The sequence below is a fragment of the Globicephala melas genome, chromosome 19, assembly GCF_963455315.2.
Source record: "Globicephala melas chromosome 19, mGloMel1.2, whole genome shotgun sequence".
NCBI lineage: Eukaryota > Metazoa > Chordata > Mammalia > Artiodactyla > Delphinidae > Globicephala > Globicephala melas.
The window spans coordinates 34,729,028-35,017,385 of record NC_083332.1 but is presented as its reverse complement, the minus strand read 5'-3'; the positions used below and the strand labels follow the sequence as shown (position 1 = coordinate 35,017,385).

The 288,358-nt window shown below is 44.9% G+C and overlaps 5 protein-coding genes across 14 annotated transcripts; 1 reads left to right on the top strand and 4 right to left on the bottom strand.

Annotated features, from left to right (window-relative positions):
- Positions 1-6,301: 6,301 nt before the first annotated feature.
- HERPUD1 (homocysteine inducible ER protein with ubiquitin like domain 1) lies at positions 6,302-17,683 on the bottom strand. The gene is made up of 8 exons (XM_030848072.2): positions 17,436-17,683; positions 14,322-14,399; positions 14,160-14,234; positions 12,677-12,807; positions 10,439-10,561; positions 9,533-9,883; positions 8,089-8,194; positions 6,302-7,065 (listed from the first exon to the last, which is right to left on the bottom strand). Exons 1-8 carry the CDS (start codon positions 17,568-17,570, stop codon positions 6,901-6,903), a joined length of 1,164 nt encoding a protein of 387 aa, XP_030703932.1. The 5' UTR covers positions 17,571-17,683; the 3' UTR covers positions 6,302-6,900.
- Positions 17,684-34,025: 16,342 nt separating this feature from the next.
- Positions 34,026-75,743, bottom strand: SLC12A3 (solute carrier family 12 member 3). Of its 2 annotated transcripts, XM_060289752.1 has the most exons (26): positions 70,702-75,743; positions 70,119-70,262; positions 68,547-68,622; positions 67,731-67,826; positions 67,275-67,414; positions 66,772-66,882; positions 65,667-65,778; positions 64,717-64,847; positions 60,075-60,159; positions 58,984-59,138; positions 58,594-58,701; positions 58,004-58,127; positions 56,247-56,348; positions 55,171-55,326; positions 54,399-54,498; positions 53,080-53,191; positions 52,600-52,740; positions 51,466-51,572; positions 49,927-50,009; positions 48,700-48,777; positions 47,909-48,010; positions 46,898-47,009; positions 44,487-44,573; positions 41,696-41,831; positions 40,138-40,205; positions 34,026-34,969 (listed from the first exon to the last, which is right to left on the bottom strand). In XM_060289752.1, exons 1-26 carry the CDS (start codon positions 70,981-70,983, stop codon positions 34,828-34,830), a joined length of 3,090 nt encoding a protein of 1,029 aa, XP_060145735.1. In that variant the 5' UTR covers positions 70,984-75,743; the 3' UTR covers positions 34,026-34,827. The 2 variants fall into 2 exon arrangements, with proteins under 2 accessions (XP_060145735.1, XP_060145734.1); XM_060289751.1 differs by lacking the exons at positions 68,547-68,622; positions 70,702-75,743 and having other exon boundaries at positions 70,119-70,133.
- An 11,566-nt stretch (positions 75,744-87,309) lies between these two features.
- Positions 87,310-214,383, bottom strand: NUP93 (nucleoporin 93). 9 transcript variants are annotated; one of them, XM_060289745.2, is made up of 25 exons: positions 214,140-214,368; positions 212,845-213,078; positions 209,151-209,644; positions 192,122-192,228; positions 175,463-175,655; positions 163,451-163,568; positions 126,326-126,388; positions 120,523-120,651; positions 109,510-109,584; positions 106,763-106,852; positions 104,891-105,030; positions 101,284-101,416; positions 99,707-99,864; positions 98,455-98,620; positions 98,091-98,184; positions 97,089-97,280; positions 96,241-96,367; positions 96,056-96,128; positions 95,718-95,762; positions 94,048-94,164; positions 93,174-93,292; positions 92,291-92,408; positions 91,767-91,850; positions 90,184-90,312; positions 87,310-87,586 (listed from the first exon to the last, which is right to left on the bottom strand). In XM_060289745.2, the coding sequence occupies exons 4-25, from the start codon at positions 192,177-192,179 to the stop codon at positions 87,476-87,478; spliced, it is 2,532 nt and encodes an 843-aa protein (XP_060145728.1). In that variant the 5' UTR covers positions 192,180-192,228; positions 209,151-209,644; positions 212,845-213,078; positions 214,140-214,368; the 3' UTR covers positions 87,310-87,475. The 9 variants fall into 9 exon arrangements, with proteins under 9 accessions (XP_060145728.1, XP_030703885.2, XP_060145730.1 ...); XM_060289744.1 differs by lacking the exon at positions 87,310-87,586 and having other exon boundaries at positions 87,670-90,312; positions 209,151-209,383; positions 209,560-209,644; positions 214,140-214,383; XM_060289743.1 differs by lacking the exon at positions 87,310-87,586 and having other exon boundaries at positions 87,670-90,312; positions 214,140-214,383.
- A 14,589-nt stretch (positions 214,384-228,972) lies between these two features.
- Positions 228,973-271,118, bottom strand: LOC115850320 (liver carboxylesterase-like). The gene is given in 15 exon segments (XM_060289753.2): positions 228,973-229,709; positions 229,987-230,059; positions 230,985-231,057; positions 231,060-231,112; positions 236,409-236,556; positions 236,829-236,909; positions 238,515-238,655; positions 243,837-243,875; positions 246,898-247,002; positions 248,853-248,957; positions 256,107-256,260; positions 258,230-258,363; positions 260,793-260,937; positions 264,333-264,540; positions 271,077-271,118. Coding segments are annotated over 14 exon segments (1,437 nt in total). The 5' UTR covers positions 264,335-264,540; positions 271,077-271,118; the 3' UTR covers positions 228,973-229,525.
- An 11,377-nt stretch (positions 271,119-282,495) lies between these two features.
- On the top strand, positions 282,496-283,011 carry LOC115847827 (large ribosomal subunit protein eL21-like). The gene has a single exon (XM_060289397.1). It carries the CDS (start codon positions 282,514-282,516, stop codon positions 282,994-282,996), a length of 483 nt encoding a protein of 160 aa, XP_060145380.1. The 5' UTR covers positions 282,496-282,513; the 3' UTR covers positions 282,997-283,011.
- Positions 283,012-288,358: the final 5,347 nt, after the last annotated feature.

Sequence of the window (288,358 nt, the reverse complement as noted above, 5' to 3'; positions counted from 1 at the left end):
CTTCCACTGCAGGCGGCAGGGGAAATATGATCCCGCAGGCTGCGTGGCCAAAGAAGAAAGATCCCGTTATGTAAAGTTAACTATTATTAATTCATCTTATGTTACATGATAAGGATATAAGGGAAGAAGACAAAAAGATTCACTTTATACTTACTATGTATCTATACAAGTTTGTGTATGAAGATAAACAGCACAAGATGATGAATTACATGAAAATTACAAGATGATTCATGATAATTACAGGCCTCATTTCTGCAACTGGTCACATAGATGTAGCTGGTCTTTACAACTATTTTCTTCCACTACCCATTCCACACCCTCAGGAAGCACCTCAGCTGGTCATGGTTGCTGGGGTGTCCCAAACCTTCATTCCTGAAGAGTCAGGGCCATTAGTAGTTCTGCCTTAATTGCATTTTCCATCGACTTTAAGGCAGGGTAGCCTTAGGGATCTCCTGTATTCTGCACATCTTCTTCCTTAATTGTATAGTAGCAGCCCGATTTCCTCTTGGTAGTCGGGGTCAGTCACCCCAGCCAATAGGATGACTCCCTTCTCTGCCTGATGACTTGGAGGCTTAAGGAGCCCAAAGTGGCTGGTAGCTGTCTGAACTTCCAGTTCAATGACATCAATGTTGTGTCTCCGGAAAGCACTTCTCCCTGTTGTGGGGTGAATTGCGTCCCCCCAGGTTCACGTCCATCCAGAACCCTGGGATGACCTTATTTGGAAATAGAGTCTTTGCAGATGTAAATCCAATGGCTCAGTAGTTACTCAAAAGGAAAGGGATTATCTGCAGAGGATGGCAGGACTTTGCCCCCAAATCCTAAGGGCCTCCACTGTGATTCATCTGTAGGGACCTGTCGCAAGCTCCAGACAGCATCCCTGCCTGCCCCCGCCTCTTCAAGCACCAGGAGAGCTGCTGGATCCTGTGGCCCAAGTGGCAGAGCAGCACACACAGCAGCCTGGACCTGGTGCAAGTCTTTCTCTTGTTCTGGGCCCCACTCAAAATAGGCAGCTTTTCAGGTCACTTGGTAAATGGGTCAGAGTGACACACCCAGAGAGGTCCAATATCCAGAAAGGCCAACTAGGTGTTGTGCCTGGTTTTTTGGCTGCAGGAGGGGCCAGATGCAATAACTTATCCTTCACTGAAAAAACAGGTATCTTGACACGCACCCAACCAGTGCATCGCTAGAAATTTCACTGAGATGGAAGGCCCCTGACTTTTGGTGAAATTTATTTCCGACCATCGACGATGCAAATGTCTTACCAGTATATCTATAGTTACTACTTCTTGTTCTCTAGATGGAATCTGCATATATCATCGATGTTAAACCTGTGGGATATTTTGTGGAAGGGAAAGGTGATCAAGATACCTGCAGACCAAATTATAATGACATCAAGCTGGAGAGCTGATCTACCCGAGGCAGGACAGTGAAGGTGTACTGCTGGTCTGGCCAGCTGAAAGCAAACTGCTTTTCGTGGTCTTTACTAACAGGTACTGAGAAAAGAGCACTTGCCAGATCAGTAGCTGCAAACCAGGAACCAGGGGATGTGTTAATTTGCTCAAGTAATGAAACCACATCTGGAAGAGCCACCACCTCCGATCATCAGTTTATGATCATCCACTGTCATCTTCCACGATCCGTCTGTCTTCTGCCCAGACAGAACGGGGTTGAATGGAGATGTGGGAGTCGCCACCCCTGCATCTCTCAAGTCCTTGATGGTGGCGCTGATCTCTGCAGTCCCTCCAGGGATGCGGTATTGCTTTTCATTTCCCATTTTCCTAGGTAGAGGCAGCCCTAATAGCTTGCACTTGGCCTTTCCCACCGTAATAGCCCTCACTCCACACGTGAGGGAACCAATGTGGGGATTCTGCCCGTTGCTAAGTACAGGCACACCCCGGAGATACCGCGGGTTTGGTTGCAGTCCACTGCAATAAAGCGAATATCGCAATAAAGTGAGTCATATGAACTTTTTTTGGTTTCCTAGTGCCTGTAAAAGTTATGTTTACACTATACCATAGTCTATTAAGTGTGGAATAACATTATGTCTAATAGAACAATGTACGTACCTTAATTTAAAAATACTGTATTGCTAAAGAATGCTAATCATCATCTGAGCCTTCAGCGAGTCATCATCTTTTTGCTGGTGGAGGATTTGAAATATTGAGAGATTCACCAAAATCTGACACAGAGACACGAAGTGAGCAAATGCTGCTGGAAGAATGGTCCTGATAGACTTGCTCAGCGCAGGGTTGCCACAAACCTTCAATCTGCAAAAAAAACAGTTATCTGCGAAGTACAATAAAGTGAAGCACAGTAAAACAAGATGTGCCTGTGTGTCTATTTCAACTATACATCCTGGAACTGGGGACATAACCACAAGATGGGTTCAGGGACCCACTGGACCTACTGTGAGATGGACCTGACCTCCATAAGTTTCTACTCTTTTTTTTTTTTTTAATTGATTATTTTTAAAAAAATTTATTTTTGGCTGCCTTGGGTCTTTGTTACTGAGTGCAGGCTTTCTCTAGTTGCGGCGAGCGGGGGCTACTCTTCGTTGAGGTGCGCGTGCTTCTCATTGCGGTGGCTTCTCTTGTTGCGGAGATCGGGCTCTAGGTGGGAGGGCTTCAGTAGTTGTGGCTCGCAGGCCCTAGAGCGCAGGCTCAGTAGTTGTGGCGCACGGGGTTAGTTGCTCCGTGGCATGTGGGATCCTCCTGGACCAGGGCTCGAACCCGTGTCCCCTACATTGGCAGGCAGATTCTCAACGACTGCTCCACCAGGGAAGCCCCATAAGTTTCTACTCTTGACTGGCGGACCACAGTCACGTTTTGGGTCTCCTTGAATTACTTTTAGTTTAGAGGCTGTGTCCAGCCATCCCCCCAAAGTCTGATTATTTCCTTTTCCCCAATGCACAGTCACCTTGATAAGAAGCTTCAGGTTCCTTTAGGGGAAGGCTGGGCAAAACAGTGTAAATTTTTTCAGTGTTGCAGGGTCCTTCCTCAAGGAGACTTGCCCCCCTTCATTCGAGGGTTTCTGGGTCTGGAAACTGTCTCAGGTCCGGGAACTGATGGAGAAGCTGATTCCGTTTGGGTGATTCAACTGAGATTTCTGTTCACTTCTGCTTACACAGATCAAGAATTCAGTTAGCCTGCCCCCATTTCTTTCTTTCCAAGGGATACCACGATCAACTGGCCAATGCCCTAGGTCTCTGCAAGTCCAACGATTCTATTTCTTTTTAGACTCCGCTGGTACCATAATGACATCCACAGCCACCTTATCTCTGGTGATTTAAGTTCTACCACTTGGCCCCTGCCACCCAGGAATCCGATTATCCCTATTGCATTTAAGGATCCTAGTTCAGTAACTGTTGTTCCCACTGTAATTTCTGACCTACAAAGAAGAATGACCACAGAGCTCTGCAATGACGCTGGGCTCCCCTCACAAATTTATTTCTCAGTCGTGGTGAAAGGTGTGTCTCTGGACCCTCGCAGGGTGGGTGAGCAGGTCTGACATGATAAACCCACTCCGATGGACTTCCCTGGTGGTCCAGTGGGTAAGACGCCGCGCTACCAATGCAGGGGGCCCGGGTTCGATCCCTGGTGGGGGAACTAGATCCCACAGCCATGCCACAAGTAAGAATCCTCATGCTGCAACTAAAAGATCGTGTGTGTTGCAATGAAGATCCCCCGTGCCATAACTAAGAACCGGCGCAGCCAAAATAAATATTAAAAAAAAAAAAAATCCACTCTAACATTCCAATCTTCCTAAGATTCAGAATACCTTCCGCTACAGTTCCCTAAAGCAATCCTGGCACTTCAACTTCATTGAGTGTAGGCCACCTGTTAGACTATGTTTCAGCCAACTAAACTATCAGTGTCCTTCCTCACTCTTCATGCTAAAACAGTAAACGCAGAATCTCTGCTTAGTGCATCCACGTTAATAAATTCAGCCTGACCCAACTCAATGTTGCTTCCACCACTAACCCACACCCATTAATATCCATTCCCACGCACCCCCCCGAGATCTGTCTGTATAAATTGGAAAAATCATGCAGGTCTTTCAGTGTGTAGCAAAAAGCTGTTCACTCCTTGAGGCCTGCTGGGACTTGAGTCTGGTTATAGGTCTAGAAGCAAAGAGAGGTGGGGTGGGCATAGGTCCTGAGAAGAATCAGCAGCATCTCTCAAGGTAACTACACCGGGGAGGCCACTACAGTTTCTTCTGACAAAGGGCTAACTTCCTTAGAAATGGGTAAAATAGCTACTTCTGACAAAGATGACCTGTAATCTCTCCCTCTCAGTCAGACTATAGATCCGCATGGCTTCTGATACCCTCCCTGGCCACATAAAGAATATTTATCTCCATTGTTCATTACGGATGTATGCCATCACTTCTCACCATGCATCTGTTTGCTGCTTAGAATGCCAAACAAGGTGTTGATTAATAGTAACAACTGCATTTCCCCAACCGTGGCACACCATTCAGTCATGGGCAGGTTCACAGAACAGAGGGGCCCGCAGACCACATACCCTCCTTCAAAAGTACATCAGCATATTAAAGGCCCCGGGAATCCTGCAGTGAAGAAACCCACCAACTGGAATCAACCTGGTTTCCAAATTTACTTTACCATGGGCTCATTTTCTGGAGTGTTTCTTCTACAGAACTAGGATTCAAGAAAACACACCTTGGAAAATGCAAACTTAAAAAGCTACTATGGCTTGAGCTAACATTTGGAAATTTTTTGGTTTGTGCTTTTAGCTTTTTAATTGCTACTTAACAACAGAAACCCCAACCAATAATTTCCTAAGTATTAACAGTGATACGTAGTACATCCTTATGCTATATTTAGTAACTGTTGTGGAAGCACTGTTATTTCTGCCATGTCACCCACCCAACAGCGCTCTTAAGCCTTGGCTCTTGTCTGAAGGTTCTTCTCTTGTATTAGTGGGGCTTGGGACAACCTGAACCCTTGTCAGCTGTCCTCAGGAGCACCAACCATCCTGGAACTATTTTGGGCTGGTGGAATCTGGAGTTGAATCGATGCAACCTGACACCACAGGGAGAGAGGCCCCACTCCTTCAGAAACAGGAGCTGGGCACTGCCAGCTGCCTGGGGCTCCAGGCCCCTCTTCCAAAGGATGACGCCCCTTGCTCTGCAAAACGATAGGATTTTCCACCCAACAGTTTTAAAAGGCCTTCGTATCAACTCTTAATGACCACTTTCATCAATCCAGCTTCATGGCAGGAGGGAAGTCTCATCTCTGCACTCTTGCTTCTGCTGTGACCCTTCTCTCTCCAGCTCCTCAGGCTTTTTCTGTCACCTACTTCCTCACTTGTAAAACTACAAAACCTCTAGTCTCAAGTCACTTCTTCCTTCAAGCAAACATTGCCTTCATAACTCATCAATAATCACTGCCTCCTGACTGACCATTCCTCTGTTCTGGAGGTCTGGTATTATCTGAAACTCTATGCCATTTCACGTCTTACGTAATTATCTTAGTTGGCTTTTTAAAGCACGACCATACATAAAACAGCTTTGTATCCACCCAGCACCTGGCTATGAATTGTTCAGTGAATGTTTATTTGATGTCAATGTGTCCAGTCACAATTCATTCAAATGATCATGACCATGACACAAGAAGCTCATTATACTTTGCCCAAAACAACACTCCCAGGCCTTCAGCATTCTACTTACAGCATCACTCATGTTAAAAATTACACAGGGCTTCCCTGGTGGTGCAGTGGTTGAGAGTCTGCCTGCCGATGCAGTGGACACAGGTTTGTGCCCCGGTCCGGGAAGATCCCACATGCCGCGGAGCGGCTGGGCCCGTGAGCCATGGCTGCTGAGCCTGCGCGTCCGGAGCCTGTGCTCCGCAACGGGAGAGGCCACAACAATGAGAGGCCCGCACACCGCAAAAAAAAAAAAAAAAGTACACAGCACTTTGCTTTTCAGATTAGTCTCAAAAATAATACTTAAAAGAAGGACTAAAGTCCAAAAGTAAGCTCAGCATGACACGTGAGCAGGTGAAAGGTACTTAATGCCATTAACTTTAAATTGTGGGAATTTAACTCTGATGGGTTACAACATAAGCTAGTACTGTTTAAATCAGGAAATGGGGGGCAAACACAGGCATAATCTTAGTAAATTAAAACTTGCGTGGCCTTACCCTATCTTCTTCATCAGTACAAACAGTCCTTTAATAAAAAGAAGCACAATATTCAGGTTACTCAAAAATCAGCAACTCAGCTGTTGACCATCCAGGGATGATGGAAACGGAGTAAACTGGTAAGATGACAGGAGTCTCTGCCAGGGTCATTCATAGTAAAACTTTATTGAACAGAAAACCCAGCAAAGGTTTTCACCTCTGCAAAGCTCCTCTTGGTTTAAAGTAAAGCACGCATTTTAAAAAGCAATTATACATAAGTCTTTCCTAGAAAAGTCCTGCTAAAACATGTCTAGCAATTTCATTGATTATATAAAGTAGTACACTTAGTGTAATTTAAACATTCCAACAGGAATCAAATCGTACCAGCAGAACCGTTTCTGCATCTATGACATCTATGTACAAACACACATGCAGACACACACATCTGGAAAAGTTCCTCAGGCATAAACATGCGACACTAATGCCTTCTACTTACAATATCTATTAAACTACAACAATATATATTAAAGCTCTTCAGAATAAAGATATGAGAAGCCTTAGGCATTTTTTGTTCATCAATTTGTATCATGGCTTCACGTCTTACTTTCTGCCTTTGCAGAATCGCAAAAGCATATCATCCTCTTTGTTGATTCTTTTACTAATTCTGTGCTGTCGCCACATCCAGGTAAGGAAATCTAGCCAGAACCAGATGATCCAGTCCACGCCTGCCAAAGCCTCTAGCAGCCAGAGAGCAAACACCATCAGTTTGCTATGGCTGGGGGACCTTCTGGAAGAAGAGAGGCAAAGAAAGTCTTGAAGACGAGCCAGGCTGTGCTCATAAATGAAGGACTGGTCTGCTCCTCATCCACTACGTCTCTGTCTGGAGGGAGGCGGTTGGGGTCTGCAATTTCAGGATCAGGGTCTTCCTACAGGTAATAAAACACAAGGAGAAAAGAGGACAGTGACAAACACCCAATAATGTCAGTAAAGGGCAGAGTGGCTCCCTGGACCCTTGCCCCATAAGCCAAGCCAGGCAGGCAGGACCCCAGGGACGACACCCCGGCTGGACGGAGCTCCTTCTCCAGCCTCCGTAGCACAACTGTGCTGGAACATTCTCATAGTTTTCGATATTCCTGGCAGCAAGTATCAGATCAAATGAAGTACTGTAACTAGATCTTCAACTATTATTAAACTAGTAATTAAGTTAGCCACTTCATTAAATGTGGGTATTTTTCTAATTCTGGCAGTGTCCCGAGTTAAAGAAAACTAAAACTAAAAAAAACGAAAACACAGGATTCTAAAAACAGATTCGAGGGTGACACTTTATATTAAAAAGAATATCCTTTAGGATTATGCATTAAACTGCCTTATAAAAATTCTATTTCTTTTTTTAAATATTTATTTATTTGGCAGTGATGGGTGTTAGTTGCAGCACGCGGGATCTTTGTTGCTGCATGCAGGATATTTTAGTTGCAGCATGTGGGATCTAGTTCCCTGACCGGGGATCGAACCCAGGCCCCCTGTACCGGCAGCACAGAGTCTTAGCCACTGGACCACCAGGGAAGTCCCTAAAAATTCTATTTCTGTATGTTATTTTCCAGGAAATCTATTCTGTGAGACAGGCTTATGTTCCTAATCCTTAATTAGAATAACTCTCCATTAGCAGTTTCCATGGTATAACATATTATTGAGAATGAACACTAAAAAGAGTGAGTTTAAAAAAAAATTACATATATATGCCAAAATGCAAACTGCCACATGACCAAAATACCTGCTGGATTTTATGACACAATGTTTTAAAAACAGCTAATGCTATAAGAATAAATTTGAAAAAAATCTTGAAATACTGAGCCTAATAAAATGGTACACCACAAGGTGTCTAAAGATTAAGGACTCGAGAGCCCGGTGTTTCACACCGAGATCGCCGGGCTCCAGCAGAAGCTCCATACCTGGAAGTTGTTGTTGGGGTCCTGATTTGCAGCTTCCTGAGGAGGACCATCATTCGGGAAGTTCTGAACTGGCCTCTGTCGAAATGGAAACCACCCGACATGATGCCTTCAAAGGAAGCATATAAAGTCCATCTTAGTGAACATCAGAGTGACATGTACTCAAGAATTTAAGGGTCCTCTCAGTGAGATGAGGTCCCCCTTGCTCCCCTCCTCTCATCAGAGCAGAACCTGATTAGAAGCTCGCAGCCAGGCCCATCTACAGAGACATTCCACCACACCAGCTCCTAGACTTTCTCACTGGCCTGTCAGGTTCTCGACAGGCACTATGGAAACTAGGCTTTATTCATTATCATGTGCCCAGCAACATAAACAGCACCTGACACATAGTATGTGCTCAATAAATACTTCTTCATCTGACCTAAACCTTAGACACGAAAACCTGAACAGAGGGGAAAGGGGAAATACATACACAGCCGTGACTATATGTAATAACATACTAATAAGACCTAGATTTGGTCACCTACATATATGATTCTAGAGACTATAGAATTTAAAGAATTAACTAAAAGTTGCATCTGAAAAATCCAATTAAACCCAAGTCTTGAAGCAAATATGACAAAATATAACAATGATTAATACTGGATATGAGTACTTAATGCATTATTCTAAATATTTCTTTTTTAAGATTTTTAAAAACTAAAATAAAAATCCATTTTTCCTATAGAGGAAAAATTTCTTCTGTCAGTTTTCACCACATACAAGGACATATAACTCTAGGCCAGGGTTTCTGAACTTTGGTACTGCTGACATACCGGGCTGGATATTTACTGTGGGGCTGTCCTGGGCACCAGAGGATGTTTAACAGCTACCAACCAGATGCCAGCAGGACCACCCCCCTCGCTGTGACAGTCAAAAATGTCTCCAAACACCACCAAACGTCTTGGGGACGGGGGTAGAGGCAGATGCAAAACTACCCTGGTTGAGAACCACTGCTCTAAGCCATGGATAAAGCCAAATGCCAGGTCTGTGACGGATCTCTGGCCCTTCAGGACTATGCCACAGCCATTGCCTGACCTTTATCCTAGAAGGCAGCTGGAGCCTGATAAAAGACAAATATGTTCTTATTCAACACAAATACAATTTTCCTTTCCATGCCTCAGTATGGCTTTTATTGTGGTTCATGAGCCTGGCAGGTAACTTAACTAGAGGAAAAGAAGAGAATGTTGTTGCTGTATTAACACAGAATTAGTTGTGTTTTTGGCAATGCGTAACCAAGCCATCAATTCTTTGCATCGAAAATCCTGGAATGACATACTATTTAAATCCACCTCCTTAAATATTGACTGAGACTGCTCAAAAGAGCAAAGTCTGCACGTGGTTTGAGTCACCACATAGTGTAATCTGTAGTAAAGGGAAAAAAGGGAAAGCGAAATCATCTGCTTACAGGTACATAACGACGGTGGCCCCCATGACCATGAGGAATCTGCTCAGGGAAGAGTAGAAGTAGAGGATACTAAGAAAAACGGAAAACGTAGCTGCTGAATAGGTCCAATCCAACCAATCTCGATTTATCTCATCATCTTCTTCCACAATAGGGCCACCCTGTGCATTCATCCGCAAATTCTGATTGGCCCCAGGATTAACCACCACTTGAGGAGCAGCGTTCTGATTGGCGGGCTGGTTTTCAGCTGGAAACTGGTTGTGGATAGGGGCTGGAGCAGGCGCAGAGACCACAGGTATCTCTTGTGCACTTGGCGAGGGGACAAAAGCCCCTGACGCAGCAGTGGCTGCTAAGCTAAAATAAAAATGACAGAGGCAAATACTGTTGAGAGCAAGGCACCATGAAGACTTGTTCTCATAAGCTCGTTTACGCAGGGATCTTTTACTATTAAGTAGCCATACACAAACTTGATTTTTCTTTAACTTAGTGAAGAACTTTTCTAATAGTCATATCTATAAATGTCTTTTCTACTCCTAAGAGAAGGTGCTTGGTAAATTTCATCTGGAATTAAACACCAAGGCCACCATGAAAATATGGTGCAGTAGCAAATTAAGATTTTCATAAAATGCTAAAGATATCACAAATTGAAAAGAAAAAAAGAGGAAATAACATATTCTAAATAAAGTCATCAAACTACGGATCAGTCAGCAAACTATGCATCAATACACAAATCAGTAGTTATCATTTATACTCTATTCCACCCACAGAAAGGACTCTGCAGATAAGTGATGAAAACACACTCATCCCACCCTTCCTAACTTTATGGGTAAGTTAGGCATTTTTGAGGGATGGGAGTTCCCTCAATTTCTGGGAGCCCTGGCCACACCCAGCACGTGAGGAAAGACTCACTACTGCATGTAGTACTGCCGTGCGTATATCTGCTGGAACCAGGAGAGCTGCAGCCACCCATAGGTTGTGTAGCCTGAGAAACCAGGCCCCAGGCCTTGGAACGCCGGCTGGGCAGCTTCAGGCCTATGAAAGATTTCAAAAAATGCTCTTTTTGAGTTGGTTTAGTATGAATAAATGAAAATTAAGTTTAAATTACAATCAGGAATTCAAAACAAAGAGACAGAAGACTGAGCTTTATGATAGTTACCTGTAGATTTCTGGGTGATGCACCTGTGTAACACAATCACAGGAAGTGCTGACAAAGCCCCCCTCCCATGGCCTGGATCCCGTGGGAAAACTAGAGCCCTCTGTCCAGCACTGGGGTCTCATGATGTCATCACCATGAGGTACAAACAAGCTGGACCCTTTCAGTCTAAGTGGATCCCCACCCTTATTTTAGACTTGCTGAGTCTCACTGAAGGTCTAAACCCCACTATTCATTCTTTAGGGAGCAGCTCTAAAAAGTCACACCTCTCCCAAAGTCTTTTCTGCAGGAAATACTCCTTTCCTCCCAATACCCATTTCTCCCTCACCCCTAGATCTGAACTATACGGGGAGCAGAGTTATGTGTGGCACCACCCATGCGTGCTCACTGACCACTTGTGCCTTGTAAGGCCTCTGGGCTGTTATCTCACGGGATCCCCAACAACCTTGTGGGGAGGGAGCTCTCCACCGCGCCATTTTACAGAAGGGAGCCCGAGTGCAGCTCAGGGAAGACAAAGGATCTGCACGTGGTCACTGAACCTGTAAGTAGTAGGGCTGGATTTGAGACCTGTTTGACACCAAACTCATGCCTCTATCATCTAGCGCAGCCTGGGGCAGGGTGTGTGTGGGAGTCATCTCTGGTTTTGTGAACTCTACACAGTGAACTTCTTTGGCATCACTTCACAAAATTCAAACTAACAGAACTGCAGAAAGATCAGGAGTTGTTATGTGGTCATCTCTGCTGGTCAACTCCTATCCTTAAACAAACTTATATGCACCAGCTGTCCAATAAATATTTGTTGGACGAAATCAAGTTTTATTATGGTAAAATTCATAGTCAGATATGAGCCTAAATTCTCAAATCGTATAGCCAGAAAAAGCGAAACAGTTTTAAGCGTTTCTATCCAATAATGAATTCAATTATCCACTTTATATGGTAGGTATGGAACTTAAACCAAATTCCATACCCAGAGTATTTCTAAAATTGTATTCTAATACAAATAGGTCTTGGTACGATACTGTTTTTGATCATTTAAAAAAGATACAGTACATGGAAATGAGAAAATAACAAAGTGCTTTTGTTAGCTCTGATGATGATGACACTGTAGATATGCAAAATAACTAAAAGGTTTTTAGAGTTATATCCTGAAGTATGTAGAAGTGAACTGACATAATGTCTGGGAATTACTTTTAAATACTTCGCGAAAAAATCGGAAGCAGGAATAGATAAAGCAAGTACGGCAAAACTCTGATCATTATATGGAGATTCATTATACAGTTCCCTCTACTTTTGTGTATATTTGAAAACCTCCATTAAGAAAAAAACCAACTCTTCATTCCTCAAACACCTGACTTTATCAACAATCAGATATTAAAAACTACTAGGAAATGGTGGGCAGAGGACTCGGGGAGTAACAGAGTTTCAACTTGTAGTTAATAAACTGTTTTTTCCCATAGGATCTTTCGTAGTAAGGTGTTCCAAGAGCTGTGAAATCCGAACATCGCGGCATTTAGTCGCTTCTGGCTTTTGCGCTAAAGGAAAGCTCTAATTGCTCCTTTTCTCCTAGCACCACCGACACGGTACTTGGCAGAGCATTTCTCAAACAATCCTTTAACCTTTTGTCACCCACTGTTACGACAGACAAAGCACAAAGCCACTCGGCAAAGCAGCTGCACAGTGCTTACAACAGCTGCTTTTCTGCACCAGCACTAATTCCCTACCATGAGGTCAGCGCAATGTGAAGCACACCCACGTAGGAGGAGAAATGCCCAGATTTTCAGGACATGCATCTCCACTTTTTAGATGTTCCTAAAAGGCTATGTATTAAGAAAAGTTAAATACAGAAGAGATCTTTAAAGTGAAGCCCTTATAAGGCAAAATTTTGTCCATTTAAAAATTCTATGACTATATAGTATAAACAGAGCTTATTCTTAAGTTGATGCAAATAATGCACATTCATGTTGTACAACCTGCTTCTTTATTACAACACTCACCTCGAGATATTCTCCCATCCAGAGGGAGAAGGGTTCCGAACAACCTCCCTTTGCCTTAAACCGTCACTTGAGGAATCCCCAGGAGACTGTCCCTGATTAAGACCAGCGGGCTGCTCTATGGATTCAGCAACCTAGATAAGTGTAACATGAACATGAGAACAAAAGGCCTGATGCAACTGTGTGAAATCAAGCTTCAAGGATTCTTTCTCTGTGAATGGCTTATGTCCCCAACCCTGACCTCTGAACTTGACAAAATCAAACAGATGCAATGTTACATGAATATTCTAAAATTTGTTCAACACAGTATCAATACAGATACTAAAAAAAAAATCCATATTTTTCCTAGAATAGCTATGCTGTAGTTTCACTAAAATCTCTCAATGAAGTTATCATTGGTGAGAAAGCTTCCTGTTAATGCTCTATACGTCTTTTTTTTCCTATACATCTTATGGTGTTAAATTTACTAAGAAATTAAATTTGACCAATAAGATTTATAAACACAACCCAGCCAGCAACCTAAAGAATTTCTTACACTATATTCAGATGTTTCAGGATGTACAGTTGTAATGCAAATTTAGAATGTATCACATTAGAATATTAATACTGTATATATATATTTAAAATAAATTTATTTATTTTTGTTTGGCTGCATTGGGTCTTTGTTGCTGCGCGCGGGCTTTCTCTAGCTGAGGAAAGCAGGGGCTACTCTTCGTTGCAGTGTGCCGGCTTCTTATTGTCGTGGCTACTCTTGTTGCAGAGCACGGGCTCTAGATGGGAGGGCTTCAGTAGTTGTGGCACATGGGCTCAGCAGCTGTGGCTCTCGGGTTCTAAAGCGCAGGCTCAGTAGTTGTGGCGCGGGGGGGCTTAGTTGCTCCGCGGCATGTGGGATCTTCCCGGACCAGGGATTGAACCCGTGTCCCCTGCATTGGCAGGTGGATTCTTAACCACTGTGCCACCAGGGAAGTCCCTTAATACCGTATATTTGAACTAACACTGTGAAATGAAAAATGAGGGATTTTGACCATCTAACATAAGCAAGTCTTAAGAGATCACTTGATTAAGACTGCGGCCTTTTCCTATCCAAACAAATAATCACAATGAAAATTTCCAAAGGAAATATAGTCATTTTTTACTCTTTATAAAAATGAATGTTGCCTTAGAAGAAATTTATTATGTGCTAAATTCATGACTGCCTTGCTAGTTCGGTGATCTGGATACACAGCCACTACAGATCAAATCAAATTCCAGAAAAGAGTGTACTGCAGAACTCCACTTGTCCACTACAACACTCATGGAATAGTCTACTACTATTATAGTGAACTCTCACTTGTACTGATAACAGTTTCTTATTCCTGATTCTCACTGGGGAAGAGACAAAATATTATATGATAAAAAGACTTAAGAGTTTTATCCAACTTCCTTTATTTTGACCTTGAGAGTCTGAATGACACGAACTGCTATCATCATGAAAAAGCAGACATACCTTTGCGCTGGCTTCTGGCATTTTGGAAGGACTCTTCACACTGCACACCAGATGCAAAACATGCCGGGTTTCCTGCTGAAAGTAATAAGGAGGTACTTTAGGACCTGAATTCAACCTTGTTAGTGCTCAAAAACATTCAAAAGTTAATATATTTAGTGATACCTTTGGAAGCAAGTCCCTGAGACACTGGTGATCCAACAACAGCTTCCCAGAATATATTAACCTCTGGTCTTCTGGATGCTTGTGGAAAGAAAGAGCAGCACAGATCAGCATTTCGCCCCCTCAAGTTCCCAACATTGAAGAAACTGTTGTATACAAATAACTTAAACGTGTGTTTTTCCCAGCATCATAGGAAAACATTTTTCCAAAGGCTCCATATACAAAACTTTTACTTAGGAAGTACTTAACTTTAAACTGATCTCTAACATGCAAACAAATTTAGGACGGCAAACTACCTCCAGTCCACAAAACCTATGGCAGGCTACCTGACTTCTTAACTCCCAGGGAAATTGCTTTCTGCCACAAAAAGCACAAATCTGGGGCTCCTACAGCAACGAACTTCAAAACTCAAAGTTTGGTCTCAGAGAAAACTCAAAGTCAGCCTTCCCTAAAACCACCTAGCATTGTCCCAAGATAACATGAAGCAATTCTAAACTTAAGCCCTCAAAGAGACTTTTCCCAACATACAAATGCAGCTAAAGAGATGGTGTGTGGTAACATCCCACACCACAACCCTATATTTACCATGCTTATTTTAAGGGGGAAAGTCTAAAATTCACTTGTCCAAGGTCACCTGCTGCTAAAGAGTCAAGATTCCGAACCCTCTACTCCATTCCAGTGATTTTAAAACCACAGTCGTGCCACACACTTTTATACAAATCTCACTTTTAAAATCCATTTTTAATTCCCTTAAAAACTGGACTTAAGGGACTTCCCTGGTGGCACAGTGGTTCAGAAGCCGCCTGCCAATGCAGGGGACACAGGTTCAAGCCCTGGTCCAGGAAGATCCCACAAGCCGCGGAGCAACTAAGCCCGTGCGCCCCCACTACTGAGCCTGCACTCTAGAGCCTGAGAACCACAACTACTGAGCCCATGTGCCACAACTACTGAAGCCCGCGCGCCTAGAGCCCGTGCTAGGCAACAAGAGAAGCCACCGCGATGAGAAGCCCGCGCACCGCAACGAAGAGTAGCCCCCGCTCGCTGCAACTAGAGAAAGCCTGCGCACAGCAACAAAGACCCAACACAGCCAAACATAAATAAATAAAATTTAAAACTGGACTTAAATAATGGCTTCAAGTGATACATACCAAAGTCAGTACACCGGAGCTCACCAGCAACTTCTCAATCTACTCTTGCCAAAATAACCAATTATGCAAGATTTGGAACAAAGCTGCTCCTGCCAAGTAGCCCATGATTATAAAGCAAAAGCTGTTTAAAACTAACAAAAAATAACCGTACCTATTTATCTGCATAAATCAGGAGGGTTTTTTTTTTGGACACTGGGCAACTATAACAAACTGCAGAAATATACTGGATGCTGTGTTCATCATTGTTCTCACTGACTGAACTTCATATGTAAATGCTATAAACCTGGACTTGTAAATGTTATTGTATAGGTGGGGTCCTGCATTATATTAAAGAGTTTCACACTAGAAAAGGTTTGAAAACCACGGGTGCCCGTGATTTGAGGCCTGTTAAAGGCCTGAACCGACACTCTGCGTCTTTATCCAGAGGCTGATTTAAAAATATATATATTAAGCAAACAACTATTATAAAGTAAGGCTTCTCATATTAGAAAGCAAATGACGAATGTGCTCCAACCAAAATTTTTAAACACAAATATACAGACCTGAGAGACCTTTTATTTACAACTTTGGATCCTTGGACTTAATAGGAATGATGTTCCTCACCCAAGGAAGCCCTAAAGGAAAGCCCTCCTCCAAAACACCGCCTTTTACCAAATGACGCAACTAGAGGCTGCACGTGCTTCGCCAATTTGCGTACCTAATAGCCATTCTTGCAGCAGCACTGCCACCTGTTTCTTGGGAGCAGCTATGGTGAAACTGCAAATAGTGCCAAGGCGAATGCTAGAGGAATGGGAGCTTATTAAATAAATAAGCACATTTCAAAAGAATGACTCAGAAGGGAAACTCACTACCACATTCTTGACAATATGAAACAAAAACAACCTGACCCATGAGCTACAACCTGACACGTTGCAACACTTCAGATAAGAAAGAACAATTTCACAATCTTGTCCTGTCCTGATGCCCTCTCCTGTCTGATGCAGAATTACAGTTGTGGGCAGTAAAAAACACTGTTGACACTTACATAATATCAGAGTAGAAAGTAAACATAGGAAGGTCCAGCTCATAGCCTCCATCACGTGGTGGGGAGGGAGGGTGGCCCTAAGGGTGATGTTGACAGATATGTCAACCAAAACAAAGCAAGGAAGTCTCTGCAATTGAGGGACCAGAGTCTTAAAACCCAGACTCCAGGAGATTCCTTCCACCTATTTTCCTTCTAAATCATTTTCTACCGGAAAGTGCCCCGGGCTCCTCCCTGGGACTAAGCAAAGGCTGTGGAGTCCAGCTCACAGGGAGGGGAAGCGCCACGTCCTGTTCCTGGGTGTGGGGCCTTGAGTACACGCTGCCTGGGCGCTCACCAGGTTTCTCTAGCCACTGGCAAGGCCTTGGCCCCTGCCCTCACCTCTCTGCAATGAGAGGCTACATTCAGAAAACTCATTTCGCAGCACTTATGTTTCCTTATTCCTACCCATCGGATGCAATCCTAACGAGGAACACCCAGTCACTCCGACGTTTTGGGAAAATTGAGGCTTGGAGGGTGAAATGACTCACTCAAGGTCAAACTGCTGTTTCAGCGGCTTGGCTAAGGCTGGAAGCCAGATCTAGGGGACCGGGAAGGGGTCTGAAGAGGTATGGCGGGAGTGTGACAGCCGTTAGAGTTTGGGGACCTAGGACGCGAGGTGACAGGGGAAGGCGGCCCGTCAGGAAGGCGGGACGATGGCGGCCTAGAACGAGGAAGTGACAGCCTCTGGGCCACGTCAGAGAGCGCCTACGGCGGCAGGGCAGAAAGGGGGAGACCACAGGCCTGGGAGAGGGGACCTGGGGAGCACCAGGGGAAGGCCGGCGAAGCGAGAAGTTACAGGGAAAGGGGAGGAGGACGTGGCATCCCAAGGGGCACGCGAGGAGGGCTGCGAGGATGACAGCCGGGGTTAGGGGAGTGTTGGCAGCTGGAGCCGGGGGCTCCTCTCACCGGGCGCTCGGGGTAGACGCGGCTCAGATGGGCCTTGAGGCGGCTCACGCTCCAGCTGCGGTCGACGCTCAGTTCCAAGTCGCGGTGGCGCTGGTTGGGGCTCTTCACCAGGAGCGTGACGGGCTCGGGCTCCATGTCGACGGTGCTGTGGGCTCGGCGGCGCTCCCAGATGCCAGGCAGGAAGTGCCGCCGCCGCCACAACCTCCACAAAAACGGTTCGCTTCTCTGGAGCGCGCGCGCCCGTCTCGGGGACCTTTTATAGGAACCCCGCGCCCGGACTCTGCGGACAGAACCCTCTGTGGCTGCCACCCATTGGCTGGGGCGGAGAGCACTGCCCTAACGTGGCCCAATCGGCGCCCGGCTCCGTGGGCGGAAGGGCGGGCGGAGCACGTGGGAGCAGGCTGATGCAACCCGCCGCCGTGGCGTCACCCACAGGCGCGGCTGCGGCCCGGGACCCTGGGTTCGGCGGCTGTGCTGGGGTGCGCGCGGCCCACGCGGGGCCCCTCGGCCCTGAGACACTGGCTTGCTCCCCGGCTCGAGTTGCTCACGGCACTTTAGGGAGGGCAGACCTTGCCGACTCTCCGGTTTGGCAGCCTCTGCAAATTGTTTCCTCACAAAGAAGCAGCTCCGCCCTTTTGACACCAGCCCCATTTCCCCTTTCCCTTCCCCGGGTGGCCCGGGACGTCAGGCTCCCCCAGGGGAGGCTTCCCCACCCCCACCCCGGCCTCAGCTCAAAGAACTGCTGGGGGAGCCCCGTTTGCGAGCCCACATGGAAGGGCGACCCGACAAGCCTTAGAAGGGCCAGGAAGAAGGGAGATTCTTCCTGGGGTTCAGGATGCAGGAATCTGAGCCAATGTTGCCCCTTCACCTGTGACCTCAGAATTGATCGTTGTACCCCTAACTGTGGGACGTCATCCTAATGAGTGGCAAGCAGGCCACAGTCCAGCTTAGGCTGGGAGACGCTCGAAAAAGGTCTCACTTTATAGGATACTAACACATACTTCCTTGAAATTGGGGCTGAGACACAGAAGGCACGTTTCTCAGTTTTCCTAAAATGTGACCACAGAGGCCTGGCTGATGTAGACACTCCCTCCCTCTGTAGGAAAAAAAAAGTCTTGAAAAACAAAACTGACATTGTGCTGGCCCGTCCTTGTTCTAATCCTGTTGGGACATCTGTTTTGCCAGGTGTGTCAGGACATTGGCAATTGTACATACAATGTAAACACTATGTAAATAGTTTCCAGAGTGGGGCAAATTTAAGGAGGGTAACAGGAGGAACCTGGTGTGGTTGGTGGGTGTAGTACCACAGACTGGGTGGCTTAAAGGACAGAAATGTATTGTCTCACAGCTCTAGAGGCTGGAAGTCTGAGATTGATGCCAAAATATTGGCTCCCTGTACACCGATGCCAAAATGAGATACAAAGACAGAGTCTTGGAGGAGAAAGAAAGGGTGGCTTTATTCTTTGTCAGGCAAAGAGGGACCACGGCAGGCCAGCACCTCAAGAACTGTCCCCCCCCCTCCCTGGGGAATAGGGAGAGGTCTCATATTCGGGGCTTGTGGTCAGGGGTATTCAATAAGGATCAAGGCGGTAATAGTCTTACATTCTTCTTTCTTCTGCGGAGTTTCTAAAGGGTGGGGTTGCTGACAAGATTAGGGTGTGTGCAGGGTCTCCTAATCTTGAGGAGCTTTTCTGGTCCCTGTAATCTTGCCTCAGGTGGCTTCGTGGCTGCTCCCCCCTTGATTAGCAACTGTTCGAATCTGCCCTTTGGAACTCAGGGAAGGTCATGGTAGCTGGAGTCTTGCCTACAAGAAATGCGGGACAAAAAGGCCTCTGTGTCCAGGAGCCCCACAGGGCCCCGCCTGGTTTCAAGATCAAGGTGTCAGGCAGGGTTGGTTCCTTCTGAGGGCTATAGGGAGAATCTGTTCCATGCTGGCAATCTTCGGCATTCCTTGGTGTGTAGCTGCATCACCCCCATCTCTGCCTTCGTGTTCATAGTGTGCTCCCCCTCTGTGCGTGCCCTCACGTCATCTTCTCTATGCATGCCTGTCTTTGTGTCCCAATTCCCGCCCCCCACTTTTTTTTATAAGGACACCAGTCATATTGGATTAGGGTTTTACCCTAATGACCTCAACTTGATCATCTGCAAAGACCCCATTTCCAAATAGTGTCACGTACACGTACTGGGGGCTTAGGAATTCATCTTTTTGGAGGACACAGTTCAATCCATAACAATCAGCCGTAATATAACACAGAACATGGGTGGTTTCCTTTTCAGCAGTGTTTGTACTAAGAAGGGAGGTGAAGCGCTTTGGAGATAATTGTCCCCATGCTCAGCTTTCTGTGATTGGTTTTTGTTGGCTGAGAAGGGCTCAGTCCCTTTTCATCCAGGCTGGCTTCGTGGGTGTGGCACCTCTGGGGCTCTACTCTTTGTTTAATGCTCTTCTGAAAATTCTTAATAAATTTTGAACAAGAAGTCCTGCATTTTCATTTTTCACCAGGTCTCACAAATTATGTAGCTGGTCCTGTTTTTCATACATCAGTATGGAAGAAATGACTGATTATAATCTGATAGTCTTCCAACTAGCTAGAAGCTAACCAGTGGAGCCAGGCCAGATAAAACAAGCAGAAGCCTTAGAGCAGGCAGCCAGGCAGGAGATAACAGCTTCATTGGGTAATTAAGGAGGCCACATAACATGGTTTCCTGTAGCCTGCTGTGACAAGCGTCAGGTCCCCTTAAAACAGCACATCCATTTTCGCTCAGTAGTAAGAAAGTAAAGAGGTGTGCTTTTCCCTAGGGAAAAGGCAATCCAATTTCTGTGATTCCCTCTTGAGTCATCTCTCAATGAGACAGCTCCTTGGAAAGGACTTTTGTGATTCTGCCTATAGTACAGAATTGTTCCTCATATACATGGGGTCCAGGACTCCCCCCCGCCACCCCCTCCCCCACAGAAAAATCCTTGGATGCGCGAGTCCCTTCTATAAAATGGCGTAGTATTTGCATATAACCAATGCAACATCCTCCCATATACTTTTTGTTTTTTAACTTTTTGGCCGCGCTGCATGGCATGTACAATCCTAGTTCCCTGACCAGGGATTGAACCCACGCCCCCTGCAGTGGAAGCGTGGAGTCTTTCTTAACCACTGGACGGCCAGGGAAGTCCCATCCTCCCATCTACTTTAAATCATCTCTAGATTACTTATATTACTAAATACAATGTAAATGTTATGTAAATAATTGTAAATACAATGTAAACACTATGTAAAGTTTCCAGAGTGGGGCAAATTTAAGTTTTGTTTTTTGGAACTTTCTGGAATTTTTTTCTTCAGAATATTTTCGGGACAAAAAGGCCTCTGAATACGTGGATGTGGAACCCGTGGATGTAGAGGGCCAACCATATTTATAAAAACATTGAATTCAGGTCAACATGCCAGGAATAGAGAGATAAACGGAGTGACCCTGTTCTCAGTGATCTTACAAATACAGCGAGCATGATAAGACAGTCAAACACAGAAATAAAAGACAGCCCAAAAGTCTCATACATTTCTGAAGGACTTACGATTACACTGAGGAATTACACAGAGGCAGGAGGAGAGGGGGAGACAGAGAAAACTGGATGGAAGAGGTGGAATTTGAGCTGAACTTTGAAGGATGAGTAGCATTTGAATGAAAATAATAATGGCAGCAATTATTGATAAGCCCAACAGGGGACCTGTATACACAATTTGTATGGGCAAGTATAGTTCAGTGGTTCAACTGATGGGCCCAGAGCCAGACTGCCTGTTTCTAAGCCAACTTGTGTCACTTATGAGCGTGACCTTAGGCAAGTTACTCAAACTCTCTGTACCTAATTGTCCTCATCTGTAAAATAAGAAGAATAATCGTGTCTATTTCAGGGGGTTGTTGTGATATTTCAATGATATAGCATCGTTAAAGGTCTTGGGGAAGAGCCAGACACTTAGCAAGTGCTCAATTAATATTAGCCATTAATATTTAGGAAACTGCAAGGAGTCCAGTCCACAGGTTCCCAAGCCTGGCTGTGAAACAGAATCACCTGAGGAACTCTTTTTTGTTTTTTTTTAAAGTGAAGTCTTACAACACCAAGTATTGACAAAGATATGGAGCAATCAGGACTCTCATACTTGGCTGGTAGGAGTATAAAATTGTACAACCACTGTGGAAATCAGTCTGGCAGTTTTCATAAAGCTAAACATACACCTAACTTACAACCCAGCTATTACACTCACAGGGATTTACCCAAAAGAAATTAAAGACTTGTACAAGAATGTTGATGGCAGCTTTATTCGTAGCATCAAACACTGGGAACAGTCGAGGTGTCCATCACCAGGAGACCAGATAAACACTACTGTATATCCATACAATAGAATACTACTCAGTAATAAAAAAGAAATGAACTACCATACATGTAGCAACATGGATGAATCTCAAAACCGTGCTGAGTGAAAGAACCAGACAAAAGGAGTACATATTAAATGCTTCCATTCGTATGAAACTCTAGAATAAGCAAAATGAATCTATGGTGATGGAGAACAGATGCATGGTTGCCTGGGGATGGGGTGGCAGAGACGGACTTGGAAGGGGCTGTGCTGAAGTCGGCTGGTGCTGGTTTTCAAGAACCGAATGTGAGCTTATCTTCCTGACTCTGCTTTCAGTGTCATCACACTGACAACCTGAAATTGGCCATGGTAGGAATATTCACACCCCAGAGATCAGGAAACGCAATAAAGCAGAGCCTTTTTCCCCCGGGGAAGCAGTTGTTCACCTCTACTAATACACCACTGGGCATGAAGGAAATTTCTAGGGTAGTGAAAAGTTCTGTCTTGGTAGGATGTGGGGTAGGCAGGCACAGACATTTTTCAAAATGGATCTAGCTGTATACTTAAGATATGTGCATTTCACTGCATGGACATTATGCCCGCAACTAAACATGTAAAAACAATAGGATGGGTGTCTGGTCCCATGTCAGGCCTACCAAATGGGACCTGAGGCATCTAAGTCGGTACTGATTCAAGGGCCAGCTTTGGAAACCACTGGTCAAGTGTGGCAGTAAGGACAGAGTTTATTTTAAAATACTAATAATGATGACGTCTGGACTTCTCTGGCAGTCCAGTGGTTAGGACTCTGAGCTCCCAGTGCAGGGGATGTGGGTTTGATCCCTGGTCGGGGAACTAAGATCCCACATGCCATGCCGAGCGGCCAAAAATAAAAAAATAAATAAAATAAAGTAAAATTAAAAAAAATAGCAATGATGATGTCAGCAAGAGGTAAGACTGGAAAGAATTCTTGGGACCAGTTCAGGGAAGACTTTGCATGCTCACCCTTGAGAGTTGGCTTTATTTTGTGGGCAATAAGGTTTTTGAGTAGTAGGACGTGATCAGAATCAGCATGGATCGTCATCATTACGAAGGCTGGGTTCGAGGGGGAGAGACTTGGGGCCACGAGACCTGAGTGGTGCGTTCAAGAGAAAATGTAGATCAGTGCTAGGATCGAGCGAAAAAGGAAATGTGAAAAAAAAATTGGAAAAAGAAAAAGACATCGCAGACATAAAGCAGGAGGGAAAGAGGCCTGGGAACAAAGATGGGTTCAGGAACAGAGCTAATGGCTAACGGGGGAGTGCTTACTACGTGCCAGACACACAGCTTCAAGAAACTTGCATTTAATCCTCACAGCAACCTTTGAAGTAGAATGCTTTTATTATTGCCGTCTCACAGCTGGGGAAACTGAGGCACGGGGAGTTTAAGTAACTCGGCTACAGAGCTAGTAACTATGAAATTTTTATTTTTTAATGAACTGGTACTGAGGTATAATTTACGTATAGTAAAATACATGGACTTAAATGTACAGTTCAAAGAGTTTTGGTAGGTGTCTTCACCTGTGTGAATTCCTATCATTCCAGATACATTCCTATCATTCTAGAGAGTTCCCCAGTGCCCCCTCCCAGCCAACCTGCTCACCCCCCCACCAATCCTGGTCCCAGACATTACTGGTCTGCTTTCTGTCACTCCAGTTTCGTCGGGCCTGTTCTAGAAGTTCATATAAGTGAAATCATACAACATATATTCCTTTGTGCCTCTCAAGAATAGAAAGTAAAGCGGCTCAGGGAAAGAAAGATAGTGAGTTCAAGGAAAATCCATACTCTTTGTTTTTTTTTTCTTTTTTGGCCGTGCCATGCGACATGTAGGATCTATAGTTCCCCCACCAGGGATAGAACCCATGCCCCCTGCAGTGGAAGTGCAGAGTCTTAATCCCTGGACAGCCAGGGAAGTCTCGGAAAATCCATATTCTTAAATGAGATTTCTGGAAATGTGGAAATGGAAGACTATGGAACTTAAAACTTGATGGTTAGAAGCACCTCTGTGGTGCTATGTCTCTGCTGTGACCTAATTCATCTTTAAATTCTGAGGGGGGAGAGGGAAGGAGCCGAGACCTGTTTTATTTTGTACTCAGGCTGTGAGGGTCTAGAATCCTTTGCAGAACCTGAGCAGGCAAAAGGTCACTGACAGTGCACGTGCTTTATTTCAAACAATCTGGTGTCTTAGGCCCTGCTGAACTTCTGTACTTTGTTCTTGGAATTCTTGTTTTTACTTGGTTTCTAGAGATTCTCCCAAATAATTCAAGCTCCAACCAGAAACCTTGCCTTTTATAGTCATTTCTGAAATCCTAATTTGGCCACACACACGAGCCATCTCCTTTAGGCCAGGAAATGGACATCCTGTCCTGTACTCATGAAATCCATCCCATGGTGACCCATGCCCACGCTAAGCCGGAAGCAGCTTTCTTTCCTCACCAGAAGTAGCGCCCACAGTAAATCCTCCCAAACAATGTGGTCAGTGATCGGGACGTGTTTTTGTTCGATAAAGGAAGGAGGTATCTCAGACTGGGATGCCCAAACTTCGAGTGTGACACCCACTTCCCTGTTACCTTCTGATATCTGTTTCTTAAAAGTGCATGTTACATACATTTTTATAATCAAAGGGAATGAAAACTGATTTGGCTTTGAGGACCCCAAGTATCTCTTGAATGGGAGACACTGAGGGGTCTGGCCAGTCAAGACCGACCACTGGGGGCAACAGTGGGCCTGGTAGTTAAATTCAGGGTGCACTTCTATTTTTTTAAATAATTTTTAAAAATAGATTTATTTATTTTTATTTACTTATTTTTGGCTGCGTTGGGTCTTCGTTGCTGCTTGTGGGCTTTCTCTTGTTGAGACGAGCGGGGGCTACTCTTCATTGCAGTGCACGTGCTTCTCATTGCGGTGGCTTCTCTTGTTGCGGAGCATGGGCTCTAGGCACGTGGGCTTCAGTAGTTGTGGCTCACGGGCTTAGTTGCTCTGCAGCATGTGGGATCTTCCCGGACCAAGGATCAAACCCATGTCCCCTGTATTGGCAGGCGAATTCTTAACCACTGCGCCACCAGGGAAGTCCATGCATGGTGCACTTCTATACTCAGCCCTAAACAGAGTTATCATATGACCCAGCAAGTCCACTCCTAGGGTTATATCTAAAGGAATTGAAATCAGGAATTTAAACAAAAACTTGTTTATGAATATTCACAGTGGCAACATTCATAGTAGCCAAAACGTAGAAATAACTGCAATGTCCAAGAACTGATGAATGGATAAACAAAATGCGGTCTATCCATGCAATGGAATATTATTCAGCCATGGAATAATACTGGAAAGGAATGGAAAGGAATGAAGCCATGGAAAGGAATGAAGTACTGATACTTGCTATAACACGGATGAACATTGAAAACATTGTACTAAGTGAAAGAAGGCAGACCCAAAAGGCCACATATTGTATGGTTTTTATTCATATGAAATATCTAGAATAAGGAAATCCATAGAGACATAAAGCAGATTAGTGGTTGCCAGCAGTTAATGGAGGGTGATTGCTTAATGGGTCCATGATTTCCTTTCGGGATGATGGAAATTTTTTGGAGCTAGATAGTGGTGATGGTCGCACAACATTGTGAATGTGCTAATTGTCACTGAATTACACACTTTAAAATAGTTAATATGGTGAATTTTATATATATATATATACACACACACATACACACATATATTTGGAGTAGACATTAATTCCTTTTATGTTTTAATTGAAGTATAGTTGATTTACAATGTATATATACCTTGATTTACAATGTATATATACCTTGATTTACAAGGTATATAGCAAAATGATTCAGTTATACCTACTATATAAATGTACATATATATGTGTATATATATATTCTTTTTTATCATTTAGTATGATAATCTCTAGGTCCATCCCATCCCATCTATGTTACTGCAAGTGGCATTACTTCATTCTATTTTATGGCTAAGTAATATTCCATTGTATATGTTTCTTTCTTTTTTTAGCCACACCGCACAGCTTGTAGGATCTTAGTTCTCCAACCAGGGATTAAACCCGGGTCCTCAGCAGTGACAGCAGAGTCCTAACCACTGGACCACCAGGGAATTCCCCCATTGTATATGTTTGCCACATCTTCTTTATCCATTCATCTGTCGACGGACATTTAGGTTGCTTCCATGTCTTGGCTATTGTAAATAGTGCTATTGATACTATGAGGTGAATTTTATATTATACAGTTGAAAAAAATCAGAAGTCCTACTTGGTTCCCTCTTTCCTGTTGAATGCTATCTCACAGCCTTTCCTCCAATGGAGGGAGGAGCCCAAATAAAATAACCGCCACTGGACAACAAAAATCCTTCCGATTACCGCAAAAAGGACGGGGTAGATGAATGGGTGGTGTCTGCTTGATTCAATAATCTCTCTCACAGAGCACATGCTTGGCTCTTTTCTAGGCTGCAGGCGCAGCCAGCTCCAGGTTTATGACTCTCCTGGCTGCTTGGGTTTGGTTCCAGGGCAAACACCACTCAGGTGAGCCCTGCCCTCCAGGCCTGCATCCTGGGCAGGATCATGGCTGAACTCTGAGGCCCAGGAAACCTCAAAAGCCCTCACTTCCCCATCACAGGTGCCAGTCCAGCCCTCTTCTAAATATCCTGATCGTAGTCCAGCATTTTACTTTAAAAAGAAAAGAAAAAAACCCATATTTATTCATCTTAAGTTTTATAGTACCTTTTCATAAATACAGAATCTTTCCTGTACTCTAAGTAAAATTTTGACTGTGTGTTAGTTTCTTTCTTTTTTCTCTAGCAAAACCCCCAGCTTCCCCAAGCTGGTTTCAGACTAGACCTAGCACTTAGGCAAAGATGCATAAGACTACAGAGATAGCTATAGCAATATAGCAATATTCTTGTCAAAATGGTGGGACTGGGCTTCCCTGGTGGCGCAGTGGTTGAGAGTCCGCCTGCCGATGTGGGGGACGCGGGTTTGTGCCCCGGTCCGAGAAGATCCCGCATGCTGCGGAGCGGCTGGGCCTGTGGGCCACGGCTGCTGAGCCTGCGCGTCCGGAGCCTGTGCTCCGCAACGGGAGAGACCACAACAGTGAGAGGCCCATGTACTGCAAAAAAAAAAAAAAAAAAAAAAAAATGGTGGGACTTGATACTTTCCTCCATGAATTTCCTTGCTCAGCCCTCCCATTCAACTCTGGATTTTTCCTTTCCCAGCCCATAACAAACATCTCCACTCATTCCCCTCTTATCTCTGCCCTGGTTCCATCAGCTTTCCCTGCCCCAGGCCTACATCAATCACTCAGGTCAGCAAGATTTCACTTGCGGGTCTGGTTCTTTGTAAACAAGCTCTGGCCCCCTCCCCCTGCACCTTGCCCTAATTCCCCAAACCTCCTTATGTTAACCAACCCTACCTTTCTCCAAGACAGGACCCTCGAACATCTCCCGTTGCAGGCAGCCCTGTCTCCCCCTCCTCCTCCCCATTGTTGCTTCTAGGCTGGTGTGCATCTTAGCAGCCACTTCTCACCAGAAGGCTTACCTGACTGCAAGTATAATCTCTTGACCTCTGGGGCTCTCTTCCAAGATCACAAGCTTCCCTCCCATCCCTTCCCCATCTTAATAATTCCAGCTTCCAGATCATACTCCCTTTCATTCAGTTCTACTTACATTTATCTCTGCTCTGCTCCCACTGCTCACTGGCATAATCCATTCTTTTGCCATTCATTCATTCGACAAACATTTATTGAGTGCCTACTCTGTGCTAAGCCCTGTGATGGGTGCTGGGTTGCAAAGATGAGTTGATGTGGTCACAATCAGGGCTGATATGCACTCACTCAGCCATTTCAGCAGTTAAGATATTGAAATACCACCATGCCAGCTGGTAAGCATGCCGTGAATACCCTCCAGCTGCCCCGGCCCTGAGACCACCAGGTCTTCCTACCATCCAGTAACTAAAAGTTTCATCCCAACTGCCACCTTCATAGAGCTCACAGTCAAATGATAGACACCCTAGATTTTGCTCAAAAATGTTTACCTCCTGGGACTTCCCTGGTGGCGCAGTGGTTAAGAATCCGCCTGCCAATGCAGGGGACACGGGTTGGAGCCCTGGTCTGGGAAAATCCCACATGCCGCGGAGCAACTAAGCCCATGCACCACAACTACTGAGCCTGCGCTGTAGACCTTGCGGGGCACAACTACTGAACCCACGCGGCAACTACTGAAGCCCGTGCGCCTACAGCCCACGCTCCACAACAAGAGAAGCCACCACAATGAGAAGCCCGTGCACCGCAACGAAGAATAGCCCCCACTCGCCACAACTAGAGAAAGCCTGTGCACAGCAACGAAGACCCGATGCAGCCCAAAATTTAAAAAAATAAAATAAAATAAAGTTTACCTCCTGCAGAATCTCAAACTTTGAAATGCACACATACTGACCACAAACTACCCTGTATTCTTCTCTGTCTCCCTCTCTCCCATTCCCACTGAGCATACTTTTTGTCCTCCTGCTACCAGCCCCTCAAGTCTTCTCAACTCTTGCAGCTCACTTCCGGTGTCTCCATCCATCTTGGAGCTCGTGGTCAGCCATTTTCAGGTACTTTGGTCATTCTCCTTGAATTCCTCGTGCCTTGGCCTTCCATCCTTCTTGCTTGGCCAGCCCCATCACTGGGGAACGTGTCCCCTGCATTCTACACATTTGCTTTCTGACTTGGTGCTCGGGAGACCTGCCAGAGAAAGGCACCAGGGCAGGTGTCCTGAGAATTTTGCACCCTTGGACTAGCAGAGATCAGCTATGCCTTCCCTGCTGCTTGGCAAAGTTTCCGCCACATTTTATTGATTCACCATTACTACCTCTTCATCAATTATTCTCTTCATTGCATCTTAAATCTTTCCCCTCAGACCTATACATACACCCAGGTCTCTCTTCATCACTCCCACCTGTAACAGAGACATGGATTGCTCGATGAATACTCTCATGTTCCCCCCAGTTTTCCAGACGCTTGCAGGGAGGTGGTGCCATGTGACTTACTTGGCTAACGGACTTTGAGTGGAAGTAACAGGTCGCTTCTGAGCTGAAGCATTGGAAAGCCAGGGCATGACCCTCCTACTCTCTTTTCCGTTCCTCAGTGAGTTAGAAGCTACTGGCTGACGTGCTAGCCTCCCAAGATGGGAATAGTTTGGATCACTGAGTCCTGAGGTGGAGAAGAGGGCTTACCCAGCACAGGAATATTTGTAGGAGAGAAATCAATCTTTGTCATGTAAGCCACTAACATTTAGTGGGTAATTTATTACTGCAGCAGAGCATACCATGATCCTGACTGATACACCCCCTAAGATAACAACGCTTTCCCTGGAGTCTCCTTTCCTTTGGAGTCTCCTCCAAGTTTCCACCTTATTTTTTCTCCCCTTATTTTCCTTATTTTTCTCTCCATTGCTGGGTTACTGAAGCACAGGTCAACGTGCATGGCTGCTGCTTTCCTTTCCCCTCCAGTAATTATTCCTCAATCTCTGGTACCTGAACCACCACCTTACCAAATTATTCTCTGTAAGGCTCCCAGGGATTCCCAGAACTGCAGTTCAGCAGCGGCTTCACTTCTGCAGTCGGCTGCCATGAGGGTCGACGATTCTATGCTTTTTCGATCTCTTCTCTGGTACCTTCTAAGGCCCTTGGTTACCTGGATTCTCCTCCTGCCTCACCAATGATCTTTTCTAGGCTGCTTTGCTGGCTGCCTATTCTTCCTCCTACCCCTAAATGTAGCCCTTGCCAAGGTCCAGCCTCCAGCCCTCTCCATTCTCTTTACTTTCTTTCTTGGTGATCTCACCCAAGGTATGACTTCGATTTCCTGTCTTTTAGTGTTGACTCCCAAATCTACGGATGGTCTCTGTTCTTACAGTGTCAGGCTAACAGTGGACACCCTGAGCTCTTCCTGAGCTCCGGGACCACAATTCTGACCACTGGGATGTCTTCATACTTAAAGTGTCCAAAACCAAACCCACCTACTTGCTCATTTTCTACAGCAGAAAGCCTGTTACCTCGCCCTCCATATTACATGGTTTGTTCATTCTTACAGCTGCCCAGGCTCAACTCCTGGGGCCCTGTTCCTCCCACACATACATCCAGGCAATTCCCAGTTCTGGAAGATACTATTCTTCCTCCTCTTTTCCCGGCTCTTCGCCACTCTTAGAGTGTTGAGACTTGCTGACTTGCCTTTGCAATTCTGCACAGCCTCCTCTCTGGGTGCCCTGCCTTTTCTCCTCCAGCCTCCTTCATCTCCTGTCTGGCCAAGCTTCCTCAGGCTCCCATTGCCCCTTCCCCTTCAGTGGCTCTCCAGCACCCCTGAGTCAGTCCTGAGCTCCTCAGCCTCTCAGTGGGGGCCTTGCACACTACAATCTTCTCAGTCTTATTCTCCCCGGGTATGCATCCCTCATACACCAGGAAGACTGGTTTATTTCTTGTTCTCCAAACACACCTAGTAAGTTGGTCCTTGCTCAAGGCATCCTGCCACTTGGGTTACCTTCTCCCAATCCCAGCTCCCATCTCTGTCTGTAGAATCCTATCAACTGTTCAAACCTATTTTAAATACCATTTTCTCTAGAGAGAGTTTCTTAATTCCCTTGACCTTAGTGTTTGCTCCCTCTTTTGCATCCTTAGAGTGTTTTATTTTGTAACTCTCCTATGAGAAAATGAAAACACTTGTCCTTTCTTGCCACCATCTTTTGTCCGTATGATGTTCTGCTGTTCGGCCTCCCAGCCAGGTGGTTCTTCTTAACGCTCTACCACATGGTATTTTTAGAAATTGAGTTTGTTGTGGCTCCCTTTCAGGAAGCGGCGCTCATGTCATGCTTGTGTTTTTAGTCATAAGGTTGACCCTCACTTCAAGTGGCCAATTAACAATGAAGCCGGTGGCTGGGCTTTCCTGGGCCCCGTTTCTGTAAACACTTTTGAAGTGGGCGGTATGTATTTTCTGATATCCTGAGCTATACACATCTACAAGTGAAACCTGGCTGTTTTGCATGTGCTTGGGGGCCTCCCAGCCAGGTGGTTCTTCTGGAACGTTCCAGCTATTCTCTTCCCTGTGAAACCCACCTCTCCCTCCTAGCCACACGAGAGGCTAGGCAGGTGTGTAAAAGGGAATTCAGTCCAAATGGGGCTCTCCATGCTCTAATGAGACCTGGGAGGTGGAACTCAGAGAGCCTATCTGGTGGAAAACAGGCGCTGCTGTACTTACGTCAAAGCCATGACAAGTCTGGGCAGGGACAGAAAGAGGATGTGAAATCTGGAGGCTGAAATGCCAAGGGGAAAATCAGGAGCTATCTGAGCTGTGGATCCTGGGGGAGATAAATGAGGAATTCCTTCTGCAGTGGCCGTTGTGGCTGCTGGTGGGGGCTGGGTCCCAGCTCTGATGACCCAGCTCTCTGTGGCTTTCCATGCACAGTGCAAGGGTAGACTACTCACTGATGTGGAGTATCTACTCGTCCAAACGCAGAGAAAGACACACACACACTGTAGACCAAAATCTCGTACCCTCTCAGGGCCCAATATGCCCAACAATGACTTGGAGGGCCTTCAGAGCCTCTGAGCACACAGTAGGGCAGCAGGAAGTGGTGGGCCAAGCTGGGGGGACTGAAGAATGTGTCCTCCCCCTGACCCCTCCCCTCACTTCCACAACTTTGATCAATCACGCGTGGGCCAAACCACAGTCAGCAGCAGGCCAGCTGGCTGGTGACACATGCTTTGGTCCAATTCTCTCATTTCACAGACCGAAGCTCAGAGAGGTTAAGGGGGCATAGCTGAGGTCACAGCCAGTTTTGGGGGGAGATAGAAACTCAAGTCCAGGTTCCTTGGTGGCCACGCTGTGGCTCTTTCCACTCAATCTCTCTGCCCCTCGGTTTGAGGCAAGATTGAAAATTCTGGGAGACTTTTTAAAAGACTAAAGGGACTTCCCTGGTGGTCCAGTGATTAAGGCTCTGTGCTCCCACTACAGCGGTCACGGGTTCGATCCCTGGTTGGGAAACTAAGATCTTGCATGCCGCGCGGCACGGCCACCAAAGAAAAAAAGACTGAAGAAAACAGGTTCCCTGTGTGTCTGCAAAGACATGTAAGAGAAGCAAAGGGAAAACAAGTGGCTCCTGTAAATGTCCATGTGGAAATCTGGCAATATGACCTGTAGAACCAGTGGAAGCTCAGCACAAAGTTCAATCCAGGGTTGAAAAAACAACACAGTTTTTTCATAACACTCAGCCTAGTTGAAACACAGTGCGTTCCAAAACAAATGAATTCTGTTGACTGAATAAATGTATTTTTATTCATTTCATTGTTTTTCACCTTACTGTTAACTCAAGGCTTTAAAAAAATTTTTTTAAATTAATTAATTAAATTTATTTTTGGCTGCGTTGGCTCTTTGTTGCTGTGTGCGGGCTTTCTCTAGTTGCGGTAAGCGGGGCTGCTCTTCATTGTGGTGCATGGGCTTCTCATTGCCGTAGCTTCTCTTGTTGCGGAGCACGGGCTCTAGGCACGCGGGCTTCAGTAGTTGTGACACATGGACTCAGTAGTTGTGGCTCACAGGCTCTAGAGCGCAGTCTCAGTAGTTGTGGCACAGGGGCTTAGTTGCTCTGCGGCATGTGGGATCTTCCCGGACCAGGGCTCGAACCCATGTCCCCTGCATTGGCAGGCGGATTCTTAACCACTGCGCCACCAGGGAAGTCCAAGGCTTTTTAAAAATTATTTATTTATTTATTTTTGGCTGCATTGGGTCTTCGTTGCTGTGTGTGCGCTTTTCTCTAATTGTGGAGAGTGGGGGGTTACTCTTCACTGTGGTGCATGGGCTTCTCATTGCGGTGGCTTCTCTTGTTGCGGAGCACGGGCTCTAGGCGCATGGGCTTCAGTAGTTGTGGCACGCAGGCTCAGTAGTTGTAGCTCACAAGCTTAGTTGCTCCGCGGCGTGTGGGATCTTCCCAGACCAGGCATCGAACCCGTGTCCCCTGCATGGGCAGGCGGATTCTTAACCACTGAACCACCAGGGAAGTCCCCAAAGCCTTTGTTTTAAACAAAGCTATTATCATTGTTCAAAATTTGGTTTTCAACATGGTGAATTTTTTTTTTTTAATTCCCAAAGGCAAAGCATTCTCTGTTCTTGGATCAGTGACTCCCTGAGGTCAGAATAGGGAGCACCTGTTTGCCAGGAAATGGTTTTCCATGCGGCTCTAGAAAGGCAAGCATTCCCTGATGGAGCCTTTGCCTTATCTGGAGTTAGAGTTGGTCCAGGTCCACTGAACGGCTCAGAGGCAGCCCCCTCTCCGTCCTTCAGGAGCTCAGCCAGGCGCTCTGGCTCCCTCAGCAAAGGCCTGATGTAGTAACAGGACAGTGGGGCTTATCACAGCCTGGGAACCCAGGGCCTTGGTCTCTGTAGTGGGACGAACGCTAAAGTCCTTTAAGTCCCAACCCCAAGAAAGAGACTTTCGCCTTCATGACTAAGTGGGTGCTTCAGTGCACTTGGAGGGGGTCAACCAGACCCAAAGATGCCTGGTTCCTTGGCCACCCCAGTGCAATTGGAAGAAGACTCAGCCAGTGGAATCCCCCAACAGCTCACCTTTATGCTGCTTGGGTACGTCTGAGCTGAAATGCCCTTTCAGAGAGCCTCACGCACCAGCATTGGACATATCTTAATGTACATTCTGCTCCTGCATCCCAGGTGGTGGTGCAAACACTCTGGGGGGTTCCATCCACAGTAACCTGAACACACTTACCTGAGCAAGGTTCGTCTCCCCCAGGTTCTCTCTCTTCTCTGAGCCCCATCTTACGTTCCCCGCACTGCAGCCCCTCTGCTACTTACTCTGTTTCCATCTCTTACTGGTGGTTCCTCCTCCCTGTCCTTCCTCCCAGCCTTGGGCTGGGTTTGGACCTTTCTGATTCTTTGCCCAACGTTGCCATCTTTACACCCACCTCTCTGCTTCCGCATTCCTGACCCACCAAACCTGCACCCCCAACCAAACCTGAAATTGAACACTCCTGCATGAGACTCCCTAAACCATGCCCCTCCTTTGAAGCTCTTTCCTGACACACCCACCACCCATACCCCTCCTCCTGGTGTTTTTGTTGGTTCCCTTTCCTTCCCTGTGGGATGAGCTGGGGAAAATGGCAGTGATGCCCACCATGGCCTTTCTCCAACTAGATGAACTCCCTGTTGTATAGAAAAACACAGGGCACAGAGGAAAGTCTAAGCTGTATTTTTCAAATCATGAGTCAGCACCCATTAGTGGATCCCAAACTCATTTTAGTGGATTGCAACCAACATTAAAAGGAGAACAAGAAGTAGAAAGAATAGAAAATACCAAAGTGCATCACTCATAGTAAGGACAAGGATTGTTCTGTGACACTTCAGTTTCACTCTGTTTGTTCCAAACCTCAATGTAAAATAGATTTCTTACTGTGGGTTGCAGTCTGAAAATGTTTGAAAGTCCCGGTCTACCAAAGAACCAACCGAAACATGAAGACATGCTATTGAAAGCAAAGGAAGTGAGAGGAGGTTAAATAAATTTGCATTGCTATGGAGGCTCAACAAGCCCCTGTATTCCCCCTGTAAGGGCTGTAGGTGGGGTGCCCACTCTCCTGATATTGGAGGGGGGAGGCGTGTTTAGGGGGTGCTCCCAGGAAAGGTCTGTAGAAACGGCCCAAATTCACACTCAGCACTCTGACTAAAATTTGTATACAAATCAAAGATTGAAATCTTAATTTGTTGTAATCAAGAGCAAAAGAAAACTTAAAAGGAATATGAATCCACCAGAGAGTTTTCCAGACAGCTCCACCTGCTACTTCTCCAGCCCAGAAAAACAAAGCCCAGAGGACTTGTCTGATGGGAGTGGGGTCCAGATGAAATTTGGAAATCTACCAGCTTCTTCCATGAGATCATCAGATGCTACCTCTTCAAGTGCGCTGGGGCATGTGTCCTGTCCCCGTGGACAGGCGGGCACCCCCTGCATCCCGGCTTTGGGCAGGCGCAGACAAGCCCAGGGTTACTGGCAGTAAAAGGTGAGCACGTTTTCCTGGTTTCCTCGGATCAGGACGACCGGAGGTCTGAGGTCCTGGGACAGCGTCTCCAGCCAGGCCATGTACAGCGAGCTCGGGCACTTCCCCTTCCTCCCTATGGGCAAGGTGCTGTGGGGCAGGAAGAAGCAGCAGATGGGGAATTACCAAGGGGCCTTCCCCACACGGCCCAGTTCCTGGTTTGCTTTCTGAACAGCGTCTCTGTGTATTGGCCCCTTCAGAGCTCTTTCTTCCCAACCACCCTAAGAAGGACCTGCTGCTCTCCTTGAAAGCATGACCTGAAATGTACCTTCAGCCGCAAAGCATTTCTTTTCTTTTTTTTTTTGGCCGCGCCCCACAGTTTGTAGGATCTTAGTTCCACGACCAGATATCGAACCTGAGCCCCGGCAGTGAAAGCGCTGAGTCCTAACCACTGGACCGCCAGGGAACTCCCACAACGTATTTCTAAACAAAGCCATGGCCTGCAAGGTCCCCATGATCTGGTCCCCACCAGCCTCCACAACCTCACCTCCCACCACCCGCAGCCTCGCTTACACCGCTACAGTCACAGAAGCTTCCTTTCCACTCCTGAAAAAAATGGCAAGCTTGCTCCTGCCCCAGGGCCTTGGCATGTGATGTTCTTTCCACCCAGAAGGCAGTGGCCCCAGCTCTTCACCGGGTTGGCTCCTTCGATTCCCTCAGGTCTTGGCTCAAGGGCACCTCCTTCTCTGATCACCCTCTTCGATAACATCTTCCCATCTCTCTTCATCATGTCACCCTGTTTCATTATCTTCATAGCACTTCACACTCTCAAATCCTATTTTTATTTATTTGTGTGTTGTCTGTCTCCCCCCACTAGACGTATGTTCGCTCACGAGCAGGCTGGGTCTGTCTTATCCGCCTGTGCCTAGAACACAGTCTGACACAGTGAGGCTGTATGCCACTCATCCGACCACTCAGGTCATGCCAGCCTCGCCTCTCCAGCTACACACCTGCCTGTGGCCACAACAAAGTGATATGTTCACGTGTTTCAGCTGAGCGGCCTGGTCCTGCTCCCTGCCCTGTAGGTAAGGCCCTGGGAGCAGGACTCCGTTGTCGCCTGGGGAGGGCCCCTTGTCCGAACTGCAATGCTGTGCAAATAACAACATGCCCTGGGAATGCTCTTCAGCCACATTTTCACGGCTATGTTGGGAAGTGACTTTTCTACCACACTGAGATTCCAAAGACACGTGGTGATGCCTGCAGCCGTCCTGCTCTTGGCTCTTGGAGGTGGCAGCATCGCAGCTGCCAGCTGGCGCTACGTGAAGCTGGGGCACCAGCACCTTACGTGGGACTGCATTTTGTTTTCCCAGAGTACATCCACAGGTACTATTTCATCTGAACCTCAGAACCACCCTGGGGAACAGCTGAGGGAACTGGGCAGCCAGGAGGGTGCTGTGCGACACTGGGCTTCAGAGCCTGGCTCTGGGGTCAGAGAAGCTGTAGGAGTCATGGCTTTGCCACTCCCTCAGCCACGTGGCTTTGACAAATGGCTCACTGGCCCTGAGCCTCTGTTTTCTCTTCCCCGAAGTGAGAACACACATGCCTCCTTCATGGACGCTTGTAAGCTCTAACGAAAACCCAACTTAGGAAGGGTGCTGCACAACAATGCTCGCACAGAGTAAGCACTTCACGGTGTCAGCAGTCCTGTCACCACGTATTACTATTTACCAGCTCGAGATGACCAGCCAGTGAGTGGCAGAGCTGGGACTTGACCTGAGGTCCTGGGATCTTTCCATCCCAGCGGCCCCTGCTCACTGCAACTCCCACCTCCACTGAGAAGGTAAATTGAGGTCCTTAAACAGCTGTCCCTTATTTAAAATTCCATCCTCAAAGCTTCACTTGCCACAAACACTATTCTCCCTTAAAAAGCAAGGTCCCCAGGATTGGGGAACCCGGTGGGAACAAGGACATTCCATTAAGCCAGTGTCACTTTAGTTCGTAGACTGTGTTTATGTTTGTCTGGTGCCTTTCCAGGGAAAAGGGAAGTGGAAATATGGAAAGCAAACTTTCCTGATTTAACAGTTACGCTAAAGGCTGGAAATGCCCTCCCGGAACTTCTACATCATTTTCCGGGACTGAATTCAAAAACTTCAAAGGCCACGAGGGGACTGGTGGCTGCGTTATCCAGGGCAGGGGACTCCCATAGCTCCTGCTGTGGCCTTTCCCTCCCGGAGCGGACCCTGTGCACCTGTCCATGCTACTGATTCCCTCGGCAATCTCCCCCAGTGCCAGCCAATGACACGCTCTATTTATGTTCACAGGATGTGTGTGCTGTAAGCGACTAATCTTTAGAAATAAAGCTACTCCAGAACAAAGGAGCTTCTTGTTCAGAACTGCATCTCTTAGCCACAAAGAAAGGCAGCCTTGGATCAAACCTAGATGCGGAAATATAACCGTGCTTCAGAATCAGCATCTCAGGCTTCAAAACCCAGTTGCCACTTGACAGCTGTGAGATCCCGGCAGGTGCTGAATTTCTCTGAGGCTCAGTTTCCTCATCTCCTAAGTGTGTGCGCTGCGGAGGGGATGGGGGTAAAATAGAACCACTTCATAGAGTTTTGAAAATTAATAAGGCCCAGTGGGTTGGGATTTGGGGATTAGCAGATACAAACTATTATATGTAGAATGGATAAACAACAAGGTCCTACTGTACATAGCACAGGGACCTATATTCAATATCCTGTGATAGGAACTTCCCTGGCGGTCCAGTGGTTAAGGCTTTGCCTTCCAGTGCAGGGGGTGTGGGTTCGATCTTTGGCTGGGGAGCTAAGATCCCACACGTCTCGTGGCCAAAAAGCAAAACATAAAACAGAAGCAATACTGTAACAAATTCAATAAAGACTTTAAAAATGGTCCACATCAAAAAAAAAAAAAAAACTTAAAAAAAAAGCCTATGATAAACCATAATGGAAAAGAATATGAAAAAGAATGTATATATATATGTATAATGTAATCACTTTGCTGTAGAGCAGAAATTAACACAACATTGTAAATCAACTATACTTCAAAATAAATGTTTAAAAATAAAATAATAAAATTAATAAGGCCGAATGCCTTGAGTGTCATAGAGGCCCAACCGATAAAGTGCAATATCGATCACTATTATTTTGACTACTACTATTTGGCTTTGAGGAGGGAGCCTTTATAGAAGACAGAGGGGTCTAGACCCAAAAGTTATGCCAGAAGTAGGCTGTTACTGTGGTCAAAGTTTGCTGGGCTGGTTACGAGGCTGCTTTATCAGCAGCGCAGGTTAAGTTGAGCTCAAATGTGGGCCGTTAATCAGATAAACCGCTGATTAGCAGACGGCAAACGAGCCAGTTCTGCCTCAAAGCTGCTCTAGAAAAGAGTCCAAGTGCGCTGACGTGCTGGAAAATGTGATTTTTGTCATTTCATGGAGGCTTGGGAGGGTTTTTTCATCCTTAGAATTTCTGGGAAATGCAGGCTCCTGGGTCCCACCCCAGGCCCTGATCTGGAAGGAATTGAGGAATTTGCCGTTTTCCACGGTCTCCCGGTGCTTCTGATGAAGGTGACCCTCAGAGTGAATTTTACGGGCACGTCTCCGGGCTGGAGACTGAGCAGCGCAGCTGCTGCGCCCTCCCAGTGGATCTGGCTTGACAACCAGGGCCCCTTTGGGCAACAGCTGCGGCTGCCGCCATTGCGGGGGGACGCTGTGTGCAGGCCTCTTCTCTAAGGTGACTGGACTCCTGATTATTTGTATCAGCCAATCCCACAAAGACTGGTGGGTGGGGGATTGGTTTTCCCTATGAGATCCAGGGCGTGGAGGAGTGGGAAGGGAGAGGTGACAGCAGGTAGTCACCTCCTTGGATGAAATTCCTCATCTTACTGCTTGAGAGATGGACTCATTTTAGCGGCGAATAAACTTAGAATCATAGCATGTTAGCGTGAAAAAGAATCTTGGAAATAATTTAGTTTAACTCTTCTCTATAATCAGGGAAACTGAGTCTCAGAGAAGGAGGGTTACCTGCCCAAGGCCACACAGCGTGCTGGCCGATGGCAGAGACAAAACGCAAATCTGTTTTGGAGGTGGCACTCAGGAAGAGGTGGTTTGGCACACCCACACCCCCTGGCTGGCACACAACAGGTACCACACCCAGGGAAAGTCGGGGAGCCATCCCAGGATGAAGCCATTGCCACCGTCTTGCCGTCTGACCCAGTCAACGGCCAGGCTAACCTGGCCCTAGAAACATTTTCTGCAAGATGTTAGCCAGAGGCTTGGAGATAAACCCACTTTCCTTATACCACAGTCCCCACATCAAAGGCAACACGAAGCACTTTCTTTGTACAAAAAATGATCTTCCTAAAAGCTCCAGGAAGCATGGCTTCATAGAGCCATCTTCGTGGGCAGCCACCTGTGCATTCACAAAATCCCCCACTGAGAAGGGTCCCAGGCTGGGCTTCATGCTCTGCTGTCACTATCTTGACATTCTTAATCACTTTTGAACTAGGGGCCCCACCTTTTCATTGCACGCGGGGCCCTAGAAATCGCATGCTCCATCTTGATTTCTGGGTACGAACAAACAGGTTCCACAGGCTTCCCTGCTGTCCTGCGGAATCCGGAATCCGCAAGTGGCTCACCCCAGGAAATGTCAGGTACTCCGCTTGGCAAATGCCGACATCGCCTCTTGAGCTGGGCCTTTCCCAGCCATGGTCTGTCACCCTGAGACTCCCTGTGCCACTGTTACCTTCCCCTCATCTTCCACTCAGCCTCAGCCAATACCTGCCCTAGCGAGGCAGCTCCTAACCAGACACAAGCAGCAGCAACGGAAGCTCGAGGAGCTGACAGGCACGGAGACTGGAACAGCCAGGGCTGGGGCCGGGTTCTGCTTCCACTGCCTAGACCTGGCACCAACATCAATTGGGGGTGGCCGGTGGCCAAGGAGGGCTGGGTGGTTCCCAAACAACTAGGAATCGATTTTCTTCTGGAATGAGCTGGGTCCCCTTTGTCAAGCCAAGTTTGGCAGGAAAAAACAGTGGATAAGGGAAAAGCGGTGGTGAGGGGAGTCAGTGAGACCCGGGACACTGGGGCCCCAAGACCTCTGCCAGCTGGCACTCAGGCGAGGGGCATGGGGCAGATGCAGGCCCGGCCACGTGCTGAGAACCCACCCGGGCTGCGTTTACAGGAGCTTGGGGCCCTGCATCCTCACAGGGGAAGGCTTGGGTCCTCAGCCAGTGGCCACCCCTGCAGAGCTGACACCTTTGGGCTCGGCGACAGACTTCTCCATCTGCAGGGCGCTACTTACATGATGACCAGAGCAGCATCCCGGGAGTAATCCAGCAGAATCTCGTTCAGCCTCACCTGCCGAAGGGACTGGGCGAGGGAAAGCCATGTGGTCACTTCCCATGTCTGGTTAGTGGTCCCGGCCAAGCCCAGTGGCCTCTTTGAACACCTCAAACCAGGTGTGTGAATTGTTGCCTCTAAATTATTATAGACTCTCCCACCTCCAAGAAGGTAAGTGAATGCCAAGCTCACCTCCTGGAGAAGCCCCCTGGGTGTTTCCTTCCTGACTTTATTACCATGACCAGCAGGATCATGGCAGGGAAGAACCCCTCACATGGCTGGGAAAGCTGGGTTCAAATCTCAGCCCTGAGGGTTCCTGGCAGAGAGCCTGAGCAGGTAACTCACCTCCCTGAGCGTCACTGTCCACAGCTGTGCAATGGGTACAACAGTGCCCTCTCCCGGGGAATTTGGGGAGGCCTGAGGGAGATAATCTATGCAAAAGCTCCAGGCTGAGGGGAAGCACTTGATCAGGCGGACTTGGAGTAGGGGTGGAGCTGCTCTACCTCTCCCGGAACAGAGTAGCCAAGAGCCTTCTGTGGACACGATGCTTTACTCAGTGTTTTCCAAGGAGCTGGGCAGCTGTGGGAGGGTCTGGGGTCTCAGGGCTGCTGGGTCAGGGAATTCCCCAAAGCTGGGGTGGGCGCTGGGTTGTGTGGGGCTCCCTCCCACACCAAGGCCTGTCTCCAAATTGTTCAGAAACGACTGACACTCAGGGTCTCATAGTGGACGGCCACCCCACGTGAGAGAATGGAAAACCGAGGGGAAGTGAGTTCACATAAACGTCCCAAGGTCGGCATTTGGGTGGAATCATTCTTCGCTGTGGACCCGTCCGGTGGGGTGGAGGATGTGTAGCAGCATCCAGGCCTCTACTCGCTAAATGACAGTAGCAATCCCGTCCCCCTCACCACCGGAGGTGACAGCCAAAAATGTCTCCAGAAGTCACCAGGTGTCACACTGCCCCTCAGAACCACTGACGCAGAGCACACGGGGAGCAGAACCGTGGTCCCCAGGCCCCCAACTGCTCACTCCACCTGAAAATGGCCTTGGCAGCCGCCACTCTCCTTTAGGCCCTATCAGCGTCCTGCAGATGCTGCCTGGGAAGCGGGGCGGGGTCTACAGCTAAGGGGAGAAGATCAGCCAGCTTTGTTGGCCCACAGGACAAATTGTGCCTTGACCTTCACCACCTGCCTTATGCATCCCTTCCTGCACACATGGAGGAACAGGGGAGGGGAGGGAGAAGGACTCCGGGCAGTCCATTGCCACGGCCAGGGGGCGGTGACTCAAAATGGGCAGGGGGACCAGGCTCCCACGCCAAGGAGGCTCCGAGATCAACCACTGGGTCACCCGTCAGCCCGAGCATGTATGGCTTGAGGACACCTCAGAGGCTTGGGGCAGGGAGAGTAGAATCGAGGGTTGGGGAGGGGGTTAAGGAAGCCCAGGACAGATGGGGCACAGGTGCTGATGCTGGGGAGCCCCTGGACCCCCACCCCACACCAGCAAGGCCCATCTCTCTCCTGCACCTTGATTCTATTCTTGTTAATCTCCTCATCCGAGATCTTCCAGGGGCAGTCTCGCCTCATCTCGGTGACCGTGGCCTCGTCTTTGAAACCATCATTCAGGCGGAAGGGCGCAATCATGTCCTCAAACCGCTTGGTGCTGGGGACAGACAGAGCAAGTGAGACTGGGTGAGATGCCCGTTTCCAGGGGAATCAGGTCCTCAGAGGGAGATGGATGTGGGTGCCACGGGGACATACATTTCAGGCTAAAACCCATTCTGACATTGCCTCTTACATCAAAGCAGCCTCTGTGTTGAATTCAGCACTGACGGGTGGGTCTGACTTTCAACAGAACTTCCACAAGTCGTCCACGAAGACCAACCTGTGATCCACCTCCATCCACCTGTCCATCCCTCAGGTATTTACTGAGCACTATTCTGTGCCAGGCTCTGTGCTACACAACAGTGAACAAACCAGACAACATACCCCACCCTCACAGAGCTCACGGTCTGCTGGGCAACAAATAAGCAAATAAATACAGATTGGAAGTATTATGAAGGCACAAACTGAGTACTGGGATGGGGACTAATTGGGCAGGAAGACCTCCCTGGACCCAAGGATGCCCGTCCTTCTGAAACCAGCTATGCACAGGGCAGGGGGTGCTGGAGCAAACAGAACTGAAGGTGCAAAGGCCCTGAGGCAGAAGCATGCTTGGGCTGTTTGAGGAGCAGCGAAGGAGCCCATGAGTCCGGAGTAAGGCAAGTGCAGGGGAGAATGGGATGCCAACCAGTGTAAGTCAGGTAAAGTCAGGTAAAGGAGGAGCCCAAACATGCTTGGGCTGTTTGAGGAGCAGCAAAGGAGCCCATGAGTCCGGAGCAAGGCAAGTGCGGGGGAGAATGGGATGCCAACCAGTGTAAGTCAGGTAAAGGAGAAAGAGCCAGCAAAGGATACTGAAAGGAGGAGCACAGAGGTAGGTGGGAACCAGGAGAGGGTGGTGTCTTAGAAGCCAAAAGAAGGACTGTTTCAAGAAGGATCACTGTGTCAAATGCCACTGAGAGGCAGAGAAAGATGAGGACAGCAGTGGGCTCTGCGGATCTGGTGGTGCGGAGGTCACGGCCGAGGCTGGAGAGAATGATTTCAGCGGAGCAGTGGGAGGGCAGCCAGACTGGAGTGAGCTGGAGAATGAGGGATGGGGAGGACGCGGCCACAAAGAGTGTAGCATCACTTTGGAGAAGGTTGGCTGTGCAAGGGAGGAGAGAAATGGTCCAGGAGGTGGAGGCAGATGTAGGGGCAAAGGGAGGCTTAAATATAATATGTGCTGGATGGGGTCTGCACGCTGGCTTGCGCTATCCTCTGCACTGAGGAAGGTCTTCCCCCATCTCTGTTCACGGCCTTTCTCAAGGCTCTGCTCATCCACCAGCAGAGACGACCCTATATCCTGCTGTGCATTCTGGTCCCTGTCTGCAGCATTCTGATGGCTCTTGATATCCTCCCTACACCTAAGCCGGGGTAAACCCTGCAGGACAGGGCTGCAATTCACTCATCTCTGCCCCTGCAGCTCAAGCACAGCCCTGAGAGAATGGGAGAGTCAGTATATCCGTCACTATTAAATAGTTCCTTTCTTCTCTTCTTGATTTCCTTCCCTCTCCAGGTAAACAAGGGCTAAAGAGGTCAGGACAGACCTTACTTTATTGAGAAGATAGAGTCCTAGAAAACCTCACGTAGACAGATTGAGATAAAGCAATCCTATTGTAAATGTCTTCTTTTAAGAATATAAAATTGAACCATTAGGAGAGTAAATCATCCCTTCTGGCCCCACAATTGAGCCCTGATACAAATTCACACAGGAGTTTGCTTAAAGTCCGCCAACTTGCCATTGCATGGGCAGGCAGGGGGAGTGGTCCCTCAGACCATTCGACATCTTCCCCCCTCCAAGTGCCAGTAGGTTAACATAACATCAGAGGCCGCAGCTGCCATGTTTCTGCCTCAGGGCCTTTGCACCTTCCGTTCTGTTTGCTCCAGCATCCCTCAGCCCCGTGGAGGGGACGTGCCTCTGACATGGCCCCTGCAGAAGGAGCTACCCTTTAGCTGTGTATTTCGGAGCATATGATTCTGCCATTCCTGGCCACAGCCAACTGGACCAAAGGTAGCCAAGAAATAGGCCTTCCAGTGGACTTTACCTTAGCTTGGCAGGAAGGGATGAGCTGGGCCAGTCACAGTCCCTTTTTTAGGCACTTAAATTAAGCAATGCCCAGAGAAGGAAGGAGGCAGCTTGTAGCGGACTGGGACTGCAGGGAAAGTTCGAGACGCAGAAAGAACTCGGAAGCTACAAGCAGGCAGAAGCCACAAATCTGAAGAAAACCAGTGGAGGTAAAATCAGCCTTTTGTGAATAGCAAGCAGTCTGGGTTCCTGAAGTGTGAAGCTGGAGACTCCCTCAGCCCCCAGGTCTGTGGGGTAGGTGGGGGTGTCCCTGGCAGATGAAACACCGGCTTCTGCTCGAGGGGCAGGTTAGCCATGATTTGTACCAGTAAGAGCTTCAAAAACACTTGGTGTGTGATAAAGCATAAATGTGAACACTCTTTGGCCTCCCGCCCAGGTGTGTTTCTGGCAAAGACCACAGCTCTGATATGCAAAGGACCAGCCGGCAGGGGGAAGAAACACAAACAGAAATTAACGGCTGCACACTCGACCCTTCCTCTTTCTTTCCATGAGCCCAGTCTAGGTGGGGGCAGGAAGGACCATGTCCTTGCCCTTGGCTCACCCGAGAGAAAGGGCCGACCCTTCTGCCTGGAACCCCCAGCACAGAAAACTCACTGCTCAGCCTGCGGCTTCTGGTTGATGTCGGGAAGGATGTGAACTTCGTGGAATCCTAGCCGGAACTTGCTCAGCAGAGAAATGATCCTGGGAGATGGAGATTTTTTTTTTTTAATATATTCATTCATTCAATGAATTTTTATTGAGCTCCTGTGGAGGATATAGCAGCAAGCAAAACAAACCCTGCCCTCGGGGAGTTTACACTCTAACCTGGGAGGAGGGCAGACAATAAATAAATATTGATAAAGCAGGTCAGGTGATGATGAGTGACATGGGAAGGGAGTTGTCCTAAGTATCTGGTGGCCACCTCTGGACTAGGGCGCCTCACATTTTAATGTCAGAGCACCTGCTGGGGATTGTGTTACAGTGCAGATTCTGATCCAGCTGGTCTGGGCTGGGACCTGGGATTCTGCATTTCTCACCAGCTCCCAGGTTATGTGAGGCCTGCTGGTTCACCGGCCACACTTTGAGAAGGAAGGGTCTAAGGGATGGGAGGCGAACTGCAGGAAACTCCTCAGGTGGCTGAGGAAACAGATAACACACATGAACTAAGTACAGAACCAGGAGCAGCAAGCCAGATGGCCCCGACTTTGCATCCACAGGGAGGAGACGCCAACTGTGGTTTGCGGCAGTCAGGGAAGGCTTCACAGAGGAGTTGGTGATCTGGTTGGATGGTGAATGGTGGGTAAGACCTATAGGCCAAAGAGGGTGTCTGCACTGGAATCACTCAAGGAGCCTTCCAGACAGTACACGTGCCTCGGCCCTAGCCCCCCCATTGCATCAGAATCCCGGGGCAGGACACAGAGTTGGTGATGCCCCAGGACGAGGTGGTGGGGAGTGAGCACCCCAGGAGGGGAGTCCAAATGACCAAAGACATGGGGGTGCAGGGGATGGTGTGGAGCACGCTAGGGGACAAAAAGGAGATAAGCCCGAAGGAGCAGGCTGGGGCCCATCTGTCAAGCCACTGCTGGTCCCTGAACTTGGGAGTGAACTTAGGAACGCAGAGCTGTGGGCAAACATCTTGGTGTGCGGTGCTGGTTGGCAGGCCTGGGCAGGGCCTGGGTGGAGGCAGTCATGAGGAAGGCAGAGGACGTGGCCTGGTCAAGAGTCAGCTGGGGGGCAGAGATTTCACACCCTTTGCTTGAATGACATCCTGTGACCCCACAGTGCTGCAGCCTTGAACTAAACTAAACCTGCTGAACCCAGCTTTCAGTTGGAGCTGGAACAGGAAGCCGAGAGGGCAAAGCAGCCTTCGAGGTGCGTTTACCTTTTGGAGAGCACAGGGAAGCTGATGCTGCGTCTCCCAGGCAGTGCTCTCCTCTGCATTGCTGAGAAGGGCCCTCCGGTAGAGAAGTTCTCAGTGGGGGATGAGGACAACGAGATGGGATTGCTGGCCACCCTTAACTCACGCAGTGGGTGATTCAGAAGGGGTCGTGGGGATGTGGTCCTGGCATAGGACTAAAGTGGCACAAGCCACGGGGTCCTGACCCTGGGGCGTCATGGCGGGCACTAAAGGCTGGGCAGGGTTTTCTCTCTGGTTAATTAACTGCATGATTGGAGGCAAGCCACCCACCCCGTCCTTCCCAGCCCGGCTGCACCCTCCAGCAGTCCTCCATCCTACGACCTTAGACCTCACTTGACCTTGCTCTAAAGAAGCAGGTGCCCAAATCTAGGCACATATATGCCACTTGCCCAATTCCTGCCACCTCCACACCTATGTACCTGCCTACTATTTACTTCCTTCTCAGCTTAAGTCAACTCACATTCTTACTTAGACACATCCTGAAAGGAAATTGTCATCACAATTTAAACGGAAAACCAGCATCTCTTGCCAGAAAGATATGACCAATAAAGCCAGTAAACCAATGTCACTAAATTCTGGTGGATCTCATTTCCTGCCAAGCACTCCAGCCAGGCCTGCTTCCTCTTGTTTAGACAGAGAATCAGCCACAGAATTGGAGAATTAAGTCACTTCTCACCAAGAGATTCTTCAGGATTTTCCACCCCTTATCCTGGCCACTGAAGTCACCTCTGGTCTCACCACGGGCAGCAACCCAAGCTTGGGGGGACTTTGCCCTGAAAGATTCTAAGCTCCGCCTCATTTCTGAGGAGGAGGGGCCTTCTCCATCCTTCATTTCACACACATCTCCTTGAGGTTTGTGGGTTTAAAATTTAACAGCTCTCCCTGTCATGGCCGGGACTAGGGCATGTGCATCTTACTAAAGGGGGACAGGACACCAAAACCACCTCTGAAATGGAGAGAAACCTGCTCCTGCCCAGAGCTTCCTCACCACGGCTGTGACCTGAGAGGGGCAAGCCCCCGGGGGCAGTGGAGTGGGGGAGGCAGGCTGGGGCAGTGTTGGGGTGACACCTACCGCTCCCGCGCGACCCACACAGTGCCCCCCACTTACGCCTTTCTCTCCTGGTCCAGCCTGTTGATCTGGCCCCCCACGAACACGCGGGTCCTGCATTTATTCCATCTCTTCTTGCGGCCGAGGAGATAGGGGATGAGGAGGGTGAGGCCTGGCAAAGAGGGTCTCATGAGTCAAGAGGAAAATGCTCTCAGGATCCAGCCCTCTCTGAGTTCCTGCCCCGCTCTGCCACTAGCAAACCGCTTCCCCTCTCTGGACCTCAGTGTACCCACCTCTGTAATGAGTGTGTCAGACTAAACCAGGGGTGAAACGCGGGGCTCTGTGGGCTGGGGTTTATGTGGCCTGCACGATGCTTTTAAACAAGTGAGCTGGCATTTAACAATTGGGATATTTCACACGTAAATCTAGATCGCTGTCACTTATCACTGTGTAATCCACAAATGACCTCACTACTCTGTGCCTCAGTTTCCTTATTTGTAAACGGGGTTAATAATCGTTCCTACCTGGGGATTGCATTAGGTTAACCCATGCAAGCACTTAGTGTCAAGCATACAGTAAGTGCTCATTCAATACTATCTATCACATCCTATATACAATAGGATATATCTTACTGGAACAGAACATTTTCTCTGTATCTAGGACTCAATCAGGGTGGGAACAATAAAGCTGAGAATGATATGCTTTAAGAAAAATGGGAGAGAGTGTTTTTCTTTGGGAAGTGAAGAATATCCCTACAGCTTTCCTGTGCACCAGGCCATCTCTCCCATTTATGTCATGTGCCTGTGACCCCAAGGGCCTGTCCAGTCTGAAGGTTCCACCTCATGTTGACCTCAGCTGCTCCCCTAAGTCTCTCATTTTATAGTTGAAAAGCATGGGGCCAAGAGAGGGGCCCAGCCAGGCTCCTGTGAGCCCAGGGGCCCCTATTTCCCTTTGCTGGGCTCCAAGGTCCCACCAGAAGCCTTGTCGAGAGTGACCAGGAGGGGCATGCTGAGAGAGTAAGTTATAGAGGGGAGACGGCTGGGGGGGATCCGGCATCCTGGGGGCACTGACCTCCATCATCGAATAGCCAGTAGATGTCAATGGTCTTCTTTCCCTGCTCCGACTGGAAGATGGTGCTGGCCTGCTCTTCCTGCACCAGGCCCTCGGGGTCCACTGCAGGAGCAGAGGGGCAGGTCACATGGGAGCAGAGCCCATCCAAATACCCGAGTGTGTCTGAAAACAGAGCGAGCTGCCCTGGGAGGTGGGCTTGCCGTCACTGGGGCTGTGCACGTGGTGGCCGGAAGCCCCTGCTGCAGGCATGCACTGGGGGACTGGCCCAGAGCACTGCCAATGGGCCCTCCTGATGCCGAGACTCAAGGAGCAGGGACCCGGGATGGGCAGGGCTGGGATGCGCCCCTCCCCTGCTCCCAGCTTCTCTCTCCTGGGATTCTGGTTGGCACTGGGGGGTTGGGGTCATTCTCTTAACAACTCCACTGTGCCCCTCACAGATGCGCACAGGATGCCCCCAGCTCCTGCACTGCAGGTTCCCCTGCCTGCCAGAGAATCGCTGCCCCTCCCGGTTGGAGCCTGGCCAGGGGGGCCTCGGAGGGGTTGGGACTTGGGCTCCAGAGCTCACTGGGTGGGGGTCCCATGATGCCTGGACACTGAATTCTCCAGCAGGGCTGGCAGTCTTTATCCTGCTCCCCGCCCCACGCCCCGACTCCCTGTTGCTTAATCCCAGGGGTCTCAGGCACCACTGTCACGAGCAAAAACCTCCTGCCCTTGCCCAAGTTCCCCGGTGGCCCGTCACTAGCTGCTCCCAGGGTGAGAGCGCCCTGAGCCTCTGAGTGGGTGGGACTGACCCGTGCCGGAGACAGACGGCCTGGCTCCACTGGCTCTGGCTTCCTTGCCATCCTCTGCTGGGTCAAACACGGGGTTAACTGCAAAAAAGGGGGAGCTCTGTTCCCAGGCTCTCCTGCTTGGGGCTCTTCCGGGCTCCCCCTTACCCTGGGAAGAAGGTCCTGACTCTCAGCTTCCACAGATCTGGCCTCTGCCTCCTTTCATGCTTCGGCCCCACCCGGCCTCCTTCTGCTGCTCAGACAGGCTACGCTCCTTCCCACCAGGCCTCAGTGGTGGGTGGCGTGGTGAGTGGTCCCTGGGCCGGGAGCCCTCTTTCCCCAGCCCTCCCCTTCTAGCCACAAGCCCTCTCCTCAGAGAGGTCCTCCTGCCCGCATGCCCTGTGTTGGCCTCCTCAGGACACCTCCTCAAGACACCTCCTCAGGACGCTGTCGCTGCCTGAAGTGAGTCCAGTGTCCGTGTGTTTCCCGCCTGAATGTCAGCTCCTCAAGGGCAGACTTTGTTTTGCTCCCTGCTGCAGGCCCAGCGCCTAGAGCAGCGTCGGTCAGGAGTGTGGCCACTGCTCTGTAAATTCTGGTTGCATAAATATTCAGTGAACTACTGCTGGGTGCCAGGCATGCCCTCGGTGACCTGGATGAACAAGACTCAGGCCAGCCTGCGGCGTCCACACCTCCCGGTTCCCTCAGCACTGCCTCCCCGTTTGTCTTCATATGCGTTCTTTCTTTCACACCTCTAAAAATTACTCATTCAGATCTGCCTGTTTACATGTGACTTTACATGTAACACACATCCCTACTCAGTGCCCCAATCCTGGTTTTGGAGACCAAAACACCCAGTTTTCATGGCCTTTCTGGGTCTGTTTTCATACTCTGTTGTCTTTACGTGACCCTCTCTCACCCCTCTTTTCCTTTTTCCTGGCTATTAAATCCTCTTTATCCCACTGGTTACAAAAGTTCTTATCATGATTCGGGGACCTCTGAGGTCCAGTTCTGGTTCTGGCCCCAGCTGGAAGTAAGACCCTGAGCTCGTCACATCCCCTTTCTGGACCTCGGTTTCTCCATTTAGAAACCTGATGATCTACATCAAAAGCGGACTTTCTAGGAGTCTGTGACCTTTTATTTACTAATTTCCCCCTGTCTTCCCTGTACCACTTTAAAAAAATGTGTTCTAGAACTTCCTGATATCCTGCTCTGATTTTGATGGGGTGTCAAGAAGGTGGGGTGTGTACTCACTGTGCGCCTGCATCACCTTCGAGATGTTGAGCCCCTCACGCATCCTCATGACACACACGCTGTAGTTGAAATCAAAAGCGTCGCTGGAAAGAGAGGAGGTGGGGTCAGCCTCCCGTTGGCCCCAGCCTCCAGCAGGCCAGGTGTCTAGAGCTGACCCTGCCTCCCCTCATACCCTTCTTCCTCTCTGGGCCTCAGTCTCCCCATCTGTATAATGTGCAGGCAGGACTGGAAAGGCCCCCAGGACCTCTCTAGCTCTACCGTCTGTGGCACTATGGATCCTACAGACCCTGTACTTGGGGAAAACTGAGTCAGGCCAGTCTTAGGGCCAGGCCCTGTCCTCCTGATACATGCAGCTACTCCTCACAACTCTGCCAGCAGAGGTGGGGATGGGAATTACTCTCTCCATTTGACAGATGCAAAACCTGAGTTTTAGGAAGTAACTTGCCCATGACACACACTAAGGAAGTGGCCAACTGGGATTAGAATTAAATAGCTGAGGCTGGAAACCCTGAGGACAGGTATGCACACAAGAATGGCCTCGCTCATGAAGACATCAACAGGTTGTCTATATAAATGTCTACAAGGCTCCTACCCCACAAGTATATTTACTGCCTGGTTGACACAGTGCCCAAGAGCCCACCACTAGGGCTAATCTAATAGGCTAAGCACTGCCCTCTCTGGACTCCTTTAACTACACATCACTGGGACAGGGGCCTTTCAGGCCCCAGCAATTTGGAGTTTCGGCGTGTTGAAGCTGGGTGTTCCTGAAAAGCAGGTATACACCGCCTCCTATTGTAATTTTGTTAGAGGCAGTGAGATGCACTGCTCAGAGTCATATAGCTGGTTCACAGCAGACCTGGAAGCAGGGCCCAGGTCCCCAACACTCAGCCTCGCGTTCTTTAAATGCTCCTGCACACTGCCTCTCTGTACCACGTCAATGCAGAAAACAACTCAGGTAGGCATTTTCTGGACCTTGCACAGCAAGAGCTGAAGGAGAAAGAGTTTGGAGTTAACCCTAAAATCCCTAGGGAGTTTATCCCCCTGGTCCCATCTCCCAAGCTTGTTGCCTCCTCGGAGGCCTGGTTTCAGAGGTACCACCTCACAGCTTGAGAGCTGGCCATCTGCAGGTCTTCGGAAGCCTCCAGGTGGACACAAGATTTTCACCTAAAAACCCACATTTTCATCTTCTCTGAAAAACTAGATCTAGCAACACCGGGCCCACATTTCTGCCTGGGCACGATTAGCTGGAGCCAAATAGCAGCTGTTCTCTCCAGTTTGCCACAATCCCCACTGTTCCCTAATGCCCATTCTGGGCCCACTTCACTGTGTTACCTTCCTGTTTCTGCTGATCTTGGTGTCTGTGACTCACAGGTCAGAGTGGGGAACCCTCAGACTGTCTTTTTCTTCCTCAGCTTCAAACCAGTGGACTCAGCTTCTTATAGCACCCACTGTTTCCCCCTCTACTTCCCAAGGCCCAGGAAACTCCAAAGGCCCAAATTGAGACACCACAGGCTCTGCCTCCCTCATGCCCTCACTCACTGCAGGATGCCGATGTAGTCTTCCACTGTGGCCGGGTGAGCCGACTGCCAGTTCTTCTTGAACCCGACCACCAGAATGTTGGGTTTCATCCTCCCGAGACCTGCAGCCTGCCGTGGGTGGGGGGGGGGAGGGGATGAGGTGAGGAACCAGGCCACAGGCCCCACGGGGCTCTGTTCTGTGACTAGGGTGGGGCTCCATCTCAGCCCCAGCTGTCCTCTCTGCCATGTCATGGGGGCTTAGGAAACACATCTGCCAGTTCAGGGTCCTGTCTGCCTGGACACACCCACGAGAAAGGTGAAGCTACAGCCAGAGTTATTCCCCTGCGGCCTCTCCAAGCCGGGGCCAGCGGCTGGACTGTCCCATAAGTTCTGGATTATCCCAGCTCCAGCTTCTCTAGTAAATTATTTCTTATAACAAGGGACTTGAATTTGGATGTCAAGCTTGGAGTATTCCTGGGTCATCTAATTCTTACATCTTTTATATTTCTCTTTTTTTTATGTTAAAATTTTTTTTTTACTTTTTGAGGTGAAACTTACGTAACAGAAAATCAACCATTTAAAAGTGTATAATTCAGTGGTGCTTAGTATACTTAAAATATTGTGCAATCATAACTTCGACCTACTCTCCAAATATTTTTATAATCCCAAAAGGAGACCTCGTATGCTCTTTTTTCTAATTTTGAGAAATACTGAAAAGGATTCCCCTATGTTGACTCAGAATTAACAACTGTTATTTTATTCATGCATCCCATTACAAATGAAAAAACTGAACAGTAAAATGAATTGCCCAGTGGAATGTTCTAGAACTTGATCTGACTGGTGGTTTCACAGCACTGAGCAGTGTCTGCATATGTAAACATTTATCAAACTATACACTATTTCAGTTTGCTGTGTAAAATTATATCTCAAAAAAACCAAAATCACAAAATGTGTCATCAGCTCCCACAGGCCTCCAAAGCAGTTTCCCCAGGCCCTGGGCACTTTGAGAAAGTGCCCTGAATCAGCACATCTGGAAAGGCAAGAAAGGCGGTACTCCTGTTGCAGCAAAAGGGGCTTTAACTAGCCCCTCACGGCATCCCGCCTTCCAGGTCGTCACACCAACTAAGTTCTGTGAGGAAGCCCCGGGCCCGCGCACCTGCATGAGAATCTGGACACCACTGCGGAGGTCCTCAGCGATGACGTCGGAGTAGAAGGCCTTGATCTTCCTCTTGTTCAGCCACTTGGTGTGCCCGTTGGCGATGAGCCGGAGCTCAGGCATCCTCTGTTTGCGGGGTCCCTGTGGGTGACAGGGGCAGGTGACATCAGGGGTGGCCTTCACCCTCTGGCCTGGGACTCAGCCCCTCTCCTGCCCCGGAGGCTGTCCCCTGAGCTCATTGCTGGTTCTCCTTTATGGAATTAGGGGAGAAAAAGCAGAGGAGGAGGGAGAGGGAGGGGTGGAAGGAAGATGGAAGGAGCAGGTGAGAGGCAGGACAGTGTGGGCAAGCCAGGGAGAGGGATGGGGAGGGAGAGAACCTGCTCTGGGCACCACAGCCCCTCCTGCTGCCCCCGGGGGTGGACCTGGTGCCCAGGGGCTCCTCCAGGAGTACAGCCCCGCCCCCCTGCAGGGGGCACTCACAATGAGCACGTGGCCGCAGATCATCAAGCTGAGATTCCGGGTGAAGGTGCCCACGAAGTCCACCAGGGCCGGGCGGAAGTTGGGGGGCCCCGTGAGCACCAGGCACTGGGGGCTGAGGAGGGGCAGGGAAAAGGGTGTGAGCCGTCAGGACAGAGCTGGGGGTCTGGATGCCAAATACAGGTGCCCCTGGAGTTCCACCACCTCCCAGGACTCCCTTCCTAGGACAGGTGAACCACCCTGTGGTCTTCCCGTCTATGATTCCTCTCCAGCTCTCTTGGTGGCCACCACACCGGGTGCCCCTTTTCCTTCCTGCTCAGGCCACCAAATGCTGCATGTGGGCAAACCACCATCTTGCTGCTCCATCTTGTGCTCCTGCCCCGCCCAGCCCAGCAGGATGTGAAAAGAATAAAGACTGGGAGTGGGGAGGCCCATCACTTATGAGATCACTGCGCCACTGGGTGGGTGAGTCAGCCTCTGGGTCAAGAGGCAGCCAAGGGCCATGGTCAAGGGTCACTACCAGACTCAGCTGGAGCCAGACAAAATGGGCCACTCACCAGCTGTGTGACCTGGCACCAGTTATTTAACCTCTCTGGGCCTCAGTGTTCTCACCTGTGAATGTGGTTAGTAACTTCATGTACCTCAGAGGGTTGTGGTGAGGCTACGTAAGGCACTTTGAGCGGTAATGCAACATAGATACATCCGATTATTAACATGGTGATCTGATGGAAAGGGGGTCCTGGGTGCACACTTTTCCTCACTAAAGAGGGGAATCAGCTTCGAAGAATACTCGGGAGAGGCTCATCCCAGTCAGTCTCATGATCACAACACCAGAGCACCCTCACAAACACAGGTGGCCCTGTGTATCCACATCCACAGATTCAACCGAGGGTGGTGGCTGAATCTGTGGATGTGGAACCATGGGTACTGAGGGCCAGCTATGCTAGGCTTTTTATGTAAGGGACTTCAGCATCTGAGGATACTGGTATCTGGGGGGTGGGGGTGGGGAGGTGGGGCTGGAACTAATTCCCCGCAGATACCGAGGGACGACTGTATTGTCCTTTGTGTTTGTATTGCCCAGAGCATATTCCGCTGTGGAAACTTAGGTACAGAGAAGTCACTAGACTTGCTTGGTCCCCATTGGGCAGTGTCAGCCCCAGTCTCCTGACTGCTGGGCAGTGCTCCTCCACCCTGTTTCCTCTCTGTGAGGGGGCCGTGCCCACCATGAGTCTGCCGGTCAGGTGACAGGCCTTGGCCTGGAGCGTCCCGGAGCACGGTCACGGCCAGCCCTGCCTCCCAGGCATCCGCAAGGCTGCACTCACCGATAGTTCTTGATGTGGTCCTCCACCTCGTTGAGACCCACCGAGTAGCTCAGGGCCAGGTTGTAGGAGCCAGCCTGTACCGAGGAGCCCCAGTTCACCTCTGAGGGGCGTGTGCAAGGTTAGACGTCATGGGAGAAACCAGACATACATATGTTGACCTTCTTCAGGAACCGAGCACCGTGGGAGCAGGTAGACAGCCTGTAGATCTGTTCCTAACGTTTGCACATGCAATATGGCTACACGTTTAAAAGTTATGCATCAAGCTAATGACTCTACAAAACATTCTCCTCCCTTGACGAAAAGATCTTCACAATGACCTGGAAGGCCGGGTTCTACTTTACAGCGCTGGGCTGTCCCGGCATTCTGCATCCCACCCCCAGACTGCTGTCACCCTGGGATCCTTGCCTGCATGCGTGTAGACATCCCTGCCCACACGTCCAGGCTTGGGCTGGCTGCCCTTCAGTCAGGCAGCCCTCGGTCTGGTGTGCACACCAGTGGGCCGGCCACTCTCAGGAGGATGGACCTGGGCAGGCAATGTCAGGCCCTGCGTGTCCGGGGGGGCGGTCTAGTAGTAGAGGTGTGGGCTCTGAGTGGGCACACTCCCGGGGGCTCCTCAACCCGTGGGAAGGGATGAGGCTGGAGCACCAGAGGGGGGCCCTTGAGAGCACAGTGCCTGAGGCAGGCCCTCCGGCTGAGCTGACAGGCAGGACGGCTTGGCAGCCTCAGGGCGAGAAGGGACGCGTGACCCCCTGGGCAGCCTGTGACCGCACACCTGGCTTCTTGTAGATCACATAGAGCAGGAGGAAGAGGACCACACCGATGGCGATGAGGGCCGCCCACCAGGTGAGAAGGAACATGATGACCACGGAGATGATCGCCCCAAACAGCGCCGCCCACTTGCTGTAGTATCGGAATGAGGGTCTCCACCCTGGGCGGGGGGCACAGGGCAGGACGTACGCTCAGTACTCCGGAGCCTCCTCCTGGGCCAGCATAGCTGGGCAGGGCCTGGGTGGCAATGCCCGCAGTGCCCAGGGCTGGGGTCCCAGTCTGTGCCCGCCCCCCAACCCTGCTTCCTGGAGCTGGGCTTGGAGGCTCTGGTAGGGCCACACAACTGCCTTGGCTGGCATCCTGCCATGTGAACAGGCTACACCAAGGGGGAGGTGTCCAGCTCTGGCCAAATACGGCCACAGGACATCCAACGTCACAGCAGTGCTGGTTTCCAGGGCTCACACAGAGCCGAGGGGGTGAGATGGAGGGGAAGGACATGATTCTGCCTAGCCCCACACCTGCAGGCCATGCCAGGGCCGCCACTAGTGACAGCCGCTCCACGGCACAGCTCCAGGGCACCATGGTCCATGGTCTAGGGAAAAGGTGGCCCCAGCACCAGCCCATCGGCGATTTGGGGCTAACTAGAAAAAGTCTTCCTTGAGACTCTTTACTGCCATCTGCCAGAAAATTTTCATAATAAACATAAAAATCTATAACATCTATGAGTGGCGTCCCCTGGAGTTGGGCAACGTGCAACCTGCAGCCACCCCGTCTGTGACTGACGATTTTGTTCCCTCTCTGGGGAATCAGACTCCTGACTCCCTCAAAACTGGTGTAGGAAGGCACTAACTAGTAAAGTCTCTGCATACTGTAAACAGTGCATGAATCCATGTATAGTGTACACTGTAAGTGCTTGATAAAGGATAGCTGTTATTACTGTTATTATATGAATGGTCACTTTAATTGATTTCAATTTGAGAGGTGACCTTGGTTTGCCCACCTGCATCCATGCCTTCCACTCCCCGCTCCATACTCCAGCCCCAGGTGCCTCCCCCCATGAAGGGGGAGGGTCTTGCTTACCGGGTGAGTTGGTGATGGAGGCGTGGAAGCAGCTGAAGTTGATGAGGGCATAGGAGCACAGGAAGAAGTTGGAGATGATGGGGGCGATGGTGTTGAGCTCAGCTTCAGGGACCCAAGGGAGAGAGGAAACAGTCTACTGGGCAACTCCACCAAGGAGTCCTTGGTACCCTCCCTCTCAGGATAAGGGGACCCCAAATGGGCCACCGAGGCTCAGTGAGTCTCAACTTTCTCATCTGTGAAATGGGTCCGTCATTTTGTGAATCTCAAAGTCCAGTGTTTTGTAAACTGTAAACTGCCGGCTCTAAAGAGGATGGAGAGCAGTGTGAGGGTAGATCCCATCAGGCTACGCGATGGCCAAGGACAGTGGCTATCACACTTCTTTGTGTGACCACAAATTACAGTAAGAAATACATTTTACAGTGTGATCCAAGACACATGTTCTCTGTTTTCTGAAACCTTGAGACTGTATCGCAGTTCCACCCACAATGGAAACCCACTCAAGAACCGGCTCCTTCCCTTCCCTGTCTCACGAGCCCCTGCCCTGCTGCAACCCCTGGCATCCCTAGACACACTTTTGCATGTGAATCCTTGTCTCAGGGCCTGCTTCTGTGGATCCCAAAACAAGAAAAACAACTCTTATGTGCCAGGCCTTCTGTACATGAGTCCTTTGAATTAGCACAAGAGCCTTGCCCCAGAGCATTTGAGATCGTGATCCTCCATCTGAGGTACAGTCAGAACCACCCAGATAAAATGACATCGAACCCGAGGCAGGGGTGGACGGCAGGGTGAGCAGAAAACATCCAGGAACATCTGGGAATGCCAGGCCTGACTAGGTGTTTCCATTCCCTGCTTGTGGCCCTGCTGCCTCTTCATCTGGTGCAGGATCCAGGAGTATCTAGTGTCCAGAAAGGTTCCCTTGAGTGGAAGTGGCTAGACCATTGGGTTATGTCTCATGGCTTGGTGACGCCAGCCTAAGTATTAGAGCAGGGATTCAGCTGTGGCAGGAAGGTGCCCCCCCAGCCTGGGAAGGTTCACCAACAGCTGATCCTGACCCCATTCCTGCATAGGGAGCAGGAACCAGGGGTCATCATGCCAAGGCACGGCGATTGCCCTTGCTTGGTAGGGCCACCTCTCTCCTAGCAAGTTCTGCCTCGTTGGCTAAGTAAATCAGGAAGTACTGGGGAGTGTGCACACATGAGTGTGTGCGTATGTGAATGCATGTGTGTGTATGTGTGTGTGTGTGTGTGTGTGTGTGTGTGTGTGATATATACACATGGTCTCTTCCTGCCCATCTGTGACACACCCTCTATGCATCATTACTCCCATTTTTCAGATGAGGAAACAGAGGCTCTAGGAGGTGAAGTGATTTTTTCCAAGGTCACACAATTGGCATATGGCAAAGCCAGGATAGAAAGTCAATCTAACTAACTGATTAACTGGAATCTTTCTCCTAAGGCAACCCCTACCTTGGAGCCCAAGGGATCCAGCAGCTCAAGGTCTGAGAAATGAGGTTGGTCTAGGTTCTATACCTACAGAGATAGTGATCCAGCTGTTTGTACCAGCTCCCGAGGAGGAGTCAGTCAGCTTGTCCTGTGCTCCCAATGTGCTCCTGGGGGCTAGTTCAGACCTGGGGAGGGAGGTCCCGGCTGCCAGGACACAGGAATGCAGAGCCAGGGAAAGCATGTCGGGCCCTGTCCCCATGGCCCTCACGGCTGGCCGGGAGAGGTGGCAGCCCTGCGTACCATGTGGCCACTCACCGATGATGATGAAGGCCACAGCAATGGCATAGGCCAGCAGGTAGCCACGCACTGGCTCATTGTTCTTGCCATAGCCTTTGCCGAAGAAGCCGATCAGCGGGTACAGCTGGTCTCTGCACAGGCACTGTGGGCACAGGACGACGGGCTCACCCCCTGGCCGGGACCTGCCCCATCCCCTCCCCTGTGGCCACCTGGACCCCAGGCCCTGCTTGCTCTCTCCGTGACCTCAGCAGGGCACTTCCTGAACTGGGTCCCGGCTTCTGTCTTTTGAAAGGGGACAGATCTCCTGCCCTCCCCACCTCACCACGAAGACTGAAAGGGCAAAAGGGGCTGATCACATCAGAGGGAAACTGGGAGGGGGTTGCAAACGGGGTGCCAGGCTGCACAGAGGGAGTGAGGGGTGGGAAAGGCAGCTGCTCTTCAAAGCTCGGCACAGGAAGGGGCTGCTTCCTGCAAGCGTTTGCTTTACTAGCTCCTTTTCCTTCAGTCTAGACACCGGGTCATATGACTCCTCCAGGCCTTTGTGGCAGTCACCTGGGGCCCCCTGCACCTGGCCTCCTAGACACTCCCGCCCCTTTCCACAGCCTCACCTGGAAAACTTTGGCGGCAGAGACGAGACAGGCCAGGGCTGAGGAGAGGGTGGCCCCAAAGATGCCGGCCGTGATCAGGGGTGCGAAGCCCGACACCATGCTCATGGTCTGCAAGGACATGGGGTTCGGGCCCCCATGGTGAGGGGTGGGGTCCAGAGCCCCCACCCTGGGCACCCCAGTCCCCGCTGCAGGCAGGGGTTGAGTCTGGGAGCTGCCACCTGAGTCTGCAACCCTCACTGGGGACCCAGTGCCCGCCACGGCAAAAACTGGGCCCAGGCCCCTACTTGAAGCTCTTTTCCCAAGCCTGGGGCCAGCCCCCCAAACCTTGTCTACCCCAGCCCAGTCCAGCCTCCACCCGGCCCTCCCTGCCTCTGGCAGGGCCGCGCGTACCTGGTAGTGGTTGATGAGGCCGTAGCGGCAGCTGTGCTGCTGGGAGCACTCAGTAAAGTTCCAGCCGTAGCCACAGGCCAGCCCCTCGCAGGCGCCTGAGCCGGGGGTCACCGTGTCATTCAGGATCCCGGAGGCATCTCGAACCACACAGGAGCCTGAGGAGGAAGGAGGGCGTGGGGAGGCCTCCTTTCCCTCCTCTCCCCTCCCCTCCCCTCCCCACCCCGAAAACGCCAGACGCTTCTGCAGAGGGCGACATGCTGCTGATGGGCCAGCTCTTCCTTTACTTTATGATAATAATGATGATGATGATGACGACGACAATGAGTTTAGCTACCATGCAGGAGCACCTCCGATGTGCCAGGTCCTGTGTTAAGGACTTTAAACGCTCTGGGGAAACAGGTATTACTACTACTTTTATTGTCATTGCCATTCTACAGAGGCACAGGGAGCTTAAGTGACCTGAGGTCACAGTGTCCTCCTTAAAATGGAGAACCGGATCTCAGGCCCTAAGTGGCTAGGACCTGGGCCACGTCCCTTGGCCACCTGCGAGCAGCTCTCCCCACGATGTGGCTATTGGGAGCAAGAGCATGTGTGAGGATCTCAGTGAGAGGCGAGTGTCAGCAGCCCAGGCCTGGTCCACAGCCCACCTCTACCACTCAGGCTCTGTGACCTTGGGCAGGTCGCTTAACCTCGCTAAGCCCTTGTTTTCTCCTCCGTCAAGTGGCAGAAATGATAGTGCCCAGATTAAATGCAATAAGGCATGTAAAGGGCTGGGCACGTGGTGATAAGTCAGTTGCTAGAGTCATCTTCCTCCTCCTCCTCCTCATTGTTTTGATCATTATTCCTGGAGTTGGAACATGACTTTTCCTATAGGATTTTCATACCATGGAATCTGTAACCTGAGGTTTGAAGGGACCAGAGGAGCCTGGGGTGATCCCCCATCTCCACCACAAACTACCCCCCAAGGGGCCCCCCAAATAAAGTTCGAGGCTCCACTTCCTGGGGGTGCCATGTCCTCCTGGCCCAGCCATCCTTGTTAGAGAGCCAGGAGGCACCCTGTGACCCCTCCAGGGTCTGGGTCGGCAGCTTACCAATGGTGGCCGAGATGGCTAGGTAGGAAATGGTGGTCCAGAAAATGGCCATGAGCGTTCCCTTGGGGATGGCTATAGCAGGGTCCTGGAGGAGGGAGGGAGAGAGGGCATCAGGCAGCCCCTGGGCCTCCTCCCAGGCCCTGTCCTTGTCAGGCTGAGGGTGGGGCAGCAAACACTGACCTTGACCCACCAGAACCCCCTTCCCCAGGGCACTGAGAGGAAGGCACCTCGAGATTGAGGACCCACAGAGGGGGACAGGACAGAACCAAGGGGACGGCTGAGACCACATTCAGGGCCCTGGGAGCCCAAGGCAGAGAGAGGAACTCCAAGCAGCCCCAGGCCTGGTCCCCGAGGACACCTGGCTGACGCTTGCTCTGAGGGCTGTGAAGGGTGGGGTGAGGTGGAGGGCTCCCGAGTCAGCCTGCCTGGGGTCAAATCCAGGTGATCGCTGGGCAGCGTGCATGTCCTCCCGTGCTTCAGCCCCTCCAGCCTCACAGGGATGCTGGTGAAACCAATTAATCCTTGTCAAGCTCCTAGACCAGGGCCCAGCTCACCAGCTGGGCTCACTGCGTGCAGTCACTATTATGCACCAGTTGATTTGTCTGGTTCCACAGCAATCAATATATAGACAAGCCCCAAACTCTCTCCTTCCCCTTCGAGAAAGAACTCTGCTGGTGCTTTCCTGGCAGTAGTAGCCGACCTTCACATCCACGTCATGTGTTTCATTCTTCCAGGCACTTTCTCAAACATAGCTTCCTGAGAAGTGGCTGGTGGCGAAACTGAGGCCAGGGAGCTGTGAGCAAGGCCCAGCTCACTGAGCCCCAGCGGCTTGGTCCTGACCACACCAAGGTCCACAGCCTCAGGCCCCCCGGGGGTGCTGATCCTGGGTGGAGTAACGCAGGCTGGGATTTTTATGGCAAGTTTCCCATCCAGGCACAGACCCTAGCTTGGAGGCGAAGGTCACGTCAGTCATAGGAAGTAAATTCGTAAACCTGCCAGGCTTTTCTGGGCCGTTCTGCTCACCGCTCAGCTGGCAGGAAGAATCACAGGTGACAGAGCTTGGAGGGACCATAACACTGTTCAAATTCACTGGCAAGTCGAAGCAAAGCTGGCCATGGTCCAGCTCTCTGCCTCAGACACTCGGAGCCCTGTGCTGGAACCCATGGTCAATCTGTGATGACCAGGCCCTGAACCTGCCCTTAAGGAGCCCTGGCCCAAGTGGAGGAGGTACAGGTGGGATCCTGCCAACACAGGGCAGATGGTGCCCGCCACAGAGAGGATCACAGTGCACTGGGAAACAAGGTGGGGGAGACACTGCCAGGAACGCTGGAAGGCCTCAGGGTGGAGGGGACGATTTACGTGGCTCTGAAGGCACTGGGGTGGCAGGAAGGGTGCGGCGGGTCAGAGAGAAGTGGGAGCAGAGCTGGAGAGAGGCTGGAGGCTCTGGAGCACCCCAGGCTGCTGAGGTCTCTGCTCTGGGGGCCCTGCGACTATGGGCCAGCCAGCCCTGCCCTGAGTCCCTGGTCCCAAGGCCAACAGACCAGGTCAACCTCCCAGATCTCCTATGGTGGGTGGAATAGTGTCTCCCAAAATTCACATTTATCCAGAACCTCAGAATATGACCTCATTTGGGAATAGCATCTTTGCAAATGTAATTAGCTAAGATGAGGTCACACTGGATTAGGTGGGCCCTAAATCCAATGACTGGTGTCCTTGGAGAGGAGAGGACACACAGAGACACACAGAGGAAATAAGGCCACATGAAGACAGAGGTAGAGATTGGAGGGATGAAGCTACAAGCCAAGGAATGCTCAGGATTGTTGGAAGCTACCAGAAGCTGGAAGAGGCAAGGAAGTATTCTTCCCTAGAGCCTTCAGAGGGAGCATGGCTCTACTGACACCTTTTTTTGGACTTCTGGCTTCTAGAACTGTGTGAGAATAAATTTCCATTGTCGTCAGCCACCAAGTTTGTGGTAACGTGTTATAGCAGCCACAGGAAATGAATACACCAGGCTTCCATCCTACCCTCATGTCTCGGCATGAAATCTCAGAGCCCAACTCACAAATCAGGCATATCTGGGTCCACATCTTGCTTATCTCTTCCTGGCTGTGTGCCTGGGAACAAACCGTTTAACCTCTCTGAGCCTCAGTGTCTCTCCCCCGCTATCTGTGAAATAAGAAAGTAGCCTGGCATGTAGCCAGCACCTGTAAACATAAGCGGTTAGGGGTGGGGACTGTAACGCGACACAACCTGGGACAACACCAGCCTGGCACAGATCCCACGGCAGTCACTAGGAAGTCCCTTGTCTCTGAGCACCCATCCCCCGCATCAGCAAATTGAGTTAATAATGATTTTCTTGGCCTTAGCACAGGGTGGTTGTGAAGATTAAACCAACATGAGATCATGGTCACGAGACTGCTCTGTAAGCACTAAAGGGTTGGGGGATGTAAAGGATTAATAGTAACAATGACAACTTTGTCATCACCCCTTTAGGTCTCGGCTCACATGTCACCTTCTCAGGAGTCTCTGGTCACCTTGTGTAAATTCACACCATGCTTCTGCACCCCTGACCCAGGGATTGCCTCCCCACTTCTCTGCTTGATTTTTCTCTCCATCGCTCAACCACCATCAGGCAAAATACAGATTTTACTTATTTATTTGTTGATTGTCTCTCTCACTAGCATGTCAGCTCCATGAGGGCAGGAATTTGTGTCTCTTTTGTTTACTGCTGCATCCACAAGCCTCAAAGCAGGTGCTCAAAAAATATTGGTTGAATGATGGAGTTGTTGTGATAAAGTTGAGGTCTCTTTGTTTTAGAAACTTGAATTCCAGATCCTCTGACACCTGTGTGTGGGACCCTGGGCAAGCCCCTAACCCTCTCTGAGCTTGGTTTGCTCGTCTGTAACATGGGAGTGATGATGGTAGAAGCTTACAGCTGTCCCACAGATACTATTTTTAAAGAAGGAGGCACCGTGCCGGCCACATGGTAAAAATGACATTGACCTTGACAACCAGCCTTTAGCACTTCCTCTGGGCTGGGCACTGTTGTAAGCACTTTATGTAAATTAGCACGTTGAATCCTTGCTCCCTGCCCTGGGAAGCCAGGGCTGCGTGAGTCCCAGTTTACAGCTGGGGAAGCTGAGGTCCAGAGAGGTTTTAAGGGACTTGCATAAAGTCCCCATGAACGGGAGCTGCTCTTCGCTGAGGACTTACTGTCCCACTGGATGAGCAAGGGGCCAGATCTAGGAGAAAAGTGTCCCTTTAGGGCTTGAGGGCATTTAAGACAGAAGAAAATGCCTGCCCCTACCCCCAGCTCTGGGACAGCTGCCTGACCCTGATGCCTGCACACTGGGCCAGTTGGTAACCTAAGAAGCTTGATAAAGCATCTAGATAAATCCCCAGGCTATGATGATCTATAACGGGGCTGGGAGGGGAACCAGGCCACCTGAGCACAAGCCCGAGCTCTGCAGAGAACTCGGGACAGACAGACCAGGCCCCTGCTGGCTGCTCCCCAGAGAAGGGAGAGGAGCCGGGCAAACACAGCCTCCCTCCGATTTCCAGGTCCTGCTAGAGCCACGCTGCAACTCGAGATTGCCTCCAGTGCACAATTCTTAACTCATTTAAGAAAATGCATCAGGGAGCACCTTTCAAGCGGGACTGAGATGGAGGGTGAAGGTCCCCAGCACAAAGCCAGGCTTCTCACTGTTCATCCCCACTTGTGTACCAGCTCCTTTGATAACCTCCCTCTGGCAAAGATGCCGCTGGCTTTCTCGTCTCTCAGAGCCCAGCTTCAGCCCCACCTTCAGCCAGAAGTTTTGCTGGAGCCCCTGCCACCTCAGTCTGCACTTCTCCCCCACTTGTGCGCATTGTACTTCTGCTCTAACACTTCCCATTTGCCACATCCCACCACTGTTCACTCAACACACAGGCACCAAGCACCTAGCACGCGTCAGACCCTGAGCTGGGAATAGGGACATAGAGGTAGGCCCCAGTTCTCCAGATGCGGCGGGGCAGAGACATAAGTGGCCTGACATCACTAAATTAGAGGAACCAAGACTCTGACAGAAGGGCTGGGAGAGGTGTAAGGATGGAGGCTTTAATTTGCAGGAGGAACAGAACTTTACAAGGTAAAGAAATGAGGATGGCGAGTCCCAGGTAGAGAGCACAGCAGAGGCAAAGGTGTGGAGGGAGGGACAGGGCAACAGGGGCAAAGCAGTAGATCCTCAGGGCTGGGGCAGGGGTCATGGGAACAGCAACAGTTCCCATGGGGCTGGGGCCTCACATGCCGTGCCAAGGAGCCTGCCCGCATCAAGACGATGGAGAGCCCTGGGAGGATGTGCCCGATCCCGTCTGAGTTTTGGAAGGTCAAGCTGGGTCAGTCTTCCCCTTAGGCTGGGAGTCCCAGGATCGAGGGAGGAGACTAGCCCATGTGGGGGTGGCCCTCAAGGCCTAGAGTGCAGTGGTGCCAATCAACAGCCTCAGGATGGAGTGGGATGAATGGGATGGATTTGGGTTGGCTTGGATTGCGTCGCACAGAAGTTTAGAAGCTGTGGCCCTGGGGTCTCAGGGCTCCGCTCAGTGCCCAGTGGGACATCCTGGTAGGATAGGGCCAGGAGGCAGGAGGGCTGGGCGTCTTGCTCACCTTGAGGTCCCCGGAGATGTTGGCTCCCGCCAGGATGCCCGTGGCTGAAGGGAAGAAGATGGAAAACATTCCGAAGAAGCTGCCGTCCACGCCCCGCCAGTCAGGCACCAAGTTCTGGGCAAAAATGTCCGCTGGAAAAACAAGGCCTGAGTCAGGGCCTCCTGGAAGGCCTGGGCACCCTCTCTGGGCCCAGCCGGGCAGGCAGGAGGTTCCCATGGCAGCTCCTGGCTGTGGGGGTCAGGGGTGCCAGCCTCCCCATGTAACCGAGCAGGACCCTATGGGGCCTTCCCAGAATTGACCCCCACCCATGTCCTCTGCCTGCCTTTTGTCTGTAGATAAGCTTTAGTCAAAGAATACATTTAATCAGAGAAGTGAGAACATGCAGGAAGAAAACAGTCAAGCAAGACAAAATAATAGTAGCTTAACCATTAAACAAAGTCAAGGACTTTTAGTTCCTCCTCAAGGGCTATAGATAATATTCTGGGCCAGATCCTTTGAGCTGTTTTGCAGCTACTGAAACCCCCATCAGGTGGGAGAAGTTAACTGCGTGCTGCCCACAAGCACGTAGATCCCAGACCAGCTGGAACCAGAAGGCTGATGATGTTGACTCCCGATTACCTCACCACCAGCCAATCAGAAGAATGTCCACCAGCTGATCACACACCCCACACCCCCCCCTCCCTCACTCTATCTTTATAAACCTTTCCCTGAAAGCCATGGGGAGTCTGGGTCTTTTAAGCACTTGCTGCCCTGGACTCCTTGCTTGACCCTGAAATAAACGCTGCACTTTCCTTCACCACAACCCAGTGTCAGTAGATGGGCTTTACTGCACACGGGTAAGCGGACTCAAGTTTGGTTCGGTAACACCGGTGCCCACATAATGGGCCAGATTGGTGGGCAGACTGTCCCTGTCCCCAGAGCCACGGGCAGTGGCCCCAACCCGCACGTACCCCGGTAGCTGAAGAAGCCTTTGGAGGCCTTGTCCTCAGAGGGGGGGATCAGTGTCCCAACCAGGTAGTTGGCAAAAGAGACCATGATGACGAGGAAGAAGAGCACCTGGGCCTGGGAGGAAGGGAGCCTGGAGGTCAGACGGTCTGGCTCTGCCTGTTCAGGGAGCCCCAGCAGGGAAGAGCTTGCCCCAGGTCCCTTACTCTCTCATTCATTCATTCATTCACTCATTCAACACCCATTACTCCACAGGCTCTGTTCTAGGAGCTGGCGACATAGCAAGGCTCCTGTCTTGCTGATAAATAAGGAGGATGAATCTAGAGTAAGAACAGGGGGTGTCCCGGGGACTGGGTTGAGGCTACTTTAGCAGGGTGGCCTGAGAAGGTGTCTTCAAGGGTCCTGAAGGAGGAGGATAATGGAGCAGCAGAATGATGGGGGCATAAGCTTGGTGCATTCAAGGAACAGTGGGGAGGTGGTGGAGCTGGAGGTCAGAGCCAGGGGGCGAGAGGCGGGGCGGCCGGTGCCTGGGCTGTGCTGGTCAAGGCTGCCGGCTGTGGCCCAACATCTCTTCCCTTATTTCATGCTGAACCTCTGACTCGGGGCTTGGGATAGGTTCAGATGAAGACCACATTTCCCCAGCCCCCCTTACAGTGAGGTGTGGCCATGGACCATGTTCCGGCCAACGGGAAGTGAGCAGAAGGAATATGTACAACTTCCAGGCTGGGACAGAAAAGGAAAGGGGAAGGGGATTCTCTCCTTTCCACCCTCTTTCCCCTTCCTGCTGACTGGGCTGTGGACATGGAGGTGGGGGCCGTCATGGGCCAGGTGGATGAGGGCCACACCCCAGGGGTAGAGAGGCCACAGGATGGAAGGCGCCTGAATACCTGGTCCCCAGGGGCCACACACACACACACCTGGACTGTTCCATGAGAGAGAAATGAACGATTCTGGCTTAAGGCCCCCTTCCTTAGGGTCTGTGTCACAGCAGCAGAACTTAAAGCTCATCTGACACACACAAGAGGCAGAACCAAGACTGGGACCAGGTCCCGCGATTCCCGCTTCCGCACTCGACCGTGCCCACATCCCTCCCCAACATCCTGTCCTCACCTTGGACTCCCACTCCATGCCAGCCAGGGAGATGGCCAGCAGCACAGTGACGGTGACCACGCCAACGATGCGGATGTCGTTGGTGGGGTCCACGATGGGTGAGCCGTACTCCTGGGGGAGGTGACAGGCTAGGCTGCGTGCTGCCTCTGAACAGCCCACCCCACCCCCCAGGCTCCTCCACCGTGATTTACCTCATTTATGGTTGCCCTCTCATAGGAAAACACAAACTCAAACCCCTCCCCTGCCCACAAGTCCTCCAAAGCAGCTACTGCATGGGTCTGGATAATTTGGCCCTAAAGGCAACACGCAACCCTGAAGGAGACTTCTGGGGACGGTCTTTATTTGAAGAGATCATCAGAGTCACCCACAATGATCGGACTGTGGCTTTGGTCCCTAAAGGCCAAATTGGGTAGAGGGGCAGGAAGGCCAGGCCCAGAAGGTGTGGAGGAGAATGTGGCAGGCGGCCGGGGCTCTGTCTGCCCGGGGTCCAGCCCCTACCTCACCTGGAGCAAGTCCTGCACGGTCTCTGCGAAGCCCACAGTGTGCATGGCCACACCCACAGCGTTGGCGAAGGCAAAGATGAGGCCGATGGAGCCCCCTAGCTCTGGGCCAAGACTCCGGGAGATGAGGAAGTAGGTGCCGCCTATTGGGGACAGAGCCAGGAGCCATGAAACCAGAGGAGTCACCTGGCTGGGGTGGACTTGGGGCAGGCAGAGCTGAGGTTGGGAGGGGGTGAGCATGGGGCCCAGGGGGTTCATGGAGCAGGAGACAACCAAGGCCATCCCATCCCATAGGTGTGGAGAGCCTGCCCGAAGCCTACAACTGGAATCAACAGGGGCAGCCTGGGGTGTCCCTGTCTGGGTGGGGGTGGAGGGTAGGGAGTGGTTCAGAGACCCGTTTCCGGGGTGAATACTCGGGGACCTACACGAGGAGGACCTTGGGGCTGGGGAGGGGCCCACCTGACTTGACCTTGCCGTTGGTGGAGATGGCCGAGATGGAGAGGCCCGTGATGGAGGTCACCGTGACCGAGAGCAGGATGATGATCCAGGTCAGGACTGTGGGGGTGGGGGGGAGGTGATCGCCCCAAAACTCAGTCAGGGCATTTCTCAGAAGGAGCCATTTGAGGAACCTGAATCAGCCAACTGATTCACCACATGACTTAAGTCACTTTCCTTCTCTGAGCCTCACTTTTCTCATCTGAAAAATGGGTCTCTGCCTACCTCCTGGTATATTCTAAATAGCCAGGGAGCTGATAAGCCAACATGTAAAGAATCATTACGTATGGAAGGGTAGGTATCCTCTCTTAATAATAAAAAATAAAGTAATAGTTACTACTTGATGGGCACCTCTGGGTGCCAAACCCTGTGCTGTTTTATGTGCATCAGAGGAACCCCACAATAGATCTGTGAGGTGGGGACAGTTATTGTCCCCATTTAACTGATGAGGAAACCAAAGCTCAGAGAGGTTAAAAACTTGTCCAAGGTCACACAGCATGGTACAGAGCTAGCAGCTGGTCTGTCCACAGTGTGAGTTCCTAACCCAGATGCTCTGCAGAAGAAACTTGGCTCCAAGAGGTTAAGTGACTTACTGAGGGCAAACCGAGCCAGGGAGAGCCCCCAGGCCTGCTGACTCCACGTCCAGTGCTCCTTGGCCACACTGCCCTGACCTCTGTAACCCGTGGGCTCTGTAACCCAAGTTCAAGATTGCTCCCGTGGAGCCTGGGAGGACCAGGACCCGGGCGCACCTTCCCCCTGCCCCCCAGAGGCAGCACTCACCAATGCCTGCCTGGGCGGTAATCCAGGGGAGCCGCAGATAGAGGATCACACCCCAGATATTGAGCATGCAACGGATCTGGGAGGAGAGGGGGGTCAGAGGCCACCTGGGGGGGGCTGAGTACCCCAAGGTCAAGCACATAAGTCCCTGTCCCCAGTGTTGGCATGGCATCGGGCACCTAGGGGACACCTGGGTTCTTTCCTTGCTTCACCCACTTTAGTGGGTGCCCACTTCAGTGCCTCTCTGGTTCTGTGGGGCAGGGAGGGGAGGGGTACCCAGAGACGCCCCTGTCCCTCCCACCACTCTCCTACCCTCCTTCCATCGAGGCCTGAGGATGGGCAGCAAGCATTATCACCCCTCACCCTGCTCCAAGCCCAGGGTCCTGTGTCTGCCAGCCCCATTCATGGCCCAGGGGCCAGCTGTTGGCCCAGAGCCTGGCGTTCAGGGGGAACTCAGCAAACGCCAGCTGAGCCAATGCCCTACATACAAGCAGAAATCAGGGCTCAGGTGGCTTTGACTTCAGCTTCCGAATTTAAAGCAAAGCCAGACGCCACAGCTGAGGCTGGAATCCCATGTGGGAGGGGCTGGTGTGGTCTTTGACCCCAGCCACGTCTTGGGGTGGGGGACATATGGCATTTACAAGCCCAGGGGGATTTCTTTTTTCTTTCTCTTTTCTTTTTCTTTTTTTTTTTTTAAGCCTTTAAAAATTTTTTGAATGTAATTTATTTTAAAAAATTGAGGTATAGTTGATTTACAATATTATATTAGCTTCAGGTATATAACATAGTGATTCAAAATTTTAGGCCTGGGAAATTTCGAAGGCCCTCCATATGCTCTGAGGTACTGAATGGGCCCACACCAGGCTCTGGCCACCACAGTGAGGGAGGGAGACCCAGACTCCGGATTACGGGCCTCTGGAGCTAGAGGGGGGTTGACTGTTCAGATGGAGAAAGAGGCACAGCCAAGCAGGCAGTTGGCAGAACCCAGGCTTCCTGCCTCCCAGAGCGGGAAGCTTTCTCCTAGATCTCATGCGATCCCCTCTGTAAAGTGCCATAATGTCTTCCAAAGCCAAGTACATTAGATTGTTTGCTATCTTGGGGTCTAAAACAGCAAACCTTCTCCTTCCCATCGTGGAGAATGAGAAAACAATGTTGTGGATTTGTGTTTAGTACTGCCCTCTGGTGGCTCTTTGGGGAAACACAGTTTCTCTCAATAACTCCAAGGTGGGCATTCATCCAAGCGCTTTACATCTATTAATTCATTGAATGCTCATCATTTCATAGACGATGAAAGTGAGGCATAGACAGGTTAAGTAACTTGTCTAAGGTCACATGATGACTGAGCAGACAAATAGAGATCTTCCCCACGGTTAGGTCTGAGTCTGGGAGGTAAACGGAGGTCAGGAAGTACAAAAGCAGAGAAAATTTGAGGTCACTAGGCAGATGGGGAAACTGAGGCCCGGGCTGAGTCTTGGGTCTGCCTTGACTACTAAGGCCCGAGAGTCCAAGCTGAGCCTGAATGGAGCTCTGTCACCCTACCCCCATCCCTGAACATCCCATCCACGCCCCACTCACCATCACTCCCTTGACCCAGCCAAAGCGCACAGGCTCCTCAGGGTTCTTCTCGCCGTTGGTACCTGCCTCATCCTCCACCAGCCCATCGGTCATCTCATGGCTGGGCCGGCTGTCAAAGGCCAGGGCATGCAGGTGGCTGCCTTCCTGCTGGGAGCGCAGAGACCGTGGGTCAGGCAGCCAGGGGTCATGACAATCCAGCTCCCCCGCCTCCCCACCCTCCACCGTCCAACCTCCCAAGTAGCAAACCAGCAAGCCCCGTCTCTGCTGCAGACCTTTCTTACCCTCCTCTCCCCATCTCCTTTAGGTGAGTGTAAACTCTGTAAACTTCCACTGACCGGGAGCTCGTTACCTCTCTGGGCAACCCTAGATTGCTTGACTGGGTCGCCAATGACTGGGCAATGAATATTACATGTGCCCAGAGCTTTACAGCTCCCATACCCGCATTCCATGTGGGCCTCTCAACCCATGAGGAAGACACCTGTTTGTCCCCATGACACAGATGACAGAGCCAAGGCTCAGAGAGGTTAGGTAACTGGTCAAGGTCACACAGCAGGAAGGGCCACTCCTCTGGGACGGTGTTTACCTTGAGGAAGGAGTGCAGGTCGGCCAGCGTGGGCCGGGCCTTTCGGGGCTCGCCGGGCAGGGTGCTGTTGGCATAGTGCTCGTAGGCAGGCACCACATCGATAGTGTTGTAGCCAAAGGTGCGCATGTAGAAGGTGCTGCCGTGGGTCAGGTGGCTGGGGTGGCTGCTCTCATAGGCGGCCGGTGGGGGGGGCTCATCGCCCCCCAGCAACGTGCTGATGGTGAAGCGCCCACTGCACAGAGCAGGGTCCCTGGGCATCTCCGACACTGGCAGCTCTGCCATTGTGGCTCTGGGTGTCGGGGGAGGGGGCCAGGGTCGGCGGGTACACGCAGGGTGGCTTTATAGGCTGGGGCCACAGCAGGGAGGAGGCGGAGAGGTTGGCCCAAACCGCCCACAGCTGGCGAGCAAGGTCCCTGGACGGGGTGGGAGGCAGAGCACGTGCCTGATGCTGTCCTACCCACCATCTGATCTTGGAGATAGCAACATGGCCTTGGACTGGGAGCCGGGGCTGGGTCAGCAGAGAAGGGGGGCATGCCCAGCCCCTGGGTCCTAGAGAGGCTCTTCTGAGTTTGGGGGCAGTGGACATCAGCAGCCGGACCCTACGAAGGAGTGTTCACCAAGAGGATCCTTAGGGACCCTACGAGGGTCCCCAGAGACAGCCTGATGGCCTGAGGACCCACTCCACGCAGGTTCAAAAACCTCTTGTTTCAGTATATGGTATTTAGTTTTATATTTTGTTTAGTTAGTATGTTCGAATAGATGAATGGTATGACATTTAAAAAGATACACACACACACATATAAAAGGTTAGTCTCTCTTACTATGAGAGAGGTAGTGTGGTGGCCACCTGATGTGCCACCAGAAAAGAAGGACAACCCCCAGCTGCTGCGAGGGGTCTCAGTGTCAGCTCCTATGGCAATGGCCTTGCCTACGGCTGAGGTCCCCCATGGAGCTCTCATCCAATGATAGGTGCGGGATGCAAAGGCCTGATGCCCTGCCCCCGGATCTGAGGAGCCACCCCACCTCCAGAAGTCCCCAGGGTCAGCTGAGGCTTTGTCTACACAGCAGCCCACTCCTCCCTCTGTCCTGTCCTGCTTCCTTCTCCTCTCGCCAGAGGTACTGACCCCAAGAGCTCTACTGGTGAGTGCCCTGCAGGCTCACCTTTGTCTCAGAGTCTGCTTCCTGGGGGTGGGTGGCCTAAAGCTCACAGGAAAACCACTCATCTCTTTGTTATCCCTGCTGCGTTTTGCATCTTTCAGCCGTTCAACTAACAAACCTTATTGACCATCGACCATGTCATGGGTGGAGACAGGAGGCAGGAACGCAGACGGCGGGCACAGGCCTACGTTCACAGGGCTGCTGAGTTAGTGGGGGAAACGGACCTGGAAAGAGACCAGCCCCGCTGTGTGAAGAGGGCGGCGATGGGAGAGATGCACATGGAGGACGGTCAGGGTGGGGACAACCAGGGACAGGACAGACCCCTGACCGGAGTCTTGGAGGACAAGCTGCTCTTCTGAAGGCAGGGGATGGATGGAGGCCTCAAGGCCACCACCAGCCACAGGCCTCTAAGCTTGGCTTATGCCCAGGCTCTGGCCCTCCTCATGAGGGACACACTTTCTCTACCTCCCTGCCCTGCCTCTCAGACCTGCGCTGGGCTCTCAAAGCTCACCTACGTCCCCAGAGACCAGCTCTGAGATGCTCAGAGCCCCCCGGGGCTCCATGACGTCCATAAGCAAGTCAGCACCAGTGGACTGAGAACTTGCGGGGGGCCTGGCTGGCTTCTGCTGCCCCCTCACTCCTGGTTCAGAGGGGCCCAGGACAGGAGGAAATACTCAGACTGTGTTAGGGTAGCAAGCTGCGTTAGGGAATCACCCCTCTAAGATGATCGTGCTTCAATTGGGGTCCAGGAGCCCCACAAATTTGTAGACAAGTTTTCATACCTAAGTGCATTTTCCTGGAAAGGGGGGCATAAAGTTCATCCAACTTGCTAGAAGACCAGTCCACGGGGGCAGGGATCTGGGCCCATCTTGTTCACTGACATTCCCAAGCAGTTAGAACAGCACAGAGCAGGTCCTCATTAAACGCTTGTTGAATGAGTAACGAAGGGAAGCCAGAACCAAAGAGAGGCTGCCATAGAAACCCTTGGCTGACAGAACTACCCCGGGGGCGGGGATGGGGACAAAGGGTAGATCCTCGGGGTCCTCCCAGCTCAACCAGGCACAGAGGTGAGCTGAGGACGGCTGGTCCTCGATGACAAACCCCAAAGATTATGATCACTGTGCACTGTTTTGCAAAGTTGATATATTTACTATGTGTTCAATTCTTTAAAAGACTCTTCTCGGGGCTCCCCAGACCCCCAGACTTGCCTACTCTCTCTCCAGGACGTCTGGTCCCTCCTTAGAGAGGCTTCTGCAAGAGGGTGTCCCCAAGCCCAAGCCAGCTGCCAGCACGGGGGAAGGCTCCAAGGTGAGGACTCCAGGGCCAGGACCACAGCTGTGGTCAGTTTTCCATCTTCCCTGCAGCGCCCTGCCCCATCTGCCAATTACTCCTTCCCTCCCACGGGGCCTCAGGGTAGAGCTTACAGACCTTATCGCCCTCTCCATCTTTAACTGCCACTTGACTGGTGAAAATCACAGCTGCCCAACACCCCCTTATGCCGTCCCTACATACCCTGTACCCGGAGCAGCTGTGGAAAATTCGTGATTAAGATCTCAAGCGAGGAAGTGGTCAGAGGGACCAAGGCTGGTTTCCAGCAGCACTGGGGCCCCGGCAGAATGAGGGCCCACAGCTTTGCTGGATGACCTTGAGCAAGCCACTTCCTCCCCCTCTACAATCCCAGGCCTGGGTCAGCTCCAAGGTCCCTTCCAGCCCTGGAGGGGAGCATTTGCTTTTTCGAGAAGCCTTTCCTGTGCCCCCCATACCTGTATGTCTCTGGGTGGGGGGATTTAAGCAGGACCCCTCAAAAGGCTTATCAATAGGACAGTTGAAGGGACTGTTGGAACTCCTTGTCCCAAAGCACAGACGCCAAAGAAAGGGGCTTCCTGCCCTTGGATGGAAGTCCATCCCTTTGAGAAATGCTCACAGAGGCATTCTTCTTGATGGGAGCACCATGTGGGTCACACACGACTCCTGCCTTCCAGGGCTTCAGCTGCCGGGTTGCCCAGAGCCTGTCAGGTCTGAGACCAGGAGTGGAAGTTGGAGGAACCCTGAGTGAAACCCTGGGATTTGGCCTCAGGGGCTGTCAGGCTCCCGTCTCAGTTGTCAGTTTCTCCAGGGCTCTGAGCAAGTCGTTCCCTCAGCCCCCTCAGCCCCCACTTAGCAGCCAAATGGAAATGACACCTACATCAGGCTGGCTCTCACTCACTCAAGGGCCCCTGGCTGGGTGACTTAGGGCCCCTGGACTCTCCCGGATCTCGGAGGAGGAAGAATGGGGTATTAAAGGAACAGAAAGACTCAGGAAACTCCCTGGAAGGGAAAACCCCAGGCACAGGGGGCTGAAATGGTGAGGACAGAAGGGCCTGCTGTCTTCACAGCCACTGAGGCACCTAAGCCTTTATGCACCAGGACTGGAACTCACAGCCTAGCCTGGCAGACTAACCAGCAAGGAGATCGCAGCAACTGGCTAGCAGAGGAGGGAGGCTGCCCTGGAGGAGGGGGAGCCTTGAGGGGAGACGTAGGCAAGGATGGAGGGGGCTCTGGGTCATGGGGGCTTGGGAAGGCGCGGTCAGTGGGAGGGACCAGGTGGTGGGACTGGAGCTCACAGTGCCATGGTGGGCGGGGGAGGGAAGAAATGGTGGGAGATGAGGCTGAAAGTGGTCCGATTGTTTCTTCAGTCACTCACATTTATTGAGTGCCTACTGCATACCATACCCTGTGCTAGGTAAGGAAGGCACCACGGGGAACAAGACAAAGGCCCTGCCCTCCTGGAGCTCACATTCTAGTGGAAGAGACAGACAAGCAGTAAACAAGCAATCATCATGGTACATTCAGTGATAAGTGCTATGAAGAAAACAAAGCTTTTTTTTTTTTTTTTTTTTAAAGGAGGGGCATTTAGGCCTCTCTGAGAATGAGAATTTTGAGCTGAGATCCAACAATAAGGAGGAGACACCCATAAGTGAGCAGGTGTGAGCACAGGGGTTCCAGAAAGAGGAGAGAGCATGTGCAAAGGCTCTGGGGTAGGAGTGTGGCTGGGGATTCAAGATGGCAAGGAGGCCAGGATGGCAGGAGCCGAGGGACTGAGGAGATGGGTTTGAGACATGGAAGGGGGGACACCAGGCCTTATAAGCCAGGGTTAGAAGTTGCACGTTCTATTATGTGATGGTCAGATTTATATTTTTCAAAGTTCACTTTGGTCATTGTGTGGAGATTGGATGGAGGGAGGCAAGGGCAAAGCAAGACTAGTGGGGCCACTGTGGGTGCATGAAGGTGGTGGCCGGGCCGGGGAGTAGATGTGGATGGCAGGGTCGTGAGAAGTGTTGGGAGTTGAGATATATTCTGAAGGCAGAGCCGATAGAACCAGCACACGGATTCATGTAGGACAGGAGTTGGAGAGAAGAGGGGAACAGGGAGGACTCTATGGGGGAAATGTGGTGTCATTTCTGAGTAGGGACACCTGGCAAGGAGGGCCTTGAATGCCAGGGTAGGAGACTGGCCTTTGTCCTGGGGAATCAGATCTCATCTGTTTCTGGAAAGCTGGTGGGGAGCATAGTGGGGTGGTGAGCAGTGCCAGGAAAAAAGAACAGGGCCAGGGAGGGCCGGGAGGGGCTCTGGTGACAGTCAGGCAGAACAGACAACTGCACAGCTCTGAGCCCTCGGGCTCATCCCTGACTGCACACAACACTCAACCATCTCACTGGGACCTCTGACAAATGCTGACTCCCCCACTGGAGATGCTATGGGCCTGGGGCCGAAAAGGGGGTGAGGGGCCGGCATCAGTATTCTTAGAAATCTCCCCAGGTGGAACTGGGCTGAGACCCAGTGGGCTAAAGAGAACAATCTTTCACACGCAGACTGCCCACCCCCACACCAACCCCCGCCCCATCCCCACGTCCACATCCGCCCCGGTCCCACGAGGCTCGCCTGGAGAGGATGGGTATGATGCAACCCTGGTGTCGTGAAATAGCCGGGTAAGAGGATGCGCTGCTCGTCGGCCTGATTCACAACACCAGCTGCAGCAACGATACCAGAACTCGGCGAGCTTCCTCCTCTGGATGTGGCTCCGAGGGTTTGAGGCAGTGATGACAAGCCTGGGCAAACATCCTCCCCGACCGATGGCTGCCCTGGGCCAGCACCATGCAGAGGCCCAGGGCTGCAAATGATGGAGGCTGGGTCCCTGCCCACAGGGGGGGCGCACAGACTTGATGGTAGTGAGGAAGTGGGGAGCAGACACAAAACCCTGTATACAGTGTAGGGGGAAGGGCAACAATGGAGGTGTCTGGCACTGGAAAGGTCTGGGAAGCCAGAGGCTGACTGCAACCTCTGCAAGCAACCAGGACCAAGAAAACTGAGATTTCTCTTGAGCCTTGCAAACCACATAAGTGTGTCTATTGCAATCCTGGTCCTTCTATCCGGACAGTGTTACAGCAGTTGAACACTGAAGTACCTTGAAGCTACTGGCAGCTAAAGCAAAAGGGAAACATGTTTGATGATTAAGATATTTTCATTGTTAAAGGAACAACTCCTGGTTCCTTTTTCTTCACGGTTAGACTTGCTTTTTTAAAAAAGTCTTTTTAGCCAACATTCATTCCACAGTAATTGTAGGTAGTAATAATGTATTAGACACAGCCTGGCTGTTTTGGAGGATACACAGAAGGACAGGGCACAATGTCCTCAAGTAGCATATAGTTCCTCAGAGGAGGTAACGACCACAACAGCCACAACCCAAGGCCCAAAGGCAGAAATCCCTGATAAAATGCCACATGGGTTCAGAGAAGGGATGACTTCCTCTGGCTGGGGTAATGATGGAGTGGGATGTATGAAGTAGCACAGTTAGAATAAAGGCAAAAAGAGATAAACAAACATTTAAGGCAGGAGAGTGCCATGTGTTAGCTTGGAGCTTCCTGGCAGCCAAGGCAAAAAGTAGAATTATAATCAGTAGTCACTATCTGATAAAAAGAGATTTCACTTTTTTTCCCCCTCTTCCTCTTCTCATAAAGAAAATAAATCTCCATCAACCCTTGACCCCTCCACCCAAACTTGGAAAAGATCCCAAAACAAGGGTGGCTTGAGTTCATTCCTGCTGCATCAACACAAACTGAAGCAGTGATTCTAACAGAAATTCGGTCCTGTAGTCACAGGCATGACCATGTGCTCTTCACCCTGATGACTCAGCCTATGTGCTCTCCAAGAGACCAAGGAGCCAAACCCATTGTTTCTCCTAGCCCCAGCTTTTCACTTTTAAATACACCTTCAGTTTTTCTAACTTTCCTGTAAACCTTTTTGTCTTTCTTGAAAAAAATAGAGGAAAAACATGGTCATTCTGCTCGATTTTGAACTCCACAGTGCATTCCTAATCAGAATACTCCTTAATGGCAGCTTTTGGAGCTCAGGAGACTCTGACCTGATACTGGAGCTGGGGCCAGGGGACCTAGAATCAACGAACTGCTTTAAAAGCTCAGCTTCCCCCACCCCATCGCCCAAATTGGGTCCAGCCCTAGACACATGGAGGGAGATGGAGGGAGTGGGAAGGATAAGAGTCAAAGGAGGCCTGGACCTGGCTCTGCACCACCTACCTCATGACCTCAGGCCTGTGTGCCTTAGTTTCATCATCTGCCAAATGGATAATTCTTCTCAATGAGTGTTTTGATGATCGAGAGAGGGAACTTGTGGAAGAAGCATTTCAGAGGACATTAATATTGCTCTGCAAATATGTGTGTGTGTGTGTGTGTGTGTGTGTATTCCGCCCCCCACCCTTCCCCCAGCTCTTTAGCTACCAGAAAAGAAAGGTGGGGGTGGGGGAAGAAACCAACTCATTCTTGACTATTTAAGGCAATACTTTTTAGTAAGGGCAGGCACTAAAATTTATTAACAAACAAAAAAAAAAGTTAGGGCATTAGGAGGAGTTGCAGGGAAGGGTTGCTTGGGATCAGAAGGTGGAAACCCAAAGAGAGTTGGATTTGGTCATTTGCATTCATCACAACTCGGGCTTCGACAGGGCAAATGTCCAGAGGATCCCAGAAGCCCAGAGAGAGGGTCTCCCCCATCATCTTGTTGCCCCTTTACCAGACACTTGAAATAAGCTACTGACCTCCTTAATATATATCCCAAACGATCTTCTGCCGGTGGTCACCAAGGGTTCAGCTGCAAGATGACACTTGCCATCCGGAATGCATTTGTGCTAAAGTGGGGAAGGGGCTGGATCCAAAGGGAGTCTGCCCTTCAGACGCGGTCCCTCTGGCTGGGTGCGAGTTCCCAGGGTATGGAGCCCTACAGCAGCAAGTCCGAGGGGCTTCATGTGGAGCGGGAATCGAGTCCTCACTCCCAGCGAGCTTCATTAGCAGCAGCACTGAGTGCTGGAGAGGCTCAGGACAAGCCCGGCAAGGCCTGTACCTGCCAAAGGTGGATGCGGGAAGGCTGGGGGCAGGTGGACACTAGGAAAGAACACCCCTGATGAGGGCCCAGGGATTCGGCCAGAGTTGTCAGATGGTCATTCACGTGTGATTTCCTGGGAAATGGACACTGCGGTCCCTGCCACCCCCCCCTGCCCCCACAGTAATGCATTTCAACTGGTGTCATTTTTACTGATTAACCATCAACATCAAAAACCATCCTAGACAACTAGCTTTGACCTTGGTGGGTACACAATGGGCAAGTTGACCCAATGGGCCCTAAGTAGTTAGAATTTTCATCTTCCTATTTAGTGCATCTCTGACAGTCTATGATTTATTGAAAGTCCCTGTTGAGGAAGGTGGGGGGAGTCCACGTTTAGAGGGGCCTACTTCACTCCCTGCTTCTTCAGAACAATGGTCTTGACCCTGTTCTTGACCCAGGACATGAAAATCACCTGGGGATCTTTAAAAAACCAGTCAGCGCCTAGGCCCCTCCCCAGACCAATTAAGTCAGAAACTCAGGGGGCAGGGGCTTGGAAGCCAGTATTTTTAAGAGCTCCCCAGGTGATCCTAATCGGTATCCAGGGTTGAGAATGGCAGAGCTGGGGCTATAAGCTTGAGAAAGATGTGTTGATTAAGGCTGTGCACAGCACAAAATCTGGCTTTTCTTGATAAAGGTAATGCTGATTTAGGGTTCTTAAAAATAATCTTTCATGTTGTAAAAGGATTTTAAAGAGCTTTTTTATCCTGGGTAGACTCATGAATATATAAGCAGGTTATCAGCCCTTTGCTTGAATTCACTGCCTAAGGCCAACAGACAGCTTTACAGTTATTGATTTGTAAGACAAGTGTGTGTCCCCAAATGAGACCACCCCTCGTCACTCTGCCTGATGGACCACACACCCCAGGTGCAAACCCCACATACTCACCTCTTGGACAAGATGGATGCCCCACAATCAGGTTTCTGCTCAGCCAGGAAGGGCTGCACATGAGGCCTGTGACCTCTGGCAGTTCTCCACCTGGCTCCAGGGCCCCTCAACTCACCTGAGTCCTGCTGTTTCCCCAGCTTCAAGGTCATAGGAGAGATTAACAGCTGCATGAGACTGCTGGGGCCGAGTGGGGAGCTGGAGTGGAGCTCACTGTATCATTCTGGGATGGCTGGGTGGCCACACCCAAACCACGCTGGCCCCCCCACCCCACCCACCCCTCTGCGGTCTGGATCCTCGTCAAGTGCAGATGGTTCCTGCATCCCCCAGTCACAGGAAATCTGATCTTCTTTATCTAGCCCTTTCTTGTGGCATTTCCTAAGGCTTCCTATTTTATTATAGTGTCTGTGCACACTGCTTATCTCTTCTCCCCGCCTACCACACCACACCATGAGCTTACAAAAGCAGGAAATGCAACTAGGTCTCACCTAGGAAGAAGCCCTTTGCTGTTGGTCTCACCTCAGTAAAAGGTAAGCTTCTTGAACGCAGGGATGTCAATTCATTTCACCACTGTGTCCTAGAACAATGCCTGGCACAGGATAGATGCTCAAACATTTGTTGAACTGCATTCTTCAATCAGCGGTCACTGAATCAACAGGAATCACAACTTGAACTTGACATGCCAACGTTGGTCCCCTTGTAGCAAATTTTTGGCTTACTAATTTTAACCTAAATTTGTCTCTTGCAAAAAACAAAAAGATTGCCATCCCTGGGGTGGGGGTAATTGAGTCCACCCTGCACCCATGTGAAAAACCTGTTGTGAAGTGCAGAAGCCAAATGGTAGAGGACATACCTATAGCCCTAGAGACCCATCTAAACAACGCTGGGAGTAGGGTGGCCAAAATTAACCTTTATTGAGGGCCCACAGTATGTCAGGCAATAGGTAGGTGATTTCTATAAATTAACCTCATATTCCCATTAGCCTGATGGAATATGATTGGTATCCCTGCTTTACATCTGAGCAATCTAGTTCTAAGCAGTCAAACGACTTGCCCTCAGTCACATGATTACCAGATGGTGAAATAGGGATTTTAGCCCAACTTTCAGGCCAGCTCCAAGGCTTGTGGTGTCTCTTGAAAATGCCAGGCCCTGAGGCCTGGTGGGCTTGTTCCATTCAGGGCTCTGTGCTTGGAGAGCCTTCAGTCTTGGGCTGGTCCCACAATATTCATTTCCTTTTCCTCCCCCCGACCCCCACTGTTGCTGAGCTCTTTCCTTTCAGAATTTAGTTTTCAAAGAAGTCTCGAATGGGGCTTCCCTGGTGGTGCAGTGGTTGAGAGTCCGCCTGCCGATGCAGGGGACACGGGTTCGTGCCGCGGTCCGGGAAGATCCCACATGCCGCGGACTGGCTGGGCCCGTGAGCCACGGCCGCTGAGCCTGCGCGTCCGGAGCCTGTGCTCCGCAACAGGAGAGGCCACAACAGTGAGAGGCCCACATACCGCAAAAAAAAAAAAAAGAAGTCTCGAAATCTTTCTTAGGCCTTTTGTGCTTTCTAAAGCTAATAATCGCTGCCAGCCACCAGAGGGCCACATCCCAAACATTCATATTTAGGGAATCAAAATGCCCTTTTGGGTTTGGTTTAATTTTCCTAAAAATACAAGCCAGCTGATGTGTGTGGCTGACCAGTATGAAAGCTCACCCAGGGACCCACTCTGAGTGCAAGAGGGTCAGCCGGGTGGTGAGGGTGATGCCTCTGGGCCGGCACTGTTTGGGGGGAGGCATTTGCAGCAACTGGGCAGAGGGGCTCTCCAGCCGACCTCCCTGAGGAAAATGTCTTACCCCAGCAACAGCACCGCCGGCATGCAGCTCTCCTGGGCTCTGGGGCCTCACTGCCCACCATCAGTCCTCATACTTCTCTGTGGCTGTGTGCTTCCCGGGGCTTCTATGGAAATCTGGCTGTTCCAAGGGAATGGCTAAAGCACCCCTCATTTGGGGTGACCAGTGGCCCTAACCTTGTCCTCTTTCCTCGTGGGTGGCATTTTAAAGGTTTTAACTAGGACTCCGCTGAAAAGCTTCTAGCTCTGAGATCCGGGTAAACTTGGCTACGCCTTACTGCACAGCAGCCAGCTCTCCACCTGCCCCCAGCCCCTTGACAGATTCCCCTCTCCAGCCACCGGCTCTTGCCAGCCCCTGCTCCAGGAGGTGCTGCAGAGCGTGGAAGAGACCACTAAGCCCTACATGGGGTGGGCCCTACATGGGCACTTGTCTGAGGCCCAGATTTCCAGGTGATTCATCAGGAAGTGGCCTCACATAGGTCGCAGGGGCCAAAACAAGCTGAGGGCCCCCAGGCAAAGGGAATGGGCTGAAGCTCTTCCATGTGGCTCCTTCAAGGAAAGAGTATCCTGCCACCAGGCAGCTAGAGCCTGTCTCTTCGTTAGGGCCAGGTCTCCCAGGTGGAGAGAAATGAAGACCCCCTACCTCCTCAGCCATTTGCACATCCCCAGGCAGAAGCCCAAACCCCAGACCCTGAAAACCCTTCCTGGTCAGAAACACAGGCAGATACTGCCCAAGAGAGCAGGGGACAACTGTCCTGTGACCAGGCCCAAGTCTCTCCCACCATTGAAACAATCTTGCATCCCCTTCCCAAGGCCAATAACTGGCTATTGACCCCCATTTAAAATGCTTTCCACTGAGAGCCCAGTGTCAATGGTCACAGAGCTCCAACAGCTCCTAGCCCCAGAATGTATGCCACATGCTGGGTCACCATCAAAATACTCTGGATCTATTGTCCCACCACACCTCCAGCCAGTCCGACCTCCCTCAGATCCCTAGCCAGGGGACTGAACTCTGAGGCTGGTGAGGGGAGAGCAAGACTTCGGAGCTGGGATGGGAGTCCTGTACTTACAGAAACCTGTGGGGACTTCGAGGACCCAGGGGCTCGGCAGGCCTTAGCCTTCCTTGCAGGGAGTGGAGAAGGGGCCAGGCCCAGTCACCCCCAGAGGCTGGGAAGAGGCACTTCTGCTGCCTTCCAAGGAGCCCCAGGCTGTGCCTCAGTTAAGGACATTCCCAGGAAAGGAGGCCTGAGAGAGGTTTCTGCTCCACTGAAGGACTGAACAAAGGGGGCACATGACACTTAAGGAGAACATTCCGGAAATTTACTGGCTACGGACAGGGGTGGTGGTGAAGGAACCATCCTAAACAGAGTAAATGCAGAAGTTACTGTACAGGAAGGAACGTGAGAAAACATATACCGACTCTCTCCCACCCTGCCCCTTCTCCCCACAAATAGCACACAGAGCGACAACGTCAGCAAAGCAAAGATGAAAGGAAAATAATCAGTCAACCAAACAAAGCAAAGAATTCTCCCCCCCCCACATCTCTAATCAAAGTTACTGATCAAGTGAGAAAAGGCTGTACTTTGCTTCCTTGCTCTCTTTATAAGATACACATTTGAAATTCCTGACGGAAAAATACCCAGTAGAAGCTAGCAGCTGAGGTCAACGGGGGTCCACACTCATGCAACTCAGTCAGCCTGCCTGGCTCTTCAGAACTGAATTCCCCTTCCTGCCCTCTCTCCAGTGACTTCATATCTCACTGTCATTTCCGCTGCCCACAGAGGCACAAACAGTGCAACAAATCAGGGTAATCCAATGTAGCTGGAGAGCTACTGGCAGCCTGTACCAAGCCTGGAAGCCTCTACGCAGCAGATGCCAGCAGAGGCCAGCCTGAATAAGGCAGTCAGAAAAAACTGGGACAAACTTATACTAAGAACTTATTCACTGTTTATCTGAAATTCAAATTTAACCAGGTGTCCTGTACTTTTATTTGCTAAATCTGGGGCAGATGAAGGGGCCTTAGCTGCAGGCCGTGCCAGCCCTGGATGCCACCTGAGAGCCTGCCTAGGTCAGCTCTGCTGCGGCCAGCCAAGAGGCTACAGTATGTCTGTTTCTCTGTTAGAAGTCGCCTCTGGGATCACGGGCTCCCCTCTTTCCTGTTCAAACAGAAGCTACTGTCTGAGGCAAACTCTTTTGCCCTCCCCATCCTAAGAAACAGATTCTCAAGGACCCCAAGGGCAAAGGCAACAGGGCATATAGAGTATGCCAATATGCAATGCTGGGCTTCTGCCAGCCCCTCAACCTTTTATTTATTTTTTTAAAGGTCTGGCCTTTATCATTGTTAACAGTAAATCAAATGTCCACCCCTTCTTCTCAATGTTTCCCTACAGACTGTGCAGCTCTGCAAGTTTCCTTCTTTGAAGGATCAGCCCTGTTTTATCTAACCCCAGGAGACACTCCCCTCTACCTTCTTTCAGACTGAATGCCTGTTAAAGGCCCCTAAGTCTGAATCCAGGCATGTGGAGCTGGTACAGAGGACGTGGGGAGGGGGCTGGCACAGGAGGCTGAAGCAAAGAATCTGCTCATTCAAACCTTTGCTGAGCGAGCCATCGTGGGCTAAATACCTAGGAGAGGGCACACGGAAGCTATTTCAAAAATTGAGATTAGGACAAAGAATTTTCCTCCCTTCCTGGGTTAGCCACTTATAACCAACAGTATTTCCACTTAGATGATCCTGGCAAAAAAAGGAAAGAAAGAGCCCACTTAGACATCTGAACAACTCTGGGATGGGGACTTGATGACCTGGCTATCCCCAGCTACCTAGCACAGCCCAGCACATGCAGGACTGTAACTGCTGAACTGAACTTAGGCTGACACATCAACACACAGGCCTGTTTAGGCAGGCCCTCCCTGAGCTATAGCCAGTCACAACAGTTACATGTATAACAAGGCAAGGAGAAGCACAGATCACTTGAAAATAATTTTGGAAACATTTTAGTTAGTGGTTTTAAGCTTTTTCCACCAACCCTTTTTAGTTAGAAACAAGTGGCAAGACATTTATTTCCCTCCTGTCCCTCTCCTGTGAGGGATACTAGTATACTATGAAGCTGTCAAAAGATGGGCCGGAGATAGGTGACTTCTGAATTCAACCTACAAAGGATGAAGAACAGGGGACCATCCAGGACCTCAAAACAGCCTCATTTTCCTGCAGGGAGCTACACAATTTCCGCTTAATGAGTTGCTGACTTCCTCCTGATATTCCTGAAATGCAGGCACAAAAGCCTTTTTTTTACTGATATAAAATGAGCATCTTGAACAATACCATAAAGTGCACATCTCCATTAGGAATTTTATAACGTTTTCTCCCAATTTGCTGGACACAGGGCTCAGTCAATCTCTATGACTGACTGAGGCTAAGTGAGAGTCCAGGCAGGCTGGTGACTGCCAGCACTCTGGTGGGCCTGGGACAATGCCCCAGCTTGGGGTTTTATTCAGCGTTTGGCATGCCCGAGTCACTTTCTGAGTGACATAATGGAAATGTGGCAGTGATGTGAACTACCTAATGAGCTAGACAAAGGTTCAGATGCCTAATGGAGAAACAATGATTGTGGGGATCAGTGTAAAGCAGTAGGACGTTGGCACATCTGCACGTTATAGTTAAATTAAGTATTAAAGCTTTGGCCAAAACAGTTCACTCAAACAGAGCGGGCAGGGGTGAGAATCCAAAGAGTAAATGCTCCTCAATTTTTTTCCCCTCTATATCAGCAAGTGCGGGATTCTGTGGGAAAGTCTATAGTACTGTTCTTCAAGTAACCTAAACGCTAGAATTTAAATGATTCATCAAAAGAATAACAATAGTGGCTGCTCTACTGCCATTACAAGTCCCTAATTAGACTGTAAGTTATTGGAGGGCAGGAGCAGGGCCTACATTCTGGCTTCAGTGTGCGTGGGCATCTCCTGCTCTTTGATGAACGCGTCCAGCTCAGGAGTGATAAAACCAAAGGATTCGCGCTCTGAGAGCTCACTAGTTCCACTTGTTTTCCCTTAGAAGTTAGGCGGCCACGGTTGTTTAAAAAAAAAAAAAAAAAAATCAAAGGAACAGAGTCCATGCAATCAAATCCCTAGGCCTCTGAAAGGGACTCAGATCAAGTCAGTACATCCCTCTGAGTGTCTCAGTGAGTTTATTATGAGCCACTCGGAGGCAGGCACTGACCCTGTCAGCCTCCAAGTACCCTTGATTTTGTTAGAAAGATTGGAATCTCATCCTGGGAAGATGAAAGACTACCAGGACCACTTTCTCTCAGTTTCTCTGGGTAAATGGTGAAATCATGGACCAGTATCAAGGGAAAGGATTTAGCTCCCTGACCGAGTGAGCTAAGGATGACTTTTAACCTAATAATCTATCACAGGACCATGATTTCTGGCCACAAGCTGTAACCATGAGTACACGGGAACCTGTTAGATGCTGTGGCCTTCTAAACTCTGCCTCATGTCTCCTGCATCTCTGCACCCAGCAGGCCTTGCTTTACCACAGAATCCGTCGACAGGACAAGCCCTGGGTTTGCTCCATGAGCCTGGTCCAGCCCTTCTGGTATGAACCAAGTTACCTTATTTCTCCTATAAATGTCTCTCGCTACGCAAGTTCTCAAATGCCAACCAGGGACTGCATTCCTCTCAACTCCACCCAGCTCCCCCTTCAGGGCAGCTTTCCTCTCCCTTCTGTCCAAGGGTAGAGGACCTCATCCCCCTCTGCAGGGCTCACGTGCAGCTCTCCTATTTGGAGCTGGCAGAACTGCATGACGCAAGGAAAGGCAAATTCACAATTAATTCTCACAATGAGAATGATGAACAAGAGGTGAGCCAGGGAGCAAATACATATTTAAACACCTTGCGCCTTCTCTCCTTTATGACACTGTTATATTTCTATCTACAAGACCTAGTATCAAAAAAGAAAAGAACCCTAAATCAAACTTTATGAAAAGTCCTCAGAATACTCTTTTTAAGGCACTGTTAAAGCAAATTGTTTGCTTTGTTTAAAATATAATCAACACATATAAATTGGGCACAACTTGCTAAATCAAGTCCCCTGCCGTGCTTGCGTTCTGAGACTTTCTTAGTAAAGCCCAATCGAAGGTGAATAGATGGGACTAGAGGAGGGAGACAGCCCCTTAGGCTACATCCTTGATAGATATAAGGGGACCCAACTGATGAACAGCAGATGGCCCCATTATCTATCTATTAGCTCTTTACTACAAGGAAAGGCAACAATTAGTATTTTTATAACCAGAGGATTGTGAGGGTAACCATGCCCTGTGACAAGAGAGAGTTTCCTCCCTAGAAGCAAAAAAGTACCTTTGGAGACTCTGGGGATCTTAACATCCTCCTGGGAGAGCCCGCCTCAGGAGCAGTCCATAAAACCGGTAGAGCCAACCATACCCAATTTCTCGTACCCCCAGCTGGTCCATTCAGGAACAAACACTCGTCCTCACGTCCTCTCTAGTTTAGTCCAAGGCTTCGGGAGAAACAGGGCCAATGATGGGGGACAACCTCTGCTCAGGGACCACACATCCACGGTGCTGATGCCCAATGTAATGAGACCCATGAGCCGGCCCGGCCCACTGGCTTCATGAGTGGGAAAGGGAAGGAGAGGGGAAGCTGTCCAAGCAGAAGAACCAAGCACCAGAGAAGGGAAAAGAGGGGCTTAGGAGTCCTCTTGAAGAGGAGAGCACACAAGGCCAAGCAGTCGCCTCGCAGTGCTGCAGCTACAGAGGGCTCCCAGGTTTGCCCTCCCTTGAGCTCCAGCTGAGACCCCGGCAAGGTTCATTTACTAGGCTATCGTTTCCTAGGCCTATGTTTTCATCTCCAGTGGGATTTCAACAGAACAGCAAACCAAATAATTTGGAGGATGGTCTTGGACCCCCGGACGCCAAGGCCCACCTTGGTGAGGTAAGAGGGAAGAGGACATGGAGTGCTTGGTATTTCACACACAAATCTTAACTTACCAAGGCTGAGACTGGCTTTCACATTCAAATAAAAATGTGAAAAGCAAACTGTGACCCTGCTACAGGGAATGTTATATCTAAATAAAAGCAACTCCCAAAGGCTTCATTTCCTTGCTCATTTTGGGTGAATTTTTAATCATTTAAGGTCAACTTTAACCAAATCACAGATGCCTATATAAGCCTATAATTTTCTGGCCCAAGCACTAGTGAAGACATTTCCTCCCACACAAATAAAAATTTGAACAAAATTTCAAAGGAAAAACAAAACAAAACAATGAAAATAAAAGAATGTGAAAAGAAATACAAATCAAAGAAATTTATTGGTGTTGACAAATATACATAATACAAAAAAACAAAACAAAACTAACACAACAGAAACAAAACCAGAAACTCCCCCCACCCTGGCAGGCCCACAGGCCTGAGGTACTGACAGCGAGCAGCCCCAGGAGCCCCTTGGAGCATCGCACTTAATTCATGAGGACCTCCATCTGCACCAGCCTCGCGTTGGTGTCCCCAGATGTCCGGTAGGGTATCATCCCAGCAAAGGTAATCAGGGCTCGGGCTTGGCTGCGGAGTTGCTGAGAGAAAGGGGAAGAAGAGAAGAAATCCAGTTAACTTCTGGGTCAGGGCACTGTCCTGAGAACCACCACCCCGGCCTTCCATTTTCTACCCCTTGGGGTCAGGGCAGATTCCCGGTGGGTGGATGACAGTCTCACCCTCCACCATCATGTTCCTCCAGCATGGTGCAGAGTTAGCAAAGCTCGGCTGCTGGGGCCTCAGTTCCAAAGCCCTTCTGCTTAACAAAAGATGGATGGGTGTGCCGGGCAAGCTGCCTCACCTGACACGTCTGACCAGCTGCTGACACGGCCCTGTGCTTCAGACTGCCTGCTCTACTTCTCTGAGCCTCTCTCTCTCTCCTGGCTGGTTTCTGTCCAACTGTTACCATGGGGTCCTGAGTTTCTTTCTAGGACCCTCGTGAAGCACCTGCGCTACCAGAGGCAACAGTCGTGCATAAGTGAGGCCCATTCCAGCTCTTTCCTCTCCTGCATCTTCCCCTTTCCTTCCTTTCACTCCTTACATTCCTTCCTTCCTGACAGAAGTGCTTGGTCCTCTTTTCTCAGGCAACAATATTTATGAGATTCCTGGATTGCTCCAGGAAGGAAAAAGATTTAAACTCAGGTGTTTCCAACAACAAAAATAGGAACCTTCACTCCAATTTCCAACTGATAAATTACTGAATAAAGAAACGTAAGAGAACAGCTTCAGGTTGCCCCACATTGAGGTGTGTTGGATGCTTATACCAGCAGGAAAGGAAACCATATCTGGAATAGAAAAGGAGGGTCTACACACATCTTTTGGATCAGTAATGAGATTTTTAAGAAAAATTCAAGGGTCACTTACTAGGCTTCTTAAGGACCATTCAAGAAGAAAACTGAAAGGTAAGTGCCTTTTACCTGATATGTGAAGTAAATTGGCAAGTAAAGGTCCTAATGAATGTCCAAACCAAAAGAAATTTACTTTATGATGAGAGTATCCATCAGATTTTCTTTAAAAGTGCAAAAATGTGCATGGGTTCTCCTGCCTAACTTGCAGCTACTTTACGTAAGCTCTAGGGGTATGCAGGCCAAGCGACCCATCCACTCCCTGGCAACACTGCAGCTTAAACCATGAGGCCAATTCTTGGGCAGGCAGCTTTTACACGTAAGTCTTTCCTCGACTCCACCCATCCCTTCCTGTCATTACAAAGGAGAGCGGTGGGTAAAAGGAAGACAGGAGAATGGCTTTATCCATCATATGTAAAAACTAAGTGCCTAAAAAAGAGAGACTAAAACACACAGCGTGTGAGTCCAGCTAGTCTTAAATCAGTTCCCTTCAGATGTGGAAAATGGACCTGCCAGGCCACCAGCTCTGCTCTCTGTGAGCAAGCCCTGCTCTGACCTGTAAGCAGTAGAGAGTATCAGAAACGCCCACCACTTCAGTAGTTGTATTCACAACAGCACTGCTGCCAAGGCCCCAGCACAGCGAGCCCACTGCTGGCACATCTCCTATGTAGGCTCTTGCCTGTCCAAGGGCAGATGGCAGACCTGCAGCTGCCTCTCATGCACACACGGATGGGCCTACCACGTCAGAGGACCACTTCTGAGCACTGCTATGTATGCTGCTAAAGGTGAAAATTCCCACCGTCACTCACGAGGCAGAGGTTCTGACAGTGACAATGCCTGTAGGGGTCATAGCAGAGAGAGCCCTCAGATATCCATGGAGGCGGGAGATAGATTTTCAAGGCTCTAGTTTCTTGATTGCCAAAATCAGGTATGGCTGTTGTACACCATACTGAGAGACTCACCAAACATTAAGTGGAAATGTTAAGGGAAAGGTAATTCTAAAACACTGCCTGTTTTAATGGTTTAATTGGAAGTCCAATGCGCTATCCATTGCGCGACGGAATTAATGGTTTAATTGGGTCAAACACCTTTCTTTCCCCTTTTGTCAAATCAACTGTACACCATACACTGTTGGAATCCCAGGGTTCTATCTACCTGGACTCTGCGTGACCCAAGCAATGCTGGAGGCCCCACAGGCAATGGAAAGGGCACTGGCCTTGGTATCAGACAGACCCGGCTTCCAGACGTGGCTCCTTCACTTACCACCTGAGGGGCCCACAAAAGCAAGACACCTCCTGACCCAGGCCTCAGATCCCTCAACTGTAAAATGGGGATAACGACTGTCCTAGGTACCTCTCTGGAGTCACTGTGAGATGACAGCAGAAACAAGGTTTGCATCAAATTGTTGACCAAAAGTAAGTATGGTTTTCATGAAAGTGCTGAACTGAGACTCATAAAATGACCTTCTATTTAAAAATATTTAAAAAAATATATATTTTAAAAAAAAGGGCTGGAATTCTTGTGGAATCCGTATAAATTAGCATTTTGATTTTTTAAAAGGTGATATTCGCTGACTTAGCACATCTTTGTTTTTTAGCTTGAGAAGAGTAGCAACCCCATTAATGTTCGATTTCTTCCGGGAGCCCCTGACACAAGCTTTACCCAGCTGCCAGGTAGTAAAGAAACGAGCAATTTAGGGTCATGAGCAGTGGTCTCATGAGGTGCAATGGACAGCAAACCAGAAAGGTGGTTCTCAGCGATGGCTCTGGCCAACCATCTGGCTGGGATCTTACAGAATCACGGTCCTCGATGACTCGCTGGGGCCTGGATGCCGATGATGGACTTGTCCCCTTGAGCCTCTTAAACTGTGTGAACAAGATGTTCATGGTGGCGAGAAGCACTTCTGAGAGGTTGTGCCTGACCTGCACAAAGGGACACACATGAAGTAAGGAGAAAGAACCAAGCCCTGGGGCCAACCACAGGTTGGGGAAGGGGGGAGCAGTGCTCCAGGAATGCCTGGTCACATCACATCTCCACAGCTGCCAGGTGGAGCGCCACACAGCCACCAAAAAGGAGCTGATGGCATTGAAATGTCAAGCGTGAAAGCAAAGCTCAGGCAATGCTACTCAGAAGGTCAGGTAGGTCACTCTTCTGATCCCTTGTTTATGCCAGTCCTCCTAGGCAGGGGCAGTGAGCAAAACGCATGCCCACTACGTCTGGCCAGCAAGAGTGATTAGCAAAAGCCTGCATTTGAATGTCAGCAGGCAGGGACGCATACACTGGTTCTCCAGTCCCTACCACTCCCCACTGTCTCAGACCCACCAGACTGTCTCCATGGGACCAGCACAGCCCGAGCAGAGTCCTTGGGAGTGTCTATGAGGACAGGCCCTGGTACAACACTTCAGTCCATGAAACACTGAATGATGTAACCAGGGGAGGGCAAGAATCAACAGAAGGAGTGGCTAGGGGTAGAACTGCAGCAGGTGTGAAGGGATGGTCGGCAAGAGGTAAGACCTCCTGAACTGTGTGTACCACAGCAGGCAGCTGCCTCACCACATGTGCAGAAGCCGGCCTTTCTTCTTCCTCTAGAACAGAAACATGCTTTCATAAAAGGAATGTGCTTACTAATGGTTTTAAATTGAAACACTGTTAGGAACATCCTGGAACCAGGCAGCTGGCCCTCAGTGCCTGTGGTTCTAGAGAAGAGTCTTACCCTTAGCTGCACATGGGAATAACCAGGGGAGTTCTGGGCTGCAGCTCAGATCAGGGAAACCAGAATTTCTGGGCCTGGGCACACAGATTTTTTTAAAGGTCTCCTAGCAATTCCAGTGTGCAGCCCAGTTGAGCACCCTTGGGCTAAGCAGTGGCAACATGCTAGAAACCCTGCAGAGAGACAGTAGCTCTGGGGCTCGTGGGCTGATAACTGAGTCCGTGGTCACTGCATCTGCTTCTTGAGACAAAATGGTTCAGAGAAGGGAAAGAAGGATGTGAATCATGATGCATATTTCATGTACCCAATGGAACTACTTAGACAAGATCAGAGTTAAGCACTGACACACCCTCTAGAACAAGTGCATAATAAAGAATCAAACCAGATCCCACAGATCAACAAGAAACCTGTTTCTCCCAAGAATATGTCTGGTCTCTAAAGCGAGTGTATTTTCTGAGTCAGGAACTCAGACTATAATCTGATGGGGATATGTGTACTCACAGAAAAACCAGCCCAGGATACCTGAAATTGGACTTGTCTTAGAAAACTCAGTCTGGATGGTGACTGTAGTAGGACTGTTAAAGTTATTGGCTATGTTAAAACAAAAGCTTTCAGTTAGAAGTGGGGGAAAAAAGAATTTTATAATTCAGGAAGAAAAGGACTCACCTCATCACTGAAATTTCTGAAGGCAGCCACTCTCTCTTCCACACTTTCCTGATTCAGGGGCACCAGCTTCAACCGATCAATTATCTATTTAAAACAAAACCCATCGGTCCCATATGATACAACCATCACAGTCATTTCATCTCCTCAAACACATAGTCAGCATCTAACACATTCATAGTGGGCTTCTTAATAGGAAATGCTAATCCCCTCATTCAAAGGCTTTGATTCTAACTTGCTGACTGACTCAATTCCTATCCTCGTTTTCTGAGGCAGTTTTACAATTCAGAGATTTCAAATTACTCTGAGAAACCTCTCTGTTTTTAGACTAAAGAAGAAAGGAAGAGAAAAAGGAAAAAAAGAGCAACACAGAAATCCCTTTTATATTCACAGGATCATACTTGTCCTTCTTCACTTAACAGGCATACTGGTGACACTTCCTTTGTTTTAAATGAATCTCACGAAGTGTTTTGATTTTTCAAGGGCATACATTAACCTGCACTTCAAACACCCCTCCTGAAACTTACATCAAAGGCTCTGTCAATATGCCCACTGTGATACTCGTCAAAAAAGGTGATCAAGTCCAACAGAAGATAGAACGTGGAGTCCACAAATTTATTTGCACTGATTCCCTGAGCCCTATACCTGAAGGACAAAAAAGAAGTAAGGGGGGTATATTAGGAATTTCTGTGCAATCTATAACTTGAGGATAGCGTCTAAAAAATGTCAAACAAAACCTCTTAAACTCTCTAGATGAAGTGAACTAAGGAGTGGAAAATAGTGTTTCTTTTGAAATGGCCAAGCATTTGATGGCGGGTTTGACAGAAATCCACCTATAAATGTTCTGTGTGAAGCACAGTTCTCTTGCCTCAGCCCCCATCTCAGCAAGCATCTCCAACCCAGTTTTCACTGGGTCACTTTATTGGGCGTATCTGCAGAGGGCACAGAAAGTGACAACTATTGCCCCAGTCTGGGAGTTACACTGGTTAAAGTATGATAACTCCTCGAACTCATGGGGAGGAAGGTAGCTTCTGAAACACTGGCCACTACATCTCTAAGAATTCCCCATCCATCCATCCATCACTAGCTTTGTTCCAAAATGTCTTTGAGATGGCTGCTAATGACATATAGATGAGTATAATGCCTAGAATTAAACCTCATGTACAGGATTAAAATGTTGAGATACCCTTTCATACCCTTCCTTTTCGCAAGAATGTTTACCAAGTGACAGTGCCAAGTGACAGTTGGTTATGACGTGGGGGAACAGGAACTGTCAAACTGTCAGTGCTGGTGGGAGGGTGAGTGAGTAGAGCCATGCTGGGGAACTCTTTGATGCTACGGTAAAGCTGCAGATGCGTCTGGGTGGGCGCTGGGAGCCCCGGGACCCCCCGGAGCCAGCCCCGGCCTTACCGCTCCGCGACGGAGAGCGCCATGTTCTTCAGCCTCTCCTTGTTGGACTGCGGGGCACTGATCTGGGGGACGACAGGGCTGAGCAGTTTGTTCATCAGCTCCAGCACCTTGTCAGCATTCTGTTCGGTTTTTTAAATTAAGAAAGGAATCAATTAAAAATAATCAATAAGAGGAAAAAAACTAAATAACCGAAACCAAAGAGGTAACTTTTGTTCTGTATCTTGATCTGGGTGGTGATGACACAGATACATACCTGTGGGAAACTCATCAAGCTGTTCACTGAATATGTGTACATTTTTCTACTTTTTAATTAGACCTCAATCAGAACACTTTTAAATGAAAGGAAAAATGAATTATAACCCTCTTTTTGCCCACGTTGGTCAGCTGATAAAAGGAGAGAATGTACTCTTCTTCAGGCCCTAACAGTCATCGGTATTCCCCACATGTTCTCACAACGAGCTACTTCCTCCAGTTCTCTCAGAACCCCTCAGCTGTGGTTTTGTTCCCTGACACACACCGGTCAGTGTTTGTGCGGCTGCCCGGAGGGTGAGCACCAGGCATCTTCACCAGCAGCTTCACCACCCAAGCATGATGGGCGCTTCCTCTGCTGCCAAGGGAGGCTTTGCTCAGTGCCCGTGGGACAGCCTTTCAATATGTCACTCTTGTTTGGCCAGAAAGACCTTATGGGCAGAAATAATTCTGTAAAATGGGAATTTCACCCTGACTGGACTATTAACTGCCTAAGCACTAGGAGAAAATGCCTCAGCAGGGAGAGGGGTACAACAATGGCACCATCGAAATGTTTGTGCATTTAACGCCAAAAGGCCGATGACAGATCTATTAAGTGCAGAAGAAAGAAAAGAGCACATTTTACCTTGGCAAGGTCATAAAGCTTTGCTGCTTCTTCAAACAGTCCTTTATTTTCTGCCACGGAAGCAACTTTGTTGATAATAGGCTTTGTGTCACTAGTAAACTTATCTATGACTCCAGGCTGACAAGACAAATCATGGAGGGGAGGAAGAGAGAAATGGGGGGACAGAGCTGTTATTTTAAACACAGAGAAGCAACTGAGATCCGAAAACTACTTTAACTGAAAATACTTGCCCTGGGCAATGCACATATTTCACCAGCTAGACTCTGGCTTTCTTGAAGATATACGGTCGTACTAAACATATGAAAAGGACCAAGGAAACTACTCATGAAGAGGCAGACTCAAAGGCAGCACAGGAGTCACCAGTAAGACTGTGCTTTCTAATTTTCCAAAATGACCTAGAGAATCGGTGAAATCATCAATGATTTTAATTTTGCTGATGAGTAGGCACTAGGGGGAAAAAAACCAGGAGGCTCAGAGAAAGTATCTGAAAGATTCTGAATTTGTTTTCTAAGACAGATGGCAAAAGAAATCCAGTCCTGAAAAAATACATGGCAAGTGGTGTCAGGATACTAAAAACAAACAAAAAAAATCTGCATCATCACTCAACAGCAACCAAATGGTCAAGAAAGTATGGGAGAGGCCTGAGGTACCGTGAAGAGAGAGGGCAGACTATGTGACGTCTGACTGGCCATCTGATTCTCCATCAGCCCTGGACCAAGTCGGGTGACCTGCTCCGCCACCCTGGCAGCACAGGAGATCAGTGAAGAGCATGGGCTCTGGGGTCAAGAAGGACTGGGCTCAAATTCCAGCTCACTTCCTTACTAGCTGTGTGATCTTGAGGAAAATAACCTCTCTTGTCTCCACTTCCTCCCTTGAAAAACAGATGACGGTTCCCACTGTGTTGGGTTCTTGTGATGACTAAGTGAGAAAATACATGTCAAGCATTCAGCACAGGGGCCTGGCAGTTGTCACTGCTCCATAAGCATGGCCACTGTCACCAGCACTGCCACTGTTCTTCTTCTGGATGGTGTGAGCAGTGGGAGGTCATCTTGAGACTGCTGTCTCTAAATCACCCATTTTTACAGATGAGGAAAGTGAGTCCCTAAGAGAGGCATGTGGAGAGTGCCCGAGTGGGTCAGGAGGGGTCTCTGACACTAGGGCCTCTGCCCCTTCTACATTGCCCAATAGCCATGATGGGTCTTAGGGAACTGCTAAGGCTCATGGAAGCAGCTGCATCTCTGGGGTCAGTGTAGAGTTCTGAGCCCTCAAAAACTATCTTTGGAGAGAGGTCAAGTACATTTGTAATTTTCCCCTCTGGGGAGAGTAAGTGCAGTAACCAATTTCTTTCTTGCATATTTTCTGAGCCAAGAATGGCAGAAATGTAGCCTTCTCAGCTGAAAATATGGCAGGTGTGAACAGATGAGTATTCTGAACATAATAAAAAAACTATCTAACCACAAATTTACATATTTTAAGGAGAAATGTAAATGTATGTAAAATCAAGGTCATCATTTGGGGCCTGTAATTTTCATTCTTTGTTTTTAAAACTAAGCAACTTCATTCAGATTTGCATCTTCAGTACCTTGAATCCTAAAATCTAACTGTATTCTTTGGACAATTATAAATCCCCAACTGCAAACTAACACACCTCTGGGGTGCACTTAACCCACCTTTCTACTTCCATCGTTCTCTAGTTTCCCAAGAATCATATCGAACTGCAGAGACAAAAAAAAGTTTACTCAGTTGATTGGACGAGGATATATACATAATCCACAATTCTTTGAAGACAAGAGAGGAATAGGGGAGGTGGGAGAAGTCTTGCACAAACTAGAGAACAGTGAGACTGAATCAACGTTTTCATTGTCAGAAACCAAAGAAAACTCTAACACCCCCCTGCCCCCAGCCACATCCACCAAACTCATATTGAGGTGACCATCCAGTATCACATCAGCATGAGAACTTGTACACTGGAAATCATGGGGGCGTGGAGAAAAGTTAACAGACATACCTCTCGACTTTCTATCACCAGCTCGCTCACACAACGCAGAAACATGTTTTCTCCTTGACTGTCTTTCTCGTCTCTAAAAGGGGACAAAATCAACCCGGTTTCTGGTGTGGCCCCAAGGTCTCTGTCATTCTCACAGTGGCAGAAATCAAAACCAGATGAAGTAAATGGTCAAAAGCCAGTCTAACCTGAGGAAGTAGAAGTATTGGAGGGCCTCTCTCGGGTCCGTGGATTCAAACTTCCGGGTGTAGAGAATGAGTAGCCGCACGAAGTTCAGCCTCCGCATGCAGGGAGGGTCGCCAGGCTCATGGCTGACTGCACCGACGGGGACAGAACTGGTCACAACCACACTGCCCTTCTGACCCATGCAACGGAGAGCTATGGGAACTGAGTCCAAAGACCCAGTGGTGGCACCTACTCCTGCAGCCCAGCCAATGTTTGCCACTGTGAGCTTAGGCCAATCGCCTTCACCACCCTGTCCTCAATTTCGTCCCAAGTACAGATTGGAGAAAGTGGCATTTTTAGTAAATCACTAGGTATGCTGGTCTCTGAGTGAAAAGATGGTGACAACTGACCATTACGGCATGTGCTCTGGAGTGAGTCTGCTGTGCTACTAAGGAAGCTGCAGCCATTCATGCACAGGTATCTTCTCTCCCTCCCCGGACTCCCACCCGATGCAGGTAGGCACACAAGATGGCTGGCTGTGCCTTCCAATGTCTCCAGTTAGAGCCCTAATGGGAACCAGTCTCACGACTCTAGGGACTGTTTCTCCTGCACCACCCTCCAGGCGACCTGACTCACTGGCCACAAAACTAGCACTTAGCACAGCATTTTATCTATTAAACACCTCAGGGAATACTAATGGAGGCGGGAAAGGCAAGAACCCTCATACTAATCATCTCATAAGCCCAACCGCCTACAACACTCTAAAATGATTGGTACCACTTGCCCAAATCCCTGCTGGCTGCAGCTATGTGTCCACTGCCATCTGATGGGGGGATGTGTTATGGATGTGCCACTGCCAACAAATACTCACGGAGCTGAGCGCTCTGTCCCGAGGATTTTAAAAGCAGCTTTAGCTCAAAGAGCACTAGCGCCACGTGGACAGCATGGCAGCGTAGCCGCTCCATGCGGAAGAGAAAGGCAATGGCAGCTTCGAACTGCGCGGTCAGGAACAGCACTTGGAAGTAGAGGAAGGGCTGATGGTTCACTGTGAAGTGGGACTCGCCTGTCCAGGAAGAGGAGGTCAAGCTGACTCAGAAGGAGCCGGCCTCTGCCGGCAGCCCCGAGCCCAGAAGAAGCCCTATGTGCTCAAAGGACTTGCTGGGCGGGACAAAAGCACCAGCCTGAGCCTGAACGGATGCGGGGGCTCTGGACACAGTGGACGCCACTCCAGCCGTGGCCTGTTTCCACAGCCTCCGGACCTCACAAAACAACTGGCGAGCGGGGGCTGTGTTGTAAAACCCAAACTGCTTGCATTAGTTGGGAGAGAAACAGAGCACAGGACCTTGAAACGGAATACAAAAGGGGCTGTTTCTCTCCTTTATCCTGATAAAAGTCACTCAATAAGGACAGGAATGATTTCAAAGCTTCGGTATACTCAGATTCACAGATATCTGCGTTCAACACTGCGGACCACTAGTTGGAATCTCCTTTTCTTCCCCCAATTTTTAAACAGTGAGAGAAAGAAAAAATTAAAAGCTATTTCTCCCTTGTTTGTGCTCAGATATAGTCACTGCGAGGTCTCTGAGGAAGCAGTAACCAAGTCCTCTTATGTCTCTCCCTGAGCCAGTGTCTGCCAGAGCAGTTCAAAGAACTAGTGGAGTTTACTGTCAACGACCATGTAAGTCACATACTCTGTTTACGGCAACGTGCGTGGCCTCTACCCAAATTTGAACTCATTGTTTTGTTGTGTTTTGAAGATCCAGAGGGTTCTGAAGGAGAGACAGAGTTCAGAGATGGATTTTCCCAGAAAAAAGCTAAGCAGTGACCTTAGGTGGACAAGAGAGGAAAGGTAGTTATGTTCTGGGTATCTTACCGTAGTCTTCCAACAACTGTTTCTGGAACTGAGAGAGAGTGAGCCTGTCTTGTGGGGAGCTGGTGCCGTCATCATCGAAACACACCTGGTTCAACTAAACGCCCAAGAGAAATACAGGCATTGGTACAAGCTACTTCCTGTGCCGTGTGCGGACTTGTAGCTGATTAGCTGCCATGCTCAAGGCTACGCTAATGGCTGTGTTACTGGTTGCGAATATTACACAATAAAAAATGGGCCAGGAGACAGGAAATCCACTAGTCCAGTCACCCTATTGGCATTATACATTAAGCAGTAACATCTGTGTGCAGTGTGTGAGCAGGGGGAAGGGGAGAATGCCCTACTGGGCAAGGGAAGCAGCGCCTGCCTTCAGCCACAGGTAGTCCTCAGTTTTGTCGGCCACCTCGCTCTGGTTGTCAGTGATGTCACATCTGCCAATGATACAGTACACAGCCCGTTTGTAGGGGTCCGTGTTGTTCCTGAGGGCCCTGCGGTAATGCAGTCGGAGCTTGTTCTCCGTAGCTGGGGACAATCTAGAGACACAAGGGAACACACAGACACATATGCTAAAGACCCTCACGGGCATCTGAAAGTACCCAGGTCCCAACCACACAGCAAAGTCACAAAGCCTTCCTTCATGGAGGGTAACACTGTCCCACCCATACCCACGGGCACCATCACTTTAACCAGACTTGCAGCTACCAACACCTGCGTCTCCACCCACTGGCTTCCTCAAGTAGTGGCTGTCAAGAGGCACGTGAGAAGGTCTGGGGAATTAATCCTCCACCCACCTCCCTGGCAGCCCTCAAGCAGTGATGGGCAAGATAGAGTCAGTCCCTTAAGTGCCTCAGCCCCGCTCTGGCTTCTCCACTCCCTTATCCCTGTGAGATCACCTCCCAAATAAACTCCATGCACTCAAACCCTTGCATCTGGGGGAAGAGTCTGCATCTGGGGGAACCCTAAAACACTGTCCCTACTTTACACTCTCTAACATGAGCAAGACAGGGCTTATGGTTTAAGACAATCTCTGGACACGGCATTATTGACACTGCCAAAAAGGTAACCCTGGTTTTCCACATGTATAACTGGGGTAACCACCATTATTTCTTCTACATACATGTCTGTATATTGAAACTGGGTTTGAATATGAACTTAAGTCCTATTACATTAACAAAAACCAGAGAAAAATGAATGCTTAGCAGTTCCTGAATGCAAGAGAACTAAAAAAAAAAAAAACTTACTGAATTAATTCAATGATTATATCTCAAGTTTGCTAACTTCTAACTCTGGCCTTTGAGTATGAAGCGTATATTGTCATTTGGGTCAACCGGAAAAGCACTAAATGTGAACAAGTGAAGTGTAATACAACAAAGTTTCATTTACTAAAGCATCCTTGATGTGCCTGGGACTTTGTAAGTGTACACATGGTGTTGGAATGGGGCTCTTTTAATGTTCTCAACTGTTATTCTACAGAGTTCTACTTGCTTTCTAAACTTCATTTTTCTCCCAAGCAGAAACTTATTTGGAGCCACGCACAAGGAAAAGAGAGCAACGCCAGTGGGGGCCACCCTGCTGATTCCACGTGGCTTCTTCTGGATGCACCATCTCATTCACTGTACCTTCTGTCCTTGCTGTTCATGTACTCCTGGAACCAAGTTTTAAACTCTCCCAGCTGGTGCTGGGCTCGGTTGACCACCTGTGAAGCGGCAAGCAGGTCTCCACAGCGCAGGCAGTAATAAATTAACGCCCACACAGGATGGCCTTCCACCTCTCCATCCTAAAAGAGGAAAGGTTTAACTGACGACTTTTGATGTGCTGGCCCTCAGCTAAGCCCTCTTCTTGTATTAAGTCACTTAATCTCACAACTCCACTAGGCAGGGACCGTGAATGGCCTCCTCCTCTCTGTTTTACAAACTAGGAACCTGAGGCATGGGGATGTTAAATAATTTTTCCAAGGTAAGCTGGTAAGCGGCAGTCTGGCTCGAGAGCCTTTCCTCTACAGCACTGTGTACACAGGCTTCAAAGACAGCCAGTGGGTTCTCCGTGGAACCCCAGTACCCACAGCAATCAGGTGACATGTTCTTCTGTGATAATTTACAGATGTGCACTCAGGCTAAGGACGTTCACTGACCAATAAGAGACTATCATATTTGAGTTTATAAAATGTTAACCATTAATGATCAGCTAAATGGATTCTGGCACTTCCATTCACCTGTTAGTTGTTCACTCACTTAGTATCTTTGTTTTGGACACCGTGCTTCGTTATGCACTGGGGAATCTAGGAAAGCAGCTCTGTTCCCACTCTCCCAGCACTAGAGCTTCTCTCTCCTAAAAGTGGCTTTGTCATCACCTGCGCAGCAGCCCTGTGGTTACTCCTCTCTCTCCTTCCCCAACTCCTCCAGAAAAGTGGACCTCAGACTTCCTTTCTTGGCCCCTCCACCCTTCCCTCGGCAGGACTCTTTCTTAAGTCCAGATCTGATCGTGTCACTTCCTCACTTAAACCCCTTTGAGCAATTTACATCCTAAGTGCTTAGCCTGGTGCTCAAGGCCGTCACCAGCTGGCCCCAAGCTGGTCCAGGCCTACCACACACCCGATACACCAGATACTCTTTCCTGCCTCCACGCGTTTGTTCACGCTCCTCCCTCCTCCTGGAATACCCTTTTCCCAGACCCCTGGCTGGCAAGCCCCTACTCTTTAAGCACAAATGTGGGCCTCACCTCCTGTATGAAGCCAGGAGCCTGCAGCCCACCACCCTTGGTACACAGCTCCGGTTCAGCACTTTGCACAGGGTCTGTATCTGACTGTAACTAGACTGTGAGCTGAGAAGAAAGGCACGTTCTAGGACCCATATCTAACTCTGTTCTTCCAGCTGTTTGAGCCAACAATCTCAGAAGTCAGCCCTGACTCTGCCACATCCAAGTTCTTCCACAGTCCTACTGGGTCTACTTTCAAAACATGTCCAGAACCCAATGACATCATCCCCCTGCACCCTCCTCCACCCTAAGCTGAGCGACCACCATTATCACCTGGACTCCTGCACCACCAGTCTCCCAAGGTCTCCTAGCTTCTCTCCCTGCCCCCTCTGGTCTCTTCTCCATATAGTAGGTCCCACACATAACCTCATTTAAACTGAAAACGCCTATCCGAGAGAGACTGCTCTGGGAAGGTAACTCACATAGAGAAAGATGCCAATACCTGAAGTCCAGGCAAGGGAGCCGGAAGTTTAATGTTCAGGAAACTTCGAACCAACTGGTAAGTCCCAGGCACCCCGCCCAGCTGGGCCTGATGCAAGTTGCCAAAGACAGTCACAAGGGTATAATTCTTATAACTGGAAAAAATTTAAAGGCAAAAAAAGGGAGGTTGAAAACACATATTACATGTATCTATGTCCATACCCACAAACATTAGACTGTGAACTCCACAGGGAAGGGCCTGGATTTCAACCTAACATAGAAGAGGAAACAGTGCATGCTTAATGAAGCAAACTACATTATTTATTCATTGGGCAGTGGACCACTGTGAAGATTTCTCATCACTGCGGATACTCAAAAGAATCCCTTGAGCAATATAATAGTGGACTTCAAATGCATTAAGGGCTAATGTGCAGAATAATAACTGCTCCAGCTCACAGCCTAATGCTCTAGTGGGATCTTTTCAAATTTTTCATTTCAAAAAATTTTAAACCTAAAAAAATGAATAGTCCAAAGAATGCTCATATATCCTTTACTTAGATTCGCCAATTGTTAATATTTGTATGATTTTTTTTCTCTCTATATATACGTAGATATACACACATATACAAACACACATACTTTTTTTCTGAACCATTTGAAAATGTTATAGAAATATAGAAATCAGTGGCTACCTCATCTGTAAATACTTCACTGACCTTTTAAAAAGAATCCAGGCTACTAGCTACCTGGTAAAATGTCCCACAAGCTGAATAGTTTCTCATGACTTGATTCAGGTTCAACTTTTTTGCCAAGAACCCTACCTACACAGCACCACAATGAGGCAGGTAATACCATTTTGCCCTTCTTGGTAACATTTAATTTGATCACTTGGTTAAAGGTGTTGTCCACCAGATTTCACCACTGTAAAAGCACCTCCTTCCCCCTTTGTAATTAATAAGTACTCTATGGGGTAATACTTGGAGGTCATGTGAATAATCTGTTCACCAATAATCTTTCACCCAATAGTTTCCACTGGTGGTCCTTGCTGAACCCATTGTCACACTGGTGGTTGCAAATGATTTTCTATCATTTCCTGTTTATTTATTTGCTAGCAGGTTTCTTAAAATCCTTTACAGTGTTTTAAAATTGCTTTTATATTAAGATTAAATGGTTCAAGTTATAGATACCCAAACATGGGGTTAATACATTGAAGAACTTTCTAAATATGTTTCTTGTCCAAAACAAAACAGACTGCCTCAAAAAGTCAGGTGCTTCATATGTTCAACCACATAATAATATTAATATTATACCACATTAAGTATAATAACCAACTGAGAGAGACAGAGTGAGAGTGAGAGAGAGAAAAAGAGAGACACACACAGAGAAAAACACCTAACTGTCAATTACAGAAAACAGACTCAATGGAAATTGATGTAGTCATAAAAAATGATACTGACAAAAAATTTTAAAAGCAAACTATATAAAACCATATATTGTACACATTTGGATCATAAGCTGTGTAAAAGATACATATCAAACAAAATATTCATATGTCCAAAAAGGCGGCAGGGGTGGTGTGGGGGTAAGGAAATACAACAAGGTGCCAGGGGCCTCTGGGCGGGGGAGAGGGGACTGCTCCCTTTTTCAGGTCCTCTTTTTGGCATCTTCCAAAATTTCTGTAACAGTCATGTAGTATTTTCATAATGAAAAATGAACACAATTCAATTTAGCAAAATGAGTTCGCCATCACTGGAAGTAGTTAAAAGCAGAGGTTGGAAAAGAGATTACAGAACAGTCCTGGAGCAACCAGGACAAACAGATGCTCTCTTCAAACTCGAATGAAGACAACTCACATGCTGGAAAGGGCCTCAGAGCCTAAATTCCTTGAGAGCTAAGAAATGTGTACCTCGCTTCAAATTTGGAATATGGCAGGAAACAAAACAATGCTATGTTTTCTCAACATTTTCAGCCTTATACCCCAAAAATAATTTGGGACCAGGTCTACTTTGCCACCTGGTGTATTATATCACTTGAAATACTGTACGTACGTTACACTGTCGGTGGATTAGCATTAGAAAAAAAATTTTTTTAGTGAGTACAATTATCTGAAATATTCCCTTTATCAAAAGGGACAACAAATCTTAAAAAGGATGCCATCCGAGAGTGATGCTACTAGAGTGAAAAAGAAAATAAGCATACAATAGTTGTTCACAGGAAACTCCCAAATAGCTCCAAGTGCTGCTAAAGGAATTAATGGAACAACATAATTCCAAAAAAACTAAATGAAAAGAATAATAAAAGAAATGGGATAGCTTACATATATAAAACCAAAAACTGCAGCCTGGTACCACTGGTGAAGTCAAGCAACAACGTTAAGGATGAGGTTTACTGAAGAAAAAGCAGTCACGAGCAGTCATATATGTACACACGTTAAAAACTAAAATCCTCATGTTTTTTATATACTGTAATAACTTCTGACTCATATTTTGCTGACTTGTAGCAAATAAATACCACTATATACATTAGGTTCTTTATGGCTGAAGACTTAGAAATTTACATTACAAAAATTTAGTGAAAGCCTGATATAATACTTTATGAACTCTTTGTGCCCTGTGCTAGAAGCAATAAAAAACCATTTGGAGTTCCAGATTTTTCTTAACAACAGAATGGAGGCTAGCGGGTTTAATATGTCTGATGGTGTTCATCTCGTGTAGCCATTATATAATTAATTTAGTATTTGGTATAAAAACCTGTTCTCTCTGTGCTGTACCAGGTCTGAATTACCTTGACTTCCTAATGAACTATTATTTTGTTGACAGAGGGTGACCACACTACAAGGCCATTGGCAGCTGCATGGGCTCAGCAGCAAAGAACTGCAATTGAGCAAGTATATTCAGCTTGGCTTTCTCTTCTCGAGCTAACAGAGAGAGGCCCAGCACCCTGCCTCTGAAATAAAGAGGGTCTGTTGCACGCTCACGACAACCCCTGCTGGCCAATTCAGAAGAAGAAGTGTCCACAGGGAGTGGATGAATGGCACGGGCCCTACCAACGAGGGGGACAATAGTTAGGGCACAAGGGCACAGCCACAAACCCCTTGGTGACCAACTCCAATTAGTGAGGAGATGGCAAAAAAACCCCAGGCACAAATCAGAGGCAGCCGGGAAGGATCTGGACTCACAAGGATTAACCAAGTAGAGCCAGAAGGAAAACAAAGGATCAAGGGGCCTTCCTAAGGTTTGAAGGTGGTAATGCTGGGTGGGAAAATTAAAATGCCTAGAGAAAACAAAGAGCCTAAGCAGTAATGGCTGAACCACAGGAGGGACAAGGATCCTGACCCAAGGCATCGTGCTCTAATAATCATGACTCTGTACTGAGGGACAGAGAGTGGACAAAGAGAAAAAGAAAAGCCTAACAGTGCTCAATGCTCCCACTCAAAATGATTTTATATCGGTGCATAAATAGTTCTGGTAGAGAAGTGTTTCTGAAAACAGCCTAACACCTCTCAGACTTGCTCAACCTTGTTTAAATTATACCAGCTACACAGCACTTAGCTTGAGGACTACTTGAAACCCAAGAATGGCTGCCTTCGGGGGATTTTAAAGCCAGCCTCTGTGCTGCCGTTGCCTTACCTCTGCTCGAGGTATCCCAAGGCCTGCCTGACGAACTCCATGCGCACTTCCACGCTGTTGCGGCTCTTCAGGGCATCAGTCGCGGGTGTCAACAACACGTCTGTCATTTGTTTTACCATGGTCCACATGTCAGAGATGTTCTGCACATAAATGAGACTGCATGTGACAATGCTGTGGGGCCGGGGAAATTGCCTCGTTCTTCACGGCAATCTGACTCAAAGGCAGGCGGGACATGGAGAGGGAAGAGGTTAACGTCCTGTCTGAGGTCCTCAGGCTCAAGCCCAGCACAGAAGACGCACCTCTTCCCAGCCAGCTGCCAGCTCCCGTCTTCCCTGCGAGCAGCCCCCGTCTCGAGCTGGTTTTCAGATCAATTACTATTCCAGGTCTGACATAACCACCTACATAACTAAGACCACATAAAACTAACAAGAACACTGAATCTCAGTGGGTTATCCCTTAAGAGAGAGTGAATACATTTATAATCATCCAAAGCTCTAGGAGTTTAAACTCAAGTAGCTGCATTTCAGTCCTTACAAGGTCACTGGAGTTTTTTAAGGCTTAAAATAAGAGTTTAACCTAAATAATACAGGTTCTGTCCTCCCAGAGGCTCTCCAGGGTCCACTGCTCTTACCCCACCGTGTGAGTGGCACAGCCTCCTTTTCTCCTGCCTATTCACTCCCTTCAAAAGATGGCTTCCTGTGGCCTCCCAGGAAAGGCACTGGTGATCTCTCCTGTGTGTTACCACCACACAGCTGGACTCCCTCTTCCCAGAATCCTCCTGGCTGTAAACCTCTCCTAAAAATGTGTTCCCTGAATGCTTTGCAAAATATAAAGAATCCTTGGAAGACAGCAGCGATTAGAGAAAAAGCAGGTTTACACCTTTTCCAAAGGAAAAGAGAAAATCCTGTTTTCACTGTTTCCCTCAAAAATTAAAAACTGTAGAAAATCCACCCTAAATGTGACCCTTTTTAGGTGGTGAGATGGTAAATTCTTGTTTTCTTTAGATGGGTTTGTATTGCCTTATATTTACTATTAAAAAAAAATAAAGCATTTTTGAAGGAAAAAAAAAGTGTGTACGAGTGCTTGCTTCCGTTACAGCCTTTCCTCCTTTCTCCCCTCCTCCTGGCCACCTACCAATCTATCCATCCCCTTTTTAATTTTTTTCCCCCAGCAGGAGAAAATTGGCCAAGGATAAGAACTGAGGGACAGGAATAAAGATGGGGAGTCAGAGAGGAACAGAACCAAGTGGCTTTTAAAGACCCCACCTGAGTCAAGTTCAAGGGGCTCACTGGTGTGAAAACCGCATCACCTTTACAATTCACATCTCATGAAAGAGCCTGTTAGTCTGTCTAAGGAGGGAAACTGGCAGGGAGGAGCTGGAGCCTGACAGAACTTCAAAGCAAACACAGCTTTGCTGGGCCTTTTGCAGATGCATAAAGATACATATATCTATATATCTATATATATAGGATCATCATCAAAAAACCACCCCAAGGGCTTCCCTGGTGGTGCAGTGGTTGGGAGTCTGCCTGCCGATGCAGGGGACGCGGGTTCGTGCCCCGGTCCAGGAGGATCCCACATGCCGCGGAGCGGCTGGGCCCGTGAGCCATGGCCGCTGAGGCTGTGCGTCTGGAGCCTGTGCCCAGCAACGGGGGAGGCCACGGCAGTGAGAGGCCCGCGTACCGCAAAAAACAAAAACAAAAACAAAAACACCACCCCAAAATTATTTAAAATAAAACTCTGAAGAACAGTTAACATCTTCTTCCAGGGCATAGAGTTTCTCTTCAGCACATTTCTGCCAAGTCAGCAAGCTGCTAATCCCATTGGAACACCAGACCCCACATGTCTCCTCGGGTCAGCTCTGGGCGCTACCTTATCATCCAGCTCTGTGACGGAAGCACAGAGGTCCACAAGGTTAGGCTGCAGGTGTCCGTTGACAATCTTCTCGTTATAGATATAAATCTGAAAGGAAAAGCAAAGTAAATCGCACAAATTCTATTTTCACCTTTTCTTTTTAGAACCCCTTGAAGCAGTTCTGAAACCAGCTTCTGCCCAATGGTCAGAAGCTTTCCTTCCTCAGAGTGGCTGAGCTATCCACACTGCCTGGAGGGCAAGGCCTCCGGCCAGCTTCCCAGTTCTGTGCCTAAGCTTCAGAAAGCAGCATCGACACCCACGAAAGCTGGCCGCTAGACCAGCCTTCCTAACATCTGCGGAGTGGGAGCAGGGTGGTCCCGGGGGTGGGGGGGGAGTCCCACGGGCAGGTCTGCATTGCTCTGCCCAGCAGACCATCAGTCCCAGAGAGCAAGGACCAAAGTGGAAGGTCTCCTGCTGCTGCTTCCTAGGAACCCAGGGAAACATTTGGTAATCTTTCTGGCAAAAGGACTGAATGGCCCCAGGCCCAGGGCTTGTGGACTTAGTAAGGACTGTCAGGTCGCAGCCCTCCACGTGTTTTATAAGAGCAGTTGCTGCCCATCTGCAGTACCCGTTTCTCGGGAAAGAATCCCAGCTCCTTAGTAAAATTTTCTCAAGAAAAAGGAACTATGTGACGTTCAACAAATGGAAAAGCCAATATTACTTTGGATTTTATTTTTTAAAAACCAACATAATGATGGTAAAAACTATTAAGTTCTACTCTTTGCATCTGAAGTCCTTGCTCTACCGAGGACTGAACAAGGTAGTGACGTTAGACAAGTCAGGACCCTGTCAAACCTTACCTCCCTCTACTCTAAATGGGGGAGAGCATCATGCAGCCTCCAGGAGTGTTATAAAGATTAAATGAAACGGTTTTTAAACCAGAACGTGGTGTTTATTCACTCATGAGCATTTATGAGGAGCCTTCCCTGGGGTACTGTGTTCAACATGGGATATAAAGATTCGCTCTCCACTGGAGGGGATAGCCATGTAAACAGATACATGACATTCCAGTGTCCTGAGTGCTAGTAAACCTTAGTTTTATGAAGTTTTAGTCTTCACAGACACAGAAGATACATGGTTTCTCTCCTCAAAAGCTTGTAATTTCATTAGGCCTGAATTCTGACGGTGCCATTGGCAATGGAAGTCAGTCACATAATGAAAGTGAAATTTAAAAAAATGTAGATGTAGTGTGGGAGAAAAAGAAGATCTAAAAACTGAAGAAAAAATAAATGAAGGCCCAGCAGTAAAACATGAGGGAGTTGGAAGGAGGGGGACTTATGTGAGGGAAGCTGATGTGGCTGGTTTCAGATGCCTAGAGTTAGAACTGGCAGTGGTACGCTGAAGGAGAGAGGCTTAAAAAGAGCATTTAGAACATTTTTCTCAACAAGGGGTACAAGAAGGATCTCTGATAATACCATCAGCTCACCAAATAATTCAGTTACGGCATCCCTCTGTCAAAGGCACAGGGTCTAGCAGTTTCTCCCCTCCCCCTGTTCACCTCTATAGCCACCACGTGTTTTTGTCTCCACCTACCCCACCCCACCCCAGCCCAGGTTGGACGGAAGAAAGGAATTGGGTGATGCTGAGGGCCACAGTGGCACCGATTGCGGGAGGGCTTCCCTGGTGGCGCAGTGGTTAAGAATCCGCCTGCCAGTGCAGGGGACAAGGGTTTGATCCCTGGCCCGGGAAGATTCCACATGCTGTGGAGCAACTAAGCCCGTGCGTCACAACTACTGAGCCTGCGCTCTAGAGCTTGTGCTCCGCAACAAGAGAAGCCACCGCAATGAGAAGCCCGTGCACTGCAAGAAGAGTAGCCCCTGCTTGCCTCAACTAGAGAAAGCCATGCACAGCAATGAAGACCCAATACAGCCAAAATAAAAAAATAAAAAACAAATGAATAAATAAATTTATTAAAAAAGAAAAAGAATCGTGGGAGTTGGTCACGACAGAACAGATGTTCCTTGGTCACTGCTGGTGCAGGACAATTTAAAGGGGATGGAAGCCCACCACCCTCAATTCAAGAAACAAGACTGTTTCCCCTTCTTGATACTTTGTGCAGCAAAGCAGCAAATTAGAATAAAATACACAGGTGGCCAGCACTGCTTTATTCAAAAAGTCAATTCCAGGTATGTACTGTCCTAAGGGCAGTTTCAGTCAACAGAGTCCCAGAGCTTTACCACAAAGTGTCTCAATCCATACTCAAACTATCGCATGGTCATGATATACCACAACCCCCCAAATATCATAAGCTTCTCCAGGACAGTAATATCAGGTAATGGTGAGTACATTATGCTTACCAAGGCAGAAAAGCATTCAGAAAATTTCTCTCTACAACGGGGTGAAGAAGCATTTCTGATAATACCATTCACCGACCAGGTGATAGTTAATACAGAACTCCATTTACTTAGCAGTGCAGTTACTCAAAGCTTTACTGTACATGGGCTGTTGCCAAATGCAAAATGAGATGCCTTGGTCAGTGTGTGAGGCAGATTTCAATTTCCTTAAATCAAACCTGAGTCATTCTATTACCCAATTTGATAGACTTCTCCAGGGACCTAGATGGTAAAATATTAACGCATCCTCTGAATGAAAACCCAACTTGTTTTCAGGGCTGGACTTTCACATGAAGTCTGTGTTCTCTTTTACTTCCCAGCGGGCTCATAGAGGATTTTCCTGGATTCGATCTTCCTTGAGAACACACTCACCTGCCGGGCATAGGCCATCTCAATGCTGTCCAGAGAGCTTCGACCAGGGGGTCCCGCCTCACTGATGTAACTTGGCTGTACAGAAATACACATTCAGAATTGGTTCAGAACAGCATTCAGTCATGTAAAGAAAAAAAAAAAAACTATAAACATATGTTTGTCTTTAACAAAGCTGTTTCTGTTTCCTAGTCAGACTTCCTCAAAACGATGATTTTTAGGGGCTTCAACAGAAGGCAACTCTCTTACCATGATCACATGAGAAGGGAGCAGGCATGGGACTCAACTCAAAAATAACAGGAGGCTGGAGAAGCTGTAAGGATATCTCAGTAACTGTTTCTGGAAAGGCACCTCTTTGTAACATTCGGTTTCAATCCCCCAGTCCACCTCATCTTCCCCCTCCATGTCTTTACACCAGTGAGGCTGTGGTGTATGTGGGTCTCCTGTTTCCATCACTCAGATCAGATAGCTGACGAAATGGAGTTTATAGGGTCACAATACCAGGATTCAGACATTTCCTATCTAGAGTCCACACTAAGACAACAGCTACTGATGAACTTTATGCATCTGAAGATATGAAGCCAGCCTAAGTTGGGCATTCATTCATTCAGCAAACATCTGCCAAGTGTCTGCCTGCCACATGCACAGTGTGTACACATCTATCCCCACAGGATGACAAGACAGCCCACAGAGGCTGTTCCCAAAGAGCTTACCATCTGATGGGGAGAGTTAGACACCAACATATGGAAAAAATTATTAGTCTTTTTTAAGAAAGACTAAAGATAATTTTTAGCTAAGTTTATTCCCTACTGTAAAAAAATATGGACCAAAATCAGGTATGTTCCAATTAGGTATATTAGGCATATTCTTAAATTTCCAATATTAGTTTGTACTGTACTGCAGCAAAGATCAAATTCTTCAAGCTTCTCTCATTTAAAAAAAAAAAAAAAAGCAATGCTCTATTCTCTAAAATCTAAAACAAAGCAGTTTAAAGTAGGTTTCCTGGGAGACACATGACAGATAGCAGCAAAACTTCCTAGCACCACCAAAGCTGGTAAAAGGGATACCAACACGAGCATGCACTGGGGCAGGACAGAGAATAGGAAGAAGCAGGAAGCAGAAAGGTGGGCTGTAAACCCTCAGGTTCTAGAATGAACACTGGATTGTCAGGACACCTGGGTTCCAGGAGGACTGCTCCACTCCCTTGCTTTGGCGTCTGGGCAAAGCACATATCCTTGGAGCCTCAGGTTCCCTTTGGCTGATGAAGGGGCTGTCCTAGACAATCTCGAGAGGTCCTCCCCAGCTCTGATTTTCTGCAATCATTGGTATTAAAAGAGCTTTAAACAGTTTACTGTTCAAAATATCGAATTTGATCTCACTACAGTACAGTAAAAACCAATGTATTGGAAATTTAAGAATATAACTAATATACCTAGTAGAATACACCTAATTTTGATCCATACTTGTTTATAGTAGGGAATAAGCTTAGCTAAAGGTTAACTTTAGTCTTTCTAAAAAATGGACTAATAAACTTTTCCATATGTTGGCATCTTACTCTCTCCATCAAATGGTAAGCTTGGAAGATGCTGCTGCTTGGCTGACCCAATGACCATTTCACATCCCTACCTCTCACTTCTACTCACTGCCACTTCCCACTCTGGCATATGGAGTTAAATATATCCAATGGTGTGCTGGTAAATGTTTAACAACTGGCTTGGGAAAGGGAACTTGACTTGTAGCGTTTGCTGGTTTCTGGTGTAAATATTCCCACCATGGCAGAAATCAAGCTATTCCAAGTAGTATCAACTAGATGGCAAATTTTCTGAAACTCTAACAATAGGTCCTCATCAGCTGACCCCTACACACTACCCTTTCCCAGCCTCTACTGCAGCTAGGAGTGGCCATGAACCCTGGTTCTAGCCAACCGGATGAAAGCACAAGCCTGGTAGTACATTCTGGCTTAGTGCAGTTTCTGCTTTTCCTGATAAAGGGAGAAAAAAGAGCCTGGCATGGCCTTTCAGCTTTCTCCCCTGAATGCAAACAGGCTGTCTAGAGCTGCAGCAATCAGCTTGTGAGCCCAAAGTAAGTGTCCGTGCTAAAAATGGTGGTATACAGAGACAAGGAGGTGCCTCTGATGGCACTGCAGAGCTACTGAATTAAGGCCCATACTCTCCACATCTGCAGACTTGTTAGGTGAGAAAAATAAATCGCTATTCAACCTACAGAAACTCAAGTTTTCTGTTACTCACAGCTGAAAGCATTCCTATCTGAAATGATTGAAAACCATCAGGTTATAGTAACAACAGACACGCTTACTGAGCAACTACTATATGCCAAGCACTGTCTTAATTTCTGTGTATTAACTCCACAACCCTATGAGATACATACTTTTATTATAACAATTTTACAGATGAAGACACCAAAGCGCACAGAAAGCACCTTGCCAGAGGTCACTCTAATAGGAAGTAGTGGAGCCGTGGTTTGTGCCCACAGCCTGGGGCCACACTGCCAGCCAGGGCAGCCTGGGGCAACTGTCCAAGGATGGCCATCGAAGAACAAGAGAGAGTAGCAGTTAGAAATCCTGGCTCCACTACTCACTAGCTATGTGATCTTGATTGAGTATATTGCTTCTTTTGAGCCTGGGTTTCTTTAGCTGTAACACAGGTGCAGCAATGGTATCTCCCTCATAGATTTGTGAAATAATCTTAAATTAACTGGGAAGAAAACAGTACTTATTTCACAAGGAGTAAGTAGGAATAAGTAGAAAGAGCTCACTGTCCAACATTTGACCAGTAAATGCTAGCTGTTACCACTTTTTAAATAAAAAATAAACCATAATGAACATGGGACTAAATCAGATGTTGAACAGTGGATAGATATAGACACTACAGAAACATAATCTAAGATATTTTCTTTGTGCTGGCTGGAAATTCTCATCTCACTCCTCTACAATGAAAACACATTCCTTGTAGGAAAAGAATCCCCCAGCAGCTCATTTTCTATTTCTGGACTAATTCTGAGTGTTCCCAGTAACACTGCATTTTGAGGACTGTTCTATAATGTGGCCATCTTTCTGGAACAGAACTCTCTGAAAGTTGATGATCCCCGAGTCTCTTGAAAGAACAGAGCACTAAGCCTGTTAATTCCAGTAACCTAACTGGGGGGAATAAATGGGGAGGAGAGGGGGAATGGCGCTAAACACTTCTGCAAGGACACAGTTGTTTCAGCTAAATATACATAAACAGCCTTGAGAAATATTTTCCAGTACTACTAAAAACCTAATTTTAAAAAGTAGTTGGTTTTTCGGCCTTCAAATTTCCATTTAAATTAATTTTGCCTAATGCCCTTGTTTTCAAACGTACCTTTCCTTCATTTGCCCTTGGCTGAGCCTCTATTTCACCACACACAAAGTCAGTTATCCATCAACAGGATGTGTACATGCACATTCCTGAGCAGAGGAACCAGCAAACATTCAATGGAATTTCAAAGCCAGGAGCTGCTAGAGGGCGGGGAAAGGAGACGCCGGTATGCTGTGTGGGAATAACATTCCAAACTCTTCAGGTTTTCTCTGTATTGGGGCCTGATCGGAGCACAGTGGGGATAACAGAAGCACAGAATCAGAGACCAGAAAGGCAGGGAAGATGGGTAGGCAGGGCCAGAGAGAACAACAAGGGGCTCACCCAGGAGTCTGGAGATAATGTGAAGAAACAGCAGTCTCTGGGAGCACAGACATGAGAAGGGTCTTCTCAGTGTACCTGGTGTTCCCCAAACAGCCATTTTCTAAGTGAACATTCCTGAACAGGCAGGATGTGGTTGGAGAGTGGCAGGAGGGAACTGCAAGCTTTTATCAAGCAATACTTTTGTACATAACATATCCAGGGATGAATAAATCTCTTTTCCCAAGGAGAGCACATTCCAGGCAGGGAAAAATGAATGTAGCACTCACTTCTAGCAAAACAAGTACAGAGTAAAAAGAAAATGTGATGATACTACAGAAGAAAGAGAGTTTTTAATTTCCAAGTGGAATGTTTTGGCTTTATGTAAGCAAAACAGAACCAAAGTAATTAATGTACAATAGTTGGCTACAGTATCTGTACACAGAAGCCCAGTACTACCAGAAAAAACACTGACTGGGCACCAGAAGACCCAGGTTCTAAACGCAACCCAACTGTGTGACCTTGGGTAATGACATCTAACTTTTCTGGAGCATCATTCTCCATGGAGAAAACGGACAGAATACTTGGGTCATTTATACAATGAAATCTATTACGGCCACTAAAAAATGACAGACACCTACATGTACTAACCTAGAAAAAGCTCCAAAATAAGTTAAAAAAAATCAAAACATAATGCTAAGTAGAATCATTTATTATATAAAATGGTGCCGTTTATGGAGTAAATTGATAATAAACTGATCAGATGGACATATACGTATAAATGTGCACATAAATACCTGAGAGGGAATTGGAAGGATAGAATGTCAGAGGTTATGTTTGGGTTGGGGGTAGAGGAGAGCAGCTGAATTTTCACAATCTCTATCTCTATCTCTACCAGTAGAACGCTGTGCAAGAAGAAGGTGTTCATGTGATATATCCTGATGTCAAAATGAAGGGCCCGTTGAGTTGTGTTCTTTAAACTTCTTTTTTAAAGAGCAGCTGAGCACTTTCTATACTTGAAATCCTACTCAAATTCCAATACATGAAACAAATTAGGAAACTACCAGGGAGCCATAAAATACAGCTTGGAATCATCTAGTCTGGGGTTTTCAAACTCATACTGTCAGTCTATATTTTTACTGTATTCCATCAAATCTAATACACCATCAACTGCAAGGCATCATGTTATTTATGTACCATTAGGAAAGAAAAATGCGGACAAACTATGACACACCACTGAATTTAAGGTGTATCCTGATTTCAGAGATGTTAAAATATAGAAAAGATGTGTAACTGGGAATTGGTGAAATATGGTATTAAGTCAGTGATCAAAATTAGAGACTACATTCAACACACACTGTTCACACATCACATCATTATCTGTAATGACTAAGCTACAATTTAGCTTCTCTACTGAGCCTATTGCTTGCTAGGCTGAGCCATTTTCCAGACAACACATTAAAGCAATACATTAAAGCAACGTCCACTGACTATGTCTAATATCAGTACAGCCACGACACACTGAGGCTAGGTAAAAATTTACTTTTAAATGTTGCCTAAGATATATCAAGGATTCTCAACGATGCTCAAAGCCCGTAGTGTCATGCAAGGAGCACAGACGGGGGGTGTTCTTCCCCACAGGCCAGACGCAAGGACTAGGGTATGGGAGTTCTTAGCCAGGAGTCTCTTTCTTGCTTCAAAGCACATCATTTTTATTCAGACTACAACCTGGAAAGTTATTAACAATCTTTCGATTCCTACCTTTCTTTAAAAATTATACCTTTTTCTTCAATGATATCCTAAGGAAATTAACTTCCCAAATTGAATTTATGCTACTGAAGCATCATTTCCCTTATTAAAACTTGCCAGGAATAGATATTACTAACGTGTTGTTGCTCTTCTGTTATTGGAAGGCTTGGGGGAAAAATGATTCAGGAACCACCATCTCCTACTTCATTTTTGCTTAAAAATAAAAGCCTCAAGCCTCTCTTCATATTAAATTAACCAAATTTGGACATTTTCCTTCAAATATAAGGTCAGCTCAAAATGACTGGAAGCCTCTTTCCTAGCTAATGACTCTTTGGATTCCAACAACCTTATTCTTGACAATAAAGTGCCCAGGAAAGAATGGTTTAGATGGCAAGTCATGCTTTAATTATTTCTTCTACTTATGTCCTGAGATTTTTTTTCATTCCTAGTGACTTTATAGGTCAAGGGACACTTAAAAAGGGATAGATCCATATTAAAATGATAAAAATAAACTTAATAGTGTGTAGCTTACCAAATACCAGCCACCACCATAAAGAGTGCTGCGATATGCTGAGCGTGCACTCTATATCAGCTCTGGGCCAGGCACCTTACACACGTTCTACGTTCCTTCCAACGGTTCTTCAAGAGAGGCCTTTTACAATGAGGATGAGAACAGGGAGGTTCCCGGGAGAGCCCCGGGAACTTAGGCCTGCAGAATTCCAAAGCCTGTCTCAGGCCTTCACACTCTGCGGTTTCTTACAAAGAGGGCAGAGAAGGTGCCTGCCCAAGTGGAGATAATACCACCTTTCCATCATTTTGAAGAAAATTACACGGAAAAAACCTGTAAAAACATGGTTCTTCCACATATCCACCAGAACGGTTGAACTGAAAAAGACAAAAAATACCAAGTGTGGCAAAGGTATGGAACAAAGAGAATTCTCATAGTGCTGGTGGGAGGGTACACTAAGAAACTGTTTTGGAACAGTGTTGAACATATGTGTACCCTCTGTCCCAGCAATTGCCCGCTTAGATGTGCCCAATGGATGTGCAAACGTATGTTCACCAAAAGACAGGTACAAGAATGCTCTCAATAGCACTCTTTATAAAAGCTAAGAACTGGTAACTATCCAAATGTCCATCAACATCAGAATGGATAAACAGATTGCAGTCATACTATTCGGCCATGAGAATGAATAGTCTTCAACTACCATGTAACAATATACAGAATGTTAAGCAAAAGCCAGAAACAAGAGTACATACCATATGACTCCATTTACACAGAGTTTAAAAACAGGCAAAAATCTATGACATCAGAAGTTAGGACAGTGTTTCTTTTGGTGGTGGTGGTGAGGGGTGGTGAATGAAAAGGCACAGAACAGGGGATGCTGGGATGCCAACAATGTTGTTTCTTCATCTGGGTGTGTTCCCTTTTGGTATACTCATTGAGCTGTATACTTAAGAAGTGCATACTTTTCTGTATATATGTTATACTTCAGGAAAAAAGTTCAAAACAGCAACAAACAACAAAACCTACAAGGTTCCAGAAATGGCAGTTCCCTGGATTATCTGAAGAACCATCTGCATCATTTGCCAGCTTTTTCAGCAAAGCTATCCACTCCGCTAGGTGTCACAACAGACAACAGCAAAAGCATCAATAACTCCCTTCCAAGAGGGAGGACTCGAGGTCAAGGAAGCAGAGTCTACTAAATAGATTAGTCTATTTTAAGACAAGAGCAATCAAGAAAGAATATCTCATTAGCAGCTTATAATTACTTCCAAATCCCAATACAGACTACAACCTATTAACACAATTTTAAAAAATGAAGTTTATAAAACCATGAGCTGTTCTACTTATCTGCCCAGACTCACAAGAAATTGAGAAAGAAACATTAGGCTAGCCAAGGATTTTATACATTAGCTCTTTTTTCCCAAAGACTCTACTCTTCTTTGAAATCTTTGAGTCTAAGAAATGTGGAACAGGGTCATTAATGAGTAATTTCCTAAGATAAATGACTTTAGCATCTATTTATTTGGGGGGCTAATTTAATAGAAAAACTGGGTTTTTAAATCAGGAGCAAATTTGTAGATACAGGATGTGTGAAGTTACCCTGCAGGCACGACACACTGCCAAGCTACCCACCTTTGACCCAGACTTCAACAGAACGATGGCCTAGAAGCCAATAGTCCTGGATCTCACCAGCATATTACACATCTCTCTGAGCCTTAGTTGTCCTATCTCCCATGAGAAAAGAATGCTAGCTAGTTAAGAAACAACTTCTGGTAAAAAGATTTATCAGGAAGCACTGGCAATATTACTTGAAATGTCTTAACGCTATAATTTTTGTGACATTATAATTTTTAACTTGCACCTCCAAATTATCTGAAACTACTTACTTTAAAACAATAGTAAGGGACGCCCATTATGAGTCAGGTGCTTTATGTTATCACTAATCTTCCCAATAATCCCATTTCACCAATGAAGACATTAAATGTCTGCAGGATTAAATAACTTGGATGAGGTCTCAGAACTAGTCAGTGGTGAAGCTAGGATCTGAACCCCAGGGCTGTTCTCTCCCCAGCACCAGCGTGGTAAATGTGTGGTTAAGTCACAGCTCCCACTGGCACAAGGGCAGACATCACTAATCAAGCACGACACACTTTCCTGCTGATCCCAAGATGCAGCCTCAAATCCCTCTCAGGAAAGATCTCCAGGATAAATAAGTGAAAAAAACATGATATAGAACAGAGCATATAGTAAAATAACTTTTGTTTAAGAAGGAGGGAAGATAATATATTGCCTTGTATTCATATAAAGAGACTCGAAATATTACACAAGAAAGTAATAATAGTGATTACTTCCAGGGAGAGGCAAAGTGAGGAGGGAATGAGCTTCTGGGGACAGGGTTCTTTAGTTCTTGAGTCATATGAATACATTGCCTTTAAAAAAATTAGATTTTAGGGCTTCCCTGGTGGCGCAGTGGTTAAGAATCTGCCTGCCAATGCAGGGAACACAGGTTCGAGCCCTGGTCTGGGAAGATCCCACATGCCGTGGAGCAACTAAGCCCTACTTAGTTGGGCTTAAGCCCAACTACTGAGTCACAACTACTGAGCCTGCACATCTGGAGCCTGTGCTCTGCAACAGGAGAAGCCGCGACAGTGAGAGGCCCACGCACCGCGATGAAGAGTGGGTCCCGCTCACTGCAACTGGAGAAAGCCCTCGCACAGAAATGAACACCCAACACAGCCAAAAAATAAATAAATAAATAAATTTATTTTTAAAAAAAAGAATTCGATTTTAAAGAGGAGAAACCCCTCAACTTAGCACCACCACCAATCAATGAACACTGGCAATTAAAATAAACCCTATTAAACATACCCACTCTAAAATCACACTGTTTCAACATATCCCTAATACTCTGGTTAGCACAAAGTTAGCTAAGGCCAAATGATTTATTCAACAAATATTTCTAGAGCATCTAATATGTTCCAGGGACTCTTCTAGGCACTGGAGATATGAGTAAACACAACAAACAAAAATCCTTACCTTCATGAAGCTTACATTCTACTGTGAGAAACAGACAGTAAGCAATACAAAGACATAAAACACATACAATGGTTTAAAGTGAAGAAGTGCTAAAAAGAAAAATATAGGGCTTCCCTGGTGGCGCACTGGTTGAGAGTCCGCCTGCCGATGCAGGGGACGCGGGTTCGTGCCCCGGTCCGGGAAGATCGCACCTGCCGCGAAGCAGCTGGGCCCATGAGCCATGGCCGCTGAGCCTGCGCATGTGGAGCCTGTGCTCCGCAACGGGAGAGGCCACAGCAGTGAGAGGCCCGCGTACCACAAAAAAAAAAAAAAAAGAAAAGAAAAAAGAAAAATATAGCAAGAAAAGGGGATATAGAAAGTGCTGAATGGGGAAAGGTTGGTTTGGATTTCAGATATCAAGGCCCTGGAAGGCCTCACTGAGATGGCACTGGGTAATATGTGAAGAAAGTGAGGGAGACAGCCATGCAGTTATTTGGGGGAAGAGCCTTCTAGGCACAAGCAACAGGAAGCCCAGAGGACCTGAGGCAGAAGCAAGCCTACCCGGTTCGTTCAAGGAACCTGCAACGAGCTTCTTTGGCTGGAGCAGCAAGAGCAACAGGGAGAGCAGAATAACTTGAGCTGCGAGAGGCAACAAGACCAGGTCAGGTAGGGACTTAGAGATCATGGTAAAGACTCTGGCTTTCACTCCAAGTGAGATGGGTGTCACTGGAGGATCCCGAACGGAGGAGTGACACGATCTAGCCTGTGTCTTAATAGCGTCACTCTGGCTGTTGTGTTGAAAAGACTGTACAAGGGCAAAAGCAGGGAGACCAGTGTGGCTGACAACCTCTAAGATGGCTCCCAATAATCCCCACTTCCTGGGATCCGAGCCCTCGTTTAATCCTCTCTCCTTGAGCACAGGCTGAATTTAGTGACTTACCTTGATCAAAGCAAAGCGACAGGATATTACTTTCAAGATTAAGTCACGGAAAGACCGTGGTTTCTGTCTTGGGGGCCCTTTAGCTCTTCCTTGGATCCCTCACTCTTGCTCCAGGGGAAGCAAACTACCATGCTGTGAGCAACACAAGAGAGACCCACATGACAAGGAACTGACGTCCCTAGCCAAGAGCCAGAGGGGACCTGAGGCTTGCCAAGAGGAATGTGAGTGAGCCTGGGAGTGGATCCTCCCCGAGTTTAGCCCTGCAATGAGTGTTGCCTCAGCCAACATCTTGACCACAGCCTCAAGAGACCCTGAACTATTTCTGGTAAATGCAGCTAAGCTAAATGATTGTTTTCAGCCACTACGGTTTGGAGTGATTGGTTACATAGCAATAGATAATGGAAAAACCAGTTAGGAGGTTAGTCCAATAATGTGAACAAGAGATGATGGTGACTTGGACCAGAGTGCTAACAGCAGAGGTGGTAAGAAGTGGTTGGATTCTGGGTATATTTTGAGAGCAGGGTTAAGTAAATTTGCCAACATGTAAGAGAGTCTAGGTGAGAGAAAGGGAGGACAAAAATGAATCTGAGGTGTTTGATCTGAGCAAGTGAAAAACTGCAACTGCCCTTTATGAAGAGGATAAACTCTGAGAAAAGAAGGTTGATGCCAGGAGGGAGTTGAGGGCAGTTGCTACCATGACTCAATTCTAAACATGTTTAGCTTGATGGCTCTGAGACATCTGAGTACAGCCAAGAAGGCCACTAGAAAAATGAGTCTGGGGGTGTTTGGGGCTGTGATATAAATTTAAGTCTTCAAGTACATAGATGGTATTTAATACCACAAGCCCAGATGAGATCAATGGGGCAGTGACTGAGGAAGAAACAAGAACAGGTCAAGGACTGAGTCCTGGGACACACAAACACCTAGGAGTCAAGGAATTTGAGGAAAATTCAGCAAAAGAGGCTGAGCAGAAGCAGCCAGACATGTTGGAGGAAATCCAGGCAAATGTGGGCATCTGGAAGGCAATGAAAAGAGGGTTTCAAGGAGGAGACAGTGATCAACCGTGCCAGGACTGTCAGTAGTCAAGCAGACAAGCATTCTCTGACCTCACAGTTTTCATCGTGGTTTACCTTCTGGACTCAACCTACCTCGCTTTCTTGAGTAAAGTCAAGGGCATCTTCTCCCGATGCCAGCAGGGTGTGGAGAATCCGCTGTTTCACTTGCTCCCACTCAACCAGCATTGACTCTCGATGGTACTCCTCAGCCATGCCAAAGGTCTGTTGGAGAGGAGCAGAGAGAGATGACCCAAATGAGAAGACAAAGAACACGGTTTCCCTTGAAGCGCAACAGAAATCCAAAGCCCTCCAGATCTGCCATCTTTCCATAAGTGGAGCAAAAGCAATCTATTTTAAATTATCCTTAAAGAATTTACTGACAACTGTTTGCAACATGCCCTATTTCATCAAGTCTAACACATTACATTTTTTTTTAATTGTGGCAAAATGCACTTAACAATAAAACTTACCATGTTAACCCTTTTTAAGTGTACAGTTCAGTGGTATTAAGTTCATTCACACGGCTGTGCAAACATCACCACCATACATCTCCAGAACTCTTTTCATCGTGCAAAAATGAAATTCTGCACCCATTAAACAATATCTTCATTCCCACCCTCCCCCAGTAACAGGCAACCACCATTCTACTTCTGTCTCTATGATTTTGACCACTTCTAGGTACCTCATGGAAGTGCAATCATACAGTATTTGTCTTCTTATGTCTGGCTTATTTCACTTAGCAAAATGTCCTCAAGATTCATCCATGTTATAGCATATACAGTCTCGTTCCTTTTTCAGGCTGAATAATACTCCACCGTATGTACACACCACATTTTGTTTATCCATTCATCTATCCATGGACACTTGAGTTGCTTCCAATTTTTGGTAATTGTGAATCGTGCTACTGTGAACATGGGTGTACAAATATCTCTTCAAATTCCCGCTTTCAATTCTTTGGGATACATACCCAGAAATGGAATTGCTGGATCAGATGGTCATACTGTTTAATTTTTTGAGCGATTGCATAATGTTTCCAAAGAGGCTGTACCATTTTTCATTCTCATCAACAGTGCACAAAGGTTCCAATTTCTCTACATCCTCTCCAATACTCACTATTCTCTGGGTTTTTTTGATTGCAGCCATGCTAATGGGTGTGAGGTGATAACTCATGGTTTTGATTTGCATTTCTCTAATAAGTAGTGATGCTGAACATCTTTTCATGTGCTTATTAAGATAAATATCTTCTTCAAACCTCTGAAATTAGGCTACATATTACAATTGATAGCATGTCAAAAGCTTAAATTGAAGTACTTTTTCTTTGTAGTACATAAAATAATGACGGATTATAAAGTCAATGGTATCTTAAGATTTAACGAGCCTCTAAGATAAGACAAAAAGTAAGATTCTCCCAGTGTCTATTTTTTTAAGAAACAGTAATATCTTCATATGAGGAAGCAAATCAGTAAAAGAAAAAACAGAGCCTTTTGCAATTAGGTTTCCTATCAGTCTTCTCAAAGTCACTATTGAAATGTCTGGCAAACCTCACTTCTATCTGCTGGTGACACAGCAGGTTGCCAAAACAAAGGCACTCAGAAGGAAAAGAAAAAAAGAGAAAGAAGGAAAACAAAGAAAAGAGGAAGGGGGGCTTCCCTGGTGGTGCAGTGGTTAGGAATCTGCCTGCCAATGCAGGGGATATGGGTTCAAGCGCTGGTCCGGGAAGATCTCCCATGCCTAGGAGCAACTAAGCCTGTGCACCACAACTACTGAGCCTGTACTCTAGAGCCTGCGTGCCACAACTACTGAAGCCCATGTGCCTAGAGCCCGTGCTCCATAACAAGAGAAGCCACTGCAGTGAGAAGCCCGTGCACCGCAACGAAGAGTAGCCCTGCTCACCACAACTAGAGAAAGCCCTCCGTTACACGCAGCAACAAAGACCCAACACAGCCAAAAATAACTAAAAAAAAAAAAAAAATCTAGGAGAGTGGTTAAAGAAAAGAGGAAGGGAAGAAGGAAGGCAGAAAATACACACACACACACACACACACACACACACACACACCCCCCAAAAAAACAGGAAAAAAAAAAAACCCCAAACAAAAGCAAAACCAAAACCCCTCTGAGGAGATTAAAGCAACTTATAGAGACATACTGAATCATAACCATTCTTAGCCTATTATTCTTCAATTGGCAGACCAGGTTTCCCATCAGCTTAAGCCCACTTCTCAAAAAGCCATTTCATTTACAATCAGATTGGCATCTAATTAGGCAGCACCAAGAGTATGAGTATTAGTAATGCCTGCTTTATTTTGACAATGCAGATAATTTATACTGATAATATTCATATATATGAGCTCTGGGAAACTATCAGAAAAATCATATACCCTTTCTACAAATGGGATGTTTGAGTGTGGACCAATATTTATTAAAATGTGAAAAAGAGAACAGAAACCCACAAAAATGATTAGGAAGAAGGTTGGCACATCTTGCAAAGAAACCCACAAAAATGATTAGGAAGAAGGTTGGCACATCTTGCAAATTTGGTCCATCTATCAATGGATCTCTTTTCTAACATGTATTGTAAAGACAAAAAAAGAAATGGCTATCAAAAACTTTAAAAACAGTCTTTCATCTGGTTTTCTTCCCACTGAAGGTCAGGCAGAATGGACCACTCCAAGTCGCCTGGATTGAAAAATATACCCGGAGAAAAATCATTTTCTCTTGCTACATTAGTGACCTTAAACATGAAAGCTATGCATTTTGAACAGAGAAAAGTATGCTGGAATAGAGAGGTGGGGTAGAGGTGAGGGGAAAAGGTAGTTTCCCTAGAAGCTATCCAGAAATAGTGCACATGTTGAACCACATTTCTTCTAAAACTCTTCCATTTAGTGGGCATCCACCTCCTTAACCTTGAACCTGTCCCAGAAAGGGAAAATAAGAGGGTCATGGGGCAGGAGGACCAGGGAGGGCTGAAATAAGGAGGTGGAGGGCTGGCATACCATACAGCTTTGCAAACTTGTAATAGGAAGTGAGGCACTGACTAAGCGCTGCCACTGACCCAGGACACCACAGTGTCACAAGAATTTTTCTTAAGGGTAAGTCCTCTGGCTGATAAAGAATAGCAGAGCACTAAAGGCAATTGAAGAAAACACAATCTGTCTCAGAGACACTGTTGATGAGGATGGCAGGGGCAGACTTCCAGCATCACGTAAGGGTCAGGGCGACAACAGTGGGAATTAACCATCCCCTGTTAATCAAGCTGCCCACCTGTGTGCCAAGAGCTCCTGCTTCAAGAACACAGGAAATACTCTGAAAACTGGCAGCTTTCTGGGCTCAAATCCTCAGATGTATCTGAGAAATATGCCAGGCTACTCATTTAGAAACGGCTCCACAACCTGAACAAACGGCACTGTCGTTCCATTCATCATTAGTGTGATAAGGAGCTTCAAATAAAAATAAATGGCCCAACATTAAAATTCTCTTCCCATCACCATGCCACCCCCAGCTTATCTTAATTACATTAGAGATAATGGAACATCCAATTTGTGGGCTAATCAGGGATGATCAGCCACCCATCTGCCCTCTTCCAGTCTATTCCCTTTAGACCCACATCTGAACCACCAGATCAGGTGCAAAGGAGAATGTCAACCAGAGGAGTTAATGAGAGAGAATCAACAGAGCTACTCAAAAGAGCTAAGAACTAAGAGAAAAGGAGGACAGTGAGGGTCTGAGACAAGGTGAGAGACAGGAATAGCAGGGATAAGGAAAGACAAACCACAGAAAATGACAAAGCAGTGGAGAAACTATTATAAATTAAATCCGGGGACTTCCCTGGTGGCACAGTGGTAAAGACTCTGTGCTCCCAATTCAGGGGGTCCCGGTTCGATCCCTGGTCAGGGAACTAGATCCCACAGGCATGCTGCAACTAAGAGTTTGCATACCACAACTAAGACCCAGTGCAACCAAAAAAAAAAAAAAAAAAATTGTCATTGTCAAGACAGGCAGACCTCAGATATATTAAAAAAAAAAATTAAATCCGAATCTTTCAAGTTATGTGGGGAACTATACCTCTTTGAACATAGTTAAGAAAGGAAGGCAGGGAAAGAACTGGGCAACTGAATTAAGAACAGGTGGGGAGCACTCGAACCCCATTTTCATAAAGGGAAGAGGGCAACCTGCTTTCACTTCACACCCACTTATTATTGAGCTGTTGCTGGCGTTTAGAAACTCTACATATGTTCTGATAATGTTGTTCTGTTTTTGCTAGGATGCACCAAATGGGAAAAGATAGTACACATTTGTGGTTTTGTAGCTTGTTTTCTTGGCATTTCAGCAGGATATTGGCAACTTATTCAAACGTGAAATTACCACCAATAATGCCAAAAAGCTGCTCACCTTTTTGTTTGAAAATGATTCTTGTTCAGCAGCAGCCTCTGGTGTCCAGACAGGTAAAAGGTTCCCCACCAGGGCCAGCTCCCAACACCGGAACATCTCCCTCACAAACACATATGCACACATTTTGCACTGTGGTATGTCACTTAAATGTTTTGGCTGGCTGCACATTCAGCCTCAATATGGCAAAACGTTCAGAGACTGCCAATTTCAGAAACACATTCCGCAGGGTAAATGGATTAATAAGGCTCGGTGGCATTCGACAATCCTAATTTAATTTCATCAGTCCTTTACAGTAGGAGAATCAATGTTGGTGAGTAACTCACTCCAAGTGTGAACCAAAAAAAACCTTAAAAAAAATATTTTCAGATCTGGATCAAGTGAATTTCTCTATTTCTAGGAATAAGTACTATTGCCAAAAATATAATTAATTAAATTTTAGGGAATTTTACTCTGATAATTAAACATATCAGTCATTTAAATAATGTCTCTGAAACATATTCTTATAAATTAGAGCTGGCAAGCCCCCCTGAGGCCCTATCTCACTCATATCAGCCCTACTTAGACACTTCCACCTGTATGGAATATTTTAATAAAGCACACTGAGAAGCAGCATTTTTTTTTTTTTACTTTCTTATTTTTTGAACCACTTAAATAATACACAAATACATTTCATTTGATCTAAGGCTTACATAAGTAAACAGCAAAACAGAGATTCCCTTCACCCCTACTCCCTTGCAGAGACAGCTACTGCTTCTAGACTAATGTGAACCCTCTAGCCTCCTTCCTGGGAAAAGCTGCATTTTTAGAACCAACTCCACATGACCACTAACCTTCCTCCTCCCTCCCTCCCCAAAAGACCCCCAGGGCCTGAAAATCTTACTCCATAATGGAATGTATTCTAAAGGTTTTGATCTTTTAGTCCTTGTCAAACAAATGGAGATAACTCACGTTAGTAAAGTAAATGATCTTTGACTATCTTGAGGGAATGCTTGCTGTGAAATATTGCTGCACATGTAATGGCTGTTCTGGCTGACTTATTTACTATCCTCTCAAATATCAAGATGTTTTTTGTTTGTTTGTTTCAAAGAGCTTGGAGAAATTGTTAATTTAAAAGGTGGTGTAGAAAGTCAAATTGTGTGATAAAAGGAAAAGAAATTGAGGAAAATTATCAATATCATAATTGCTTTTCTGAACTGCTGATTCAGTAGAAACCAAAATACCATTTATACTGTAACAATGAAACCAAAGAATTGTCTGGCCCTTCCATTTTATGATTAACTGAATAATTAACTGACCAGCCCAGTGTTTCAGATGCAGTCACTAAATACACGTAGAGTTACGAGCATGGTATTTTCCTCAAAAATGGTTCCTGTAGAACTCCCTCTGGTGAACTATCAAGAGAGCTGGGCCTGGAACACAGAATCCAGTTTCTAGAACCTCCACGCCCCAGTATACACTGCTGCTCTCACAACAGTATACATATACATTTGGGTTCATTTCTTACCCTCTTCCGGGACTCTTCGATGGCAGACAGCAGGGCATTGTCCTTTTCATTCTTTAGGAAGCCCTAGGAAGGAGGAGAGAAATGACACAATTTAGGTTAAAATTAACAAAATTAACCTTCAAATAATCAAAAACACACTGTAGGAAAAAGAAGAAAACACCCGTAAGGATAACTGCTACCCTGCCTACCTTCACCCTCACAAAACTCTCTCAAGTTGAATATGGCCCATGTTATAGATACACCTTTGGCTATGCAGCCAGTCACAGTGCCTGTAACTGTTCCTCAGTCTATATTTCTCTGTTGTTTTCAGTTAATTCTTCAATTTCTTACTAACACTGAGGAAGGCATCAGCCATCCCTTTGTTTGGGTGTTTTTCACTTGTTTGTCAATGGCTGGGATACCTGAAAAATCATTTATTTATGCTTTTCTTCTGGGGTTGTGCTACGTGCACTCCCTATTTCAGGCCTGATGACACCTGCTGCTTATTTAATACAGGTGGGGTGAAGAGGAACTGGCCCACAAGGCTGGTTTAATACATACAGGGTTAAATGTCTGCAAAATGCAACTTCATGATAACACAACAGACCTAGTTTTACATCATGGTCCCCCATTTACTACTTGCATGGGTGACGATTTTAGACAAGTCACCCAGATTCTCTAAACCTTAGTTTATTCATATGTAAAATGAATATTAAATGAGACAATGTAATCAAGTGCTTGGCCCAAGGCTCAATACATGTAGCTCTAGCATTAGTATTGATTAGATCTAGATCTGTTGGCGACATTAAAGAAAGATGCCCAGGGTGACTTCCTAGTTGCTATTCATTGTCCTAATTGCTCAACCTGAGATCCTGGGGAGGAGGACAAGGGACAGATGCAGACAGAGTGGGCTTCCATGCTGATGCCTTGCCATTCACACAGGGGTGAAGCTTTCTCCCCACAGCCTGGGATGTGGGGGCCAAGTAGGAAAGGAAGATGATCCATTAACTAATAAGTAGAGATCAAACTCTTGGTTGTAATACAAAAGATTCTGAGTCACCCTATACATTAGATCCACCTACACTATGGAATGCAAGGTACCTGCATGTCAAGCACACTATGGGTGTATTTATACATGCCCCAAATCATCTGTTTTTTCAGAATCATGTTTTTGCTCTTTTTCTTTTAGGAACTCTTTGGGAGAATATAATACAAAGTAGAATTAAGCTAAAGTTTTTTTTTTGTTTGTTTTCTTTGGGTTTTTTTTGCGGTACGCAGGCCTCTCACTGTTGTGGCCTCTCCCGTTGTGGAGCACAGGCTCCGGACACGCAGGCTCAGCCGCCATGGCTCACGGGCCCAGCCGCTCCGCGGCATGTGGGATCCTCCTGGACCGGGGCACGAACCCGTGTCCCCTGCATCGGCAGGCGGACTCTCAACCACTGCGCCACCAGGGAAGCCCCTAAGCTAAAGTTTATAAAGTGACATGCTAAATTTTAAAACATCTGACAGTTTTCTTGAAAGCTTACTTTCATGGTTAATTAATTTATGGATCACTTATTTATATTTCAACAATTGTAACATTTTAGTGTATTTTGTTCAAACAGTCGCAGATATAAGTCTGTGATTCTTAAAACAAAACAAAACAAAACAGGAGTAGGGGGCTGGATAAGAGTGGGGACATATATTTAAATAAAATATTACTAATCTTCACAGGATTCTCCACATCTGTTGTTACATCCCAACCTGGGCAGTGCACTGGAATGGACAGAGACAATGGCCAGCAGCTCGGGGAACAGTTCCCTCATCGGCTCCTCCAGGGCAGTCCCTGAGGCAGCTCTCAGGCAGCTCTGAGGACACGACTCAGAGGCTGCTCCAAACACCTCTACTGATATTCGGTGGTGGGGACGCGGGGGTGGAGGGAAGCATCGGCCACTTGCTTCTAAAATAATGGCCTCAATAAACCAGAGCACATAAAGCTAGGACCCCACGTAATCCAATCAGAAGGGGGCAGCTTCTCACCACGTGCCTGTTTCTGGCCATTGCAAGGGAGCCAGACACGAAATCATGGGAAGGATTTTAATGGACCTTGTTCATACCCTTCTCAGCAAATGATTACATCAAGTCAACAAATCTTTATTATGATTTCCCTTTTCTTGAGCGGGTCTTCAGTGGCTAAAGCTAAAGGCAGTTTACAGTGTCACAGTTTATAAACAAAGCTATAGAACTTTTATCTTCAACTGCTGTCCCTGAACAAAGGGCATAGATTGTGCTTTGTTGCACCCTTTCATGGCTGCTGCTGATGGCCAGAGTGGTGGTAATAACCACTGCCTGACAAGGCCTGGTCTCATTTTTTTCTTTTTGGCTGGGGTGGCAAGGAGTGTGCCAAGTGCCCCACCCCCTCTCTGGGCTTCTCTGCTCGTCCCAGTGACCAGCCCATCCCATTCTTTTAACTGCATCCGTGTCGGCGTATAACCCATACACACATAAACACAATTCAAACACAAATGCAAAGCAATAATCAGACACATTTGTTTAAAAGCAACATAATATTCTGTAAGAAACACAATTTCGAAATTTCTAAGAAATGAAATTTCAAGTAGTGGTTAAGAAAGAAAAAGAAGAAAAAAAGGCACTGCTTTGGGGGGCAGATTACTCTCTTCTTTATAAACCTACTTTCCAAAAATCTCACTTAATAAATTAAATGAAGCATTTGTGCATGAGAATCAAATTACAGACATCACCTACGTATGAACAAAGATCATGAGCCACTATGCACCTCTACAACTGGGCTTTCTCTATAGCACAAACCAAGCCCACAAAATATATAGATTTTGAATTTTAATTTTTCATCCTTTGTTCCTTCTTTCATCGTTTATTGCTTATGTAACCTATGTAAAATAGTCCCCTCCTATCATATTTTGTTTTTAAAAACAACGTATTAGTGACCTATCTTTTGAAAAGAATCTTAAATAATATACAGTCAGAATAGTGCTGGGATCCGTGTGCCATCTAGTGGCAGTTAGTTTCTTGTAAAGAATATATACCTTAAGGAAGAACAACAAATTAAAGAACTAATAAGTCGGGCAAGAAAATACCTGCCTCAGCCCAAGTTTCCCATGGATCTCTTCTACTTCCCTTTTCCATGTGTGTGTTTCCTTTCCTTCCAGCTCCTCCTGTGAGGCACCTCTCAGCCCCCTCATCTCAGAGATATATTTTTATAGTTTATCAGAAAATGGGTTTTCTACAGCGGTGAGCTGGGGTGTGAACAGTGTACTAGGAGGTGCCCTCACTCATTGGGTGGGGCTCCCTGCCACACTGAAGACTCTTGGTCAAAGCAAAGGCCCAACAGCTCACTTCCTACTTGGAGATGCCAGCCATCTAACTGACCCTCAGAGACACTCATCATTAATATCTCCTCTTTTTGCCAACAAGTGCTCCCACCCAGCCCTTCTACTGCTGGCCCACTCAATAAAGAACATTCCATAAACATCTGCAGGCCTGCTAAGTAAGATAACTACCCCTGACTTACCATCTGTATACTGCTCCTCTCTGCCAGAGTCCTGGAAACAGACCCTCTTCTAACTGACTCCTTGAATGGGTTTTGGTTTCAAGCTCTCTGTAACATATAATAGCTCCCATTCGAGAAGCAATCAAGGGTCAGACATTGCTCCAAGCAATTGAAAGACATTATTGCTAATCTTTTAACAATATGAAAGAGTAGACATGATCACTCCCTTCTCCTCCCTCCCCCGCCAATCCCACTTTACAGGTAAGAAACAGATTTCAGCATTCAACTAACATGACAAGAGTTTCTGACCAGGAAGAGGCAGAGGCAGAATTCAGCTCTAACTCTCAAAAGACCAACTGTTTCTGAAATACTTAGGGAATAGTAAACTTCTAAATTTAGAAAATAAACATAAATTTCCTTTTATCTCTAAAAGGATGGGAGTCCAGGAGGGGAGCAAAATATCCTTAAACTTGTTTTCTTCATCAGTTATTAGTTCCCCTTTAGTTATTAGTTTATGATGAAGTTGAAGGCTCAGAGAATACTAATTCTTATATCAGTACTAGTAAGAGCTAACACTTATATGGATATGGTGATTACTTTGTGCTAAGTGTGTTACACACATTTGGTTCATTGGCTTGCTTTTAACCCAATGCTAAACTCTCTCTCAATAGTACTTAACTGGATGATCCTTTAAAGTATGTTCTTAAAGGGCTGTGTGAGATGGTTTCCAGAGCTTCTATCAACCCTAAAACACTGTGGTTTCATATTAAGACCACCTGGTTCGTAAGTAGCCAAGTTCAGACTTAGAATACAAATTTTCTGACCCCTTTTCTACCTTTTTCCACTCTACCGTGCAAGTCAAGATGAGCCAGACAGCTATTTTACGCTTGCATATTTATTCCTTTCCTCCCCTACTTCACATAGGTGAGGAATGAAACAAGTTTGGGGCATTCCTTTAGAATGGTGTTTTTCAAAATGTGTGCCAGAACCCATAATTGGGTTATGAAATCAACCAGCATTTTCTAAATGAAATAAAATGTAATACAGATATGTGGTATGGGTAAATATTGTTTTGTGAAACTTTCTTTCAATTATATATACTTATTTGTATGTATGAAGTGGGTCATGGTGTTAAATGTATTTCTTACTATGGATCACAGACAAAAAAGCTGGAGAAATCACTGTTCTAGCCTGCCAACTCTATAGTGTTCCAAAATATTATTATTATTTATTGCTGTGGAACAATAAACACTGTACTCCTGCACAAGTAATATCTCCAGCCACATGTTCCATCTTTAACAGAGGAAGTGGGCTGCCTTGCAATGTATGCAGTCTGAGAATAACCCAGAATGTAACTGCAAGGTAAGCCAAGTCTCCTATCAAAACTGTAGTCACATCTCAGGGACCAAACTGGCTTTTAAATGGCTCGGGTTTAGAAAGACAAGTATGAAAAACTGCCTTATTTTAATCACCATGAAGACTCTGGGTTTCAGAATATAAATGACTGTAGAAAAAGTGAGTGGGCAAAGGATGTTTGTTTTTGTCAAATGGCCAAATTCTCTTCACTTATTTGCCTTCCAAAAGTGAAAGCTGTAAGAAAGAAGGGTCTCTGTGAGAAAAATTTTAGTATCCACTTTAGCTAGGAAAGTATGATGGCAAAAAGAGCCTGCATTGATTCTTTCACAGTTCTTTGCTTTCCACCAACAACAAATAAGTGATTTATTGAACAGTTACGTAAACAGTTTGAATTGAAGCATACAGACTTCCTAACCATTAAAAAATAAAACAAAAAAGATAAAATAATTAGTCTAAGTTGTCCCCACAAAACAAAAGCCATATTTTACATGGCCCTCAAAACACAAAAGACCGTTCTAGGTCTCTTCCCCTTCAACAGACCAACTGGCAATCCACCCTATCAAAATTTAAAGTGAGGCAGCCATAGTAGGCCTGACTTTCTATCAGAAGGTATCTGACATGAGACAAAAACACATGGTGAGTGCTATAAAAAATCTTGTCTCTTCTCTCATTTAATATATAAAATATATACAAATTTATAGGCAGTCAATAACCAACATTCCAAATCCAAATAATATTAACACAAGTAAGCAGTGACCGTAGTTAATGGTCACTGTGGTTTGAAAAAACATTGCCAAGACACAAGCAGGAGCTAGGAGGGCAGTGAAAAAGGAAAGAAAAATAAGCAGGGCAAAAAATAAACTTAAAAAACAGAATAATCAAGAGGGTCTGTTCCAAGATGAAACAAGAATTCCAATAAGCATTACAAGTATTCCTTAGAACTTTAGATAGTGAAATGGAGAAGTGTCCGCTTTCTGTCAAGACAGGAATATGAGCTGTAGCCATTATTTTGCTCGAGCTCATTCTGAATAAAATACCACTCCCTTAACCTCTCCCAAACCTTCTTCCCAATTTCTGAACGAATGACCTCTTCTGAAGTCTTCTCTTGGGTAAAATTTTTACAAAGGTAAAACTACTACTAAAGGAGAAAGTGAGGAAGGACAAAGCAAGATACTGTTTTCAGATGAGCACAACAGAAATCCTGCCAGCACTTGAGCTGCTGGGCTTATCAGATGGTGTGGACATGCTTTTCATTAGCTCCCTTTGTGGTGCCTACAGAGAACCCTCAAGGAATTTTTCAGGTGCAAAGAGATATTCTTTACTGAAAGCCCAAAAGATGAACAGAGAAATTTAAAATTTGGGGCATTTTCAAAATTTGGGGAACATTCAAATGGTTTTATAGCATGCCTGGTTATTTTATTAGATCAATATTTAATGCATTAAAATAAGAGTATATAAAACATCAGCTTAAAAGGCCCAAGAGAGACTGAATCTCCCTTTGTAAGAAATACAGACTAAATAGCAAATCCAAGCTTTATTCTCCAACTCAGATATTCAGAATAAGTTCTACTGCTTGTTTTCTACCAAAATTTTAATATTTTAAATTGTTTGTTCACAGATTGCATTAAATATTTTTTCAGACTGCATTAAATTAAAAAATACATATCTCTTTAAAATTTAATTTTATATATATATATATATATATATCTCTTCAAAAAATACCCCTGCAGAAAGCAGTGCTAAGCTGGTAGATCTGACATTGTCAATTGTAATACATTTTTAATGCTATTGTACGATTTCTCACTGTGCATTTATGCAAAAGCCTAGCCACCCTCATTCAGCAGGTGGCAGCAGACGCTGCAAGAGTGGCTGTGGAGTTTGTCCCATCATTTGCCAGTTCAGCAGACCCATTGGCCTACAGGCAGCTCTGGAGTCACAGGTGGCAGACCTTGGTGCTGTGTGAACACCAGGCCATCTGTCACTGTTAGGCTGCAGGGTCCCATTTCATACATGGTTTCTGCTACTGGCCTAAACAAAGGGTCACACAATTACATGATGGATTTGGGCCCATTAAGGCAAAGCAAATCACTTGCTCCCATATAATCCAAATTGGTTTACAAGATGGTCTACAAATTCTCACAGGCTGAAGAGAACTCAACGTGTGCAAAGAGATTCTAAACCCAAGAATACAGAGCTCTGAGCAGTGCTTCCTCCTGGGCCCACCTAGGACCTTACCGGCAGCATTCCGACTCAAGTGTATTGGCTTGCCTGATCTCTTGCAGCCATGCCAACACAACTGTGACACAATTCCATCTCCCCTGTGCCTTCTGGAAAAGCCACAAGCCTTCGAGAGAGCCACTCATGTAAGTCCGTCTAATAGCCTTTGTGGATCCCTACCTATTATCCTCTCCATCCCACAAAAGAACAAAAAGAAGGGGGAGGAGTGGAGAGGGAGAGAGAAGAGGAAGGGGAGTTGGGAGAGGAAAAGGAGCAAGGACCTCAGGCCTACAGCTTCAAGAATTAGCCTTCCCATCTTAGGAGAGGGAGAGGGGGAGATGGGGGAGGAGGGAAAATGGAGGAGGGGGAAGAGGAGGAAGGGGAGGAAGAGAAGGGGAGGTGGGGGAGGAAAGAAAGGGGAAGGGAAGGAGGAGGAGGGGGAGGGAAGGGGAGGAGGAAATAACTATCATATAACAAACACCCAAACTTCCAAGATTTTCATCACTGGGTAAAGAAAGAATATAAGAAGTAGGACTCACTATGACCCAGAAGGAGAAGGTCAGCTTTGAGAATGCCCTACATGTCATTTCTGTAGGGCACTGGTGAGGGGTGCAAGGATGTGCAGCACACCTCCCCTGCCAACACAATGTAGGCATATAACTACTAGATGCCTCTTCCTACTCCTACACCAAGGCATCAAACTGGGGCTGCTTAGCACATCTGGTTGCTGCACTTGGAGAATAAGGCCAAGGTTAAGGTCTGCAATCCTGTGAGGGCCATTTAAGTCTCTTGTACTGCAAAGCCAGTTCTGTATCTTTTAGAGGGCCCAGGGCATCCCTGCTATCTATCTCTGGCCATCAAAGAAAGGAAAGCATCTGTCCAGCTCAGTTATTGGGAGACTCTATGGAGAGGGGGAGCAAGTAGTAAGGGCATAATATAAATGAGTAAAATAAAAAATGATGGCCATTTAGTCAACTAGGGAGGGAAAATGCTTTTCAGCAGAAATGCCCCCTCCTCTCAAATCCAGCAGAGCCCTTCAATAACCTTTCAGGGTTGTGTAAGCAACTTTTCCCTGCTGGTCACAAGAGGTCTGGGGAGGATGTGACTTGCTCAGCACTGATACCTCACCACTTCCAGAAAACTAGCCAGAGCCTGCACCCTAGTGATGCAGCAGGATGTGCCATGCTGCAGTCGCTGGACCTCTGCTGGCCATCCTCTCTCTCCACTCCTGGGAAGGGGGGGCAGAGGAGCAAGAAAACTAGAAACCAAGAGAGGGAGGGAGAGAGGGAGGGAGAGCAGCCAGCCAACTGCTCTCAGAATGCTGAGGTGGCCCCACAGGAGAAAGCAAGGACAGCAACTCTGAGCATTTTATCTCCTCTCCCTGCCCCCCAAACCCGTACCCCTGCCCCACCCTGCCCCAAACTAGCATACTTGCTAGAGCCACCCTTTGGGGACACAAGAACAGGGAGGATTCTGAAGAGAAAACTTTTCAATCTAGCTTTGCAAATGGAATAAACAGTGTGCCAAAGTATGTGTGGCTTCAAAAATCAGCTGAAGAACCCTGTCCTTACCCAAAGGTATGAACAGATCTAAAAAATATTAAACCCATAGCCACTCTTAGGTGATGGAAAGATAAGGAGGATACATTAAGGGATGATAAAATGTTTTAATATGTCTTTGGGGAACTGATTTCCATCTTGGAGATGAATTAGTCCACATTCAAAGAACTTTGAGTACTAAAACCACACTGCAATATAAAATGGGAATGCATCAATCACGGCCCTTATCATGGCCAAAGCCCCCTCCCACTGCCCCCAAAAACCACTCTAAAAGAACTTATTAAAAGAACCCCATGTTATTTAAAAAAATATATAGGTTGCCTGCTTTGTCAGATCTAGTGTCTTTTCCCTTTGGAAACAGGAGACAAAAGCATGATTTGGGGGCCATGAGAAAGACAGACAGCAGAGTGTGTGTCTCTGAGGCACTCAGGTGGGAGCTGAGTGGTTTTTGCCAGGCTGGTTTCCACAGCACTCAGATTAAGCCTGAGTTCTACTTAGCAAGCATAAGGAACGCGGTTAGTCAAGACAATGTTTGGGAACCACGTGTCATATTAATTCCCTGCTGGTACACGGTGTCAGTCATTTACACTGCAGTCGAAAATCACAGCTCCTCCCGCTATGCAGCACTGTTTATGCTGATGGGATTGGAGCACTGATCATCATGGCTGTCACAGAAAACGGAGCTTTGGTTTTGCTGCAGTTTCTTCTTATTCAGAAATTGTTTTTCAAAAATTCATTTGTCTGGAGACCACTAAAACAACAGACTTTCTCTTTTATAACTTCCCGTTGCCTTAAATGGAATCTGTCATGGTACCCCTTTGCTAACAGTACTTGGGATTTCACACTCTCTTAATTAAGTTTGGAAGCGTTTTGACTTTGCCTTGTCAGAGCTGAGGGAATACTGCAGGATGCACTACCACTGTCACCACGGGTACAGAAAACATAAAACACTGCTTAGCTAAAATGGCAAATACAAGCAACAGGAAAGGAGAGGGCAAGACCACTTTTCAAACACAAATTGCCCCAAACTTACAGGGAGCTAAAACCTTTCACCCAGCTCATGCACACTCGGAGGAGAAGGGGCAACCCTGCACTGTGGGACCGAGAGATAAAGGAGTGATCTGCTGGGAGGACATGTCAGAATGCCTGTGCCCATCCCGGAAGACAAGCACTTAGCCCTTCATGTGGAGCAACACAGTGAACCTAAAAAGCTTGACTTGCAGGATATATCTTGTTTTAATTGTTTGGTTATAAATGCATATCATCTACAACAAAGGACCAGGAGGACTCCAAGCACAGCTCAATAAGCCATTTCCGGTAAGACTGCAAAGGAACATCTATCTCTGTGAGTAGGCTGCTAAAGCAAAGACAGACTTTGCTGTAAGCTCAATCCATTAGATCCATCACCAACCAGTCAGCCCACAAAGAGAAAGAGTCAAATGCAAGCAGAGGCACAGCACAGATTACGAGTCTGATGGCCTAGATATAGGCAAAATTGACTGCTTTCCAGATGTATGACCTTGAGAAAGCTGTTTAATGACAGTAAACCTTGCTTTACTTGACTGTAAGATGAGCTGACTGCACTACATAAACTCTAAGGCCAGCTCCAGAAATTCCAACTCCATGAGAAGTGGGAACAGGTAAGAAATTAGCATTGTCATGACTATATAGTTCACTTCTGAAATAATCCATACCTTAAAACCACACAAGAAATACAATAAACTTTGTTTTTGAAGGCAGCCAACATATATTTAATATTTAAAATAACCAAAGCCCACAGAGAGCCAGAACAAAAATCAGAATCAAAGACAAAGTATTTTTATAGGAATGCTAGTTTCATCTTGCCATAAAGCAGAAGCATACTGTCCTGTTTTCTGAAAATTCATCCTATATTGAAAGGAGTACATTTTCACAATTAAAAAAAGAAGACAGCACAAAGCAAGGAAATTCAGAAGTATTAATAGAAAATAGCTATTTAAAATTTTATTTTATCCATATTTTTCACCAAGTTCTTGAAAGCAACAATCAGAAGCTATCTAGATATAAGTGCTAATTAAGTCTTTAGTTCAGGAAAACCTCAAAATTTCTATCTTCTAACAGAATAAAAAGTAATTGTAAATTGGCAGGCAGTGCTGTTAGAGGTATCTTCAAATTTGATTGAAGGAAAATGACCCGTGCGGTCCACCTCTTATCACAGTGTTCCTGGTGACGCCATTTTACTCCTTCCTCACTGCCATCTTAGTGCCACGAACGTCTCCTAGCGGGCTGGCCAACAGGCTTGCTTATCTACATTTTGGCACTGCCAGAGCATTCAAAGGTTTGGTATGAATATATTTTTTGCAGCAAAAAGAACCAACCTCTGACTCTTTACTACCAGCCAGGCTAAAATTTCAGATTGAAGAGGTTTAGGAATCCCCTACAAGTACCAGAAAGGAGAGCCTCTTCCGAGTAGCCAAACTTGAGTAGACCATGATGGGGGCAAAGAAAATGGGAAGCAACTGGGTCTCTGCTATGTCCTCAGAGTACCTGGTACACAGCTTACAGAAAGCCAGAGAAAGAAAATAAGACCAGAATCTTCAACCAAGTTTTACTTTAAAAATTTCAAAGGAAGCCTCTGTGATACCCTTTATGTCATCCAACCAAACATTTATGCAAGCAAAGATGCAGTTAAAATGGAGTTCTAATTTGCTGCCCTAAAAGTCTTATTTCAAAGTGCAAGCCTTGTAAAAAACCAAAGGAAAAGAATCCCTTTGCATTCCATTATATAGTAAACAATTAATATATTAAATGTCCTTCTCAGGATTAACAAAATTATATGGAGATCTAGGCTCTTATGCTACAAGCATAAGATTAATGCAAGATTTACGGAATCTTTGTGGGATTCTAAACAGGGCTTAGGAAAACTGAGCCTTCTTATTTCAATGAAAAGACTGATGTGAAAATCCTCCTCTCCCCTAGTTTCAAAGACATCTCCTAATTAGAGAAAACAGCATTCAGTGAGCAGGATGAACAACAGCTAGTGCAACAAGACTTGGAAGAACAGCTGGCTTTATCAATTTGATATCAAGTTAAAAGGTATCTAGTTCTGTGAAGATTCAACTCCTGAAACAGCTACTAGAGCATTTTGAGCAAATTCTTCATGGTACAGTTTACTGTAAAATACACTTACTATAAATTCCTCAGGGTTAAGTGCCTTTAAAAAGATAAACACACAAATCAAAGTTAAAATCCACTTGTTTCCTCTTAGTAACAGCATAAAGGAACAAAGGAATAAGCTGAGTCAAATCCAATTAATTTTAAGAATCAAGATTTTCTAAGCTTACAATCACAAACAAGAGTTTTCCACAAGTAGCTTTGAAGTCACAACTATTAATTAAACAGAAGGCACTAAAAATTATCCCCATTAATGAGAGTGAAAGCCCTCCATCTACTGATCTTTTAAGATAAAATCTTCTTTTGTTAAAACATTTTTCTTATATATTTTAATCAGCTATTATAGATCATTAACATGGAAGCATTTTCTTAAAAAAAACAAAAACAATAAAATCCAGCAATTTTCTTCATAAATGGAAAATAAACTATAAAAGACAGTGAAAAGAAGCCTGGACTCTCTTAAATATACCATATTTAGATTTCTTTTTTCTCTCAAGTGTCATTTTCATCTTTGACTACTGATAAATTCATACCTTTCATTAACTTAAATTACCAATGAATATTTAATTAAAAGCATGTATTAAAACCACTCACAAAACCTATATTTCAAGTATATATACATATATATATACACACACACCAATATATATCACACCTGGTTTCTAACACATACATTAAAAAAATACATCTAACAATCTCTGTATTATACCTTTAATATTTGCAGCGTTCATTTTAAAGTCTATTTTGCCCATTCAACCAAAGACAAATTTTCAACCTCCCACCACTTTATGAGTATGAGAAATACTTACTGTAGACAAAAGGATTCCATTTTCTTTCTGAGAATGCTCTCCACCCTCCTACAGAACTCTTTTATGCAGTGTGCAATTTCATTTTCTGAGTTTTACAGTAACAAAGCTCTCGTGCCACAGAATCTAATGTAAATGAAATGGCCCTGCAGCTGCCTTCAGAACCCAGCTCACCTCAACCATGATACAGCTAATTGTTAAAAATGGTGGCTGAGACATTTTCCATACATTAAATTAAGGAGCTCTGATGAAGGCACTGGCATCCTCCCACTTCAGACAAAGGAAAATAATTTGCGACTGTACCAAGGCACGGATAACTGAGTCATCTCCCATACAGGGTCAGTGTTAGAGGTTTCCTCCATCTTTACAAAATGCAAACCACAGCTCATTGTCTCATCCCAGAAATCAATTCTCTGTAATGCTGCACTGGGTCAGAGTTTTAAAGGAATCTTAGTCATGGGTAAATCCAGACCTCCAACGCCGAGACAAGTGAAATTCTCACAGTTCCTCTCCCTTCCCTGAGCAGCTCTCTTCTATTCCCCACTTGACAGCTCCTCAAGTCTTCCTATTGTTAAGAGTACAGAAAGTCCCACACCTCTGAAGGGAGCTAAATCTCTCAACTAGGTGAGCAGTTTCCAAGTACACGCTTTGGAAAGAAGTCCAGACCCTACAGGTCCCATGATACAAATACATTCCTTGGGGTAAAAAGCTATACATCATTGTCTTTTTTTTGGGGGGGGGGGCTTGTTTTTAAGGGAAGACAACTATCAAGCTGCTTTTTAATGCTGAATTAAAAGTATTTTATCTCTGATATTAATCAAGGTATTAAAAGTGGTATAGGCAACATTTATAATTTTACCAACCTCCAGATAATGCTTACGTGACTTGGGAAGTTTTTCATTTCACTTACACAAATCACATTCTCTGCACCAAAAACTGGAAGTATACTTAAAGCATTCATATCATACTCTTTTGAGGATGAATTTAGGATAGGAAAAGTAACTATCTTAATTCAAATCACCTACATTTGATAATACTTAAGAATCCACATTTTAAAGCCTTGTGCTAAAGCATTTCTTGTGAAATAATTCCAGATATATCAAATAGTAATTTTTCCCTATAACAAAATATAAATGACTGAATTCCTTGGTAAAGCATCTACGCACACACACACACTCACCTACAATCCCAAAGAAGGATCTAATTTTAGCAAAGAAAAATTCTATTTTAATATTTTACCTCTTGTAAGAATTCTGCACTTCGTATGCATCTTTTCAAAAAAATCCTAAAGAAAGACCACACTACTTACTACTTAAAGATGAAGCCTGCAAAAATCCTAAATAACCAACTATTTAAATCTTTAAGCAAATGCTTCTCTGCCCCACCCAACAGATTTTTTTTTTTTTAAGAAAAATGTAGAATGACAGGGCACAAATCTGAATAATTATCAGAAGAATCAAGTACTTTTTCTACTGAATGAGTTAAATGCTTCTGAATTCATCTCAAAATTTTAGGCAAACCGAGACTTTGTCTTTCAGAGGTACTGCAACTACATGCTATCAATGTATTTACTAGGGCGCAATAATCTTAATTTCTTTACGAAACATAGGCAATCCTACCTGCAGCTCTCAAATTTAAGGAGTTACAGACCGGTCGACGCTGTTGGTCACGCAGCTCTTCCATACCTTCTGTGTGGGATGAGCTCTGTTGGAACCAGAGCTCAAGTTTTTCCCACTTCGAACAGCCAGAATTGAGAGGGGGGAGGAGGGGAGAGGAGAGAGAGGAAAGAGAGAAAGAAGAGAGAGAAAGAAGAAAAAGGAAAAGAGAACACCCTGCAAATGCTGATATGACTGAAGCACTAAAGAGTCTAATTAGACAATGAGATTGCAGGGTCCCCTTAAAAAGGGTGCACACAGCCCCTGGGTGCAGCATCATTATTTGTGCTGCTCCACACAAATTCAGAGAAGTCAGCCATCAGTTTGAAAGCACAAACTGATGGGAGTAACAGTTTATAGGTTACAGAAGGGTATTTTATTGTTAACGGACTGTACCAAGTTAAGATTTAAGAGGGGGAGAGACAACATGTAGGCAAGGAATGCTATGATACTTTTTTTTTTTGACCCAAGCCACTGCAATTACTCTGATGTGAATTTTTGATGACTTCCGACATCTTGCATGGTTAATAATCGCTTCAGCTGTCATGTTTGGTTAATGTGGAAAATGCATTTGCTGCATTGTGATGCAGTGCTGTGGCCACAGATTTTAACACCAGTTGTGAAGCTGGTCCCTTAACTGAGCAGCAGGAATTTGCACATGCCATGATGCTAAAATAAATGGTGGTTAAAAGATTTTATACAGCAGCAGGCAGATTCTGCCATTTTAGCCTACAGAATTTGTAGATCCAACATCCACAAGCATCTCAGATCACTGTACCCTCATCAAGTGCACTGTCCTTCAAACAGAACAGTAAATTCACCATCTTATATGTTTGGCCTCTCAGTAGTTAAAATATTTCGATACTGTTTAAATAACTATTCAGATTAATTACAGCTTTGAACAGAACCGAGGTTATTTGCATTTCAGGAATATACAGCCAATGAAACTGTCAGTGACACAGGAAAATGCAGACCTTTTATTAACATATGCTCAGCTCAACTGTCACTTCTCTGTATAACATTTAGGGAAAAATATATGATGTGTAAATAATGAATATTCCCATACTACCGTAATGGTTTTTTAAAATGTTCCTCAGAAAGGATTTTTTTCCCTCCGTGTTTTAATGTATAACCTGAAAATTAAAGACTACATCAAAATACTAACATGTGTTTTTTATTGTCACTAAAAGAAATTCAATGCAGCAAACAACTGTGCAATTACAGGAAAGCTTGTGCAAAAGCAGAGATGAAACTGCACTGAGAACCAGGCACCAGATGATTAAAGTCAGGCCAGTAAGGTAGTGGACGGTCATTACGGTGCAGATTGCAAAAGAAAAATCGAGAAAAAGACCCTTCCATCTTCAAAAACAAAACCCACAAACCCTTAGATGCAATGTGTTGGCTGCAAAACCAATACCTATACTGCGGAACCTGAAGGACACATGATTTGCCAATTTCACAACACATTTTTATACAAATATTAACTTGGCTACTTAGTATCTAGAATTTGGCTACTTAAGGTTCTTATTCATCTATAATAATCATTCTGGTATTTAAAGAAGCAGAACCAGGTTACAGGCTTTGCTGCTTTAAAAGATAAATAACTAATATAATCAACTTGTATTTCTTATATCAGAACTTTTGCCAATTAAATGTTCATAGCTGAGATGTTTCAGACGTTTCTGCCCTGAAAAAATAAAACTAAAGGGAAAAAGAATGAACATAAGAACACACTGGTGTCTGAACAGTGAATAACAATGAAAGAACTTATGTTACTAACATAAAAATCAACCCATGATTTCCTTTGTTTAATTCATTGTGATAGCACCAAATGCATAATTTGGAGGTGCATGTGTTAACAAGAGCTGTAAGGCTGAAGAGCTTTCTAGTTTTGTTTCTTCTCCTAACTTAAAATTAACTGCACCAACAGTGCTATTTGGTGCCACAGCAGATGTCACAGTAGTTGTAGCTAACATTCAACAACTCAAGCTTTTTTGTTCCAGACCCAATACAAGATAGCACTAGCACTCAAAACCGCACAAGGAGGGAGAGGGGATTGTGTTGGGGGTAGCTTTGAAATTAACCAGGCTCAGCTTATGCTCCAATTACTGAACAAAAGACAATCCTGGGGGACCTCTCTCTGAACCAGTGCAAGAAGCAAACTCTTTTGTTTCTGATCAAATAAATACAGCATTGGAACACAGCGGATATGCAGCAATAGGAGTCTCTGCCTGGGGATGGAAGGGGCAAGAAAAAAAAGAACTCAAAGACCTCAGTCTGGTTACAGTCAAACCACTTCACTGACGGTTAAAACCTATTCCTGAGGGAGACATCTGAAGTTCACTACAGGGGACTGAGAAAACCCCCTTCAATTACTTAAAAAACCCATGTCATGGAACCACATTTTTCCATGCCACTATGGCCAAAGAAATACATTCAGAGGATAGATCTTTATGCTAGAATAAACCATAAACAAGCTCAGCCTCAGTCTTCCCTAATCTATGAATATCCCAAGGAGACCAGATGAACTGGAGAATGTTCTGACTGCAAAGGACCTCGGAGCAGAGACTACTGAGAAGTGTTAACTAACCTGCCTCAGACTCCAAGCCCGAATAAGTATGTGGAGATCATTAAAACGCTGGACAGAAGCCACCTTACAAAGGAGGTACTTTTCCAATTGATTTATCACTAGATGAGTTAATCCATTCCTAAATGCCTATTTGGTAGTCCATTGTTTAATTCTGTGTTTTGCCTTTATATAGCCCTAATCACCAAAAACTAAAATAAAGAGAAAAGGACAGACAAGTAGTGGACTCAGCACTTATTAATATAAGGGACATAAATGTGCCTGCTTATACAAATGCAAAGATGATGTCTGATTCTTTCTACCAAAGGGGATCGATACAATCTTTTCAAAATCCTCTGTACACTGCACCATTCTGAACTACAATGGCAGCTAATTTGTACATCAGATACACACACACTCTATGTAAAAAACGTAGACACCCAAGTGTAAAGACAGATGGATCTTACTATCACAATGACCAAAGTGTATTAGGTCTTTGTGTATTTGAAAGATCTCCAAATTTCAGGTGAGGGCTTGAATTTTTAAACAATATTCCATACAAAATTCCAACAAAGTATGCCTTTAGATAGTTCCTTAGAATTCACTGTAATGAGAATCTTTAATAGAAGTTTCAAGTTTGTTGTTTTTATTTCCATCTCTCTACAGATTCTCCCAGTTAGTCCATTAAAGAACTTCTTAGCAAAGTACAGGTATAGGACCAAGAAAGAAAGAAAAAATATTCCGAAAATAGTAGGAACACTTCCTCCAACTGAAGATATCCAGGTTCCAAAGACTCTCAGACTTTCTCCCTCATGTAGTTAACTGGTTTGAAAGATCTGAGAAGGTAAAAAAAAAAAAAAAAGGAGGGGGGAAAACAGTTCCAATTTCCTTAGGCCCATGCTTGAAACACACCAAGGATGAGGAGACATTTTTTAAGGGGTGGCATTAGTACTCCTTTAAAAAAACAAACAAACCTGTTACCATTAACAAATAAGATTATAGAGTAGAAAAAGGAAGCCACTGAAATTCTATGGTTCTTATAATAATCACTAGGTGGGGACTTCCCTGGCAGTCCAATGGTTAAGAATCCATGCTTCCACTGCAGGGAGCACGGGGTCAATCCCTGGTCAGGAAACTTAAGATCCCGCATACTGCGCGGTGCGGCCAAAACTAACTAAATAAAATAAAATAAATAAAAAATCACTAGGTGAAGTTCAAGTGCACAACTGTAAAGCTCTAAAGTACATTAACAATATGCAGGGCTCTACCCAGAAATCAAGCTTTTACAGAACGCTGGTTACCTGTGTTCTGCCTTCTGCCAGGCTCACTGGGCTGCTGGGAAGATCAAATAATATCACTGGTGGCTAAGTGCTTTTAAGAGTTAAAAATGAGAGGCCACATGAGGTCGGGCAGTCACTGTCCCCTACTTGCTAGTCTTCTGAGGCACAGCTGGCTCCCAGTTCCCTTCCCAGCCTCCATCACCAACCTCCTCCTGGCTCCTCTCTCCTTGCTGAGACCTTGGTCCCTTGCCCCATGCTATATGTTTCCTGTCCTGTACAGTCATTTGCACTGCCACAACTCTTACCTCTAGACCAGTGGCTCTGGAAAATTCTGTCTGGAGCTATTTTCTGAGCAGTGTTTCTTATCCTACTTTTAAGTGTTTGAGGGGCATTTCCATGGTGATGTCTTGCCAGAACATCAGAAACTAAAACAAAATCTCAACTCTCAATCTAGTTAACCTTCCTAATTCCTCAGCTTCGACCAACAGCACCAATCCTTCTCTTGCCACAAACCTTGAGTTATTTCTGAACATCCTTCTTAAGCCCATCAGGCACCAAGTGCGGCAGATGTTTTATTCCAAATGTCTCTCACACATCTTTTCCTCTCCGTTTTCTCGGCCACCAACCTGGTCCTGGCCATCATCACTGTGCCTGGATTACTGCAATTGCCTCTGAACAACACCGCAGCAGGTATCCTTCCACTGGCCATGCTAATAACTTCCATAAGTGTTTCCACACCCTCCCTCCTTCCGTGTTGACATTTACCTACTCCAAAACTTTTAACAGCATGTACTGCCTACACTCCACTGCTTGGCAGTCACTCCTTTCACATTTGATCCCCCCCTCACTGACAGACTTTATTTCTTAGCACATAACTTCTATTCTCATCTCCCTGACCTTGTTCAGGTTATTACTCTCATATCTTCTTTCACTTCCTGCAAGCTAAGCCCATTTAATCTTTCAAGGCCTACTGGGATCCTGACTATTCCAGGGGATCTTCCCCAATCACCCTTGAAGTCATTCGTCATTACCCCCTTCCTCTCCTCTAAACTCCGTATGGCATGTAGAATCTCATGTCATTCCCATTCAGTTTTGCCAGTCACTTTACACTGTTTTGGACAGTTTGACCCTATTATATAGGAATGTTAGTCTGGGCTCTCCAGGTAGAAAACAATGAGCTTCTAGGGGGCAGTATCCAGAATTTATGTTTATTCTAATTGTCATCAGTGCCTACCATAGTGCTGTCCTTAATGCGCATGCAACAAAACCACTTCATTGATTTTCATTAGTGTTCACTAGGCCCCACCCAGGGAGATGGAAGCATCTACTTAAAGGGGAGCTAAATATTACTTTCGCTTATTGTTTGTTCTTTCAAATCTCTTCAGCTCCTTGAGATGACTGCAACCTTAGGTACTAAGACAAATGCTGAGGTGGTTCTTGGCCAATGTGCAGAGGCACCAAATTCTTCTTTGTGACTAAGCAATATTACCAACAGTATTCAATTCCCAAAGTCGGCTTCCTTCTCAGTTGCATCTAGAGCCAAGGAGGTTCCGGGAAAATGAGATGGTCCTAGCCAAAGTCAGTGGTGTGGCATTCACAGCTGATCTGTCTTGACAAATCAGCTGAGAATGAAAAAGCAACCTGCTAATTTTATCAATGACATTTCACCTTGAGTATTAAGTGAGGACCACTAGATTTACGCAGTCACTAAAGAGTCGTCTGCACATCTTTTTTAACAGTAAAACAAATTAAGGTCCACTCTCTGTTGCTCAAATGCAAACTTGTCTGCTCAGGGGTCAAGAAACAACAGGGAAAAAGAAAGCTCTCTGCCTGAGAAGCTGATGAGTTCCTGCTGCCCAGCGCAGGGTTCTGCTTTGGTAAGCCTATAAGCCAAAAGGGGTGGGAACACAGTTTAGAAGTGGGCCAGAAACTTTAAGGCAGGTAGGTGAAGGTAATTTCAGAAGTAAGATTTCCACTTTAAACATGTTTTTGGGAAGTAGTTCCTCAGTAAGTGCAGTTACTAATGGGAATGGGCTAAAATGGGAGGAGGAAGCAGCTCTCCTCAAATATTCCTCCAGGGCAATATTCAGAAATTCAGAATGAGAGCTCTCTGTCAGTCTGGGTCTGGGTCTGGGTCTGGGTCTCTGTCTCTGTCTCTCTCTGTCTCTCTCTGTCTCTCTCTCTCTGTCTCTCTCACACACACACACACACACACACACACACACACACACACACACACACACTCACTCACAGCATCTAATCAAGCCTTAGTATTTAGATAAAGGAAACAAGAGATTTTGGCAAGAACGTGTAGACTATATGAAGAACTTCTACCTCAATAATAATAAATGAAATACTACAGTAAATACAGACTCATTTTCGTTGTAGCCATAAAATTTCAGGGGTGACTCATTTCCCTTGTGGCATAGATTAAGAAAATAAGGCACAGAGAAACTCAGATTCTCACAGCTCCAGGTCCTGGGTTCAGGGCCTGAGTTCTCTGCACAGCACTATAGGACACTGTACCAACAAAACCTGGCCGGGTGTGTGCTTGATGGACTCTATTTCATGGAATCTGAAGTTCTTACATGGAGGATGATGGTGGATAGAAAAGAACAGCTTCTGGCTTGCTAGTTTTGTTACCAATGTACTTTACACAACAGATGTATTTCTTACCAGGTTGATTGTAAATAGAACTCTTTTAAACAACTTCTATTTTAAATTCAGTAGGAAAAAAAAAAAAATTCAGTAGGGAAGCTGTTATTTGAAGGAATACTAAAGCTAAATATCGCCCCACAATTTCTTTAATAAATGCAGATATTCAGAGTTTGGATTTGCTTCCTAAAGCAAGGTCTATCATATTATTACTATTATTTTAGAGAAAAGACACTAAAACCCCAATTTTCATGCAATTTTTTTGCTGCATATTATTTACCATTTCTGTTATTAACTAGAAAACACTGATGAGGCCAGAAATTGATTAAAAAAAAAAAGACTCCTCAATAGAAAAGGATTACTAAAATTACTCAATCCTCAATGTAATTTAAACAAGGGAAAACCTGTATATATTTCATTATGTGGTCAGAATTTCAAATTCACTGACATATAAAATATAAGTTCCTGAAATTTTTCTAAGAAAAATTTTATAAGAAAAAGAAGAGTTAAAAATTATATGCAAAATAACAACAAAATGAATTTGCAACAGAAAACATGGTGACTGAGTTCCCATGGGATGTTGGTCCTACATGATGGGGTGGGAGAGGTGAGAGGAGGCCCTGCCTTTCATCACCCACCACTTTTAGGTCAGGACAGACAACCAAGGCAAGTTGGACAGATGGCCTGGTCTAGGCCCCAGGAGCTTATGCTTCCCTGTAAGAACCTCGGCTCAGGTTTCCATCTCAGTACTGTACCCTCCACATCTCTACAACAGGAACATGACGATCTGCAATTCTAAGACAGTTTTTTGAAAACTAGGCTGATTTTAAAATCTGCTCTTCCCACACCATTCTTTCCACCATCCTTCCAGCAGTGACACAGGTGAAAATCATTTAAAAAACAATGGTCCAGTTTTACTAACATGCTTCTTACATACTAAATCCTCCAGCAAACTACTGAGGTGATTAAAACATTTCCAGTTCTACTATTTTGCCATCTCACATCCTTAAGTCGGTACTGGGACATTTCAAGTAGCTGAATCCCCTTCGGTAGACCTAAAACACTGAAGATCTAATAAAGATGGGGACTATATTATATCCACTTACAGTGCTTAACAAAGCATCATGCACAGGGTTAAGTGCTCAAATATATTTATTGATTAACCTATGAGTTGTTGAAGGTTATTATGCAGATGCTCGAGAAATGTCTACAGAACTGCAGCTTGCTGTCAGCCTTCTCCAACTGTGGTGCTTCTGGGCAAACTCACATTTAGAATTTAACCTGAAGTGTTCCTGTGAAGCTACCTATATATTAGTCACATTTAATCTAATTAAGTTCTATTTAAGCCTTATGGGTGAAAAACCATGTAAAGCCACCTACATATGATTTCTAAAGGCAAGAGGTTATTAAACCTAGTGGAAAGCATGCTGAAGTTGGGAGTCAAAAGAACTGGGTTCTAGGTAACCCTACCCAAGTTATTCACACCATGCCTCAGTTTCCTCATCTGTAAAATGGGAAAATGCTACACCTATATGAGGAACACTATGTATATCTTCAACTGCCTATACAACAGGATTACTCTTCAAAGCAAAGAGAAGCCATTTCAAATGATTTCTAAGACACACAGGCTGCACATTTTAATACATTTTTAAAATATTCAGACTGATTTAGACATTTCCAAGGAAATACTTATTCTGCCTCTCTGCTTTCTCTCATGGCATCTGTTGTTACTAGCAGGTAAGGAAAAGTAAAATCTAATGTCATTAACAGTAAGACCCAAGATCTTTAGCACTCACTCAGTGCAGGAGGGAGTTACAGAGAGAAGCAAATGAAAAGGTAAACAAAATGAGGATGAGAGGAGCTGAGGAGAAAAGGCAGAGAAAATCAGGTTAATGAATAAAAACAATAAGTCCATCTTTCATCTCTCCTGGCTCCTAATGATGGCAGACGGTGTATTTAATCTGCTGAGAGACCAGATTTAAGGCCTTCTTTTGGCACAGTCCATCCATGAATTATTAACATTTGCAGAAGCAATAGCACATCCGCTCACAGTGATCAGAGAGGAAAGTGATGATTAACTAAAATGGGATTATTAATCCCTCCACTTCCCTTTCCTCCGTCCCCCTCTCTTCTTCATTCCCCACTGGGCTCTGACTGCTTTTTAGGCAGTGTATTTTAAGCTACAGCCTCGGTATCAGAGTCAATACCTCCATGGTAAAAAAAAATAATCAATGACCAATTATAAGTCATAGGTTTTTAATATATGTAAGTTTTTAACATATTTTATTGACCACTGTGTCCTTCATGAGTGGTTACAAATTCTTTATGGACTCAAACACTTAGAAGATAAATACACTGCTTTGCAGGCTGAAAGTTCAGGGTTGGTCCACAGGTGGACTAAGTATAAAAGTTGGCAGAGATGGCTAGAAAAGGGTTTACTTATACTAACTAAACTTCTGTAATAACTTAACCCAGTGGACCTCATGCTGGAGGGCTTGTTCAAACACACATTCTGGGCCCCACCTCCAGAGATTTGGATTCCGTAGCTTTGGGGTGGGGCCTGAGAATTTGCATTTCTAACAAGCTCCCAGGTGATATTGATGCTGCTGATCTGTGCACCACACTTTAGAATCACTGATAAAGAGCTTCTTTCCTGTTGTCAAATGCATTCAGGGCATGAGAGGAATGGAGAAGGAAATTAAAACCAACCTGAAGTAGAAAGTTAATACAAAGACAAAGGTGAGATTTGTAGCTCCTTTCCCCTCCTAACCCCCAAAGAAAATCCTGGAGGCCTCAAGGGCTCTGCAATGTTTGCTGCTCCAAAACAAACCCTATTCCATAACACTCCCCCTTTCCCCAAAATATGAGCTAGTAGGATGAATAGTTAACAAATGGTGAAGAACATATATGAAGTTGAGAGCTAGATTAATTTATAACTTCATTCCTAAAACATGAAAAACAAAATCAAATGTGCCCTTTTCCTTGGTCATTTTCTTCCCCATCATCTTCTCTACTTAGGATTTGGCTTTAATGTATGATCAATCCTCAAAAAACAAATAAGTTGAAACAGCCTCACCCAAAACAGCTATGTACTATATAACAGAAAAGTTTTATACACCCTCAATATCAAGCTGAGTCAGGCACCAAAAAAGTAGTATATTAGCAGAGGCTTTAGGCAAGGGCCAAAAATAAGGAAATGCACTTCAGAGTACCCATCAAAAGAGCAAAGCATGAGCAGGTTAGCCAGATGGATAAACTAAATTCCACCTCTTCGGGGTTTGCAAAAGCAGAAAACACAAGTAACAAGAGCACGTGAGGAAGAGGCCCACCTCTGGCAGCCAGTAGACCCAGCCTCTCCACCAGGCCCAGCCCCAACCCCACACCTAGACTCACTCTACAGAGCAAGACAGCGCTGGTGGCTGCACGCTGCCAGGCTGCAGAAGCCATTCTTGATTGGCTTCTGAAGCCAATTCTTGAAGCCAGCCATGATTTCACAGCTGCCACTTGATTGCAAAAAAGGAGGTACACTCCCATTAGCAATGGCTGCTCTGGATGCCAGCCAGTCTAAAAGGCTGGGAGGGACTGGGGGGGTGGGGGAAGAAAGAGGGATGCAAAAGAGAGAAGGAAAGCAAGAATGAAAGGAAAAAAGGAGAAAAGACAAAAAGAACAGACGAAAAGAATGAAAGAAGGGAGGATAGTCCAAAGGAAGAAAGGAATCAGGGAGAGTGAAACAGAAAGCAAAAAACTGGCAAAAACAAAAACAAAAAATCTTCCCCCTAACCTGCTCTGAACCCTGACAGCCTAGTCCACCTAAAGTTTCAAATATGATATTTGTTCTGGTTTGCCACTTTGCATTTGCTTGGCACCAGTGACCTACTCAGCACAAACAAGGCTGATAGGCTCTAGTGTGACAAATCTCAAGAAACCCTGGGCCCCTTCACATAAAGGGCATCTGTAAAATATATCAGCAGCAGCAGCACTTTTGTTCAGTATCACTTTTTGTTCCAAAGTATATCCCTGATGGAAAAAGTGAGGTTTGTCCCCATTCAGACTACAGTATTACCCTTCTAAGTAGCATTTTCATACCTACGACTGATTTAGTTAACCAGCAAATCTTTCACATGGAAAGGAATAAATGGAAATGTCATTTCAAAGAAAACAAGTAAGAAAAGGTCTAAGGGGAAAGACAGAACCAAAACATCAAGAAATTTGACCAGTGGCAAAAGAACTAGCTTAGCATCTTTGTGGTGGTGGTGATGAGGAGGAGGAGGAGGAATTTATCCAAGCAGTCCACCCCTTGATGCCTTCCTCAGCAAGGCATGATAATAAGGATACAGGGCAAGGTATTAAGAAGCATCTGGGTTCAAGTTCCACCTTTGATAATAACTAATCTATCTTGATTTCGGTTTCTTCTGCTTCTAAATAAAGATGATGCTAATACCCATTCACCTCACCTCAAACACTGCAGTAAGGAACAAGACGGTGATGGACAAAGCCCACTGCAAAGTATTATATGAATGGAAAGATTACTATGGTGTGTCCCTCAAAGTTCACATAAAATTACTAACCTGTTACTTCTCCCCTAAAACTTCTAAATTAGGACAAAGTCATAGAGCTTCTCAATAACTATTTTTCCCAACAGTTTTTTTAAAATAATTTTTAAAATTTTTATTTTTTTTTGACTGCGTTGGGTCTTTGTTGCTGCGCACATGCTTTCTCCAGTTGTGGTGAATGGGGACTACTTTTCATTGCGGTGCGAGGGCTTCTCATTGCGGTAGCTTTTCCTGTTGCAGAGCACGGGCTCTAGGCGCATCGGCTTCAGTAGCTGAGGCACGTGGGCTCAGTAGTTGTGGCTCGCGGGGTCTAGAGCACAGGCTCAGTAGTTGTGGCACACGGGCTTAGCTGCTCTGCGGCATGTGGGATCTTCCCGGACCAGGGATCAAACCCGTGTTCCCTGCATTGGCAGGCGGATTCTTAATCAGTGTGCCACCAGGGAAGTCCTTTCCCAACGGTTTGAGGGGGAGAGTGAAATGACATAATGGTTGCTCATGAAATCTGCACATCTCAGATCCCTTTTCACACATTAGGAAGTTTTTTCCATTACAGAATAAAGGAAAAGACTGTATATTACTTTATAGGAATTGACCAATTCTGAACTATGAGGGCCATTCTTACAGTCTACCTCTAACACATGCTTCATGGACTAATTCCTCACTGCTCTGTTAAAATAAATCAATTTCCCTTGTCATTTCAAAGATGTTCTACAGCTTCAAGTACCTGGTCCAAACAATTCAACACTCCCAAAATGGTGGCAGTCAAGAAAGTACACTATGGAGCCATTTTCCAAGTTCTGTGAACTAAGGACATCTTGCTTTTGTAATTAGAGGGAAAAGTGAATTTTCCCTCATTCACACCCTTAAAATCCCAAATTTAATGTTTTCTTGTCATCTAACTCCCTCAGCCCTCACTTACCCTCAATTCCAGTCAAGAGGTGTCCAGGTTGTGAAAAGGAGGGTAAAAGTCTTTCATAGGCAGTGACTGCTTCCCTTCCAATCACTCTGAGCCCAGCTCCCTCCATAAGCAGGCCACTGTACCTGACCCTCAACTAGATTCTAATTTCAACTTCACACTGGGAGAGTGGCACCAGGCACACGCTGAGGACCACTTACGTGGGAGTGCTTGCTTAGCTGGGACCTACTCTTTGCACACCATCACCCCTGCCCAGTTAGTTCCCTGCTGGTCTTCTCTTCAAGATTCTGTTATGTTAGTTTGCATTTATTTCTAAGAGCCAGTTAGACCAAAGAGTACCAATTTGCATGACTTCAGGTATTAATGTTCTGCTGAATGTCAACTCCTCACTTTTGTGCTGTCTCCTAGAAGTGAGTAATTTTGCTGTGCAGAAATTCTTTCCTGTATTCTGGAGCACACACCAAGTTGAGGGCTCTGCCTGTGTCTTTAAAAGCCAAACACAATAATACCCATAGGCAGCCAAATCATATTATAAGATGCAAGATTTCAACATTCCGGCACACTGCCAGAGCTTAATGGCCAGTCAGACACTAATAAGTAAGGAAATGGGTCTGCATTAAACCTACAAATAAGTCAACAATCAATAGTTCAGGATTACAGTAAAAATTTGATGTGCCCTTTAAATTGCTTCTAGCATCATCCTTCTAACTCCAGCTCAGCTTCAGAAGCAAAACAAAACAAAGATGATCAAGCAAGAAGCTGAACCCAACCTATTTTTACAAGCACAAAGCCTTGGCATTTCAAAACTAAAAGCTGCTCCAGGATTTCACAGAAATCCTTTACAGTGTACCTGTAGGGCAGCAAAACTGAGAAATAATAGGCTGGGCTTTAGACAGTAAATTAAACTGACAGCTCAGCAAGCAGAAAACTACGGCAAAAAAACCAGCACCTGGAGATAAACGGAGGAAGCACATTTGGCCTTCCTGCAAAACTCATCTTCCCCCCAAACCAGCAGTGTTTGTATTAAGGTTTAGAAAGCACATTCCAGCTTCTCCCTCAATCAACATTATTTTACTACTAAGCTTATATAAATAAGAGCGATGCCCACCACATCCATTCTCTGTGGGCTTTATACTCTTTATTTTGCTCTAAATGAGTGATCAATTATACTTCTATTTCCTATTTCTACCATCTTTCTCCTTCAAATATAACCTGAAAATTAGTCTACAATGAAATTTAAAACCTAGGGGAATAAGGGCACAGTACTGAACTCAAACCCACAGAAGGGACTTCAAGTCTGGCATAATAGCCTTTTAGGTCTTAGGCTCCTCCTTGGTGAAATGGAGTTAACAGTAGTAACTGCCTCAGAGGGTTACTGGAAGGACTGAATGAGGAAACCCACAAAGTGCTCAGTACAGTGTCTGGACACAATAAATGTTCAGTAAACCTTAGCTTTGCCTTCCCTATTCTAGCTGGGGTAAAACAGAAAACCGGAATTCAAAATTGTCTTTGGTGCCATGTTTCACTGTACCAACAAGTAAACTAAACAAAAGAAAGGAAGGGAGACAGGAAAGGAAGGGGAGAGAGATGAGGAGGGAAAGTGGAGGGGAGGAGGGGAGGGAAGAAGCGGGGGGAAGGAGAAAGGAAGAAAACATAGCTACTGAAACTAGTACTACCCAAAGTACAGCTGAAGAAGCACCCGTCCACAAGTAGTTTGTTCCCAGTCTGCAGCAGGTAAGTACAAAATCTGAGAATCAGCATTTAGAAACTTTTATAGCAATCTGACAGAGTAATTTTATGTCCACTGAATTTAATTTAAAAAACTAAGGCTTACAGGAATTCCCTGGCCCTGGCAGTCGTTAGGATCCATGCTTTCACCGCTGGGGCCCAGGATCAATCCCTGGTTGGGGAACTAAGATCCCACAAGCCTCATGGCATGGCCAAAAACAAACAAACAAACAAAAAACAAAACCTAAGGCTTATATTCTGCATGTCTTTTATTTCATTTTTTTCTAGTAATTCTTTTTTGCTGTATTTTATAAAAGTATCTCTCAGTCTGAGATAAATTGGGAAAAAAGAAATTTGAGAAGCACGGATTATGTAAGCACCTTCTGAATACAACACCCATCACCATATTCCTTCAACAGGAAGACATGTGGGGCAGTGTGGGGCCTCATCACAGAGCCAAGTGCTACTGTGAATGCCTTAAACCTTCAAGGATTCACCAGGCCCTGCTCATTTAGAGACTGCTTCTGCTGAGACAGGCTCATATGCACTGTGGATAACAGAGAACCGAGTAAGAAATGAGAAAGCACTCCCAGATAATATCATACAAGTATACTTTGGTACCTTGAGCAAATCAAGCATATTATAACCTTCCATGGCTGTGTCTACCTGTCCCTAAGATAGTAACAGCTTTTTTTAATTAGACAATATTTTTTTAATAGATAAAGGAGGAATGGAGAAAACTCTGCCCCACATCCTTGTGCTCGTGTCATTTAAAGAAATAAATCAAATCAGGTAGTAATAAAAATCAGCCAGTGAATCCACACTCCCACTTATGTTCTGCTGACCTAATCCTCCCGTTTGTGTTATGAACTAAACGAATAGCCTGGCTCTAGTTGTAAATGTGTTTTATAAGACAAAGGTTCTTTTTGTACAGTTTCTTGGAAGCTGTGTCACGCCCAGCCCTGCTCAGCAGATTCTGCTGCAGTGCTTCAAGTGCTGTGGTTTTCTGAAAAGCACAGGCGGGATTTTGCTGATGGCATCTTGGCCTCACAGCCACTCCATGGTGAGAAGCGGGGACTAGCCCTTCTGCCCTCCAGGATAACTGAAGCAGCGCGTGCACCGCTGCTCATCATTAGTGTTGGAGACCAGGAGCTGCCTTCACCCTGAGCATGGGACTCATTCAACCTCTCCATATCTGATGTGCAAGATGGAAGCCAACCATTTGCGAGACAGGAAAATGCTCAAAAAGGAAGCAATACACACTGGTTCTGGGAGCCCTGCAGCAAAAGAAATTATAGTACTGGTCTTGTCAGTAGAGGATGTTGTTCATCCTACCTCCCAGCTTCTTTTCCTGGTCCCTGCCAAACAACAAACAGAAAAAAGCAAAACCAAGAGTATCTCCTGTCTGAGCCCCTCTCTCAGTTCCTTCACAGAATGTGGATTTTTAGTGGAGACAAGGAGAACCTGAGTCCCAAAGTTTTATGACTACGGAGCCACACTTTGTAACCACCACCAATGGAAGGAGCCGCATCAGGCTGCTGGCCTGGAAAGCCTTGGACTGAACACTCCGAAACAGAAATAAGAGATCACAGGGCGCTGTGGCAAGCAGATCAAAGTGGCGCACAGGGTCAAGGGCTGCCATCTGAGAATGACAGACTGGTCTACAGTAGTGCATTCAATATTTGACAAGGTTTTAACCCCCATTTAAATCAAACAGTTTAGCCCATTTCTGATTCCTGAAACCAAGCAATTTAAAGATACCAGAGTGAAGATAACAATATATGTTCCCCATCTCCGGAGTACTGGGGCATCAATAGATATCGGCAGGTTAAGAGAAGCTGGTAAAGAGGGAGGGGATGACTCAACTCCAGTTCAAAGGCACCAGGGCCTGGCCAATACTTGAAGTGCTCTATTAAATTGTTAGATAAATATTTTAGCCGTGGGCTTCTTCCAAAATACTCTTACAGAACCATTCCCACTTCTTTCTTAAGTTGGTAATTGATATTCCCCTGCTCACTACAGGATATAAGAAACCTCTGAGAAGACAAAAAAGCCTGTCATTTCCTGCCTGCACAGAATGCATTCAGCATCCATTTCCTTGCTTGTTCTGAAAGCCCTGCATTCAGGAGTAAGTGTGAATGGTTAGGTAAAAAAGCTGAAATCTTATATCCTTGGCTCACATAAAAGCAGTTTTTCACATTTTCCACAGACGATGCCTTTAACAACCATTTTTATTCCAAAGTTACCATTTCTAATTCCATTCAGAGGACACTTTAATGCAACTGCATACTTTGCCACCATACCATAATGTCTACCTTTCCTCTTACCACAAACAGGCAGAAAAATTAAATCATTTCAGTACTTACCACAGCAATCAGCATTAGACTACCTAATTATAAACACAAAATAGGATGGCATATTAACCTGCCTCTGTGAAGACACTATTTTTTCCTTTTTACATGTTTACTGGTTTTTACCAGTTCTGAGATTTACTCTGAGTAAATCTGGGATTTACTCTGGGTCAGGGTTTAATGACAAGGAACAGCAAATATACTCATTAAGTGGGGGTGATGTGGGCACCGCAGTGTTTACACAGCAGACGAAGCCTAGCACAGCTACTGCCCTGAACAAGAACACAGGACACAGTGTGATGTGTGTCTTTTCCACATGCACCTCAGCCACTACAACTGAATTCTGGCCTAAAACGTACCTGGTATTTGTTCTAGAAAAGGGTTTCTCTCTAACTAACGGGCTTTGGATCCAGTGGGAATTGGATTCATTTGCTAGTGAACCCAAGAGCATTACCTATAGGTTGTTTCAAGTCCAGGATAGGCAGCTGTTATAAGCTGGGAAAGGGCAAGATTCAAATATCCATTAAAGTCCTCTAAAAATTCATAAGAAAGGTTACCATGAACTTCCCACTGACTCTCTTAGGAGCAAGAGGAATATAACAAAGGAGGTCAATAAATCAAATGCTTAACTAAAAATCTTCACACTGTTAGATTCCATGCAAGTCTCTTACATTTTTATATTATGTGAAAACATTTGAAGAGCAAAGTTTTATTCCTTCAGAGTCCATCAATTCAAAATTTCTAATCATCCAATTTGGGCTAGATCACTATTATTTGCAGAAAAGACTGCTCAAGCATATTAAGAGCAGAAACAATAAGGAAGATAAGTATGTTTTGCCTACTTAAACCATTTCTCAGAATTGCTATACAAATTATCAGTATGCAAATAGATGCAACTCTTATGAAAGAACCTCATCTCTTCCTTAATTTACTAAAGCAGCTTTGATAAGACCTCTCCTTGGTACACACACTTAGCAGTTTCAGTTTCTAGGAATAGATGAAAATGACAACTACATTTCTTTAAAAATAATTCCAGAATTAAGATATTGTTCACCCATTCAGAATGCACCCTCCCTCAACTAATTTGAGCTAGGGAAAGCTTACTGCACCTTTCCCTCAATATTAATACTTTGCCAGTACTAATCCTGAAGAGCTGCTATTAGCATACTAATCATTCTAAGAAAGTCTGAACTTCTTTTCAACAAACTGCCACAGGATTTCTGGAACCAATTCCCTACCAACAACTTGCCAGGACTACACACACACAATTAGCACTCAAGACAACTACTTTTCCTCTTAGCTGTAATACACAGCTGCATTTAATCAGCAGTACCTTAATTCTGAAGGTATAAAATTAAAAGATAAACCATGAAAATAACAATTTAGGTGATATGGGATTATACCACCGGTGATTCATTTTTATGCTTACCAAAGCCATTTAGTTTCTTCTGATTATTTAAAAGATAAGCTAAGAGTGGTTTGAGTATACTCTACATTTCCAAGGACAGAAAAAGGAAGGAAATAATGAAAATTTTATTATAGATATAGTGTGGTAAGTAGAACGAGTTTTTAACAAGTCAATTATTATTGCACCATTCTCTTATATTTTATCCTCTTTTTAAGACTTCTTTTTCTCTTTATTCATACAGGACAGATTTCCATCTGGAAATTGAGCATATTATGAAGATGTTTAGTTCCATATAGAGTTTTTTTGTGTGTAGAAGGGGCTACATTTTCATTTATCATGATTTAAATTGGTTGCTAAGTCAATTCCAACAACATAATCTAAAGTTGTTTACTTTGTGGGGGAACATTCAGAAAGTTTTGTTTTTTCCTAAGCAGTAAAGCCAACATGCTATATTTGGAGGCCATGGCAAGAGAGATCTGAGACTATGAAAGAGGTGGCATCTAGGAAAGCCTTTAAGAGGGTCAGACTGAAATTATGGCTCAGACATTTTCAGAGGTGCTACTCCACGCTAAAGGAAGGGGGTGAGCAAAGGCCTAAAGTATAAAAGGAAAATCAAAGAGTTTGGTAACCTGGTTAGCTGAAGTAGAAATCTCTTTCTCACACGCCCCCACCCCCCACAATTTAATCCTACCTATACTTACCCTGTAAACTAGAGTACTTAAAAATACTTAAAAAAAAATCAGACTGTTTCTAGTTGGAAAATGTCTCTTGAGAAATCTCTTAAACATATTATAGAACATTAACCTGTTTGGAGAAAATGACTATGACTAAACTCTGGAATCCGACAAGGGTAGTCAGCCTCACTTTCCAAGGCCTGAAAGAGAGTGCTGAGGATGAGATCAGATACTTGGTTGAGGTTTGCAGTCCCTGGAACAACTAGAAATAGATGTCTTATCCTGAAACTCCTCCATGAAACAGAGTTAGATTTGAAGATGTTTCATTTATTACAGTTAATTGACAGTTTTAAATTTTCTGGCACTGTAAGTATAGTGGGTTGAAGTGGGTACTGCCAAAAATATATGTCTAAGTCCTAACTCCTGGTACCAGTGAATGTGATCTTATTTGGAAATGGGGTCTCTGCAAATGTAATTAAGGTAAGCATCTCAAGATGAGACCACCGTGGAGTTAGAGTGGGCCCTAAATCCAATGGCTGGTGTCCTTATAAGAGAAGGGAGAAGTGGATTTGACACACCTGACAACAAAACCTATGAAGATGGAGGCAGACTGGACTTATGCTGCCACAGATCAAGGAATGTCAGGAGCCACCAGAAGCTAAAAGAGGACAAAGTCTCCTCTCGTGCCTTCGGAGGGCACTGCCAACACCCTGATTTCAAAGTTCTGAGCTCCAGACTGTGAGAGAATGCATTTCTAATGCTTTAGGCCACTAAGTTTGTGGCAATTTGCTGTGGCAGCCATAGGAATCTAATACAGTAAGTTCAGCAATAATATTATTATATTTTGGTTTAATGCCATTTGGAAATACTACAGCCTAATGCCGAGAAACTGCAGCTCCCATTTTTTATGGCCAACCCAGGCTATTTCTGCAGAGGCTTCTTGAAAAATACATGTAATCTAGTGAAAAAGCCCAGGATATAACTAAGCTGTGTAACTGTGCACTTTATTACTATATAATACACATCATCCATGGTACATTAGGTCTGTTCAGACCACAGTAAAAATGTGCAGTCTGCCCTCTATATTTTTTTCCAAAGACAGAAGTGAGCAAGTGGATCTCTGTGAGAGGAACCATACTTGCAAGCACCACAAAGTCACTCAGAATAGAGCAGTACAGTTGTTTTAGTACCATGTCCTCTTAACAGTTATGGCTCTTCAGTTCCATTACAAAAATGTGCAGGCCTTCTTTATGACCATTTCCAAAAATTAAATCAATAAACATTAAAAAAAATTCCACTAGCATCAGCCATACATATATTTAAGTGGGTTTATTTAAATATGTTACCTTTGCTGGCCACAGCAGTCTTTCAAAAATGCATTATCAATGCATGCCAACATCACTGTTTATGACAAACAAAAAACCTGTATTAATTTCAAGCTCCATTAGAAAAAGAAGCAAATACAATCAATGTTTACCAAACAGAAAAGGACAACCTATTCATGGGAAAATGCCTTTCCAAGCTTATAGGTAATGCAAACAATGGATGGTACAAAGTCTTGGACAGCACCTGTCAAAGGATCCTTCAGCATTTCCTTTTATGAATTTATAAGCTGACATAAATTCACTCTGACTGATACTCAGTGGGATTAGGGTACGTTCTCATCTCAAAAACCGCACTGATTGGAAAACAAAAGCTCATACACAAAAATCTATCAGATTTATGGTATGTGAATTATATTTCAGTAAAGCTGGTAAAAATAAATGAGAAAAAAAGTCCATCAAAAAGTATATCTGGGGCTTCCCTGGTGGTGCAGTGGTTCAGAGTCCACCTGCCGATGCAGGGGACGCGGGTTTGTGCCCCAGTCCGGGAAGATACCACATGCCGCAGAGCAGCTGGGCCCATTGAGTCATGGCTGCTGAGCCTGCGCATCCGGAGCTTGTGCTCCGCAGTGGGAGAGGCCACAACAGTGAGAGGCCCGCGTACTGGAAGAAAAAAAAAAAAAAAGTATATCTGGCCTTTTTAAAAGCAAAAAATTGAAAATATCCCAATTAACTCTTCCTGGACAACTAACACATTAAGAGAAGAATTAAAAGGAGGACCACTCCATGCTAAGGGCGAAAGCTGGCTTGGCTCCTATATTTGACTACTACACAGGAAGTCAGGGAAGGACATGATACTACTATGTGTACAGGAAGTTTAGGCATAGATCAGCTGAGCCACACAATACAATCACTAGAGCTATCTCAGATTAGGCCAAAGACTCAGCCCTTTACAAGTTAAATTTTCTCCTTTAAGCCTTTGCTGGCAAGAAGATGAAGTCAATAGAGGATTTTATTTTGAAACTAGTTAGTCTTAAATCTTTACTTCAGGTCTAGATGATCCATTCCCAATTAATCAAAACTTACCTTGGAGTGACCATTTCACATTTTTTAAGCTATTCCAGAAAAGCTCAACTGAGAGGTAAAATTTTGAAATGGAGGCATCCTTCCTCTCAAAGTTCAAAGACTTCCCAGTGGTGCAGGACCAAAACCCTTAGCCGTGCTCATTCCAAATTAAGAAACTCTCTTTGATGTGACCAAGCATGCATTGCTAGGAAGCCACCTAATGGGGCTATTGAAGGACAGTGTTCATGCATAAAGTAGAAGGTTAGAATAAATGATCATTATGACTCAATACATTTATAAACCTGTCATTAATATCTCAAAGCAAAAAATGTTGTACCACATCAGCTGGAATTCATGAAGTGCATCACTAAATGTTGCTGGGTATTCCAAATATGTATTACCAATATGCCAAAGAAAATCTAAAAAGCAGTTTTTAAAATAAACAACTTATTTGGCATTTTAAACATTAAAAACAACACAAACAAATAACCTTTCAGCAAATGTCATTTCTTTCCACACTATTAGGAATACTTCTGCACGTATATGGTGATTATTCAAATTATCTGAGCTGTATCTCATTCACTCACCTGTTATGGGAGTAAGTATTTGTTTCTAGGGCATCAAGCAGTTGAAATAGAAGGTGGGGAGAGCAACAGCTAAAACTTCAAAAAAAAAAAAAAAAGAGGCAAGTATACATGCCATTTTAAGATTACATGGAAAGGGTTTCCCTGGTGGCACAGTGGTTGAGAATCATCCGCTTGCCAATGCAGGGGACACGGGTTCCAGCCCTGGTCTGGGAAGATCCCACGTGCCGTGGAGCAACTAAGCCCGTGCACCACAACTACTGAGCCTGCGCTCTAGAGCCCATGAGCCACAACTAAGCCTGCGTGCTGCAACTACTGAAGCCAGCGTGCCTAGAGTCCGTGCTCCGCAACAAGAGAACCCACCACAATGAGAAGCCCGCGCACCGCAACGACGAGTAGCTCCTGCTCGCAGCAACTAGAGAAAACCCACGCACAGTAACGAAGACCCAATGCAGCTAAAAATAAATTAATTAATTTTTTAAAAAGAAGATTGCACGGAAATAAGAAGGCATCTATAAGGTGACAGGCAAATATAATTTAGTATATAAAACTGGAAAAAACTGGATTTTCATACTCTGGGAACATATCAATAACAGGGAAAATAATGAATATCTATAGTTACTGAACTCTCAACTCAAAGTTGAGGGTTTTAGGTTTCTCAAGTGGAATAAATGCAGTAGAATCATGGCCATTACTGTAGATGGATTAAAACAGTTCTCGGAAGGGTGGGGTAAAGAGTATTAATTCAAATTGAGCCCAAATAATAAATAACAGATTCATCTGTACTAGGATTTGCCTTTGTAGGACCTGCATCCTTTCATCTCAAAGGTAAATCGATGATAAAAATGGTATCCCACTATCCCTTCACTCTAACACAAGTCAGTGTTCCAATTCCTCAGAACTGAATGGATCACGGGACTTCCCTGGTGGTCCAGCGGTTAAGACTCTGTGCTCCTAATGCAGGGGGCCTGGGTTTAATCCCCGGTTGGGGTACTAGATCCCACATGCATGCCGCAACTAAGAGTCCATGTGCCACAACTAAAGAATCTGCATGCCATAATTAAGGCCTGGTGCAGCCTGAAGGAATGAATGAATGAATAAATGAATAAACAAATATAAAAAAACCCAAACAACTAAATGGATCACAAGATTTTTCCTTAACAATTTTGAACACACACACACACACACACACACACACACACACACACACAAACCCAGTTTCTGATTAGATTAAAATAGCAATCAATTGTGCCAGTGGCATGCTAGGTTAAATGAGACAGGAGTGCTCTATTAGACCATTTCCTGGTGCCACTAATGGAGCCAAATACTTCCTAGAAATCGATGAGCAGGTTTCAGTAAATAGTAAAGCTATTTAGTTTCCCCAGCTCTTTGCCAAGCCACACAAGCAAGATGTAGAAAAGAAATGTGGAAGACGAATAGTAAAATTATTTGAGATCTAGCAAAGAAAGCAAGAGAAACTTACAACTAATGTCTCCGTGCCTTGGATTAAGCCCAAAGAAGGAAGAGAAATCTGTGCTCATAATTACAATAATTTAAAAAGTGCAGGTTGGAAATGCTTTCCTAAATTCAGCCTTACAGAGCACTCTGAAAATAATCCAATGTTCCTTCAAAGCTGAGCCTCCCATTCTCTTAATATCTGAGGAAGAAGAGAATTAACAAAGAAATGTGGTATTCCTAAACCAGCTGGTGAACAAAAGGCCAGGGCCTTCAGCCTGGGTTGCATGCTCAGGGTTGCACCTGCACCAGTCCTGGTACCTGGCAGCCCTTACCTGAATGTCTGTGTCCTTCACAGGCTCAAGAGGCTCAAAGGTGGTGGCTGCACTCAGACTCTCCAATCGCTGGGAGATGTGGGATATGTCAAGTCCCCGAGACCCGAGGAGAACTGACCTATATGAGGATATAGGGCAGGGAGAAAAAAGTAGAATTAGAACATCTAATATGCTTCCTAAAATACTAGAGAGTATTTTTAGTATGAAACTAAAACTTCTTATATACTGCCCAAACACTTTTGTATGGTTGTTTCATACCTTTCCAAAAAGATCTACCACCTGGGATAACAGACACAACGTTGCATTTGGTAGTGAGAGAGAGTTCTGATCATGCCTAAATTAGAGTGAGGGACCTGTCTAGATAAATTGATAGCATATCAATAAAATTACAGGCTAGACTGTTCCAAACACTTTATAGTGAAGAAAATCGTGAGGTAGATATTATTCTCAATCCCCGTTTTACAGATGGGGGAACCAATGTGCAAAGAGGTTAACCAACTTATCAAAAGTCACAGAGCCAGGAAACAGCAGAGCCAGGTCACCAAGCTCCACAGCACGAACTCTTAACCACCATCCTATATTTACAGCCTCTATAAAGACAGATGTAGTAAACCACAAAATTTTAGAAGCTTCAGGAGAACCTAGTCTAAACTTCATTCATTAATTAAGGAAACTGAAAGTCCAGGGCAATCAATAACTTGCAAAGGGCAGGGAAACCAGAATCCAAGGCCAGTTCTCCAAAGCTTCTCTTCAAAAGCCAAACACCATGTGCAGTACATCTTCAAATTCCCTCTCTGCTGCCCAGTCCAACAGTAGAGGAAGCTGTCACCTGACTAATAAATGCTTTTGAAGAGAGATGGGAACACTACAGCTGGCTTTATGTCTACTCATCTGGAGCAATGTAACAATGGGAGAGCAAAAAAAAAATTATAGATTCTCACTAATATCTAGAACACTCTCTGGAAGAAAGAAACTTAAGGAAATTAATTGTTTAGACTGTTGCTTTTGGATTATGATTTAGTACCTCCAAATCCCATCGACAAAGTCTGTGCTCATTCTTATTAACTTAGAAGAAGCTAGACCACCTGGTGGCACAAATAACCCTAACACCTATGGGTGTTACACTGAAGATGACCAATTCTGAACTAACTTACTTACTGGAAAAAAGAAAAGACTTCTCATGCTTATTTCCATTCTACTTAGTACCACAGGAATAGATAATGTGCACCCAGAGGGCTCCGCACTGTAGATTTTTGTCTCTTCCGTGCAGACTGGTCAGCTATGATGCCATCCCTGAGGCTTCCCCTCCAGGCTATCATTTCAAATAGATAATCTTGCCTCTCTCTTCTAACAATCCTTGATGGCTAACTTTCTAGTACAGTGGTTCCCAGTCCTGGTTGCACATTAGAATCGTCTAGACAACTTTCCTCCCAATGATTCTGATTAGTGTTGGGTAAGCCTGGAGCACGGGTATCAGTATTAGGCTCTCCTTCCCTTTTTTATAACAGCTTTACTGAGATATTATTAACATATCATACAATTCACCCATTTAAAGTGTAGAATTCCATGGGTTTTAGTATATTCACAGAGTTGTACAATCATCGCCACAATCTATTTTAGAATATTTTCATCACCCCTCCCTGCCAAAATTTCCCCCACTCCATAAGCAGTCATGGGAATGTATCAATAAAATGCTCATGTCTCCACAAATCTCCCCCTAACCACTCATTTATTTTCTGTCTCTATAAATTTGCCTACTCTGGACATTTTCTATAAATGGAATCATACAATATGTGGTCTTCCATGACTGGTTTCTCTCACTGAGAATAACGTTTTCAAGGTTCATCCATGTTGTAGTATGTATCAGTACTTCATTTCTTTTTATTACTGAATAGTACTCCATCATATGGATATGCTATATTTTATATTAATGAACATATCATCATTTGAAGGACATTTGGGTTGTTTCCACTTTTGGTTATTATAAAAAATGCTGCCATGAACATTCATGTGTAAGTTTTTGCGTGAACTATGTTTTCATTTCTCTTGGGTATACACCTCGGAGTGGAACTGCTAGATTATATACTGACTCCCTGGTTAACCTTCTGAAGAACTGCCAGACTATTTTCCAAAGCAGCTACACTATTTTACATTCCCATGAGCAATGTACAAGGGTTCTAATTTTTTCCACACTCTTGCCAATACCTGTTACTACCTTTTTGATTATAGCCATTTTAGCCAACTCCTTTTTAAACTATTATAGAAAAAAATCTTAATATGAAATTAAAATAATAAACCCTGTACCTATCACCCAGCTTCAAAAACTAGTATGTCGTAGCAAACTCTATTTTCACCTACATCCCTACCTACTTTCCTCTCTCTACCACCCAGATTATTTCGAAGTAAATCCAAAATATTCTCTTAATTATTTCATAACATTAAAATGTGTTTGTCTGAATGGAATACAAGTAAGTTCTCTACCTGCAAATAACTGATATGCCTCCAAATGTCTTTTAATCTTTGAGTTGTCCCTCCATCTCATTTTTTTTTTTCTTACAATTTCTTTGTTGGAGACTCTAGATTATTTGTTCCATAGAGCAGTGCTACTCAAACTTGAAATGTGCATGTGAATCACCTGGGAAGCTTGTTAATAAGCATATTCTGTTTCAGCAGGTCTGGGATAGGGCCTGAGGGTCTCCATTTCTAAAAAGCTCACAGCTGATGCTTATGCTGTTGATCTATAGACCAGACTCAAATTAGCAAGGATGTAGTTTCCCACATAACAGGTTTTACTGATTGCATCCCCATGATGTAATTTAACATGTTCCTCCTGCCTCTCCTATCCAATTTCCTGTAAATTGAAAGTAAGTGCTAATGGTTTGATCAGATTCAGGTGGCATTTTTTTGGTTCAATTACTTCAGACTTTTATCAAGAGGTATGTAATATCTGATTACCTCTTTTTGGAATGTTACCAGACACTGATGATCATTGCTTAGATGCATTAATTCCTTAGAGGTTGCAAAATGGTGGTATTCTGTCTCTATTAGCTGGAATATTTCCCCTCAGAGACACTCTTCATCAACTACATGGTTACTCTGAATAATGAGTTGATTCTCTAGCATTCTCCAAAGGTGACTGATGAGTTTTGTGTCATTATGAACTCATGAATTTAAACATATTTGATGTATTTCAATCCACTGCAGTTATTATCCTTATCATGCTCAAAATCATCTCATCTTTGGCCAGTAGAAGCCTTTTCAAGTTGGTTTCTCAGTTCTTTTGACATGACTCAAGTTGACCTACATAACTTCCTTGCCATCTGGTATGACAAGACAAGTTCATCTTGCCCCAGACCTGGAATCGGTCAACTCTCCAAAGAGCCCCAGTTACTTTTTATTAAGAAATGGATTTTTAGAGACCACTATCTGGGCACTAAGATGTGCTCATTGCTACACTGTTTCTAAGCCTTTCAGTAGGCAGAGCTAGAAATAGAGTTTTTACTTTTGTTTCAGTTTCCTTAAGATAAATTACATCATGAGTTCATACTGACACTTCCAATTCAAAATTAAAAACGTAAAGTTTGGGGTTAACCTCATAGATTTTCTATCTGTATCTCCTTTCTCTCATACCCAAAGTCCTAGTTCTCAGCATCACCACCTTAACTACTTATTTGCTTTATCCTACACTATACACACAATAGTCTCAAAACAGCAGTATCAATCCCTCTACCAACGATATCATTATTGAAGACCGATTAAGATATTACTTGGAAATGTTCCTCTCTGAATGATTATGTCACCAACTGAATGAGCATTTATTTTCCTTCTTTAGGAATTCCTTTTTTGAAATTTAGTTTTGTTTTATAATTACACAAAATACTTATACAATTCCAAAGTCAAATCTATAAAAAAGTCCATCTTCACCTTATTTTTTCCCTTTTCCTATAGGTAACCCTTTGTTTCTTTACACCATTTATATTAATCACAACTTTTTTTTTTTTTTTTTTTGTGGTACGCAAGCCTCTCACTGTTGTGGCCTCTCCCGTTGCAGAGCACAGGCTCCGGACGCGCAGGCTCAGCAGCCATGGCTCACGGGCCCAGCCGCTCCGCGGCCTGTGGGATCCTCCCGGACTGGGGCACGAACCCACGTCCCCTGCGTCAGCAGGCAGACTCTCAACCACTGCGCCACCAGGGAAGCCCTAATCACACCTTTTAATTTCCTGTATTTGTTGCTTTGACATCTCGGGCCTTGCTGGCACTGGAGCGACTGCCTCTCCCAGAGTTAGCTACTTCCTAGAGGCCTGTAAGCACATATAAGAACATATGCACACTAATCAATCCAGAGCCCATACCTCAACCACCTCCTTCAATGGGTCACTATCCCCTGCTCTAATCATCTCAGGGTGAGGTACCAGACAACTTTACCCTAGAGCCCACTGAGGCTATTCAAACTAGCCAATCCTAAGCCTGCTCACTCTGCCTTCCCAGAGAAACCTCAGTAAAGGCTCTCGCCCAGGTTTTCCCCTTGCTTCCTCTGCCCCCTGACTGACCTCAGTGCTCCCTCAGTGGCCCTGCATGGCATGCCCTGCCTCCTGTTTCCAGAGAAATGTGAGTAGAGGGCTTCCCTGGTGGCGCAGTGGTTAAGAATCAGCCTGCCAATGCAGGAGACACGGGTTCGAGCCCTGGTCCGGGAAGATCCCACATGCCGCGGAGCAACTAAGCCCGTGCACCACAACTACTGAGCCTGCGCTCTAAAGCCCGAGCTCTGCAATAAGAGTAGCCACAGCAATGAGAAGCATGTGCACCGCAACGAAGAGTAGCCCCCGCTTGCATCAGCTAGAGGAAGCCCGCACACAGCCATGAAGACCCAATGCAGCCAAAAAAAGAAAAAAAAGAAATGTGAGTAGAAACTTCTTCCTTCATGATAGTCATGTCATATCCATGTTTGCATGTCTTACCATACCTGATTATAGTAAATCTCAGCTATTTTTAAACACCTTCCTTCTTTTTTTATTAGCAGTTATGTATATGTTTGTGTTACGTACTTTTTAAAAACAACTTTATTGAGCTATAATTCACATACTGTACAATCACCCACTTAAAATGTATAATTCATAGATACATTTATAAATGAATCACTTTGTTGTACACCTGAAACTAACACAACATTGTTAATCAACTATACTCCAATATAAAATAAAAATTAAAAAGAATTTAAAAAAATGGCAGAATGTTGATATGATAGGTGATGGGTACCTGGGAGTTTATTATACTGTTTTCTCTACTATTGTGTATGTGTTAATATTTCCATAATAAAAGTGTTAAAAGTAAGTGCAATAAGAGGGGAAAAAAGAATCTCAAAAAAAAAAGTATAATTCAGTGGGTTTTAGTATAGCCACAGATTTGTGCAACCACCACTACAATCGATTTTAGAATATTTTCATCACCCAGAAAAGAAACCACCCTACCCACCAGCAGTCACTCCCTATGTCCCCTAATCTACCCACTCCCTTGGCAACCTCTAATCTACTTTCTGTTTCTACAGATTTGCCTATTCTGGACATTTTCTATAAATGGAACTATACAATATGTAGTCTTCTGTGACTGGCTTCTTTCACTTAGCATAATGTTTTCAAGGTTCATCCATGTTGGAGCATGTATTAGTAGTTCATTCTTCTTTATTGCCAAATAGTATTCCATTATATGGATATGCCACTTTTATTTATCAATTCATCAGCTGTTAGACATTTCGATTGTTTCTACTTTTTGGTGATTATGAGTAATGCTGCTATGAACGCTCATGTATAGGTTTTTGTGTGGACAACTGTTTTCATTCCTCCTGGGTATAAACCTGGGAGTGGAACTGCTCAGTCATATGTTAACTCTATATTTAACCTTTTGAGAAACTGCTGGATGTTTTCCAAAGTGGCTGCACCACTTTACATTCCTACTGACAGTTTACGAGGGTTTCAATATGTTCCACATTCTCACCAACATTTGTTATTATCCGTCTTTTTTGATTACAGCCATCCTAGTGGGGGTGAAGTGGTATCTTATTGCGGTTTTGATTTGCATTTCCCTGATGGTTAGTGATGTTGAGCGTATTTTCATTTGCTTATTGGACATTAATATACCTCCTTTGGAGAAATGCCTGTTCAGATCTTTTGCTCATTTTAAAATTGGGTTGTCTTTTGGTCCAGCCACTAAGTAAAACAATATGGAGGCTTCTCAAAAAACTAAAAATAGAACTACTATATAATCCAGCAATTCCACTCCAGGGTATGTACTTGGCAAAAATGAAAACACTAAACCAAAAAGATACATGCATCCAATGTTCACAGCAGCACTATTTACAATAGCCAAGATATGAAAACAACCCAAGTGCCCAGCCACAGATGATAAAGAAGATGTGATACACACATATGGTGGACTGTTACTCAGCCATAAAAAAGAATGAGGGACTTCCCTGGTGGTGCAGTGGTTAAGAATCCACCTGCCAATGCAGGGGACACAGGTTTGATCCCTGGTCCAGGAAGATCCCACATGCCACAGAGCAACTAAGCCCATGCGCCGCAACTACTGAGCCTGCGCTCTAGAGCCCACACGCCACAACTAATGAGCCCACACGCCACAACTACTGAAGCCCGCATGCCCTAGAGCCCACACGCCACAACTACTGAAGCCCGTGTGCCTAGAGCTCGTGCTCCACAATAAGAGAAGCCACCAAAATTAGAAGCCCACACACTGCAACGAAGAGTAGCACCCGCTCACAACAGGTAGAGAAAGCCCGTGCAGCAACGAAGACCCAATGCAGCCAAAAACAAAAAACAAACAAAAAAGAATGAAAATCTGCCATTTGCAGCAATGTGGATGGGCTGAGAGAACATTACGCTTAATGAAATAAGTCAGACAGAGTCTGATACTGTATGATATCACTTACATATGGAATCTAAAAAATAATGCAAACCAACGTATACGCAAAACAGAAACAGACTCACAGATATAGAAAATAAACTAATGGTTACCAAAAGGGGGAGGGAAAGGGGGAGGGGCAAATTAGGGGTATGGGATTAAGAGATACAAACTACTATATATAAAATAGATAAGCAACGAGGATATATTGTATAGCACAGGGAATTATTATATCCATTATCTTATGACAACTTTTAACGGACTATAATCTGTAAAAATATTGAATCACAATGCTGTACACCTGAAACTAATATAATATTGTAAATCAACTATACTTCAAAATAAATTGGGTTGTCTTTTTACTATTGAGTTGTAAGAGTTTTAATATGTTCTGGGTATAAGCCCCTTATTCAACATATATTGTAATATGCAAATATTTTCTCCCCATTCTGTGGGTTGTTTTCTCTCCTGATAGTGTCCTTTAAAGCACAAGTTTTTTAATTTTGATGAAGTTCAGTTTATCTATTTTTGATTCTGTCACTTATGCTTTTGGTTTCACATCCAAGAAGGTCAGAAGATTTACACCTACTTTTAAGAGTTTTAAAGCTTTAAAGACAAATACCATATGATTTCACTTATACGTAGAATCTAAAAACCAAATCAAATGAACAAACATAACAAAACAGACTCATAGATTCAAAGAACAAACAGGTGGTTGCCAGAGGGGAGGGAGGTGGGGGGAATGAGTGAAATAGGTGAGGGAGATTAAGAGGTACAAACTTCTAATTACGAAATAAATGCGTCACTGGAATGAAATGCACAGCATGGGGAATATAGTCAATAATATTGTAATAAAGTTGTACGGTGACAGATGGTAACTAGACTTATTGTGGTGACCATTTTGTAATGTACAGAAATATCGAGTCACTATGCTGTGCACCTGAAACTAACATAGTGTTGAAGGTCAATTATACTCAACTAACAAAAAAAAAAAAAAAAGGAATTGTTTTGGTCATTCTAGGTTCCTTGAATTTCCATATGAATTTTAGGATCAATTTACAAATTGCTGCAAAAAAGCCAGCTGGGATTTTGATACGAATTGCATGTAATCTATAGATCAATTTGGGGAGTGTTACCATCTTAATAATATAAAGTCTTCCAATCCATGAATATGGACTTTCTTTCACCTGCTTTCTTAAATAAATGATAAAGTACTATACCCTTTCCTCCACCTTGCATGTTTATTTTACTTAACCATATGGCCTGGAGTCGCTCCATCCATGGCAGTGTATATTCTTGTTCCTTTGTGCTACTGAAAAGCTATGCACATGTACTAATATTCAACCAGTCCCATATTGATGGATGTCAGAGTTGTTTCCAACTTTTGCTATTACAAATAATGCTGCAAAGAATAACCTTGTGCACACATCTTTTCGTACTTTTGCCAGTGTATCTTTGGGAGAGATTCCCTGGAAGCGGGACTGCTGGGTCAAGAGTAAATGCACTAGCTATTGCCAAATTCTGTGCCGCAGGCACTCTATCTCCACCAGAGATACATGAGAACGTATCCAGTGCCTAGTGATTTTAAGGCATACCAGGACTGGGAACCTTGGCATTTAAAAATTAACTATTAGAATTATGAGAAGAGAAAGGTCATCCAAGTGGCTGGTGCCTGGAGGAACTGTGGGCCTGTGCAGTGCATATGCAGAAGTCCTGATGGGGGAGGCAGGGAATCTAGGGTAGGGATGGTTTTACAAATAAAGGCTGTACCAGAAACTTTCAGCTTCTAAGGGTGGAAAAATCCAAAGGTTCCCTGCCCCCAACCTGCCCCAATTTTTGTACGCCAGGCAGCTTCTCTTGAGCACAGAGCCAGAGAGGCTGGAGTCAAACAGTCCAGTCCCAGGAGAACAGAAGGACAAAAGCTGTTCTCAGTCAGTATACATGGGGAGCAGAAAAAAAGTCAAGAGGCTTGAGTTAGTCCCACCAGTCACTTACTGACTGAAAATCCTGGGTGCATCACTTTTCCAAGCTTCCTTTTTCTCCTGCTAACATGTGAAGGAAAACCCTGCCCCTCTCACCTCTCAGGCTTGTGAAGACCAGTCAAGAGAGCACCTATTATAAGCCTAGGGGAACTGAAAGTGCCTTACAAACGTGAGGGATTCTCACTGCCCAAGCTGGATTTGAGTTCTGGTGTGACCGACCACTTGCTATCTGACTCTCCTCAATTATAAAACAGAGACAGTAACACTTATTTCACAGGGTTATTTTAAGAGGAAAGTATAAAATGCATGTAAAGTACTTGGCACAATGTCTGACAAACAGTAAGTGCTTTAAAAGGTAAGTTAGTACGAGCATAGTAAAGTTATAATCTGCTGTTTAACTTTGGGCAAATAAATGTTTATACATGCTTTGCTTGAACATGAAGAAAAGTGTGAAAGAATAAGTAAATTAATAACACTGATTACCTTGGAGGGTAAAGTTAGGGAGAGAGAATGATTGCTGCATTTTTCTTTGTACACCTCTAGGTTGTTTGGCTTCTGAGCTGAATGGAAAAATCCAATGAGGCATCTCCAATGAGAAAAAGGGGGGATGCAATTGACGATGTGTACCCAGGGAGGGCTTCACAGCTAGTGATAATATTCCATGTCTTAACTGTGACATGTGCACAGGAGTATTCATTCATTTTCCTATTATTTACACCAGGAGTCAGCAAACTTATTCTGTAAAAGGCAGACAGTTAAGTGCCTCAGGCTTTGCCGGCCATACAGTCTCTGTCATCACTACTCAACTCTGCTACTGTAGCACAAAAGCAGCATAGACAATACATAAACAAGTAAGTGTGCCTGTGTTCCAATAAAACTTTAACAGGCAGCAGGTTGGATTTGGCTCCTGGGTCTTAGTCGGCCAACCCCTGATTTATACCTTTATATATGTTATACATATGCTTCTTTATGTGTGAAGGTATTTTACAATTTAAGAATATCACACATGCAAAAAAGCCAGCAAATCTGTTCCCTAAAATGAAAAATCCAACAAAGTCTATTTAAACAAATGAATTTCAACACAGAACAATTCACTCTTAGGTCTACAAGCTAATCTTAAATAAAATCTTGAAGACAGAAATTTTTTTCAAAATTTATTTCGTGTAAGAAAATTTTCCCTATTCACTTCTCTCCTCTGCCCTCATCCTGTACTGAAATATTCACATCACACTTTATGTCTCTGCCTATCAAGGAGATGGAAAAATACAGTCATCAGCCCTTTGGTTTCTTTTTGAGCACCTGCCCCACCCTACACCCATTCTTTCAATGTTCCAACTTCCTCCTCCCTAAAATGATGAATTTAAGGTAGAAAGATATGAGGAAGAATGGAAATTTACAAGAAAGAGAGCATGACTGATAATTGTTCCCAAGAAAACATTTTCCCTTTTTGCTCTTAATAGGCTGTAAAGCTAATGCAATTAAATTATAACTATAGCAACTCAGCTGGCATCACAGTCCTTTCGCTCCAGCAGCATCCTTTCACACAAGCAAAAGCCTGCACGCTAAAGACCCGGGGTAACTGCAGGCAACCAGCAGCAGCAGCAGTAGGAGCCTGCACGGAGGGCAAGTTAGCAGAAATGTCTAAAGGCTGGATGGGGTGCTGAGGAAAAGTGTAGTGGAGCAGTTGGCTGCATTTAGCTACAAGGCTGGATAGTGAAAAACCCCTGCCAGGGTTCCCCTGATTTGCCTTTACCAATACCAACAGAACACAAACTAACTAGTATTTTAATAAATAAAATTCTGGGGAGGCCTACATAAGAATTTCTACAACATCCTTACTGACTCAGCAGAGCAGCCAAAACATTCAGCTCTCAAGATTAGTTGGGAAAAAAAAAATGTAGCCCTTATACTCACCCCCTGTGACATTTACTATGTATCCAAAACAATGTCCCCACCTTAACACCAGCACTTAGGTCTTATCAAGTTTAAGGAATGAAGACTGAGCAGATGACTGACGATTTCCCATACAGTATTTCCCACAGAGAATCTCAGCCACTTTCCAGACCCAGCAAGGTCACCAGTAACAGCACCTCTGCATCCTCCCATGACCCTTCCATCAGGGCTAAAGGAGCATACACTCTGGAGTCAACCTCACTGGGTTTGAATCCTGACTCACTACTCACCAGCTGTGTGATCTGAGAGAGTTACTTGCCCTTTCTGAGCCTTAGCTGCTCATCTGTAATACAGGGACCACAGTCCTACTATTTGTTGTGAGGATTAAGCAAAATCTTACTGATGCAGAGTAAGTAACCAGTAAATCACATTTCTTATGGAAAGAGGCGAGATTTTTTCCTGCCTCACCAAATAATAAGCTTCTTGAGGGCAAGGACCATGTCTAATTCATGGTTGTAGTCCCAGAGACAGCCCAGGCCTGGCACAGTGGGGATCCCAAACACATGTCTGTGGAATCAACAACCCAAAGCATGTTGTGAGGCAGCAGCAGCCACTGGCCAGTCAACCTGCATTTTTCTCCTGCTGCACTCTCTTGAGGCTCACCCACTTTCCTCTTCTACAATCAACTGGCAGCCACTGCACTTCCAAGGCCTTTTAGAAGCAGCCTCTGGGGTCGCTGACAGTAAGCAGACAGGATCACTCCTCACTTGGATGGCTTCTCATCACTAACTGCTCATCAGTTTCTTCCAAGTACTCTTAAAAACTCTGCTCATCACTGGGCCCTCTCTGGCTTGGAGGGTAACATTTATCTGTGTGACCCACATTTACCAATATACTACGTGAGCCATTTATCACCAACAGTCAGTGAACCCAAGCAGGAACGACTGGGACGGTTTCTGTATGACAAAGCCCTTCGCCCTTTCTCACCCTCATCATCTCTGCCTGTGATAGGGACTCGCAGCTTGGTCAGGCAGACAGGCTGGAAAACCCAGGAGGCAGGGAGACAAAGCAAGGCTGCTGACCTGTTTATAAAACCTCTCTTGAATTCCTGAGACTCTGGCTTGTATCTGTCTTTTACAGACTACATCCAAATTCAAGGCAGGAAAGAAGCAGATCCTGCCCCCGAGCCACCCAGCACCAGTGCTGCCTCCCCACCAGTACTCACGCCTTGACATCTGCTGTCTCCTGGGATGTGCGTGTGAGGGTACGGGAACGCAGGCGCTCGCCTGCCTGCTGGATCTCCTGTAGGTTCCGTTCCACATGGGGAAGCTCTGAGATGCCCTCGGTCTCAGCGGCAAGCTGTTCAGCTTGCTGAAGGAGCTCACCAAACCCCTCAGTATCCATTGGAGATGCAGATCCTAGGTGGGGGAGAAAAAGGAAGAGACCCAAATCAAGAGGAAAGATAGGCTTCAAACACTGCCTGAACCTGTCACAAGCTTAACAAACACTAGGACTTTTTGTAAACAGACAAGGAGACAGCTCGTCAACAAGCAGGATTTGTTCCTGAACATAGCCCAAGAACAACAGTCCTGACAGAGAAAATGAGTCAGACTGAGAAGAAATAGATCATTTCTGTCCATACTGACAGCCCCAAGATTGATTTCTGCCACCAGAACAAACGCAAAGATATTAAAGCACAGATCAGGATTCCTGCCTCACTTCAGACTCAAAGCCGACAAGGCAACAGAAGCCATGGTGGCAACCTCTGGGAGGCGTAAAGAACCCTCACTCAAACTTCCTCTCCCTCCACCTGTCTTAGACAGAAAAACACCTCCACCCGCAGACGGCTGGCAATTTATATGGCCATCTCATCTCATATGATTCCCAAAGAACCCCATGAGGACCCTGAGAAGACAGAGAAGGAACTCCAGTCCACAGAGCTCAGTTCTGTGCCTAGAATACTCTCTGCTGCAATGAGGCTGAACTGAAACCAGAAGAACACAGGTCTTCTGACTAATCCCATTAGTCTCCTTCGCTAACATAAAAGACAGTCTTTAAATTCATGTCCAAGTCTCCATTCACTCATTCTTCAGCTTTATCTCTGAGGGCAGAGATCCATGTCTGCTTATTATATATGACATTCAGAATATGACTTAATATACCTACTACTTTTAAAGATACTGTTGCAACTAATAATTATATTAATTTAAGTAGCAGCTGGCTTCTAGACCATGAATATTAGCAAGATCACCTGTTTCTCCAACAACTGAGAAAAGCTCTGTGAACAATGTTGATATTTAATGCATATATGATATTTAATGCATTTATGAATCTTCTATATACTGTACCATCCTTGTATAAGGTTCACAACTAAGAGAAGGAGTTTTTAACTCCTACCACTATTTAAGTCAACAGAAGATAAATAGTATCAACATCATTTTAAAAAATTACATCGCTAAAAGGTTAACAAAATTATTATTTATGGGCTTCCCCGGTGGCGCAGTGGTCGAGAGTCCGCCTGCCGATGCAGGCGACACGGGTTCGTGTCCTGGTCCGGGAAGATCCCACATGCCATGGAGCGGCTGGGCCCGTGAGCCATGGCCGCTGAGCCTGTGCGTCCGGAGCCTGTGCTCCGCAATGGGAGAGGCCACAACAGTGAGAAGCCCACATACCGCAAATAAATAAAAAAATGTAAAAAAAAATTATTATTTATTAAAAAAAGAACAATATTCTTTAAATAGTAGCTCTTGATTATATTTTTCCCCTTTGTTTTAAACCCATGGCTTCTATTGTACTTTAGAAATCCCTGTGGTCTAGAATTGTAGCTACAATGTTAATGTAATATATAATTATATCTCAGCTATGAAGCTCAGGTTAATGTTAAAAGAGCATGGTTTCCACCATAAATCCACAGCAGCAGAATAAGGACTTTTAAAAATGAACATTAAAGGACATTAACTTTAAAGGCAAGGGCACAAGGTTAAAACAAAAATAGCTCAGCTGGAGTAAACATGAAGATATTTTGGTATTCTTTATGAAGTGCCAAGCTGACTTTAATCTTTAGACAAAAAGTCATATACACTACAACTCTTTACCTAAAGTTTCTAGATAATCATTGTCTTTTTTTTTTTTTTTTAACTAATAGAATCAAGCTGTAACTGGCCACCTCTACCTGTGAGAAAATGTGGATCACAGATTGAGAAGGTATTCTCAGGGACAGAAGAAGAAAGAAGCAGAGAGTATAATTAAACGATGGCTCCTGCTTGATGGAGATATGTTTTTCCTCAGAAACCTATAGGGCCAGTGATGTTCTATGAACTACCAGAAACATGGTCACTCACCAGAAAGAGGAAAAAAAAAGAAATATGCTGCCTCTTACCACCACACTTTTTTTTTTTTTTTTTTGCGGTACATGGGCCTCTCACTGTTGTGGACTCTCCCATTGCGGAGCACAGGCTCCGGACGCACAGGCTAAGCGGCCACGGCTCAGGGGCCCAGCCGCTCCACGGCATGTGGGACTTTCCCGGACCGGGGCACGAACCCGCATCCCCTGCATCAGCAGGTGGACTCTCAACCACTGCGCCACCAGGGAAGCCCTCCCCACACTTTTTTTTTTACTCTAAGATAAAAATAATTTGTCTAACAGAGCCAAGGAGAAGGAAATACTTTTTTTCCTTCATAAGGAAAATTCTGGAACTCCCTGAATAAAACAAAACTTTTTTATGTTCAAAAAAAGAAGAAAAATAAAGGAAAAAAATATATCTATCATTTCACGTAACATTTCCATGTCAGACAAATTCAGACAAAGGAAATGCTCAACTTCTCAAATGACTTGCCCATACAAAGATTTAAAGTGATGGATCTGAGGGTAATAAATGCAAAATAAAAGTCATGATTTACTTTAATATGGTCCAATAAATATGATTTTTAAAAGTTAACTAAATAGAATTATTTTGACCATAGTAAAATAAAGGCTGAATCTCTAAACAACATCCTAAACTTAATATGCCCCAAACTGAGCTTTAACCTTTCATCTACAAAACCTGCTCCTTGGCCTGCTCCAGTCAGTTGCTTGGGCCAAAATCCTTAAGGGCCTCCCTGACTCACATCCCACATTCAAATAGGCCAACAAAGCCTTTCAAATCTACCGTCAAAATGCACCCAGAATCTACCTCTTCCCACCACATTCCCCCACCCAAGTCACTCTCACCTCTTCCTGGCTTCCCGGTTTCAGCCCTTGTCTCCTACAGTGTCTTCTCAATCCAGCGATCAGTGAGCCTTTGAAAGTCTGATCACATCCATCCTCTGTTTAAACTTCTTGTACAGAGTGAAGTCCTACAGAAGCAAGCCATCTCTTCTTACCTCCTAGACTCATTTCCAGTCCTGTCCCGCTTCCTTTCCTGGGCTCCAGCCACCCTGGGGCCTCCTTGCTGGTCCCCCAGTGGGTCAAGCACATTCCTGCCATAGAGGCTTTCTTTGTACTCCTTACTTCCTCTACCTGGAACGCACTTCTCCCAGATATGCTCATGGCTGATTCCCTATCTCTCTCAGCTAAACTGTCAGCTTGCCTCTGATGCCGACCTATAACAAAATATTTACGAGTGCAACCTGCAACCACCCTCAGCACTCCCCCCCACCCCCAGCTAGAATGTAAACTGCACAAGGATAGGGTTTTTTGCCTGTTTTGTTCACTGAGGTACCCCAGGTTCTTAGAACAGTGCCTGGCACATAGTAGGTTCTCATCTGTTGAATGAATGGGAGTTTTATTCTTCCGTTTGTGGAGACTGTTCTTCTTGAAGGCTTCCTACACACTCTTGCCAAATCAGCACCCACTGGCAAGCAGAGACCAAAGCAAAAACATTCCCTTCCGACTACCAACTGATACTTAACATTTCTGAGGCTGCACAGCATAAGGCAGAGACAGTATAAATGGCATGAATTCAGATCACACTTGGTCCAGACTAGTGCTTTCCCTCTAAATACCCAGACAAAAACCCAGTGATATTTTAGAAGAAACAGCCCAGTTTTCAGGTGAACAAATTCCAAACTAAAAGAACAAATATACATACAGGAAGAACTGTGCTATATAAGTTTAGAGTAGAAAATAAGCTTGTTCCATGTCTGTCTGAGAGAAGAGAGAAATGTATATGATACCATATTTGGGAAAAACTGGATCTGTCCTGCATTATAACTCAACCAGTGGAAACTGATTTACAAAAAAGTTATCAAAGTTTCCAAATGTATACTTTGATGTAGTCATCATCTCATTAAAATTTTTAAACATATGGTTAATTTTACACATTTAAAGATGATTTTTAACCCTTCTGCAAAATAAATATCAATTTAGCCACAAAATATAGGGGTTAAACAAACTGAATATCAATTTTGACCCAAGATACTGAAAACTGATCATGAAAATAACCTCACTAGCTTTGTCCAATAGTGAGAACCAGAATGATTAGCCGGAGCGGAGGTGAGAGGGTGAAGTCCAAGCTCTGTGTTGGGAAAAAAATCTGGCCAAGACACACGCAGAGACTGGATGCCAGCTGCACCCCTGGGGAGCTATGGAGGAGGGAGCCAGGAAGAAGCCACACTGAGAACCCACAGAAGTGGGATGTGGAACAGTCAATGCAGCAAAACTGGGGCTGGACCGGAAAAGGCCAGCAAGGACAGACAGCACTAAGACTCCTCTCTGTCAGCATGACTCTGAGCCTGATTGTTGAGTGGCCTCTGGAAACACCGAAAGGTGCTTCCAAGAGCATGGCAGGGTACGAGGGCCCTGAGCAACAAACTGCTCTCCGTGCCTCTTGGCAGAAGTCCTACTGAGCCTCCACAGACCTCCTCAAACACCCGGGTAAGCCTTAAAATGAAGGGCAAACTTATCACTGCTGTTAGAAGGCAAGACTGGTTATCCTTTGGTGGGGGGGTGGGGGGGTGGGGGGGAACAGGAGGAGGCAGAAAGGAGGCTTCTGGGGGGCTGGTAACTTTGTTTTTTTATTCTGGGTGCTGCTTAATAGTGTGTTCATTTTAAGACATTCACTGAGATAGACTCGTGATTTATGTACTTTTCTGACTGTGTATTGCACTTCAATAAAAAGTACCCCATCAAAATGAAGGACAATGACCCACTGTTTTTCAGAGGTTGCAAACACCCTGCTATATTAGAAATGGTGGGACTTCCCTGGCGGTCCAGTGGTTAAGACTGTGCTTCCAATGCAGGGGGTGCAGGTTCGATCCCTGGTCTGGGAACTAAGATCCCACATGCTCCACGGTATAGCCAAAAAGTTTTTAAAAGTTAAAAATAAATAATAGGGCTTCCCTGGTGGCGCAGTGGTTGACAGTCTGCCTGCCAATGCAGGGCACACAGGTTCGAGCCCTGGTCTGGGAGGATCCCACATGCCACGGAGCAACTGGGCCCGTGAGCCACAACTACTGAACCTGTGCGTCTGGAGCCTGTGCTCCGCAACGAGAGGCCACGATAGTGAGAGGCCTGCGCGCCGCGATTAAGAGTGGCCCCTGCTCGCCGCAACTGGAGAAAGTCCTCCCACAGAAACGAAGACCCAACACAGCCAAAAATAAATAAATAAATTTTAAATATATATAAATAATAATAATAAATAAACAGAAATGGCGAATGCTCTTAGTGGGAAGTTCCCAAGATCCAGACTTCTTCACCACACCTAGAGGATGATGAGAAATTAACTAGGGGAAAAAATTAAAGCCACGGCTTTAGAGAGACAGCTCTCACCTAGAGCTAAAACCAAGGACTGGGCAGACTTCCATTTCTTCAAATTAGTCAGCACTCACCTGTCATTCACTGTCCAAAAAAATGTCCCTTCCAGGCACATAAACATTCTTAACAAAGGGAAAAAAAAAAATCTCCAAATGGCATATAGGATGAAATGAACTTAAAAAAAGGGCAGAGCAAAAATGCATCAAATAATTTTGGTTCACTTGCTATTAACATGTGTCTTAATTATGAAAAATATGGTCATTTCCACATTCCCAATATAACCATGTTAAATATTTAATCAAGCCAAAAAAGAGTAGTGTAGTATAATAAGAAATATATCTGGTCTTTGTCCCCAAGTTCCTGGCACACAGCTTCTAAAACCCTTGGAATGTCCTGAAGTTCTGAGTCTTTTGTAACTCACAAGGAACCCCTTTTAAGCACACCTGAATGTATGCAATTGAGGTAAATTGGAAAGGCTAAGCTAGGCGGCCTCAGGATGGGGCTGGTCACCAGAAAGACCAAGTGATTAGAGAGTTGGAACTTTCAGCCTCACCCACCAACCTCTGGGAAGGGGAAGCAAGGGCTGCAGATTAAGCTCTATAAAAACTCTTGGGGGCTTCCCTGGTGGCGCAGTGGTTGAGAATCTGCCTGCCAATGCAGGGGACACGGGTTCGAGTCCTGGTCTGGGAAGATCCCACATGCCGCGGAGCAACTAGGCCCGTGAGCCACAACTACTGAGCCTGCGCATCTCGAGCTTGTGCTCCGCAACAAGAGAGGCTGCAACAGTGAGAGACCTGCACACTGCAATGAAGAGTGGCCCCCGCTCACCACAACTAGAGGAAGCCCTCTCACAGAAACGAAGACCCAACACAGCCATAAATAAATAAATAAATAAATAAAATTTTTTAAAAATTGGATCATATATTCACCTTTCTCTTTAAAAAAAAAACACTCTTGAAGAATGAGATTTGTTGAGTTTCTCAGTTGGTGAATGCATCCACACGCTGCGAGAATGGTGCACCCCGGTCCACAAAGACAGAAGCACCTGTGCTAAGGACTCTTCCGGACCCCGTCCTATGTACCTCTTTACCTGGCCATTCATCCTTCATAATAAATCAGTTGATTTACCTCGGGGATAAAACCCAAATAATTTCCTCATCTCTAAAGAGGAGATGATAATGCTTACCTCCTTCAAGGGGTTGATGATACACAGAAAGTATTATTAACTCTCCTGATTTATATCACTGTAAAATGCTATTTTAGCTTTTTCCCAAAGTTGCCAACTTGGCAACACTTTGTCAATTATAAATGTCTCTGCTTCAAAAAAATCTTCTAGCAAATATATGATACTAAATTATGACATTTAATCACAGCTTCATATCATTCAGTAAGAACTTCTGGGAGACACCTGCAATTTTTAAATGTACAATTTTTACATTCCCCACTATCAAATATGGTTTTAATTATAAATACAAACTTCCACAATGAAGGTGTGATTCAAAAGAAATTTAGCATTGAATTTCAAGTGGAAATCTTGCCCTCAAACTTATTATTAATTAGACTGCAACAGGATTAAAACACAAGAACAGTGTTCAATGTCCAACACCAAGATTAATGAGGAAAGCCTCACAGGAGGTGTCAAAAGCTGAAGACTGGTTCTGCTCTCCTCTCTTCTTCTGAATACATAAACTATGGTTAAATGACAGCATCATTCTACTTTGTACTATATCTGTCAGCTGTCAATTACAACAACCAAAAGAAAATTACATCCTAACAGATACTATTGTTTCAGATGCCTCTAGAAGACAAAAACAATGATTAACAACAATAAAAAAAGTGCTGTTGGATTAACTCTTCATAGTCCTGTGAAACTAAGTAAAAGAGTTAGACCTAATCATTATTCAGAAGGTAGACTTCTGGAGAAAACAAAGAACTACTTTTGCAAATATGTTCCTATAAAAGGGTTTCATCTTCAAGGAATTCATGGAAAAGACTCTGACAAGTACACGTTTCTGGTAACTGACTATACTGCTGAACTGAATGAAAAAGCATTTTTAGAACTCTAATGGAAAACTCATGAATTCATAAAAGTGCTAACAAAAGATCAAGATGAAAAAAAATTAATTACATGGGACTGAGTGAACTGATGAGGATGATTATAATTTTTGTGACTTTCTGTTTGAATAAAAAAATAAAAAATCCCACAAGGACTCAAAGGCGAAAAATATACAAATCAATTTTTACTGAAAAATAAAGGAGCTGTTACAGTGGAGGATTACTGGACTGAATGTCAATATTATGACATAGTATGAGTGTGTTTCGTGTTTGGTAAATGCAGTCATTATTGCTTTTGTTGTGGTCATCCATTTACAATGCTTGGTGTCAGTTTATTTATCTCTTGTAAAAATAAAATACAGTGTGTGTGTGTGTGTGTGTGTGTGAAAAAAATTTTCTTAATAGCTGTTCTCTATTTTAAGTAATAGATTTATTTGTAAACATGTTGTAAATAAATGCTATTGGTTGAAAAAAATAAAATAAATAAATAAAATAAAATAAATCTAAAAAAAACACAAAAAAACAAAGAATTAAAATAAATTACCCTAGACAGAAGAGAAATTAAAGACCTGAGTGATTCAGTACAAGTATGGGCCTGGATGACTCAGTGTTTGCAGTAAGGAGTGTGTAGTATCAGCTTTCTTGATACATAACACTTGTATTATTTCATCTTCAATGAGCAAAGAGAAGCAATCTGGCATCACATAGAAACATAAAGTAACCACACAGCCTACCTTCTGACAAATTCTTGGAGTAGAACTGTGCACCCCTACCTGGCTTTGCCCTGCATCATCTCTCTGACCCTGGGACCGGCCCTTCCTCATCTCTGGATCCCAGTTTCACCACCGGTGAGAGGAAGGGGTTGGCTCAGGTGATTTCTAAGGTCCTGCCCGCCGTGAAGAATCTACAGACGTGGGATATTTTAATTCAGTCTTTAAACTCACTTAATGAATGTGTCCTTGGAAGGAGCAGCCCCATTTTAGCGGTGATGAAAAGTATCTGTATAAAGAACCTGAGGAATGATACAGGCCCCATATTACAGCTGGCATAATCGGGGGCAGATCACCAAGTCTACCTCCAAAAGGCTCTGGCTCATCTCTCGAAACCAACGGTTCTCAGCTGGGGGCAGCTTTGCTCCCCAGGGAGCACTGGCAATATATAGAGGCATTTTTGGTTGTCACAACTGAGAGAGAGAGGTGACGTGCTACTGACATCTAGATGGCAGAGGCCAGGGATGCTGCTAAACATCCTATGATGCACAGCACAACCTCCACAACAAAGAATTATTCAGCCTAAAACATCAATTGTGTCAAGGTTGAGAAACCCTGCTGTAAACTAAGGAAGGCTTCTTGTCCTGAAAGCCATGACACCAGCATCACAGGCACCAGGAACCCCGGGAAACATATGCATACATTTTTTTAAAAATATAAGAGAAGCACTATAGTTGTTATCAGATTCTAAAGTCTGAGTCCCCTGCCCCCCCCACCAACCCCAAATAATCTTCAAACACTGTATATACAGAATTATACCATTTGAGTTTTTAATGGTGGTAGTCATTCCCCGGTATACCACACAGCAATGGAAAAGATCAAACTAAAGCTACATGGAACAATAGGGATAAATTTCACAGACATAAGAATGAACTAAAGCACCAGACACCAAAAAAAGACACTGCATGATTCGATTTATATGGATTTTAAGAAGAGAAAAAACTAATCTGTGGTGCTAGAAATCAGAACACTGGTTATCCGGGGGGTTGGTGGGGATGGGGAATGACTGGGAGGAAGCACAACAGAACTTTTCTGGTACTACAGACTGAAATGTGTCCCTCTAAAATTCATATGTTGAAGTCCTAACCCCCAATGTGAAGGCATTTGGAGAAGGGACCTTTGGGAGGTAATTAGGTTTAGATGAGGTCATGAAGAGGGGGCCCTCATGACAGGATCAGTACCCTCCTAAAAAGAGACACCAGAAAACTGCTTCCTCTATCTCCCACCCCTACTCCACACACACATTCACCCAGGAAAGTACATGTGAACACACTTGAGATGGTGGCCACCTACGAGCCAAAAAGAGAGAGGGTCTTCACCAGAACCCAACCATGTGGCACCCTGGCCTTGGACTTCTAGCCTCCAGAACTGTAGAAAAACAAACTTCTGTTGTTTAAGCCACTCAGGTCAGGGTGATTTATATGGCAGCTTTCCTTCATTCATTTAACAAATACTTATTGAGCATCTACCACATGCTAGGTACTGTTTGTTCAAAGCAATGGGGATGGAGCTATGGAAAAACCAAAGTTCCCCAGCCTCAGGGAGCTTATGTCTATTAGGAGACAGACAATAAAAATGCATAAACATATAGACACATGACGCCAAGTATTGATAAATGCTATGAGGGAGGTAAAACAGGGAAATGCAGCAGAGTGGATGGTAGGACTGCTTTAGCTGGGGTGTTCTGAGAAGCTTCTTTTAAAAGGAAACCTTTGAGCAGAGACCTGATTGAAGTAAGGGGGTGAGCTATGTAGATATTTGGGGGAAGAATGTTCTTGCCAAGGAAACAAGGCAGAAGTGTAGTTTGCATAGTTGAAGAGCAGGAGGCCACGTGGCTGAAGCACATAATCATGGGGAAGGGTGGTGGGAGAAGGGGTTGGGACAGGGTCAGATCATGTCGGCTTCCCAGCACCAAGGACTCTGGATTTCAGCCTACTTATGACAGGAGCCAGTGAAGGGTTGAGCCTTCTCTAAGGCTCATTCCCACTGCTGTGTGGAGAACAGACAGGGGGCTTGAGGGGACAAAGTAAGAACAGGGAGACCAGTCAGGAGGCTACTCCATCACCCAGATGTGATACCTGAGACCCACGTGGACCAGGGTGATAGTGGTGGAAGAGACAAAAAGTGGGTCTGATTCATGGATACTATATTTTAAGAGTAGATTTAGTGTAGACATGAATTGCTGATGTAGAGTGTGAGAGGAGAAAAGAAGTCAAGGACAATGCCAAGGTTTTAAGCCTGAGTAACTCAGACCATGAAGGTGCCATTTACTGAAACGAGGGAGACAGGGAAGGGAGTAAGCCTGACATCACAGGGTTGCCGTGAGGATGGCATTAGATTATAGAAGTAAAGCCCATGGCAGAGACCTGCGCACAGCCAGAGCTCAGGAAGTGATGGTTGTCCTTTTTTTCCACTGTCATTGGTTCCTTCTAGGATTTAGGTCTCTCCTTCCCTAAAATAATTCCTCATCAGTAGGGGAAACTGGGTGAGGGGTACAGAGAACTCCGTACTATCCTGCATGTGTTCTATAAATCTAAAACAAATCTAAAATAAGAAGTTTATTTTTAAAAACTTCCTCGACCCCGTGTCCTCCTCTGGCTTCCACTCCCTTCATAAAGAGACGGCCATCCCGTCACGCGTCATTCATTCATCACCACTGCCATCTAACTTTTGCTTGCCTGCCTCCCATTTCCTGAACTCCCCGGCAGTCACCACTGACCCAACTGCCAAATCCAATGGACTCTTCAATCCTTCCTTTCTCACAGCCTTTGACATCCTAACCACTCCTTCCTTCCTGAAACTCTCTCTTCCCAAGACGTGGAGACTCCACCTTCTCCTGGGTCTCCTCCTCCTCCCTCTCTCAGCCTCCTCTGCTATGCCTCCTTCACCTACCCACCCCTCAAATGCCAAGCTTCTATCCCTGGACCTCCTCTTCTCACACTATGTATTTCTCTGGATAACATCCACTTGAACTTCAACTACAATTCCTACCACAGCCATTCATCTCCCAGATGGCTACAGACCTCTCTGAATCCGTTCACATACACATGTGCATCCAAGAGAACCACACACACACTCCTAAGCAGGCAGTGCCAGGAGGCTCAAGGCTGCCTTTCTGTGGACCTCGGACGCCTATCTGGGCCCAGGCAAGGACACTGACCTATCAAAACAAAGGTGACTTCCGTATCTCTATGTCCAGCCCAGCTCTCTCCCAGGGTCAATATTTCCAACTGTTCACCTGACATCTACAGCTGGCTGACCAGTGGATGCCTCAAACTACATATTATCCCAAACGCTTCACTTCTCTCCCCTCTTAGCTGCCACTGCCACCACCACCAGCACCACTTCCTCCTCCTGCATTTCCAGTCTCTCTTGATAAAACAATTAGCACCAGTCAATTCAGCCAGAAACCACCTCAGGCTCCCTTTCCTCTCCAAACATCCAATCTCCAGGTCTATCTCCCAAACCTTTCGGAAAGTCGAACCCTCATCTCTTTTGCCCCCACTCTAACCTCACGCTCTTCTCCTGATTACCTCAACAGTCTAAGCCTTCTTGTTCCTCTAACCTACACTCCCCTTGGCTAGAGAGGTCTTTCTGAAACGTTCCCCTGGCTTTATACCCTCAGGAACACCTTCCATCTCCTACAGAAGGAAGTGCTCACGCGTTGACACGGCCAATAGGGGCACCCTCCAAAGAATGGGCACTGCCACCCTTACCATCCTCATCTCTTACTGCCTCCCAGCAAAGATACTCTAGCAATTCTCTACTCCTTGGGATGCCTCATGCTGTTTCCTCCCTTCACACAATGGCACATACAGGTGTACACTCTGCTAGAACACAAACATACCCTGGCACATGGGAACTCCTGTGGACCTTGCAAAGTCGGCTGGGACAGTCCTACCTACCTCAAACCCCTCCCACACTATTCTCAACCATCTATTACTGTTCTTCCCTGGCCAGGTGAAGAGTTGTGATGATTTTATTCCCAAGTCTGTTTCTCTCTCTACATGGAGAATTCCTGTAGGGTGAGGTCCACAGACTGCTCAGCTTTGAATTCTCAGCTGCTAAGTTTGGTACAAACTTAAAAAAGTTACCGAATAAAATGTCTGCTGAATTAAAGTGACCTGTTCCCTGAACATACCTCAGGTCCTCACCTCCAGGTCTTTGCTCTGACCCCTCCTTCTCCTTGGCATATCTATCTTTCTCTACCTTATTTTCTACCTCAGCCCATCAGGAAGCAGGTTTAGACACTCAAGTTCACCACATCTCTAATGTTCCCACCTCAGGGTATTTGCACTGCTGTTCCCACCCCAGGAATGCTCTTGCCCGAGATACTCCCCTCTCTGATTTCAAACAGGTCTCTGTTCAGACATCCTTGCCCTCTTTTTAAAAAGGCCCTGCCACTACATGCTACCCCTGCGGGCTTATTGCTGATGATGTGCTCCACAGAAACAGCAGCTCAGTGAGCACAGGCCTATCTCAGTCACCACTGGATCCCCAAGCCTCTAACAGTGTCAGGAACATGGATTTATTTTCTATTTGTTGAGCACCTACTGTGTGCCAGGTCTAGGTGCTGGGGATACATCAGGGAACAAAACAGATAATGTTCTAGAGGGGGAAAACAAACAATACACAGATAAATGAGTAAAATATAAGAACGACTAAAGAAATAAAGGAAGATAGGAAGTGGGGAATGTCTCACTAGGTGACCCTTGAATAAAAACCTGAAAGAAGTGAGGGAGCGAACCATATGAATATTGAATCGCAAGCACAAAGGTCCTGAGGTCGGAGCATGTCTGCCATGTGGAAGGAGAGGGTAGCAGAAAACGAAAGTGGGAAAATAACAGTGGGTCAGATTATGTAAAGCCATATAACTCACTGTAAGGAGTTCATCTTTAAACAAGATGGGGACCCACTGGAGGGTCCTTCTATCTGCTGTGCTGAAAATAGGGGCCAGGGCAGAAGCCAGGAGACCAGGTGGGAGACTATTTCAATAATCCAGGAGAGGTGATGGTGACCTGGCCCAGGATGCCAAGCACTGGATGTGAAGTAAGAAAGAAAGAGAGCAGTTAAGGATGACTCAAAGGTTAACGGTTAGAGCCTTTTACATTACTGAGAAAAAAAAAAAAAAACAGCAAGAAAAGCAGTCTGGGAAGAGAAGTGGAGGGAACCTTGCTAGCCCTATCTTGAAATGTTCAGTTTGAGTTCCCTACAAATCATCACAGTGGAGATATTAAAGTAGGCAGCTGGATATAGGTCAAGGGAGAGGCCCAGGCTGGAGATATTCATGTGGGATCTGTTAACCTAATAAACAGGTATTAAGAACGATGAGCCTCGAGTGAGATCACCACGAATAAAAAATGAAAATGTCCCAAACACAAATTCACAAAGAAGAATAACTGAAAGAAAGAAGGAAGGATACGATGCCCAAGGGCACCCTCTCACAGCCCCCAAACAGAACAGAAAGGTGACCCTTGCTGAAAAACATTTTGGTCTAAACAAATCATAACCTCTTCTCACACCCGACAGAGGGGCAAACCTGGACCAGCAACTCTGTCAATGGGTCGTCCAAACTTGGAACAAAGACTCCTGCGGTCGGCCCCGTAATTTTTAAAAAAGAGACCCAATAAATGCAGGCATTGCCTTTGCAGAGGATGGGGTGCTGTGGGCCCAGAGAAAAGTGCGGGCCACCTCCAGGTTCTAATCACTAGCATCTCCCTGCATGGGATGGCGCCTTCCGCTGGATGCAGACAGAGGAGATAGGCCAAGGCTCACAGGGTAGTCCCTTTCCCGGGAGGGAAACGCCTCCCGATAGAGTATCCCCGAGGAGCGAGCGAGGGAGCTGACAGGGCGCGGTCAGGAAGATACCAGGCGGAGTGTGATGGCGGGGAGGGGTACCGATACAGCCAAGGGTGGACTCGCAGGGCAGGGGTGGGCGTGGCGCGCCGGCAGAGCGCTGTAGTGGGACAGGAGGGTCGCCAGGGGGCGGAGGCTCCGCATTCAGAAAGAGAGCAGATAGCAAGCACTCCCGGAGCGCAGCCCGACGCTATAATGGGGGGCGGTTCGACAGGGCGCTGTGTCGCAGGCGTCAGGCGTGCCGGCTGCCATGAGGCGAACGGGAAGTGTGAGCAGCACGGCTCCGAGCACGGGGACCGGGCTCCGCCCAGCCTCTAGACCTTAGGTTCAAGGACCTGCCCCGTGTCGAAAGGACGGAGCCACAAACACCCTTACCTGGCGTTGCAGCCGCGTCAGCCGCTCAGGTCCGGGTTAGAAAACGCGGCGGCCGCGTCTCGCGCCGCTCGCCCGCGCTTCCTGATTGGCCGAGACCGGCCTTCCCAGAAGACCCCGCGCGGCGCGCCGCCAAATGAACTTTATGGAGACCCGAGGAGGAGGACACGGACATGGGCGGGGCTTGGGCGGGGCTTGGGCGGGGCCTTCGACTGAGCTGTCCCTCCCCACACGCACCCAGCCACCGCCCTCACCCCTCCCACGTGGTTAGAGTCGGCTCCTGCCGGAGAAAGCGATCCCACAATTGCCTGCGCGGATTTCTTACCCTTCATTGAACACCATCCGAGTGCCAGGCACTATTCTAGGTACTGGGGGCATAGTGGCAGCCACGGCAGACAAGATCCCTGCCCTAATGGAGTTCTCAAGCTGGTGGGGGAAACAAAATATAATAAATCACCTCCAGTTTGTAAGGAGGGCAATGACGAGAAAAGCAGTGTGATGGGAAAGAGAATGTGGTCAGGGAGGGCCAATCTGAGGAGGTGCTGGCTGAGCTGAAACATGAATGATGAGAAAGGGTCAGCCTTGCAGAGTCTTGGCTGCAGAACATTCTAAGTAGAGGGAAAAATCTGAAGGCTCCACCGGGAAACAAGCCTGGTGTTTGAAGAATAGAAAGAAGGGGAGTATGACTGCTAGAGGATGATCCAGCTCAGGTGGGATAAGACTCACAGTTGGCTGGGGCCAGACTTTGCAGGTCCTTCAGGCCACAGCAAGAAAGTTGAAGTTATTCCTCATGCAAATGGAAGCCACCGGAGGATCTGAAGCCAAACTGTGACATGAGCTGACTTACCTTTATAGACGATCTCTCTAGCCCTCTGGGTAGAGAAGAGGGAAGCAGAGAGGGGCTGGGAGGCTATTTCTGTGTCCAAGACATAAGGAGAGTGGACCTTTGATTGTCACAGTGCCCACTCATGCAACATACATTAGTGCCCACAATATGCCCAAAATGAATGAGACCCAGTCCTTACGATCTGGTGAGGAAGCAGAGTGTATTTCAATGTAATGTGCTAAGTGCATGACAAAGCTATATAAGGATGCTAAGGGTGTTTAACCCGGTCTGGTGGGTTGAAAGTCAAGGAGGCCTTCTCAGGGGAAGTGACACCTTAACTGAGCCATAAGGATGAATAGGGCTTAGAATGGCAGAGAGAGAGGAGGTTTTTCCTGGCCTAGGGAATGGTGTAAGCAAAGGTAAAGAGGAGAGAAATAGTGCTATTCCCACCCTCACCACACCTTTCCTCTCACTTCTGACAGATTCTCTCCTTGACAGAACTCTAGCCAGGCTCCTCTGAGCCCTGTTCTCTTCTAGGGCCTCAACCTCAGCCTGTAACAACTTGAGCAAAACAACCAACATAGTTTCCAACAGCTCAGGGCCACATCCTTAGGTGACCCTAGCCCCTCTTAAAGTACCTGCCAGAGAAAACTCAAGGCTGCCAAAAGAATTTACCATTTTTTCCAGCCAACACCTGAAGATAGGGTCCCTGTCTCCCAGCCTCTGTGCGAGGGCAGCAGCCTAACTTCAGTGAGCGCCAGTTAGCAAATCCAGATGAGTTTCACATGGACTGACACCTCCTTCCCACTTTTGGTAATTTTTCCCTAACTCAGCAGAGCTCAACCCCCTCCCTATTCTCTGATTCTCCCTTTGAAACGCCCAGTCACCTCTGTACAAATCAAAGTTGAGTTCCATTCATGCTGGACTCTGTTCTTTACTGCAATAGTATATTGCTGATTAAAATATGTCCTTACCACTTTAACTAGTGTCCAGCTTCGTTTGTCTTTAACAGCTCACACAAGCATATTGTGGGTTCTATATAAATAATTGATGCTGATTGGCAATATATATGGGTGTGGCCTTTGTCTTAAAGCTATTAAATATAACCAGATCCTGCTGTGGTCAGACGATATCCACAAATATAACAGCATCTTGCATCTGAATAATGTTTTATCCTTTTACCTTGCTTTTTTCTATTATGTAAAGAAGAATTTTTAATACCATAGACAAATACTCATGAAACATTGCCAAACGGAAAATCAGAACGTTTACCTTTTGGAGCTGAATACTTCCATATTGTAAAACCCAGCAATTCCACTCCTTGATACATGCCCAGGAAAAACTCTTACACATGTGCACCAGGAGATATTTGCAAGAATCTTCACAGCAGCACAGTTCATAACAGGAAAAAACAAAAACAAAAAACAAATGTCCATTAACTAAATAAATAAATAAATTGTGGGTATTATAACAATGGAATATTATTCAGCAGTGAAAATGAGTGTGCTATAGCTACAAACACAACACAGGTGGATCTTGGAAACATAATTTTAAGTGTGAAAAACAAGTAGCAGAAGACTACTAGTATAGTATGAGCTCTACCCTGGCTAGAGTGGCTGGTTCAGGGATGGGCCTATGACTCAACAGAGTCAAAAAAATTCATTCTCAAGATGTTCTGCTCACACAGTTGCTCTCTTTACGACTAGAATTGGAACTGTGAAGGAGTTTTCATAGAAGTCCTCACTCCCTGAAATTAAGCTTTTAGAACTTTAGTTATTAGCCATGAGGGAAGAACCTACCTAGGAATGAAGCCATTACAAAAGAGAACAATGTAGTGATGGAGAGAGAGGCAGAATCCAATGACATTATGTGAGCTTCTAGATCAAACTAAAGCTAACCCTACCCCTGGAATGTTCTGTTGCATGAGAAAAAAAAATTCACTTTCAGTTGGGTTTTCTGTCACTTATAATCAAAATAATCCTGAAGGATGCAAGATTACTTGAACCCTTGCAGCAGCTCATCTAACATGCTTGTTACAAAGTCAGCAGGCCAGAATTCAGTAAGCTTTTCCCAACTGAATGTGGTTGTCCCTCACATGCTATGTAAGGAGGTGCTTTCAACAATGTTAAGAAGAATGTTTTCACCATCATGTTACATTTTGTTCTATACATTTAAAAAATAACATTAAACAAAAAAAATATTAAACAGCTCCATTTTCAAAGAAAGAAACTGAAGAAGTCTTTTTTTTTTTTTTTTTTTTTTTTGCTGTACGCGGGCCTCTCACTGTTGTGGCCTCTCCCGTTGCGGAGCACAGGCTCCGGATGTGCAGGCTCAGCGGCCATGGCTCACGGGCCCAGCTGCTCCGCGGCATGTGGGATCTTCCCGGACCAGGGCACGAACCTGTGTCCCCTGAATCGGCAGGCGGACTCTCAACCACTGCGCCACCAGGGAAGGCCAAGAAGTCTTATTTTTATGTTCATTACATCTTGTTTCAAAATGACATCATAATTTGGCAGAGATGACAGAATTATATAGCAGATTTTTGTTTCTGTATTAAGTCTGATGGAGACCCTAGGCGATATTTATTGTTAAAAATGTAAGACTTGATGATGAACATCCTCATCATTGCTCTTGTCTTCTGGCAATTTTGTGGGGAAAGGATCTCTATCTGGCTTCCTTTTATTCATTTAGTCACTTGAAAAATATTTGTTGGGCAACTGCTATGTTCTGAGTGTAAAGATTCAGAGGGGAACGAGATGGACAAGGTTCCTGCCCCACAGAGCTCAAAATCTAACAGGAGAGCAAGAGAGTAAATAAACAATTTTTTGGAAAGGTTAATTTTAGGGAACACAAGTCTACAAAAAAATGGAAATTGTAGCTGAAAGGAGTGGGTGCTACTTTAGCTGGGGCAGTCATGGAGGACATCTCTGAGGAGGTGGTATTTGAGCAAAGAACTGAATCGTTGAAGGAGCAGCCATGTGGAGACATGAAGGACAAGCAAGTGTCATGGTCTCTGGGACAGACAGGATTTCAAAACACACCCTTTACTTCCACTGAAATAAAATAAACACACCCCAAAACAAAAAATTCCAAGTCCAGATGACTTCACTGGCAAATTGTTTCAAATATTTATGGATGAAATAACACTAGTCTTACACAAACTCTTCCAGAGAATAGAAAAAATAAGAACACTTTACAATTGTTAAATGAGAACTTTATAACCTTGAATTCAAAACCTGGCAGAAACCTTACAAGAAAAGAAATAGGACAACAGCCTGAGTAAACATAAGGCAAAAATTCAAAATAAAATATTAGAAAACCAAATACAGCAATACAGCAAAAGATAATACACCATAATTAAAAAGGATTTTTTTTGCCAAAAATGCAAGGTTAATTTAGCATTAGAAAATAATGTAATTCTCCACACTAACAGCATAAATGTGTATGGAAAAAAATGTGTATCTTAATAAACACATTAAAAAAGCATTTTATACAACACTCATTTATGATAAAAATTTTTTTTAGCAAACTAGGAATAGATGGGAACTTAATTTGGTTTTAAAAAGCCTTCCTCAAACATCACACTTAATGATGAAATATAAATATTTCCCCTGAGAAAAAGATGTCAGTTGTTACCATTTATATTTGACATTGTACAGGAAGGCTTAACCAGTGCATTATGACAGGAAAGAGAAATACTAAGTATAAAAATTGGAGGGGCTTCCCTGGTGGCGCAGTGGTTGAGAGTCCGCCTGCCGATACAGGAGACACGGGTTCATGCCCCGGTCTGGGAAGATCCCATGTGCCGTGGAGCAGCTGGGCCCGTGAGCCATGGCCGCTGAGCCTGCGCGTCCGGAGCCTGTGCTCCGCAACGGGAGAGGCCACAACAGTGAGAGACCCGCGTACCGAAAACAAAAAACACTAATTGTATTTCTATATATTAGCAAAAATAAATAGAAAATTAAAAATTTTAATGATATAAATTACATTAGCATAAAAATAATACAATGAGGAGTAAACTTTACCAAAAAAATGTGCAAGATCTTGACACTAAAAACTACGCAGCATTGCTGAGAGCAACAAAAGAAGACCTAAATAAACATAGGAATATGCCATGTTTTTGGATTGAAGACAGTATTATAAAGATGTCAATTCTCCCCAAGGTGATTTAGGTTCAAATACCTGAAGTTATAATCCCAGAAAAAATTTTAAAGGAAATTAACAAGCTGATTGTAAATTTTACCTGAAAATGTAAAAGGCCAAGAATGTTCCTTCTAGACATTCTTTTATTCTTAAAATTAATTAATTAATTTATTTTTGGCTGTTTTGGGTCCCCAAGCCTGCGCACGGGCTTTCCCTAGTTGTGGCGAGTGGGGGCTTCTCTTGTTGTGGAGCACAGGCTCTAGGCACGTGGGCTTCAGTAGTTGTGGCACGTGGGCTCAGTAGTTGTAGTTGTAGTTGTAGCTCACGGGCTCTAGGGTGCAGGCTCAGTAGTTGTGACACACAGGCTTAGCTGCTCCTTGGCATGTGGGATCTTCCTGGACCAGGGATCAAACCTGTGTCCCCTGCATTGGCAGGAGAATTCTTAACCACTGTGCTACCAGAGAAGTCCCTAGACTTTCTTAAAGAAGATAAACAAAGTGGGAGGGGAACTTATACTGTCAAATATCAAGACTTATTTAAAGCTATAATAATTTTAAAAGAATTGGCACAAGAATAAATAAATAAACCAATGAAACAGAGAGTCCAGAAGTGGACCTGATATGGTTACCTGATTTATGGCAAAAGTGACTCAGAGGGGGAAAAGATAGGGCTTTCAGTAAGTAGTATGAGCCTATTAGCTATAGGGAAAAAAAAATGTATCCCTACATTACCGTATACCCAAAATAAATTTCACATGGATTATAGACCTGAATGTGAAAAGAAAGCACAATAAATCTTCTAAAAGATAAGATAGTAGAATTCATGACCTGGGGTTGGCAAGCATTTCTTAAATAACACACAACAATCATTAACTACAAGGAAAAGACTGATAAATTTGACCCCACTGAGAGACTGAAGAAATTTGCAATACATTTCTCGAACTATGACATATCCAGAATATATAAAGAACTCCTATAAATCAATAAGGAAAAGACAGATAACCCAATTAGAAATGGGCAAAAGACTTGAATAAGTATTTTACAAAAGAGGATATTTATAATGGTTAATTTTATGTATCAACTTGACTGGGCCACAGGATGCCCAGATATTTGGTCAAATATTATTCTGGGTGTGTCTGTGAGGGTGTTTTTGGAGAGACTAACATTTGAATCAGTAGACTGAGTAAAGAAGATTGCCCTTCCCAATGTGGGTGGGCCCCATCCAATCAGTTGAAGGCTTAAATAGTACAAAAATGCTGAGTAAGAGAGAATTCCTTCTGCGTGACTGCTTTCAACTGTTTTTTCCTCTTGCTTTCAGACATGAACTGAAACATTGACTTTTCCTGGGCCTTGAGCCTGTTGGACTGGACTGGAACTACTACAGACTCTCCTGGGTCTCTAGTTTGCCTTCTGTGGAGAAACCTGACTAGTAAAATATCAAAATAGCAGTAAGTATATGGAAGGTACTCAACATAATTAGTCATAGGGTAATGCAAATTAAATCTGCAATGAATAACCGTTAAACAACCACCAGGCCAGAATGATTACATTTTTCATGAAGTACAGTCTCCTTCCAAAAAATGGACCTGTTTTAAAAGTATACGTAGGTGTATTTAATAAATGCATGACCATCACTACAATCAAGGTATAGAAGACTTCCATCATTCTAAAAAGTTTCTTTCTGTCCCTTTACAGTCAACCTCCTCTATATCCCCTAACACACATCCCAGGAAACTACTGATCTGCTTCCTGTCACTATAACTTATTTTTGCCTGTTCTAGAACTGTGTGTAAATAGAATCATGCCATATCTTTTGTGTCTAGCTTCTTTAGCTCAGCATAATGTTTTTTTATATTCATCCATGTTGATACCTGTATCAGTAGTTCATTCATTTTAATTGATAAGTATTTACTACGTAGATATACTCCATTTTATTTATCCATTCATTCTGATAAATGTTTGGATTTTTTTCCAGTTTTTGGCTAGGAACATTCCTGTACATGTTTTTGTGTGAACATATGCTTTCATTTCTCTTCTGTAAATACCTAAAAATGGAATTTCTGGGTTGTATGGTATTTATACGTTTAACTTTATAAGAAGCTGCCAAAATGTTTTCCAAATGGTTGTACCATGTTACCTTCCCACTAGCACCGTATAAGAGTTCCTGTTGCTCCAAACTTGACTAACACTTGGTATTATCAGATATTTTTCTTTATTTGAGCCCCTTTAATAGATGTATAGAATATATGATTATAGTTTTAATTTTTATTTCTCTGACTACTGATAATGTTGAGAAAATGGCTAAATTAAAAAATTGACAAAACCAAGTGTTAAAAAGATTGAAAAGTGAGGATTCTAAGAAGCATCAGGAATCTGTCCACACCTGGACAACAATTGCACTGGCAGAATCTGTTTGATGTAACTATTTTGGAACTATGGATCTATTGAAGCTTGCAACTTCCAGGGGAAGGCTTGGGTGGTAAATTGAAGTTAATTTCCGTGTATTTAAGCTCAGACACCCATCCCCCACCCCCAGCCATGTGACAGACAGCTGTGCACATATTCCTGGGGCAGCTTGCACACAGTTGCAGGAGCCGGCGTGGGTAAAAAAGGCCCTGTCCTCCAAGATCCTCCAAATCTTGGGGATCTGTGCTCTGATCACTGATTGCTGCTTCTGATCTCAGGGGTGCAGACAAAGAGAAGGCAGTCATTGTTGTTAACACCTTCTCCCATCGTTGCAAGTCCCTCCCCCTCCACTCCAGCAGAGGTCAGTCCCAGCCTATTTGAAGGGCCAGTGCCCTATTTCCCCCCTTCATTTTTCTCTTTTCCTCAGACATTAAAGACTAGAGTATTCAAAAACAACTACATACATGGGTGAAATTAGAAAATGACCACCTGCACCCAAGGAAAAGCATAGGCTCAGATAAGACCTGAGAAGACCTTAAGTTCACACCTCAGGCTGACCCTTGGCACAAAGATAGTCTACAACAATCATAAAAACAAAAACAATAACAAAAACCTAGCAAACCTTTGGGAAGGGAGAGAATCTGATTTCCGGAGTTACTACCTTACTAGATTCAAGTGTCCAGTTTTTACAAGAAAAATCATAAAGCATACAAACAAATGAAACAGTAAAGTAGGGCCCATTCAAAGGAACAAATAGGCCAACAGAAAATGCCCCTGAAAAAAACTTAATGGCAGATCTACTAGACAAAGACTTTAAAACAAAAGCCTTAAAGATACTCAAAGAACTAAAGGAAGATGTGGGAAAAGTCAAAAAAATGATGTATGAACAAAATGGAAATATCGGTAAAGACACAGAAAACCTATAAGAAACCAAAAAGAAATCCTGGTGCTTACTCTGAAGCTCTGAATCCAGAAATTCTGAAAAGTACAATAACTGAAATGAAAAATTCACTAGAGGTATTCAAAGGCAGATTTGAGGAAGCAGAAGAAAGAATCAGTGAGGTTGAACCTAGGACAATGGAAATTATGGAGTCTGAGGAAGAGGAAAAAAAAAAACTGAGGAAAAGTGAGCAGAGCCTAAGGTACCTGTGGGACATGAGTAAGTGGACCAACATATGCATTGTAGGAATTCCAGAAGGAGAAGAGAAAGAAAGAAAGGGGTGAAAGACTATTTGAAGAAATAATGACTGAAAACTTTTCAAATTTGATGAAGGTATGAAAAACATCCAAGAAGTTAAATGAACTCCAAGTAAGATGAAGTTAGAGACACACAACCTGGTACATTATAATCAAACTTTCAAAAGACAAAGAGAGAATCTTGAGAGCAGCAAGAGAGAAGCAACTTGTCACATACAGAGGATCCTCAATAAAATTATCAGCAGATTTCTCATTAGGAGCTTTGGAGGCCAGAAGGCAGTAGGCCAATATATTCAAAATGCTAAAAGGACAAAAAAAAATCGACCAAGAATACTATGTCTGGCAAACTGTCCTTCAAGAATGAGGGAGAGGGCTTCCCTGGTGGCGCAGTGGTTGAGAGTCTGCCTGCCAATGCAGGGGACACGGGTTTGTGCCCTGGTCTGGGAAGATCCCACATGCCACGGAGCGGCTGGGCCCGTGAGCCATGGCTGCTGAGCCTGCGCATCCGGAGCCTGTGCTCCGCAACAGGAGAGGCCAAAACGGTGAGAGGCCCGCGTACCGCAAAAAAACCCAAAAGAATGAGGGAGAAATTCAGACATTTCCAGGTTAAAAGCCGAGGAAATTTGCTACCACTAGACATGCCCTGCAAGAAAAGCTCAAGGGAGCCCTGCAGGGTGAAATGAAAGGACAATAGACAGTAACTTGAAGTTGTGTAAAGAAATAAAGATCACAAAAGGTAAATACATGTGCACTTATAAAAACAAATATTATTGTAACAATGTAACTCCACATTTTGTCTTCTACATGATTTAAGAGACTAATATATATTTTTAAATTATTAGTCTAAAATTTACCATTATGGTAGCTTTGATTTATAACTCCACATGTTGTTTTCTACATAATTTAAGAGACTAATGCATTTAAAAGAATTATTAGTTTTTGGGGCCCACAGTACATAAAGAGTAATTCTGTGACATCAACAACAGAAAGGGGTGAGGATGGAGCTATAAAGGAGCAGAGCTTTTGTATGCTATTCAAATTAAGCTGGTGTAAATTTAAATTAGAGTATTATAACTGTAGGATGTTAAATGCAATCCCCATGGTAACCACAGAGAAGATTGCCATAGAATATACACAAAAGGAAATGAGAAAGGAATTTTAATATTTGACTACAGAAATTCAACTAAACACAAAAGAAGACAGTAATGTAAGAAATGAGGGACAAAAAAAAAAGTGTAAGTCATACAGAAAACAGATGGTAAAGTGACAGAAGTCTCTCCTTACCAGCAATTACTTTAAACAGAAATGGATTAAATTCTCCAATCAAAAGACAGAGATTTGCAGAATGGATCCAAGTATATACCATCTAAAAGAGATTCACTTTAGACCCAAAAGCAGAAATAGATTGAAAGTGAAAAGATGGAAAAAAACATTCCATGTAAATAGTAACCAAAAAAGAGTGGGAATGGCTATACTATTATCAGACACAATTGACTTCAAATCAAGAAAGATGACAAGAGACAAAGAAGGACATTATATATTAATAAAAGTTTCAACATAGCAAGAATATACAACAATTACAAACATTTGCATACATAATAACAAACCAGCGAAATACATGAAACAAAAACTGACAGAATGAAGGGAGAAATAAATAGCTCTACAATAATAGTTGAAGACTTCAATGTCCCACTCTCAATAAAGGATAGTACAACAAGACAGAAGATAAGTAAGGAAACAGAGGACTTAACACAATAGATCAACTAGATATAACAGACATGTACAGAACAACAACAGAATTCTTCTCTAGTGTCCATGGGACGTTTCCTAGGATAGACTACATGTTAGGCCACAGATTAAGTCTCAGTAGATGTTAAGGGATAGATATTATACAAAGTGTCTTCTCTAAACAAAGCAGGATGAAATTAGAAATCAACAACACAAAAATTAAAACAATTTTTTTAGTTTGTGGAAATTAAACAACACACTATTGAACAACTAATGGATCAAAGAAGAAATTACAAGGAAAATTTTAAAATACTTGAATTTTCTAGAGATGAATGAAAATGAAAACACAACATACCAAAACATATGGGATGTAGTGAAAGCAGTAAAGGGGAAATTTATAGCTATAAATACTTATATTAAAAAAACAAGTGGGGCTTCCCTGGTGGCGCAGTGGTTGAGAGTCTGCCTGCCAATGCAGGGGACACGGGTTTGAGCCCTGGTCTGGGAAGATTTCACATGCCGTGGAGCAGCTAGGCCCGTGAGCCACAATTACTGAGCCTGCGCATCTGGAGCCTGTGCTCCGCAACAAGAGAGGCTGCGATAGTGAGAGTCCCGCGCACTGTGATGAAGAGTGGTGCGATAAATAAATAAATAAATTTAAATCATATGGGCTTCTAAGAAGACCTTGTTTAAAACAAACAAACAAACAAAACAAGTGATATCTCAAATCAACAACTTAACTGTATATGTTAAGAAACTAGAAAAGGAAGAATCAAAAATTAGCAGAAGGGGGCTTCCCTGGTGGCGCAGTGGTTGAGAGTCCGCCTGCCAATGCAGGGGACACGGGTTCATGCCCTGGTCCAGGAAGATCCCACATGCCGCGGAGCAGCTGGGCCCGTGAGCCATGGCCACTGAGCCTGTGCGTCTGGAGCCTGTGCTCCGCAAAGGGAGAGGCCACAACAGTGAGAGGCCAGCGTACCGCAAAAAAAAAAAAAAAAAAAAAAATTAGCAGAAGGAAAGAAATGATAAATATTAGAGCAGAGAGTAAATAAAATAGAGAATAGAAAAAAAATAGAGAAAAATCTATGAAACCAGAAACTGATTGATTGAAAAGATCAACAAAATTGACAAAACTTTAGCTATATATGCTAAGAAAAAAAGAGAGAAATATCAAATTACTAAAGTCAGATATGAAAGTGGGGACATTACTACTGATCTACAGAAATAAAGATAACAGTACTATGAACAACTGTACCCCCAAAAATGATGGATGAAATGGACAAATTCTTAGAAATATAAAACCTACAAAGACTAAATCAAGAAAAATAGAAAATTTGAGTAGACCTGTAATTACTAATGAGATCGAATCAGTAATAGAAAATCTCTCAACAAATAAAAGCTTTGGATCCAACGGCTTCACTGGTAAATTCCACCAAACATTTAAAGAACTACTACCAATCCTTCTCAAACTTTTCCAAAAAATTGAAGGAGAGGGAATACTTTCCAAGTCATTCTATGAGGCCAGTATTACCCTGACACCAAAGCCAGCCAAAGATACCACAAGTAAAAGTTCTCAACAAAATACTAGCAAACCAGCTGCAGCAGCATATTTAAAAGATTACACACCATGACCAAGATGGATTTATTTCTGGAATGCAAGGATGGTTCAACATATGAAAATTGATCAAGGTAATACACCACATTAACAGAATGAAGGAGAAAAATCACATGATCATCTGAATTGATGCATAAATACATTTGACAAAATTCAACACCCTGTCATTATAAAAACACTTTACAAACTAGGAACAGAAGGAAAGTACTTCAACATAATACAAGCCATATATGAAAACCCCACAGCAAACATCATACTCAATGGCAAAGAGCTGAAAGCTTTTCCTCTAAGATTAGAAACAAGGCAGGGATGCCTGCTTTTGCTACCTCTTTTCAACATAGTACTGGAAGAGCAATTAGTCAAGAAAGAGAAATAAAAGGCATTCAAGGGCTTCCCTGGTGGCACAGTGGTTGGGAGCCTGCCTGCCGATGCAGGGGACGCAGGTTCGTGCCCCAGTCCAGGAAGATCTCACATGCTGTGGAGCGGCTGGGCCCATGAGCCATGGTCACTCAGCCTGCGTGTCTGGAGCCTGCGCTCCGCAAAGGGAGAAGGCACAACAGTGAGAGGCCCGCATACCACCAAAAAAAAAAAAAAAAAAAAGTCATTCAAATAAAAAAGGATGAAGTAAATTATCTCTGTTCACAGATGATAGGATCTTATATGTAGAAAATCCTAAAGATTCCACACCAAAAAAAACCTGTTAGAATGAACAAATGTATTCAACAAAGTAGCAGGATACAAAGTCAACACACAAAAATCAGTCACGTTTCTATACACTAACAATGAAAAATCTGAAAAGAAAATACAAAAACAACTCCATTTACAATAGCATGAAAAAATAATTTAGAAATTAACTTAACCAAGGAGGTGAAAAACTTGCACAATTAAAACTACAAAACATAGCTGAAACAATTTAAAGAAGACATAAATAAAAGGAAACACATCCCATGTTCATGGATTAGAAGACAATATTGTTAAGATGTCAACATTTCTCAAAGAGATCTACAGATTCAATGCAATCCCTATAAAAATCCTTATGACATTTTTGCAGAAGTAGAAAAACCCATCCTTTATGGAGGAGCCACAAAAACTAAAAATAGAATTTCTGTATGATCCATCAATTCCACTCCTGGATACATACTCCGAAGAATTGAAAGCAGGGTCACAAAGTGACATTTGTACACCCATGTACATAGCATTATTTACAATATCCAAACCATGGAAGCAATCCAAGTGTCCAATGATAGATGAATGGATAAGCAAATGTGGTATATAAAGACAATGGAATATTATTCAGCCTTAAAAAGGAAGGAAATTATGATGTCAAGAAAGCCATGTTTGGTTCTCTTTCTCTGAAGACTCCCCCTACCCTATCTGCTTACAAAATCAATCAGCAGCTACAGATACAAGAAGATACATCAAGCTCCTATCAAGGAGAAATAAGAGTGATTAGAGGGTAAAAGTTAAGAATAAGAGGACAATCCTGCAGCCCGTGGAACAAAAACCACATTCACAGATAGACAAGATGAAAAGGCAGAGGGCTATGTACCAGATGAAGGAACAAGATAAAACACCAGAAAAACAGCTAAATGAAATGGAGATAGGCAATCTTCCAGAAAAAGAATTCAGAATAATGATAGTGAAGATGATCCAGGACCACAGAAAAAGAATGGAGGCAAAGATTGAGAAGATGCAAGAAATGTTTAACAAAGATATAGAAGAATTAAGGAACAAACAAACAGAGATGAACAATACAATAACTGAAATGAAAAATACACTAGAAGGAATCAGTAGCAGAATAACTGAGGCAGAAGAACGGATAAGTGACCTGGAAGACAGAATGGTGGAATTCACTGCTGTGGAACAGAATAAAGAAAAAAGAATGAAAAGAAATGAAGACAGCCTAAGAGACCTCTGGGACAACATTAAATGCAACAACATTCGCATTATAGAGGTCCCAGAAGGAGAAGAGAGAGAGAAAGGACCTGAAAAATATTTGAACAGATTATAGTCAAAAACTTCCCTAACGTGGGAAAGGAAATAGCCACCCAAGTCCAGGAAGCGCAGAGAGTTCCATACAGGGTAAACCCAAGGAGAAACACGCCGAGACACATAGTAATCAAACTGGCAAAAATTAAAGACAAAGAAAAATTATTGAAAGCAGCAAGGAAAAAATGACAACATACAAGGGAACTCCCATAAGGTTAACAGCTGATTTCTCAGCAGAAACTCTACAAGCCAGAAGGGAGTGGCATGATATACTTAAAGTGATGAAAGGGAAGAACCTACAACCAAGATTACTCTACCCAGCAAGGATCTCATTCAGATTCGATGGAGAAATCAAAAGCTTTAGAGACAAGCAAAACCTAAGAGAACTCAGCACCAACAAACCAGCTCTACAACAAATGCTAAAGGAACTTCTCTAAGTGGGAAACACAAGAGAAGAAAAGGACCTACAAAAGCAAACCCAAAACAATTAAGAAAATGGTAATAGGAACATACATATTGATAATTACCTTAAGCGTGAATGGATTAAATGCTCCAACCAAAAGACACAGGCTCGCTGAATGGATACAAAAAGAAGACCCATATATATGCAGTCTACAAGAGACCCACTTCAGACCTAGGGACACATACAGACTGAAAGTGAGGGGATGGAAAAAGATATTCCATGCAAATGGAAAGCAAAAGAAAGTTGGAGTAGCAATACTCATATCAGATAAAATAGACTTTTAAATAAAGAATGTTACAAGAGAAAAGGAAGGACATTACATAATGATCAAGGGATCAATCCAAGAAGAAGATATAACAATTACAAATATATATGCACCCAACATAGGAGAACCTCAACACATAAGGCAACTGCTAACAGCTCTAAAAGAGGAAATTGACAGTAACACATTAATAGTGGGGGGCTTTAACACCTCACTTACACCAATGGGCAGATCAACCGAACAGAAAATTAATAAGGAAACACAAGCTTTAAATGACACAACAGACCAGATAGATTTATTGATATTTATAGGACATTCCATCCAAAAACAGCAGATTACACTTTCCTCTCAAGTGCGCACAGAACATTCTCCAGGATAGATCATGTCTTGGGTCACAAATCAAGCCTCAGTAAATTTAAGAAAATTGAAATCATATCATGCATCTTTTCTGACCACAACGCTATGAGATTAGAAATCAATTACAGGGGAAAAAAACATAAAAAACACAAACACATGGAGGCTAAACAATACGTTACTAAATAGCCAAGAGATCACTGAAGAAATCAAAGAGGAAATAAAAAAATATCTAGAGACAAATGACAATGAAAACACGACGATTCAAAACCTATGGGATGCAGCAAAAGAAGTTCTAAGAGGGAAGTTTATAGCTATACAAGCCTACCTCAAGAAACAAGAAAAATCTCAAATAAACAATCTAACCTTACACCTAAAGGAACTAGAGAAAGAAGAACAAACAAAACCCAAAGTTAGCAGAAGGAAAGAAATCATAAAGATCAGAGCAGAAATAAATGAAATAGAAACAAAGAAAACAATAGCAAAGATCAATAAAACTAAAAGCTGGTTCTCTGAGAAGATAAACAAAATTGATAAACCATTAGCCAGACTCATCAAGAAAAAGAGGGAGAGGACTCAAATCAATAAAATTAGAAATGAAAAAGGAGAAGTTACAACAGACACCGCAGAAATACAAAGCATCCTAAGAGACTACTACAAGCAACTCTATGCCAATAAAATGGACAACCTGGAAGAAATGGACAAATTCTTAGAAAGGTATAACCTTCCAAGACTGAACCAGGAAGAAATAGAAGATATGAACAGACCAATCACAAGTCATGAAATTGAAACTGTGACTAAAAATCTTCCAACAAACAAAAGCCCAGGACCAGATGGCTTCACAGGTGAATTCTATCAAACATTTAGAGAAGAGCTAACACCCATCGTTCTCAAACTCTTCCAAAAAATTGTAGAGGAAGGAAAACTCCCAAACTCATTCTATGAGGCCACCATCACCCTGATACCAAAACCAGACAAAGATAATACAAAAAAGAAAATTACAGAACAATATCACTGATGAATATACATGCAAAAATCCTCAACAGAATACTAGCAAACAGAATCCAACAACACATTAAAAGGATCATATACCATGATCAAGTGGGATTTATCCCAGGGATGCAAGGATTCTTCAATATATGCAAATTGATCAACGTGGTACACCATATGAACAAATTGAAGAATAAAAACCATATGATCATCTCAATAGATGCAGAAAAATCTTTTGACAAAATTCAACACCCATTTATGATAAAAACTCTCCAGAAAGTGGGCATAGAGGGAATCTACTTCAACATAATAAAGGCCATGTATGACAAACCCACAGTAAACATCATTCTCAATGGTGAAAAACTGAAAGCATTTCCTCTAAGATCAGGAACAAGACAAGGATGTCCACTCTCACCACTATTATTTAACATAGTATTGGAAGTCCTAGCCATGGCAATCAGAGAAGAAAAAGATATAAAAGGAATACAAATTGGAAAAGAAGAAGTAAAACTGTCACTGTTTGCAGATGACATGATACTATACATAGAGAATCCTAAAAATGCCACCAGAAAACTACTAGAGCTAATCAATGAATTTGGTAAACTTGCAGGATACAAAATTAATGCACAGAAATCTCTTGCATTCCTATACACTAATGATGAAGTATCTGACAAAGGATTACTCTCCAAAATATATAAACAGCTCAGGTAGCTCAATATTATAAAAACAAACAACCCAATCAAAAAATGGGCAGAAGATCTAAACAGACATTTCTCGAAAGAAGACATGCAGGTGGGCAAGAGGCACATGAAAAGCTGCTCAACATCACTAATTATTAGAGAAATGCAAATCAAAACTAAAATGAGGTATCACCTCACACCGGTCAGAATGGGCATCATCAGAAAATCTACAAACAACAAATACTGGAGAGGGTGTGGAGAGAAGGGAACCCTCTTGCACTGTTGGTGGGAATGTAAATTGATACAGCCACTATGGAGAACAGTATGGAGGTTCCTTCAAAAACTAAAAATAGAATTACCCTATGACCCAGCAATCCCACTACTGGGCATATACCCAGAGTAAACCATAATTCAAAAAGACACATGCACCCCAATGTTCATTGTAGCACTATTTACAATAGCCACATCATGGAAGCAACCTAAATGTCCATCGACAGACGAATGGATAAAGAAGATGTGGTACATATATACAATGGAATATTACTCAGCCATAGAAAGGAACGAAATCGGGTCATTTGTAGAGACGTGGCTGCATCTAGAGACTGTCATACAGAGTGAAGTAAGTCAGAAAGAGGAAAACAAGTATCAGATATTAACGCATATATGTGGAACCTAGAAAATGGTAGAGATGAACCAGTTTGCAGAGCAGAAATTGAGACAAACAAGTAGAGAAAGAACGTATGGACACCAAGTGGGGAAAGCGGCGGGGGTTGATGGTGGTGGCGGGATGAACTGGGAGATTGGGATTGACATGTATACACTGATGTGTATAAAGTGGATGACTAATAAGAAAAATAAATTAATTAAAAATTAAAAAAAATTTAAAAAGGAAGGAAATTATGACATATACTACAACATGGATGAACCTTGAGGACATTTACTAAATGAAATAAGCCAGTAACAAAAAGACAAATACTGTATGATTTCACTTAGAGTAGCCAAAATCATAGAGACATAAAGTAGAATGGTAGTTGCCAGGAGCTGGGGAGTGGGGGTGGTAATGGAGTTATTTTTTAATGGGTACAGAATTGCAGTTTCACAAGGTGAAAAGTGTTATGGAGATGGATGGTAATGTTGATTGCACACTATGAAAGTATTTAGCACCACTGAACTATACACTTGAAAATTAAGATGGTTAATTTTACGTTATGTCTATATTACCAAAATTTTAAAAAAAAAGTTTTTGGGCTTCCCTGGTGGCGCAGTGGTTGAGAGTCCGCCTGCCGATGCAGGGGACATGGGTTCGTGCCCCGGTCCAGGAGGATCCCACATGCCGCGGAGCGGCTGGGCCCGTGAGCCATGGCCGCTGAGCCTGCACGTCCGGAGCCTGTGCTCCGCAACGGGAGAGGCCACAACAGTGAGAGGCCTGCGTACCGCAAAAAAAAAAAAAAAAGTTTTTAAGGTTGTGGAGCAACTGAGACCATCATATACTGCAGAGGAATTGTAAATAGGAACACACACTTTGGAAAACTGGCAAAATATATTAAAGCTAAATATACACATACTCTGTGATTCAACAGTTCTATGTACGTATATATGTATGTATGTACGTTTTATCTATCTTTTGCATAAATGTATACATATTTTCACCAAGGCCATGCACATCAATGTTCATAGCAGCATTATTTGTACTAGCCCAGAAGTGGAAACTACCCAAATGTCCATTAAAAGAATAATAGATAAATAAATTATGGTGTGGTCACAGAAGAAAATACTGCAGTAAATAAAAGAATGAACTACAACCACATGAAGCAACATGAATGAATTTCACAGCCATCACGGTAAGCAAAAGAAGCCAGACCCAAATGTATGACTCCATTTATATAAAGTTCAAATGAGACAAAACTAATCTATGGTGACACATTGTCAGATCAGTAGTTATTTTGAAGGGAGGAAGGACTGTTGACTAGGAAGGGAAATGAGACAATCTTCTGAGGTCTGTTAATATTCTGTTTCTCAATCTGGATGCTGAGTGGATGGATATATTCACTTTTAAAAATTCATTGAGCTGAACATTTAAGATTTGTGTACTTTACCGTACATATATTATCCATTATACTATAATAAAAGTAAAAAAAAAAGTAAAATATTCTCTCCACTGTAGAATATTCGATATTTTTGCTACCCAGAATTCATATCACTTTCCCTTCCCTCAACTATTTGCAGTTTAGAACCTTGTTTTACTTCTTTGGTATTCCCCCCCAATCCCTAGCATGCGGTTCATGGAAAGAAAGCTAGAAATATTTCTTAAATGACAGAATTCAGCTCCACAATTGCCCCCTAACTTGAGCTGCTGCTGCCAGAGATGGGTTCTTAGTGGGTGGCAGCAAATTGCATAATGCTTTGTGATCTGTGGCTGAGTGATTAGCAGAATTCTTTAAAAGTCATTAAAAGCTTAAAAGGGAAGCTTCTTACTTTGCTCTTCAGATGAATTTAATTTCAGCTGCACAAAAGGTGACTTGACATCAGACATGGCAAACAGGCTTTGACTAGAACACTAGCTCCTGTGTGTTCACAATTGGTTGGGTCTATCCAGAAATCCTGTGCTAAGGATGCTGAGAGCAGGTCCAGGCTCAGCGGAGGAGCGTTGAGATCATTTGGTGTATCAGTCAAGATGTTTGAGCTCCAAATAACCAATTGAATTTGGCCTGAACAATAAGGAAATGTGTTATTAATCTAATTGGAAGTTTGGCAGTAGATTGGTTGATTCAGCAGCTCACAGTCTCCAGGGACTTTCCATCTCTCTGCTGTGTCATCCTCGGTGTGAACTCCATCTTGGGGGCAGTAAAGATGTTGCTGATCAGACAGGACAGACAGTTCTTACCCTATAAGATGGCTCATAATCCTTGGCCTCTGTCAGAGCTCCTGAGAGACACAGGACATTGAAAGACGTTCTCTACAACTGGGATCTGTTAGAGTAAACAAAGGAACTTAAGACCACAGCAATCATTAACTGAGCTGTATGCAATAACTGTGCTAAGGGTCTCTGCAAGACTTTTCTCAGTTAATCCTCACAGCAACCCTTTGAGAGAGATGCTATTGACAGCCTCATTTAAGATGCAGAAAATGAGGCTAGAGTTAAGTGGCTTACTCAAGGCCATATGGTCAGCCCAGCACAGAACAATGATTCAAACATGACTCCAGACTCTATATTCCATATTAATTCCTACACTTATCTCTTCTCTCATAGTAATAACACCCCCATCCCTGTAAAAGACACCATAGTTTAAAGGTGACAAGCATGGGGAAGATGTAAAGCAACCAGAGTTCCATACATTGTTAGAGGGAATATAACCTATACAACCACTTTGTAAAACTAACAATTTCTAAAAAAAGTTAAACACACACCTACCCTATGACCCAGGCATGCTACTCCTAGGTATTTACCCAAGAAAAATGGAAACATTTACACAAAAACACTTTTACAAAAATGCTCATAGTGGCTTTATTCATAATAACCCCAAACTGGAAACCAGCCATGTGTCCATCAGTGAATGACACACCTGGGGTATGGCTGTAGAATGGGATACTATTCAGCAAAAAAAGGGAAGAAACTACGATTCCTGAATTGATATAAATGGATCTCAGAAACCATTGCCAGCTATAAGCCAGATATAAAAGGATACATACTATGCCATTCTACTTGTATTAAGTGCAAGAACAGGTAAAGCTAATCTATGGTGATAGAGGTGACAGTAATATTTCCTTGGAAGTATTGACTGGCAAAGGCACAGAGAACTTTTCGGGGTGCCAGAATATACTATCTTTTTTTTTTTTTTTTCGGTATGTGGGCCTCTCACTGTTGTGGCCTCTCCCGTTGTGGAGCACAGGCTCTGGACGCGCAGGCTCAGCGGCCATGGCTCACGGGCCCAGCCGCTCCGCGGCATGTGGGATCTTCCCAGACCGGGGCACGAACCCATGTCCCCTGCATTGGCAGGCGGACTCTCAACCACTGCGCCACCAGGGAAGCCCCAGAATATCCTATCTTGATCTGAGTGGCAGTACAGGTGTACACATATGTAAAAATTTATTGAACTGTACATTTAAGATTTGTGCACTTTACCAGATGAAATGATCTCTCAATGAAAAGATTAATAATTTTCAAATTACAGAAAATGTGATTCACATCTAATATCGGCCTTGAACCTTGCAACAATCCAGGGCAGGGCAGGGCAGGGCTGATTATCATTGTGCATCCTGTGGGAACCTAAACTCTGGGAGAATTAAATGATTTATCCAAGGTTACAGAGGGAGGTAGTGGCAGACCAGAGCCTACACTCAAGTCTTCTGATATCACGGTCAGTGTTTTCTAGTCCACAAAAGACTCAGAGGTGAACTTAGAAGACTTCGTGAACTATAAGAGCTATCCACTGGACTATTAAATGGACTTTCCTGCCAAGTTTCTGAATTGGGAAGGGAATAAATCCCACATTCTCATTAATCAGCAGCTAACACTCTGATGACATTGTGAAGGTGGTAGCATTTTTTAAACACCTGGTTGTTTTATTTGTTATTAAACAAACTGTTGAGTGAAAAAAAAAATCCTACACATCTCTTCGTTGCTGCTGTTTCAAAACAGCTTTGCCGACATCTATCAACTTTGTTTATATCAAACTGCGCAATTTGTCACTGATGCTGAATTTGCCAAAAGAAAAGTGAATTTGATTGACAAGGCCCCAGGGCTTCTCTCTCTTCCTTTTCAACGTTCCAGATGTCAAAAAAAAAAAAAAGTTGGATCCACCCCCAGGAAAGCTCATCTGCCGGTGAAAAATGCACCAAAGGAACTTGGGGGATATGGTTACAGTTTCTGTAGAAACTTTGCCTCCTAGAGACCCCATCTTCTTGATTGGTTCAAATTACCCTCCATTTTCAATTGCTGCCTTTCAATGAAGCCATCTGCTTTGAGGCCCATCTGTCAGGGGCTCTGTTGTGGTTGATTATTAAGTGCATTTGCAGATGGAGGTTCAGGAGAAAAAAAGCCTTAAATGACAAAAGAAAATTGTCCCCAAGAATGAACTAGAAAACAGAAACAGACTTCTAGCTATTACCACTCTTAGACATCAGAAGACTTAATCCTTCTTTGAAAACCCAGGAGTAAATTAACATCAGCAAACGAGCATGGTGGACAATAGTGGATATTGGGTGGCATTGGGGCTTTCCACCACACCTTCTCCCTTCTTTGGTAACTATACCCAAGAACGTGCAGGTTAACTTTGGGGGGGAATTACCTTTTTCACATTGTGACTATTCTCATAGGGATAATAACAATCTACCGTGAAGGGTTGTTCTAAGGATTAAATTCGTTAATACATGTTAAGGGCTTAGAGCAGAGTCTTACATAGAGTAAGTGCTCAATAAAGGTTAACTGTTTTTATTTCTCGCAGGGCCTGTTGCCACAATGCTCTACAATTGAGTAGAGGTTTCTCCGACTCACCAGAACAAAGCTACCCTCTGCCCTCACCCCACGCTACGCATCACAGGACATAGCAACTGTCCATAACTTTCACCGAGGGCAGCGGCATGACATGTTCCTCTTTATGTCCACCAGGGGGCGCTCAGCGAATGTTAGTTGAAAAAGGACCAGCCTGACCCCCGAGAGTCCGGACTCTCAGAATGGAGGCTCCAGCACTCACAACTGATCAACTCTGCCGGAACTCACAGAGTCTGAATTTCTCAAATAGAACGGGCATCCTCAGCATTTGGTCCAAACTAGGGCTAACAGTGGCATCTGTGGCATAGTGAGGCAGAGCCAGCTCCTACCTGTGGCCCTATCTTGGTGGTCTGTGGTTCTGTAACATTCTTGGGCACTGGAAGCATTTCCTGAAGCAGCGACGTGGCCAGACCTTATCTTGCCTTGAGACAGAAGAGTGCTGAACACTTAGACTTCAGTGAAGCAATGCTAGAGTTTACCCTTATGAAAACCATTTCACACACACTCACCAGGCTACAGCCCCTGACTGAAGTCTGTCTTAGATGTCTCATTCTTTTTAGAGCAGAAAATAAAAGTTAGTTCTCAAAAAGTCAGGGAAGAGGGCATTTAGGGAAGAACAAAACTTTCTTTATCCATCTGGTTGGTAATGTAATTTTAATGGAAAATATGTTTGTTTACCTTTCTAATCTGTGTCTTCACAGCATTTACTTTTTGTAATACATTTGATTTTAAATGATGAGAAGGCTGCTCTTCAGTTTCACGGTTCAGTTTAAACTGGAAGATTTGAAGGGAGAGTTTTTATCCAATATGGTCTCAGTTTTTAAAATCATCCATCAATTTCTATGATGTTTTTGTAAAAATCTATCCTGGCAAGAATCAACGTTTCTGTTTGTTTTTTTCTGAAATTAATTCCTGCAAGTAAAATTAAAATATGTTCATTTCAATGCAAGGCTTTGTATAGAATACGTACGTAATAAATGTGTCAAGTGAATGAAAGAAATACAATGACCTGAGAAGAAGCGGGATAACTTCTGTGTTGTGGATTTGACTGGGCAGGACTCAGCACATTGTTTCATTTTACCCACAAAGATCTATCAGGATCTGTTGGCAAAGAGGGCTCTTTGTTCTCTGTCTTCCATTCAGCAAGCCAGGAATGGGTGTTTGAAAACCAGAAAACTCCTTACTTGATAGCTGGATCAGGGTTGCTTTATCTCTACCTGATGAATAATCTTAGCACCATACTTTATACCCAGAAGGTGTGTAATTGATAATGATATCAATTATCATTATAATGAATTAACAGTTTCTCGATTCTCTGGGACTATGAAGCCGGGGAACCCAATTATCATAAGGGGAAGTTTAGGGGAAAGGAACTCATATGACAGACACTTGAGTTATGCTGTTTAATTTAATCCTTCCAACAACTCTTTCAAAGTATCCTTGTGTTTTAGAGCAGACAGGAAGCTGAGCAGAGGAAATTGTCTAAGGTCATGTAGCTAAGGAACCAGAAAAGGATTTGAACCCAGGTTGGTCTAATGCCACAGCCCAGAGTCTTGCCACTGTACCATTCTCTTTGTAGAGGAACAAGGGGCTGCTGTTTAGAGAGAAAGAATTGAGCTGCACATCCCACAGCAGGGACTCAGAGGAGGCAAGAGAGGGATGGAGCGTCATGCCTGTGGCACCTGAAGTGGGCACCCCCTTGCTTCACCCGAGCCCTAGCCCTGGCATACCCCACTGTCACTGGGGGAACAGGATTTCACCCTGCCCTCTGAGATGCTTCATGTCCTGGCCTCCCTGTACCATCATGGTTCTCAGACATTCCCACAGTGCCCTGGGCAAAAAGTCAGGGGATCCCAATGCTGCCTGTGGCCTGTTTGGGTCATGAAGGGGGGGTGGGCAAATCACTTGCCTTCTGAATCTGAGCCCCATCATGTGTCAGGGCAGTCAATAATGCTTGTCTAAGTCCAACCCACCTGGCAGGATGCGATGAGACTCCATGGAAAGATGTGCATGGAAGTGCTTCGAAAACATCAGAGGCCGTAGAAAGGTTCCAGATTCCTCAACTTCTTTCCAAACAAGATGTGATAGGGTGAGTTCCTGAGAAATTAATTCGTGTCTGTTTTTTTTGTTGTTTTGCTTTGCCTTTTTTTTTTTTAAATTTGTCAGCATCCACTAACAAAGGATGAAAAGATGATTTGTTCCTTCTGCCTCAAAGGAAAACAGCGACATGTAGAAGTTTGTATTCAATTCAGCTGCATAAAACAAACAAAAGCCAATAATGATAACAACACCAACACCTAGTGGCCTCAACAAGCTAAGACATTATTTCTCTGTCACGTAAGAAAAGTCTGAAGGGAGCCCATCCAGACAAGGTAGTGGTTCCTGAGTCATCAAGGACCCAGGCTCCTTCTACACTGTTGCTCCACCATCCTTAGCACCCTGCCTCACTGTTCAAGGTGGTTGCTTAAGATCTAGCTGTTATGCCCAGGTTCCAGCTAGCAGAAAGGAAGTCAGGGACCTGAAGCAGCTCCTCATTCCCTTTAAAGATATATTCCTACAGTTTTATATCCACTTCCACTTACAGTCATTGGACAAAATTTGGTTACCTGGCCATCACTGGCTGCAAAGTAGGCTGGGAAATGTCTTAGCTGGATGTCCATGTCCCAGATAATTGCTGGGTTCTTATTACTAAGAGGAAGAGGGTGGATATTGGGGGCAAACCCATTGTCTCTGACCCATCATATCTTGGGTTCTTAAGTTCCAGATTCCTTGTCCAGGTGTCAGGGGTGTGTGTGTGTGTGTGTGTGTGTGTGTGTGTACATGCATGCATGTATTAGGAGGAAGGGTGCCAGCAGGGGAAAACACCCAACAGTGTACCATTATCTGAGACCAGTGGACCTCAAATTTTAGTGCAAAACAGAACCACCTGAGAAACTTGCTAAAACTAGTCAGTAGGCAAAGATTCTCGGGCAGAAAACTAGCACTGATCAAAAAGGACAAAACAAACTGGTTTTCATCAAAAATTAAAATTTCTGATCATCAAAAGATACCATAAGAAAATGAAAAGGCAAGCCATAGACTGAAAGGAAATTTTCCTAATAGTTATTTAGGACAAAGGACATATGTCCAGAATTGTGCACTGGTCTCAGACTATCAATAACCAGTGCTGTGGATGGACCAGCCCTTATGGTTCTTATTATGATTGAAGACACCCTTCAGCTATAAGCGTCAGAAAACTTTGAAAAAAAGAGGGGTTTTTTACTTACAAGATCTAGAAATTACACAGCACATCTGGGGCCACACAGAAATTACACAGCACATCTAAAATCAAGGTTAGAGAGAGAGAGAGCATGCATGGGCCTGGGGTTCTGCTTTTACTGGGCTTGGGGGTTGGGGGATCTAGGTTTTCTTGAACTCACTCTTTATTGGTGAATTTAAAATATGCAGGCGGGAATTTTAAAGCACAAGAAGAGAAAAAAAACAAGTAACCCAAAGGTCAGTTGTTGAAATCAACCAAGATCTCTAAATATAAAGGCACCTTGGTGGGGGGAGGCAGCCTGGCCGTTTATCTTGCCGTGGGGCTGGCAGTGTGTTTACTCTAAATAGTTGCCTTCGAAGAGGTTGCCTCTTTTTTTAAATTTATTTAATTTATTTATTTAATTTAATTTTTTTTTTTTTTTTGGCTGTGTTGGGTCTTCGTTGCTGTGCACGGGCTTTTCTCTGGTTGTGGTGCGCGGGGGCTACTCTTCATTGCGGTGCGCGGGCTTCTCACTGAGTTGGCTTCTTTTGTTTGCGGAGCGCGGACTCTAGGCGTGCGGGCTTCGGTAGTTGTGGCACGTGGGTCAGTAGTTGTGGCTTGCAGGCTCTAGAGCGCAGGCTCAGTAGTTGTGGTGCACGGGCTTAGTTGCTCCGTGGCATGTGGGATCTTCCTGGACCAGGGCTTGAACCCGTGTCCCCTGCATTGGCAGGTGGCTTCTTAACCACTGCACCACCAGGGAAGCCGAGGATACCTCTTTGAAACGGATGCCTCAGCGATCAAAGTTTGTCAGGCACTGTGTTACAAAAAAGAAAAAATTGTCAGGGCTTACACTACAAGAATATATAAAAGAACTTCTGAAAATTAATAATTATGAATAATAATTAAAAAGATAATCCAATGTTTCTAAATGGTCAAAAGACTTCAATAGGCACTTCATGAAAGAGCATATAAAAATACCAATAAACATGAAAAAATAGTCAATATCCTTAGTCATCAGGGAAATCTAAATTTAAACCACAATGATCCACTTCTTCATACCCACTAGAATGACTACAGTTTAAAAGCCTGATAATACCAAGTGTTGACAGAAATGTGAAGCAACTGGAACTCTCGTATTCTGCTGGATGGAATCTTAAAGGCTACAACCATTTTAGAAAAGTTTGGTGGACTCTAATAAAGACGCAGCAATTCCACTGCTAGGTATCTACCCAAGAGAAATGAAAGCATATTGTCCACAAAAAGACTTATGTAAGAATGCCCATAGCAGCCCCAAACTGGGAACAACCTGAATGTCCATCCAAGAAGAATGGATAACCCAACAGTGGGGCATGCATACCATGGAATACTAGTCAGAGATGTGAAGGAATAAACTATTGATATACACAACAATACGAATGAATTTCAGAAACAGTGGGCTGAGTAAAAGAAGCCAGAACAAAGTATTGATATTTACCATAGGACTCCATTTAAACGAAGTTCATGAATAGATGAAACCAACATGGGATAGAAATCAAACAGTGGTTGTGGGTGGGTGAGAGGTACGGACTTGGGGGGGCCGGGAACTGCTAGGGTGATGTACATGTTCTGTGTCTTGACTGGGGTGTGGGTTACATGGGGTTGTACATCTGTCAAAACTCATCAAACTCTGCAGTTGAGGTTTTGCTCATTTTACTGAATGTAAATGTAATTTAATCTCAAAAACTGAGTGTGTTTATGAATTGCCAGCCCTAGTCTCAGAGATTTTGATTCATGGGATCTAGGAAATTGATACTTTTCAGCTTAGGAATTGGCATTTTTATCACCCCCCTTCCTCAGGGTGTCCTGATGCCGGTGGACAGGATAGATATGAGTTCTGGAACTGGAGAGGGAGGCATGAAGGCCGTGTGGCTTGGAAGGGATTGGCTCCCTGAGTTCCAGAGGACCATAAGGTGTGGGGTGGAGGTGGGAAGAGGGGCCTGGGTCCACTGCACACAGTGCCCTGCCAGGGGGGCCCTCAGGTGGGTAGGTGCAAGAATGCTCGGGACGTTGGTGCCTACTGCAGGGGCTCTGGGGGAGCAGGCAGGGCCCCATCACAGAGGCCTGTGGTCAGGGGTGAGGGTAGCTGGGAGAATATCTTTGTAGCTGATGGCCAGTGGAAGCACAACCCAGGGCTAGTGTTACCAAACCAAACTTGGGTCTGCTCACCTGCACGCAGTAAAGCCCATCTACTGACACCAGGCTGTGGTGAAGGAAAGTGCAGCGTTTATTTCAGGGTCAAGCAAAGAGTCCAGGGCAGCAAGTGCTTAAAAGACCCAAACTCCCCATGGCTTTCAGGGAAAGGTTTATAAAGATAGAGTGAGGGAGGGGGGGTGTGGGGTGTGTGATCAGCTGGTGGACATTCTTCTGATTGGTTGGTGGTGAGGTAATCAGGAGTCAACATCATCAATCTTCTGGTTCCAGCTGGTCTGGGGTCTACGTGCTTGTGGGCAGCACGCAGTTAACTATTCCCACCTGATGGGGGGTTTCAGTATCTACAAAACTGCTCAAAGGATTTGGCTCAGAAGATTATCTATAGCCCTTGAAGAGGAATTGAAGGTCCTTGACTTTAATGACTAAACGATTATTTTGTCTTGCTTGCTTTGTTTCTGCATTTTCTCACTTCTCTGATTAAATTTATTCTTTGGGGCTTCCCTGGTGGCGCAGTGGTTGGGAGTCCGCCTGCCGATGCAGGGGACGCGGGTTCGTGCCCCGGTCCGGGAGGATCCCACATGCCGTGGAGCGGCTGGGCCCGTGAGCCATGGCCACTGAGCCTGCGCGTCTGGAGCCTGTGCTCCTCAACGGGAGAGGCCACAGCAGTGAGAGGCCCGCGTACCGAAAAAAAAAAAATTATTCTTTGGAGCTCGGGGGAGGCCAAGGAGGCTAAAGTTTTTCTACAAACAGGAGGCAGGTAGAGGACATGGGGGTTCTGTCCCAGGAAGGCCCCATAGAGTCCTGCTTGGTTACAGTTTCTTCAGTTGAGGAGGAAAAATTACTCCTCAATCCTGAGGAGGAACAGGTGTGGAATAAGAAGGGGAATAACGTTTTAAATAAATAAATAATAGAGAGGTTAATCATAAACTCGGCAGAGGAACTCAGTTTTAGGGAGACTCCGTTTCACTAGGAATCACAGTAATAGTTAGGATATACTGAGCGCTTTACAAGTGCTAAGAGCTTTATATGCATCTATTCATTTTGTTTTCCCCATATTATAGATGAGAAAACTGAGACATCAGGGGAGTCAGGATTTGAACCCAGATAACCTGGTTCCAGGGCTCACATCCTGACCCTCCGTGCTGGTCTCCGCCTTCCACTGAGCCCCACCCCCACCCCACCTCTGTATCATTGCTTTCCTGGGCATCAGATAAATTGCTGTAGTCATAGGTAGAAATATGGAGCCTCAAAAAATGACTGAGGAAAAGAAAAAGATAACTGAGGTTGGACTCCTCAAAGCCTTGGTGAGTGGGAAGCCACAAGCTGCTGTAGGGCCAGGCAGGTCTTGCAAATGAGTGAAAGGGGCAGGTTGACACATTAGGGAGTGGTGGGGATGGTGGCACGACCACTTTAAAGGGGGCAGCCATTACTGAGATGGTCCCATCGGGGCCATGCAGGAGCACTGGTCCCTGGAGACCCAGAGTTTTAAAGATTTTGATCATTCACATTCCAGTCAAGTGAAACGTGTGTGGCTGTGATGCAGCCCCGGGGGTGAGGACTGCAACGTCTGCTCTCCCCTGCCTCCTGGGTCTCCTGGAGCAGGATGGATGGCAGGCCGGTGACCTTCAGAAGGTCAGGCCTCGGTCTTCTAAGGATGAGGATATTTAACTCCCTAAAAGCCCACCCTCGCCTGCATACTGAACCTGAACTTTCTGAGGCAGCCAGGAGAGTCCCACACTGCCCTCCTGTCTGCGTCCACCCTTCCTTCCTGACAGTCAGTAGCTCCATCCCAGGATCTAACCACCCCCTCCTCAGTACTCCTTTGCCCCCCGCCAGCTTTTCCAAAGGCCCGCACGTCTGCCAAATCTTAGGATTATCTGCCTCCCACTTTGTCCCCCCATGTCCCCCGCTGCCTCCTGCTCCATTTATTGGCTGATACTTTTTTTTTGTTCCTTTCTTAAATTCCATTTGCGCCATCGCGTGGCCCAATCTTTCACCTCGTTCCATATCTAGCTGCAGTCTGAGCTTGGGCGTCTGTGGGCTTTGCAGCCAGATATGAAAAGAGGAGAGTTTAGCAGCAGTTTAGATTATATACTAACTTAAAGAAAACCAGGTCTCTGCATCTCCACATACATTTCCTGCCCCCTGCCTCTCCAACTCCAAGTCTTCCAGTTTAATCCAAGAGCTCTGGAGATTTTTTTCTTTCTGGCATAAACAACAGACATTTATTTTCTCACGGTTCTGGAGGCCACAAGTCCAAAATCAAGGTGTTGGCAGGGTTGATTTTTTTCTGACTCCTTTCTCCTTCGTTTGTCGATGGCTGTCTTCTCCTCTGTGCGTGTCTGTGTCCTAATCTTGTCTTATAAGGACACTGGTCATATTGGATGAGGGCCCACCTTCATGACTTCATGTTAACTGAATTATCTCTTTGAAGACTATCTCCAAATATAATCACCTTCTGAGGTATTGGGGGTTAGATTTGCCTTAACCTCACACATGCTTCTTATAAAACCTCGCTCATCAGTAGGTGTGAGCCGGGGTCTCACGATGCAGGATGTGGGCGTGTGGGTGTTCCAGACCTCCCTACAGGCTGTCACCATCCTCCACCTGACCCTGGGGCCTCTGCCTCCCCCTAAGATGCCTGGCACATTGCACCCCACCCCTGGGCAGATGTGAGGGAAAAAAGCCCATCTCCTTGCTCATAGCAGGACAATTCAGTGGTATGAGCTTTGCCCCAGAGCACCCCAGGGGGAGAGGTCAAGGATAGAGAGTCCCTGACAACACATCAGTGCTGGGCCCCCTCCTTCCCTGTTCTGTTTCCCTCTCGCCTTCAAAAAGTCACGGGCACAGAATTCTTGTCTCCAGCTTTTAATCAGAGAAGCCTGTGGGCAGAAGAGGGTCAGTGCTGGACTGAGCAAGGAGAAGGGCAATGCCTAAAACAGGATGACAAGAAACCCCTCTACTCCCAGCACTAAATTCAAGATACTAAAATCCCATTATCATGGTGAAAAAATAGTCTTAATTGTCCAACAATAGAGAGTAGGCTTGATAAATTACAGCACACAGTTACAATGCATATTACGCCATCGTTAGCAGTGTCATACAGAGTCTGGCAAAATGCTGACATTTGTTGAAGCTGGGGGATGGGTACATTTCATTTTACTATACTCTACTTTTATGTATGTTTGAAATTTTCCATAATAAAACGCTTATAAAAAGGTGGATAAAGAAACTGCTGTTGTACTTGGAAATTATTCACTATGTAGTTAAGTGAAAAAAAACTGGCTACAACTGCTAATCCAACTATTTAAAACAATAAATCTATACATACATTTTTAAATATTAAGAAATTGATAATTAAGAGAATTATATTTACCAAACAAATTGAAATGTACATACCCAATGACCCAGCAATTCCACTTCTGGGTAGAGAAACACACATGAGAAAGGAAATGGGTAAACAGCCTAAGTGTCTATTAATAGAAAAATGGCTTTTAAAATGGTACTATATTTGCAAACAAAGCAACTGACAAAGGATTAATGTCCAAAATATACAAGCAGCTCATGCAGTTCAACACCATAAAAGCAAACAACCCAATCAAAAATTGGGCAGAAGACCTAAATAGACATTTCTCCAAAGAAGACATACAGGTGGCCAAGAAGCACATGAAAAGCTGCTCAACATCACTAATTATTAGAGACATGCAAATCAAAACTACAATGAGGTATCATCTCACACCAGTTAGAATGGGCATCATCAGAAAATCTACAAACAGCAAATGCTGGAGAGGGTGTGGAGAAAAGGGAACCCTCCTGCACTGTTGGTGGGAATGTAAATTGATATAGCCACTATGGAGAACTGTACGTGAAATGCCCAAGGTCGCGAGGCCCCTCCACAAGACCACCAGAGTCGAGAGTCAAAGCCAAACGGCAAGGGTCATTTATTGCAGGTTCGAACCTGTACCTCCGCGCACTCGTTGCCGGTGACGCTAAGAGGTCCTGGCGGAGTTTAGTACAGCTCTTTTATAGACCGGTACAAACATAGTCGCCGATTGGTTGACTTTTAAACAAAGACACTAGTCGCCGATTGGTTGACTTTTAAACAGAGACACTAGTCGCCGATTGGTTGACTTTTAAACAGAGACACTAGTCGCCGATTGGTTGACTTTTAAACAGAGACACTAGTCGCCGTCTGATTGGTTGGACGGTTGCGGGGGGGGGGTCAGCAGGCGTAATTACAGAAGCGAGAGCGGCTGGTTAAGTTTCGGTTTCCTGAGGTTTTGTTTCTTAATTAGAAATACTTAAGGCGGGGCCATGGTCGCAAAAAGAAATAGTGCAAACAGGAGGACTGATACAACCCTAGCAGTGCTGCGGCCTCCACCAGCCCAACGGCAGGGCGTCGGGAGGCTGTGCGCCCAACTTCAGGCGGCGCTCCCAAATGTGGCAAGCCCAGCGCCGCGCCCTGGAATGGTCCTTTTTCGGCCCTTCCCCTCCGGAAAGAACAGAAAAGAAATTCCAGGAAAAGCACAAATTGAATGCAGGGCGTCAACTCAGTCCTATTCTCACCAAACTAGAACATAGCCCCCTCATACGGAGGTTCCTTAAAGAACTAAAAATAGAATTACCATATGACCCAGCAATCCCACTACTGGCAAATACTCAGAGAAAACCATAATTCAAAAAGACACATGCACCCCAATGTTCACAGCAGCACTATTTACAATAGCCAGCTCATGGAAGCAAGCTACATATCCATCAACAGAGGAATGGATAAAGAAGATGTGGTACATATATACAATGGAATATTACTCAACCATAAAAAGGAATGAAATTAGGTCATTTGTAGAGACGTGGATGCCTGTAGAGACTGTCATACAGAGTGAAGTAAGTCAGAAAGAGAAAAACAAATATTGTATATTATCACATATATGTGGGATCTAGAAAAATGGTATAGATGACCTTAACTGCCAAGCAGAAATAGAGACACAGATGTACAGAACAAATGTATGGACACCAAGGGGGAAAGGGGTCGGGTGGGAGGAATTGGGAGATTAGGACTGACATATATACACTATTGATACTACGTATAAAGTAGACAACTGATGGGAACATACCGTATAACACAGGGAACTCTACTTAATGCACTGTTGTGTCCTAAATGGAGGGAATATATGTATATGTATGGCTGATTCATTTTGCTGTGCAGTAGAAGCTAACACAACATTGTAAAGGAACTATACTCCAATAAAAATTAATTAATAAAAAAATGGTACTATAATCATTCTTTGAAATATTTGGCAGCAGACAAAAAGAAAATTATCAGAACACTTAAGTGCAGGTACCCTTCTAAATACTTAGGCACATTAACGTAATTCTCACCCTATAAAGAAGGTATTATCGTCAAGCCATTTTATAGATAAAGAATAGAAAAATTAAGAAATTTGCCCAAAGTTCATTGGGCCAATGGTGATCCTGGGGCTTGAACCCAGGAAGCAGTCATCCTGGCTACAGAGCCCATGCTCTAAGTCATTATGCTATTTCACCACTTGATGATGAGATGGTCCTATAAATATCAACAAATTTATCAGACCTAACATTTAATTGCAGCCCTTCACATGGCAGGCACTGTTTTTAATAGGTGACATGTGTTATCTCATTTTGTCCTCATGACAACTTTTTTAGGAAGGGAGATACTAACTTCTAAAATCTCCCTTTTACAAAGGAGACAATCAAAGCACTGAGAAGTTAAGTAACCTGCCCAAGGTCACACAGCTAAGAAGCAGTAGAGACAAGATTCAAACCTATGTAATCAGGTTCCAGAGCCCGTGCTCTCAACGCCTCTGCCCTAAGTCAATAAATCACAACAGTATGAGAAATACAGTTCAAACAAATTAAAAAACCCACAAAATAATGTGTTTTCTAGAAGTACATGTGTAAGCGTATATTAGAATAAGTACTCAATGTGAAGAAGAAAAATGAAACCACAAAGCTGAATTTGTGATATAAAATATATACTAACTTAAAGAAAACCAGGTCTCTGCATCTCCACATACATAGAGAACTGTCTGGAATGATATTTATTACCCTGATGAGTCGTCATCTGGAAGGCAAGGGCTGGAGCCAGCTCCAGGAGTGGGGCTGGCTGTCTAAGGGGACTTGAGACCTATCTGTAATGTTCTAATTCTTTTTACAAGAAGAGTATATTCGTGTATTATGCATAATTAAAAATTAATAATGCCCCGAATAGTCTACATGGACATATACTAAAATGGTACCAAGGACCATCTCTGGGTGGTGAGATTTTCTTAGTTCTTTTCTATAATTTATAAATTTTCTACCAAGAGAAAATATATGACTTCAGAAATCAAGGCGGGGGAGGAAGGAAGGGAGCAAAAAGAAACAAATGTATCGTTATTGCCCCAAGATGATGCCCCCACCTTCTCCTCCTGGTCGTCTCCCGTTCGTTCTCCCAGACCCACCAGGATGTCCTGGTCCCCAGCCCCTTCCCCCAGAACAGCTTACTCCCCACTCACTGCACTCTGAGCCCCACAGTGGTGCAGACTACATTGCCCCGTTTTGGATGGATATGTGGGCTTGGCCATGAACTTCTCCAGGGTGGGCCCTCCGTGCTGGCCTCTGACCTCCCTGCAGGCTTCACTCCAAGCCCTGGTCCATGGGCATCAATCAGTGTTGATGGAATTTACATTGTTCAGAGTCCTTCAAAATAGAAGAGGAGAGGATCCTTCATGTCCACCTTTCCCTCCCCACCTGGGACCCCCTCTGAGTTCCAAGGGTCTTCTGACTACCCGTCCCACCCCCATGTGCCTCCAAGGGTGCATTGCCAAGTCCACTGAGCACCTACTATGTGCCAGACACTGTTCTTGACACTGGGATTGGCCCACAGTGACATGCCCAGTAAATGGCAAAGACAAGGATTGACCCCAGCCTTCAGATGCCATATCTGATACTGACCCCAGATCCTCAGACCCCAGACCCATCAGTGATTAAATTCATGGTTTTGTTAGAGTCCCCACAGCACTCACAGTTAATTTCTCCAATGTGGTTATTCTAAAGTCTACAGCAATTTACTTCACAGCCGCCGTTCACTGTTCTTGGGTCTTCCTTGACCGAATAAACACTTAAGGTAACAAGCAGAAGAAATGAGGGAATGTAGGTCAGATTTCATCTGAACCTATAAAGCCAATAAGGGGATTATTATATTACTTCATGGGCTAAGTAAAAAAAATTATGCATTTTAAACTATAATTATAAGGCATCTTTCATGATAAATATATAATGGCTTATGAATGGTTTCCTTCAAATAATGTCCCTGTTTCCAAAGAGATAGAACTTTAATTCACAAGTTTGCTTGTCTGACTTTCTAATGTACACACCCTGCCAATTAACATCTGCAGAAAGCAAGGATTTTTCCGTTAGTAAAGTCCCTGGCCCCATGGAATGTGCATTCTGTTAGGGGAAGTTAGAAAATGACAGGTGCTCAGGAAAAAAATAAAGCTGGGAAGGGGAATGGGGTAAGTTTCTGAGGGGGGGACAATGAGACTTGAAGGAGATGATGGAGGGAGCCACTGACAAAGCATCCCAGGCACAGGGGACCAGAAGTGCAAAGGCCCTGAGGCAGAACATTTTTGACAGTCCTGAGGTACAGGACTAGGCAAATGGAACTGGTGGGAGGGAGTCATGTAGGGCCTTGTAAGCCAACATAAGTACTTTGGTTTCTACTCCAAGAGAAGTGGTGAGCCATTGGAGGGTTTGGAACAGAAGATGAGATGTTCTACCAGGATTAGTCCGGCCGCTGTGTTAGGAACAGACCAAGGTTCTAGCTGCACTCACTTGAATTCTCTTGAAGCCTCTTGAAACATTGTTGTTATTGCTATTAAGTATTATTCATATTAATAACAGTTGTGGAACTTGGCTTCTGTCCAAGACTGAGCTCTGAATAACCATTTTACCTGGGCCCAGAGGGACAGGGAGGTGGCACAAACCTGGAAACCGAGTTTTGGGATTATTCACCATCCTCAAGGTCAGCCAGCATTCAAAGTCACCATAGCAACAGCTCCGACACTTCCGGACACTGAGGTCCACAGCCCTCCTTGCTGCTAACAGTCGCTGGAGGGCCCTGCCTTGGGCTTAGTGTATCGCTTTGTTCTTTCTGTCAGACAAATTTGGAAAATACTGCTTTAATACAAGATGTTCCCATTTTATGGCATCCTAAATATGTCTAATTATCTCCAATTGTACTATGAAATTCTCAAAAAAATCTTCACAAGATGAATTTAACTGTGCCTGACTATAACTTATAAATGCATTGCAAATAGGACTTTTGGTAGTAGGGAAATTGGGGACAAAGTTAATGTCCTAAAAATTGAAACTAAGGCTTTAGAAAAAAGGGGGGGGTCACTGCTTATAGCAGTTTATGCTGACTCCGAATTGTTTTCCCAAGGGCCTGTCATCTGTGAACTTAGAACTACTTTCTAAGATCTGAGCAAAGCAAATCTGATTGTCTTAACTTTTTGATGCGCTGGTTGGTTGACCAGTAAGACTAAATTGGGATTTCCCGCAGAGTGCAATGAACTAAATTACCACCAGGTGGCAGAAGACATCCATTAAAAGTCAATCCCTTTTTAAACTGTAGTCCTCAGACTTGCAGATATGAACCAAAGAGCTGAGATCTATGGCATTGCGAGGGAGAGTACTTAGAATTCTGGGTAACCATAGCTAAATTATGTTGCTGATTTTTAAAAAACGTATCCAGCTTTCAATGTACCTACGATCCCCTGCCCCCCAACCCCTTCCCCCGGGGACTTACTAGATAAATGAACCAGTTCTCAAATGGGGACTATTTTGCGCCCAAGGGGACGTTTGGCAATATCTGAAAATATTTTTCGTTGTCACGCTAGGGGAGTGCTACTGGCATAGGGTAGGTGGAGGCCAGGGATGCTGCTAAACACCCTGCAATGCACAGGACGGCTCCCACAACGAAGAATTTTCTGACCGGAAATGTCAGTACTGAGCTTGAGACACCCTGGATTACATAACAAAGCCCTGCTTCTGATGAAGTGAGACTGGGCTCCCTGGGTCTCTACTTTTCTGTAGCCTGGCCCCCTGTCCAGGGAGGAATCACTCAGTGATGCTGCAGCACTGAATTGTGTGAGGACACTGGAAAACAGATCCCATCGCTGCCTGACTGTCTGATCTCCTTGGATCTTTGTCTTTCACTATTTTGGAAAATTCTCAGCTATCTTTTTTTCAAATATCTTTTCTATCCATTTTTTTCTCTCTTCTCCTTCTGGGATTCCAGGTACACATATATTGGACATGAGATATTGTCACACATCTCTTGGATCCTCTGTACTGTTCTTTTTTCTCCACTACTTTTTCTTCTTATTTAACTTGCGTAATTTATATGGCCCTCTCTTAAAGTTCACTCATTCTCTCCTCAACTGCCTCAAATCTACTGAGGAACCCATTGGAGTTATTCTTTTTTTGGACAGTCCTATTTTTATTTATTTATTTTAAAAAATTTTATTAAAGTATAGTTGATTTACAATGTTGTGTTAATTTCTGCTGTACAGCAAAATGACTCAGTTATACATATATATATTCTTTTTCATATTCCTTTCCATTATGGTTTGTCACAGTATATTGAATATAGTTTCCTGTGCTATACAGTAGGACCTTGTTGTTTATCCATCCTATATATAATAGTTTGCATCTGTTAATCCCAAACTCCCAATCCATCCCTCCCCCACTGCCCCTCCCCCTTGGCAACCAAAAATCTGTTCCCGTTGGAGGTATTCTTCATATCTTACTATTCTTTTTAATTTCTAATATTTCCATTTGCTTCTTTCTTAGAGCTTCTCTCTCTCTCCAGAAATTACCCATCTGCTCTTGTAAGTTTTTCATAGAGTTATTTAGATTCCTACTTTTGTAGTTCTAACACCTGGGTTATCTCTGAGTCTGGTACTACTGACTGCTTTGCCCTTTTAGTGTGTTTTTTCCTCTCTCCTTTTTTTGTGTGTGTTTATAATTTTAGATGAAATGCTTAACACCCTGTGCAGGGGGGAAGAAACTGAAGTAAATAGTGTTTATGACTGGGGATGGACATGCCTCTTCTACTAGACTGGGGCTTGTGCGTGTGTGTGTGTGTGTGTGTGTGTGCATGTGACTGTGTGTTGGGGGACTTGAGGCAATTTAGTCAGGAGTTGAGCAGAGCTTGGGTTTTGCTATGGTTCTCTTAAGTGCACCACCTGCTTCAAATTCTTTTTGTACTACCTTGTGCTGAGGGGGAGGGCTTGCTGAAAGGTTTCACTCAGTGTTCCTGTTTTGCCCTCAGTTTTGGGCCTGCCCTGTGCTCCTGCCCCTCAGGGAGTCTCTCTCCACACGTTCTTCCTCCCCCAGTGGTGGATTTCTGCTGCTCAATACTTACTGCTTGATAACTTGGTGGTGGAATCCAGGGGCGGGTTCTTGTGTCCTGGTCCAGCCGCAATCTTAGGCAGTCCCTTGGTCATGGACACGGGGTTTTCTCAGTGATTCTCCCCTCCCCTGCAGTAAAAGACCTTTAATGATTGGGACCCAGGTTAGTTTCCTGTCCCTTTCCCAGTAGTAGAGGGTTTTTAAATTTTCCTTTCCCTCAGCTTCAATAGGTCTTCCCCAGGGCCCAAAGGGGAATGGGTTTGCTGCCTTTTCCCAGTGGTTAAGGGATTTTGTTTCTTAGGGGGAGAAGTGTCTGGGCAGGGCTTCAAGCCTGCATCCTCTGGTCTTACTACCTGTTCCCAATATTTCTCACAGGTCCCTGATAGAGGTCCACAGAGAAGGGCCTGTAATGAGGCCCTGTCCTCTCCTGTGGGTCCCTGGCTCCTGACGATTTTATACTCTCATACTCACCTATGTTTGGTCTTTAGCCCTCGATTCGAATTTTAAGAGTAATTGTACTCACACATACGGTGACTCCATCTTCTACCTGTCTCCAGACGGTAAGCCAGTGTTCACTTCCCATCTCTCCTTCAAAATGCCTGTCTTCCCCGAGATTTCAGGGTAATTGTTTGCCTTGCAACCTCTTTGAATGAGTCAGAGAAAGTCATGATTTTGAGGGTAATCCACTTTTTTCTTTCTGTTAAGGTGGGAGTGGCATTCCTTAGAGCTTTCTATATCCCAGGAGCCAGAAGTCACCCCAGGGATTCTGAAAGAGTCAGTTTTCACGTGACACTTCAGGGACTCACTTCAAGGTGGTCACTGCTTGGACCTGATGTGGTCCAGGCTGCAGAAAGGGTTCAGAGGAATTGCTGGAAGAGACAGCCTCAGGGAGGGGCCTGGGAGGATACTGTGTAAGTTGAAGAAAGAATTGTAGACCTGTGGGAGGGTCAGTAAGGGCCACACAACAGTGCCACAGTGTCACCATGGCAAGTCCCCCTCCTTCCCACTCCAGGTACATCCTCGGTCTGTGCCCCCTCCATGTCTACAGGCGGCTCCACATGGAGGAGAGGGACACTGCCCTCTGGTTCCCTCACATCCACTTACTGGAGTTGTTGACGGCCCAGAGATATGGAGCAGATGCAGTGTCTCCCTCAGCCCCTCCCAGGGCCCAGCCTACTGGACTCTTCCTGTCCAGAGGCCAAGCCAGAGCTGCCCGAGTCACCTTCCTGCCAGTGGTGCCCTCTCTCATCCTTCTCTCGCTAATGAGGATGACTTAATTCCAGCCCAAGACAAAGACACTGACTTGGTCTCCAAAAGAACATTTATTTCCAAAATTGAGGCCACAGAAACAGAAATTCCCCCTCCCTGACCTCTGCTACTCCCATCAGATAATTCCCCAGCCTCCACAATAAGATGCCTCTTAGGCCCACAAACACCTTCTATAGAATACCCCTGTCTGGGGTCCCACAAGCCCCCAAGGCCAGCTGAGCCTCCCGTTCACAGCTCAGCATGTTTTAACTGGGGTGGCTTCTTTGCCGCCTCCTTGGACAGGAGCTCGTTCCAGAAAGCCACTTCCTTGTCTTTCAGCTTCTCGGCTGCCTGGGTGGTGATGCCAATCTGAAGGTACCCTTCTTTCTGGTCATATACTGGCCAAGGGGGAAGCCCCTCCCCGTTGGGATTCCTGGGAACAGAGTCACATAGAAATTCCCCAAAGCTACTGTGTGGCCCCAACAACCCTCAGAGATTGTCAGGGACCCCTTGGCTTCATCTCTGCCAAAGGCTCATACGCCTCAAGAGACAGGAGGCTGACCATCTCCTGGGCAGCCTGTCCACTGAGGGAGCTCTCACGTCAGGGGCCACAGGGCGGGGAGTTTACCCAGCACACGTTGAAGCTCCTCCCACCCAGCAGACACGCCCTGCCCCTTCCCAACCCTGCTCCGTCTGTGCCACCAGCTCACCCGTTCCGAGCAAAGTTGGCCCAAAATTTCATCACCATCTTGCTGAGATTGGTCTCCTCTTCTGAGGCACCATCTGTGGGGAGGAGACAAAGCCATTGCTATTCAGAGTGTGGTTCAGGGGCAGCAGCAGCCCTTGAGAACTTGTTAGAAATTCAGAAACGGGGCCCTTACTCCAGACCTACTGAGTCAAAACCGCATTTTAAGAAGATCTTGGGTAATTCAAGTGCACTTTAAGCTTGACAGTTACTGACCTAGGTCGGGCTCAGTGAAGGGCTGGGTCACAGGGCCATACCCCAGGGTTTCTGCTACAGTAACCCCACCTCCCAGGACACTCTCCTTTGGGTCTTTTTTCAATCTCCTATATCCACACACATTTTCATAGAATCTGAAAAATAACCAAGCTGCAAGGCCCCCAAAGAGTCACCCAACCAGAAAATGCCCAGAGGCACTGCCATGTACAGCCCTGGGTTGTGTCACACACAAGTTGTCGGTAACTGCTGAGGGTTAAGACATTGAAGACATCTGTGAAAAGTCTTTCTTTAAAATATCATACTCTTAAGTGTATTAAAATATTAAAAGATACGACTTTTAGATAGATGGATGGATGGTTGGATAGACAGAAACATATTAGTCCTGATTCAAGGTTAAGAGCAATTCTAACCTTACTCTCACGTACCTTCTGATATGCTCTTGTGAGTGCGAAGTGAGTGGTGGCATTCTAGCCCTGAGCAGGGCCCTGCAGGTGACCCACCTCCTGTCTTACTGATGCCCAGGTCTGGATCCTTAGAGTGACCATGGAGGAGGGCGCAAGGATACACATTCTCCACCATGCACATTAGAGCAAGAGAAAGGTTAGGACCCTTTGTCCTTCAACCCTGTTATGGTGAATTCAGGAAACAAAGACCTGGAGAGAAGGAGGAACTTGCCCAAGGCCACCAAACCAAGACTTGAACCCAGATCCCCTAACTCCAAGTCTGTAGTCACCAAAGGGCCATCACCTTTCACAAATGGAGCCCCGAAGACCGAGAAGAGCTCATCCCCATGGTCCCCCATCACCATCTTGGGTTTCATGGCTGATGAGAAGGGCGATACTGGAACTCATACATGTAAGTGGGGGCTCCGGCAACTGGAAGACATGGATTCATGCACAGTTCACTTCAGCAGACGCATACCTGGATGGTATCAAGGGCTCCAGAGGTGGGTGGGAGGGGCGCTGTGAGCAATCAGGAAATTGGGGGCATGCCTGGTCCTGAGTGAACAATATTAACAGAAGTTGCCTGTTGTGAGAAGCAACTGTGTGCCAGATCCTGTGTGTCCCTGCAGGAAGCCCCTGGTTATCAGCATAACAGAGAAAAAGACTTTTGGAAAAATTTCATGATTTGATTAAGGGTGCCTAGTTGGGGGAGGTAGAATAGGATTTGAGCCAGGTATTCATTGAATGAATAAATGAAGATTGATTGAATAAATCAATGAATGTTGAAACCTTGGGTAGATCCATTCAAAATAACTACAAGGGCATTAGGTCAACTCACATAAGCCCCTTCTGATGCATTCACACACACAGGACGTCTATATGCACACACTTTACACTACCGTATTTCATTGCTAACAGGGTAGTCTTCATTCCCTTGGAGAATACCTGCAGCCTGACAGGTGTCTTCTATTATGCCCATTTTTGAGCATTTCTGGTGTTTTTCACACATATTCCAAGAAGAGTGAAGTAAATCCAAGTTGCTGGCCTGAAAGTGCAGATATTTAAATACAAGCCTATGCAGAAAGGGGAGAGTCTATTCCTTGTGTCTCGGGAAACCACAATTCAGCATTTCCTTTTTCTCTGTCATCTCACAGGTCTTGCTTCCTGCTTGGCCCGGGGAGTGGTGGCGGAAGGAAGAAGGGGCCGAGGAGGGTACAGTTCCTCCCTCCTCCTCTCCCCTGCCCCTATGCTCACCACCCCCCCTCTAAGCCCCAGGAAGATGTCAGTTTTCCTGCTGACGCTTCAGCAGCGTCGCCCATCTTGCTCCTTCAGGGCTAACTCACGGGCCACCCGCCTGGGGAGCTCTGTGCTCTGCATTGATCATTATGCCCAGAGCGACTGACTCTACCCGGGAAGGGTCAGGCCACAAGTCAGACTGGCAGGAAAATATCACACTTTTTCCCTTCCTGGGGACAGAATCACATTTGGAAAATGCAGAAAAAAGGAATAAGAACAAAATGATCACATCTAATCCCACTGCTCAGAGAAACCTGTTAATATTTTAGCACTTATCCGACTTATGTATATAAAATTAGGGTACTATTGTATATGTTATTTCATATGGCTATAATAATTGCTTCATATCATTAAATATTTGCCCACAAAGTAGCTTAACAATATATGCTATCCCCACAGGAGGATGTAGAATAATCTATTTAATTGCCTCTCACCCCCCATCATTGCACTGTGGTTTAGCAAGAGGTGTTTTTGGAAGAAGCAATCCTTCTGTGGTCCCACAATCCACTTATTAAACAGTTGTTTCAAGGTCAAGCAGAAATTGCTGTAAGGAGGGGTTTTATCCTTGGCTCTGCCACTCAGAAGTTTTAGAATGGAACTCACAACCCAGCCAGAGAGGAAAGACCTTTTGTGAATGAGAGAACTTAATTATGGCAGCATGCTGCCCAAAATATATTCTCCTTCTTTGTTTCTTTTTGTTTTTTTTAAGCCTTCTGCCTTAAACCTCTGAGATTTATTAAATTCCTGCAACCACAAGTCTTCAAAATAAAGTAGGCACAGAATTGAATAATAACATTTAAGAACAATAAGAAAAGCAGAGGGAAGGAAAGCTAGCAATCAAAAATACGCAAATTAAAAGTGTGATTTTTTTTTTTTTGGTTAGGAGGGGCTTATGAAATTAGCAGCATTATTTTTTTAATTAATTAACTAATTTATTTTTGGCTGCATTGTGTCTTTGTTGCTGTGTGTGGGTTTTCTTTAGTTGTGGCGAGTGGGGGCTACTCTTTGTTGTGGTGCGCGGGCTTCTCATTGCAGTGGCTTCTCCTGTTGTGGAGCATGGGCTCTAGGTGCAAGGACCTCAGTAGTTGTGGCACGTGGGCTCAGGAGTTGTGGCTCACAGGCTCTAGAGCACAGGCTCAGTAGTTGTGGGGCATGAGCTTAGTTACTCTGCAGCAGGTGGGATCCTCCCAGACCAGGGCTCGAACCTGTGTCCCCTGCATTACCAGGCAGATTCTTAACCACTGCACCACTGGGGAAGTCCCTATTTTTATTTTTTAATCTGAGTATCTCAACTGAGAGAGTTAAGAAATCCACACTCTTAGAAAAGGGAACCCCCTGCACTGTGGTGGGAATGCAAATTGATACAGCCACTATGGAGAACAGTATGGAGGTTCCTTAAAAAACTAAAAACAGAACTACCATATGACCCAGCAATCCCACTACTGGGCATATACCCAGAGAAAACCACAATTCAAAAAGACACATGCACCCCAATGTTGACTGCAGCACTATTTACAATAGCCAGGTCATGGAAGCAACCTAAATGCCCATCGACAGACGAATGGATAAAGAAGATGTGGTACATATATAAAATGGAATATTACTCAGCCATAAAAAGGAACGAAATTGGGTCATTTGTTGAGACGTGGATGGATCTAGAGACTGTCATACAGAGTGAAGTAAGTCAGAAAGAGAAAAACAAATACCGCATGCTAATGCACATATATGGAATCTAAGAAAAAACAGTACTGATGAACCTAGTGGCAGGGCAGGAATAAAGACACAGACGTAGAGAATGGACTTGAGGACACGGGGTGGGGAAGGGGAAGCTGGGATGAAGTGAGAGAGTAGCACTGACATATATACACTACCAAATGTAAAATAGATAGCTAGTGGGAAGCTGCTGCATAGCACTGGGAAATCAGCTCCATGCTTTGTGACGACCTAGAGGGGTGGGGTAGGGAGGGTGGGAGGGAGGTTCAAGAGGGAGGGGATATGGGGATATATGTATACGTATAGCTGATTCACTTTGTTATACAGCAGAAACTAACACACCATTGTAAAGCAATTATACTCCAATAAAGATAAAAAAATTAATTAATCAAAAAAAAAGAAATCCACACTCTTATACACTGGAAAGCAATTTCACAATATGTATCAAGAAATTTAAAATGCTCCTACAGGCCCAGGCTAGTAATTAAATCTCTAATAACCAATTCTAAGAAAATCATCAGAGATTTGGTTAAAGATTTATGCACATGAGGCTGAGCATAATGTTTTTGTAGCACCAAAGTATGGGCACCCTGCCTAAATATCCAATAGGACAGGAAGACTAAAGTAAATTTTAATGTATTATTCCATGAAATAATGGATGTTTTTTATGAGTTTTTGTTGACATTGAGGAAATGCTTAAATATAGGATTCTGTGAACAAAAACATAAGATAAAATTAATATTTAAATTATATGTAAGATATGGAAAGATTAATAGAAGAAAATATGGCAAAAATTTATAGCAGATTCTTCTAGGTGGAGGAATTATGAGTGATATCTAGTTTCTTCTTTATGTGTTTCCATATTTTCAAAATGTTTTACAACTGTAAGATGTTAATTTTATATTCAGAAAAGTTCTCTTCTATAAAAAAAAGAGTAAGACAAGTACAAAAATTTAAAAAGGAAATAATAATGTTGATAAAATCTGGGAAGTCCAGGGAAAAAAGATCCTGAATGCAGTCATGAGATTCAGATAAAACACAAGTCCAGGACGGCTGGGTCAACAGACAGTGAGGAAGAGGAAACCACATGTATCGAGAGACAAAGCCAAGTTTGTGAAAGAACAAATTTGACCCCAGGCAGCCCCTGGCTGAAGAGTTTCATCAGGACCCTATGGAGGAGGGAGTGGTAACCAGCACCTGTACATGACTGTCCTGAATTTTGGGGACATGGTAGGTGAACTGTAGCTAATTTTTATTATGCTTTTAAAGTCCCCAATTCTAAAACCCTTCTAGCACAGTTAGAGAGAGTGGTCTGGATCAGAGAACCATTTCCTGCCTTGCAGACTAGGTGAAGGATAGCTCCTAGAAAAGGAAGGGTCTGGTGAGGACCTCAACAAGGCGCCCCAAAGGGACACCTCCTGTTCGGGTGAGCTCATCCATCCTTTACCTCACATCCCCCCTACACAGTCTTGGGATATGTTGAAAGGTCCTGTGATAGACCCAGCACACACTGGGATGGAACAAGGCCAGCTGCAGACATCAACATTCTCCAGACCACCTGCCCTACACCTCCCCCTTCTCACTCCTTTCAGCTTTCTTGGTCCCAGACAACACTCCTGGTCTTACTCTTGGCCTCACTCTACCCCCAGCTCCACTGGTTAACAAACTAGTTTGCAACTAGCTCTGCTCTTGGAAACCTTCCAAGACCTATCTTCCAAGATTTCCCCTCTAGCCCCACAGACCACCGCAATTCAAGTAAGGAGCCCTGTGGCAGAGGCTGTCGGTGCCTCCCCATATCCCCTGCTTCCGGGCACGTCAGCCTGAGTTCCACCTCCTGCATCCACAGCTCTTTGCCTGAGGTCTTTGGCAGCCAGAGACCACTCTGCCCATGTGTGTAGCAGGTCAAAGCACCAGGGAATTAACTGCCCTTGGGAACAGCCTTCAACCAATGTCTTGACAAAGTTGGAGGATAAATACCCCAGCTCTCTTGCCACTCTCTTGGGATAACCCTAAGATATGTCTTTCTCAGAACTCCCCAGCTCCAGTTGTCCACAGTGGATGCTTTCTTGACAGTGCAGGGTGGACTGGCTTCCTCTCCATTCATGTCACTTCTCCACTCCTCTACTGGTGTTTCCTGGGATCACCCCCCAAATAAAATATTTGTATTTGGATCCTTTCCTTGGAGTCGCTCCTGGTGGAAACCAAAATAGGACAGTGCCCCCTGACTGTCCCCAGGCCATATAGAATGGACCTTGGAGTTTCCACATATCTTTTTTTAAAAAATAAATTTATTTATTTATTTAATATTTTTTGGCTGCGTTGGGTATTTGCTGCTGCGCATGGGCTCTCTCTAGCTGTGGCGAGCAGGGGCGTTGTGGTGTGCAGGCCTCTCATTGCAGTGGCCTCTCCTGTTGCGGAGCACGGGCCTTAGGCACGCAGGCCTCAGTAGTCGTGGCACGTGGGCTCAGTAGTTGTGGCTCATGGGCTCTCGAGTGCAGGCTCAGTAGTTGTGGCACACGAACTTAGTTGCTCCACGGCATGTGGGATCTTCCCGGACCAGGGCTCGAACCCGTGCCCCCTGCATTGGCAGGCGGATTCTTAACCACTGTGCCACCAGGGAAGTCCCTCCACATATCTTTCTATGCTGAGCATTAGGAGAGAATACAGTGTGAAGCTGGTGCAGTCAGTGTCCTTCTCCTGTCCACTTTCCATGACTCACCTCTGTGGTGACGGGCCACATTCACAGATGGGACACCAAACATCCCATCTGCAATCAGGTCCAGGAACAGGTCTTTCCTTCTGGCAGGGTCGTCCGTCCCTCCTAAATACTTGTCAGCGGCCACCGTGGTCAGTTCCTCAGGGATGTTCTGAAATAGATCAAGAGTGAAAGTGACCACCCAGCCCTAGTGAACAGCATGGCTTCTCCAGCCAGGGAGGAAGGCTTGCATTAATGGCGAACCTCTCAAGTTCTGCGCAACCACTTCCGCCCACTCCTGGTGGTGAGGTGGAAAGGCATAAAAATGGGAGTAGAAACCCCCCAGCCCCAGTCTTCATTCTGCCATTAGTTGCTCTGCAGTTGGGGACAAGCCTCTTCCCCTCTTTAGGGCTCAGCCAGTTCCTGTGATTCCTAGACTCTTACAAGGATGGGGTAGGACTTCCACACGAGTGACGTGGCCGTCTTCTGGTCTAGCTTGCCTTCAGAGAATGAGTAGCCCATGAACTGTTAAAACAAAGGTTAAGCAATTGTGAATCATCCGGTAATGGCAAGAAAAACCGAAGTGACCAACACACCAAACCAATGCAGGCTGAAGGTCACTTTGTCATGTCTTGATGGGCATGGGTCTTTGAGGAGTTGGGCAAAATCAATGAATCAAATGGACTTTTATATTTAGAAATCAAGGAGTACAAAGAAGATAAAGTAATTGTTAAGGGAAGCTGCCCCAGTCTTTGTGTGTATGTATGTATATACATATGTGTGTGTGTATGTATATGCGTACATATATATATGTATATTTAGGCTAGAGTCTCCACAGTGGTCATCAAGACAGAGAGGGAAGGTTTCAGCCAGCCAAGTGTTGAAGTAGAGGGCTCTGGGGCAGATGACACAGACCTCACAAATACCCCGCCTGTGTCAGATAACTGAGAAAGCCCCAGATTCTGCCATTATGGTTTTGGTCCTTTGGTATAACCTCTGAAATCATTCTGAAGACCTGCAGAACTCTGCACATAACAACTGCATCAAAACTCTGCACTAAGTGACTTCACCAAACTCTAGCACAGCCACAAGCAGCTTAAGGCCATGTCCCCAGGATGACCCCAGACCCCCTTAAAAAGCTCTGTGCTGCCAGGAAAATTTACTGTTTGCTCTAGCCAAAACCTGGTGATAGGCAGGTAGGTCCCTGAACCCATTCGTAGAACAGTTACTTTAAAACCTTGTTATTATAAATCCTTTCTCTGCCCTTTGAGATGTAAATCTACCACACAAAACTGTTTCCTCAGGACCTGAGAGCCATCTCTATGAAAAGCAAACATTCAGGGGGTAATTCTTGCTCTCTCTTCCAGTCCCTGTGGAAAGATAAAGGCCTAATTTCAGCAGGAGCCTTGCTTCTACTTACACCACGGCCTCCTGTCATAAAGAGAGAAGAAGTTTGTTTCTTCTCCAGATAAATGCCAGCCAACAAATCTAGGTGGCCCAGTTACACGGATAATCCTCCCCGAGCCCCCGGCCTTGGGTTCAGTTCACAATTGATCTTTTTCCTACAGCAAGGGTGTATCTGAATCAAATCTGTTACCACTTCAACTGGTGTCCGGCTTTGTTTATCTTTGGCAGAAGGGAAAGTACTTCCTAACTTTTAGAAGTCAATTTTAACTCAGGAGGAAGCAGGCTCCTTTGAATCTTTCCAGTTAGATGAATGAGAGTGTGAGGTGTGGGTGGGTGGAATTTATGGAGAAACTATGAAAGCACCAAGCCCAGGGAAGAGGCTGCAGGTCCCAGGCCTCACTCTCCTTAACTCCCAAGCCCCTTCCCCTTTCCAGGCCTTGGGTTTCTCATCTGCCCAATGATTATCTCTACCAGCCCTCCTGGCACTGACATTTCAGGATTCTTGGATGGGAGGACAAGCAGAGAGTGTGTGGGGATGTGGGTCCCCAGGGCCGCACCACCCAGATGACAGCTGGGCCATCGTGGAGAAGGTTTCCACGGAAACGTCAAGGTGTATGAAGGTCCCCGAGGTGCGTGCGTAGAAGGAGGGATCCTGTGACCAGAGATGGGAGGGGTGATGTGACGGGCAAGGGAGGCGAGTCTAAGAGGCCTGCACTTTCTCACCATCGGCAGAATCCAGCCACACTCCTGCTCGTTGATTCCCACGACGTAGGGAACGGGGTGGAAATTCTTTTCAGCCAGAATCTCTTCGGGCGTCTTTGGCAGCAGCACTCCGTCAAGCACGGTGGGCAGGAAAGGAAAGCTCTGGGGAAGAGGGCAGTGTTGTGTCCATTATGGTTGCCAGGGTCTCCTGCCCGCTAGTCACTTAGTAGCCCTCTTGGTTACCAGATCAACTCTCATGGTATTGCAGGGCTTGTGTTCAGGTGACCCTTATTTACTTGATAATGGCTCCAAAGCCCAAGAGTAGTGATGCTAGCATTTGGATATTCTCTTAGGGTACCTAATTTATGAATTAAACTTTATCATAGGTATGTATGCGTAGGAACTGAAACATAGGATATATAGGGTTTGGTACTCTCTGAGGTTTTGGGCATCCACTGGGGGTCTTGGAACTTATTCCTCGAGGATAATGAGGGACTACTGTATTGACAAGGCCACAGATTAGTAGCAACCGACTCACATGTCACCACCTGGGAAGCTGGTTTCCAGTATAGTTATAGTTCATATTTGGTCACAGTGGTCATTAGGAGCAGGGTTTTTGGAGCCAGACTGGATTTGAAATCTGGCTTTGTCATTTACTAGCTGGTCACTTGGGAAAGTAGTTTCACCTGTGTGTGCCTCCGTTTCCTCATCTATAAGATGGGTTGTTGTGGGGATTAAATTACTGAACACATGCAAAATGCTGAGCACAGTACCTGGAACCTGGAAAGGGCTGAATAACATTAGATATGATTCATTAGCAGTGCTGTTACAGATCCTGCACTGCACACCAGCCCCATGTGCATATTCCCCTACCTGGATGGCAGGTAGAAGTGGACAATTCCTAGGCTCTGAGATGCTATGGCTCCCGGGACCTGCTTCTACTCTGCAAGGACCAGTGAATGACAGGCCAGCTCTAGTTGCCAGCAAGAGAGGTTCTGTCGCATGATTCTGATGCAGCAGGACAAGGCCCTGAATCCTAATCCACTATGGCTGACGATAGGGGAGAAGGGACTGGGGTGCCACTACTGCTCACTTCCAAAGGCTGCACAGTTCAGGAAGGGCTGCTGCAGGAGGCCAGCAAGAGTAGCAACTCATTCTGGAAGGAGGACCCAGGAAGGCCACACAGAGGAGATGCCTACCGTTGGCAGTGGGCTTTGGGGAATGAACAGTTTTCTAAAGAGTGGGAACAGCATAAGCAAAGTGACAAAGGTGTCACTTTAGTGCTCATCCCAGGAACCTCAAACACCAAGGGTCCTGGGCTTGGAGGAATGTTGGCGGTGTGCACTAGAGACATGGTCACATGTTGGAGCACGTGTTCTGCACATGCCTGCACACAGTAGGGACTCAGATGTATTTTGAATGAATAACTCCATGAGTGAGGGGATTTGTCTTGTAAGGAAGGTCTGTCTTTTAAGACAGAGGCGGCATGTGTTTACAAGGGGAAATCTGTCAGGACCGTGGGACATGGGATGGGCAGGGGCAGTAGAGAGACAATAAGGGTCCAAGTTGATCAAGGTGGTGTCCAGGGCAGTGTCCAGTGGGGACTGACTGATACCAGCAACAGTAAGAGGGACAGTAAACACTGCTCTCCAGAGGGGGTGCTAGTGGCTGCTCTGTGTGGGCCTCATGTATCACCTTGCTCAGGTCAAAAAACCCAGAGGAGGGAATTCCCTGGCGATCCAGTGGTTGGGACTCCACGCTTTCACTGCCGAGGGCGAGGGTTCGATCCCTGGCTGGGGAACTAAGATCCCACAAGACGCGCAGCGCGGCTGAAACCAAAACCAAACCAAACCAGCAAACAAAAAACTCGGGCCTGCTTCACTCCTCTTCTCCTCACGCCCCACACGCTGTGCATCAGCACATCCCGTCAGCTATTACTTCAACAACATCCATGGACCTGGAGGTTCTCATACTAAATGAAGTAAGTCACATAGAGAAAGACAAATACCATATGATATTGCTTATATGTGGAATCTAAAAAAAGATACAAATGAACTTATTTACGAAACAGAAACAGACTCACAGACATAGAAAACAAACTTATGGTTACCAAAGGGGAAAGGGTGGGGGAAAATTAGGAGTTTGGAATTAACAGATACACATTACTGCATATAAAATCGATATACAACAAGGATTTACTGTATAGCACAGAGAACTATATTCAATATCTTGTAATTACCTATAATGGAAAATAATCTGAAAAATAATATTTATATATATCACTGAATCACTTTGCTGTACACCTGAAACTAACACAATATTGTAAATCAACTATACTTCCATAAAATATATCTCTATATATCTATATCTATATCTATCTATCTATCTATCTATCTATCTATCTATCTATCTCCAGGCCCAAACCTCTTCTCTCCACCCACTCTGCTATAGCCTTAGTCCAAGCTGCCATGATCCCGGGCCTGAATTATTCCAGCAGAGAGGCTCCCCAGCTGGTCTCCCTGTGCCTGCCCTGCCCCTTCCCTACATCATCCTCAACACAGCAAAGTGCCCTTTGCAAAATCTAAGATCCTGTCACTTCTCTATTCAAAACCCTCCCAAGACTTCCTATCTCACTTGGAATCAAAATCCAAGTCCTTTAAAGGACCACCCCCACCTTCCACTCTTTTTTTAGCCTCAATCCTGTTCTCTCCCCTCACACCAGCCACACTGGTGTGGCTGTCCACACCAGTCTCATGTCCCTTGCTGTTTCCTCTGCCTGGAACACTCTTCCTCCAATTTCCTGACAACTGGCTTCCTCCCCTCCTCCAGAACTTGGCTCAAATGTCACCTCTACATCCAGCTCTTCCCTGACCCTGCTCTGCAAATTCAAACCACTGGCAAATTATCCCCATTTCCCTTCACCAAACACACCATCATCAAACATACTACATATTTTGTTTGCTTGTCTATTGTCTGCCACCCTCACTACAAGGGGGCAGGGGATTGTGTCTGCATGGCCTCCACTGCTAATATCCCCAGCTTATAAATCAGGTCCTGGCACAGTAAAGTGCTAATTAAATCTTTGTTGGAAAAAGAACAAATCTTTGTTGGAAAAGCTGGAGTATAACCATCCCAGACTTCAGACAATACTACAAAGCTACTCTAATCAAAACAGTGAGGTATTGGCACAAAAACAGACATATGGATCAATGGAACAAAATAGAGAGCCCAGAAATAAACCCATACACCTACAGTTGATCCTCTTTGACAAAGGAGGCAAGACAATACAATGGAGAAAAGACAGTCTCTTCAGCAAGTGGTGCTGGGAAAGCTGGAGAGCCGCATGTAAATCAGTGAAGTTGGAATACACTCTCACCGCATACACAAAAATAAACTCAAAATGGCTTAAAGACCTAAATATAAGACATGACACGATAAAACTCCTAAAAAAGAACATAGGTAAAACATTCTCTGATGTAAAGTGAAACAAAATTTTCTTAGATCAGTCTCCCAAGGCAATAGAAATAAAAGCAAAAATGAACAAATGGGACCTAATCAAACTTATAAGCTTTTGTACTGCAAAGGAAACCATAAACAAAACAAGAAGACAACCTATGGACTGGGAGAAAATATTTGCAAACAATGTGACCAACAAGGGCTTAATTTCCAAAATATACAAACAGCTCATACAACTCAATAACAACAACAACAAAAAAACCCAATCAAAAAAAAAAAAAATGGGCAGAAGACCCAAATAGACATTTCTCCAAAGAAGACATACAGATGGCCAATAGGCACATGAAAAGAGGCTCAACATCACTAATTATTAGAGAAATGCACATCAAAACTACAGTAGGGTACCACTTCACACTGATCAGAATGGCCATCATTAAAAAGTCTACAAATAACAAGCGCTGGAGAGGGTATGGAGAAAAGGGAACCCTCCTACACTGTTGGTGGGGATGTAAATTGGTGCAGCTACTATGGAGAACATTTCCTTAAAAAACTAGAAATAGCATTGCCATATGATCCAGCAATCCCACTCCTGGGCGTATATCCAGAGAAAACTCTATTTTGAAAAGATACATGCACCTCAATGTTCATGCAGCACTATTTACAATAGCCAAGGCATGGAAGCAATCTAAATATCCATTGACAGAGGAATGGATAAAGAAGATGTGCTATATATATATATATAGATAAATAGATAGATAGATAGATAGATACACAATGGAATATTACTCAGCCATTAAAAAGAATGAAATAATGCCATTTGCAGCAACATGGATGGACCCAGAGATTATCATACTAAGTGAAGTCAGAAAGAGAAAGACAAATACTATATGATATCACTTATATGTGGAATCTAAAATATGACACAGATAAACTTATTTACAAAACAGAAATACAGACATAGGAAACAAACTTATGTTTACCAAAGGGGAAAGGGGGTGGGGGAGGGATATATTAGGAGTTTGGGATTAGCAGATACAAGCTACCATATATAAACTAGATAAACAACAAGGTCCTACTGTATAGCAGAGGGAGCTATATTCAATATCCATAATGGAAAAGAATATGAAAAAGAATATGTATATGTATGTATAACTGAATCACTTTGCTGCACACCAGAAACCAACACAATATTGTAAATCAGCTATACTTCAAAAAAAAAGTCTTTGTTGAATGACTGAATGAATCTCATTTAATCCTCTCTACACCTTTTAAGGTAAGTGTTACTCTCCCCAGGGAGAGAGCAGAGAGGGCAGGACATAAGATGTTGCATCGGAACCTGGCAAAGCATTGGAAGGTGGGAGGGGAGGAAGGAGATGGGAGGCTGCTGTTTGAGTTTTCTGCGTGGCTGGGAGGAGGGTAGTGTCCTCAGGACTGAGATTCATGACTCCTTTCCTCACAGCCCTGCAAATAGTGCAATTTGCACAGCCAGTCACCCCTGCAGCCTCCCAGGAGATCTGAGCTCCTCGTGACGGCTCCTGAAGAGCCCCCATTGTCCAGTTCTCTCCACTCCTCACAGTGGACGTTTCTAGTCCAGCCTTCCCCTAACAGGGCATTTTTAGGAATGTAAACAAGATGAGGGGGTAAGTGGGTCCAGGTGACACAGGGTTGATGACAGAGAGCACTGGACTGGGAGTTGGGGGAACAGGTTCTGTGTGCTATGATTGGTCTTCCTCCCTGTGCTATCCAGGCAATACTCTGTCCCTCTCCTGGCCTCAGCAGGGTAAATGCAAGGAGTTACTATGATTTCACAAGAGAGAATTCTTTCATTCATATGCAACTGGAGCTTAAAGACTTAAAACCTATAATCAAGAAACCAAAGGTCCTTACCTCTCTGGGGTCTCCATGTAAATCAAGAGCGAAAAATTTCTGTGAAGACAAAGGCAGAGGCTGTGGGTGAAAAGTCTTCCTGAGAGCAAAGCTGATCCGGTGAGCTGTGCGTCAAAGGTATCAAGTCCTCCCTCCTGGTGCCACCCTGGCTGGGCTGAAAGGAAGTGGGCAGGGCACCAGCTCCCCTGGGCATGAGCACAGGGTGCAGGTATGGGACGGGGGAGGGGAGCTCTGGAGAGGACTGCGGCTTGTGCCTGCCCTGCCCTGCACCCATTTCCTCTTCTTGTTCCTCCAGGCGAAAACATCCCTATTTTCCTTTGGGGGACTCCCTCTTCCCCAGTCTCACTCCACGATTCCAGGCATCTATATGTGACCTGAGGTGCACCATCTCCCTGAAGACAGGGATAACTTCAGGGATGGACATGTGCCCATGTCAGTTCAATAGAGTTTACCCAAAACTTTTGCTGGAATTATTGGGAAAGAGGGCTTCTAAGCAGATAGGATGTAAGTCTAGGATACTGCTGTTGTCTAACCTCCCCAGGGGACAAATCCGCCTGAGAGTGAAGCCAACACAGAGAGGTAAAAAGCTGAGGGATAGAGACAGAGTCTTGATGATATCATATGTGCATCTGGATCCGGACATGCCTGAAACCATCAACTCCTGGACTTTTCAGTTAGTTACCTGAAGATTCTGTTACAACATATCCCTTTCTCTTCTCAAGTCACTTCGAGATGAGTTTTCTCCTCCTGCATTAGAAAATCCTGACTCATACAAGCTCACTGAAATTCACCCCACTCCACACTTCTCTTTGTTGTGAGTTCACCAAGATTGTGCTCATTTTATTGTGACACTGCAGCTAACAGTCCTGACCAGTATGCAGGAAGTCCCAGTAAGGGTCCCTCCGTTATGGGTTGTAGCCCCGCAATCCAGGTGTGTGTGTGTGCACGTGCACACCCACGTGTGTTATTGGGGAGAGAGGATAATCATGGAAACACTTCCACATGATCTCAGAAGATCTCAGAAGGATAACATGGGCTCTTAGGTTCTCTGGATTCTCCCAAAGTCACCGACTCTCCCTTTATAAGTGGATCTCTTGTGCCACACGGAGAATTGCTGAGATAAATTTACCTCTTTCCAGGCATCAGAAAACAGTTGTGTTTTTATCTTTGAGCACATTGGTCACCTTATTTGAGCCTGAGAAACCAGGATCCAAGGCTACGTTGGACTTAACCCATGGAAATAGAGCAGAGTCCAGTGCTGGAGGCTGGCCGCTGGGGGTCCAGGAGCATCCTCAGGGGTCCAGGGTCCAGACTCTCCCCTTATAAGCGGATCTTATAAGTGGTGATCTCTGGGTATCTGTTGTGCTGTAGCTTCCTGTGATGACCCACTACCATAGCCATCCACCAATCCTGAAATGTCACCTTCTCTGTGAAGCATCCCTGCTTACTATAATGAATGCATCCCCTCTCTGTATTCCCACCACACTTAATCCACTAAGTATATGGGCATGTTTCTCCTTGAATAGTTCCTTATGAGCAGGGACTATATCCAGTTATGTCTGCATCACCCACGCTGTTACCCACCCCCATACACTTAGCAAGAGAGATGGTTGGGTGGATGGAATTAGTCAATACTTGGAGTATTGAATTGGGCAGATAAGTGGATAGATGGATGATAGCTAGCAGATTAGGTGATGGATGGATCACTGATTTTAGAGAGATGGATGATGAAATACAGATATATGAATGATTGATAACAGATGAATGAATGTTATAGATAAATTGATATTAGATTGATGAAAAGATACTGATGAATTGGATTCACTGGTGGATGGACAGATGTATAATAAGATGATGAATGAATGGATGGATGAATAGATGGATGGATGGTTGGATGGATGAATGGGGAGATAGACGATTATGTGAGAATCACTACTGAGGCAGACGTGCAGAAAATCTAGAAAATTGGGCCACCACTGGATGATAATTGAGGTGGTTTCTAAATTAACCAAGACAATTGTGACAACCTTTCTGAAAAGCTTTGTTCTAAATAACCCCATTCCCCAAAATTCAGGATGGTAATCACCTCTGAGAATGTGTAATGTTTAATTTCTTAAAAATCTATCAGATTCCACTTACATGAATGAATCTAGGATGGGCAAATTCATACACAGAAAGTACATTAGAGGCTTCCAGAGACTGGGGGGAAGGGGAGAAGGTAGAGTTATGTTTAAAGAGGTAGGGATTTTTTGTTTGGGATGATGAAAATTTTTGGAAATAGTGGTGATGGTTGCACAGTACTATGAATGAAATTAATGCCATTGAATTGTACACTTAAAATGATTAAAATGGTAAATTGTATGTGACACATATATTTACAATAAAGAAAATAGTTATATATAAAAAAGCTATCAGAAAACAATATTGGAAAAAGTAAGTTTTGATAGATATGAGGAGTTATTACACAGTTGTTCCTTACGTTATTATTACTATTTTTAAAATAAATTTATTTATTTTTGGCTGCGTTTTGTCTTCGTCGTTGAGCACGGGCTTTCTCTAGTTGCTGTGAGCAGGGGCTACTCTTCCTTGCAGTGCATGGGCTTCTTATTGCGGTGGCTTCTCTTGCTGCGGAGCACGGGCTCTAGGCGTGCGGGCTTCAGTAGTTGTGGCACGTGGGCTCAGTAGTTATGGCTCACGAGCTCTAGAGCGCAGGCTCAGTAGTTGTGGTGCATGGGCTTAGTTGCTCCGTGGCATGTGGGATCTTCCTGGACCTGGGATTGAACCCATGTCCCCTGCATTGGCAGGCGGATTCTTAACCACTGTGCCACCAGGGAAGCCCCATTACATTATTTTTTGTCTTTGCTAACATCTGAGATATTCCATAACAAAAAAGAAAGAAGGAAATTCCCCATTCAGATCCAGAGCTCTGACACTGCTCTTGAGAGGTGAGAAACTGTCCCAGGTAGTTTTTCCAGGGCAAGGGGACAGCTGAAATGATGAAGCCTGGGGCCATGTTTATAGGACGGGGAGCTTGTGTGGCTATGAGACTGGATGTACTCACCATCTTCAGCGTTATCTCCAAGAGCTCGTCCTCTGTCTTCTGGCGCAGGCAGTGAACAAGGACAGCCGAGGTGGTGCTTTTACACCCAGCAAAGACAGCAATTTTCTGCAGAGATCACAGGTGACAGCAGAATTCAAGAGCCCTGTCTCCTCCCTCCATCAATAAAGAGGTGTTCTGTTCCAACCTCAATTTCTAAAGTCAACACATGGTAGCGAAGATACTCTAGACCAGTATGTCCTGGATCCCAGACGTGTCAATTATACTCCTCAGCCTCTGCTGCCTTATCTCTGTTCAAGTGGACATAATGATCTCAAAGCTGAACATCTAAAGAGAGGCAGCATGGAGTGGGGCTTGAGAGCATGGAATCCAGAATCCCACTAATTTCAAATCTCAGCTCATCCAATTAATAGCCTTTTGGCCTCAGGCTAGACACTTGCAAAGTGCAGCCAGAGGGGAAGATGCAGAAGGAGGAAAGTCAGGCTCCATGATGGCGGGACCACGGAGAGCGCACATGGGCTGCCCAGAGCCTGGTCCGGTGTCTGACATACAATCAATGCTCAGTATGTATTTGGTGAAAAATTAAATAAAAAGGCACATGAAGAAGTAGAGTGGAGAGAGAGAGAGAGAGAGAGAGAGAGAGAGAGAGAGAGAGCGAGCGAGAGCACACAAGAATATGAGTCTTGGATTCTTTATTCTGTCAATTTCTGGTCCTGTGTGACAGCAAAATCCAGCACCATTTCTGCCACCTTTGTTTCCTTTAAATAAACTCCCCCTTCTTGACTTAAGCCTGATCAATGGGCTTCTGCTGTTAATAGCCAAAGAATTCTGAAAAACAGTCTCAACAATTTTTTAAATTCTTGGTGTCTTATCTCCTCCCCTCCTGTTTACCAGTCAGTCCCTTTAAGTCTGGCTGCTGCCCCCACCCGTCCACCTAACCAGCTCTCACAGCCCGACGAAATCGCTCCACATCAGTGACTCCAGCGCACACTCCTCAGCAGAGCCTCCCTGTTGCTCACCCTTCCTTGGCTTCCTAACACTCTCCAAATAAAGACAAAGTCCTCACCAGGTCCTCTGCAGCATGGCCCTGCCGATGGCTCCATCCTCACTTCTCTCCAGGTTCCGTCTGCTCTTTCTGCTCTGGCCACAGCAGCTTTTCTCGCTCTCTCTCAGTTGAGATACCTGCTCCTGCCACAGGACATTTGCACAGGCTGTTCCCTCTTCCTGGATATTCTTTTCTTACCAAGTAATTTACTGCTCATCCTTCTCATCTCAACTCGTTGATCACTTTTTTTCATGAAGCCTTTCCTGAAAACCTCCCCCTGTCCACTGGACTAAGCACTCCTTTTGGATTCTGTTATGACATCAGGTATCTCTCCTCTATTGCTATTGTCACAATTGATATTTTATAAATTGTGCAATTATGTAATCATTAATCTCTTCCATGAGAATAGAAGCTAGATGTCAGGCTGTACCAAAACTATCTGTTGAATGAATGAATGAAGCAATGAATGAATTCTCAGGAACCCACCCCAGTCACAAGCCCCCAGGGAGGAACCACTCCAGGCCCACATGGTACAAATGAGTTCACCAGACCTCAGACCCTGAGAGAGGCAAGACACAATGACAGTCCACCAGACACATCCAGCCCAGCACCCCTCCCTTAGGAAATATGGTCAGTGGACCGTGCATGGGGCTGGCAGTCCAGAGTCATGAGTCTGAGTCCGGCTCTGCTCTGATCACTTGCTGACCCTGGCAAGTGCTTCTGCTCTCTGCCCCAGTTTGCTCAGCAGTAGAAGGTGGAGGTGGGATGAGGTGTGTCCTTGCCCTCCCTGATCAGCCACCCTCACTTCTGTGATTCTTTGAGGATGTCGACTGGCTCCCACAGCAAGAAAGACCCCTGACAACTCCAGGAGAGCAGAGCAAAGGGTGTGGGGACAGTCCAGTGTGAGACCTACCTTAGCTGCAGCCTTCACGTCCTTCTTGACCAGGATAGAAGTGAGGGCCACACCACTCTCAGAGATGGCCCGGTGGAAGAGATTCTTGGCCAGGGGAGATAACACCTGGGAGGAGGGTGGCGAGAAAGGGAGTTTATGCTCACGGGGAGGGGTCTTCAAGAGTTACCCCCATCCACAGCCCTGTCCTGGGCTGTTCCCCTGGAGACCATGGGGCCTGGCTTCTGCAAGAAAACCTCAGCTGGAAGGAGCCAGGAGCAGAGTGAAGGACAAAACAGGAAGTGTGTGGCACACACTGATTATAACAATCAAAGTATCTGAAAGGCAGCTCAGCAATTCCTAGCAGCACTTTAAAGCACAGTTCTGATTCCCCATTTCCATTACTCAGAATTTATCCTGGACTTCCCTGGTGGTGCAGTGGTTAAGAATCTGCCTGCCAATGCAGGAGACATGCGTTCGAGCCCTATTCTGGGAAGATCCCACATGCCGTGGAGCAACTAAGTCCGTGTGCCACAACTACTGAGCCTGCCCTCTAGAGCCCGTGAGCCACAACTATTGAGCCCGTGTGCCACAACTACTGACGCGCACACCTAGAGCCCGTGGTCCACAACAACAGAAGCCACCGCAATGAGAAGCCTGCGCACCCCAACGAAGAGTAGCCCCTGCTTGCTGCAACTAGAGAAAAGCCCGCGCACAGCAACAAAGACCCAACGCAGCCAAAATAAACAAATTAATTAATTAATTAAAAAAAAAGAATTTATCCTATGGAAAATGAACACGGAGGTACACAACAGTTTCTAAGAATGCTCATGTTTTTTATAGTAGTAAAAATTGGAAATAACCCAAGGTTCCAATATTATGAGATTTGGTAAATAAACTATTTTTCATTCTTACAATGGAATACTTCTTGACTATACACATAAAAAATATGAAAGAGTGCTTAATGGTTAGAGAAATATTTATGTTGTTTTATAATGCTAAGGAAAGTTTGTGTTTAAAAATTCTAGCTAGATTGATAAATACGTAGATAGAAGGATAGATACACAGATAGATAGGGTGGGTCATGGAAAAAAACACTAGAAAAATACAGATCAAAATGTTCATGGTGAGAGCAGAAGCAAGAAGAACTTCAATCCTGCAGCCTATGGAACAAAAACTACATTCACAGAAAGATAGACAAGATGAAAAGGCAGAGGGCTATGTACCAGATGAAGGAACAAGATAAAACACCAGAAAAACAGCTAAATGAAATGGAGAAAGGCAATCTTCCAGAAAAAGAATTCAGAATAATGATAGTGAAGATGATCCAGGACCACAGAAAGAGAATGGAGGCAAAGATCGAGAAGATGCAAGAAATGTTTAACAAAGATATAGAAGAATTAAAGAACAAACAAACAAAGATGAACAATACAATAACTGAAATGAAAAATACACTAGAAGGAATCAGTAGCAGAATAACTGAGGTAGAAGAATGGATAAGTGACCTGGAAGACAGAATGGTGGAATTCACTGCTGTGGAACAGAATAAAGAAAAAAGAATGAAAAGCAATGAAGACAGTCTAAGAGACCTCTGGGACAACATTAAATGCAACAACATTCGCATTATAGGGGTCCCAGAAGAAGAAGAGAGAGAGAAAGGACCCGAGAAGATATTTGAAGAGATTATAGTCAAAAACTTCCATAACATGGGAAAGGAAATAGCCACCCAAGTCCAGGAAGCGCAGAGAGTCCCATACAGGATAAACCCAAGGAGAAAGATGCTGAGACACATAGTAATCAAATTGGCAAAAATTAAAGACAAAGAAAAATTATTGAAAGCAGCAAGGGAAAAATGACAAATAACATACAAGGGAACTCCCATAAGGTTAACAGCTGATTTCTCAGCAGAAACCCTACAAGCCAGAGGGAGTGGCATGATATACTTAAAGTGATGAAAGGGAAAAAACTACAACCAAGATTACTCTACCCAGCAAGGATCTCATTCAGATTCGATGGAGAAATCAAAAGCTTTAGAGACAAGCAAAAGCTAAGAGAATTCAGCACCACCAAACCAGCTCTACAACAAATGCTAAAGGAACTTCTCTAAGTGGGAAACACAAGAGAAGAAAAGGACCTACAAAAAAAACCCCAAAACAATTAAGAAAATGGTAATAGGAACATACATATTGATAATTACCTTAAGCGTGAATGGATTAAATGCTCCAAGCAAAAGACACAGGCTTGCTGAATGGATACAAAAAGAAGACCCATATATATGCTGTCTACAAGAGACCCACTTCAGACCTAGGGACACATACAGACTGAAAGTGAGGGGATGGAAAAAGATATTCCATGCAAATGGAAATCAAAAGAAAGCTGGAGTAGCAATACTCATATCAGATAAAATAGACTTTTAAATAAAGAATGTTACAAGAGACAAGGAAGGACACTACATAATGATCAAGGGATCAATCCAAGAAGAAGATATAACAATTATAAATATATATGCACCCAACACAGGAGCACCTCAATACAAAAGGCAACTGCTAATAGTTCTAAAAGAGGAAATTGATAGTAACACAATAATAGTGGGGACTTTAACACCTCACTTACACCAATGAACAGATCATCCAAACAGAAAATTAATAAGGAAACACAAGCTTTAAATGACACAATAGACCAGATAGATTTAATTGATATTTATAAGACATTCCATCCAAAAACAGATACACTTTCTTCTCAAGTGCTCACGGAACATTCTCCAGGATAGATCACATCTTGGGTCACAAATGAAGGCTAAGTAAGTTTAAGAAAATTGAAATCATATCAACCATCTTTTCTGACCACAATACTATGAGATTAGAAAACAATTACAGGGAAAAAAACGTAAAAAGCACAAACACATGGAAGCTAAACAATACGTTACTGTGTAACCAAGAGATCACTGAAGAAATCAAAGAGGAAATAAAAAAATACCTAGAGACAAATGACAATGAAAACATAACGATCCAAAACCTATGGGATGCAGCAAAAGCAGTTCTAAGAGGGAAGTTTATAGCTATACAAGCCTACCTCAAGAAACAAGAAAAATCTCAAATAAACAATCTAACGTTACCCCTAAAGGAACTAGAGAAAGAAAAACAAACAAAACCCAAAGTTAGCAGAAGGAAAGAAATCATAAAGATCAGAGCAGAAATAAATGAAATAGAAACAAAGAAAACAATAGCAAAGATCAATAAAACTAAAAGCTGGTTCTTTGAGAAGATAAACAAAATTGATAAACCATTAGCCAGACTCATCAAGAAAAAGAGGGAGAGGACTCAAATCAATAAAATTAGAAATGAAAAAGGAGAAGCTACAACAGACAACGCAGAAATACAAAGCAACCTAAGAGACTACTACAAGCAACTCTATGCCAATAAAATGGACAACCTGGAAGAAATGGGCAAATTCTTAGAAAGGTATAACCTTCCAAGACTGAACCAGGAAGAAATAGAAGATATGAACAGACCAATCACAAGTCATGAAATTGAAACTGTGACTAAAAATCTTCCAACAAACAGAAGTCCAGGACCAGATGGCTTCACAGGTGAATTCTATCAAACATTTAGAGAAGAGCTAACACCCATCTTTCTCAAACTCTTCCAAAAAATTGTAGAGGAAGGAAAACTCCCAAACTCATTCTATGAGGCCACCATCACCCTGATATCAAAACCAGACAAAGATAATACTACAAAAAAAGAAAATTACAGACCAATATCACAGATGAATATAGATGTAAAAATCCTCAACAGAATACTAGCAAACAGAATCCAACAACACATTAAAAGGATCATATACCATGATCAAGTGGGATTTATCCCAGAGATGCAAGGGTTCTTCAATATACGCAAATCAATCAATGTGACACACCATATTAACAAACTGAAGAATAAAAACCATACGATAATTTCAATAGATGCAGAAAAAGCTTTTGACAAAATTCAACACCATTTATGATAAAAACTCTCCAGAAAGTGGGCATAGAGGGAACCTACTTCAACATAATAAAGGTCATATATGAGAAACCCACAGCAAACATCATTCTCTATGGTGAAAAACTGAAAGCATTTCCTCCAAGATCAGGAACAAGACAAGGATGTCCACTCTCACCACTATTATTCAACATAGCTTTGGAAGTCCTAGCCATGGCAATCAGAGAAGTAAAGAAATAAAAGGAATACAAATTGGAAAAGAAGAAGTAAAACTGCTACTGTTTGCAGATGACATGATACTATATACATAGAGAATCCTAAAAATGCCACCAGAAAACTACTAGAGCTAATCAATGAATTTGGTAAACTTGCAGGATACAAAATTAATGCACAGAAATCTCTTGCATTCCTATACACTAATGATGAAAAATCTGAAAGAAAAATTAAGGAAACACTCCCATTTACCATTGCAGCAAAAGGAATAAAATACCTAGGAATAAAACTACCTAGGGAGACAAAAGACCTGTATGCAGAAAACTTAAGACACTGATGAAAGAAATTAAAGATGATACCAACAGATGGAGAGATATACTATGTTCTTGGATTGGAAGAATCAACATTGTGAAAATGACTATCCTACCCAAAGCAATCTACAGATTCAATGCAATCCCTACCAAATTACCAATGGTATGTTTTACAGAACTAGAACAAAAACTCTTAAAATTTGTATGGAGACACAAAAGACCCCAAACAGCCAAAGCAGTCTTGAGGAAAAAAACAGAGCTGGACAAATCAGACTCCCTGAATTCAGACTATACTACAAAGCTACAGTAATCAAGACAATATGGTACTGGCACAAAAACAGAAATATAGATCAATGGAACAGGATAGAAAGCCCAGAGATAAACCCACACACTTATGGTCAACTAATCTATGACAAAGGAGGCAAGGATATAGAATGGAGAAAAGACAGTCTCTTCAATAAGTGGTGCTGGGAAAACTGGACAGCTACATGTAAAAGAATGAAATTAGAACACTCCCTAACACCATACACAAAAATAAACTCAAAATGGATTAGAGACCTAAATGTAAGACCGGACACTATAAAACTCTTAGAGGAAAACAGAGGAAGAACACTCTTTGACATAAATTGCAGCAAGATTTTTTTTGATCCACCTCCTAGAGTAATGGAAATAAAAACAAAAATAAACAAACGGGACCTAATGAAACTTCAAAGCTTTTGCACAGCAAAGGAAACCATAAACAAGATGAAAAGACAACTCTCAGAATGGGAGAAAATATTTGCAAATGAATCATCGGACAAAGGATTAATCTCCAAAATATATAAACAGCTCAGGTAGCTCAATATTAAAAAAAAAAAAGACCCATTCCAAAAATGGGCAGAAGCCCTAAACAGACATTTCTCCAAAGAAGACATACAGATGGCCAACAAGCACATGAAAAGCTGCTCAACATCACTAATTATTAGAGACATGCAAATCAAAACTACAATGAGGTATCATCTCACACCAGTTAGAATGCGCATCATCAGAAAATCTACAAACAGCAAATGCTGGAGAGGGTGTGGAGAAAAGGGAACCCTCTTGCACTGTTGGTGGAAATGTAAATTGATATAGCCACCATGGAGAACAGTATGGAGGTTCCTTAAAGAACTAAAAATAGAATTACCATATGACCCAGCAATCCCACTACTGGGCATATACTCACAGAAAACCGTAATTCAAATAGACACATGCACCCCAATGTTCATTGCAGCACTATTTACAATAGCCAGGTCATGGAAGCAACCTAAATGCCCATTGACAGATGAATGGATAAAGAAGATGTGGTACATATATACAATGGAATATTACTCAGCCATAAAAAGGAATGAACTTGGGTCATTTGTAGAGATGTGGGTCATTTGTAGAGACGTGGATGCCTGTAGAGACTGTCATACAGAGTGAAGTAAGTCAGAAAGAGAAAAACAAATATCGTATATTAACGCATGTATGTGGAACCTAGAAAAATGGTACAGATGAACCAGTTTGCAGAGCAGAAATTGAGACACCGAAGTAGAGAACAAACGTATGGACACCAAGGGGGGAAGTGGTGGGGGGTGGGGTGTGTGTGTGATGAATTGGGCGATTGGGACTGACATGTATACACTGATGTGTATAAAATGGATAACTAATAAGAAAAAAAATAATTAAAAAATAAACATTAAAAAAAGTGTTCATGGGCTTCCCTGGTGGCGTAATGGTTGAGAGTCCGCCTGCTGATGCAGGGGACGTGGGTTCGTGCCCCAGTCCAGGAAGATCCCACATGCCGCAGAGCGGCTAAGCCCGTGAGCTATGGCTGCTGAGCCTATGCGTCTGGAGCCTGTGTTCCGCAACAGGAGAGGCCACAACCGTGAGAGGCCCACGTACCGGGAAAAAAAAAAAAAAATGTTCATGGTGAGTATCCAAGGATAATGGGACTGTGAAAGACTTTTTGTTTCTTTGAGATTATCTGTACTTTTCCTTTTCTCCACTTTACAAAATATAAAATCATTTTCCTCTGAGTGTTCCACTATGAAACCAAGATATGCTTTTAAAATGCAGTAATAGCACTGACCCTCTGCTCAACTGTGAGGCAGTTGGAGGGTTTCTAACAGCTCCCAGCGCCTTCTAATCTGGTTTTCCACCTTTGCTTCCCTCGGTGTCTCCCAACTGCCATTCCCACATCAGGCTCCCAGGTCATGTCTGTGTTCCATTTCCCGGGTCCCATCCCCCCTTCCATCCTCCTTCCTCTCTCTACCTCTCCTCCCCCAGCCCAGCTCCATCCTCAGCCCCAGACGCTGCTGCTCTCCTTCGTGAGATGAACAAGCCATCAGACCTCCCCAGAGGAGGCCTCTACCTGTTCTTAGTGTTCGTGTCCCCTTGAATTGTAGATCTGGCTTCAAGCCAAATAATGACATTGCACCCAACTTCATGGTTGCCTCCTCTTATCCAGAATTTACACCCATCCCTACTTCCCAAGAGGAGTGAGGTGAGTACTAATAGTAAAATGATTAGGAAGGAGAGTAAGAGCTCAACCAACACAGGACAGGAGGAATGTCTCCGTTGCAGCCGTGGCTGGAGATATGGTCCCAGGATGCTAAGCTGAGCTCTGAGCTTCCTGCGGTCCAAGGAGAGTTTGGCCATAACTTTCCACCATCTGATGCTGCACAGAGTAGGGTCAGCCTTGAACCAGGTCCCATGACTAGACTGGCTGGTCTGCAAGGGGTCCCATCGGTAGCCACATCAGGGCCAGGAACACTTACAAGAATAGAGACACTTTCCCCTCCTGCTGACCCTCCACAGATGGTCACAGAGCCTGGATACCCTCCAAAGTCGGCAATGTTCTCCTGGACCCAGTGCAGTGCGGCCAACTGGTCCAAGTGACCCCAGTTCCCCCGGCTGTGTTCATCCCCTGTGCTGTAAGAGAACAGGGTGGGGTTGAGAGCAGACACGTCACAGCAGGGCTCTCAGGACCACAGATGGGGCTGGGGGTCTGGGTGAGCCTTCTGCAAGAGACTGGGCTTCCAGAGCCCTGACACTGGGGTCTTTAGCTGCCTCCCATCCTGCAGCATTGTAGCACTCTATACATCCATCCCACATCTATTTATTGAGCATCTACTATTCTACAGTTCCAAAGGGAATTCCAGGCAGAAGAAACAGCACATGCAAAGGCCCCAGCGTCCCGTGAAAAAAAGTGTGAGTCTAGGACCTACAGCTACAGAGGGCCCTGAGGGCCTCAGTAAGGATGTCAATGTCATCTTGAGTAAGTTAGGAAGCCACTGCAGGGATGACATGATTCCATTTATGTCTTAAATGATCACTTTGGCTACTGTGTGGATCAGACACGGTGTAAAATAGCAGGGTTATAAAAGTAGGTGTTATTACAACAATCCAGGGGAGAGACACAGAGTGCTTTGAACAGGGTGACTACAAGGGAGGAGGTGAGAAGTGGCTGGATTCTGAACATATTGTAAAAGTGGAGCCAAGAGGATTTGCTGGTGACTGGATGTGGGGTGTGAGAAAAAGAAAAGAATCCAAGTGCCCCCAGGCTTTTATCCTGAGTAACTGGAAGGGTGGAGCTGCCTGCAGCTGAGCCGGAGGCCCTGTGGAGAAAGGAGGAGGGTTTGGGGCAGGGGCATGGGGAGTCAAGGGTTAAGTTTGTCCGAGGAAGGGAGAGGTGCCCTCAGGTGTCCCGTGGGGATGGCAGGAGGTAGTTAATGATGTACCTGCTGGTTTCAAAGGAGAAATGGGCTAAAAATAGGGAGCCTGGAAGTGCCCCCTGAGGTCACTCAGGAAACCAGTGGGACAGAGAAGAAGATGCACACAGAGGCTGAGACGGGGAGGGGAGGGTCCGGGAGGGGCCGAGAAGGAGCTGCCATGAGGGAGGAGGTGGCCAGGAGCCAAGAGAAGGAAATTTTTCAAAAAGGTTTGAGGGGTGACGTGCGGTTGCTGCCAAGGCTGGGCCACTGGTGACCTGGACCAGAGCAGTGTGGTGTCTGGTCGGGGTGAAACCCTGACTGACGTGGTAGAGGAGAGCCTGGGGGAGAGGGAGGGGGGAGTGTACGCAGTTATACTGTAACTGGGAGCAGCCGTGGGCCGCGGGGGAAGGACATGAGGAGTCTCAGTGAAGGTGACACATCCCGGGACATGACTCACCTGGGACAGCCCTCCTCCAGCCCATAGGTCTTTCCAGTGAGATGACCACCCCCCCCCTCAGCCCACCCACCAGCCATCTGAGGGTAAGAGGTCCTGGGGCTGGTGCATTCAGAAAAGGCTCAGTAACTGTGCCTGCAGGAAGTCCGGTTCCTGTCCACACGGACACTCCATGGAGGAGACTCGAGCCTTCGTTCACGCATGTGCCAAACTCCATGAAGGAAATGGGGTGAGTGGGCCCTACACTCCTCTCAGTAGACGTGTCCACTGGAGTCAGGTGCTCGTTACAGCCTCCAAGTTCCAGCCACCCGTTCCTCCACCTACAAGACTTTACGGAGCTCCCACGTGAGTCTGCTCCTTCTTTCCTTCCCCATGAGGTAAGATGTATAAGCCTCTAACTGCTGCGCTGCATGTTAACTGTCACCTTACAGGTATGCAACATGCTGGGCATCACAGGTGAAAAACAGATGAGCATTTCAGACGAGGTAACATTTGGGTTGGGTTTTGAGGGAATAATAGGAGTTTGTCAGGCAGATTAGGCATTTTACATGCAAGTAAGTGGACCAGGGTGGCTGGGGAAGGAGAAGGTAGGTAGAGCCCAATTATGAGGGGACTTGCATGTCTTAGTAGGGAACCTAGCAAAGATCCCTTTGAGGGCTTGCATGACCAGAGTGGGGTCCTAGCACTCCCACACTGAGGGTCAATGTGCCGTGAGGAGAGTCCAGTGTCTTACCTGAAGAATCCCCAGATGCCCAGGCGGTACTGAACGGTCACCACCACCACGTTTTCACGGGCAGAGAGGGCCAGCCCATCATAGGTTGATGCCCCGCCCAACATCACACCTCCTCCGTGGATCCACACCATCACCTGGATGGGGAGGAAGCAACCATACAGGGCATAGGAAGCAGAGCTGGGAAAGACCTCAAGAGGCTGTCTGGTTTGGTCATCTACCCGTCCTCCCAGCTGTGGCCCAACTCAGGGCACCCTGGCTGCCCCTGCCTGTCTCCCCTGCCTCAGTGCCACCTCCTGCCAGTGCTCTTCATGCTGAGAACATCATCATGGGAACAGCCAAGGCTAAGAGCGTCATCTTCTCCCCAACACTCCCACAGTCCTCACTCCCGGACCCCTCACGCAGCTCAGCACACTCCGCATGCAACAGCCCTTGGTTAGCAGCTTATTTCAGCTTCACCTTAGTTACCTTTTGTGTGGTGAAATAAACTTCTCACGTGAATGATGACCATGTCAAGAAGCACATGCCCTGGGTGGTACCTCTTCTTAATAGGCCTTTCCACTGCCTCCTCTGCTCCCCAAATCTCACCCATCCTCCAAAGCCCAGCCTAAAAGCCACCTCCTCTAAGAAGTCTTCAATCATCTGATGAATATGATTTGAAAACCTACTAGGTGCCAGGGACTGTGGTAAGGATTAAGGATGAGAGTGGACATGACAATTCATAATGCATGGCCCTGAATTTAAAGAGTTCACATAGCAAGAAAGTGAGAATGGCTAAAATAATAGTATAATGATTTTGTTAATAAAAAAATCAAAGAACTCATACATGAACTATGTGTCAAGTACTGCTCTAAGCATTTAAAAATAAACCATCCACAAGATAGGGACTACTATTGTCCCATTTCACAGACAGGAAAACCGAGGCACTTAACCACCCTGAGGTCATGCAGCTAATAGGTGGTGGAGGCAGGACTTGAACCCAGGCAGTCTGGCTCCAGACTCCACACATCGAGCTGCCCAGCACACGGCAGCCAATGGCCACGGTGCAGTAGGCCGGCTGTTGGGGCAGGAGTAATTTCTTCCCTTCAACTCTAACTAATGCATCAGCAAGACTTGCCTCGTGTGCTGTGTCAGACACTGACATAAATCTTGATATTCATCATTGAACACTTGTGTGTGATTATCCCTGATTTGAGGAAACAGAGCCAGGTCTCTCAGCTAGTAAAAGGCAGAACCAGGATTTACACCCAGATTCTGCAGTTCCAGAGCCTGTGTCCATAGTAGAGGTTCTCCAGCTTCAGGTTCCTGGAGCCCCTGCTCCTCCTACATCTCTGATCCCTGCCTACCTCCGGGCAGAGGGACTGAGTGTGCAGTCACCTCTGAGTCCAGGCTGAGCCAAGGGCTGGCCAGCAGTGATTTGCTGAAGAAGCTAGTCCAGCTCTGTGCAACCCAGATGCTAAGATCCTCGAAGGCAGGGGCTGTGTGGTCATGGTTTTATGTTCCTCCTTTCTCTTAACCCCCAATTCTAGCTATGCATATGGGGGTGCTGAGTATGTACTAGGGGAATGAATGAATGCATGAATGAATGAATGAACAATTGTCCCCACCTCTTTGAGCCCAGCATATGCAGGGCCACCTTCTAGTCACAAGTTCACAGATGCCCTCCTCCACATCTGGGCACCATGCCAGGGGTGTTCCTGGGAGATGGCTGGGTGCTCACACCCTTCCTGTCTCTACCCCACTGACCCCTCCTTTCCCAGCAGACCAGCCCCACCCTCCAGCCTGAGTCTGGAAGGCTGCCCCATCTCTGGGCTTCCATTTATTCTGCAAATGCTGACTCACTGGGTCATCAGCTTGTGTCAAAGTAAATTAGGAAGTGAAATTATCTACAGTAAAATCTTGATAGTTGGCAAAGGCAAAGGAAAGGGCTTCTCTGTTGCTCCAGGCTCTGCATCCTCCACCTGTGACACTGAGACACTGAAAGTTTGTCAGAGAAGGTCTCTGTGTGCTGAGGAAAGGCCACACACAGGCTCCACTTGCTAGTGTGTGTGTGTGTGTCAAAGAGCGTGACTTGAGATCAGGAGACCCGTGCTCTAGTCCTGCAACCCTACTCTGCGACCTTGCCTTCCCCTCACTGGGCTTCAGTTTCTCTATCTGTAACGGAACAGTTGGGTTGTTGGCTTATCTCCAAGATTCCTTCCAGCTCTGACTTTATTGGAAATTATGTCTTAGCCACCCTGGGTATCAGATTCCTAATCTAACAATTAAGAGTAATCCTTCTTGTCCATCTATTAGCATGAGAGAACTTAGAAAAATTAAAATGTTCATTACAGATGTATAGCAAACTCCCCCAGAGGCCCTATGTCTGTCACTATGGGAAAATGAGGTGTGGAAAACCTGTGTTTCCTGATGTCAGGTTTGGCTGTGGTGGTAAAGAAAGCCCTGGGGCCCCTGGGGAACAGCCTGGGGCCCCTGGAACAGCCTTGGTCCAAGACGCCCCAACCCAACACTGCCTTCATCCCCCTCCAGTCTACACCAGCCTTGACCATGTGTTCCCACTGCTTACTGGCAGCCTGCTTCTCTTCCTCAAGTCAGCAGGAGTGTAAATATTTAGGTAAAGACAGTCTTCGGAAAACCTGAGATTAATGTTCTCCTTTCTGTTGGTAAAGAGCTCTGAGATCACTTGCCCCGCCACTGGGTCTTGGGAGCACCTGGGAGAGGCAAGGAGAGAAATGATTTCTTGAAGTTCAATCAGAGCTGACCAAGGAGATGTCTCCTGTGGTCAGGCCAGGTCTTGGACTGGGAGAATTAAGCCTGTAAATAGAGTTGTTCTTACCAGATTCCAGACACTGGAATGCGTAGGAGGCTACCTGGGGGATCACGATGGAGGGACCTGGGGCTCACCAAGGTCTCCTGGGAGAGTGAATAGTGAGAAGGCCTGGCACCGTCCCCTTCCAGGAGCCTTCAGGATGCCTTGTGTCAAGAAGAGGATGCTGCTTACATGCCTGGGAAAGGATCATTTTCTGCATGTCCTGGTCGCGGCTGACTCTCTGCTGGGCTCTGCATAGTGAGTGTGGGGTGACCACGTTCCTCTACCAGGTAAACCAGGTGTTCCAGTCCATGGGATACTTCCAAAAACCATGAGAAGTCACTCTATTGGTAGACATTTAAGGCATGCAACAGGTCAAGGACAAAATATTTGTGGTGCAACATTAGGAGAATTTTATTCTAGTCGTGCCTCAGCCACTTATGTGCTGGGTGACCTTGGGTGAATTCCTTCTCGGCTCTGGGCCCCAGTCTGCCATGTCTAAGTGAGGGGAGTGATTTCTGTAAGGGTCTTGCAGCACTGACATGCTAAGATTCTATCATCAACCCATCTGGTCAAGTGCTATTTGTTGCCCAAATAATGGATCTTAAAGATCCAACAGAGATAATTGGTAATATTTAATCTTCAGATCAGCTCCATGATATAGGTTCTACTATTATCCCCATTTTACATTTGAGAAAACTGAGCCACAGAGAGGTTACAGAACCTGCCCAAGGTCACACAGCCAGGAAGAGCCATACTACGTAGTGTTTATGTTTCTGAGGACATTATAAGCAACATTTGCAGATTTCCAGAAAGCAGGCATGACTGCTCCCAGTATGTCAATGAGGTAATTGGGGCACTGAGGTGTTTGGATGAAACAGCTGTCAAGTGGCAGAGTCAGAGCTGCAAAGACAGCCTCTTGATTTCCATCGTGGGGGAACTTTCCCCAGATCACCAAGGCAAAGGGCATATTATTCATAAGAGAAGAAATTCAAAAATTAAAAAAGGGAAAGAGAGTTCAACATCCCTAGTATTCAGATAATTGCAGAATAAATTTTAAAATTATATAATTATGATGATAATTATTATTATTTTGCCTATCCAATAGTCAAAACAATTTTTTAATAATCCCAAGCATTGGCAAGGGTCTGGTGAATGAAAGTTCTCATATATTAATGGAAGGAGTGTAGTTAGAACATTTCTGGAAGGGAATTTAACAAAAGGTTATACTCTTTTCCTCAGAAATGTCATTTCTTGGAACTTATCCCAAAATACTGTGAATGTGCATAAAGGTTTGGCTACATGATGTTCATCACGGTGCTAATTATATTATCAGAAACATCAAGAACAACTTAACGATCCCAAACAAGAGATTGGGTAAATAAATTATTATTCAGTACCCAGTGTAATATAATGTCAGGCTGTGATATTTAATGACATATAACGATGTTCATGATACATTTATAAATGAGCAAAGCAGGCATTCAAAGTATCTGTATCCTGTGATATAATAAGAAATATATTTTTGGTCTTCTTCCCATTTCTGGCAAAGAGCTCTGAAAACCCTTGGAATTTCCTAAGTGATGAGAGTGATAAATGTGTCTTTTGTTGTGTTAATGAGGTGATTCTGGACCTTACCTAAGGATGGGAGCTGATTATCAAGAGAGCCACATGTGATTCCAGGTTTGGAACGTTCAGATCCACCCCCCTGACCTCTGGGGAAGGGAAAGGGGCTGGAGGTTGAATCAATCACCAGCGGTCAATGATTTCATCAATCCTGCCCATGGACCGAAGCCCAAAAGGCTAGAGTTAAGAGAGCCTCCAGGTTGGTGAACCAGAACTCTTCCAAGTGCCAACGTGCTGGGACCAAAACTCCACAGGACAGGAGCTCCTTTGTGCCTCATGTTATGTATCTCTTCATCTGGCTGGTGATTCATATCCTTTAATATTCTTCATAATAAACCAGTAATCTAGTGAGTAAACTAGCATCCTGAGTTTTATGAGTTGCTTTAGCAAATTAATGGAACCCAAGGAGGGGGTCATGGGAACCTGTGACTTACAGCCATTTGATCAGAAGCAGAGGTAACAACTTGGACTTGAGATATCATCTGAAACGGAGGGCAGTATTGTGGGACTGAGCCTTTAACCCATATAATATGATGCTGTCTCCAGGTGGTTAGTGTCAGAATTGAGTTGAATTGTAGGACACCCAGCTGGTGTCAGAGAATTGCGTGTTGGTGTGGAAAAAAGAAAATAAACATTGGAATTGTGTGCAGAATCTTATGTGGTTACATTTTAAGGGATAAAATATGCAATAGGTAAGAGACTACAAAAACAGAATCTAAAATATGAATGGCAGTTCTCTCTAGGTGGTAGAAGTATATATAATTTTCATTTTCTTACCTTTACTTCCTCACTTTTCTGTAATAAGTATGTATTACACTTGCAATCAGGACTAAAAACAGTGAATATTATAAAGAAAAGAAAGAAGGGAGAGTTGGAGGGAGGAAGGGAGGATGGCAAGAGTAGAGGAGAGAAAAGAAAGAAAAGGAGAGGAGAGGAGAGGAGAGAAGAGGAAAGGAAAGGACAAGAAAAGAAAAGAAAAGAAAAAAGCAGGAAGAGACGGGCCCCTGGAAATTCCCAGAAATGCCTTGCTGAGATGAAAAAGGTCTGAATCCATGCATGTAGATATCCCAGGTGTCCTGGGGGATGACTTCAACATCTTTGCCCAACATGGCCAGAGTGACCAGGATACACCAACGAGTGCTCTGCTCCTTACTAGGTAAGAGTCACACCTGGGAGTTGGGAACTTGACTGGTCAACACCCCAAAGACTCCCCACCTACACATCTGGCCCACCTCACTCCCCAACTACAACAAAGTTCAAGACAGGAGAATAAATAGAATAATTACTTCTGATCCCCCTCACCTGCTCAACTCTTTATTTTATTCCAAAGCACTTATCCTACTCTAACATATTACATAACCTATTGCTTTGCATATTGTTCAGTGTGTCTCTCCCTGCTAGAATGCAAGCTGCATGAGGGTGGGATCTTTGTTCTGTTCACTAATGGATCCCAGGAAACTAGAAAATGCCTGGCAAAGTTGCTCAATAAATATTAGTTGAATAAAGGGCTCTAGAATGCTGTGAGAGTTCTGAAATGTTTGTAAGGATCTACAATATCTTAGGATTCCAGAACAAAGTATGAGCCACTCAGAGGATCGCCTTGGCTCCTTCCTGTGTCCCTTTGAGGCTAACATCCCCACTGGAAGATGCCAGAGTCACACCTTGACTTACATGGGAGGGTAAGAGGTGGTATTCTTCACGAAGATCCATGGTTCTGCAGGCTGCGGCGGAGCAAACCTCAAGGATCCAAGAGGGGGCCTGGCAAAAGGGACTCCCAGGAAAACAGCCACAGGCTGTGCAAAACCTTCTAAGCTGACGTATTTCCCCAGGACTCTGCCCTGCGCGGTGTCCACAGCAGGCAGTGAGGGTGGTTGCCCTGCTGGACATTGAGAGGAAATGAGAACATGTCAGTGGTGAAGGTGTGAACTGGATTCTGGGTGAATTTTGCTACTTTTGCCACGTGATCTTGAATGTCCCCTCAACTCTCTAAGCCTCAGTTTCTTCTTATGTAAGAGAGAGTGAAGCTAACTGTCCTTCCTAACTCACAGTGCTATCTGAAGGAGCGAATTGGAATTGGAGGTATAACAGCATCAAATAAGACATAAATGCAAAAAGAAGAGCCACTGGGAATGAAGAGGGCATTCAGTTTCCACACTTAGGAGCATCTAGAAACAATCACTGGACACTGGTGCCGAGCTGCACGCTGGATGAGAGGATGAACAAGAGCAGGTTGCTCTTCTCAGAAATCTGGCCTTATGTGGAGGATGAGCTACATACATACCTGACCCTACTGCTGGGAAGAAAGTGGTCCGTGTCCTGAGAGACGTACCAAGTAAGGTGCCATAGGAGACAGAAGAGGGAGCGAGGCCTTCTGACTGGTGGCTTCATGGAGGCAGTGACCTTGGAGCTGGGACTTGCAGTAGTGGAAGGAGTGACAAGGGGAGGTGGAAGAGGGTGCTTAAAGGTATAAACAGAGATGAGATTGTGCAGAGGTGAGGCTCTGCGACAGCAAAGTGCAAGACCTGCTTGAGGAAGAGCGATTGGCCCATTTGGGTCAGGAAGAGTAATGGGGGAGGAACATAACCCTGGATGAGACAGGTTCATGTCTGGGAGGGTCTCAAACGCCAGGCCAGTGATTCGGCCTTTATTTAGTGGGTAAATGAGCAGCAGTGAACCATACTGGAGTAAAAGAGAGTGACACAATCAGCTTGAAGAGGCCCCTTCTGCTGGCTCTGAGCACGGTCATCCAGAGGGAGCGAGATGGGCCCAGATTCCATCTGTCCCCTTCTCGTGGAGCAGACAGTTCTTTCTCACTGAGCTGAAATGCGTCTCCCTGAAGCTGCCACATCAGTCCTGGTCCTACCTGCTCTGGGACATCCTGCACCTTCATGTGACAGGCAGCCTTAGTGACCCATGTTCATACCCATCCCTCAAGTCTTCTCTTGTCCGTCCTCAACAGCTTCAGTTTGTTTAAGCATCCTAACAGGAAACGATTTCCAGCCTCTCATCCTCCCAATTGTTCCCCTTTATATATAGACACAAGGTCAACCTCTCTCTCAAAGTATGTGGCCAGAATAGAAAAGAATAACCCAGATTTGGTCTTACGGACAAATCCGATGATAACGTTCAAGAGAGATGAAGTGGACAGATGTCCAAATGGCAAAGGTAAAAAAGTGGGCAATTGGCTGAGAGGTATAGGCAATACTGGTAACAGCAGCAGTTACCACTTGTGTTATATGTAATGTTTGTATACTGAGCACTTACTATGTGCTACATGGGCATTCCAGTTCCTTTAAACTAATCTTCACAAAAGCCTTGCTAGGTAGACATTAATATGCCCATTTTACAGATGAGGTAACTGAGGAAATGGAGGCAGCCAGTATGGACTTTCTAAAGGTAGAACTGGCATGGCCCTGCCAGGGGGTAAACAGCAGTAAGGGAATAATCTGCCCCTAATTTGGTTCTTACTCTTCTCTTACCCTCAGTTCCAGGCCTCTCACAGTGTCATAGGCCCAGGAAGAAGAGAAAACCCAGTGGAGCCTGGGCTGTCAGTGCACTGACAGCCAGAGCACTGGCTCTGGAATCAGGAGTTAGAGATAGAATTCAGAGCATGATTTTCCGGTTGACCTTGGGCATGTACATTTCCCTCTCTGAGTCTCAGTTTCCCCACCTATAAAATGGCACAGATGCATTCTGAGGTCCCTTGCTGCACCGTTGTATTAACCAGGTCTTTTATGTTCTGTATTCTGATGCCTTGACATCTGGGGCCTTGCTGATTCTGGAGGGACTGCCCCTCCCAGAGTTCGCCAATCCCTAATGATAGGAATGAACTTCCCCTTCAAGCGTGCCAGAGCCTGTACCCCAACTACCTTCTCTATCCGGCCCTCCACATCTGGCCACTATCATCCTGCCCTAATCACTCCAGGCCAAGTACCTGACAACTGTGGGAACTCCCTAAGCCCCAGAGCCCGTTGCAATTGGCTAGTTTGCCAATCCCAAACCTGCTTATTCTGCTTCACCTCGACCTTGCCCCCAGCAACCAAGATAAAGGTTCTTGCGCCGAATTCCTCGTTCCTTCCTCTGCCTCCTGATGCACCCGGTGCCTCACCTGTGGCCCACCATGGTGGTGTCACGCCCCCTCCTCTGGGGAGCTGTGAGTAACAAACTATCTTTTCAGTGGCAGTTGACTCCTGATCCGTGGCCTTACCACACCTCAGACTGTCTATTAATATACTATATCTTAAAACAACCCCTTTATTTATGAATTACTTTATTTTTCTTTCTCCATTCCAGGCACTCTTTAGAAACAACAACCCATTTCAACCTTACAACAGCCCAGTGAGGTAGATACAGTTGTCACCCCCATTTTAGAAATGCAAAACTGAGGCACAGAAAAGGGACATCCCTCGCCGAAGAACACACAGTACTAAGTGCTGAGCTGGATGCGAACCCACACACTCTGACTCCAGAGTGGATATCAATATTCTGCTAACCCACTTTTGGCAATATCTGGACTAATAATCAAGGGGTTGCCTTGATACACGGGGCTTGCCAAAGTCCTCAACTGCCAGGGGTGAGGTTAGCTGGCTGCGCTCCTGCACGTGGCATAGTCCGGTTACCTTCCTCTCTGTCTCCTGTCACTGGGGCTGGCTGGGCAGAGACTCAGAGTCCTGACAGCGCGTGCTACTGCAGAACCCGGCCTGTCACTCCTTTGCCCTGTACGCATCTCCTCTACCTTGTCCCCCAGGAAGATTTCCAAAGATGCCCCCGCTATTTGCATTTCAGAAGGACTCACCCCAAGCCGTGGAAGTGGCGAGGGAAGTCAGGACCAGAAGAAGAAGCCACATCGTGGAAGGACAGCAACTTCTGGGCCTGCAGGTCTCTGTGCCCATAGAGGGCCTTAGGAGTCTACCCCCCAGTTCCCACCCCCCTCCAGCTCCCACCCCCAGCTCTGCCCCCGCCACCCAATAGCCTGATGAAGAGACAACAGAAAAGCTCTTCCCCTTCCCAAAGATGCAATGGGCGGCTGTTGGTGCCTCCAAGCCCCGCCCTCCCAGAGTTTACCCTCTTTTATCAAAAGAGTCTGGATTAAACTCTCTGATTACAGATAGCCACCTACTCATTCAACAACTTGTTTCATAAGTGTTTTTCCCTTCCTGGACTCTAACCTTAGTGTGCTGTGGGCTACCCAAGGCAGACACAAGCAGACAGAGGCCTTTAGACAAGGGGAGGCTTTGGCCTGGGGTCCTCAGAACAACTTGAAAACTTTCAGAGCAACTCCTAGCTCCACAGCTGCCCAGCTGGAGAACTTAGGGCAAATCTCTTAGCTTCCCTGAGCTTCTATTTCATAGAGTTCCATGCTTTCCACTTTGGAAGCATCTTAAATTTCATCCCATTTCCCTTTTGATGCCTGGATTAACTTTTCAATATTCCTGCCAATTAACTCAGCCTCCTGTTGCACACCTCCAGGGTCAGGGAACTCATTACCTCTCCACGCAGGGATCTTTGGACAGAATGTTCTTATAGTAAAGGAACTCCATCTCTTCATAATCCCTCGCTCTAACCATCCATCCTTCCATTTATTCATTATTCCCTTTATTTATTCATTCTTCAAACATTTATCAAATGCCTGCCTCTGTGCTAGGTAGTATGGATACAAAGATAAATTTAAGACATGTTCTAGTGCCCAGAGGAGCTCACCATGTAATAGATAAGATAGATGGGGGAAGGGGTGGCTTGCCATGCAATGTGAAAGCACCAAAATAAAGGGATACAAAGTGCTCTGGGTATACCTGGAAGAGTGTCATTTACCTGATGGGGATGCAAGGAGGATGCTTAAAGCCTGTTTCATTGAATCATTAAGTGTCCAAAAGAGAATTCTCCAAATACACTGTGATATTGATCCTTAGCTGGCTAAGACAATACTACACATTCACTCAAACTAGAGATGCATACCTCTACATACGGACAAGGGAATACAGTCATGATCCATTGTGAAGGAAAATAAAACAGGTTATAAAATAGTTATGGCTGCTTTGGGACACAGTTCGGCAGTTCGTCAAAAATTAAACTCAGAAAAAATTAAAAAATTAAACTTAGAATTACCGTATTTCATAGCAATTTCACTCCTAGGTATATACCCAAGCTAACTGAAAATATGTCCACACAAAAACTTGTACTCAAATAGCAGCATTCTTCAAAAAAGTTGAAAGTGGAAACAACCAAAATGTCCATCAACTGATGAATGGACAAAGAGATATGATCTAACCACACAATGGAATATTATTCAGACATAAAAAGAAATGAAGTACGGATACTTGCTACAATGTGGAGGAACCTTAAAAACAGTATGCTAATGGAAAAAGCCAGACACAAAAGGCCAGATATTGTATGATTCTATTTATGAGATGTTCACAATAAGCAAATCCATAGAGACAGAACGTAGATTAGAGGTTTCTATGGGCTGGGGACGAGGGGAATAAGGAATGACTCCTAATGGGTATAAGGTTTCTTTTACGTGTGATGAAAATTTTCTGAGATTGGATACTGGTGATGGTTAAACAACTTTGTGAATATACTAATATCACTAAACTGTACACTTTAAAAAGGTGAATGTTATGGTATGTGTATTGTATTTCAAAAAAATAAATATTTTAAAAATCCCATCATGTATAATATCCCATGTTAAAAAACAAAGTTCTACTTCGTAAATTTGAAGATCTAATTGGCTTTTCAAATGATTCACGAACCAAGCGGCATCCCATCTAGCAAGCAGAAAAGAAAAGGTTTTAAAGGCAGAGAAGAAGTAGGACAAGGAAGTCATAAACAAACAAAAATGATGATTTCAGGCAGGGTTACCTTCTTTGAGGGGATAAGAGGGTCTATTAGGCATACTACCTCACTGGTGCTGACCAGGAAATTCCAGACTGACTGGTTAAGATTACATTCCTGGGGAAGGTTGAAACTACAATTAAGTTAGGTACTAAATCTTCATTTGGTGACGAGGGCTTAGCACAAGTGACTGCATTTGGGGTCTGTTGTTTCTTTTCTTTTTTTTAACATTTCCCCTCTTTTGATCAAATTCTTGGCTTAACTGAGAGATGCGATCAAAATCTAAGGCATCAGCACCACTCTCAGCTACCGGTCACTTTTGTGGATCCTTTGTGTGGTGTCCATAGCTCATCATGTTTTTGTCTAATCCCCGTGACGGTCACAGGTCATGGCTTCAGGTTCATAATACTTAAGTGGTTATTCTCTTTCCTTCTTTTCTTTTTTTAAACATCTTTATTGGAGTATAATTGCTTTACAATGGTGTGGTAGTTTCTGCTTTATAACGAAGTGAATCAGTTATACATATACATATGTTCCCATATCTCTTCCCTCTTGCGTCTCCCTCCCTCCCACCCTCCCTATCCCACCCCTCTAGGTGGTCACAAACCACTGAGCTGATCTCCCTGTGCTATGCGGCTGCCTCCCACTAGCTATCTATTTTACGTTTGGTAGTGTATATATGTCCATGCCACTCTCTCACTTTGTCACAGTTTACCCTTCCCCCTCCCCATACCCTCAAGTCCATTCTCTAGTAGGTCTGTGTCTTTATCTTAGTGAGATCATTTGCGTGGTCGTTAGCAGCTGGGAATGCGTATGAACGCGTATTTAAAACCTTTGGGAGAATACAATGCACCACAGAAATGATTATGATTGTAATTAGCAAGATAATTCTCAATGTTTGGAGTGCACTCTAGAGCCATGGTCCCTAAGACCCAAACCAATCAAAATCAAATAAGTCCAAGAAAGACTTATTGAAGAAGTCACTTTTTTAAGCCAAGTGGCTTGCTCAGTGATCTTATATAACTGTTCTTATGTAACTAAGTTACTTCCCCAGAAATATTAATCCAAGTGCAGCAAGTGGTGTTGGCCAAAGCACAGTTACCTCCTTGCTCAGCTAAAAGATAATCAAGGGCTATCCTATTATCAAAAACAACTTTGGCCAGAGTCTCAGAATTTTTCGGAGCTATTGCTTTAGTGGCAGATTCCATAATACTTTCAAGAGTTAAGAAGAGGTTCCTGATCACAGCCTCATTTACATTTACTCCTAACCAGGGAAGTAGGGCCTTCCTTCAAAGGAAGCGAATCTTGAAAATTGAATGCCTCCTGGTAATTCCCATTTAAGTTTTTGGCTCAGGATTGGAAAGGTGACAGCCATGGAGGCCAGTAAAAGGGTCTGTAGACCACACAGGCAGTTTTATTCTGGTTACCCTTTCCTCATGTACTTTTCTTTGCATAGAGCCTGGACACAAGGTTTCCCATGTTTGGGGCTGTTAACCAGAGATAAGGAAATGGACCAGGGTGACCCTGGCATCATGGACAGATAAGAGTTTTTTAAACGACAAATCCAGCAGTCTGAAAACTTACCCCCTTTAGCAATGGTCTTGGAGATATGGATAATGGCATCATCTTACTAGGCCAATGCCAGAGTAAAGGAAAGAAAGAGAAGAAAAAAAAGGTTTCATATTTAGTTAAAGTATGAAGTCCCGATCCGACATCTTTGGTGGAAGAAGTCTACCTTGACGTCAGCTGCTTCTCTCCAGTCAGTTTGATGTGGTGGCCTCCAGCATTTGTACAGGACCAGATGACAGGTGGAGCCTTTTTCAGCTGTGAGTTATATATCTAAGGTTCAAGTTCCTGAAGTTTGGCTGCCGTCTGGGTAGTAGGAGGAAGACCTGGATCCTTCCAAGGAGATCCAAGGGCAGTCTTTGTTCTTAGTGATTCTAAATCAGAAGGGTGGGAGATAATTAGAAACATTAGTTTGGAGATTTGTAGCCAGATATTTGAGGAAACTAGAAGAATTCAAGATCCAGTCCAATTAACAGGTATATAGCAAAACTTCAAAGGCAATTATCAGGATTATGCAAAAATAATTTTTCTCTCTACAACCATCCACATTTCTTATTTTCCAAGGATAATCACAGTAAAACTTAATTTGTTTGTATCGAATTTGGCTTGATTATTTACATAAGTGCAGCAAGAATAGTTGACCATATACGTTCTTTTTGAGACTGCTTCACTGGCACTTTTCATAAGGAATCTCAGACTGAACTCTTAAAAAGCCTCTAAGGCCAAGAACTCACCATCAGTTTTTACTTGCAATACCTATAGTTTGGGTAAATTCCTCTCTTCTTGAGGTTCCTGGGTCTGCCAGGAAGTTACCTGCCTTACTCACCTGGTAAGGTTGCTGGGAACCCTGTAAGCAAGGTACCAGGCTGATTTTTTCAAGCAGTTCCTTAAAGTTGTCTGGTCAATTTGAGCCTTTATACATCTCTCTTTTTTTTTCAAAACGGAGCTGGGAATTTTTTTTTTAAATTTTCTATTTATTTTATTTTATTATTTATTTTTGTTGCACCGGCTCTTAGTTGTGGCAGGTGGACTCCTTAGTTGCAACCCACGGGCTCCTTAGTTGCAGCTCACTGGCTCAGTTGCAGCACATGTGCTCTTTAGTTGCAGCTTGAGGGCTCCTTAGTTGCAGCACGTGTGCTCCTTAGTTGTGGCCAGCAGGCTCCTTAGTGTGGCATGCAAACTCTTAGTTGTGGCATGCATGTGGGATCTAGTTCCCTGACCAGGGATCGAACCCACGTCCCCTGCATTGGAAGGTGGATTCTTAACCACTGTGCCACCAGGGAAGTCCCTACATCTCTTTTAAATATGACATTCTACTCAAAACTTTGGTAATATATGACTTCCCTGGTGGTCCAGTGGGTAAAACTCCACGCTCTCAAGGCAGAGGGCCCAGGTTCGATTCCTGATTGGGGAACTAGATCCTGCACGCATGCCTCAACTAAGAGTCCACATGCTGCAACTAAGAAGCCTGCCTGCCTCAACTAAGACCTGGTGCAGTCAAAATAAATAAGTAAATTAATTAATAAAAAAGCTTTGATAATCTATCCAATGTTATTGTGTTCTGTTACAAGGAGAACAGACTCTTATTGAACTTACTGAAACACCAAACTATATTGGCATGAAAAGAATACTCAAGAGTTTCTGAAATTTGAAGGGATTGGGTAGGGAGAAAAAGTAAAGGTTTCGTCTTTGTTCACTACGGTATAACTGATTTAACTTGTCAATAGCTTCAAGAGAAAGAAAACAGGTTTCCTTAAATCTGGAAAAACAAAACATAAGAGAACCAGCAACGTTTCAAACAAAAAGTCATCACCAAAAATTATAATGATCTTTATCAGTTCATTTAGTCCTATGTAATTAATTATTGTTGATCTCGATCTTTTGTTAGCAATTCTATGAATCTAGTTTTTCCTTAGAGTTCTGAAAATTCTTACCCAGTTTTGTGGTATGATCTGAAAGTTATCAGGAATCTGTATTCTAGAGTACCTGTCAGAATCCTTTCTATGAATTTCTCTGAAGATGAAACACTTTTGTAGGAACGCTTTTGCAAAAGCATCAGAGTAAAACAATAACTACATGTAAATAACAAAAGACTTAAAATAGCCATGGTTAAAGATCTGATTAGAGTTCATTACAATGCAATTGATAAGGAAATTTGGTTATTTCTGTGACACACACAACATTTTAAGATAATAACTGGAATTACAAGTGATAACATACTAGGACGTCTCAGATTTTAGGAATTTCATGCAATTTCTGGAACACTTATAATACATACCAACATAAATGCAATATTAAAAAGTTTAGGGGCTTCCCTGGTGGCGCAGTGGTTGGGAGTCTGCCTGCCGATGCAGGGGACACGGGTTCGTGCCCCGGTCCGGGAGGATCCCACATGCCGCGGAGCAGCTGGGCCCGTGAGCCATGGCTGCTGAGCCTGCGCGTCCGGAGCCTGTGCTCCGCAACGGGAGAGGCCACAGTGGTGAGAGGCCTGCGTACCGCAAAAAAAAAAAAAAAAGAGTGCAGCTCTCTCCTCCAAGATCCACCCCGGCTAAAGTTCCCCACATGTGCTCTGCTTCTGCTAGTCCCAGAATTGGATTGAATCTGGGGAATCCAATCACCTGATCACAACAGAGCACCAGAAGGCCTGTGGCAGCATCAACACAACGTGATTTCTGTCCAGAGATTTGAGTGTCAAAAGGAAAATTTTCCTTTAGTTCAAGGAAGTGGCTGTAGTAACAGTGATGAAGACAACGCCTGGTCACCTACCTAGTGGTCATGACGGTGGACAAGGTTGTCCCACCCTTATGTTACTAGCTGACCATCAGTGGTCAGCTTTTCCCACTGAGTAACTTATTTTCAGGAAAACCATTTTGTAAGGGAGTGGCCAAGATGGCGGAGTAGGAAGACCCTGAGCTCACCTCCTCCAACAGGCACACCAAACAGAGCGACTATCAATGAGAATGACCTGCAGACTAGCAGAAAAGGTCTTCCACAGCTAAGATACAGAGAAGGAAACACAATATGAGAGGACGGACAGAGAAGACCCACACCCCCTGTGTAGGTGACCCACAAATGGGAGGATAATCACAGTTGAAGAGGTTCTCCCCAAGGAGTGAGGAGTCTGAGCCCCGTATCAGGCCCCCCAACCTGGGGAATCTGCACGAGGAAGACCAGCCCCCAGAATCTCTGGCTTTGAAGGCCAGCATACAGGAGAGCTGGAGGGCTGTGGGAAAGGGTGCACATAAAATATCACATACTCCTAGACCCAGCACAGAGGCAGTAACTCGAAAGGAGCCTGGATCTGACCCACTAGCTAATCTTGGAGAGCCTCCTGAAGAGGCAGGAGGCAACAGGGATTCCCCCTACAGGAAAAGATGACAGCGTAAGCCATTTACGGGAGCTTGTTCTACCACAAGGACCCGGGCGCTGGCAAGTGCCGTTTCGGAGCACTTCCTCTAGTCTATTAGCACTGAATCTTAACTGGCCCCTGGCTAGCTGGCACGAGTCCAAGGACCCCCTAGGCTGAGCCGCCAGCCACTCTGGGACATAGCCCTGACCATCAGCAGGCCGAGGACCCAGCCTTACCCACCAGCCATGAAACCACCCAGCCTCAGCAGCCAGCCACACTGGCACATGGCCCTGCCACCAATGGGCTGGGACCAGCCCTGGGACGGCTCTGCCCCCAGGACCCACTGGCAGCCACCGGGGCCGGGACCAGCCCCACCTACCCGTGGACTCACAGTAGTTGGCCCTGCCAAAATAGAAGGACCCATGCACCCACCACAGGTGGCACCACTAGAGCCTATAATTTTGGTGATCAGAGGGGAGTGTGCTGCTGGGCCCCATAGGACAACCCCTACATGAGGCCACTCCTCCAAGACTGGGAAATGTAACTGACCTATCCAATACACAGAAATAAAAACTGAGTTAGGCAAAATGAGGCAATGGAAAAATATGTCACAATGAAGGAACAAGATAAAACCCTGGAAGAACTAAGCAAAGTGGAGACAAGCAATCTACTCAATAAAGACTTCAAGGTAATGAATATAAAGATGCTCAACAAACTCAGGAGAGGAATGGATGAACACAGTGAGAAGTATAACAAAGAGTTAGAAAACATAAAGAAAAGTAGAACTGAAGAATATAATAACTGAAATTAAAAATACGCTAGAAGGAATCAGCAGTAAAATAGGTGATACAGAGGAACAAATCAGTGAACCGCAGGACAGAGCAGTGGGGCTCATTGAAGCACAACAGGAAAAAAAAAGAATTAAAAAAAATTACAATAGTTTAAAAGACCTCTGGGACAGCATCAAGTATACTAACATTTGCAATACAGGGGTCCCAGAAGGAGAAGAGAGAGAAAGGGGCAGAAAACTTATTTGAAGAAATGATAGCTGAAAACTTTCCTAACATGGGAAAGGAAACAGACATCCGGGTCTAGGAAGTACAGAGTGTCCCAAACAAGATCAAATCAAAGTGGTCCACACCAAGACACACTGTAATTAAAATTGCAAAAGTTAATGATAGAGACTATTAAAAGCACCAAGGATAAAGCAACTAGTTATGTACAAGGAAATTCCCATAAGTCTATCAGCTGACTTTTCAGCAGAAACTCTGCATGCCAGAAGGGAGTGGCATGATATATTTAACGTCATGAAAGGAAGAACCTACAGTCAAGAATACTCTACCTGGCAAGGCTATCATTCAGGTTTGAAGGCAAGACAAAGAGTTTTATAGATAAGCAAAAGCTAAAAGAGTTCAGCACCAGAAAACTGGCTTTACAATAAATGCTAAAGGGACTTCTCTAAGAAGAAATGAAAAGACCACAGCTAGAGATATGAAAATTACAAAAGAAAAAATCTCACTGCTAAAGGTAAATATATACTCACAGTAGTAGATCAGCTCCTCCACAACAAAGGGTCACATTGAGATGGGTAGGAGAGGCAGAGTTGCAGTCTTCCCCAAACCCCATCCCCAGTATGGTGACCCACAAGCAGGAGGGATCTCACAAATGTACTGCTTATCCCTGAGGAGTCAGGGGTTTGTGCCCCACATCAGGCATGCTAACTCTTGGGACCTGCACTGGAGAGACAGCTCCCAGGACGCCTGGTTTTGAAAACCAACAGGGCTTATGTTCAGGAGAACCACAGGCCTATAGGGAATGGAGATTTCTTTCTTTAAGAGCTTGTACACAGACTCATTTGCCCTGGGATCAAGCACAAAAGCAGCAGTTTGAAAACTGCCTAGACCATATGTGAAGAAGATTTATTTGTTAATCCTAAAGCATTTGCTGGAGGGGCGGGAACCTATTAGGACACTCTCTGGGGACACCGGCACTGGTGGGCACCCTTTCTGCTTCTCCTTCTACCTTGCTAGCATCGGCTTGGCAGACACCTTTTTTGCACTCTCCCTCTGACCTGTTAGCACCAGGGGGCATGTCTGGCATCTGAGACTCTCCCTTGGCCCCAATCAAAGCTGGCCAAGCAAGTACCTCAGCCCTACCACTTCTACAGCCCCACCAAAGCCAGTTGGGTGAGTGCCCTGCACCTGTACTGTTCCCACGGTCTCACCAAACCTGACCAGGCAAATACACTGCCCCTGCATTACTCCTGTGGCCCCACCAAAGCCAGCACACACATGCAGCCCATAATGGGGATACCCACTGAGTGGTTCACTCTGGTGGTAAGGGGTATTATATTTCTGGATCCCAGGGATCCGAAAAAATCAGAAAGTTCTTGACACCCTCAAAAACTGGGACCTAGCTAGAAAAAATCAGGCTGCTTAGACAATCACAAATGATTAAGAGATGACCAAGAGCTAGGTCAAGGTTAATGATAAGTCTTGATCTCCTACTCAAGTCTGCTCCTTCAAGACTGTTTTGCCTAATACATAGAAACAAACACAGAGAGCCAAGCAAAATGCGGAGACAGAAGAATATTTTCCAAATGAAAGAACAAGATAAAACCCCAGAAAAAACCTTAATGAAACAGAGATGGGTAATTTACCTGACAAAAATGTAAAAGTAATGGTCATGAAGATGCTCATGAAACCTGGGAGAGGATGGATGAACACAGCAGAACTTCAACAAAGAGTAGATAGGAGAAAGTACCACACAAATCACAGAGCTGCAGAATACAATAACTGAACTGAAAAATACACTGGAGGGGTTCAACAGCAGAATAGAAGAAGCACCGAAAAGAATCAGTGATCTGGAAGACAGGGCAGTGGAACTCAACAAAACAGAGCAGCAAAGAGAAAAAAAGAACTTTAAAAAGTGAAGATAGGGGCTTCCCTGGTGGCTTGAGTTGAGAGTCCGCCTGCCGATGCGGGGGACACGGGTTTGTGCCCTGGTCTGGGAAGATCCCACATGCTGCAGAGCGGCTGGGCCCGTGAGCCATGGCCACTGGGCCTGCGTGTCTGGAGCCTGTGCTCCGCAACGGGAGAGGCCACAACAGTGAGAACCTCGTGTACCATAAAAACATTAAAAAATAAAAAAAAGTGAAGATAACTTAAGGGACCTATAGGACAACAGCATGCAAAATAACATCCACCTTATAGGGGTGAAGAGAAAAAGAGACTCACTTCACATCTAAAGATGCACACAGACTGAAAGTGAGGAGATGGGCAATCTCTGTATTTTTTTGGTTCCCACCACATGGAGATCAGCTCGGTGCTTTGTGACCGCCTGGAGGGGTGGGATAGGGAGAGTGGGAGGGAGGGAGATGCAAGAGGGAAGAGATATGGGGACATATGTGTATGTATAACTGATTCACTTTGTTATAAAGCAGAAACTAACACACCATTGTAAAGCAATTATACTCTAATAAAGATGTTTAAAAAAAAGTTATATTTACATCTTACAACAGTCTATTAAGTCTTCAATAGCATTATGTCTAGAAAACCAATGTACATACCTTAATTTAAAAATGCTTTATTGCTAAAAATACACTAACAATCATCCGAGCCTTCAGCAAGTCATAACCTTTTTGCTGGTGGAGCGTCTTGCCTTGATGTTGATGGCTGCTGACTGATAAGGGTGGTGGTTGCTGAACGCTGGATTGACTACAGCAATTTTTAAAGATAAGACAACAATGCAGTCTGTGTACTGACTGATCGAATGATTTCTCTGTAGCATGCAATTCTGTTTGATGGCATTTTACCCACAGTTTGACTTCTTTCAAAATTGGAGTCAATTCTCCCAAACCCTGCTGCTGCTTTACCAATTAAATTTATATACAATAGTATCATAAATCCTTGTTGTCATTTTAACAATCTTCACAACATCTTTACCAGGAGTAGAGTCCATCTCAAGAAGTCACTCTTTTGCTCATCCATAAGAAGCAACTCCTCATCGGTTAAAGTTCTATCACGAGATGGCAGCAATTCAGTCACATCTTAAGTCTTCACTTCTAATTCCAGCTTCTTGCTATTTCCATCACATCCGCAGTTACTTCCTCCAGTGAAGTCTTGAGCCCTTCAAAGTCATCCATGAGGGCTGGAATCAACTTCTAAACTCTTGTTAGTGTTGATATTTTGACCTCTTCCCATGAATCATGAATGTTCTTAATGGCATCTAGAATGATGAATCCTTTCCAGAAGGTTTTCAATGTGCTTTGCCCAGATCCATCAGAGGAATCACTATCTGTGGCAGCTATAGCCTTATGAAATATATTTCTTAAATAACAAGACCTGAAAGTTGAAATTAGTCCTTGATCCATGGGCTGCAGAATGAATGTTGTGTTAGCAGCATGAAAACAATAACAATCTTGTACATCTCCATCAGAGCTCTTGGGTGACCAGGTGCACTGTCAATGAGCAGTAATGTTTTGAAAGGAATCTTTTTTTCCTGAGCAATAGGTCTGAACAATGGGCTTAAAATATTCAGCAAACCATGTTGCAAACAAATGTGTTGTCATCCAGGCCTTGTTGTTCCATTTATAGAGCACAGGCAGAGTAGATTTAGAATAATCCTTAAGGGCCCTAGGATTTTCAGAATGGTAAATGAGCATTGACTTCAGCTGAAAGTCACCAGCTGCTTTAGCCCCTAACAAGAGAGTCAGCCTGTCCTTTGAAGCTTTGAAGCCAGACATTGACTTCTCCTCTCTAGCTATGAAAATTCTAGAATGGCATCTTCTTCCAATATAAGGCTGTTTAATCTACATTGAAAATCTGTTGTTTAGTGTAGCCACCTTCACTAATGATTTTAGCTAGATAATCTGGATGATTTGATGCAGTTTCTACTTTGGCACTTGCTGTATCACCTTGTACTTCTATGTTATGGTGACACCTTCTTTCCTTAAACCTCATGAACCAAGCTCAGCTAGCTTCAAACTTTTCTTCTGCAGCTTCCTCACCTCTCTCAGCTGTCACAGAATTAAAGGAAGTCAGGGCCTTGCTCTAGATTAGATTTTTTTTTTTTTGCAGTACGTGGGCCTCTCACTGTTGTGGCCTCTTCCGTTGCAGGGCACAGGCTCCGGATGCGCAGGCTCAGCAGCCATGGCTCACGGGCTTAGCCTCTCCGTGGCATGTGGGATCCTCCCAGACCGGGGCATGAACCTGTGTCCCCTGCATCGGCAGGCGGACTCTCAACCACTGCACCACCAGGGAAGCCCTAGACTAGATTTTGGCTTAAGAGAATGTTGTGACTGGTTTGATCTTCTATCTGACCACTAAAACTTTCTCCATATCAGCAATAAGGCTGTTTTGCTTTCTTATCATTAGTGTGTTCGCTGGAGCAGCACTTTTAATTTCCTTCAAGAACTTTCCCTTTGCACTCACAATGAGGCTAACAGTTTGGCACAAGAGGCCTAGCTTTCAGTCTATCTCAGCTTTCAACATGCCTTCCTTAGTAAGCTTACTCATTTCTAGCTTTTGATTTGAAATAAGGGACGTGCAACTCTTTCTTTCTCTCGAATATTGAGAGGCCATTGTAGGGTTTTTAACTGGCCAAATTTCAATATAGTTTTGTCTTGGGGAATAGGGAGGCCTGAGGAGAGGGAGAGTCAGAGGGGAATGGTCCATAGATGGAGTAGTCAGAACACACAAAACATTTATTAAGTTTGCCATCTTATATGAGCATGATTTCTGGCGCCGCAAAACAATTACAATAGATCAAAGATCACTCATCACAGATCACCATAACACATATAATAATGAAGAATGTTTGAAATATTGTGAGAATTACCAAAATGTGACATAGAGACACAAAGTGAGCAAATTCTTTTGGAAAAATAGCACCGATAGTTTTGCTCCACACAGGGTTGTCACAGACTTTTAATTTGTAAAAAATGCAATATCTGTAAAGCATAATAAAGTCAAGTGAAATAAAATGAGGTATGCCTATAAAGGAGCCCAGATAGATAGATAGATAGATAGATAGATAGATAGATAGATAGATAGATAGATAGATAGATAGATAGATATAGATGATAGATAGTGGATGAATGGATGGATGGGTAGATAAATTCACCTCTTATCAATCATCCCACTCTAAACAAAGAAATCTGTTTCCTACAGGTCAAGGTATAAAAGCTGTTCCCTAAGCCTCAAAGTTGTGCTCTAGCAACTGTGACAATACCAGCCATGCTGCCGACTGGTCTGGCCCTCTCCCCGCCCTGCACATTTTTTTTTTTTTTTTACATCTTTATTGGAGTATAATTGCTTTACAATGGTGTGTTAGTTTCTGCTTTATAACAAAGTGAATCAGTTATACATATACATATGTTCCCATATCTCTTCCCTCTTACGTCTCCCTCCCTCCCACCCTCCCTATCCCACCCCTCTAGGTGGTCACAAAGCACCGAGCTGATCTCCCTGTGCTATGCGGCTGCTTCCCACTAGCTATCTATTTTACGTTTGGTAGTGTATATATGTCCGCCCTGCACATTTATGGTCGAGCTTCCACACACCTTTGCTGGCCTTTATCCCCCCATCCATTCTTTAGGTCCCAATTTGAGACCCAACCCATCCATGGAGCACAGCAACTTCTTTGCCCAGGAATTCCTTTGTATTTGGACATAATCAAGGGACAGGTTTTTCTCTCCCCACTCCTCCCTTCCCAGGGAATAAAATGAGGTGCACACTTACAAACTTTTAGCAGAGCAGAAGAGCTATGGCGGGCTGGGTCAGTCTCAGCTGTGGGAAGGGGGTTCATCTTGTAGATTTGTTACCTGGGGCAGTGCCAGGCACAGCAGCCTCCCAGGTACAGGTCCTGAGCCCACCTTGCACCTTGTTCCACCTCTGCCAGGAGGGAAAACCCGTGACTTTCAGCCAAGACCAGAGGTTGAAAGGGAGAAGAATCGGGCTTTGGGGGTCACGCAGAAAGGTCCAGAGCCCAAAGGGCCACTGAGGCAAGAGTAGAAAGAACAGGTACACACAGGGGAAGGAACTACTTTCTGCCCATCTGAGGCAGGCTCCTAGGGACTGGATGGGAAAGTAGAAAAAACAGGAAAGAAAAAAATTGCTGGCCCCAAACTCTGTTCCGCCTGCGAGTCATTTCAGTCTTTTGAGGTAATGAACTGTACTTTTCCCCTTTCCAAATCTTACAGGGAAAAGGGACAATGATTAATGGTATAGGTTTGTAACGTAACTATTTCGTATGGTTTTCTTTTCCTTCTAAGTTCTAGGGTATCATATCACCTGCATCCCAGGATCCCTGAGGGAAGGGAATTTTTTTTCCCCTTTTACATTGCTGACCTCTGCTGGATGACAGGAAATTCACAGGCGAAGGCTGATTTGTCTCTAAAGTTTTGTTTGGGTTTGATTTAGTAATTCAAATTCAAGATTGTTTGAAAAAAATAAAGGATTTTTCTGTAAATAAATAATTTTAAAAATTTACAACAAGAAAGTGTTACATATTTTATGTTTTTACAATGATGACAAAGCAGAAGTGATTGTGAAATACATGTACCTGTACTGTTGATGAGTGTGAACTGATGTGACCCTATGGAATTGAATTTGTAGAACCTAAGGAGAGTAATTTTAAAAGGGCCCTTGGGGTGTCCCTGGTGGCACAGTTGTTAAGAATCTGCCTGCCAATGCAGGGGACACAGGTTTGAGACCTGGTCCGGGAAGATCCCACATGCCATGGAGCAACTAAACCCTGTGCGCCACAACAACTCAGCCTGTGCTCTGGAGCCTGCGATCCACAACTACTGAAGCCCACGTGCCTAGAGTCCGTGCTCTGCAATAAGAGAAGCCACCGCAGTGAAAAGCCCACCCACTGCAATGAAGAGCAGCCCCCGCTCTCCGCAACTAGAGAAAGCCCAGGCACAGCAACGAAGACCCAACGCAGCCCAAAATAAATAAATTTATAAAAAATTAAAAAATCAAATCAAATCAAAGGGCCTTTGATCCAGTTGATCTTCTGCAAATCCAGAAGCCATAAGTAATTTTAAAAAGTGAAAGTACTCACCTTTTGGCCGGAACTGCCATCTTCCAGTAATTCTCCAAAATGACCAACACAAAGGGAAAGAGGAGGAACACCTGCTACATGTTCTCTAGGCCTTTTAGAAAACATAGAGTTGTTCCTTTGGCCACATACATGCGAATCTACAAGAAAGGTGATACTGTAGATATCAAGGGAATGGGCACTGTTCAAAAAGGAATGCCCCACAAACGTTACCATGGTAAAACTGGGAGAGTCCACAATGTTACCCGGCATGCTGTTGGCATCATTATAAACAAACAAGTTAAGGGCAAGATTCTTACCAAGAGAATTAATGTGCCTATCGAGCATATTAAGCACTCTAAGAGCCGAGATAGCTTCCTGAAACCGGTGAAGGAAAATGGTCAGAAAAAGAAGGAAGCCAAAGAGAAAGGTACTTGGGGTCAACTGAAGCGCCAGCCTGCTCCACCCAGAGAAGCACACTTCATGAGAACCAACGGAAAGGAGCCTGAACTGTTGCAGCCCATTCCCTATGAATTCATGGCATGATGGGTGTGAAGAAAATAAAAGACCTGGACTGTAAAAAAAAAAAAAAAGTAAAAAAGTAAAAGTACTCATTCCCAAAGTTACTCATCAAATTATGCCCATAAATATCCAGGAGCACACTATTGGCTAAAGAGATTGTGATATACCCACATCAGTCAGATATGAAAGCTGATTTTTTTCTTCTAGTTTTGTTGAGATACAATTGACATATAGCACTGTGTAAGTTGAAGGTGTACAGCATAATGATTTGACTTATATGTACCATGAAATGATGACCACAGTAAGTTTAGTGAACAGCCATCATCTCATACAGATACAAAATTAAAGAAACAGAAAACCTTTTTCTCCTTGTGATGAAAACTCTTAGAATTTACTCTCCTAACAACTTTCTTTGTAACATATGGCAGTGTTAATTATAGTTATTATGCTGTACATTATATCTCTAGTACTTATTTATCTGATAACTGGAAGTTTGTACCTTTTGACAACATTCATACAATTTCCCCTCCCTCACCCCTGCCTCTAGTAACCACAAATACAATCTCTTTTTATATAAGTTTGCTAGTTTTTGTTCACTCGTTTGTTTGTTTTTGAAGTATAATTGCCCTGCAACACTGTTAGCTCCTGTTACACAACATAGTGATCTGTTATCTCTATATATTTCAAAAAAAGCACCATGATAAGTCTAGTTACCATCTCTCACCATACAATAACACATAATTATTGACTATATTCCACACACTGGGTATTTCACATCATGACTCATTTTTTTACAGCTGGAAGTTTGTATTTCTTAATCTCCCTCCCCTGTTTTTCTCTTCTCCCCAACCCCCTCTCCTCTGACAACCACCTGCTTGTTCTCTGCATCTACGACTACGTTCCTGTTTCATTGTTTGTTCATTTGTTTTGTGTTTTAGATTCCACATATAAGTGAAATCATGATATTTGTCTTTCTTTGTCTGACTTATTTTGCTTAGCGTAATAACCTCTAGGTCCATCCATATTGTCAAAAATGGCAAGATTTCATTCTTTTTTTATGGCTGAGTGTGTGTATCTATATATATATATATAGATACACACACACACACACACACCCCACATCTTCTATGTCCATCTATTGATGGGCACTTAGATTGCTTCCATATCTTACCTATTGTAAATAATTCTGCAATGGACATAGGGATACATATACCTTTTCAAATTAGTGTTTAGGTCTCCTTTGGAAAAATACCCAGGAGTAAAACTGGTGGATCATATGGCAGTTCTATTTTCATTTTTTTGAGAATTCTCCATACTGTTTTGCATAGTAACTGCACCAAATTTACATTCCCACCAACAATGCCAAGGGTTCCCTTTCCTCCACATCCCCAACACTTGCTATTTGTTGTCTTTTTGATGACAGCCATTCTAACAGGTGTGAGTGATATCTCATTGTGGTTTTGATTTTCATTTCCCTGATGATTAGTGATGCTGAACATCTTTTCATGTGCCTGTTGGCCTTTGTATATCTTCTTTGGAATAATGTCTGTTCAGGTCCTCTGACCATTTTAAAATCAGGTTGTTTGTTTTATCGATGTTGAGTTCTGAGTTCTTTGTATATTTTGGATATTAACCCCTTATCATATATATCATTTGCAAATATCTTCGCCCATTCAATAGATGGCCTTTTTGTTTTGTTGATAGCGTCCTTTGCTGTGTAAAACCTTTTTAGTTTGATGTAGCCCCATTTGTTTGTTTTGGCTTTTGTTTCCCTTACCTGGGGAGACAGATCCAAAAAAAAATATTGCTAAGACTGATGTCAAATAATGTACTGGCTATGTTTTCTTCTACAAATTTTATGGTTTCAGGTCCTACATTCAAGTCTTTAATCCATTTTGAATGTATTTTTGTATATGGTGTGAGAAAGCAGTCGTTTGATTCTTTTGCATGCTGCTGTCCAGTTTTCCCAGCACCATTTATTGAAGAGGCTGTCTTTACCCCATTGTATACTCTTGCTAACTTTGTCCTACATTAATTGGCCATATAAGTGTGAGTTCACTTCTGGACTCTCTCTTCTATTCCACTGATCTATGTGTCTTTGTGTGTGTGTGTGTGCGTGTGTGTATGCCAGTATCATACTGTTTCGATTACTGTGGCTTTGTACCAGAGTTTGAAATCAAGAAACATGATACCTCCAGTTTTGTTCTTCTTTCTCAATATTGTTTTGGCTATTCTGGGTCTTTTGTATTTCCATACAAATTTTGGAAATACTAGTTCCAGTTCTGTGAAAAATTCCATAGGTATATTGATAGGAATTGTGTTGAATCTGTAGATTGCCTTGGGTAGTAAGGTCATTTTAACAATGTCAATTTTTCCAATCCATGAACATGGTATATCTTTCCATTTGTTTGTGTCATGTTCAATTTTTTCATCAGTGTCTTACAGTTTTCTGAGTACACGTCTTTTATCACCTTAGTTAGACTTATTTCTAGGTATTTTATTCTTTTTGATGTGATTGTGAATGGAATCGTTTTCTAAATTTCTCTTTCTGGTAGCTCATTGCTAGTGTATAAAAACACAACAGATTTCTGTATATTAATTTTGTATCCTGCAATTTTACTGAATTCATTGATGAGTTCTAATTTTTTTTCAGTGGTGTCTTTAGGATTTTCTATATATAGTATCATGTCATCTGCAAACAGTAACAGTTTTACTTCTTTCTTCCAATCTGGATTCCTTTAATTTCTTTTTCTTTTCAAAGTTCTGTGGCTAAGACTTCCAGTACTAAGTTGAATAAAAGTGGTGAAAGTGGGCATCCTTATCTTGTTCCTGACCTTAGAGGAAATGCTTTCAGCTTTTCACTATTGAGTATGATGTTACCTGTGGGTTTGTCATCTATGGCCTATATTATGTTGAGATTTGTTCCCTCTACATCCACTTTTTTGAGAGTTTTTATCATAAATGGATGTCCAAATTTGTCAAAAGATTTTTCTATATCTATTGAGATTATCATATGATTTTTAGTCTTCAATTTGTTGATGTGGTGTTTCTCAGTGATCAATTTGCAGATATTGAACTATCCTTGCATGTCTGGCATAAATTCTGCTTGATCATGGTATATGTTCCTTTTAATGCATTGTTGAATTCAATTTGCTAATATTTTGTTAAGGAATTTGCATCTATGTTCATTAGTGATATTGACCTGCAATTTTCTTTTTTGTGATATCTTTGCCTGGTTTCAGTATCAGGGTGATGTTTGCCTTCTGTAATGAGTCTGACCCAGGTCATTTCAAATTCCTCCTTCTGCCCTGGTTCTCCAAGCATGTGAAATTTTGTGTGTGCCCTTAAGAATGGAGACTCTATTTTCTACAGCCCTCTGTCTCTCATGAAAGTTAGACCCACTGGCCTTCCAAGCCAAATGTTCTGGGGGCTCATCTTCCCAGTGCAGGACCCCTGGACTGGGGAGCCCAGTGTGGGGCTTTGACCCCTCACTCTTGAGGGGAACCTCTGCAATTGTAATTATAATCCTGTTTGTGGGTTGCCTATGCAGGGGTATGGATCTTGACTATATGACATCTCTGCGCCTCCTACCCATCTCATTGTAGTTCCTTTTAAAATTATTATCTTTAATTATACAAGATCTTTTCTGCTAGTCTTCAGGACATTCTCATTGATAGTTGGTCTGTAAATAGGTGTAATTTAGGTGTGCCCATGAAAATAGGTGAAATTGGGATCTTCCTACTCTGCCATCTTGGCCATGCCCCATAAAAGCTGATTTTTTAAAGACCCTCTGGCAACTTGGAAAATACATATGACACATGCTTAAGGCTCAGCAGTTCTTATTCAGGGTGTGCACTGAACATGTAAAAACTGAAAATACAGATTCCCAAGTCCTAGCCAAGAAGATTATGCCTAAGTTGGACTGGGTGTGGAAGGGCACTGGATTTTGGAAAAACCCTCCAAGTGTATCTTCTACTTACACCCCATATAAAATTCTAAATTAAATGAAAAAAACCTGGATGTCAACTGTCATTTTTTTTTTTTTTTTTTTTTTTTGCGGTACATGGGCCTCTCACTGTTGTGGCCTCTCCCGTTGCGGAGCACAGGCTCCAAACGCACAGGCTCAGCGGCCATGGCTCACGGGCTTAGCCGCTCCATGGCATGTGGGATCTTCCCGGACCAGGGCATGAATCCGTGTCCTCTGCATCGGCAGGCAGACTCTCAACCATTGCGCCACCAGGGGAGCCCTCCAACTGTCATTTATATTTCAACTTTAATTTGATAAAACATTTAATTGCATGTGGACAGGAACAAGGAAGGAAGAGGGCCCTGTATCTGGATGAAGTGGATATATGCTCCCTCCTGCAAGGTACCAACCAAAATAAGAACCATATTTGATGACACTAGGACTGCAAGCAGTATATAAATAATGTGTAATTTCATTTAATATAATAATATTTAAAAATATGAGTTGAGTGATATTTTTCTAGCTGTTAGTTTTGCCAAATACCAATGTAGAAATTAGCCTTCTGCAGCTGCAGAGGCAACTGAATTTCCAGCTTGCTTGTATGCGGCTCAGTCCCTCTTTTAACAACCATAAAATGGCCCAAACATCACTGACCCACAACTCTCAAAATCACCTAAACTAGAGATAATCCAACAGCTTTGGACCATCTGCTGAGGGAGGCAGGCAGCATGGCAGGAAGAGTCTTGTGCTGGAGAGACAAGAGACTCAAGGCCTGGTGTTGACTTGCTGCTAACTCACAAGTCATCTTGGGTGAGTCCCTTCCCCCTTGCAGATTACTGTAAAATGAGAGGTAAGGGGTCCAAACTTAAACACCTTCAGGGGGCAGGTAATACCAGTGAGTGAAATGGGCCAGGACCAAGACAATGGAGAATAGTGAAGACTGGGGAAAGTTGAGAGTTCATGCCTTTGTAAAGGGATAGCCACTCCTCAGCTCCTGCAGATTGTTTTATCAGGGTTGCTGAGAACAGTTATGAAGGTTGTGCACTGCACAAGGACACTATTTCAGAGGACATGTCATTCATATCATAGATGTAGATATTTTCTGTAGAGGGTTTTGAGGAAAGGATACCTTATAATTTGCACGAAGGTGTTATATGGGCTTTCAGAAGCCCTAGTTACCATGTGGGAATACAGTTCTAATGTTGCCGGATCTGTTGTTGTTGTTTTTGAGAAGCTGGAAATATGGCTTTTAATGTAAAATGTCCCTAATTTAAAATTAGGTGGAAACTAATTCCAAAACATATTTGACATTGTGTGAGCTAACCAAAACTCTTCTGGAGGTCAGATTCAGGCTATAAGTTGAAGATCTCTGACCCAGAAGAACTGTAAGTTACTGACACTTCAGAGACCCTCCTATTT

Bases quoted from the DNA above. Each gene is read 5' to 3' on its own strand.
- HERPUD1 (XM_030848072.2), bottom strand. From the start codon at position 17,570: ATGGAGCCCGAGCCCGTCACGCTCCTGGTGAAGAGCCCCAACCAGCGC. The intron at 9,884-10,438 runs GTGAGTCTTTCC...TTTTTATTTTAG, and splicing joins CGGCAGTACTACATGCAGTA to CTTAGCAGCCACTGCTGCGT. The intron at 7,066-8,088 runs GTATGGAGCTTC...TATTACCTGTAG, and splicing joins ACCCCAACAACAACTTCCAG to GAAGACCCTGATCCTGAAAT.
- SLC12A3 (XM_060289752.1), bottom strand. From the start codon at position 70,983: ATGGCAGAGCTGCCAGTGTCGGAGATGCCCAGGGACCCTGCTCTGTGC. The intron at 56,349-58,003 runs GTGAGTGGCCAC...GGGTCCCTGAAG, and splicing joins TGTGGCCTTCATCATCATCG to CTGAGCTCAACACCATCGCC. The intron at 47,010-47,908 runs GTCAGTGCCCCC...CCTCTTTGCCAG, and splicing joins CTGGCTATTCGATGATGGAG to GCCTCACCCTCCTCATCCCC.
- NUP93 (XM_060289743.1), bottom strand. From the start codon at position 192,179: ATGTATCAAGGAGTGGAATTGCTGGGTTTTACAATATGGAAGTATTCA. The intron at 126,389-163,450 runs GTAAGGGCTGCC...CCTCCTTCCTAG, and splicing joins TGAAGGACACAGACATTCAG to GGCTTCCTAAAGAATGAAAA. The intron at 97,281-98,090 runs GTAAGATACCCA...CTTCCTGGACAG, and splicing joins ACAGTTGTTGGAAGACTACG to GCGAGTCCCACTTCACAGTG.
- LOC115847827 (XM_060289397.1), top strand. From the start codon at position 282,514: ATGACCAACACAAAGGGAAAGAGGAGGAACACCTGCTACATGTTCTCT.